The following is a 288,358-nucleotide window of genomic DNA, read 5'->3' on the forward strand; positions in this document are numbered from 1 at the left end:
GAACTTCCTATAGCTACAGCCAATCAGGAAGCAGGATTCTTGTCGTTACCGTGAAAATTGCCATTCCAGCAAGAGCTGCTATCAAAAAAAAAAAAAGTTTTATGAAGTGGGACCCTAGTCCTGCTCCTCCTCCTCCACTTACTCTCCGTCTCCCTCCTCCTCCTGGTCCTGCTGCTCCCCCTCCACCAGTCTCTCCTCCACCCCTCCTCCCTATGGTTCTCCTCCACCAATCTCACCTTTCTTCTTCTCCTCTCCTCTTGATCACCTTCACCCACTCCCTATCCGTGCCTTAAATATTTTCGCTATGCGATAACACCACTGTGTGGAATGTTAATGGCCTATGTTCAGATGTACCGGCATCGTTCAGGTCGGTTGCAATAGTATCGAGGGTACTTTATTCGAATTGCAAAACAGAGTGAGAGGTCTTTACGCCACGGTTCTCATGGTAGACCTCACATTTATCGCACTAAAGGTGACTTCAAACAGTTAACTTTATACTCGGGTTATTAATCATTATGATATACGCAAGCGACACTAATATTTCAAAACTTAAGTGACGTTCGTTGGCTCAATCAGCGAGAATGAGAGGGTGTGGGGGAGGGGAGATGGGGCAGACACTGAACAAACGAACAGGTATCAAAGTTTTCGAATGACATGGTTTTTATAATCTGCCAAAATGACTGGCTGTTAATACCAAACTCTCTCTCTCTCCCCCTCTTTCTCTTTTCGAGTGTATATCGTCATTTGTCTGCGCATATTCAACTGAGTGAAATTTTGACCCATCACTAGCCCCCATACACATCGATTCATATCTGTCTCATATACTACATGTACCTCACAGAGATTTTAATAACCCTTCTCTCTATCTCTCTTCTAAGAAAGGTCAAACGAGAAGATGTGGCCGAACATAAAACAACACGAAATAAGAGCAGATCGAATGAGGAAGAGGGAGAAAATGGAAGAGATGAACGATATGGAGGAAAAGAAGGGGATAGAATGACAGAGGGATACGTGAAGATGATGGACACGATGGTAAGGAGAGAAAGACCTGGTAGATGTAAGATGAGGTTGGAAAAATGATTCGGGGAAAGAAGAGTAATTGTTGATAAAAATAATTACGCGGAGGAGGAAGAGAACTATATATACAGAGGAGATTCTGATTCTGATTCTGATTCTGATTTTATTTCTGAATTTCTTTTTCATACATAAATGAAGTACAAAGTCAATTGAACAAACAAACAGTATAAATTGAATCTGACAATTAAAGCAAATAAATGATTAATTCAAATATTCAACTTTTTTCCCCTGATACAATTGAAGATGAAAATAAACTATTTTGTGCATACATTTATGCAAACATAAGTTACAGTATATCTCTTGCTCAAAGACAAATTAGGCAATTCTTGATGTACAGAAATTCAGGAGACCATCGTCATAAGCAAGCGCTTGACGAGGACAGTGGCCTCAGAAATGATTGTCTAAACAATACAACATTGTAAGAATATAACATAATAAGTCACCACTCACTGAGTGGCGATAAGGAGAAGGGAGGGAAGAATGAGGGGAAAAAGTGCAGGGGTGAATTGTGCATTGTGCAAGATGTGATGAAGATGAGATGAAGAGAAGGGTTAAGAGGAAAAGCAGATGGTAGAGATGACGATAAAAAGATAAGAGGGACACGAAGTAGAGAAGGGAATGATGGGAAGGAAAAGATGAGAGACGGGAGAGAAGAAGATGACGACAAAGTGGATGCCGTAAAGTACTTCGAGTACCCAGCGTAATACACTCTTATAACCAGAGCCGTATCCTGCACAGTCAATTTCTATCTTACATTGCTCGTTGGAAGAAGTTGTCTGTATGTTTTTAGCTCACGACATGCACCAAAATACGTAAACGAGAAACAAAGTGATATATGTTCACAGACGAATCCAGCCATTGATATCTCGATGGTTTACATGTCGTCTCGCCTGCCCTATGGATGAAGGCTGCGTAGGAGGTCATTTGTCATCCTGCGTCGGGTTTACTTCGGTTGAGATGAACAACACATGACGCGTTTCAGGCGTCTCCACAGATTCGATTCCAACCCAAGAGCTAAACTAATCTCAAAACGTACCCATCGGTAGCAAAAGCGGGTCTTCGTATTGAACCCTTGTGGAGAATGGAAACACAATACTACAGCCGAGACTCAGAGAGGCGTTCGTGTTGTACAAGTCCTAGGGAATCTCCCTTGCTCGCCAATTATTAATTACATTTCATTTGTTTTTTACCCAGTGGTGTAGAAAATTTCTATCCAAAAACAGTAGCTGAAGATAATCCAAATCTATGACAATAGTAACGATCACTTCCATGATACATTCAGAAGGAAATCACATTGTAAAAGCGATAAGGGTTTCCAGATTTACCACGAAATTCACTGAAGTTATACCTCAAGAAGAGCAAAGCAAACATCCGCGTCATACTCCATATACACTGATGAGACCCTCGTATGCCGTCCCCCTAGTTTGCAAATTAAAATGATTCGCTTTTTGATACGTTACTCAACTTCTCTCTCAAAATCTCTTTCCACCTCCCTGGTTATACACTCTCTATTCGCAGTGATTTGCTAAGCAACGTTACTATCCACGCAATGCTCGTGATGCTGCCTGCCAATATCTCGTCGCCTCTTGCCTCCAAACATGAATTCTCGCCCTGATAATCTGCTCGGAGGTGAATGTGAGGCAGACGATGTGAAGCAATGCGCTCCAATTTGAGATCAATTACTTAAACAAACTGGGATGACATTTTGGCGCCCATATCTCCTGCGCGATCAATCCACGCGGCCTCCTCACAATTATGCGCAGCTGGCGGACGAAGTAAAGATGATATGTGAAGGCAAAAGTACGCTGATTTGATTTGATTCGCCCTTCTTATTACATGTTGTTATTCATTTTGGTATGTATACAGGTGCCATCGCGCTGATTGGCCTCTCACAGATGGAATGAAAACATGAGATATTCTGCACAAAAGACGAACCCATCGTTCTAGCAAAGCTGCTTGGGAGATATTTCTCTCATATCAATATCAATATCAATTCTCTTAAAGTCATGCTCTTCTATGCGAGACGGTCATAGTCTCCTTTCCAGTCAGTACCGCATGTGAGGAGACAACACAAGCGTGTGTTGTTTTATTGGCTCTATGCTTATTCAACGCATTCAACGCATGTATATATATATATATATATATATATATATATATATATATATATAGCTTACTTGTTTATTTATCTAAAAACCAAAGTCTATATTATTATAATATTGTATCCATGTTTTTTTGATGTGATTCAAAATTCCTTAAAGTATCATGTACTCATGTAAGTGTTACGCATATTGCTTTGTATTAGTTTATATGGAAACAAAATAATTTAAATTGATACACTGTATATATATATATATATATATATATATATATATACACAGCTGAATTTCTTTCGGACCACTACGTGCCTATAGCTACATTTCGGAACATCACACGGACACTTTATCATTTGCAAAACATGCTTCACTTTCGATATATTGATGCAGATGCAGCAACTGATCTTTGTCCAGATGGTTTTGCGTCCATACACCAGCCTAGAGCGTTCGTACGTGAAGGTTGTATTGGGTTCCTTTACCGTGACGATGTAACGACCGAAGCTAAATCAACCGGCAAATAACAGAGGGCCGAAACGATGTCGTGTCCTTTTTTTATGTCTGATGGCACTAGTCTTTATTGGTCTCCAGGGAAATCTTCATTCTCAAAATTTCTCAATGATTTCTCAGCGATGCATAATGACAGACCGGCCGGACCTCTAAATATAACCTCTACCTTGTGATTAATAGTAATGTCAACATAGGCCCTACATCTTGATAAGCTTTACTTTCCAAATACAGATGACTCGTCAGATTGTCAATCGATTCTCCCAGAAAGTCAACTCCTCGGTAAAGCACGGAGGTCATTGCATTTGGTATTTTAGATGGTCATGATCATCAGTCCGTGATTCATTATGCTGTGGCAAAGTGGATAAGACTCTCGACTCCCGAGTTCGAATCCCGCCCAGTGCTTACGTCCTTGGACATGACGTTTTTACCCACTATGTCCCTCTCGACCCAGGTGTATAAACGGGTACCTGATAACGCTAGGGTAATAATAATAGCAGGGCCCTCTGGTAGAGCAGTGGCAACACTGAAGAGGCTACCCTGGGTAAATAAGACATTATTATTATTATCATTATTATTATTATTATTATTACTACTACTACTACTACTATTACTATTATCACTACTATATTTATCATTATCATTATTATAGATTTTAAGATTAACCGTGAATTAATGGTCAACATGGAGTCACTTGCAAACTGTACTTTATATCGACCAATACGACTAAACAAGGAAAAAGAGTATACCAAAATAAATACCAATGCAATGAATATAATAATATAATAAGGTCTTCTTTTTAGGGTAGCCTCTTCAGTGTTGCCACTGCTCTACCAGAGGGCCCTGCCATTATTATTACCCCAGCGTCGCCAGGTACCCATTTATACACCTGGGTCGAGAGGGACATGGTTGATGAGAACATCTTGTCCAAGGACGTAAGCACTAGACGGGAGTCGAACTCGGGTCCTCCGATTGGGAGTCGGGAGTTGAATCCACTATGCCACAGCGCCCCCGCTATTGAACAGCAATATGTTCGCCAAATCTGTTAAGCGGAGTGCCTTCATGACCTATTGTTGTCCACAAGAGATGTAAGTTGCTTACATTCCAGTTGGCATATTGGCACCTTCCAGGTGACGCTATATTATGACATACCATCATCAAGGCCCTTGCAATCATGTGCAAGATGCAGAGACAATCGAAACAGAGGTATAGAAATTCAATGATAAATTGCATATTGACTAGCAGTAACAATGGGTCTGGAAGAATGTCGTTAAATCGAATTAATTGCCCATTAGGCAAAACACTCTGCAATGTCTGCAAAGTAAAACAACCACAACAATGCTTTCTTGTTTGTTTGAATTTGATGAATGTGGCCATTTAAGAAACACTTAAAATGTTTGAGAGCAAGCTACCACGAGACCCACGGCTTTAAGACCCCTCTGGCTATGAGGATAGAGTGCCTTGCCTAAGGGCACATCCGGTACTGCCAGCCGACCCGAACTAGGGAAAATAACGATTGAGAGTCCTTGAGCGCATCCGGAGAGAGCCAAAGGGTTTCTGTTGCTGGGTGCCTTTGCCATTGCAAGTAACCCATCTGCTCTTCCGCTTTTATTCAGTCGAGAATATGAAACTCAAGACTATCTAGAGTACTCTCTCTCTCTCTTTCCTTCTATATTGCTGCATAGATGAGATATTTCTTTCAAGCTTAACTCATCTCTGAATGGTCAGAAATTCAATTTCTATTTTCAAAACCCCAACAGACAGCCATGCAAATCAGACTCTGTTGCTTCAAAGTTGCAGAAGGTATGTCCAAATTTACACTTCTATTACAGCAAGCATTCCGATGCACTATTTAGAACCAGGCTTCAGTTCCTTCACGTCTGCATGCATGTAGCCGTTACTGAAGAAGCCATCTCATCATCAAGAATTATCGACGAGTTTCCAATCCACTCTTCGTCTAAGATTCTCAAATCTGCTGTTTTCCTCCATACCAAATTTTCTAAAGAGATAAGAGCTACCACTGACTCACCTGTTGTCATTACAGACCTTTTTATTTCTCCATTTACGTCATAAACGTCTTTGATGCATATACTCTGAAAAGTAGAAATCTTTCTATTCGAGTCGACGGAAGTTCCGGAATCGGCAGAGCATTTCGTTGGCATTGGTCAGAATGAGAGATTGATACACGCCCCTTTATTGAGCCAATATATAATTCTAATCAAGTCTGATGAGATATATATTTCAAATCCATTAATTCGAACCACAGGATGAATTGCTAACGTAGTATTGTGCCAGCAGTAGATGAAAGTGGCCATAATTTTACTCCTGATTATAAGACATGCGAATCGGTGACTATAAAGAGATTGCATCTTCATCTATTGCCATTGAAACATCATAATGAGATAAAAGCTTTCTAATAAATCGCTGACTCCAAGACGTATGCATATGCCCTGTTTAATTGATGATATCGAGGATCGAAAGAGAAAATAAATTGATCAGAATTGGCTAAGTCATCTATAATAGACAAATGGGCTCACGAACGCTTGGTCGTTCTTGCTTTCACCAGCTGTTCGCAACGTCTTGTGGAAGAATAGTGTAGCTCTTCGGCTTTAAAAATCTCCTTAAAATCTAAAGGCATACAAAACACCAGCAGCCAATATTTTGTGGGGTTTTTTTATTTTTGTAATCTATAATTGAGGCATGAGGCATTAAAGATGTCTGAACAACGACATTACCTATTTATAATTGCAACACCACGGATAAAAGCATTTCATGAACACTTACACAAGTTATCTGAATGTATGCTGAATGTGTTTCAGCGTGTATTCAGTGTGAGCGCAAGCAAAAAAAAAGATGATAAAAAGAATTTAATTTTGATTTCGGCCGCTCAAAATCTCCAACGAGCGATCAAATTGCACAAGTTTGTCAAGCACCTCGCTGATTGTAATTCGAATTTGTCCATTCGTAACATTTCTGTTACTGCAGCCTTTCAAGTTTGTTAATGAGCACGCATATTTGACAAATTTGCAAACTAATAAAAAAAATGTGACGTTTGCATCAAACACAAACTATGGATGGGTTCGGAGAACACTGTTTCATGTTATTACTTTGTCATGGAGTTTTTATGCTCAGTTGACAAATAGGTAGAAAATTCTTCTTCTTTATCTTTTGTCAAATCTGATTTGATTTCATAAAGGGTTATGCCCCAGTTGGTCTTAATTCCGGTATGAGATTGTTGCAGCGTTATGTGATCTTCGTGTACAAACATGACAAAGGCCGTTCGACGATACTAGACAACCCATATAGGAGAAAAAGTGTACAGGAAAGAATAGAAAGGACAGTATAGGACAGTATAGACAGTAAAATTTTATGTACTCTTCTGTATGCATTCATGTTACATCAAAATGTCTATCGTGTCCAAGCAAAAACATCGTACCCAGTGGTTCTTAATTGACAGAAAAAAATGAACCAAAAAAAAAAGACTTCGTAAACTAAATTTTAATGCTTAAAACACGTGTACCAGCGATGACTTGATTGCAGAAAATTTTCAAATTCCACCACACATTAACAAAATTGTTTGCTTTAAAACTAAATTGCTTGTTGTTTTTGCTTATTTTTTAGTGACTTTTTCTCAACGAATTTGGTTGGCAAGAATTTAGAATATGTTCTTAACCCTATAAAGACAGTATGGCCCTTATTGTTGGCAATGTAAAGCAGTTCACATTTACAGTGAAAGAATATTTCACATATAAGCTACCAGAGAGAGGAACGTATCACGAACACGATATTGGGTTTGAGTGTTGCCCATGCTGACGTTGTTTCATTTAAATTCACGGAAATATACATTGTAAGATATCTTAAACTAAAACATCAGTGAAAGGCATCACTTTAAGCAATTTCCTTGCTCCGTCTTATTCAGTAATAGTTACGGGTGTTAATTCACTCTTTATGAATTCCACGAAATGTCCTAGAAAGGATTATTTTGAGCAATTTTCGGGATCACCTTTTTTTTTTAAAACTACATCAGAGGTGCGGCAGCGTTCACGATATATATACATGCTCTCTCTCTCTCTCTATATATATATATATATATATATATCCTATAAAAGTTCCATGGTTACATATTTCAATCACATAATGGAAATTTGACTGTTCTTCCCATTGACCAACTTGTCTCATTTTGATATAGGTTCATTCCTTTGTTTTGTAGACTTATTTTGACCAAAAAGACGCCTACAAAGAGTCACTGACGCTTATAGAATTGGTGGAATTGAATTTTCTATAGGGTGCAAGAAATTTCTTTTACTGTCACATTACAATATAGAGTTGAGTTTTTGTGTAACATTACAGTATCCTATGTGTATTGAAGAAAGTTTTTAATATCTCAAGTCAAAATTATAAATCATTCAAAACAATGATTAGGGGCAAAACAAAATATGTCTGGAATATTATTTTCCATGTCCCTCAAAGAATACCAATGACAAATAAAGAGATACTATTCATCAGCACCAGTTTTATGCGTTATGTCTCTTTTTTAATACGTGTATATCTGGTAACATCGAAAGATTAGTAATTTCACATATTATGCATCAACTAATTGAAGTTATACGAGAATGGGGGAGGGGGGTACTTGAAAGGAATGTAAACTATTTTAGCGAAACCCGGAAACAGAGAAGTGTAGATGACATTGAGGCAACATCATCCATCAACTTATCAAGTTGGATCAACTGATAACATGTAATGGTGTACAGCGAATTATACTCTGTTGCCAATCACAATCCATTACCTAAAAAAAAGGAAATACACATACACACACACACACACACACACACACACACACACACACATAAGCACGACAATTATTACCACCTGCAATATGCCCTGCAATCATCATTCTGATGAACTGGACACCCACGCTTGCGAGTGAGTAACATTAACATCAACGTGGATCATATGATAAAGAATAAAATATACAAAACGACGATTAGCCAATAATATTACAAACACTCACCTTTGACCAGAGGTCCGGAAAACTTGCTTCCTTGGGTGAGAGAGAACTTCAGGAGGATACGGATGATAACAATCAAGATAAAGTCAGTACGTTCGTCCAGTCCTCACGAATTCGTCATTCGGTGATGCGGGCATGCCCTGGATGTTGAATAGGAATAAATCCCCGGCGTGCAAGAACGGGTGATGGCGGGTAAGGTTAGCGAATCTCCGCTTCAAAATGTATCCCTCAGCCTTTTGTGAAGTAGTTTGGAAAGAGGGCGAAACATAATTCTGTTCTCAGGCGAAAGACACTCGAGCCCCCTGTTGTGTAAATCCCAGACGCTGGACAGAGCGGGTTGCATTTAGAGTGTGCAATTACCTCTTGCCGACAGCTAGCTCGTTGAATAGAAGAGCACCGAGAGGCCGAAGTCTGTTTGGTTTGCACGTTCGTCACTACGCCACGTGCTCATCACATCAACTGTCTACACAAACTGCTGAGATCCCCCTGGGCGATGTACGATTTACGATTTGGCGAGAGGATAGCTGCTTCTGCCGTTCCCAGATACCCTCCGGTCGACACACAACGTATGAGGACAACGGCATGTGCTGTGGGTTTGGGCAGCGCGAGGAAGCGAACGGCATTGGAATAGAAGTCACGCATTTCAAGTACGCGTGCACGCGTACTGCGTGGTGTAGTAAAGGATTGGCGAAGCGAGAGCGAAAGATACGGAACGAACAGAGGAGGGGGTAGGGAGGGAGGGAGGGGAAAATAAGTCTAGTCTGCAGAAATAAGCCTCCATTACTTATAGTTCTAATTTATCCCCCTTTTCACATGTTAATCCTGTGAAAACATGACGTAAAAAGGGGGATAAATTAGAATGGTCTCAGGGCAATTATTCCCTGGGCAATTACCCCGAACCCTTCCCCTGGCCCTAATCCTAATCCTAACCCTGGACCTAATCCTAACCCTAACGCAAATTCCTAATTCTTAACCTAACCCTAACCCTAATCTTTACTCTAACCTTACCACTAACCAGTGTTAAGCCGGGGGGGGGGGGGGTAATTGCCCGGATACGGTGAGGTACACCTAACAAAGCAATATATTGCAGACTTTAAACGAGTCTATAAAATGTGTAGAAATCTTTCCGTAAACCAGACTTTCTGAAATGGAGGAATCTTTTCATAAACCAGGCTTTCTAAACTCCCACTTCCACTCCGTGAACACAGACGTATCGGAAACCTTGATCCTAATTCAGAAACAGATACTGCATTCCCATAAGGTGTCTTTCCATTTATTCATTAATATCAAGTTTATAGGTATTCTTTGGTCCTATTTGGTACAGTATATAAACGAGACTGAAATAAAAGGATTTTCATATTATAAAAGTAATCTTGATTTTAAAAATTGCATTAATCACCTGGCAAAGAAAGAAGGTAGTTTGGAAAAACAACAACATTGTATATTCACCAATATATATATATATATATATAAGTGAAAAGTAAGACATGAAATCGTTTTAATGGAGACACTAATGACTGTAATCAAGTGTGTGTTACTGTTGTCCGTACTATTTATTGTTGTATTTTTCACCATATTTTCCTGGTAGACATAATTCAATGAATAGTATGTGGTGTATTTCATTTTCAGTTTGTTTTTCCTTTGTACTTTTAAACAGATATTGTTCACAATATGGTATTACCTCATGTATCTGTTGACAAATGCTGTGTATATGTACAATCGATGAATTTTTGAGTAAATGTCATTTGCAGATTGTTTATGGAGTGATCCAGTTCTTACGAGCGGTGCTTTTTAGTAGATCACTCTTTTCCATCCCTATATTCACTTCTTTGTTTTTCTAGCAAAGCGTAATGCATTTTTTCTCTCATCAGTATTCATGTGTACATATATAATTTTGTATTATACTTTATGACGTGTAGGCCTACTTATTACAAATTGTTAAACAGTATAATTTGTCAACTTTATATATTTCTTTATATTGGTATTACCTTTGCTGGAAGGAAATAAAGTATAATTGAAATTAAAAGAAAGTAAAGCAAGTGCTTATGAAAGTTAGTGTCTGTATGTGGATCAATCTCGTTTCATATCTTAGGTAGACAGCAGTAGAGACGGGTAACGTCGACAATCACTGATTGATATCAAGGTGTGGAACTAGCTGTAAACCAGTGACGTGTGTGTGCGTGTGTGTGTGTGTGTGTGTGTGTGTGTGTGTTTATGTATGAATGGGTATTTTCTAGCGTGTGTGTGTGTGTGTGTGTGTGTGTGCATGCGCGCGTGTGTATGTATGAATGGGCATTGTGTGTGTGTGTGTGTGTGTGTATTCTGCGTTTATGTGAGGGTATGTGTGGTGTGTGTGTGTGTGTGTGTGTGTGCGTGCCTGCGAATGTGTATGTGTGATTTTTTAAGTTCTTGAGATGTTTCTTCGAATTTCCGCCCATTCGTTTTACTTTTCATTGTCCAGATTTTGCTGTAAGCTAAAGCAGGGTGGGGCCTACTTCGAGGATTAAGGTCAGAGTAGGGAAGATATGGAGTAAGGGTTTGAAAGGGAGGGGCAGAGGGAGGGATAATGTAGACGAAGATGTTAGGGGAAAGGGGTTATTTTTTCAATGATATATTCCATTCAGTGTTTCGCTTTGATGTATTGTATGTTCATTATAAAGTCCCTTGAATTACTCAATTTATTTCTGTGTAACGACGAATATGAAATGTCGATTTGCTTTTTTTGTTTACATGCGAATTGAATCAAAAGGTTTATCTACTTTTGTGCAATTATATAATGTAAATTAGACAAAATAAAACAGAAATTCATTGGAACAAAGTGTGTGTGTGTGTGTGTGTGTGCGTGCGCGCGTGTGTGTATATATATATATATGTGTGTATGTGTGTATGTGTGCAACTATGGGTCCATGTGTATAAGTGAGCGTGCATGCATCCCTTTCTTCGTGTTTGTGTATGTGCGCACTATTTCATGCACAGTTGTAAATGTCTACGTGTGATTTTGTCCGTTAATTGTTCAAGTCAGGGTGGGAAAAAAAAGGGGGGACGAATGTTTGGGTCAGTCTACATGGTCGTCTTTAAAGGCATAATTTACCATTTGCAGATGAAACAAAAACCCAGCATTAGTGCTTTAAAATAGTTCTAAAATGTGATTTAGGGACAGAAACAACCACTGTAAAAATTTGAATCAGTAAAATCGATATTAAGTTTTGTTGAATATACAAAATGCAAGCAATAGATATAATAAAAATGTTTCCAGACTAAACCGTCTACAATTACGATTTATTGAGAAAAATGCAGATATCTCCATTTATTTTAGGCTTTATCGCGAAAATTTCACATTGTATGATGTTTTGTGATACAACTGACCTACACATACGCATCAATGTCATATCCTGATTTATTTTTTCAAATCACTGTTACCAAAGGTAAATAGAACCTTTAAGGTTAGTTGTTTTTTATATTTACACTCAGTCTGACTTACATACAGACACCTACATACATATTGTGCAGATATTGCCTTTCTGAGGTTTATTATGACACTTGACTTTCCCGCCGGGGTTACATCCCCCCCCCCCCAAAAAAAAAAGAGATTATATCAAAATATTTCCCGGGAGAAAAACACATGTATAACTAACACGTGGCTGTCAAGTCTTATATTACAACTTTAGACAAGGCAATATTTGTTCTGTTATTTCATTTCACATCATTTCATTCTAGTCTTATTGGCTGCCAGTCAAATTCAGGAATGATATTACCACTTCTACATTAATGTTATATTACTATTCTGCCCGCAATATGACAATTTCCATTCTCGCTGGAAGTTAACCCTGGGTCCCGTTTCATAAAACTTGTTATCAGTAACAACTGCCACATTTCTATGACAAATTTGCTCTCCGCCTATCACATGCAAGGATTCAGCAGCTTAGCTTGTTATTGATAACAAATTTTATGAAACGGGGCCCCGATTGCATTATAATCAATTACAGACCAGTACAGTAAAGACCGTTATGCATGCACGTGATATGATTATGGTGATACGATGTGATATAACTAATGCTGTAAAAATTGTAATATGCATAGCTTGAATAAAATTGTGGGTTCTTGTGTTTACCTGTTTACTTTTGACGTTTTAAGTTGTGAACTGTACATTACCCATGCAATTTCTCAGATAACAATAAGAAATAACTTTTTCAGTTATGTTCAATGATTGATTTCTTGTCTTCTTTCTAAAAGAAAGGGTAAAAAACCCTGGAAAACATTAAAATGGAATCATCATTTCATGTATTTCACTTTTTCAACGAAACGAGTCGACGGGACAAGAGACACTGGATTAACGTTTTGATTACGTAATCACGTGCACTCTCATTTTTGAAATATCAATTTAAATACATGTAAATAATTTCACCTTTATACATGTAATATGAAGAAAATTTATTGTAAAATGAGTAACTACTCACAACGTTTGTTTCAATAATATCGCATTTCATTAGGCCTACCCAGTTTTTGTTTTATTTGGGGGGGGGGGGATTGAATTTAGGGAATGCAGCGATTTGTCCATTTGAAGTAAAAAAATAAAAATAAAAAGATTTGTGAGATGAAATGTGATACCGACACATTTTCAACTGACCTTCACTCAAGTCTGTTAAGCCTCGTTTATTAATGAGAATAGCCCGAGAGATCCACGGGCGACTAGTTTGATAACATCAAAGTTCGTCCGACGAGCCCATTTTTTTTTCTCTGAAACAGCTGCTATACCATCATGTCCTGCTTAACTAGTAGTATCTTTCACTGTCGAAATCATTGTGACATTGCTCCCATCCAAAAGCTATTGCATACTGCCATAGTAATATAATCTTTTATAATATAAACTTAATATATAAAGTATAATTTTTATCAAAAATTACAATGATGGTATAGTTACATGGGGAAAGAAATGGTAGAAGTTATGGGATTTACGATATAAAAAAACAGCTTCACTGGCAATATTGGCCCCTTGTGGTAGTAGTAGTAGTAGTAGTAGTAGTAGTACTAGCAATAGTAGTAGTAGTAGTAGTAGTAGTAGTAGAAGTAATAGTAGTAGTAGTAAAAGTAGCAGTAGAAGTAGTAGTAGTAGTAGCAGTAGTAGTAGTAGTAGTAGAAGTAGTAGTAGCAGCAGAAGTAGTAGTTGTGAAGGTGTAGTAGTTTAGTAACATATTACTCTCCAAAGGTTACAGATTTTTAAAAAAAATGGTCTGTAATGATTTCCTCTGTAGTATTTCAAATTGGTATGAATTGGATTGACACAGGATTTGTCCTCTGTCTGTCTCTGTTTCTCTTACTCTTCTCTGTCTCCTCTGATAACAGCATCATACATGTAGTAATTTCACTCTATTTGGTGATTTTCCATGCTACAAACGAGCCACTGACACACTGTTCACTGCGTTTAGTCTCTGGATGCTGAGACTTCTTTGTTTTCAGCGAGTAAAGGATCCACTATGTCTCGGAGTCATGAACGCTTCCTGATTTATTTTTTAAAATCACTGTTCCCAAAGGTAAATAGAACCTTTAAGGTTAGTTGTTTTTTATATTTACACTCAGTCTGACTTACATACAGATACCTACATACATATTGTGCAGATATTGCCTTTCTGAGGTTTATTATGACACTTGACTTTCCCGCCGGGGTTATATTCCCCCCCCCCCCCCCCAAGAGATTATATCAAAATATTTCCCGGGAGAAAAACACATGTATAACTGACACGTGGCTGTCAAGTCTTATATTACAACTTTAGATACTCTCTAAAAGAATTGAGTGAAAATGTTCACTCTTGAAGGAGTGAATACAAAAAAGAGTGAATTTAGAGTGAAATTGGAGTTAATTTTGAGTGAAAATGTTCATTTTCACTCATTTTGGAGTGACGTCAGGGATCACTCGAAGATTTTGGAGTGATCCCTGAGGTCACTCTAAAACGAGTGAAAATGAACATTTTCACTCAAAATTAACTCCAATTTCACTCTAAATCCACTCTTTTTTGTATTCACTCTTTTAAGAGTGAATATTTTCACTCGATTTTTTTTAGAGAGTACATCAAAATGGATCACTTTACAAGATTTGAAGTTATCTTGAGAATTTTGTTAAGAGCTACAAAGAAACTTTACTTTTAATTTGCTGACCTCCTTTTGCATGTTTTGAGTCTGGTTTTATATTTGATGGCAGCTCATTGAACATTATTGGAAAGGAACTAATTTCTGTCAGTATATCAAAGCTGTATACAATATACAATATTTGTGCATGATACGACTGAAAGGTAAGTATACCTTGTTTTTGCATACGACTTCTAATTTGCGCGATAAGGATGCTGAAATAATACATTTTGATTCTACAAGGTGGAGGGAATTACAGTTCGAATTTACACCTGTTGAGTTGATTACGTGTTCGTCCTAATCAATTAGCCAGCTGTCTACATTTAACTAATCATACAATATCGATTTCGCAAAATTTTGACAATATATCAGAATTATTATCTTGATTGAAACAAAGGCAACCCCCGGTAACGATAGTAAACGGGTGAGTGAGTGAAGTGCCTTCATTTAATTCTTTAAACTCCCACGCTTACCCTCATCCACCATCCCTTCATTCATTTGTTCTTGAGGTTTAAAGGACAAGTTCACCTTCATAGACATGTGGGTTGAGTGAATGCAGCAATATTAGTAGAACGCATCAGAGAGAGTTTGAGGAAAATCGCACAATCCGTTAAAAAGTTATGAATTTTTGAAGTTTCTGCTCAGTCACGGCTAGATGAAAAGACTACTATAGCTTGTGATGTCACATTAGTACAACGATATAAAGAAAGAATAAAGAAAATTCAACATATTTCCATTTTTCTCGCATAACAAAAGAACACTCAACTTCTCTCTTTCAGAGGGCAGGGGGAATAATATTACCCTTAACATACGTCAGTAGCAAGTCAAAGAAATATGCACTTTATTCAAAAAGTAAAGTTTTGTGAAATTCTCTTTTTATTTTCCTTTCATAGTTGTACGCATATGACATCATACACTGTAGTAGTCTTCTCTTCCACCAGTGACTGCGCAGATACTTAAAATATTCGTTACTTTTGAACGGATTGTCCAATTTTCTTCAAACTTTCACTAATGTGTTCTACTAATAATTATTGCTGCATTCTCTCAATCCTTATGTATAGGAAGGTGGACTTGTCCTATATTGTTTATTCCTTTGGAGAATAAGTTTAGATAAAAGCGTGACAGCACGCATACCCCTATCTGGTACAAACATTGACAGCAATGGATAACAACTTACACAGGTTGGTAGATGCTTCTATAATGCAAGGCTGACACTTGCACGACTTTTGGCCACGATTTTGTTGTGGCAAGTCGTGCCATTTTGGAGCACGAACTGGGAGGCTCCCGCACTGTTCACGACTAGTTCACGCATAGTTCACGACGAGTTCACGACGAGTTCACGAATAGTTCACGAATGCATGCCCATTAGTGTCCACATTGACACGAACTAGCACGACGAGTTCACGCATAGTTTGCGCATAGTTTACGCATAGTTTACGCACTTCCCGCATTGGCACGACGAGTTTGAGCAATTCGAGTGTCGTGCCGACTTGGGCACGCCATATAAAAAGGGGGCCTCCCCAACCCCTGGTCATTTTGGATTGGCTGTGGAAGAGACAACATGATGAATAATTGAACATATTTGTTGTTTGCTGTTTTCATGTTAATAAATTGTAATGTTATTTCAAAACACTTGTTTTTCTTTTTAACCTTAAAATAAAGTTAAAGAAAGAGAAACGAAAAAAAAACCGAAAAAACGAAAAAATAAAGGACAACGAAAAAACAACAATAAAACCCCCTCCCCCACTCCCCCCCCCCCCCAAAAAAGGAAACAAAAAAGAAAAAAGAAACGAAAACAAACAAAAGAAAAAAGAAAAAGAAACGAAAAAGAGAAAAAAAAACTTTAAAAAGAAAGAAAAAAAGAAGAAACGACAAAAAGACACGAAAAAAGAAACGGAAAAGAAAATTAAAAGAAAAAAAAGAAAAGGAGAAATTAAAACGAATAATAAAAGAAAAGAAGTCCCCTTCCCCACTCACCCCAAAAATAAAAGAAAAAAGAAACAAAGAAATGGAAGTAAACAAAAAGAGAAACGAAAAGAAAGAGAAACGCAAAAGAAACGCAAGAAACGCAGGATTTCTTTTTTTTTTGGGGGGGGGGGGGGTGGGTGGGTGAGGGGACTTTCTTGCATTTTTTTGCCCTATATATACCCCCGCACCGACGCGAGCGCCGCTGTCGCGCAGTAGTCTTGAACTGCTCGTGAACTACTCGTGAACTCGTCGTGAACTGCTCGTGCCATGCACAAACTGTTCGTGAAGTGCGTAAACTAGTAGTGAACTGCTCTTGCCATCTATGCGTAAAGTACACGTGACCGTGTCAGTGGGAAGGCAAGACGCTGCAACGCGCACCAATTCGTGAACATGTCGTGAACTACTCGTGAACTCGACGTGAGCTGTTCGTGAACTATTCGTGGCAGTTAGTGACAGTCGTGGCATGACGCGCAATGCCACGTACTGGCACGCACCCTCCCGCATCATCCCGACGAGTTCACTACGAGTTCACGAACAATTTGCGCATAGTTCACGACCCGGTGGCGAAATTTTGTCGTGACCAAAATTTTGAACATTTCAAAATTCTCTTCCCGACATGGCACGCAGTCACGACGGGTTTAAGCACACTTCACGCCAGTTTACGACTAGTTTGCGCTCTGGCGCGGCTCGAGACGTGCCAATGCGTGCCACAGAATCAAACTAGTCGTAAACTGGCGTGAAGTGTGCGTAAACCCGTCGTGACTGCGTGCCATGTCGGGACGAGAATTTCGAAATGTTCAAAATTTTGGTCACGACTTGCCACGACAAAATCATGGCCAAAAGTCGTGCAAGTGTCAGCCTGGCTTAAAAGTCTGACACGATACGAGCAAGATATGATATTTGACGTTTTATTTTCCCACGTCTTTACGAAACACTGCCACTGACGACATACATACGCAAGAAAGAAGAAACGGTTACGTCATCCTTTTGCAACTCTCGCACTGAATTTTACACGAAGATTTTGTAACTCTCATTTTCTATTCAAATTAATGAATCCTTGCGTTGAGCCCAGTTGTTTTTGTTTAAACTATTGATTGACAAATTGCACTACATCTACGTGAATAAGCACCAATTAATCAGTGTTTTAGTAGTTTACATGATAAGAAAAAAAAATAATGGGCATAGGCCCACATACCCGGGCTCATCTTTTTGTCGCTGATTCAGCAACAACAATAATTCAGATTTCACCATTGCGAGATTATTTATGATACATTTTAAAGGTACTGGCTACCCCATTGGGGGCAGTGATTTAAAAATGTTCGAGATATCATAATCATTTGATGCATATGTGTATAGGTCAGTTGTATCACCCCTTACGAAAAAGTCCTGTGGTACTCCTGTGGTAATTACCACAGGACGGTACCACAGGACAGTACCACAGGAATTGTCCTGTGGTATTTTGGGACGTACCACAGGACAGTACCACAGGAATTTCTGTGGTATTTTGGGACGTACCACAGGGCAGTACCACAGGAAAGTACCACAGGACCGGTACCACAGAACAGTACCACGGGACAGTACCACAGGAATTCCTGTGGTATTTTGGGACGTACCACAGGGCAGTACCACAGGGCAACACCACAGGACTAGTACCACAGAACAGTACCACAGGAACTGTCCTGTGGTATTTTGGGACAGTACCACAGGACAGTGCCACAGGTTGATCATTACCACACAGCATTACCACAGGGCAGTACAAAACGTCCTACCATACAGGTGCCATATAAAAAAATGATAAGCCTAAAATATAAGGAGATATCACTATTTTCCACATTAAACACTAACTGCAGACGGTTTAGTATAGAAATATTCTTATTATAGATATTGTTCACATTTTGTATATTTAACAGTACTTAACATTGATTATACTGATTCAAATTTTTACATTGGTTGTTTCCATCCCTAACGCACCTTTTAGAACTATTTTGAAGCACTGAAGCTGGGTTTTTGTTTCATCTGAAAATGATAAAAAATGCCTTAATGGTTTGATTCAAAGCATACAGTACATTCTCTTTTACATTCATTAATATAAAGAGATCCGTGCACCTGTTAATTAGAGACTTTTTTGTATTTTATTATGTAACATTAACTGTTCTTGTTAGCATAATCATTATGTTGTGGCCGATATTCTCGTTTTGGAAACTGATGTGAAAATTCAACATTCTACAACTTTCTTTCATAATGTCCAACTCTGATGAAACTTCAACTTTCTGTTCGTGACATTTTCCTCTGTTTATCAAAACCTTAGTTGAACTTGAAGTACCATTGCACTTAACTTCCGACACAGCGAAGATATTTTCTGCCAGTTTCGGAGCCAAGTAATGGTGGGTGACAAATTCCACCTGCTGAGACGATAATTTATTAGATTGATTTCTGTCTCATTATCACCCAGTGAGTTCGCACTGTGATTGATTGCTGCTCGTTCCACACTTCGAATTAGCACTGCCTGCTGGCTCGAAAGAGACAAGAAGAGTTTGTCTGTTTGCTACACAGCTTGATTTGCGATTCTATCTCTATCCCCGACGCCGGTTTATTCACAGAATACTCGATCAGCAAACGGTGCATGGAGGCGTCTACTTGCTTATACTTCTGGGCCTGGTTTGAATTCACAATGGAGTCCAATATATGAGAACAGTATGCCAAGGTCGTGTAGGCACGTTACATAATTATTCTCCCTCTCTCATCACAACGGCATTCTTCAATTGTAAAACTCAAAGCAATGTCATTCTGATGGAATTCATTGCATGTAAGTTTGGACAGTAAATGGAGAATGCTAAAGAAGTCGTGCACAAACATATGGTTTTTTTTAATATCATAAAATTTATATATACATTTGTATTCGTCTCTAGTTGATATTCTCCTGCAATTCGCCTTTATTCGTGTATATCTATAGAGTCTTTTCTATGAGTAATCTCTCATGGTCTGATTACCCGCATGCTTCCAGAAAGTCATAATATACATATGAACCAAAATAAATGTTCAATTCTGAATTCTTTGGAATCAATAATGGACGGCAATGAACATGACATGAATTTATATGTGGTTAGGGTTAAAGTGAGGAATATTGATTTCCCGTTACAAAGCACCTCCATAAATGTTACAAAGATCAAGGAAACACACACACATACTGACAGACATACACACATACCCACACACACATACCCACACACACATACCCACACACACATACATACTCTCTCACACACACACACATCTTAGTGTTATCAAATTCAAATTCAAATTCAAATGATTTTACATCCATATAAAGAAATGCAAAGCAATATACATAACGCTTACATGAGTACATAATATATTAAGGAACTTTGACTTAAATAAGTTTCAGCAAAACATGGATACAATATAACAATATCAACTTTGTTTTTAGATGAATAAACAAGTAAGCAACACAATTCTATTTTGTAACTCTACATGGAAAAGAGGAATTCACAAGAGAAGCAGCATGTAAATTTTGTGAATCACTGTAGGAGATGAGATCCGTCAAGGACTCCATGTGTACCATATTACCCCCCCCCCCCCCTCAGGAAAAAGAATAAAATCTTCTTCAGCAGCAAACGGGCGCATTCATTAAGCGGGAGACAGAACAGAGTTCAAACACATCAACATTCTGGAAGAAAGAGAAAAAAAATGATAGAATTACCAGCTAATTCATGGCAGAGTCGAGTTTCGGAAATCGACGTTTCAGTTTTCGCGTTTCCAGGATATTTCGCGACAGAATTAGAGCGCCTCGGCTGGGCCAGAAATTTTCTCGTCGCATATGGTTTCCTTGCCTCGATCTCGCCGTGCTTACGGCACACCAGGCCCCCATCCCCTTACCTCTCTCCCAAGCGGCTGATTTAATTAGACGTAGGAAATGTTTTGAAGGGTTGCCGGGATAAGTGCCAGAGAGCAGAACTTTGGGCTCGGTTTAAGATTCGCGATTGAACTCTCGCGGATTAGGCAACAGAGAAAAGAGATAAGGTTAATAGATCCTGCGTGTATCTTGAATCGCTTTATGCCGTAGCGATTCTACAAGGTTGTTCTTACTTCTTTTCCTATTCTCATTTGTCTTCTCTTCGAATGATTCTCACGCCTTGACTTGTCTTGGTGAAAAGCATTCTCCTTTTACCGTTATTGCTGTATTATTAAAAAAGAACTCATCTTGTGCTCTCTGAAGAGGCGGACTTTTCAGCTTATTGTAAAATGTTGTGACAAAACAGCCCGTTTTGAAATCAAACTCTTTATAGTTTACCCCCGATATCCCTCTTTATTCACCAAGGTGTATTAATAGATTCCTGACAATGACAAGGTGATTATGATACATAAGTTTACAGACAAACATTTCATTTTCATTTTCATATCATTTCATTTATTAAGTTTCCACACAAATCATACAGTGTTGTGTTCACAATATCCATCATTGACAATGCAAAGTAACACATGAATTATAAGTTACACGTTCAGTATATACAAATAGCATTCACAATGCACAAAATCAATTGAAATCATTCTTAAGTGCATTGCATTCATGACGGATAAGTAAAATTGAGTGTGGTGGGATATAGAAGCAGATGCTTATGAGAGTGAGCGTCCCGAAAGAAAGTCAAACACAGGCTGTTGCACTCACACACACACACACACACACACACACACACACACACACACACACACACACACACACACTCTGAACGCAGCAACATGTTTCTTTTGAATTGGGTTTGGCTTGATATTGAAAAAAAAAAACACCACCAAATAAACAAACTCATGACCAAGAAAGAATACCGGTACATCCGCGCTTCTGCATAGCTGTAAAGAAACAACAGAGAGACGACGCTTTATTCGGTTAAGTTCGTTATTCCGAAGGTTCTTTATTGCGAAGATGAACATAAGGTTCGTTATTCCGAAGATTCGCTATTGCGAAGATGAAGTAAGTTTCGTTACTCCAAAGGTTCGAAAATTAAATAAGGTCCATTGTTGTGTATTCCGAAAATGAAAAAAGAAAAGTTTATCATCATTAATCCGAAAAAAATAATGTAACGCTATAAGAAGTCAGGACATGTAATGGACGTTAATAAGACTAAGATTAATGAATAATATTTATGATATAAGGTGAATCAAACACAATTCTGCCTTTATATCTTAAGAGACGTGCTGGACCTGAAGAATACGCAAAGCTCTTCGACGTGTGAGGACCCCCACTCATGTGTGAATTTCGGTCTCCTGATGGCGCTCTATCATTTATGCCACTGTGCTATAGTTAAAATAGAAGTTACGTCCCCCCCCCCCCCCCCCATACAGAATTCCTGGATCCGCCCCTGGTCATAAAGCAGTATTTTCCTGTATAGGTTTGGCCCTTCATGGAGTGCCCGTTAAAATCTGTCTGTCTGTCTGTCTGTCCGTCTGTCTGTCTGTCTGTCTGTCTGTCTGTCTCCATATATCTATCTACATATCTTTCTCTCGAAATATTTTATCTCTACCAATTTTTACCTGACATTACAGATAAACTATTACATTTTTTTACCGAGAAGTGTTCTAAATATTTGCTCTGCTTTTTAGTGGGTTCCTCATATTACACGTCAATTATACGTCCTTATACATTTGTGCAATTTTGTTTCAAACTGACCATTGTATTGAAACATTTCTTTGTTTTTAAATCAAATGGAATATAAAACTTGTATGAAATGTGGAATATGGAACATGAATAAAAAATAAACATATATTTTTCTATGTGTATATCAATTAGGATTGGTTGTGTGTGTGTGTGTGTGTGTGTGTGTGTGTGTGTGCGTGTGTGTGTGTGTGTGTGGGCGCGTGTGGAGGTGTGTGTGGAGGTGTGAGTGTGCGTGTGTCTGCGTGTGTGTGCATGGGGATGGAGGAAGAATTCTTTAATTCAAATCACGTTTTGGAGTGTTTGTATCGTTTCATATGCTGATATACCCATGATCAAAACACGGCGCCACTTTGGAAGACCTACTTAAGTAAGACCTAAAAACTTAAGCAATTTCGACAAATCTTTCTTTGTCCTGATTATTTGCTTTGATTCAACAGACACGCATTAGTAACTCTGGACGAGTGCCCAGGAGTGCGGACTCTTGACACGCAGTCTTGACCTCAAGATTGTTACCCAGCCCCCCCCCCCCCCACACACACACACACACAATGTCAAATTAAACCATACATGAATGAACGAGTACTTCAGCATGTTAGGAAAGCGTGATACAGTGGGTTCTTATAACTACGTTCGCACTTCATCTTTACATTGAGATCTCTTTTTCTAATCAAAGGACATGACTATTTTTAAAGAACCTGCTCGAACTTGTAATTAACCTGACATTTACTAAATCAAACTTCATGGGTATTCCAGCTGAACATAAATTTCGCCTTCGAATGTCACTGCTGTGATTTTATATATATAAAAAAACAACGTAAAGTATAAGCACCATTAAAAATTGACGATGAATATATAAACCGATAAGCACGCAGCAGAAAGTAGCTGCGTATAGGCCTGGAGCATGTCATGTTGTTGCTGTTGTTGTTTCAACTCTGAAAATAAACGTCAAGACCAGACTACATTACACGTCACATGCATTGTTCACTGGCCGAGGCACTGGGCGCCACCTGGACCATAGGAGTGTGAGTTTCTCACAGACAGAGCGACGTTTCCGCTCTTGTTCTATGTTTCCATTATTATTGATCGAAAATCAAAAATGAGCAGACATGCTTGTAAAAAATGAAAAGGTGTCATATAAGACAAAAAGACTGTCCAATAAACGGCAAACATGTAATATAGTAGCTCAGAATACTTTTGTGAAGTATTCATTTTATAGCTGATTTATTGTTTGACATCTGCCAGTTATAGACAGGCATATAAATTGTTTCGCGTTGTAACGGAATTCAGTACTCTCATCTGCTCGTACATTGGTAAGTAGACTCTGTTTTCAAATGCTGTATTATCATGTTCCGTGGACATTACTGTGTACTGAAAACCCATTGCAAACTTTTGTTTCGTTTGTTATAATTCCTCATACAATTTTGGATATAGGTTTAGGGATACTCACGGATTCCTGAAAATATTGTGAGAAGCAATTGCAGCAAGTTTTGCAACCTGCAAGATACCTGTCAGTATAGGGAATAGACATTGTCAAGAAAGGATAAATTCAATTTCTACATGTTCTGGATAAGAAGAGATGAGGTGGGCGTAAGAAATGTCTATTTATTACTTGACGTGATTCGAGTATAACTACAAAAACATGAAATAAGTACGTCACACGCTCTTTTCTTGATCCTATTCTACCTATCACTGCAGCATGTGTATCTGTTCTTTTTACAGCCTTTTAGTTAGCTTGTCCCACTTTTTGGTAACTAAACCTCTCGCCACGCGATAACTCATCCTCCTTCAGTATCCTTGTAGCCGTTGTAGGAGATATTTTCGTGATAATACGGTGAGACCACTAATGTTATGACGTTGTCGACATGGTATCTAGATAGGGTTTATACCAAGCTAAAGGGATGTGATTAAACATTAATGTCCATGATTGCGGGAGATACAATGTGTATAAACAAGTTATGATAAAGGGCAAGGAATAGAAATTGCCGTAACGCTTTCATCAAATAGGGTCAGATACTATGTGCCCGTTATTATTTCTTAGTTTTATTTGTTTGGTCAATTATTAAAGTTTAAAAATTATACCAGCGACATGTCGCTTATGGGGTGGGGCGCACGGGGGTGAAATTCCTGGTAAATCCTGGTTTATAGGGGGTTTGATATTCATAATAGGATTGTAAGAGTTTGAATGTGTTAAAAGGGTTCGATTTATCTTTTGCAAATAAGTGTGTGTGTGTGTGTGTGTGTGCTGTGTGTGTGTGTGTGTGTGTGTATGTGTGTGTGTGTGTGTGTTTGTGTGTGTGTTTGACGTGTTAATACAAGGGTTTTAGTTTTAACAATGCCAGGTCTATCACAGTTATGTACATTCTAAGCAGGGACCATGTATTCTAATAACAAAAATTATTTATGAAGCATTGTGGCATTTCTGAAAATAATATGAAATTAAAAAAAACGCGAAGAATGACATTCATAGACACGGCGTCTCATCAGTGGACGGGTGGCTGTGGGAAGAACAAGAAGAACATTAATTCACACACAATCATCTTTAAACAGTCAACGTAATATACATTTTGTGTTTTCAGACGAAAATAATTTATGTTTTAAATTTCGAATGATTACACAGCTTTACCAGAAGTTGATATTAAAACAAGATTTGACTGAATATTGTCAATCACGTTTTAAAGGGGTGGTACAGTGTCGGTTGAGATAACTTATCTCCGGTCTTAGGTTTCCAATGTTGTTGTGTTTTTTTAATAATGATTTTTTTTATATAACGGGCTGAATGCATAAAACAAACAATAAAAATTGCTCGTAAGCAATTGCTTCAAGCAAAAGCACAAGCTTGTTTAGCAAAAGGTCCAGCTCAAGGGTTGAAAGGACGTGTGTGTGCGGAAACATTTCCTGACATAGCAAAGGAGCTATGAAATGACACTCATAAATGCACACACAAACGCGCACACACATCTATACACACACGTACTGGCTGATTCCCATCACTGCTTACTTCAGTATAGAAGCCCGGATCTGCCAGGTCGCACGTGGAGAGAGGTCTCCTTGCTCTCCACCGAAGTCAGACATCCTACATGTTTTTCATCACATTTTGCGTGCTAACCACTGGACATTCCCGTTGTTGAAACGAAAAAGTTTCTTACACCACTTATTAGTAATTTCGTGTAGATTTATACCACTCCTGCACAAGTTTGGTCTTTCTCTTATGATTAGGATAATAATACTTAAAAGGGAACGTCCCAGTTAAGTAAAAGCTCAAGCTCATTTTACAGAGCTTGGAAAATCGTAAACAATTGCTTACAAGAACAAGCAAAAGCTCTGTTTTATGCATACGTTTATAAGCAAATGCTTGGTCTCTAAGCAATTGCTTGTGCTTGCTAGCAAAAGCTTTTGCTCGCAAGCAATTTTATTGCTTGTTTTATGCATACGGATTCAAGTAAAAGGGTAACACAAGCAATTGCTGGCTTTTATGCGTCCGGCCCATTGACAAACCTCTTGTGAAATTCAAAGGAGCATACAGTTCTAAGAGGAATTCAAAGTTTAATTGATGAAAATTGGGATTGAAATGGCCGAGATATCCAAAAACAAAGCGGTCGTTATAAAAGATGGGACCCACCTTTTATTAGGACCGTTTCGTTTTACTTTCTTTTGTGATATCTTAGCCATTTCAAGACCAATTTTCATCAAATAAATTTTGAATTCCTCTTACTTTTTAACAATTCCTAAAGTGGGTATTAAGTCTCTTGCAAAGAGTTAAAAGCTAAATTTTCAACCAACAAATACTACACGATCCTTTTAAAAGAAAAGAATCCTAGTTTCTAACCAAATTATCCAATTAAGCTTTACACAACCATGCCTTTTACAGTCAAACCTGCCTTAGCGGCCACCTGTCTATAGCGGCCAACTGCCGTATCGGCCAAGAGAAAACAATTTCTCTCTCGAGAAAAAAAAAGCCTTGTCAAAGACCCTGTCTATAGCGGCCACCTGTCTATGACGGCCATTTTTCCACCTCCCTTGGGTGGCCGCCTTACACAGTTTCGACTGTACTATAAAGTTTCCAGAGTTTACACTACTATACCGGAGTGTCTCCCTTGACAAATGCGAATTTCCCCTATGCTACCCAATGAGGTCAGTATACCTCCTGAAAACAGATCCAATGTCATGTCTAAGAACAAGAGCTACAGCGCCATCACAAGTCGGAAACTGTAAAGAGATGTCGATTGGGGACATCCTCGTTGGGATGGCTTGTACAGCGGTAGAAGGAAGTTATAACAAAGATCACCTTGATATACAGGACAATCTGGTTGATACGAAGCGTAAATGGGCTTCATGTTTTTGACACCAGCAGTTCAAAACTCTCTCATTTTGGAACAGCGTATTGACCGTTTTGTCGTAAGGAATATTAGTAAAGGTGTGATACACTACCCGAAAGGTTGTTATATATAGCTGAAATGGAATAATATTTCAAAATTATGAGTGATGAATGCTACAAACGCAGTGGCTATTGTAAAAGTCATTGCCAGGCTGTTACAAGTATATACTAAATGCGAATGCCAAAGAAACAACTCATTCTCTCTTTTTTTTTTCCATTTTAGAAGCAGATATTATGTGAGTATTTGTGCGCACTTCATAACAACTTTACTTAAAGATCCTGTTTACCTTTGGGAGCAGCCATTTAAATTTTTTTGAAGACATCACAGCATTGATGCATATGTGTATAGGTCTGTTGTATCACAACACGTCATCCTACCATAAAAAAAATGTTCGCAATAAAGCCTTAAATATAAGGAGATATAAGTATTTTTCTCATTAAACCATAACAGTACATGGTTTAGTCTGGAAACATTTTTATTATAACTATTGTACACATTTTGTGTATTCAACAATACTTAACATCTATTATTCGGATTAAATTTTTTACAGTGGTTGTTTCTATTCCTAACTCACATTTTAGAAGTATTTTAAAGCACTAATGCTGGGTTTTTGTTTCATCTGCAAATGGTAAATTATGCCTTTAAGACCATGGACCTACAAGACAAGACGCTTGAAAATCCCATGTCGTTCTTCTCTGTATAATGTTTATTATGCTCAACTTGAAAAAAAAAGAAGAAAAATAGTTCCTTTCTGTTTGTCTGTATCTTTAGGCCACTCTTTTTACTGAAGTCGACTGAAATGATAAGGGCCGGGGGGGGGGGGGGGGGGGGGCAATTATGCACTTTCCTTGAGGTACAGCACGTTATCAATTCCTGTTTATCTTTTGCATGGAAAACATGTCGCTCCAGCAATGGTTCAAGCCACAGCCTCGGTTAGTTTCGCTGCACGTCGTAATGAGACTTCACAACGTTCAATACGAGTACAAGTTTGTACTAGTTATCTGGAAGTTCGTTAATTTTGGCTAAATCGCTCGAACCTCGCGCACGTCCTGCCGAGATGAGGCGAGGTGCGCTCGATAATCGTGACAAAGAACCCATACCGGAAGTATGGGTAACGTCAGCCACGTTACTAAATAGCCACTTCCAGTAAGTGTCAATGGCGCTAGGAGCGGCGGGGGAGGGGTGGAGGGGGGTAAGGATGGGGGGTCTCAGTTCCTCGCACGTGCACAGTCAGCCTGACGTCGTATAACTTGGTATTTCCGGACTCATCGTATTTTCTGTTTTCTGTCTAGAACTCTCTCTGTCTACCTTTTCTCTTGTCTTTTGTTTTCTTTTGTTTTAGTCCATTGAAAAAACGTCGCATTATTTTAATTTTCAGCTCCTCTAGGTTTCTACACTTCCAACCTTACTCTGGAACCACCATTTTAGAGTCTCAATTTGTTTTCATATTTATCAACGGTCGGGATAGTTAGCTATGCTGAAATGACCAAAACAAAGGGCCTCTAACATTATTTTGGTGATGTCAGCTCTGGTAACTACATCAGCTGCATCAAACGTGGTGCATTATAAGAATGCTTTGAAGTCTGGGAAGAGAATGGTGAAGAGAAGTAAAGGATTGACCTTATAAAAGAGTGTGATTTCCATTTATTCTCAGACTAGGACAGATTTTTTTCTTGTAATTTTTAAAACTTTGTAGCATTTTATGTGTTTTTAGTTCAAAGTCGTTGTAACCGATAATCTCAGTTCAACATTTTTTCTCTGATGTTCTAGGAAAGCAAAAGAAAAAAAAGATGGAGAGTAACTTAAATAATACGCTTAAAATGTAAGCCACGGGTTCTACATTACATTCAGCAATTATAAAATAAAAGTATGTTATATTCCTTGCAAAGAATTTATCTCAAAATGAAGAAAGAAAACACAGCGGTGCACCATGTTAGAGTCGCACTTTGTTTTCATAAGTATCAAATGGCAATTAGGGAAACGAAAATGATAACCAACTTCTGAAAGTTTTTTTTCTTTTCAAAATTCAGTGTGATGCTGAATACAGCACGAGGTAACCTCAAGACATGCTTGCCCGATCTAACTTCACATCCGAAGTCTATGAGTCACTGTGTTCAAAGTTGAGCCACTGGTTGCGTCCAAATGACACATCTTCATCAATGCTGTTCATAGAGACTCCTTGCAGGCCCTTGACGAGACCTTTTCGCTACACCGGTGGTCAGTTGATGTCAAGCTGGTTGGTTGGTTCGTTGTTGGTTGGTTAACTTGCTTACTTTTTTTTTCAATTCAATTCAATTCAAAGTTTATTTCATTTTTCGACAAAACATATAAGTTACACTTCTTTTGACAACAGAGAATAAGGTAAACAGAACATTATGTATCGAAAAGAATGTGAAACAGTTGAGGAGGACCTTATAGTAATTATACATTGTAGTAAAAAAAAAAAACAGAAGTGATCGAAATAAGGTACATGTATAACTTTGCTTAAAGTGTGAAAAATGGAGAGACCCACTAAAAAGACAGAGCTTGTAGAAAGTGGGCCCCTCAGGAAAAATAACATCAATGGAAATATTAATTGAAGCATCATAAATACAAAAGGAGAGGAAAAAAAGAGGAAGAAGTCTGGTTTTCTCTCTCTCTCTGTCTCGGAGAAGGTGGTCGCGTGCGCGTGATGGATGACGAATAGCCCGGATGCCGTCGTCTCCTCGAGACAGCTCACAGTTTCACATGCGCCCGGCCCACATCGGGCTCTCGACGACTAGATCATATAGCGCAGTCTTCTCAGACAGTTGGCAAATCACGTATTAACCATACACAGTGCCTTCGAGATATACATAAACGTTCCGTCCTGGATGATTACAATTCGCCGCACTTGGAATGCGATCCCTATTCAAGGATATCATTTGTAATCACATGGCGTTACAGGTAAGTCGAAGTTACACAGAGAGAAAGGGAGCTGTTAAAGCAGAATTTGATTCTTGTTTGCAGCTATCAAAAGTATTATATTTCCTGCATGAAGTGCTCCTACAGTAGCTAACTATTAGACTTGACTTGTGTGGGGTATTCTGAGTCACAACGCGTCTTCATGTGCACTCTCCAGACCTAATGCAGATGATTGAGGATTTCTTGCTACTATTTTTTGATCGCGAGCCCTTCATCTCTTTGATAAGATTTCCGCTACGAAGATTAGAAGCTAAGAATGTTACTTCGGCTACCATTGCTGAGAGGTGTTACTCATGTTAGACTCGCTTCTATAAAGCAAATTCCGTTTTGAATATGAACTGGTTTCGTTCGAGACAAAAAGTGTAGAAAGTTGTTTCTTTTTTAACCTTGTTTTCGTTGAAATTGCCATGGCAGCGAATTAAATACTATTATGGCCTATGTCTAATGGGAAAGTACGAACTTATCATCGTGTCCAAAGAAATATACGAATTTATGTTTCGTTAACTTTAACGTGACGCAGAAGGGGCATGGAAACGCCCATATTAAAAAAAAAAAACCGCTGTGTGAAGGTGTTCTTCAGATAAGGTTCGTTAGATTGAAAATAAACAAAGTACGTTTTAACGAATCTTTGGAATTACTAACCTTATTTCTTTTTCGGGTTAACGAGCCTTCTGAATAACGAACATTTTTTCTTCTTTTTTATTTCCGGATTAACGAACTTTTCAACCAAAGGGATCCCGGAAGCTGTATTTATATGGACTAATGGCACACCTTTTTATCACAATTTTCAGCATTCATTGTTAGTATTTGATAAGGTAAAATTCTGCTTCTCTTTTATTTGAATCTTGTCTTGGTCACATACCATCGTTTATTTCGGTTGATCAAAAGCATCGAAAGCCTTTTCCAGTGTCCCACCTTTGTCATCATATCTAAATTTCTTTCTCGAGTTTTTATGAATTTATCCAGTTCTATCTAAGCTATCTTGAACTTATGATACACAATAAAATTAAGAGATGTCAAAAAGGAGAAATATAACGACTAGATGGGTTAATGATATATCGTTATGAGCATCACGAATTGTTAAGACATATATTTTTAGAATGATTACTTACAAAAGAGCCTTCACATTAAGCCCTGTTGCTCAAGTTGTTACTTTATGATCAAAAGTGAATTGAGGTCGAAATTTAAATCAAAGTTGAAAATTAAAAAGAAAGTAAAAACCCTGTTTGGCTCAAAGACATTTGACACCCCAACGTCCGTTCACCTTGATTTGCACGCACACAAAAATAGGTACAGGTAGAGATGCATAGATTGTGCATTATAATTCTCTCCTTTCATTCTTTGTACATTTCATTGAAAAAAAAATAATCCTCCCCTGTTTCTGTTCACCTGTTTTATTTCTTTGTCTTGGTCTCTCTTTTACCCTCTCTCCATAGTGTTGTTCATTCTCTCTTTACTTGTTCAAAACCCCCTTCTTTCGTTCTTTCTTAATTTATCTCTTCCTATACCCTCCATTTTCATCGACAGTTCTTCATGTATCTTAAAATCTCGTTTTTCCATCTTGCTTCCTTTAGTGCACTTTAACTGCTTGTGCCCATCTTTTATCACCTCCTCTTATTATACATATATGTATGTATGTATGTATGTACATATACATACATAATGAGGAGGATTATGGACATGTATGTACCATTCACATTTTCTTGGTGTTCAAATACAAGGTTTTTCACTCCAAGTAACTAGTAATTTCTCAGGGAACTGCATATGAATCAACCAGATATGCTGTGCTCTTAAAGAAAAAAACAAGACATTTGTGAAAACACCAAAGAAGAGGTGTGCAAAATGTCCTTATTTTCTGTCAAAAGGTGTCGCATTCCTGTTTCTGATTGGATGGTTGTCCTGTCATCGTTTGTAAACGATATATAAATATGAGAGCTACCACCTGTTCACATAGTCTGGGTGCCAAAGTCAGATTTTGGGCCTATGACTTTTTTTAACCGTCTGCCAGATGTTTTCAAGGGTTTTACCCTATCTCGAGGGTGCTGAATCCGAATCTGGATGGTGCAACTCTTGCATCCTTGAGTGGTTTGAGATATTCAAAATGGTAATGCTAATTTATTTTTTTTCTTTTGCTTTTAATAAGTATTTTCTTTTCGTCTTGGTGTGTATGCATCGACAGTTGGTGGTCATATTATTTACTTAAGGAGACGTTAATCTCAACGAAGGTGCATACCCGGTCAGCAAATATAGGCATTTCCGCTTGATTCTAGCATTACTCGCGTCAGCGGTCTTTTAGTACTAGTATTACTCTAGTTGCTTAATGCAATATCCGTTCACCTTGGGTAGTCGTCCTACTCGGTGTAATCGACTAATTGAGAGACTCTGCTGTTAGCTCCCACTAGGGCTATACCGGGAACTCCGAACAAAACATTCGTGACCCTCTCGCTACTTTGATGTGGCAGGAAACGTCAAAAATGTCGTAAATGTTCACTATTTAACAAATTACATACCTACAGGGCCGACATGGGAAGAAAAGGTTTCAAAAGTGTGTTTTCTGCTAGATTTTCCAGTAAAACTAAGATGTAATGTCCTCTTCAAGTCGATGAGCCGAACGAGAACTGCGTAAAGACGAAAACGAACACAGCACATTTCACTTGATCAATTTTGTGTTTTGGTAAAAGAGCTGGTCATACCTCAAAAAGAGAGAACTAAGATATCTAATCTTCACGTATTATTTGCTGTTCACAAAATTGTTTGCGAACTATACTCTATTCTCTTTTCATATTATTCACTGTAAATGGTTACTAGGCTCAATTGATGCTGACTCCACGTTGTGTCCATGTGGGGATGTTCTCAAAAAGAAAATCGACACCACTGTTTACTCAGTGAGTAGCAAGATTTATAGATTTACTTTATGATAGTTTATTTCATGTTGCAACATTACCTGTACCATCTCCCTAGTCAAGCTGTGCTTATGAAGATGATCCCATGCATTTCAAAATATCTTTTAATAACACTTTATTTGAATTGTTTCCGTTGTTAGTGTATTTTCAATATGGGATATAACATAGATATAATTATCTTTATTTTAAACGTCTTTCCTACGATTGAACTACATATACAGTATTGATGTGTATAATTCACGTGATTATGCCACACTTTGTTGATTTTAGAAGAAAATTTTACGAAAAACTCTGAGTTATTTTCACTTTTAAGTATTCGTTTGTTAAATGATATTTACCCCTCGACTCAAAATCCACCCATCACCTTCAGCCTTGATCAGGCGTGAAAGTTAACCTGGAACTTGACAGGTTTTTCGGATTCCAGCATTTGTACCTCTGACTATCTTGCATTTTCCACAATTTGTTTCAGTCATTCATTTTCGTTCATGTTCAACTACTAAGTAAGTCTCGGGAAAACTCGTATACGTAAAGTGCGTGTGCTTATCTGTGGGTTATCTGTGGGTTAATGCTGGCACATTGTAGACATTTGGTTTAGAGAGGCCGAAGAACTAAACTAAACAGTGGTGCTCACAACCCCTAACCGTCTATTCAGGCCAACTCATTGCACGGTGTATGGTGCACCTGTTTGAGGTACGCTGCCAACGGTGGCTAGAAGGCACAGGGGTTCTGCAAGCACAGGATTAGCGTATAAAAACTTCAATAACGTGTCAGAGGACGGGCAGCGTAATAGTTAGTTCAAGGTCACAAAGCGACTACAGTGTAGAATAAGATGACAGTTATGATATCAGTTTACCATGATAGAGAACACCTGAAGATGTTGAAACACCAGAAGCCCACCACTCCCCCCCCCCTCCCCCTCCCTCTCCCTACCCCTCTCAATAAAAAAGGGGGAAACCAGTACAAGCGAATATAGCACAGTACAGGCTGTCCTAAAACTTGGCAGGCGCACTTTTGCTGAAAATTTCCGTCATCTTATGTTCATAATAGCGTGAGAAGATGGATGCTTGTCCAGAATAAAGCTGTATTTTCTGCACTCGGACTTCCTTCGTTCGCCATAGATAGCAGTCTGTCAACTGCATCCTTGTTAGAAATACTATACTGGTGATAAGAAATATACTCACAAGGTGCTTCCCAAGTACTAGTATTTCCCAGATAATGTAAAGAGCATAATCTAGACTTTTCTTATAACATAAAGTGAAATGACCGTAAGGTTATACCACACTATTATTTAGATGCAAACACTATGTTTAGATCTGGGCTTTTAGATCTAGAATAACACTAATTGAATAAGGAGTAAAGTCAGGCTGTGGCCTGCAATATGTTTGTAGTTTTGTATTCCACTCATTTTATGCTTCGAATCGTTGTAACATATAGAAACATCCTAAATTGGCCCTTGGCCAGTCAGAATCGTGCCTTGGAAGGATGCCTCCTGCAGTGGATTCTACTCTGTAAAAAAAATCCTTTAAGAGTGAAAATATTCACTCTTAAAGGAGTGAATACAAAAAAGAGTGAATTTAGAGTGAAATTGGAGTGAATTTTGAGTGAAAATATTCATTTTCACTCGTTTTAGAGTGACGTCAAGGATCACTCCAAAATCACCGAGTGATCCCTGAGGTCACTCCAAAATGAGTGAAAATGAACATTTTCACTCAAAAATTCACTCCAATTTCACTCTAAATTCGCTCTTTTTTGTATTCACTCCTTTAAGAGTGAATATTTTCACTCGATTTTTTTTTTAAAGAGTAAAATTTGTTTAGTTTCTCACCATTTGTTTTATTAAAGAGAAACTTTACTCTCATGGATCTAGTAGTGCCTGTCTGGATAATAAAAGGACGAATGATTAAAGCAAACACAGAAACGTTTTGCCTTATTTCCCCCCCTCTCTCTCTTGAGATATTTTCCTTCTTTTCTCTTTTCTGGCAAAGACCATTCTTAGTCTCCCTGTCATTATCATAACTTTTCTATACAAGGGTTACGGTAACCATCCTGGATTAATTCTTGCAGTAAACTTTTCCACCTGCTGAAAGTGGCCAAAATGATTTGCAGTGCAGAGTAGATTAAGTCTGTGTGGACACATTTCTCTCCAAGAACTTAGTTCTGCCAGGATTCCCATTCAGCACTCATATACCTACTCAGACACTCAGATACCGTTGTACCTCTTGCAATGCCCCCCTGTTCGACTTTGACTATCAATCCTATAACATTCCCGAGACTTTCTCTAAAGAGGACATTGACGTCACTACTGACGTGACAAAGACTGACGTGAAATCAGGACTACTACCCTAGTGAAAAATGTATATGCCATGTTATGTGTGAATTTGTGTTGTTTTTATATTTCCATAACTACATTTTCAGCCTGCATTTTTTTTTTTCATGGAGGAGCTCTGATCAATCGAAATGTATTACTGAAGGTTATTAAAAGTTTGCAATGGAGTTGTGGAATTTAAAAGTTCACGTATTAAAGAAATTTAATATCGTCGACAATCGCGGATACAAATTGATGAGCTGATGACGTCATTGCCTGATAGGTCAGCTGATTTACACAGATATACTCATTAGATTAATTGATTTTCATTTTCCAAATAAACTGCATTCAAACAGTACAAAAAGAAAAATGTCGTTAGAAGTGAATAATTCTGGAGTTCACACAACTTTGGCAAGGTGGCTTACCTTAATGGACGAGTCAAAGTTTCCTTGGATTGGCCAACAAATGTTAGCCACCTTTTTTTTAAAGTATTCCATACATTGGCCGAGTTGTGATACGGACGCGTCATGGGCTCAACTAAGTTGCTTGATATATTACAGCACCTGTTACCAGTTTCCTCCTTGTGTGAAAATAGATCACATTTTCAGTAACTTTTCTATATACTATTCGATACTTTTCTTTTCTCTCTCCAAAATTTCAAGGAATAGGTCGGTTCTGTAATGTATTCAGATTTTATGCATGCTTTGTTGGCAAAAGTTGCCCTTAACAGCTACAACGTTTGCAGGAGGCTTGCCCGACAGAGCAACAGCTATAGGTGAATTCTCACCCACGAACCTTACTAACTGGGAGCAGGTGAGGGAAATACTGTACTTCGTAAGTAGGCTGTATGCAAAACAAAAATAAAAACCAAAATTGTTGTAACTTACAGTAGCGGTCTATTCCAAATGTTTCGCTTGTTTCATCTCACTCCTTCTATTTAGGAATTTTGAAGTCGAAGTGGATTTGAAATGAAGTTTCCCTTTGAGATATTTTATGATAGATTTAGAGACTGTTGATGATTAAATCTTAAAATACCATGGAGACATTACACCACATAGGTCAGCATTGCTTCAAAGCTGGAAAAACACGGCTTCGATTAAGAGAGATTTTTTGCAGGTGCTACTTGTCAGATACGAAAAAGACAATTATGAATCCCGCTGGCGAATTAGTCACAGGAACAAGCAGCTTGGCAGTGACAACCTGATGCCGTTTGTTGCCCCCATGATTACGTAACCATTTCTCTTTGTTTCCGGCAAGAAGAATTGCAGTGATGATTTCAGAAGAAGACATATAGAAACAGAGAAAATCGTGAATGGGAAGAGAATGGGCATCAGGTTTCAAAAGGACAGAGGGATGCAAATATACATGAAAAAACAATCATTACCCAGTTAGTGAAAATATCGTAAAATTTGGCACAGTAAGCTAAATTACTGATATACTGGTAATCAAATTTTATACATACCTTTAAATGACAACTAATACTTTTTCTGGACTGCAAGAGGGTTTTTCTGAGATTTTCCCGACATAGCAACAATTAATTCATGCAAAGTGCATTTTATTAATTCAAAGTAGTAAAATGAATTAAGTATGAACTAAAAAAGACACACACAAAAAACACACACACAACAAGATTAAGTATATAAATATGTAGTTCACCAACTAGAGTATAGGCATGGAATGAAAGTAGTACGAAACGTAGTACGGATGTACGGATAAAAGCATAAAACGAAATTTACAAGCCTTCTGTATCACATCTAGCTGCGTGAAAGGCGGGTCAAAGTAGCAAAAATTCATTTTATAGTCGAAGAAATAATGCAACTATGGATGCCTAATAGTAATCATGTGTTGATGAGCTGCTGTATAACTCGAATTTCGCGTAACCCGAATTATTTTCTGCGGGGGTGGGGTGGGTGGGGGGGCTCTTAATATTCGAGTTAGGCCAGACTGACTGTCATAACTGTATTATACTAGTACGTAGTAATGGTTAAGGAGAGACATATCAATTCTAGCATTGAACTATTTGAGTCTTATATACATTTACCATTCGTGGCAGAAGATCATGCTATGTGCAAAATATACGCAGTACACTTACATGCACTTTCGGTATAACAATTAGATATTGTTCTGCTAACGCCACTAATACCAACCATGAAACTGAAAACTATTTATGAAGCAGTGGTACTTATGAAAGCTTTTCAAGGATAATCATCAATCAAGAGTCTGCACAAATCAACTTACCCATATCGTTTGTGAATACGGCTGTATAGACTATTCCCCATTTGTTACATCTTACTTTTCATTGCACGTTAACATTGATTGGATATCAACACGATTATGTACACAAAGTTTGATATTGGGGCCGATGGTATTGGTAAGATAACGATAAACATGGTCTATACACTCATTAGCAGAAACGAGGGTATTTCCTTATTCAGAGTTAATTCGTGCCATCTATTGGCAGATTACCGCTTGCCCTGTGCAAGGTAGGTGTATCGGACGAACCCAAACAATCGCCTTGCTTTACACGATTGTCTGTCCTTGCGATCGACGTGCGGCCCCATTGTTTAGAAATAATGAAGCTTTACCAGATGATAATTATCTTAGTTCATAGACCCATTTATAAAATAGATAATGCACAGAGCGGAGGCGCCTCGTGCATGACTGCATGCTGTACCATTGTAATACTCTGGAGCGTGCGCTGCATCCCCACTAAAGCCACTCTCGCCTGTGCATTGTATTTAAAGGGGATGGCTAGTAACTGATCAGTGGAAATCAGTGGGAATGCTGGAGGATGATTGTTCCAATCCTTGTGGGATTCATGTAAGAGTACATTATATATATATTGTTGTGTGAAAATTATTTGCTTCAGAATGGACTCATATTCAAGTAATGTGCAATTTAATGTTTCCAGGTACATTGCATATGAGACCGTTCTGAAGCAAATAATTTTCACACAACAGTAGATATATAATGTATACTCTTAAATGAATCCCACAAGGATTGGAACAATCATCCCTCAGCATTCCCACTGTCCCTGATTCCCACTGATCGGTTACTAGCCATCCCCTTTAAGTAAACATAATGATTAGGTCTTGATTAAAAATTATCGCCATCATGTTTGATCATTGTTATATTAACTATGAAACTTCGAATGTCGAACGACAAATGGCGTTTGTTCACACAAATATAAATCTAAAGTAGATCTGCAAACATTGTTGCTCACACCCCGTCCCGGTTCTCTGTTATTCATGAGAACTCGTTTTATAAGGCGGTATATTGGATGGTATACGGACGTATGAATAACGATGCATGTTTTCCTCTAAATCACGTGACTTCCGGATTCCCTCCTCTGTCTCCCACTACATTTCTCAAAATTCATATCTCAATATAACGCAAACCACGCCCATGCATCTCATTTTTTTTGTTTTCAGTGATCTTTTTATTAATTCCATTTCCTTTGAGAATATAACAATTCAAAAAAAATTACACACATTCTACATAACATCTGTCATAAATCATGTAGATATTCCTACAGTTATGAGACATAATCCATAATCCATAAAACAAGAATAATCATTCAATTCATTTTAAGGCAGATATCAAACAGAAGAGAGGAAATAGAATGAATTATCCGATCATTCCTTTTTAACTACAAAACAAACAAGCAGAATTCATATATGCATTTGTGAGCAATTTAGCCAAACACTAAAAAAACAGGAAATGAAATTTCTATTATATCAAAAGAACGATGACAACAACAACAACATAAACCACCCTCATTCCCACCTTTCCACCATACCCAACCCTCAACTACTCATAACTTTAAACTTTAAACCCCCCCCCCCCAAAAAAAAAAAACGTCCTTCTCATCTCTAAACCACCTCCCCACCCTCTACACTACATCCACCTCCTTACCCGAGACAGACACACTCCCTCTCATCCACCTCTCATCTCATCCACCTTTCATCCACCCACCCTGCACACACATCCGCTTAAACACACACACACACACACACACACACACACACACACACACACACACATCCACTTAAACACACTTCCACACCCCCTGCACACACATTCACTCACCACAACACACAGTTATTTCTGCTCGCATTCAGAACATAATAATTATGCTAATTATGCTTAGGATATATGCTGCATACACACAATACATGCATGCACATACACATATCATACACACAATATACATATCCACATACCTGCATATATATTTTATATACACAATACTAATCTCTGAACTCAAAAATATCTAAAGAAAAGAAGTCAGTAATCAAACACACACAAAAGGGGAGAAGTACGGGTGCATAAATAAACTAATCCTTTACAAATTTTTTAAACATTCCCATTTCAGCAAATGCAAACCCGGTTTATTTCTTCTTATGGCAATATCATTCTCTTCCTTTCGACATTGCATTAATGCCTTTTTTAATTCTACCAATGTCGGTGTTATTAACTGTGACCTCGCTTTATATAACATATGTTTAACTATAAGAATAAGAGTGTTGTACAGTTTGATTCTGTGAGAAGTTCCTTCTAAACCAATATGTATATCCCGCCAAGCTAAATTACGTAACTCTTCTAACTGAAAGTACTCAATGAAATCATGCCATAAAGATTTAACTTTTTCACAGTTCCAAAATAAATGCGAGTAAGTTTCAGAGCTTTTTCCACAAAAGGAACATAAATTATCAGCCACAAAACCAAATTTTAGGAGCTGTTCCGTAGTATAAATCGCCCCGTGTAATAACTTATATTGAAATTCTCTTAAGTCTCCAATTAGAGTTGAACTTCTGGGCCTTATAAAAATATCTCTCATACTTTTATCAGCGAAAACAAATTTTTGGTGTCCATCTCTAATTTCTAAACAGTAAGACTGCTTTAAAAGAGACACGAAATGTGAATAAATCTTCCTGGATTGTATCTTTTTTAAATCTGTAATTTGGCCAAAAAACTTTAAAGGTATATTAAAATCACTGACATCTACTTCACACCAATTGCATAAAATTCCATCATATTTCCCACTTTTCAAAATGGACTCACAAAAACTCCATACATAAGCAATATTTTCACTTTGTAAACCTAAACTTTGAAAATAACTAATTGGTCTTATGGATTGTTTATCAAATAATTGTTCTAAGTGATAAACCTTCCGCTCATATAAATCTGCATTGAATATCATTTTCCCTCTCAATAAAAAATCTTTATTATTAAATATAATTGGATTAATTTTCCCTTCTTCAAAACTTCTGCAGTTATATAAATCTTCCCAGGCAGCTAACATTTCTAAATAAAACGATGGTGCCTTAAGTGAAAGTTTTTTAGTCTCATAATTGCAAAGAAATAAAATTCTACCTCCTACAGCTTTAAAACTGTGATCAAAGTATACTTTCCAACTCATATTTCGTTCTCCATACAAAAGTCTTTTTACCCACATCACTCTCTGAGTTTTCACAAACAATTCAAAATTCATCATTCTCAATCCACCATCCTTGTAATCCTGATACATAATGGCTCGTTTGACGCGATCCTTGCCCTTCCACACAAAATCAAAGCAACTTTTTTGAATTTCATCAAATAACCATTTTGGAACAACAGAGGATGACGCCACATAAATCAATTTAGATAAAGCATAAGTTTTAAGTAAGTGAATTTTACCCATGATGGTGAGATCTCTTTGCTTCCACCAACCTAAAAGTCTTTTAATTTTACTTAATATTTCTTTATAATTAACTTCCTCCATTCTCTTCCTTTCTAAAGCAAATGTAATCCCTAAAATCTTAATTTCTGTAACTATACTTCCAAACTGAAATTGTGCTACATTCTCTTCATCCTTACCAATAATCAAAACCTTCGTTTTATCCATATTAACCCTTAAACCACTGACTTCCGAAAAAATCTGAAATAAGTTTTGTAGTAACCTAACTGACTCTTTATCTCTTATAAAAATTGTCATATCATCGGCATACAGTATCTGCTTTACTTCAAAATCACCAAGATCAATCCCTCTCAAAGTAGTCTCATTTCTCAAAGCATGTGCCAAAATTTCAATAACTACTAAAAATAAATAAGGTGATAATGGGTCACCCTGACGCACACCCCGTTCTATTCTAAAACAAGGAAAAGTAGAAATTACGCGGTGCGTAAAATATGTCCCCGCCGGAAGTAGCATTTAGTAGCAAAATGTACAATATCGGTAAAAAATCAAGGTCAAAGGTCAAAGAAGTCAAAGGTCGAAATTCTGTGTAGAAGTTTTGAAGCCCTCACCTAGTGCCATCACAAAAAGCAAACGGAATCGAAATCGGGTTAGAAATGGCGAAGGAGTAGCATTTTGTAGCCAATGTACAATATAGGTCAAAAATCAAGGTCAAAGGTCAAAGAAGTCAAAGGTCGAAATTCTGTGTAGAAGTTTTGAAGCCCTCACCTAGTGCCATCACATAAAGCAAACGGAATCGAAATCGGGTTAGAAATGGCGAAGGAGTAGCATTTTGTAGCCAATGTACAACATAGGTCAAAAATCAAGGTCAAAGGTCAAAGAAGTCAAAGGTCAAAATTCTGTGTAGAAGTTTTGAAGCCCTCACCTAGTGCCATCACATAAAGCAAACGGAATCGAAATCGGGTTAGAAATGGCGAAGGAGTAGCATTTTGTAGCCAATGTACAATATAGGTCAAAAATCAAGGTCAAAGGTCAAAGAAGTCAAAGGTCAAAATTCTGTGTAGAAGTTTTGAAGCCCTCACCTAGTGCCATCACATAAAGCAAACGGAATCGAAATCGGGTTAGAAATGGCGAAGGAGTAGCATTTTGTAGCAAAATGTACAATATAGGTCAAAAATCAAGGTCAAAGGTCAAAGAAGTCAAAGGTCAAAATTCTGTGTAGAAGTTTTGAAGCCCTCACCTAGTGCCATCACATAAAGCAAACGGAATCGAAATCGGGTTAGAAATGGCGAAGGAGTAGCATTTTGAAGCAAAATGTACAATATAGGTCAAAGGTCAAGGTCAAAGGTCACAACTGAAATTCTGTGTAGAAGTTTCAAAGCTCCCATGTAGTGCTATCATATAAAGCAAACAGAATTAAAATTGGCTCATAAATGACAGAGAAGTAGCAAATTGAACATTTTGATCACACACGGACGCACAGACAGACAGACGGACGGACGGACAGACAGACACACGGACACACACACGTACGGAGCCCGTTTCATAGTCCCCTGCTCGAACTCGTTCGGCGGGGACAATAACCGGTTGAAAACCCCTCATTCATTACACAGCTGCTAATATCAGTATAACATGTCTTTATCCAAGAACAAAAAGAAGGGCCAAATCCAAAATTTTTCAAAACGGTTAATAAAAACGAATGAGATACCGAGTCAAAGGCCTTCTCAAAATCAACAGCTATTAAATAACAACCTATATTATATGACAGACAGTGAAAAATCACATCATCTATTAATCGAATTGCTTCCCCAATATTTCTGTTTTCCATGTATCCCACTTGATCCATGTGTATTATCTCACTCAAAACTTGTTTCATTCTCTTCGCCAAAACCTTTGAAAGAATTTTATAATCCACATTCAAAAGTGTAATCGGTCTATAATTCTTAATATAAAGAGGATCTTTACCGTCTTTTTCTATTAATGTAATGGTCCCTTGCTTCTGTGATACTGATAAATTACCCCTATCATACGCTTCATTCAATACTTCAACTAAATGCCTGCCTAAATATGGCCAAAAAATGATATAGAATTCCACCGAAAGCCCATCATTACCTGGAGCTTTATTATTTTTCATTTCTTTTAAAACTTCATAACATTCATCTATAGTAATCTTTCCTTCACAAAATTGTTGACTTTCCTCACTTAACTTTGGAATACTTAAAAAAAAACTTTCATTTAAAACCTCTTTTACTGCACCCCTCTTCTTTGAATATAATGTTTCATAAAAATTTCGAATTAACTTCAAAATTTCATTTCTATCTTTTATAACAGAATTATCTTCACTATATAATTCATATATCATAGTTTTCTTTTTATTTGATTTTAATAATTGTTCAAAATATTCTTTATTTCTTTCCCCGTTCTCATACCAGGCTGCTCGTGATCTAACTCTAAGTCCTTCCAATGATCTATCGTATAATTCACTCAACATTTTTTTCTTTTCAACATATTGTGTATTTATTTCTAAAGAAGCAGCAGCAGTTAATAAATCTTGCTCTAAAATTTTTAATTCCTTTTCTAACTTTTCAATATTCATTCGCCTTTCCTTTGCTTTTCCTTTCGAATATTTTCTTGCATATTCACTCATCTTCATTTTTAAAAAATCCCAAAAAACTAATTTATCATTAAATGCATCTTCCCACGTTTTCATAATACTTTCTATTTCCGTTATCATTCCTTCTACAAATTCTTTATCATTACACAAACTGTTAGTAAATTTCCAATACGATTTACCCCTACAGTTATAACTTTCCGGAACAAATTGTAATTCTAATCTAATACCGGAATGATCAGGAGTAACAGATGTCATAATTTCACAATTTCTTACTAATCGCACCATGTGGTCTGATATGAACCAATAGTCTAAACGAGTTTGTACTAAAGGGTTTAACTGTTTGAAAGTAAATTGCTTACTGTCCGGGTTTCTTTTCCTCCATATATCTAATAAACTATATTTCTTAAGAAAAAAATTCAAATTCTCTATAAATTTACTCTTTGAAGGTGTTTTAGGCCCTATATAATCCAAAGTTTCATTCAAAATTGCATTAAAATCTCCTCCTAGAATAAGAGAACATTCACAAGGACAGAAATCTGATATAAGTGCATCTATTTTTCCCAGAAATTCCGTTTGTTCCCATGTTTTATCTCTTGTTGGAAAGTAAACATTACCTAATAACAACTGAGAGTCAAAAATGTTTCCTTTTAAAAAAATATAACGACCCATATCATCAACTTTTATTTGATCAACTTTGATATTACCACCAGAAGCTATTAAAATTAGAACACCTCTGCTGTGACTTGAGCCGTGACTAAAAAACATTTCACCTCCCCAATCTCGTTTCCACAAATCTTCGATATCGGGTGAACTATACGTTTCTTGTAACAATACGACATCCCCTCCTTTACTTTTAGCCCATTCAAAAATTCTGTTTCTTTTTTTCCTGTTCCGTAAACCTCTAACATTTACAGAAAATCTCATACGAACACATCCAACGCATACACACACACACACACACACACACACACACACACACGCAAAGTCTCTTGCACCATCCACCCACAACAACCAATAGCATAAAAGCCAGCAGTGTATTATTATATTGACAGTGCTCGGCAACCACCGCTCGGTACTCTAATGCGCGAAAGTCTGTTGCATTCTGTGTCTGTGGTCCGAAAGGTGGCACACTGGATGTCGGTCATCAGGCTCCTCATGTCAGTGGCTGCTGTACGGCGGACAGAGAAATTTGCAAACTTCCTCTCTTAATGCATTCATCACATGATTTTTCTCACATGACTTCGACATTTCAGTGAGTTCTTACCACTTGTTCAGTATTACACTGTACTTTTACTCTTTTATTCGAATTGGATAAAACCAAATTATATTAGAACCCGAGAGTTTGATTGCCGTATTAACCTATACCTAACTTTCCTCATCCCTGGTATGGTACACGATGGATGAGTGTTAGACTAGTTTCGCTGCCTATCAGGGGCGGATCCAGGAATTCCATAAACGGGAGGCGCCTTTGCAAAATTGAAGGGGGCGCACGCAGCCCCCCCCCCCCCCCCACTCCATTTTGTTCTTTTCATTTCTTTTGTTTTAACCAAAAATAAAGAGGGGGCACGCGCCCGGTGCGCCCCCTCTGGATCTGCCACTGCCTATGACGTCTACAGTGATGTCATAATGTTGAAAAATATCAGTAATAATTGTGGTGTATTGCTAAGAAAGAAGACTGAATGTGAATTTGTTGGTTGTATATTCAAATATATAGCTTGTGTTAGTATCTGTTTTTATTTCAAAATCGAAACACCACTTACAGTTGCCACCTGTTTCAGATTGTTTGTGGATTCTAAAAGATTTTACTTCCTTTATTCACATTTTGCTATGAATCATTAGTAGGAAATGTTATCTATATGAAATCTCATTTTCCTGCTCATCGCATTATAAATTACTACGGGATTAGAATTTCAAATTTTCGTCTGAGACTATCTTGTTTATATTGAATTACTGCTTTTGCTGATTTTTATCTAAACCTACCCCAAAACTACAAAAGCGAAACACATAACATATCGATGTAGATTTTGATTCTTCCAGGTAGTATGCTAAAAGCGTGTAAATTAAATCTGTTCGACTGGACTTACTTGTGAAAATCACGGAGAAAACAGTTTCGTGACTCGTCCGAGTCACTTCTTCAGCTCTGTCTGGCTGGCGAGCATTCACCCGTGGAGGGTGAATGGGCGATGTTACTGCCTTTATTGTCTGTAATTCCTCGACGTACAGACAATAAAGGCAGTAACATCGCCCATTCACCCTCCACGGGTGAATGCTCGCCAGCCAGACAGAGCTGAAGAAGTGACTCGGACGAGTCACGAAACTGTTTTCTCCGTGATTTTCACAAGTAAGTCCAGTCGAACAGATTTAATTTACACGCTTTTGAAACACATAACACTTTTTACCCCAATCAGAGCCTTTTTGCATGCAAAAAGTGCAACTATGCAGACAGGAAACGCTGTAAATCATTCTGTCAACTTCACTAACATCACCTTTCACTCACGAAAAAAAAAGGTTATATCACCAGATGCCTCCTAGGGCAGTTGGGTGTCTTGTGGGCACACGCTGCCAAAAAGAAGGGTGAATCACAGTGAGATTATAATAACTTCATAACGTACCGGTTTCCGTGTAAGAGCACTATTTAAAGTAGACAGGGCTCTGCCAATATGCCAACTAGGTTCGAGTCTTGCCACGTGGACACAAAACTCTTGTCTGTTATTATACGACCCTGGCAAATTAGATGCGCACTTGATAATCGGTGGATAATAATCTTAATGTTATGCATTCTAGATGAACAAACTAGACTATGTAATTTGCAAACATCAATCAACTAGCTACATGGGACTGTTATTTATACTCTTGCCATATAAAAGAGACATCTGAAGTGGGATGCTTTTCACAGGTATTGGTCGAAGGGATATTATATATAGTGAGAATTCTATCAATTATAATTTCCAGGAGCTTGTGTCCCCTCTCTGTAAAACAATCAAACAAACAAACAAACCTACAGTTACAACAAACACACACGCAAATCCGACGATTTGCTTGGTAGCGAAATTGCATCCAAGCACGACTTGACATGTCTGAGTCAGAGGACTTACCTCCGAGAGAACTCGCGTCACATGTCCTTCTTGTGATTTCCTTTTTGTGTATATATATGTATATATATATATATATATATATATATATATATATATATATATATATACATGGAAAGATGAAATCAAATCACGTTCACACCTGTAAATGCATAAATGATCGCACTGTCTTATCAGCTCTCTGAATCCGTAATAAAATATGGGTTATGATAAAACGCATACTTTTCCTGGGATATAAGTTCATTTCGACGAACCAAAAACTTTTGGCACCAATACGACGTCCTTTCCTGAATAGAAAATGATGAGAACTTCCTACCTTCTTCTATACCTTTAGAAATCTAATTTTCTTAGCGATATTTCACCTTATGCTTCTCATATTGAGAGATGATATTCTGTCAACCAATTGTAATTCAAAATAAACGCATTTAAATCAAGAGCGTATAATTTTGTACGTGTGCTCAATTCGCTGCAGAAATTAAAGGTATTGTTTACCATTGGGAACAGTGATTTGGAAAATGTTCGAGTTATGACATTTATTTTGATGCATATGTTTACCTCTATCACGAAACATATTACCATATAAAAATATCGGAATAGAGCCTAAAATATAAGGATATCACTATTTTTCTCAATAAACAAAACTGTACACTGTTTATTCTAGAAACAATTTCATCACAACTATTGATCACAATTTCTGTATATTTAATATACTTAATACTTGAGATTGATTATACTGATTAACATTTCCTGCATTGCTTGTTTCTATCCCTGACTCACATTTCAGAACTATATTGAAGCACTAAAGCTGTTTTTTTTTTTCATCTGCAAATGGTATATAATGCCTTTAATGTCAATCTGCAAAATCGCAAATGTGAGGCTTAATGTTCGCCGAAGAAGAAGAAGAAGAAGAAAAAAAAAAAAACAACAACAACAACAACACACTTTTGGTTTATAGTCACACACACACACACACACACACGCGTTTGCCATCAGGCCGTTATATTTGCGAAGTTACAAAATAATTGGTTGTCATACACAGTTTCGAAGTAGTGTTTTATAAAGTATATTTATGGTTCGTCTTTCTTTCTTTTTTTGTTGACGATTGGATTTTAATGTTTTTTTTTTCCAATGGCCGTTGTAACTATTCCTTTAGAGGCTTGCTGTACTATTCAGTATATAGGCCTACACCCACACAATACACACTCTTCAACATCTGCTCTTATTGACATGTTGACTGATATACAAGCCATGCTGCCATTGTAGGTACCATTAAAACTTTATGTGTATGCCTTTATATAATATTATATCATATACACTCTCTGGCCGTAAGTTTTACAACGTGGACACATGCATTACACACTAAGCAATTATTTATGACATGAAAATACATGCTGTTTTTTAACGAAGTTGTTGTTCATGATTTAAGATGAAAATATAGTGATCAGGTACAATTAATTTTTGTAAATAGTGTCGAGTTTTCACCTCAGCTTGGTAAATGCGGAGTGCCACAGGGGTCGAACCTAGGGCAGTTATTTTTCATGGTCTATACAAGATAATGACCCCCCCCCCAAGTGTTGTGCGTCATTATTTACGCAGGCGATTATAGGCCTGCTAAAGAAAATGGTGACTTGGTCAAGATATCTCAGTGACTTTCCTGTAACAAAGAAATATGTAGCTATGTTAATAGGTTCCAGCAATGAATAAACGGTAAAAATCATTGATTTTTTTTTTGTAATAAGAGAATAAAACATGTCACTGAGTTTAGATATCTTGGTATACGTATTGACAGTTGTTTAAGCTGGGATAAACATGCTGAATATATTGGTGAATTTACAATGAAAAAAAAATACATTTTGCTGAAAGAATAAGACATTCCATTTCTCAAAAAACAAACAAACCAGGCATTGCTCTTTGACAAGACCCCACAAAGTAAATTAGACTATTGCGATGTCATTTGGAATGATACAAAGAAACAAATATTGCACGTGAGAGACAAAGTCTCAAAACTGTGCTAAGAGTACAAACAAGATATCCAGCTAACCTCATATGAAGCTTTGTCTCTTGACACACTGGAACAAAGGCGTGAGAAACACACGTTTCATTTGATTCATAGAATTACGGCACAATAACTCCTGGATATTTAACAAATGAATTTAATTTTAGATTCACTTCTAATGATTCAAGAAGCTCGTTATTAATTTTCTTCTTGCCCAAGATAAACACTCATTTTAAAAAGAAAAGCCTCAATAATTACTGAGCTATATTGTGGAAAAACTTTTCATCAGATCTCCGATACCAATGTACTTTTGATTGTTTTAAATAGAGACTGTAGGTGAATATTTTGAAAGAGACCATTATAGAGTAACTTCGAAGAATATGGTCAATGTTATGCGATCGCTAATCGGATATATAATATCAAAATGATATAAGTGACATTTTACCCGTTTTATATTCATGTGCTATGAGTTTGTGTTGTTGCTGTGGTTATTCATCCTATTTCTTTTTTCATTTTTCTTGTCATGATTTCGTATGTTCATCTATAAGTTACTTTGTAAAGCTATAACTATCATTGTATGCTTGTTTTGGTCTGTTTTTATCTGTGCACGGACATGCTGAAGAACAGCCCTGGCCTGGAGCTGAAGCCCTCCTCCTAGAATTTGGACTGTTAAAAAAAAACAGAAACAAGAAACAGCCTCAACGTTCCGCGACACCTGATAACAGTGTAGATGCCGTTGCGTCCACTAAACAACCCTTTTTTATTATGAACGGACGTGTTTGATACACTGTTCTGTAAGATAAGAAAGTTTACCGAACAACATCATTCCCCATAAGAATAGTTTCCAAGAATGAACTCTTAGGGTTTAGTTATTTTCTAAGCAGTTGCCTCCGAGGTAAGGGGATTTTCATAAGGTTACAATAATTACATGGTGCACGCAGTTTCTATAAAGCGATGGGTTAAATATTTCATCATCGTCATGTTCAACGGAAATCTGATTTTGGAAAGACAAACAGATGTTTGACCTAAATTGTGTTAATTTTTGGGGCAGTTAAAGTGGTTCAAGAAGGGAAAAATATTACCAACGAGAAAATCAAAGTAAAAATACAATTGGCTACACAAAATGTCTAAATTAGTGAGCGACAATAACGCTGTTCACTGTGCGGCAGATTTGCCTTTAAGACTGCCGACATCATCTCGCTACTGTACGGTGACTCATGAGTTCCTCATAATCAGTTTTAGGTAATATCTGAGGTGATGCCGCACAACCTGTATTTTGAATTTGCTTTTGTTTATGCGTTAATCAGGAACTTTTCTCTATCATACGCTGCTGGATACAGAAAAAAAAAAAACATAATAAAGATGGCCATTCTTGTTGCACGTCCTGATGCAATAGCTGCATTACAACCTGCTTCTCCTATAACGCGCCTTTCCTACAGTCTTGTCTCATACACACGAGGCAAGATATTTGATGCTATGGTGGCACCTAAAATACTTGGCTGGCCTTTATGTTTCCGGGGCACATCATCGATAATTTCCCTGGCTGAGGCAATATTACACTCGTCTTTGACTGGCATGACACGGCCAGCCAACGCAGCTCAGGCAGCGTGCACCCTTCTGCTTCCCTGCACAAAGCCGCAGTCAATATCCTATTAGATGCGCATGTTTTCTCAGAATCTAATTTCATTAATATCGCGTTGTTATCAATCAAAACGAGTTGCGGACTAAAAAGAGAAGATATAGGAAGGAAACAAACATGATTATACACACGCATTACAAGCCAGTTGACCTATTCAATGATGAGCACCTGCACTGTCATGTATTTAAATATAATAGACCACCTGACTCGGCTGCGGTGAACAGCTTGACAGTACACTCACTTGTCCCTGACAGGGAGAGTGGAACAGCGGCAAGGGGATGGGAGGAGCTGTACCACCCCCCCCCCCCCCACACACACACATACTTTTGGCCCTTAAAAAAAACGGGAAAAAAGAAACCCGAGAAAACCCATGACTTGCCCAGGGTCCCCCAACTAAAAAGAAAGAAAGAAAGTAATAATAATGAAATATAATAAATCACCTAAAAGCATTCCTCGGCACGTAGCTGTTTGCCATGGCAACCACATCCATCTGCATCAACCAGTCAACAAATAAGAGTGACGTGACTCTCCATAACGACATAAATGTGGAGACCCCCCCCCCCCCCCCCGGTAAAAATACCTATCACAAGCTTTAACATTTCGCCTTCTGAATGTCACTTCAAGGTGAAGAAAAAAAAGTGAAATGAGTGTTCATTTCATCTTTGCGAACATGTCACACTGTTAATATACAAAATGATGTATAGCATGTAAGTCTGAGTGCGTCGGCATGACCGCGTGTGTGCTTAAGGTAAATTGGATTTATTTTTTATCCATGTATTCATGAGGCGCAACCAAAGGCAGACTATACACTTTCCGTATGACCGCACCCACGCCCGCTATTCCTACTGACGCACGAAAAAACACATGTATCATCTGTTTAGAGAACGGCGGACAAATGTTTGCCAAAAATCTATTTTATTCAATCATCCGTCTGGTATGAAATTACCGACGCATGGATAGTCATGCATCAATAGTGACACATGGCATAATGTTTAAAGATAAAAGAGGATAGCAATACAATCCTGTACTTCCCTATCGATGGCAACTTCTTGTAGCAACAGCCAATCAGTGGTGTTGTCATTACCATGATAATAACCATTGCAGCGTGCAAGAATTGCTTGTATCGCTTTTCTCTCTCTTTTTTCCCAATAAAACCCAGATAAGCCATTTCATTTGTCGACGGCGTATTAGCACACTGCAAACTGTAGACACAATGTCGAATATAATATTACTGAAAATAATGATTTTTATTGTGAGTGCATGACGACTATACTATTACTATTACTTGACTATCTATTGAAATAGATACACAATGTGAACACCGAGTCCTATATTCTTGTTTTTTTTTATTTTCTATTTTTTAGACGTATTTAAATTGAGAACTTCTGGAATTCCCTGGTCACTATATGTCCACTGTCATGATGTAGGATTCCGCGCTGTGGGTGACCCTTGGAATATAAAAGTTTTCACAAGTTGCATTTCGTTACCCCAACGGTTAATCCGAAAATGAAATAAGGTTCGTTATTCCGGAGGCTCGTAAGTACGCACCTTCTTTTTATTTTCGGAACCTTATTTCATTTTTGTATTAACAAACCTTCGGCATAACAAACCTTCGGCATAACGAACCTTCGGCATAACGAACCTTCGTAATAACGCCACAAATGTTCGGATGATGACGTAGCATCTGGGTGTTGGGATTTGCGTGTTTCGGAATAAAGAACCATACAGTCATTGACAGTAGTTCGGATTGTTTTGTATATATTACTATATTGTTTTGTTTTTCCGCCCGGCAGCTCATGCAGGGAAGCACATGGGTGAAGCCTGGTTTTACCTGTTCTTGTAATTATTGTAATGTTGCCGCATGAATAATGATGATAATGATCCTAATGATTTCATTTTGGGATTAACGAACCTTGACAATTTTATCTAATAACGATATATCACCCGTTTACAACTCTTTGATACACTGTATCCTCGATATCGGGTGTACAAAAGTACATAGTCTTTCTATCACAACAGCATTTTGCTCTGTGATAAACGTTGTGTTGTAATAGACAGTAGTGCTGCTATTGTAAACACACAGTATAAAGAAAGTCATACTTTGGATGCAAATAAGGGTGTTGGGCGGCGTTGATCACCTTGCAAAATGTGTGTTTCCTTTGATGCTTACTTGACAAAAGCTCCGCATATAGCGTGTGTTTCTTTGCAGCATGCAGGGTGCTATCACAGACCGATCCGTACTACACCCACTCATCGTAAACTGCTTTCTATTCTGGGTATATTTGCCATTGCAGGTGTTTAATATCTGATGTCACGCTTTCGATTTAGTCATTGATCAAGCAGGAAACACGTGATTTGGCTGAGTTTGAAAATATAGCGACACCTTGCATTACTGTTACTTAGACGTCGCAAGAAAAATGGCGACTGTCACAAAGTATATTTCAAATTTTCCATTGTTTGACATTCACCCCAACAAAATGATCTAAACGAACAGTTCAAATTTGCTTAAATTTGTCACGAAATTACCCAGTAAAAGGACAGCAACTATAATAATCTAGATATGATAGACACAATGATCATCCTGAAAAATGATTCTATTCATGTAACAATTAATTACCGTGGTATTCCTAAACAAGTAAAACATTCCATTTATTTATGATATCGCATTATTTTTGGGATGGTGTAATGGTGGATATTGCTCTTGGATTTGAAACAGAAGGTCCTAAATCATCTTAGAGAAATCCCACAAAATCCCATTTGACCATGATGTATTAATGAGTAAGCATCTCTGCATTTCCGGAGGATATAAAGATAAGCTCTTATGTATGCAAGAGGGCAGTACTAATACTGAAGATGACCTCACTGTACATGCCATGACGTACTTATTAATATTGTTTACCTTACCTAATGCATTCAGTAAGTTCGTGGATGTGTTTCTTTCCCCTTCACTCCCTCTCTCTTTCCTTTTCTCCGTAGTATGTGGGAGCAACTGGAGTCTTGCTGCACCCTTAGCATCACATACGTCTGTAGGGTTCGAAGTCTCTACGAATAGCAGCAAAGGTCATTCTACGAAGGATGGGGGTCTACTATCCGCAGAGGCAGTTCCGCGTTTTGCTGCTTATTGGCTCTTGGGTCATCCTTGCATGCTTGATCTGGACGATTGCCGTGTATTCTTCGCACGATTCTAAACTCCAAACAATACGCCACAACAAAATGTCCTCCATACGTCGTGTCGAAGAGTCTTCTGCCAAGCCGAGCCCAGCAAAACATGTCAACACCACACTCCATGCGACGGTTTCTCTGGACAGGTCAACGTCCCATGTCCCATCCTCTCCATTCTATCAGTTCCCAGTAAATTGCAGTGCAATATTCGAAGACAATACGCGCGAAATACAACATGCGGAACTTTTGCTTCGGACGGAAAAACAAAAGAACAAGGATAGCAAAATTCCAATACCGAACGATGATGAGATAGCATCATTCAGTGAGAACTGTACGTACTACAAGGAGGCCAGAGACTACCCGACAAAAGTACTCAGTAAAGAGGAAGAGAACTTCCCGCTAGCCTTTATCATACTGACTCACAGGAACGCTGCTCAAACAGAACTTCTACTACGTTCGATTTACCAACCTCATAATGTTTATGCCATCCACCCTGACTCCAAGAGTCCACCCGTGTTTCTTCGCGCCATCAAAAATCTTGCGCGCTGTTTCGACAACGTGTTCGTCTGCTCAAAACTAGAGGCAGTGAAATACGCTGGGTTTACACGTCTCTTGGCCGATATCAACTGCATGAAAGATCTGGTGGAGCACAAAGTGAAATGGCGTTACGTCATCAATCAGTGTGGAGAAGCATTTCCACTGAAGACGAATTTGGAGATGGTGAGACAGCTAAAGGCATATCATGGCCGCAATGATGCTGAAGGCTACGTAGCGCCTCATAAGCTTGGTAGATTCCACGTGTTTAGTCCCAAGCGGCGACAATTTAAGACGGCTAATGAGATGCTACAGAGATACCCGCCACCAAACAACATCTCTCTATTTTCTGGAAATGCTTACAACACACTAAGTCGCAAGTTCGTGGAGTACGTCCTCAACGATGAACTACCCGTCAAGTTCTTGGAGTGGATCAACATGACCTACTCCCCAGACGAACATTTCTGGAGCAGTCTTCAGAGAGTCCCCAGTGCGCCCGGGAGCTACACGAATGTCACCCATAAAGACATTAACACCAGCTTCGTCAAGTGGGCTGGTGAGACGTTCTTCAAGCCATGCAAAGGCACCTTCGTCAGGGGCATCTGTGTTATGGGTACAGCTTACTTGCCTTATGTCGCACGACTGCCCCACCTCTTTGCCAATAAATTTCACTATTCATACGATCCTATAACAATGCAGTGTATGCAAGAGCTACTAACAAATAGGACTTATAATCCTAAACTCACGAAGGAGTATTATCCGGAATTCCCCGCAAAGCGAAAATGGTATTGATCAAAATGGATATCATTCTCGAAGAATGTCTCATCGAGAACCCCTTAAAAAGTATGCGTTTAGCCAGTACGGACGTATCGTTCTGATCGCTTCGATAAGATGAACGAGATAAACTTTCTTCACTTACGTCTCAGATGATATCGCATTTTATAATCCTTGTCACTATATCAACGTCTTCTATGTTGGTTAGAATTCAACATCAATGTACAGATTGAAGCAGAGGCAAGTTCCCACACATGAGGAAAAATGTCCGGTGTGTTTTCATCAGTCTTTGTCCCAACAACCTTCTGTCAGTAAGGAAGATCCCGAAGGTGAACAAAGATCATCGTCAGAGAAGATGGACATGGCTACTTGTGATGCAGATAAGAGAGTTGACGGGAATAAAGATGGAGATTTGAGGGGTTTAGGGTTTGAAGAGGCAAGATTGACGGGACTCACTCAACATCTATTGTTTATCTACTAGTATTCCACTTATTCCGTTTATGATAAATCTTATAAGGTGAACATTCAAGTCCAGGACACATGAGTTTCAGAGTATAATGCATACTTTACCGTGTTTACATTAGACATGAAGACGAAGGTAAAATGCATGTATCCATGATGGGAAATGAACTTTAACATAAAGTGTCTGGAAGTGTCTTTGAGTGTTAGTAACTCCTTGAGGATGTTTCAAGTATTTGTGATTACGTATTTCATTTCAATTCAACGTTAAGCTTCAACGACATATCATTTTGCTCATAAACTACAATTCGTATAACTGTTACATTCAAAGACATCTTCCTGTTGAAATATATTAATCAGGTTTTACTGCAACACTTCTTAAATATTTCTAGTTGCATTGTGAAAATCGCTTCCGTATTATAGTTACGTTACGATATTACACAGTTCTGGTTGGAACAGGATTCTATTCAGCAACTGTCTATCCTAATTTTTATTTAGAAATTTGGGGACTTCGGGATATAAAGCTTTTCAGTCCTAATATTCATTTTTGTATCCATCAAACTTTTGATGAAAAGTTGAGAATACTATATTTTCGTTATATTGTAGAAATCTTGGTCACAGCAACAACGTAACACTTTTTACATGAAAGTATAATATTCTCTTATAAGCGAGTTGGAATGAAAACTTAATAAGAATGTGTCCACAAGAAATTGCTGGGTTTTTTTATGAATGCCACCATTTCGTCTGTTGGTAAGCATGATGAAAAACTTTGTTTCATTCATTTTTGTGTGCTGAAAAGAGTGGAGAAAATTTATTCAAACCTTAATAAAAGAATCGACAAAACATTGTCGACTCCTATGGCGTAGGATTCTCTCCTAGTGAATTTTCAGCTGTACATTCTACACCATTCTTATCGTCACTTCATCTTCAGTATAGTCAATCGATAATCATTACGCAATAATCCGCGTAAGATTTGGTGCAGTAGTCTCCAATATACGTCTTGAGTTTTCATGTGCTGAAAGTGCAATTTTACAATTTGACATTGGATTTTTAACCATAAATCAAAACGGTGCCTTTCGTGTAATCAGTCATTTCGTTTGCCTTGCCGCATTAAATTAAGTGCCAAGTCAGATGTATACGTGAATATTGCGTAAAAGGCGACAGTTCAGAATCAAACTATTTCTTCATCAGATCTTGCCTGTGATGTCATGACTGTGCCTTAATATACTTTTGTATATAGATACTGTATATTATGATGATAAGCATCCAAATGATAAAATCATACCTTGATCTTCATTTGTCTTGCGTTTACAAGATTACCTTAGACTGCAGTTTGTTGCTAACTGTGGACGGAATGAAATTACTCATGAAGTGTTTGGTGAATTACATTATTCCTACAATGTTACGTGAACATGAACGTTACAAAGCAGACTTTTATCTTTGCCTTTGACCATCGCCTTCAATTCGGATCTTTCTCAAAATTCAGGCAGGTAATTACTATACCCTAGACGAAAAAAATACTGTACCTTTTATGCTTCTTTATTGTTTAATGAAGCTCTGATCAGTACTTCTTAGTTATTGGGTAAGTGTAAAAATGTGTAATGACTGACCGACCTAATGAAGTGCCTGCATGTCTGAGGAGAATGGGACTCGAAAAGGTAGGACAACTGCTAATTTGACGAGGCTACAATGAAGTGGGATCTAGCAAAATGCTTGCTATAATCACCACGACTTAAACCTGGGTGATAATGATTGAGTGCAGTCGCACTGATAGGTAGCCTCTCATTATATATATATATATATATATATATATATATATATATATATATATTTGGGGGGTGCTAGTGCTCATTTCATCGGAATCCACTGGATGTCCGAATGACAATGTTTAATACATACAGAAAAAAAAATGGCTCGCAGGCACACAAGAAAGATAAAATATTTTAGCATCTATAGACAGATTGACTAGTATGAATAGTAGGACTAGTATGAGTCGAATACTCATGTAGTATGATTCTTTGGTGGGACGTGAAGCATATTGATCTGTTGACGAGGGGAACTGTCCGGATGGTGGGTAGACAGGTGCCTCGGGACGGGATGGGATGGGGGCTGCAATCGGCTTTTCATCAGTGGCTCTTTAAAAAATGTATAAAAAAAAAAAAACAACAACAACAACAAAAAAAAAACACCAGAACCCAAGACTTTCGGAAGGTTCCTCCCAATGTTGTTTTTTGTTTTTTTCTATTTGAGCACTGCCTTGACCCCCGGGCCCGGGTCCCCGGTTGCGAAGTCTCCATTCCCCCCCCCCCCCCCCCCCCCCCACACACACACACACGAAACATCGCGGGTCTTGGTAATCCTTTGAGGTATAACAGGTCTTGGATGGTATAAAATAATAGCTAAATAGAACGCTAGATGGGGGTACTACTCTTTATGATACTCTTGAATGAAATCAATGCAATACAGTTGCATTAAAAACAACGAGGATGCCGGAAGCAAGTTTTAGATTCCACTGGGCCACCATTTTTTTTTTCACTTCCTAATTTTTAGGCAAAGTCCTGAGCGAATAATGCGCGTCATTACGTACGGAGATGTTTGTGTGTGCGTATGTGTGTGTACATAATTATGGTAGTCTACATTCTGGTTAAGAATCTCGTCACATGATTTCATACTGATCGCTGTGCCTTGCCATGAATTTGAATGTTTTCTTTGATAAAAGTATTGAATAATTTACTAGAAATGCACAATTTATCTGAATACCGTACTGACGGAACAGCTTGCAATAAACGTCTAATGACAAAAGGTGGAAGAGCTACATCGACTTTCCCGCATTTTGTCTTTCTACACGTGTATTGATATCATGTTCAAACTGATATAAACGTATTTTTATGTGTCTGTGTGTTTTTGTTTGCGCATGCGTGCAGTCCTGGCCCGGCCCCGGGTGACATGGGCTTTGCAACAGAGTGCACGTGATGAATGATCTAGCTGGGTGTGTGCAGAGGAATATTAGTGTGGATCGAAATTCCAGAGCCAGCGTCAGCTGGGTGTGTGCAGTGGTGGTATGCTATGGTGTGCTGGGCTAGAGCCAGCTTGAGCTCATTGTGTGAGCATGCACACGAGCTGTAAGGGCCGTATAGTGTATGAGAGTGCAGAGTTAGCATGAGCTGGGTTCCATTTCATAAAAGATGTTATGATAGCAACTCTTGCTGGAATGGCAACTTCCAATAGCAACAGCCAATCAGGAAGCTGGATTCTTGTTGTTACCATGACAATTGACATTTCAGCAAGAGTTGTTATCATATCAACTTTTTTTGAAATGGGTCCCTGGTTGTGAAGGCGCGGCACGGGCTACATACAAAGTAGTGCAGAGTGGCCAAAGTGAGCGCACTACACGGGCCCGGGTCCTACACGGGGATTGAGTGAATGCAGCAATTTAGGGTCTCCGAATCACTATGCAGGTAGTAGGTCCTCCATCGTCAGCAATGTTTGCGAAAAATCGGATAATAAGTTCAAAGTTATCGAAAATTAAAAGTTTTGGTGCAGGCTTCGATCGCTGGATGAGAAGATTACAACACTTTGTGACGTCACGCATGGGAAATGATAAAGGTCTAGAAAATGCAAAAGGAATTCCACACAATGTCAGAACTCATTCTCTCAACATGTTACTAACAAAATGTTGAGGCTAACATTATCCCCTGCTTTCTAAAAGAGGGCGTCAAGTGCTCTTCCATTATGCTAGAAAAGTGAAAATAGGTCACTATGTAGCATTTTCGTCATTAATGCATTATTTTCCTTTTATAGGTTTTAAATACGTGACGTCAAAAAACGTTGTAGGGCCTAGGCCTACTATAGTCTTCTTCTCCACCGAATGCTGCACTAAAAACTGTAGAGATTCGTCACTTTTGATCAGATTGTCCGATTTTCCTGAAAAAAAAAAAATCCGCATCAATTCAATTCAAACGAAATTTCATTTCCAAAAGCGCATTTTTGTTGTTGATACAAGTTCAAGGAAAACAAAACGTACAATGTATTACAACAGTTTTGTACATGTACAACTTCTTGTGTAGTTGTTTTGAAAAAAAGGCCAAATTATTATTTGAAAAGAGAAACCCACGTACTTGGGGACAGTTAGCCTGTAGTTGATGTGGGCCACTCAATTCAAATAACAATCATTATCGGGGTTTCATTCTTCGACCAATAGGATTATGACTTTGTGTCCCCTTGTTCTCACACAAAAGACCCATCTCATTCTGGGTATGGGGGAATCGAAGAAGATGAATTTTAAGATTTCAACCGTGGAAATATCATCAGTTTGGGAATTACATAGAAAAGTATACTAACAGACACACATGCCACACACACATACACCAGGGGCGGATCCAGGAATTCTGTAAAGGGGGGGGGGGGGCGCAACTAATATTTCTGGTGTCACTAATTCCGGGTTTTATTTCATTTCTTTTCTTTTTATTTCTTGTGTTTTTAATGAAAAATAAGGAGGGGTGGGCCGGTTGTGCCCCCCTCTGGATCCGCCACTGAACACAAATATTACTGCATTGCGTGTGCGGATGCACGCAAATTATAGTACTGTGAAAGTGAGCGAAGCTGCGAAGGCCCACCGCAGTGGAGACCACTCGCAGTCCATAACCAGTCCCCCCTTACATTGTAAAAGCCAATTTTGGATATTAAGCATGACAACATTTGGAGCAAATTGCCTCTCTTGATCGGCTCACCATAGGACATATTTGTTTATGTTTGCCATGTATGACGGAATGCTGAAACATAATGAATATCATTTAATAAATATCACAACGGCGGCATCACTTAAAAGGGGTGCGGCCGGATGATTGAAAGGACCGCAGACATGATGCAAAACCACCAAAGTGCCGCGGGAATCGAGAGAAGAAGCAGAGATAGAAATACTGCTTGAACAAACATGATCCTCGATCACACCGCTTGACAGATTAGCGCACGACGGAAAGCTCCAATCGTGTCGCGCCAGTATTAAAAGTGCGCCACTCGCGATCGTTGACTCTTGAACGATCCTTTGAATAGCCCAATGTACAGCAGTCTCCGCATAAACGGGTAGTGTCGGGCAGAGCATTTTTCTTACCCGATTAAGCGGTGTGCCGATAAATTGTACACAGCATATAATGCAGGGGCCGCGCAACGTTTTTCAGTTTTTTTTTTTTTGGGGGGGGGGGGGCGGTGTATAAAATATGTTGGATTTTCTTTATATTTTCTCTATATCGTTGTACACATGTGACATCACAAGCCGTAGTAGTCTTCTCATCCAGCAGTGACTGAGCAGAAACTTAAAGGACAAGTTCACCTTCATATAGACATGTGGATTGATTGAATGCAGCAGTATTAATAGAATACGTCAGCAAGAGTTTGAGGAATATCAGACAATCCATTTAAAAGTTATGAATTTTTGAAATTTCTGCTTAGTCATCATACACTGCGTAGTCTTCTCATCCAGCAGTGACTGTGCAGATACTTTAAAAATTCATAACTTTTGAACGGATTGTCCCATTTTCCCCAAACTCTCACTGATGTGTTCTAATATTGCTGCATTCACTCAATCCACATGTATATGAAGGTGGACTTGTCCTTTAAAAAAATTATAACTTTTGAACGGATTGTCTGATTTTCCTCAAACTCTCACTGATGTGTTCTACTAATACTGTACTGCTGCATTCACTCTTTAAATCCACATGTCTATAAAGGTTGACTTGTCCTTTAAGACTTTTTGTTTTGTATTTTTTGTTTTGTTTGTTGGGTTTTTTTTTTTTTTTTTTTTTGCTTGTCAGCTTATCATAGAAATCTGGCAGTGGTATGAGAAAATTCCTCTTAAAGCTTTAAAAAAAAAAACTTTTTCATCATTATAATTTTTTTTTTGCTTGTCAGCTGATGAAACCACAGAAGTGGCACCCTGCTTTGCCCCCATCCCCCCCCCCCCCCCCCTTTACGGAAATCCTGGATCTGCCCCTGCATTTATAAATGAAGAAAAAAATGATATACTTCATTTATCTTTGCATAATGATGAATTCATAGTTTTGAATATCCATATTCTTAAACTAGAAATGTCGCTATGGCGACTGGTATGCCTCCGCCATAATGCATGATTCTCCCAATAGGTGTATAGTACAATGTCTTCACAATGTGTGATGACAGTTTCAATAACTGGTAAAATATTGTAATAACAGGTTTGTCAGAAATGTCTTGAATGTTCACTTTCCTTGCTATAATTGTCTATTATAGAGCGCAGGTACATGTATTTGGGGAATTGAGGATTTTTACTTGACTTTTGACCGACCCTTTTATAAGTTCATGCATTGAGTAATTTTCAAGGTATGAAGAAAAAGTGTAATGACAGTATAAAATATTTTTTTTTTCAATTTAGCCTGGCCTTTGACCCTTAACCTTTCACCTTCCAGCAGGAAATTTCCCAGAGAATCTCCATTAGGTAATACATGTATATGTATATTAAGTTTTACAAATAATCCTGCAAGCATCGCAAATAGTACATGAGGGAAATAGTGAAATTTTGAGGAGTTGACCTTGACCTTTGACCCCTGACTATTGACCCATGACCCCTAAATTCCCAAGATAATCCCTGCCGGTCAGTACATGCGTATTATGTACCAAGTTCCATGAAGGTACATTGAACTATAAGAATTTGCGAAGAAAGTGAAATTGTAACATTTTCACCCAACCTTTGACCTTATGACATGAAACTCTCTCTGGAGAATCTTTATGCAGTAGTACATGTCTACACTAAGTTTCAAGAAAATACCTTTGGGCATTGCATAGATATGGGGGAAATAGCAACATTTACAGCATTTGACCTTGACCTATTGACCTTTGACGTCTTGCCAATTTCACTAAAAAACTACTCAACTAATTGCCCATCATACGTCATCCTTGGACCAAGTTTGGTGAAAGCTGCTTCATCCAGTTTTCAGTTATCACATAAACAGATAGATTTTGGGATTTGACCTTGATCTTTGACCTTTGACCTCTGTCTGATTTCACTCAAAAACTAATCAAGTAATTGTCCCATCATACATCATCCTCAGACAAAGTTTGGTGAAATTTGCTTGATCCAGTCTTGAGTTATCGCGTAAACGGATACAATTTCATGATTTGACCTTGACCTTTGACCTTTAGCCGATTTCTCCCAAAAATCTAATCAAGTAATTGCCCTACCATACTTTATACTTGGACCAAGTTTGGTAAAATTCCAGTCAATATTACTCAAGTAATCGCGTAAACGAATGCAGACGGACGTACGGACGGACTGACAACCCGAAAACATGCCTCCGGCACCACTTCGTGGCGGAGGCATAAAAATAAGTGCATTGCAAGTGGGTTCTTTTTTTCTTGATTGGTATCGAGTGTGATTACTTATCAATCATGGCATGTCTCCTGCTGAGACAGTTTATCTCATAGCAGACAGACACAACTACAGTTTACAAATACCGGTAAACCTTTTTACAAAAGTTTATGCAGATTGCAAGATAGTTACAGTTATAGTTATAGTACATTGAAGCACATGTAATACATACAGTTGTTCCATGCCTTATAGGCTTAGGGGTGTTGCAACTCCCCCAAATTAATCGCAGTTCCTGCAATTGGTTACAAATCTGCAAGTTATGATCGATTATGTTGCAAGAAAGATGCAATTGATTGCAAATCAATTGCAACTTGTAATTAATTGCAAGCTCCCTTCTAGCAATGGAAACTTGCGATTGAGTGCCAGTTGCAATTGATCTATCAATTGCAAAGCTTGAAACAGACATTTGCAGTCTATTGCAACTCAAATTTCTTGTGACACCCCATTAGTCTTGTCAAACACATTATTAAAGGGCTGTTTACCTTTGGGAGCAGTGATTTAAAAAATGTTCAAGATATCACATTTGATGCTTACATGATGTATGTGTAGGTTAATTGTATCACAAAACATCATACCATATGAAATTTTTGCAGCAAAGCCTAAAATGTAAGGATATCACTATTTTTCTCAATAAACTGTAGATGGTTTAATCTGGCAATATTTTTATTACATGTATAACCATTGTTTACATTTTGTATATTTTACAATATGTGTACTTAACATCGATTACACTGATTCAAATTTTTACATTGGTTGTTTCTTTAATTCACATTTTAGAACTGTACACTGTATTTTGAAGCACTATTGCTGGGTATTTGTTTCATCTGCAAATGGTAAATTTTGCCTTCAATATACAGTATAAGTGAAAAGGGTGTGCGAAAATAAGACGGAATTTCATCCTCTCACTCATGCACTTGTAACGTCCAGGAAGAAACATACTGATACGATTCATGGACATAACACAATAAGTACAAATTACTACTGTATGAGTCAAAAATTGTTTAATCTGCACAGACAAAAGTCCAAAGGATCTCTTGATTACCACATTCTGACAAATGTACATTTTGAGAGACGGCAAAATGTGGTTTCACTGTCAAACACCAGTTGTTTTTTACTTTCAACATCAAGTGTTACACATGCCACATGCAATGTATATACACTGATGTTATAATAATGTTATAGGTGACTGCAGTTCAATATCCATCTTTTAATACATACAGACCTGTATAGGAATACACTCGAGGGACTGGTCTGTGTGCTTGTATGCATGTGTTGTGTGTGTTGTGAGAGAGAGAGAGAGAGTGTGTGTGATTTGCTGTTGCTTTTTTTTTTGTGGGGGGTATTCTCATGATTGGCAACTGACGGTCATATGCTGCCATCAAATCAAATCATTATACTGTCCCAAGCACTGGTGTGCACCCAGCTACCAGGTACCTTACAGGGTTCAAAATTGGCGATTGTCCGCTGGCCATTGGCCACCCGAAATCACGTCGGACTAGCTAAAAATCATAAAATTCTGAAGTTACTAGTCCGTCTGGCTAGCCAAAATACACCGTATTGCTTCAGTGTCAAAATTGATTCTAAGTAGTCCGCCTGGCTAGTTAAAAAAAAAAGTGAAGTGCGACTCCTGCCTTAGAAATTGCACCCCTCAAAAAAGAATGAGAACCAAATGTTGTGGATTACACACATACAGAAATCACAGAACATATCACAATATGAGGAGAATCGGACGATCCCTTAAAAAGTTATGAATTTCAAAAGTTTTGGTACAACCACACCTTACGGACAGCAAAATGATATAGAAAATAAAAGGAAAATTCCCAAAGTAATATTTTATGAAAAGTACACATTCCTTCCTCTTGTAACTGACAAAGCTTGAGGGAAATATTATTCCCCCTGCTATCTGAAAGCAAGGTAAGCCAAGTGCATTTGCTTTCCATTATTGCTAGAAAATCAAAATGTTTGATACTTTTTAAATTTTCTTTGTATTGTCATCCATGTGTGACATCACAAATTGTTGAAATCTTCTCATCCCACGATTGCGGTACCTTCATTTCAAAAGTTCATGACTTTTGAACAAATCGTCTGATATTTCTCACACTTCACTGATGTACTCTACTACTATTTTTGTACAACTCAATTGTCACATATATATGGGTTTTATTCCCTTTAAAGGTCAATGGATACCTGAGGAGCTTGTTCCCTGAGTTGATACCTTCAACACAAATGAGAAACAGTTCCTATTAAATGCTCATTTTCTGAAAAGACTGTAGGCCTCTTCAAGCAGAGTTATGTAGGATTGATATTGAGTGTTTTGGAAATCGAACATTTCAGGTGCTTTTTATGCATAGTAGCAGCAAAATATGTACAGACCCGAGAAGAAAGAATAAACAAATAGGAAATCAGATTGAAATTTACAGAATTTTATGCCTAATAATGTGGCAAGTGCTTGCAACTGCACCACAAACAATATAAGGCCCCCTGTACAAACGAGAACGTTGTACATTTTCGTGACTATTTTTAGTTATTCTGCCTTTACAACAATGACAAGTTTATTTTCTCATATCTCTGCATCTTAAAATTCCTGATACATGCCTCATGAACACAATATTGCTCCATCTTTTCTTTATGCAGTGAACACTAAATTCTGTTTTGGTCATACAGACAGGAACAGAGATGGAAATTGACACCATGGTCCTAATCAAAGTAATCACATGGGATGCTTCTCAGTAAAACTTCACTTGACCATCGACGTGCAAAAAAACAAAACAAAACAAAAACAAAAACATGAGAGCATAAGTTAAACGTGCCTGACATTTCAAGTTAGTTGGCCAAATTATGGATCAACAAACTCTACAAGAAAACGGGTGATATCTATTTCAATGCTAGTGCTGGCAATGGTGTTATCTAACAATACAACTACCTCAAATCAAGCTCCACCAATGATCATATGAATAAGACAAGAGCTACTGATCATGATTATGAATCCCCAACACATGTGCAGTCTTCACCACACCTAAGTCATGCAAGAATAAATATGGAAAAATGTAGCCATGCCTGCTTTGTATAAGACAAGCAATACAGAAAAATCATAATCAAAATGCCGCAACTTTCCCAACATCTCCAACGTAAGATCTTCATTTTGCTTCTACGCTTAGATCTATGCAGCCATGTCAGGAGTGTTTGTGTATTTTCCATGGTTGACTACTGCATTAATATCTACAGAGAGGCTATGTACACACCATAGTATAATGTTATGCACTTGCTGATATAAATGTGGATCTAATGAGTACATGAACAGCAACACAGAACTTGAAATTACAGATTTGATAATTCCTAGGAGCTGATGTTAGGCGAAGAGGAGAAAGCAGGTAATCTAGCCGAGAAGAATAGTGGAGCTAAGTTCAGCAGAGGACAGTCAGGACTGAGCCCCAGCACCAGCTACCAGAACTATGTCATACAGTGTAGTTCTGAGATAAACCTGCTAACACCAACTGGCTTAAGGTTCTGAATTATCATTGGTGCTAGTGTTGACAAAGCACTAGCACCAGCACTAGCACCGAACTTGAAATCACCTAGTGTTGCCAACAACATCTTTCGCACACAGTAAAACACACACATCTTGTTGATATCACCGAATTTTTTCAGAGACCTAGCACTCTGCAAGGTAGCAATGGTTACAGCCGTGTAACAGACATTCCACTTTGCACCTCACAAAGAGCAGGGTGAACATAAGGGACACAGGTTCCTTGCACATACTGTCCAGCAAATGTTGTTGAATGATACCAACCGGTTGCTGTTCAGTGGCGGATCCAGAGGGGGGAGCAACCGGCGCACGCCCCCCTTTATTTTTCATTAAAAACAAAAGAAATAAAAAGAAAAAAAAAATGAAATGAAACCCAGGAGTGCACCAGAAATATTAGTTGCCCCCCCCCCCCCCTTTACAGAATTCCTGGATCTGCCCCTGCTGTTCCCCCAGGAAAATGGAGTAAGTCAACAAATGGTATCACTAGCACACACCGCACCATATACATGCATTATACAAATGCTGATATGGACGCATAAGGCCAATTGTCTACATATAGGAAATACGTACAAAGTTTGCATATCGTCGCTGGGGCGACAAGACCTTGTATCTGCAATTATGGTGAAAATTACTTTGTTGGATTAATGGTCAAATAATGGCTTAAGTGATGTCCTGTCCAAATCCCAACTGTCATACTCCAAAAGTGAAGCCACCACGGCATGTCAAAGGAATGGCTATCCCATTCACCACAGTGCTCTGGCTGCCATGTTTTTTTGGCTCTGCTGAACATCTTGTCACCCCAGCGACGATATATGCATTACATCTATGAAACAAAACAGAACAAAAAAGACAAGCAGGCAGCTTGGAAGAACTCATATCCAACTTTCTTTTTCATTCACACACATCTTGCCTGGTCTCTCATACCCTGCGTTCACATTAGTCCCCACGTCGCAGGGAAAGTCTCATGTCGCAGGACTTTCCCAACCAAAACCATAGTGTGTACACTCACTGGGACTTGTCCCCCTGTCCCTGCAAAGCAAGTCAGGTCCAGGGACAAAAATTGGAGGGGAAAGTGACCGTGGGCCATAATTGATAGCACCCAGCTGTATTCACCAAATATGTGCATGCGTGAAGTCTGTTGAACTTGATCCATTTGTGTAAATATGTTCAAAAATATGTCTACAAAAATATATTGAGACAAATATTGTATAATGTAAGATGATTATATACAGTCGAACCTGTAGATAGCGGCTACCCAAGGAAGATGAAAAAGTGGCTGTTTTAGACAGGCGGCCGCTATAGACAGGTTCTTTAACATGCTTTTTCTCTCAGGGGGATTTGTTTTTAGTGGCGTATACAGCAGGTGGCAGCTAACGGCAGGTGGCAGCTATCGACAGGTGGTTGCTAATACAGGTTTGACTGTACTGGGGAAGGGCAGTATGTGATAGTATAATTATGCATAATTGTCAGCTTTTTTGGGCAATTTTCTAACTAGCACACCAAGGTAATATCGCCCCCTAAAGTTTTGATAAATATTCATGAACAAGTAAGCCTACGTGTAACGATAATCCATTACGCTTTTCAGCTGTTTCCCCTCAGTTTTTTGCAATTGTAACTTTGTATTCTCATATTCATGAACATATCTGACATTTATGTCTGATTGTAATGTGTGAAATTGCGGAAACTTTTATATTCTGTTTCATAATGAGAATATCAATTTCAATGAACTAAATTGAAGGTCACAGCAATAGGTGGCTGGAAAATTACACCTCAATTCTGCCCCCAACACCCATCTGGAACAACAACAATCGCTACCACCACAACCAAGCAAATAAACAAAGGCAGTTTTTGCTTCTCCAGAGGTGTGTGACATGATTATGTAGAACTTATTACCCAACATGGTACATGTGGGGGTTCCATGACTTGGTAATGAATCCTGTGGGGGCCCAGGCCTCCCTCCCAACTCTATGTCACAGTTTTTCCTCAGTGTTTGTCCTCAAAGGGGTTACCCCCCAACGTCGGGAAGAGCGGATGTAGGAGCTCCTCCACCTTGGAGTACACCTGGGGATGATAGAACAGAAAGAGACGAGGCAAAAATCAGAAGGATGGTGCCATGGTAACAAGCATCAAATCATCAATAATGCAACTTGCAAGCAACAAAGATGCACTGAGGAAAAAAAATATTTGTATGGGTAGAGGTACATGTACAGTATCTCTGCATTTTCTATTCATTTTTTTTCTTTTTTTTTAAAAAGAGAGGACTGGTGGAGTCTGGTACCCAGTGGATTGGGGAACATAACAGAATTTGTAATCCTCCTTGTCTATCTCAAATCCATTGAGGCACACACATATCACATAAAGAAACAAGGAAAAGTAGAAATTACGCGATGCGTAATGTATGTCCCCGCCGGAAGTAGCATTTAGTAGCAAAATGTACAATATAGGTAAAAAGATCAAGGTCAAAATTCTGTGTAGAAGTTTTGAACCCCTCACCTAGTGCCATCACATAAAGCAAACGGAATCGAAATCGGGTTAGAAATGGAGAAGGAGTAGCATTTTGTAGCCAATGTACAGTATAGGTCAAAAATCAAGGTCAAAGGTCAAAGAAGTCAAAGGTCAAAATTCTGTGCAGAAGTTTTGAAGCCCTCACCTAGTGCCATCACATAAAGCAAACGCAATTGAAATCGGGTTAGAAATGGCGAAGGAGTAGCATTTTGTAGCAAAATGTACAATATAGGTCAAAAATCAAGGTCAAAGGTCAAAGAAGTCAAAGGTCAAAATTCTATGTAGAAGTTTTGAAGCCCTCACCTAGTGCCATCACATAAAGCAAACGGAATCAAAATCGGGTTAGAAATGGCGAAGGAGTAGCATTTAGTAGCCAATGTACAATATAGGTCAAAAATCAAGGTCAAAGGTCAAAGAAGTCAAAGGTCAAAATTCTGTGTAGAAGTTTTGAAGCCCTCACCTAGTGCCATCACATAGAGCAAACGGAATCGAAAACGGAATCGAAATCGGATTAGAAATGGTGAAGGAGTAGCATTTTGAAGCAAAATGTACAAATATAGGTCAAAGGTCAAGGTCAAAGGTCACAACTGAAATTCTGTGTAGAAGTTTCACAGCTCCCATCTAGTGCTATCATATAAAGCAAACAGAATCAAATTTGGCTCATAAATGACAGAGAAGTAGCAAATTGAACATTTTGATCACACACGGACGCACAGACAGACAGACGGACGGACGGACGGACGGACACACACACGTACGGAGCCCGTTTCATAGTCCCCTGCTCGAACTCGTTCGGCGGGGACAAAAAGAAAGAGAAAGAGTGTGTGTGTGTGGGGGGGGCATATGGTTCTTTCAACAACTGTCTATTCCTGTCATGAGGAATAATCTATGATAAATTTGGTTACAATCTGACTGAATTTTAGAGAAGAAAATTGACTACTTTAAAAGATTTATGGATGAAAGACATCATACAACAGAATATGGGATGATGGCAAAAATATATATATATATATGACCTCAATATCTTTTATTTTCTACTTTTTTTTTTGAGCTACAGAGTACTGAAGTGATGATGTCACAGTCTTTTGTTATAGCTCAGCACTAGTTCTACACAAAATAGCCTTGCCCAAGGCTTCAGATATGGTTAGCAACCATTATGTTTACAGATATTTGGGTTACATGACGTTGTCTGGAGCCAGTTTCCATGGCGATGAGTGTCTATGATGTCAGTATAATCATTTCATTCTTCAGGACTCTACTGGATTAGGAAAGGTAATACACAGGGAGATCTTATGCATACTAGTTTGCTAACTAATCTAAAGGTGACCAAATAGCAGTCAAGTTTTTCCAATGTCCAAAATGTGCCTGCCCATTCTATTTTCATAAGCCAGGGAGTCCAGCTTTCATCAGCAGTGTTGAATTCAATCAGGTGTAGAGTGGAGAGCATTGTGGGTATATCTTCAAGCTGAAGGATACCAGCAACCGGGCGTGGCTTAGCAACCATCACCATCATGCACCTGTTTTGCACCCGTTATTGGCTCTATCACGCACAGTCACGTCACAGGGCGGCCAACATTCCTATATTGTCAAAGTCAGGGGGATTCCCAAGATTAATCACAGAGATGCTATCGTGTTCAATGCAGCAGGTGAAAATGACTCTCAAATCAAGGAGACCGCAATATTCTCTTGTCGGGAAATGAAGAGGTAGTACAGTGTAGTATTGTGTTGATGTTTTCAGGGGGCCTACAGAATACCAAGTTGTGATGTCATAAGCCATTCATCACCATGGAAACTGGTTCTACACAACCTCACCTGACCCAAATATCTGTGAACACTAAATATCATCGCTGGGGTGAGAAAACCTGATTACCTCAAAATTTGGCGGGAATTCTTTCTTTTTTATATTAATTGTCATATAATCAGTTATGTGATGTCCTGTCAAAATCCTAGCTGTCTAACTCCAAAATTGAAGCCACCACACCATGTCGAAGGAAAGGCTTTCCCATTTGTTACGGTGCTTTGGCTGCCATGTTTTTTTGCTCTCCTGAACATTTGACATATTTCAGATACAAGGTTTTGTCACCCCAACAACAATATATTGTTACTAACTATGCTCGCACCTGGCTCCAACCCAAGCTATAACAAAAGACAGTGACATCATCATTTCGATACTCTATCGTAGAAACAGAAAAACTTGGCAGCTCTGACCCACAGTAACTAGCCAACTGACCACCATACGGATAGAATGTTGCCACGTAACACATTTATTACGTGTGTGGTGCTTTATGACTCCAAAGAGGAAAGACAGAATGAAGTTAATCACGTGGTAACAAGGAACAATTAAGTGAGATGATCAAGATAATATGTATTACTAAATACACCAAATATTTTGTGAGATTTTATTTTCGAATTTTTGTAAGTCGGGTGCTATTTGCGAATTTAAAACACATGAAAATATTAACTCTAATCCAAACATGAATGTGATGTGCAGGTATACATTCCTCCATTCAGAACTGTACTCCACAATCACGAATGTAACCACTCGCAAAATTGTCAGGAAGTCCCGATTTGTGAAAAAGTAGACACGCTAAATATATGGCGAATACAGGAATGCCTGATGTTTTGTGGACACTGTTCACATTACCTCACTGACTGATGTGCTAGCAAACTTGATGACAGCTCCATGTACCGTCTCACCGTTCACCGTCTTCTCGATTGGACTGACCCCTATGGTCACGTTGGCATTTTGCTTTGCCCCTGTGAGCGTATCAGAAACACACAGCAAAATTATAACACTCTTATAAAAGTGCAATTCACAGAGCAGTGTGTAGATTATAAGGCTGTTTTTAAAGGGATCGTATAGCTTTGTTTGAGAACTAACTTCAGGTTTCTAACATTTCTTGGTAAGATAATGAGAAACCTCTTATGAAATATAAGATATAATATATAAACATATGATTCGAAAGAGGAGTTCAAAGTCTATTTGATGAAAATCGGTTTTAATATTGCTGGGATATCCAAAACAAAGCGATTGTAATAAAAGGTAGGTCTGACATTTCACAAGGCTCACTTTGTTTTACTTTGTCTTTTGACATCTCTGCCTTTTCAAAGTCGATTTTCATTGACTAAACTTTGAATTCCCCTTAGATTGTATGCTCTTTAATATTTCACAAGTGGTTTGCAAGTATCTTGCGGTAACTTAAAAGCTGAATTCCCATCTCAACAAAAACTACACCATGCTTTTAATCCTTGCCTGACTTTAAAAAGCAAACAGACAAAGAAACAAACAAAGAAACAACAACACTGACCATAGTCCCGCATGCCACCATAGGTGGACAGCATATCTTGAGCGATTCCTGCCACAGCGGGACCAACGAGGACACAGGATGCCACTACGTTGTAGGCCTGCATCGTCTTCTTGACGCTAAGGAGTGGAGTATCCTCCAGGTGGATGGAATCGCGGTAGATGAGGGTGCCGTTGAAGGTGACCGAGTTAGAACTGGAATAGCTGGAATGCCCATCAAGTGAAAGTGAATCACCTTTTCTTATCACACATCTCTGAATAAAACAAATCTTCTTCGAACATCACAATTTTAAGTTTGCGTTCCAAAGAAAACAACGTACTCGATGACAGTGAATACACTATGCTAGGCTGATGTGCAAATATTACAAACAAATACATTTATATGGGTACATAATATGTGCAACATCATGATAGTTAGTCCCACTAAATCTAAAATCTGCCATGACTGTAGGTACCAGGTATATGGGTGGCATGGCACATCACATGCCCAGGATATTAAAGTGTAATCCCTAACTGATTGGTCAAGAGCATTGAAAATGACAAAACATATTTCCACTATGAAAAGCCTTATCCCTTCAGAGTCCAACTATTTCTCTAGGGGAAAAGTAAGTAAAAAACTAAATCCCATGGGTAATTTGCTAAATGTACCACTTATACGTCAGACGCGCATATTTTTGTGCATGAGCAGTATTGCATCCTGCTTAATTTAATGAAACAAATACAGTACAAATTTTCAACCAACACGGCGTCTTCGCTTCGCGAGAAGACAGGTTAGGTTCTCAAATACAAATAAATGGGTATCGTGCACTGCAGACCATGCATCCACTTGGCGTGTGTAATTTTGTGCATAGAAGAAATGAACTTGTATAACTGGGTGACCGGTCAACTGCGAACTGTAAACAGTGAGTAAATTCCACTTAATTTGTGAGGGATATAATACAAATATACCAAGCTACTGTTTGAGGTACCGGTTAAACTATGTGCTTTTGGGAATTTCAACAGTATTATTTTCTTTGGAGCAGCGCCCCTCAGAAAATAGCGCTATTGAAGTCAGCTCATGCACATAGTTTCAACAAGAGCCTCTCAGGTCTGGTATATTTGTATACTATTATACTCTCCTTCAGTCTTCGTCTGATGTCTATTAGACAAACCTACAACTACAGAGTAAGCGATATCAAAAACATTTTTACTACCTGATAGGAAGCTGTACCCCCTTTCCCCCTCCCCCATGATGCAATATTATGGAATTTACCGTTTATTGTCTCTCCAAAGAAAGTGATGAAAAGATACCTTGGGTGAAATCAAGGTATTCCTGTATTTCCACATATCTATCTATTTTCTAAAAGGAATTTATTACTGCTCTTATTTTTTACAAGTAACAGAGCCCCTTGACAATCATTGCAGACATGAGCAGTAGGAAATAGAGATCCTTGGAAAAGCAGCCAATAAAAAAAAAGGATACAAAAAAACAGATGAATAAAGAGAAATTTCATCCACATGTATTGAATAGATTGGTGTGTATGGTTTGTCTAGACTAGTGCAAGGGGATGTCTATTCATCGCTGATATAGCATTGCTTATACAACTGAAAACTGGAGCATAAATGAATGAATGAATAAACGATACATTAATAGATAAAGAGACATATTAACAAATAGACAGGTAAATAACAAATATGTAAAAACAATGAAATAAATAAATGAATAAATACTAAAATGAATGCATAAATATAAATATAAATATAAATGAATAAATACTAAAATGAATGCATAAATATAAATATAAATATAAATGAATAAATAAAAAATAAATAAACAAATACATAAATGAATAAATAATCAAATAAATAAATACATAAATGAGTAAATAACCAAATAAATAAATAAATAAACAAATAGATAAATGAATAAATGAACAATTAAATAAATAAATAAATAAATAAATAAATAAATAAACAAATGAACACACATATGGCAGGGCTCCACACTAACTTTTATTTTTGGTGGCCCAAAGGCAAACATCCAACCTCTTTTGGTAGCCCGATCAGGCTAACGAATTCTTCATTTCTGAAATTTTGGTGGCCCAACGTGCGTTTTTGGTGGCCCCGGGCCACTGGGCCACCGTTACTGTCGAGCCCTGCATATGGCATGTATCACTGTTCTTACCTTGTAAAGTCCCATCTCTCTCCCCTGGCAATCCTTCCAGCACTCAACCAGTCCATGAACACCAGGCTGCCATTCTCACTCACATCAAAACTCTTTAGTAATGACAGACAAACAGTGGGAGATACGGGCCAGAGAAATATATTATACAGTATTCATCGCATAATCGGGACAGGTTGGGAGTAGCAAAGACGGCCCCTTTAAGCGAGGTGCCCGATTTCGCGATGAGCATTCACCATACACTAACGGCATACGACATGTACATGTAGTGCACACACACACACACACACACACACACACACACATGCAGACTGACGTACTGTACATGTGCATGAATACACTACCACGCTACCCCTCGGCGCGACCCTCTAGCTCATTCACAACTGAGGAAGATTGTGACGTACGCACAGATCACAGTGTATTGAAAGTTGAAACACTCAGAGACGAGGAATTTGGACTTTGCCCTCAAAGTGTATGACTGAGATTAAACAACGTACACAGCCTGAGTTGTGTGAGCGAGGCATGTTTTTTAAATACGTGTATCAACAAAATCAAAGATCGCTTGAAGAAAAATTGGCCCGTTTATCAGAGGTCCCCGCCCGATTATCCAGTGAAAATAACGTGCATTGGAAATGTTTCTGGGTAGCGTATGTCATTTAAGCGAGGTTCCCGATTATCAGATGCCCGATTATGCGATGAATACTGTACTCTCATTTCAAAAGTTTTTAATCAGTTCTGACACAGTTCTTCTTCATTTTTTTTTCAAGGGCAAGTGTATCAGATGCTGTGTTTGACCAAGATCAAGTGGGTTTAATACAACTTTCTGTTTACACACATAAAACAAGGTGACTTCAACTTGCCTTGAGGATTGTAACCTGCCATTCTGGTGGATCAAAACTGTGGTATTCAAAGCGGGTCAAACAGTATTGCGTTCACATAAAACAAAATTGCAGTGCTGAGCATGGCTCACGTGTTAAATCCCCGAGCCAAGTCACTGTGTAAACATGGTATCAATTTGACACACGAGTTCCCTAAATTTGTTCTTACTGCTGAGACTTAAGAGAGAAAGAGAGAACAAAATGAGAAAACACCACAAAGAATGGAAAGGAATGTCAGTAAAACTGGGTGCAGATTAACTCTTTATGTGCCAACTTCGCATATTCTGCTCAAACGCACAAGCCCTCCCAAAACGATTGATAAATCGCCAAATGCCGCAGAGCAATGAAAGCGTTTCTCACGATTTCATTTCTGTTACACGTAGCTTGCATTTTATGTGGTGATTGATTATCAAGAGGTATTCCCTACTGAATTTGCGAGTAAGTTCTAAGTTTCTGTCACTGTTTTGTGTGCAAAAGTCATGCCTCTTACACAATAATGTAGCTACTGGTCATTTGAAAGAAAAGCAGTCATGCATTTGTTGTACAATTTCAATCAAAACAAAGGTTGGCATTTTCTCTACTACTTTGCTTATTAAATGTCCAGGGTAACAAAAATCTATACAAGTTACGTAGACATGAAAAACAGAACGTTTTCCCAAAGCATGACTACGTTGCTGTCTCAAAATAATGTGGCACACAGGAGGTTTACACCATAGCACATAAAGAGTTAAGAGATGGAGGAAGATCAACCAATCTGAAAGGAGGACACACTCTGGGCTTGCCTTAAAGCTTGGGGAATATTCAGACCGGAATTGAGGAAGCTTGGGTCACTCACCTGCGTCTGCCTGTATCTGGCCAATGCGTAGCAGGTCACTGGGTCCTGCAGCACTGCTAGGAGGCTACCAGCGCCCACATGGCCCTGGAGTTTCTGCTGGCTCGTCATGCCATTCTCACTGTGGTACACCTGGGTCAACAAAGAAACGGCTGGTTATCAATCATTAATCTGTTGAGGACAGACTAATTTTGCTATAACACACATATCCTGCCCGAGTATTCTTGGGACTCGTCTTCAACAGGTTACTCTCAAGGAACTAGTATGGTGCACTGCTGTTATAACGAACATGGTTATAGTATAATGTTCGATGCAACAGAGTAAAAACTGATGCCCTAGATTATCATCTACTGTCTTTATATACTTTACTAATGGGCTACTGAACAAACTTTCAATATAACAAAAGAAAACCACTAGTCCCGGCCGTGAGGACTTCGCTATACAGGGAGCACACTGTGGTCTCTGCTTGCTGTGTTTGTATATACAAATGATGCACAGGATAGAGTGCGTTAGTGTAGGCGTATAGTGCACTCGAGGGTATTTACAATTGTGAAACATGCACGAGGCGAAGCCGAGTGCATGTTGCACTACATTGTAAATACCCGAGAGTGAGCTACGCCTCCACTAACGCCACGAAATAATCCTGTGCATCATTTGTTTTATAAAATGGGTCGAAAATTCAAAAACTAACAGCATTTTTCAGCGTTTTTCACGTACCTTTGTGGGTCAAGACGTCCGAAGATGTTCGTCCCAAACATTTACGCACGTCGCACTCAGGAATCCCGCACATACAGTATGAGGGGGGGTTGGGTTTCCGGACACTTAAGTTCCCGCATGAAAACGTACTTAATTTACATAGAATATGCACCCTTTACCTTAAAGACTTGATATAGACTCCTCATATAGGTCTACTAGACAACATACTCTGAAAACGGCGTGAGAATTAACCTGCTAAATCGTTGGATTTGCCCTTCAACGTGACTCCATGTACGCGTCCGGTCCCACAACGCTTGGTCTACTGTACTGTACAAAGTGTACGTAAGTAGAGTAGGGTTGGGGGTACCATGTATCGTCACCCTAAGGATCTGTAGCTTGTTTATTCTAAAAATATAACACAAATCCGCCTAATTCTTACCTCAAATATGCCATAAATACTGCAGTTTTGAATGTCGTGACCGTCTCGTTGATTATGAATCTCCGTTTTAAAATAGCGCAATTTTAGTGCGTGCGTTCCGTTTTCTTCGCGCAGCTAAAAAGGGAACCTTGCGATCGGCACCCCCTCCCCTTCATAGGTATACACGTGAATTTCACTGCATAGGTAATACACGTGAATTTCACAGGCCATAGGTAATACACCTGAATTTCACAGCCATGCGTCGTTACTGAGCGGATGTGTAATTTTTAGCTTGGTTTGTTTGAGTTTGATTTTCGTTTCTTCGTTTTTATTGTCTTTATAGCTAATGACACCTAATCCCGCGCGTACCTTTTCGTTCTATACGCAAACAGCCATGATAATACGCACCACGCAGGGTGCCGATGGGAAGGTGCCCTGCCGATAGGTGGTGCCCCAACCATACTAGTATACGTACGCCAAACCTGTGCCACACATGTTATGCACAAGGGAAGAAAGGCCGGCCGGCCGGCAGCCCGAACTATCACTAGAAGTTGTTTACAGGATTGACAGCGCGTATGCATGCAATTCAAAGGAGCTGCCGCGCGCACAGACGATCGGCAATAGGATTTAACACGCAGTGCAATGGGACTGAGTAACCAAGGCACACGTCACTCATTTCAGCGCTTCCTATTGGCTACATTCTTGAACCCATTTTATAAAACACACTAGCAAAATATAATTTTCTCTTTGGTAAATATGCAAGGATATCATGCATTATCATTTGGGACATTCTTTTAAAGCACAATGGAAGAGGTGCCCAATAGAATATTAAAACTGACCACCACGTTCTGGAACTTTGAATTAATTCAGCCTCAATGTTTTTCTTTCTGTCACGCTTCTTTGTTGGTTTTGTTAGGGTTGTGGGGGCATCTCACGCATTACCCCCACAAATGAGAAGGAGGAGGAAAAGTTTCCAATGAGGGATATCAGAATTTAAAGACACTAATGTTTGTCATGTTGAGGAATAGGGAGCTTTAGATTTTGGCGCGCAGACGTTTGAGACGACGAGTGCGCTGGATGTTTTCCCCTCCCCTGCGTCGTGTTGAAAAATAGCTTTAGATTACGCTGGGACGCAACGTATAAAAAATAAAATGGCGCCCCCATATGATCGGTGCATCAAGTAGTCCTCTACGTTGCAAACTGTGCGGACATAAAAATAGCCCAGTACACGTAGTGAAAAACTCGGGCGACGCAAGCTAAAAATAGATCGACTTAACGCGCGCTTCTGCGCACGCTCAGAGCATGTTTTTTTCCTTTGAACGTCCGCGAGTATAAAATCTAAAGCTCCCTAATATTGACTGGGGTGTTACAACAACGCAAATATACCTTTGTGGATGCCTGGGTGGTCAGCAGAGCACAACAGCTGTCCTGCACATCCAAGTGTATCTCAACGTTATCGCCAGACACTATACCGCCCCCAAAGTTGATGCTGTACACCCACTGGCAATTTGAGGAGCTGGCATAGGCTGGCAGCATCAGTTTCAGCTGCATGAGAGTAAGGGAGAGATGGAGAGATGACATTAAAATTAGGCATCATTTGATAATGTTCCCAGTTTGAAAAATTTGAGCAATGTGGCTGATTTTGATCTGATTTTGATTAAATTTTCACTGTTGTGCTGGTAAAATTGAAAGTGCCATAATAATCAACTAGTTGACTGCTGTCACTCAACAGGAAATAGAACTGGTCTGGAATTACATTTTTCAGACTTTGGATTGAAAAAAAAACAACAACAAAAAAAACAGCCATGTTTTCTACTACAGTTATGCTTGCAAAGGGGATTTTCATAGCTTCTAGTTTGTAACACACCGTGTAGAGCTTGTGCAGTGCTGCAGATCATATTTCAAATTTTCTGCAATCTCGACATTTGTGTATCGTATTGTACTGCTATCTTGGAATTAGGGACATCTCATGATCAAGGGAGTTTTTAACAGGTTTGCTTGAGACCAACTTTATGAATCAAAAAAAAAAAAAAAATTCATGAGAGAAAAACCTACAGTAACCTACTAGACAAAATCAGACACAGTCTGACAAAGTCCATCCCTTACCAATTTGTATCTCCCTTCACCAAAACCTAACTGACTTTGACATGCCATCTTCAATAAAATATGACTTGGTGAATACTTTAGTCATCTGCTGTAAATAATATGGAGCAGTTTAGCATTATCCTACAAATGCAACACATATATACAAACCTTTGATACTCACTGGATATGTGAAGAACAAGTCGGAAGCGTATGTTTTGTAATGGCCGAACGCATCAGGCTTATTTGGCCCACCTCTTCTCTCAAAGCTGAGCCTGGCGTTGACCTGTGGCCCCAATTCGACAGAGACAGATTCATCCATCTGTTCTTTTCTCATCTCTTGAAAGACAGTTAGCTCTTCCATGGTTCCCATTTTTTCAGCATTCCACCACCTATCATAAATAGGGATAAAAATTATACAAAGATAAGGTCACAATGTACAATTACAAAAAGAGATGACTGTGGATAAAACCTGCAGGCTCTCCAATGGGGAATACAAGGGGAAAATGGAAAGAGCTGAAAAGATTGATTATTTAACCGATTCCACAATATGCAGAGGCAGTGATGTCACCTCAGAGTAATCAGTTGATGAGTAGACAGGAATTTTGTGATGATACATAATTTTCACTGCAAAGTGTCTCAACTTGTGCATAGAGGGTGTAGGCAAAAACAGAAGCAAAGAGCAAAGGGTTTATCATTACTTTTTTAAGTATCAAGGAGGTTTGAGAAATGGAGTTCCAACTGGCTGTAATTATTCAAACAGCTGTCAGTGTCAATTTTCTATGGATGCACAAAGAAATTCCACAGGTGGGCATTTGTATCTTGATGATCACATTTCATCAACTGCCATCTTTCTGAGCAATCTGAATATATTATTTTGAATGCTAATTTAATATAATGTTGGTGATAATATTTGTTAAAATTCAATTTCCCCTAATGATGCAAAAGCAAAAGCATAAATCAGAGCTGTAGGTTGTGAAAATATTTGAAACTGTACCCTCACTAGAAGGAAGATTTTACATTTTTTCCAATCACTTCCGACAAATTATGACACTTATGTACAGTACATGGCATAATCTTCAATTTCATTCATATGTCAGATTAGTGCAAAAACATGTTGAGTCGAATAAATTTTGATATTAATTTCATCAATCTCTGTGCACTTTTTGTTCGTGTATCCTCGTGTCTGTACCAGTACGCACTGCTTGGCAAGAGCGAATGGAGTGCGATGGTATGGGCGTGTGTCGAGGAAGGACGAGGATGATGTCCTGAGGAACAAGTGGCATGCCTACTGAGTTTAAATGAGCAAAGAAAGCGGGGACAACCAAACACGATGAGGAAGAGACAGTTGGAGGAGGAGTTTGCTTGCGGGAAGGTTGGCTTGAGAAAGGAGGATGCCCCAAATCAGGAGAGATGACGAGAAGGTGTGAGAGTTATTGCTGTGAGGTATAATTCCAACCATCCCCGTTACTGGGGACAAAAACTGTAGACTGCTACAAACAGCATGAAGGTGATGATGATGATACTACTAATTCACTACCGGTACTGAAAACCGTTTTCATTCAGCAATATTAATTTAATACGACAAAATACAGAATTCAGCAAATCTCATAACCTAGTCTCGACCTACGTACTTTTCACTGAGCCATCTGGGCCGGAATAAACAGCATAAATGTACAGTTCCAGAGATTCTTTAATCCACTTTATATAAACATAATATACTAAAGGTAGTATCTGCATCATGTAAGAATTAATGACTTGTCATTCAGTGTCATGTCACCATCAGCTTCTGATAAAACGCTCTCATAGATAGATGTGCATATTAAGTGTTCAGTTTGTTTTTGCAAGCTACATATTAACACGTGTAACAACAGTGTTGCTGCCTGGAAAGCAGCAGATGACAGACCTGTCCGAGTCCCACTGCCACGGGTTCCTTTTTTCCGACATGTTTGGTAATTTACAGATCTGCCGAGCAATGCGATCTGAACAAATTTAATTTGTAGAGGGAGACGGATTGAAGAAACTCACACCTGAACCTTCATCCCTCTGAATAATCTTTCTTTCATTTAACAATATTTCCACCTCTCTGCTCTGTTAAATAGTTTGATACAGGTCTAATTGTAATCATATACACATTTCTGTGAACAAAGGAATGAGATCCCTTGGCTTCCTAAAGTGTAACCTGAGCAAGTGCCCATCTGAAATTTAATCCAGGGTCATTCTTGATTTATTTTTCAATAGTATATGCAATTCCTCAAGAATGGAAATTCACCATAAAACAAAATATGGATTGTCAAAGTGTTGTATTACTTTCGAATCCTTGTGATCTTCTACTGAACAATTTTCTTAAATCCAAAAGAGTTTCAAATTTTTGTTACCCATACTTTGTAAAGAATCATAAAACCACACTTTCAGAGACAGACCATCAAGTAAAATGGGAAACTGATTTACTGTTGAACTTACAAGATTCTTTGTTATGGAAGTCTCGATTTTCTTTGATCTATAGATCATCGATAGAGAACAGAATTCGTAATTTTCAATTTAAGTTCGTACATAGAAAAATCGCTACTCAATATTATCTATGTAAAATAGGTATCAGTGATTCTGCACTTTGTAATTTTTGTGACTCTCATCCACAGACATTATTACATTTATTTCTGAAATGTACCCATGTGTCATCCTTCTGGTATGAAGTATTTCTTTGGCTCAAAGCTAAAAATGTCCGCAATGTTATGTTCACAGATGAAGAAATCTGTTTTGGAACTTTGCATGTTGGAAGGGGACATTTCGTGAATACAATTATCTATTATGCAAAATATTTTATATTTTCTTGTAAAATCAAAAATATCATTCCAACTCTAAATCCGTTTCTGTTTTCTATGAAGCATTTGGAAAATACAGAACGCATCACAGCTATGAAAAAGAATCGTCTAGATTTTCATGTGAGCAAATGGCAAGCTCTTATACCATAGTTTTCTATGTTATACATGTATGTTTTTTCCATAATGTACTATTCATTATTTTGCATGTATTTGGTATATGAAGCAGCATGTGAATTGGGAAAATTAAGTTGGAAAAAAAAAAAAAAAAAGTGCCCATCTGACATCAAGACAGCATGTCACAACATGCTTGTCCGACCAATCGTGGAGTACGCCAGCGGCCAGCTGCGTTTGGGATCCTCACACAAAGAGGAACAAAACTAAGGTCGAATCTGTCCAACGCAATGCCACCCGCTTTGTCACAAATAACTACCCACGAGAAAGCAGTGTCACCACCATGTTAGAGCAGCTGAATTGGGACTCTCTCAAAAACCGGAGAGCCATGGCCAAAACCATCATGATGTTCCGCATTGCCAACAACCTCATTGACATCCCTGACAATCAACTCATTCCCCTCAACACTCAAACTAGAGGACACAACAAGAGGTTTGTCATCCCTAGAACCCGCACTTCACTCCTAAGAGGGACATTCTTCCCAGACACCATTTGCCTGTGGAACCACCTACCTCATGTCAACTTAGGAAAAAGAAGAAGAAGAAGAAAGTGCTCTACACTACTTACTGCCAACTGGTGCATGGTGCTGATCACTGATACTGCCACATCTGACACGATGCTTCTAGTATACTAGTCGCGTGGTCCAACATTATCAAGCACGAATCGCGAATAAAATTAATACTAGTAGATCTATACAACTCAAGTTAATTAACACGTATGACAGTTAGACTAGATAATCTAGACCGGAAAGTCGACTGAGGTCAGTGAACAGTCTGACTCTGTCTCGTCTCACTTCACTGGTCTATCACACTCATGCACACTACTCACGACCAACCACGGTGTAAACTGGTCTCCGACTATAATGGCCGTAAGCTGCGACCAGCCTCAACGCTCCCACAGTAACTGTGTACAAGGAGCGCCCCGGGGTTAGTCTCCGATGATCCCACCAATGTCAGGCTCTATTTCCTCTTGAAGATCTAGATCATGAGTCTGTCTCGAGTTCAGAACCCCATTCCTCTTGCACTTGTTCCCTGGCCTTGTCGTATAGCAGCTTCATGGCTTGCTAACCCGGGGCACTCCTGTGTTCGCAGTTGGCAGCTAGCCAGCTCGTGCTGTTTGTAGTCCATGGCTGTGGTCGCAATCGTGCCGTCACTAACACCGGCCACGGTTTGCATCTACGCTCTATGGTTTGCATACAAAGCTTTACTTGCTTGACCGCTAGCCGTTACACATGGATGCCCACCGCTATGATCTATCAAGTTCTGATGGATCAAACGGTGGTCAGCTGTGGTTACAATCCTTGACAGAAAAAACATCAACAACAAAGAGATAACGTGATACAGGCCAGGAATCTATATGATTCATTTGATTTCAATTGAATTTATACCGTTATCATACAAATTAGAATTATGTGCCAACTAGGATCAGGATGTACGGAGGGGGCGTGGCACCAAAAGAACTGAGCTCTATGAATGCATCGGGCCGCCCGCCCACGTACGTACCATCGTTTCTGTAATGTACTCGTACTCAGTACTAGTATTCAGATTATGCTTTGTTTACATAAAAAGTTGTCATTATGAACAATTATATTCCACATACTGAGAATCTTGCTATAGGATTGGTCAAGAGCTGATCACGCGATAAAGCGTAGTTTTGCCCATCACATCACCTGAGAAGAGCTAGGTCACTTGATAGTACACAGTGCAACGCACTTTCCCTTCAGTGTCGCGCGATGCGCGCAGCAAATTCATTGTTTTGTCATCTATAAAGACAGCTGTTTGTTTTGCTGATCTCTGGCAGTCCATGCAGTCTTAACGCGAGATGAGTACGCGCGAAATAAAAGTGCGTTGCACTGTGGACTATCATTTAACTAGGTTACTTGATAGTACACAGTGCAACGCGCTTTCACTTCATGCCGAGCGGTGCGCGTAGCAAATTCATTGTTCAAGTTGTCATCTACGCGCACACGTAGCCTAAGCCGTAAGGATACCTAAAGACAGCTAAGACTGTTTCAGACGTGGAATAAAATGGGAATTTCTAGGACCCTTGATGTGGAATATAAAGCAAATAATCAACATTTAGTTTCAGGCAATGAGACAAACTATCACTTCCTCGGCGATCTGAATGTGTACGCTATCTTTCCTCAGCTGCGCTTCGGAAAGATAGCTACATCCAGATCGCCTCGGAAGTGATAGTTTGTCCCATCACCTTCACCAACGTTGATTATTTGCTTACCATATCATGGGCCGGCGGAGCCGGGGGGGGGGGGGGAGGGGGGAGGGGGGAGGGGGAGAGGGGGAGGGCCCCCTCCATTTTTTTTTGCACCATACAAAGGAATACATTCCCAGCAGACACATGTTTTCAGAACGTTTCCTAAACCTTTTTTTTTTTAGGTTCCGTACGTCTTCGTATAAAATGGACGTTTTTAAAACGTGCATACAACGTCAAAGTTGGGACATACAGAGACTCCAACTCTCCAGTTTTCGATGGGAGATCTCCCGCCGAAAGCCCATTTTTGCAAAATATCCCATCCTCCCGCTTGAGATTTAGTTTCTCCCGCCCTGGCTGATTTCTTAATTAATATCATTGTAGGCCCCCCTATTTGAAAAATAAGCCCTAGCTACTATACGAGAGAGCATCTAGAACCCTAGAGCTTCCAGGACCCCCTGGACCCCGGCCGCAAGGAACTTCGCGCTTTGCGCTCGTGATGTGCGCTTCGCGCACATCGGAGTCCCCCATTTGCTAGGAGTTTTAGACGGGAGAATCTCCCGATCAGAAGGTGCTTGGGGTTGGAGTCTCTGGACATAGCATTTACCGCAAAAGCACACGTTTTTTGGAAAACGTTTTAAAAACGTCAATGGACGTTACAAAACGTTCTTATTAGGCACCCTATGTCTGCTACGTCTCCATCCTTTATAAACGTCCACAAAACGTTTTTATTAGGTCTGCTCCGTCGACTCCGTCTTTAATGAACGTTTAAAAAAACGTCATTGGTCTGCTACGTGTTCGTCATTGGTTTCTTTATCATGTATTATCTTCTTTATGAATATTCAAATAAGAAAATATAAGATTTGAAAACTAGTGGAAATAGATAAAAGACATTAACATCTAAAAATTTATGCTGGGTTCAAACTTTCTGTGTTAAAAATAAACTTACCTACGTTATTGTTCAGTTATTCACAATTTCAAATTGTGTTATGAAGAGGCCGTATTTTCATATGTTAATAGGCCTAAGGTGTGTGTGATCTAATTTTAGCTACCATGTCTTCATGCATTACAACATTTTGCTGGTATATAAAAGAATGTGATACATATTCATCAATATTGGGAATTGGATGTATAGTAAAGGTCCTATAGGTGGTAGGACATTAGGAACAGGTTAGGATGGGATAGGATTAGGATTATGGTACATTAATCCCAGATTGTGCCTGTATAATCTCATAACTATAATTTTTTTTTAGATACCCAATAAAAAATAAACATTAGACGTTCTTAAAAGGTTTTCTGGACGTTCTAGACGGATATGAAAGGTTCTCTAAACATTCTGGAACGGGTCATAAGACTTTTTAGACGTTCTTAAAACTTTTTTTGAACGCTCGCCTAGACGGTTTTCAAAGGTTTTCTGGACGTCGAAAACCTTCCACAAAGACGTTCTGAAAACGTTTTGACAAACGTCCAAATAACGAACTTGGAACGTTTCAAGAACGTTCAGAAAACGTCAAAATGTTAGCTGGGTTATGTCAGCACTTTGGGCCCCCACTTTTTTTTTTTTTTTTTTTTTTTTTTTACCCGGAAGCGGGTAAGAGGCACTAGAAAGAAATAGACATATAGTTTTTGGGTTTTTTTTTTTGCTTTTGCTTGTCAGTTGAAGAAACCCGGAAGTGGCAAGGATGAAGATGAGATGAAGACCTTTTTGTTTTTCTTTTTTTTTGCTTGTTAGCTGAAGAAACCCGGAAGTGGAAGGAGAAAGATGAGCTGAGGACTTTTTTTTTTTGCTTGTTAGCTCATGAAACCCGGAAGTGTGCCCCCCACTTTTGAAAACGCTCCGCCGGCCCTGCATATTACCGGAGGCTTGCCTTACCTAGCAATTAACTTAGTGAATTCCTACCTATGGAAATGAAACCCAAACATACACAATGTGGATTGACTGAATGCAGCAATAATAGTAGAATGGGGCCTATAGGCCTATATCAAAGGATCGGACGATCCGTTCAAAATTTAAGTAATGCATTTTTGACATTTGGTGTATGAGACCGCTGGATCAGAAAACTGCTAGAGATCATGACGTCATGTAAATGCACTACGTAGGCCTACGATGTAAATAAAATATTTTTAAACGAAATTCCACAAAATAGGCCCTATAAAAGTAGGCCTAAACATTTCCTGAACTTGTTACTGGCATATTTGAAATGTCAATATCGTAATATCAATCTCCTGCTTTCTGTAGGAGGTATAAGACTATCATATTCTTTCAATATACTATAGAAAAGTAAAAACATGTTGAATTTTCTGTATTTTAAAGGGGATGGCTAGTAACAGATCAGTGGGAATCAGTGGGAATGCTGAGGGATGATTGTTCCAATCCTTGTGGGATTTATTTAAGAGTACATTATATATCTACTGTTGTGTGAAAATTATTTGCTTCAGAACGGTCTCATATTCAAGTAATGTGCAGATTAATGCCCAGTCACTGACCAGGGACGCTTACCTGGAAACATTTAACTGCACATTACTTGAATATGAGACCATTCTGAAGCAAATAATTTTCACACAAGAATAGATATATAGTGTACTCTTAAATGAATCCCACAAGGATTGGAACAATCATCCTCCAGCACTCCCACTGATTCCCACTGATCAGTTACTAGCCATCCCCTTTAATGAGAAGATGGATCTGGATGTGTACAGTGCAGGCAGATTCAATTGATGAGGCAGGTGCATAAACCAACAATATGATATCTAGGCACAACTCATAGGCCATTAGGCAGCAATAGGCCCTATATAGGCCATAAGGACATGTCAGGCTGAGAATTTCACAAAATTCTCTCCTTTTTTTTGGGGGGGGGGTAGGAAGTACACATTCCATCGATCTGATCCGCTTGTCACTGAAGGGTATCATTCCCCTGCCTTCTGAAAGAGGAGTAAACGTATACGTCTAATATTTCACGCATAGGCCTACGTTTAAAAACTTATAGACATAGGCCTAATTTACCAATAATTATAATTTCACATTATATATAATCGATATATAGTAAGCAAACATTTGGTTGTGCAGTGTGCAAATATAAATCAGGCAACTCTACTGACCAGGATCTACATATAGGCCTATAGCAGGCTTACGCCCTTTGGTAAATCCACTAGTTCTCTTCACATAGAACCAATGCCTTCAAATGGTTATCATTTACCCTGGATAATATTTTTCTTACTTCCCGTATATACTATATACTGATTTTTGCCTCCAATGTCTGCAATCAACGTGGCCCTCTCTATCAGATATTCCGGGCAATATTATATATAGGTAGTGACTGTAAAGGTTTTCTTTTTCCAGACAGTGCGGGGCAGTTGCCTGTTTCATGCAAATTGACTTTTCACTTGTCATAATTCAGTCCAATATTGCCCATACGGATTTGGTGATCTTTTTTTCATCCCGGTTATTTAATCTGTATTCAAATTGTTTGTTGTTGTTGTTGTTTTTTTTGCTACTTCTTCATTGAATTACCATGTAAGATGTGCATGCTTAATTTCAATCTTATGGAGTCCATAAAAGCATTCTTGATTCCAACATTTTTTTTTCTTGTAGAGCTGTTTTTGCCGCTTTATTCTATCTCATTGTTCATGGTGCCACACAGTGGCTGGACACCCGTTCAAAACGCATTATCGTATCTTTATACAAATGCATTCAAAGAATGTGAATTTCTTTCACAAAAACATCTTCAAAGCTTCTTCAAAAGCATTTTCAAAACATCACATAGCTGTATACAGTTATAGTCTTCTCATCCAGCAATGACTGTTATAGGCCTACATAAACCACAAAATCCATGATCTTTTTCTCAAACTTTCACTTATATGTGCTCTGTCAATATTACTGCATTCTCTCAACATTCACATAAACTATGTGAAGGTTAATTTGTCCTTTGTAAAGGCAGAAATTAGTCGAACAAGGCGACTGGGTCTTTCCATAATTTTATGGTTGCGTAGACATCCTGATTGCAGCTGACATAATACAGGTTGTTCGAATGAATATAAACACGTATTTCTGCAGGTTACTTTTTGGGATCTTGCACGATAACCCGCAGTTAATTCTGATTTTATACTTTCATTGGCTTCGAACAAAGTAACAATAAGGCTGCACATTATTTTAAATGCATCAAGAAGATCAAGTCCATTTCTCCGCCTTTATTGCGGATAAGTGATGTGACACTTTTGCAGTTGCTCATTGCTTTTGTTTATACTCACAGGATTAATCATCTTATCATTATGAGCGTATAGCATGATTTCAACAATACAATCAACAAAAAACATGAGCAATAAAATATCAAAAATAACGGTTACCTTCCTGAATAAGGACTAGAAGATATTCAACGGCTGCTTGAAAACGTCAGAAGAGCGTATACGCATTAGAACACCATGTCATGGCTGCAATAAACTGCAACAGAGCGACGCAAGAAGGTAATAATTATGAGAATATTATGAATCATGGACTGACAACGAAAAATACGCGGCAGGTGTCGAATTACCCTGGGCTAGTGCCACATATAAAGTTATTGAAGCTTTTGATAGGCCTATTGCAAATACATTCCAAACATTCATTCACCATTGGAAGTCATGGGTATGCGTATCCAGGATCTGCATGCCTGCATCTTCGACCCGATGGTGTGGAATGTTGCATGATATTATATGGCATACTCTGATTAATACTCAGTAATCGGCACAAAATATCACGTTTGATTTATGTGCACACCATGTTAGAGAGGAAAAAATATGAAAAGATGAATCAAAAATGTGCACTAGTACAGTGGCGGATCCAAAGGAGGCGCAACCGGCGCACGTCTCCCTTTATTTTTTGTTAAAAACAAAAGAAATAAAAAGAAAAGAAATGAAATGAAACCCGGAAGTGGCACCAGAAAAATTAGTTGCGCTCCCCCCCCCCCCCCCTTTACAGAATTTCTGGATCCGCCCCTGCTATATTCTCAGGCAAGGTAAGATAATGACTGAAACTTACAAAGTAAGAAAGTGAATGTATTGAAGGTGAACACGTCCACAAAAACGCATATCATTCATGATCATGCGTTCATGGAAAAAAAGGACAGTGAAAAGAGGGGATGTGCAGATTCTTTTATAACATTCCATGTGAGTATGTATGATACTTTTCTGGAGTTAATAACTTCAGTAAAGTAAATTTGTTTAAACAAATCGCAACTGCTGATCTGTAAATTAACAAACATGTCGGAAAAAAAGGAACCAGTGGGACTCGAACCTGCATGTCATCTATTGCTTTCCGGGCAGCAACACTACCACGTGGTTGCCGGCAGTGACACGATGAACATGGAACAAATACTTAGAGAGACAAATTGAAGAAACACATACCTGAACCGTCACCCTTCTGAATAACATCTTTCTTTAAAAAAAAAAAAAAAATGTTTTCACTCTTTAGTCTCCATGCATAATATCCATACAATATATTATGTGTTTTTATATACATGAAAATAATATTTTTGCGCATTGCAGACGGGAAATGCTATGCGCCGGGGGCCGGGGGGGGGGGGGGGGCGAGGGGGGGGGGGGTTATCATTGATCCCTGCCCCTATACCATGGCCTTGCATCCCCCAGCTGTGAAAACTGAACATGTAAATTGTTAAAGGGGGTATCTAACTAAGAGGCGAATGTATGCGAACGTAAAGCGATTATTTCGCCCAGGGTTCGAAAAAAAGTTGCAATCAAGTTGCCACAAACAGTTTTCCGTTTCGCAAAATTTGTCGTAAAGAAATTTTGAATATGTTCACAATTCTTTGCGACAAGAAAATTCTTTGCGAAAATGAAAACTGTCCGGGAATTTGATTGCAACTGTTGACAAATTTGATTGCAAGTGTTTACAAACCCTGACGAAACTTAAGATTCGATGAATTCGCTATACGTTCGTTATCATTCGTCGCTCACCCCATTAAAGGAAAAATCCAGTCCAAATATAAGTTAGCCTGATAAGAAAGAGTAAAATATTACGAGTTCAACAGTATAAATTTGATCTTAATCGGATGACAAGTAAGGAACTTATGACATTTTGAAGTTTCGCTAATTTTTCAGGAAACAGTTCTTGAATGTATAGTCAATATAAACATGCAAATGACAAAGTGAGCATCCATGTCATTCCCTCAGCTCACAACTTGCCATACAGTTTGTACATACAATTTTGAAATTTCCAGTTTTTCATTCAAATGTCCGAGGCTCAAATCCTCATATATCTAACTGATTACTATTCTGAAATCATTCAACCAGGAATAAGGTCGTGTTTCAGATTTCAATGACAGAAACATTGAATTTTCGTCTTCTTTTTTTTTTTACACGATCAATGGAAAATTATTAGGGTACGATAACATGGTTAGCTCACTACTTATTTGCATACTCATTATACCCATTGTACAAGAACTGTTTGGCATGTTTGGAAGAAATTATCAAAACTTCAAAACTTCATTACTTCCTTATTTTCATCCGATTTCAGTCAAATTTTTACCGCTGAACTCATGAAATGTTACTCTTTTTATCAGACTAACTTACATTTGCACTTGATTTCCTCTTTAATACAAACGGTATATATCTGTGTTGAAAAGCTAATGGTATTGATGTACATATAAAAATCCAGATATTAACACCATCGTGATGAGTAGGCAGCCCTACTGTAAACAGTATGTACGAATGTTCCTATGTTTCCTATATATACATAAACTTATTTGCTAGTGGGGAAAAGAAAAGTTGCGCTTCCGATTATGAGAAATACATGTCACATGCCCCAGTCACATAATACTCTGTAAGCGTTCGGCGTTGCGTTAAAAAAAAAAATAATAAAAGTTTTCCATTGTTTCCTGCGGACTCCTACGGATCCCTTCGTTCCCGGAGGTATATCACAATTTTCCCGAATAATCTGCGTCCATCAAGCTATACAGATAGTTCTGGGTCATCCCACGAAATCAACACCCGCGAGTCACAGCCCACGAGTTCACCATTGAAAGAAGATCCATGAGTCATACAGCCCACATAATTAATTCGATACTATAGGCAAATAAGACCCATGAGTCATACAGCCCATATTATGAATTCGATGTAGGCAAATAAGGCCCATGAGTCATGAGTTCGACACAACATAATAGGTAAAACAGTCCATGCGGATGGGCTCAACATGGCAACGCGCGAGGCTAACTGTGTCGGTCTTGTGGGCCTTGTTTGTTTAGTGTCAAACTCATGGGCTGTATGACACGTGGGCTGTATGACCCGTTACGTTCACTAACGGATAATTACGTTTAGTTACTGTTACTTGCGTAAGTTTTTGTTTTTGTCTGTGTGTGCGTTTTGTGTGCGTACTCGTTTTATGTTCTGTTTCCCGAGGACTATGTCAAATTGTCTTGTTGCATACTATAATTTTCACGACTCACGAGGGGACTGCATTCTACAAGCTTGGCTTTTTAGCAGTCCCTTCCATTTCCGATCTTTTCTTTCTCATGATTCAGTCACATTTTGCCAATGTATTTCTTCAACTAGTATGTTTATTGATTCATGTAAACAAAATGACGTGTATCTAAATTTCATTTGGAAATGTAATAGCTACATTGTACTTAATTTGTTTATATGAAATTGTCATATTATATGCTTTGGCCGGAAATGAAATAAAAATGAAAAATGAAATGAAGTCTTCATCCACGGCGACTCCCTGCCAAATTTTTAAAATTTCGAAATTTTGAGGGCTTGGCGCCATAATTTTGCGTTTCACTATAAAACGGATCAATTACGAATACTAATAACGTCTACTTACAACCCTGCCGATGCCTGCGTCCGTGCTGCCATGCGTCCACTTAGAATATTAAATCCGTATCTATCCGCGGCGAGGGACGTAACTCAACGTATAGGCGACTGTGTGACGGGGATGTGAGGTTGACTATGGGGAGGGAAGATCTCCCTCTAGAGCTCCCTTTATGAAGCTACGAGGCAAGCGCTTCTATACTCCTTGATAGCAAGTTCGAGGTGGGCGGGAAGTACAAAGACCCCCCTCCAAGGAGTAGGAAAAATTATTTTCTATTGTCTTTTTTTCATGTTATCTGTAAATAATAAGATGTAGGCCCATTGTGTTGAAAAATTATTGCTAATTCATTCGCAAGTAAACAGTGAACATTTCTTTTTCATTGTTATTATTCCGACACCATTTGCAGATGAAACATAAACTTATCTTTAGTGCTTCAAAATAGTTCTAAAATGTGAATTAGGGATAGAAACAACCAATGTAAAAATGTTAATCAGTATAATCAATGTTATAAATATAATGCTAAACATACAAAATGGGAACAATATCTATAAATAAATAAAAAAATGCTTCCAGAATAAACCGTCTATACAGGTATGGTTTATTGACAAAAATAGTGATATCTCCTAACATAATAGACTGTATTGCAAAATTCTTATATGGTAGGATGTTTTATGATTTGCCTTACCTGACCTTCACATATGAATAAAATGTGATAACTCGAATATTTTTTTTTAAATCACTGCTCCAAATAGTAAACAATACCTTTAAATGATCAGTTTAAGAAAAGGTAATGCAAATAGTATGTGCGACTATGTTTCCTGCTAAACCTATTCTTAGTAGGGAAAACAAAAGAAAAGTCGCGCTTCATGAGAAATATTAACATGGGGGAAGATCCTACTGTATACCGCATGGATACCAAGGCCAAAGCGCAAAGACCACCTCCGAGGAGCATGCAGTTTAACACATATTATCATTATTTTCTGTTTGTCTTTTTCATGACATCATTCTGTAAACATGCATTGTGTTGAAAGAATGTTGAGGATTCATTCGCAGGTATAAACGGTGTATACATAAAATTCCGACATTACAAAAGCATCATGATGAGAAATGTAAACAGTTGATGTGCGAATGCTTTTGTTTCCTGCTGAACTTATTTGTTAGAAGGGAAAAGAAAAGAGAAGTCTCGCTTCATGGGAGACGTCAAGGGGGACAATGGTGATGGGAGCGAAGATTCCGCTCTACATGCCATAATGAATGGCAAGGTTAAGGTGGGCGGGAAGTGCAAAGACTCCCCTCGACCCAAGGAGCAGATAAACACACATAATTATTTTCTATTGTCTTTTTCACACCATCTTGATATTTGAAAAGCGATTAATTCTTTTTCCTCCGTCAACCATGCATATGCAGTCGGTATCATACTTGGCAGTCTGGTATCATAGTCCAAGAGTATTAGTTTTAACCTGGACATTTTTGGTAACAAGCTGATTTTTTCAGGATAAGTCCAGAAAAATGTCTAGAATAACATACTAAAAGTCCTCATAAATCCTCCTTGAGCGTTTTCCGCAATCCAAGATGGCGTCCAAAATGGCCGCCATTTCCAGAAATTCTTGTAACTTTTCAACCAGAGAACCCAAATACAAAATTTGAATGTCTAAATATATGTTTTAAAGCATGAAGAACTCAATAAAATACATATCAAGAGATGTTGATGCACGCAAGTACCGAAATCCAAGATGGCGTCTAAAATGGCCGCCATTTTCTGAAATTCTTATAGCTTTTCAGTCAGGTAACCCAAATACGAAATTTAAATGTCTAAATATATGTTTTGAAGCATGAAGAACTCATTGAAACACATATCAATAGATTTTGATGAACGCAAGTACCATAATCCAAGATGGCGTCCAAAATGGCTGCCATTTTCTGAAATTCATAACTTTTCAGCCAGGTAGCCTAAATACAAAATTTAAATGTCTACATATATGTTCTGAAGGATGAAGAACTCAATAAAGTACGTATTAAGAGTTGTTGAAGCTCACAAGTATCGTAATCCAAGATGGCGTCCAAAATGGCCGCCATTTCCTGAATTTTTTTTTCATAATTTTGCAAGTAGATGTCAACTGTACACACTTGGAATGTCGAAATATACGTTTTGAGTCTCAAGGAACCAAATATAATACTTATTCAGAGATTTTGAAACACAAATAAAGCACTTGAGCACTTCCAGAAATCCAAAGTGGTGTCCAAAATGGCTGCCATTTCCTGTTTTTCTCATAACCCTGCAACTACGTAATTGCGATACGCACTTAAATGTATAAATATATATTTTAAGACATACGGAACCCAACGAAATACTTATTTAGAGATCATGAAGCACATAAGTACAAATAAAACCGCGTGAGTTCTTCCCGAAAACCAAATGTTGCCCAAAATGGCCGCCGTTTGTTCATCAAAATTTGCTGTTTTTAGCCTGTTTCAAGAGACAAAGAAATTCAACATAATGTTCGAGACTCAACAACTCAGAAGGTCCAGTGGAATCTTTCCCTTAAATGTGCACAAAACGGGTATAGGTTGGGTTGGATGCATCCCCCCCCCCCCCTCCTCCTTGGGGAAGGTGGTGGCCTGTACAATCATTATTTTCCAAATATTCAACCTGAAGTATTTGCACTTTGTCATTCAGTTGCAATCATAAAAATGCTAAACGTCCCTCGCTCGGCCCCTTTTTATAGACTTTGTACACTTTTGAGATTAACAAATTTCCGAATCTGTCATCAAAAAGTGTGCACTAGATCCTTCACTTACAAAATGCAAAAGTTAGTTCCCTCATATTGAAGGGTAATTTGCCCTAACTCTTCAACCGCTCACTTCCCCCAATATATATTAAATTCCCCTTTTGATTAACAATTCCCAAATATTCCATCAAATGTGTGCAAATGATATAATTATTTCATTTCTATTCAAGTGTAAAAGCTCTCTCTTTTCGATGGGGGATGGGGATAATGAGACTATTATTATCTACTCTTCGAGAATGGATAATTTTCTCCATATAACACCAAGGGTGCATTAGGCCGTTTAATGACGATCATCGAAATGCAAAACTCCCTCCAGTCGAAGGTGACCCCCCCCCCCCCCACATCATCTACTAGCTCATTGCCTTGAATATGCTAGTCTTCATTCTACTTATACTTTTTAATAGAAACAAAAATCTAGTATTTCATCAACAGAGCGCACCATAATAAAAAGGGGCTAGCACTAAATGTTCATCTCATGTGCTTAAGGTGACGAAAATAGACCATGTGGTAAACGGATATTGCCTTCTAGTAGGCTTTCTGTTTAGCAACAAATCTGTTGGTGAAATAATTTCTCTCGTAACAAGGACACACTCCTTGACGTTAACATGCAAATGCTTTTATTTGTATACTTTACACATAAGAACTATATCTTAAATAAAAAGTTTATTATAACATATATTGACATTTATTTACATAATTGTGAGATAAAATTGGGACATTTTGCACCCCATTTTCCATATAAGGAAGAGCTCGAGCGTTAAAATCAGCACATTCGTGCGTCTAAATCTCTTAATATGTATTTTATTGAGTTATTCATGTTTCGAAACGTGTAAAGACACTTCATTGTGTATTGGGTTCTCTAGTTGAAAGGTTATAAAAATTTCAGGAAATGGCCGCCATTTTGGTTGCCATATTGGATTACGGTACTTGTGTGCGTCAACATCTCTTAATGTGTATTTTATTGAGTTCTTCATCCTTCAAAACATATATCTAGACACTTAAATTTTGTATTTAGGTTACCTGGCTGAAAAGCTATAACAATTTCAGAAAATGGCAGCCATTTTGGACGCCATCTTGGATTTCGGTACTTGCGTGCATCAAAATCTCTTGATATGTGTTTCAATGAGTTCTTCATGCTTCAAAACATATATTTAGACATATAAATTTCGTATTTGGGTTACCTGACTGAAAAGCTATAAGAATTTCAGAAAATGGCGGCCATTTTAGACGCCATCTTGGATTTCGGTACTTGCGTGCATCAACATCTCTTGATATGTATTTTATTGAGTTCTTCATGCTTCAAAACATATATTTAGACATTTAAATTTTGTATTTGGGTTCTCTGGTTGAAAAGTTATAAGAATTTCTGGAAATGGCGGCCATTTTGGACGCCATCTTGGATTGCGGAAAACGCTCAAGGAGGATTCATGAGGACTTTTAGTATGTTATTCTAGACATTTTTCTGGACCTATCCTGAAAAAATCAGCTTGTTACCAAAAATGTCCAGGTTTAGGCCTTTTTTGACCTAATGCTCTTGGACTATCAGTGTTCAGTTAATAATACAGTTCGATTTTTTTCTGCATTTTCCACGGAAATCACAACATTAATGACAACATTAACTTGTATCTGACAACAACAACATAAATACAAAAAAGACATTCATATATGATTATCACGACAATCTTACGTGTTCGTACATTCAAATCAAAGAAATCGACGATACACTTATTTCTATGTAAAAAAGGGGAAAATGCAGTAATCTGCCTTATCTAAAGAAAGTTCTTAATAGTATCAATAGGCTTCACATTGTAGATTGTTACCTGCATGTGAAACCAACAGTTCCTCTTGCATAGGGTCTCAACATCCACTTCTGTGAAGCAAAACAACAAGAACAAGCAACAAAAAACATTAACAAACAAATAAACAAACAATAAAAAATAAGCACGATACACACAAAACATTTTCTTTCATTTTTATTGTAAAGTGAGCATGGTTTTCTCCATCAAGAAAGTATAGTCAGTAGTGGATTTCCTGAACCGACGTATAGATTTTCTTGTTTCAAGAAAAGAAGAAAAGTCTTTTATGTTTTGTATTTTTGAAGCGCTTTTGATTTCTAAAAGATATTCAAAGCACACATTCACCGTTGCCAGCACATAGAGCAGCTCTGCAGTAAGGAGATCTCTTTTCTGCTGTGAGAGTATACTAGACAGTTCTAATATTTACTAATGCGCTCTTTTACACCTGGATACCTGTCCACATGGCATTTAACTTCTGACCAGTATATTTACTCACGCTTAACTTCAACGGAGAGCAATAATCGTCTATGCTTCAGCCACTGGCAAATATACTAGGCTTCCTGTGTTTTTCGTTCGAAATTGTAGGCTACCAGTAGGCTACATTAGGTAAACTGTGCAGCTAATTCAATACTGATTTGATAAGAAGAAGAAAAAAAATAAATATGTTAAAATGATAAAGCATTTCGAAAAATTTAGAAATAATAAACATAGGAGTTATATGATGATTTTGTAATGCCAAAAGAGTAAAAATTAATGTAAAACATTAAATGAATTGACGTTAACATATTAAAGGGTTTATCTTCGACAGCAATTTTGGAGTAGTCTATAGTTGCAAATCTGAAATCACTTGTGTTTACATTTTTCATTTTTTGGTTTAATGGAAGTTGGGATAAAGTATATAAATACTTTAAGTATGATATAAAGGATTATATAAAAACGCCTTCAAAAATGCGAATAAGAAAATACTTCTTCATCTGTTCGTTAAAAGAAATCTACGTCGGGTCCTGGAATAAAGATTATACTACTTTTGTAGTTCTTCGATGTGTGTTGATTGACGTCGGTGCTCAGCCAGTGAAGTCTTTGAGATTTCAGTACAGGCAACTATCTTCCACGCCATTCGAGGTTGCTTCCTAGACCTATTTTTACCACATACCGGTCAGCAGCATGATGATCTCTGTGGCCAGCAGCCGCAGAGCAGCTCCTTCAGAATCGCGCCATCTATCGACGAGCGATCACAAAACCTTTTTAGATTATTAAAACTAGGCCGGCATGCTTTAGCTTCTCATTTTGAACATTCATTCAGTATAATTGCTACATTATACACTTCTTGATAGACTTTTGACAAAGACACAATGTTCGAAGAGGAATTCAAAATTTAATTGAAGTGGGCCCTAAATCGGTTTTGAAATACTCGGTAGTTGAGTGAGATATCTAAAAACAGAGTAAAACAAAGCGACTGAAGTGCTTACAAAAGGTGGGGCTCACCTTTTACTAGGATCGCCTTGTTTTGGATATCTCAGGCATTTGAAAACCAATTTTCATCAAATAATCTTTGAATTCCTCTTAGAATTATGTATGGTTTTTTTTTTCATAGTTTCATATGAGGATTCTCATTATCTCGAAAATCATCATAAAAAAACGTTGGAAACTTGATGCCCCATCTCAAAGGAAACTATACCCATCCCTTTAACTCGAACAGGCATGGGCTGGAAATAGGATAGAATAATATACCATAACAGATTAATGCTCGTTAATAAAGCGCTATTCATATTTTTTTTTTTTAGATAATCATAATGATCTTTCTACTCTTCCTCCAGTTTAATAGGCGCCATATTAAACAAAAATACAGCAGGTGTTTCCTCACTTCTACTGTAACTGATATAATGGAATAACATATCATGGGAAAGCAGATAATTTGAAATCAACGAAATCATCATGAATAGCTGACACATACAGCAAAACCAGCAAAACATAAAAAAGACAGGCATACTGAGTATACCACCAGTCTTGAGTAAACTCGTTGGTCACGTAATATCTGCTGCCCTCAACGTAGGGCCTTATCTATTAAAGTAGCTTTTTTCTTCTGATGATCAACGTTGTTGTTACGAATCAGACAGTCGAGTGGAATTAGAAATTGGAAAACGCCGGCAACATGGGGAAATCTTTTGCCAACTTTATGTGCAAAAAATTCTTTCATCCTTCGTCATACGCAAACATCAAAAGAGTGAGTTTGTTTGTTGTGTTAGACTCGTTGGAAGCAATCGCTATCTGTGCTGCCGCATCATCATGGTGTAGGAACGTAAACTTTACACTTTTAGTCCCACTCGTTGATGTGTGTGCGGGTTGACTCTTTCCTCTGAAGTTCATACACACTGTACTTCTGTAGCTTCTCTAGACTAGATAGGTCTAACAAATGATTAGACAAGTCTAGAGACCTACCTACCGAACACGTTACACTGTAGCTGTATATCATGTATATAGTGGACCTTTTTAGGCAATCATGAATGGCCGATATTAGCTTGGTTTATTACATGTTGTTGTAGAAAGTTTCTGGCGAAAGCCATGCCCATGTCGATTTTCAACTTGAAAACCGACATGTGGCCGGCTTCCAATATTATCCTCCTTGAACATGTTGAAATTCAAGGAGAATACTATTGGAAGCCGGCCACATGCTAAGAAAAATATGACTGAGTATTCAATGACACGTGTTGAATGAGTTACATTTTCTTTGTGAACATGTAGGATTGTAGGCCTACTACCTGTGAGTGTAGGCCTACTATCCGTACTAACTCCATCAATGTTACATGTAATTTAATGTAATTTAAGAAAAATAGGTCTTTTTTAAACTTTATTTTATTGGCGGGGTCTGAAGGTGTGCTAGATTTGGAAATGGATGCAACAAGAGCCTGTCTCCATTGCAAAATTTGTGAAATTCTCTTTGTATTTTCCTTATGAATATCATTCAAACAATGTGACATAATATTAGAACTAAATGTATTGTAGTAGTCTTCTCAAAGCTCATCTAGCAGTGACTGCACAGATACTTGTCCTTTAACAATCCATCTGGCATAATGTGTTAAATTTAAGCTTACCTTGTATAACTCACTTTTTTGAGGTGTATTGATCTTTGTTGCTTCTTCTTTGATAGGTTTGGCTTGCAGAACAGCGACATGACAGTGAAAAGAAAAAACAAGATGCTCTTAGAGCAGAGTATGAAAGGGAACAAGAAATATTTGATAACAGGTAAGATTATATTGAGGAAAACCCTGTGAAATCTTTTAACTGTCTTATCTTCATTATGCAATTGTATTATGATCTATCTGAGAAAATGAAGTTTTTGAGTGTGAGTATTTGCCGTCAAGAGTATGTGAAGTCAGAAACCCCAAGTTTTCAAGTGAATGAAGTACATTCCAAGCAACTAATTCATAACTTGAGAAATGTCTGTGATGTGAAAGTAGCTTGGCATAGGGTTGTAGGTCTCAGTGACACTGTATATTTAACATACTGAGATTTATTTGTAGTTGTTCATCACACTTCAGCAGAACAAAATATCAAGAGAAAGGGTAGGGTTATATTCATTGCCATTGAATGTGTCATGTCTGCCCATTTCCTGCTCTAGAGGATATGGAGACCAAAAGGCTTGGTCTGAATGTGTCTGGCCCGGCATGATAATGTGCGGCCTGACCTGCATTGCCCCACTGAATGGGGTCACAGGGAGTATGGGTGTTAGATATTCTAGCCGCCTGCCCACAAATCTGGGACACCTGCAGCCAGCAGAAAATTAAAATCAGGATCGAGTTGAGTCAAGGCATTATCATCTTATTTTCAAAAGTGAGAATGTACAACTTGTATTCACCCTGAGTTTGCTGTTTGTCCTAAATTCAAATGACATCCTTTGATTTTGGCATCACATCAGCCTTGCATTACATTCACTCAGCTCCCTGATGCGGAAGAACACAATCAAAATTGTGTATTGAGAGTGTGCCAACTCGAGTATTCGTCAGGTGTGCTAATTGTGCAAGTGGACGTGAATGAGAGTCTCACTCGATGAAGTAAAAATTTCTTGGAAAGAACAAGTTATTAGTATTTCTCTTGTTATTACTGTTATTGTTATGATTATCAAGGCAGTTGATGGGTGACGTCCGGGTGAAGCATGGGCTGACCTTCATGTATGAACCTCCGAAGGGCCTGAAGCAGGAGGAGAAAGATACCGAACAGGAGTACAAGTTTGAGTGGCAGCGGGGCGCCCCCAGGGAAGGCTTCGCCAAGGATATGGACGTGCAAGACCAGCCGTTCGGTATCGCCGTCAGGAATGTGCGGTGCATTCGCTGCCGAAAGTGGGGTCACGTCAACACAGACAGAGAGGTACATCTTATGCCCTACCCCCTCCAAAAAAAAGTATATACAGAGTGTATATGTACACGTTATATATCACTAAATTCATGTTGGGGAAACCTGTCTGTCTCTGAAAATGTTCTATCCCGACTTTATAAGCTTTTCAGATTTAACTTGTATTTCAATATTATATGGGTCCTGTCATTAATAACAGTAATGAAAGTGCAGTAGGTAAGCCTGCTGTCATCAACATTACTTCTTGTGTAGTCCAAAGTTTCAGAATCAAAATAGCTATAACTGTTGGGAGTTTTTCTGTTTGAATATGAATGTCAACCATTGTTCTAACTATTGTGCAGTTGCTAATAAGCCAGTTCATAAGTAGCTCATGTACACATTGGTACAAATGACCTTTCTTTTTTTCTCATTTGGTTAGGCACGTCACTCGTTTTCAAAGCGGCATAATGCATAAGCATGCCCGACGTAATGATTTATGGAATTCATGTTCAAACAAAGAATGAACTTGCGTTGAGATCAGGTGATCAGAATACTTCATCAGTTGACAGTTTAGCAGGTATCCATTTCATTGTTTTATATTGAATGTAATTCAAGCCTATTTCCTTTTATATTGCAAAATACCTTTCTTGCTGTCAGGTGGCAAGTACCATTTAGATGAGGATCACATGAATAATCATCGCATCACAGATGCTTATCTCAGTGAATTTACAAACCAAAATGCCTGTTGGTGCAAGTGACCTTTTTCTGCTCATGCGCAAAGTAGAATTACGAACTGGTCTCTTGAAGCAAGACCATAATGCTTCATAAAAGTTTTGTTTAAAAAGTAGAATGAACTAGTATCTGTGAATGTTCATCATTGTCCATTTATACTTTCATGAAGCATTTTAGAGCCTCATTGTCCATGGTGGAATTTTCAAATACCGTTCATATCCTCTATTACATACACTAGTGTCCAATGTTCGACCAATCCAAGGGTGATGAAGTGGCCGGCCCAAGCGCTGACCAGTCCGAGCTGATGGATGAGATGAGAAGAGATGGCTTGACACTGAAGCAAAATGTGCTGGGCCGGAAAGTGAATGAAGGAGCCAGCAATCAGGTGTGTATGATTATGACTACATCACATCCTGAGATCTCCTTTTCTACACAGGTCTGTCTGTCATTTTGTCATCAGTTGGATTTGAATTAGTGTTTTTTTTTTTCAGTTTTTTGCATTTGTGACCTCGCCTCGCAAAACCAACAAAAAGTCGCCGCATGTGGATTTTTTAGTAGTCAAGGGCAGATTCTGAAAGAGGAGATTTAAGCTCTAAAATGATGTATCACTCAATTCAAATGGCCTCTCTTAACCTATATAGATATTGAATAGAAGACACTCGCACTAGAAAAGTGTGTACTGAGAAAAGAGGCTCTGAAGTACAATTGTATAGGGTCATTTCATGCGCTTAATCTTCACCGGGACATGCTAGCCTGTGTAGTGAATGGGGGGAAAAAAGATGTAAAACACCATAGCAACAACAATGACAGGATTATCAGAATAAGCTGAAACTATGCTCCATTAAAATATTCTCGCCATGACTAGTACCAGCTGTCAAAGCAGTGGCACCATCCTTTCAAACTTGACAGTGAAGAGTGTGTAAACAATTTTTGAGAAATGAAAAGGGGCCTCTCAGACATACCTAATTACACTATTGTACACAAAAAAAATGTTCTAGAAAAAACAAACTGCTAAACACACAACATCCCATTCACTTTATGATCCCAAACTTTGAAATAATACAGAGGAGGAAATCAGAGCTGCCAAGTCTCCCTGATTTTGCAGGAATCTCCGTGAAGATATCAAAATCTGTTATGTCTGAAGAAGAGAATATTAAAATCTCCCTGATTTGAGAATGATTTTCATCCACTGAAATTCATTTAACACGCAGATATCTCCCTGATTGCTGTGTGGAATCTCCCTGATTTGGATGTGGGAATGTTGGCAGACCTGAGAATTGCTCTTTCAGAAAATATGAAAAAATCAAGATTGACTTGTGTGACCTGTTCACCCTATTTTGAGCACTCATGTAAAATCAGGGCATTTGACTTTTTGTTGGTTTGTGATGCACAATCACAAACGTATACTTAGATATACATATTCAGATAATTTTTCTCTTTGACCTTGTAGATTCGTACAAGACTGGGATCTTTTGTATATTCTATCTCATTCAAATTACAGTGTAGTTTGAAGGATTTCATGAAGGCTGCCAAGTCCATTTAGTGTGTCCCTATTATAAGCTGGTTTACTCAAGCATGGTATCTACACCTGTCAATAGCATACTGGTGTATGTCAGAGATGAAGTCAAACATATGCCCCCTCCATTGCTTGTTTGATGTGATTAAGATACACTAACTGCAAGGCTTTATCATTAAAAAATGATATCATCAAGAAGCTGTTTAAAAGGTTACATAATAGAAGGATGATAAGAAGCTTAATGTCTTATTGACACCACATGCTGTTTGGTAGGACACTTGTGACTCCATATGACTATTTTTTCGCGCTTTTTTTTTTAGCACTTGTTTCACACAGATGGTCATATTCTATTTCAGTGATTTTCATCTTCTTTGTGTAAGCTGTGAGACAAATCCAGTGTAATTCCTTTCCATTTCTCTTACTGTTGTACTGTTTCTCTTTGATATTGGCAGAAATTGGCTGCCAGTAGTGACGAGGAAGATGACATTGGTCCGGAGGAGGCCTTCTTAAAGTCTCTCTCCATGGAGGAGAAGGTCAAATTACTGAAGTGAGTACAAACAGCAGCTTGGCAACAAAGAATGTTTCATTGTGAACCTGAAGAACAATAATGTTTCATTTGCTAGCTGCCAATATGTGTTCAGCTCTCAGTTGATGGAGACATAATAATTGTAGGGAACTCATTGGCATATATTCCAGGAGAGAAGTCTGGCCCCTGGTTGGTGTGGCTTGGTATCCTGATACATCATTTCGTACCCAAGCTAATAATACTACCGCAACTGTCATGAACATGTTGTGAACTGCATGGCAACCTAAGTGGTGTCAGTTCATTAACTTTTTGTACAAATCTTTCCTTATGAATGTTTGTTATTGAGTGAATAGTATCCACTTCCTACAGGAACTAAAACTTACTTTCTCATATATGTGCATTTAACCCGTTGAGGACGAGTCCTGAGTATACTCGGGCAAGCGTCTATGGGAAATGCGTGTTGTAGCAAAATCAAACCGTCCTCAATGGGTTAATGGAATGCCAATCGTTTTCTATTTTGTTTTGTTTTGTTTCTTTTTGCATACACTTGTTTTCAGCAAGTCAGTTGGTCAATGAGCTACAGTTATCATATTACACAGATCTCAATGTACCTTTGAGCAAGCCTAATGTCTAGTCTGTGGATATCTTTGTCACTTTGAGAGGCTTAGAACAGGAGAATTTATATGCTGGTGATAGAAGAATTACTCTGATACTTCAGAACACATAATTTTCCAAGGGATCTTTGCTTGGCTTTAGCCTTGGAACACACCAAAGACACATAACTGTCAGAACATACTCTTTGGAACTTGAAGGGAATAAGCTGTACCAAAGAATACTAGTATGCATCATTTTCAAATAATGTTTTTGTTTCAGTTGAGCAAAACCAGCAATCCCATTATGAAGTAAAAAGTGACATAAGATAAGGGTGAAATAAGTTCAAACTTCTACCTTATGATGATTATCATTGCTGAGTTTTTCAGTGTTTCGTAGACATTAATGCAAAATTGAGAATTTATCTGATATGACTACCGTGTTTTGCTTTTGTATGAATCGCAACAGAAAACTTGAGAAGATGGAAAAGAAGCAGAAGAGGCTGAAGTCGGAGAAATCAAAAAAGAAGAAAGACAAGAAGAAGATGAAGAGCAAGAAGAAGTCACACCCCTCAGACAGAGACGATAGCAGTGAGGATGACAGGAAGGATAGAAGGAAGGAAAAAGACAAAAGAAAGAGGAAGGTCAGGTCTGATTCTTCATCCGACAGTTTAGCTACAGAAGAAAGAAGAGGGCAGTCTAGCTCCAGGCATCATCATGACGACAGGAAGATCAAGAGAGAACCAGACAGTGATGGGGAGGGCAGAAGGAAGACGCATGGTGAGAGCAGGAGGAGAGATGGCTACCAGAGACTGAAGAGCCAACCACAAAGTGAAAGTGATGACGAGAGACGAGGAAGCCGAGAGGAAGGAATCCGGAGGAGTGGTTTTGGAAAAGTGAAAGTTAAAAGGGAGAGAAGGAGTTCAGATTCCGACCATGGTGTAACAGATAGCAGAGGCAAGAAGGAAAGAGAGCACAAAGACCAGAGCGCACGGAGGTCAGAGAATGGTCACCACAGTAACAGAGACAGAAGGGAGAGGAGGGAGGAGAGATTATGGTATGATGAGAGAGATGAGATGCGTAGGAACCGCCGCGAGGAGCACAGAGACACTCGCTACAGAAGGCCTGATGGGGACGATGACGACCGCCGAAGTCATCACCGTGATCGTAGCCCACGGAGAGATGAGTACGACAGGAGAAGGGGTCACGCCGGCAGCGAGCGGTCCGACAAGAAGAAACGCTACCACCCATCCTCTGAAAGCTCCGAGGAGGACTCTTCTTCAAGTTCTGAACGTTCCACTCCAGAGAGGGAACGAAAGAGAAGAAGATAAGAGACACCTGTGCTCATGAGAATATTTTACATGTTGTCCAGCTACTGTGTAGTGGGATGTTACCAGTTACAGCATTGACAAATCACGTGTACCAGAAGTTTTTAAAGGAAACAGAAACTCTCACTTCAAGGTGCTGTTGTGGGGAAATGAAATAACTTTGCTTGAATCAGGGGAATACTTTTAGTCATTAAGTTGGAAGTTACAGCTTACAAAGTAAAGCTTTATTATCACAGGCTGATTATGAAGTTGGGGGCAAGTCACTGAGAACTTTACACCCATTTCATATGCAAAGTTTCATTGAATAATCATTTTCTTTGAATGTCTTTTTTGCATGATCCAAATTCACAATAAGTCAAGAAGAATACCATTGTTCATGTTGTATCTTGTTTCCAGGAAATGAAATTGCTTCAAGATGCATGACTTTCACTATTATACTTGGGTGACCCGCACCTCGTCATAGTTAATGTTTGCGCATATTTGAATCACATTTTGCCACTGAAATTCTTTGAAATCCAACTCACATACAGGAAAAATGCTGAAAATTCCAATGGAATCACAAGTTCACTGATCGATATCGAAGATTTGCAGCTATTGTCATCAAACGCGAACGATGCAAAAAAGTTGCACGCTAAGGAAGGGGCCCGCAACTCGTCACCCGCGCTCCCATAGACAAAGCACGTAAAAGACGTGTGCGGGTGACCGTGATGCTCCCATAGACATACACGTAAAAGATGCGTGGGGGGACAGTGGTGATACCTATAACACGTATTCCGATTTAATTTCAGATTTTCGCGAAAAACTGTTCGGTTTTCACCACAATTTGCTTGGTTGTGGTAGCCCTGCCAAGTTTCAAGCATACTGAACACAGTCCCGGGCATAAATTTTTGTTTAGTGCGCTTAAAACAATTTTAAGCAGGGTGACGGTATTCGGGCCCCTGACGAGGTGCGGGCACCTTGCTATATATACAAAGCATGGAGAGTTCTCTTTGACTTTAAATCACAAGTTTATTTGCTTCCGTCTAGTGACCCCCAGATTTCAGAATGTCCTGACTACCCCTTACTCCTTTCCCAATTTGTTCTTGTTTTTGCTGATTCACCAAGATTTTCTAAATTCTCAAGTAATTGAGAGTAATATGCCGTGAGTGTTTCCTTCCTTACGATCATCACAACCTGTAAGAAGACAGCACTTGTTCATTATCACTGGAATACTAAATGTCTGCTGCAAAAGTTCAGATTTTGGGTGGTACATGGTGCATCAAGCATTGTTAGTTTTGAATCATTCAGTAATCTTGCTGCTATGATCCAATCTAATCCTCCTCTTGCCCTTCTCATGTTCACATAAACACACCTTTGTTAAGAGTCTGGGGTGCTGTTGCCTAAAAAAGATGCAATGAAATATAAGTTAGAACTTTATCAGCCAATCAGAATAAAGTACTTGGAGTCTTATGTTTGATTTTCTGACTTAGGTTTGATTTCAAGTCTTATGCAACAAGGCCCAGTTCTTTGGTGGACCAATCTGATGTATTCCCTGCTAGTATATTTGTAATGTTTCCTACATGTGTAGAGGAGATAGAGTGATATCTACAAAAGCTGTCTGATAGTTGTGCCTGTTGTTCCAGTCCTGATGATCAATATGTGCTGTGTGTGGGTTATTTTGGGATCTGTTTGGAAAAGTCAGAGCTTGTTTTCTTGCTCTGCTGAGTATAGCTAGCCGTAGCTGCCTGCTTTACTTCTTGTTTTGAAGACTTGACCAAGTTGTCTCCTACACATGATTAGGTATGGATTTATATGTTTATCACCCACGGGGCAAATTAATACCTTCAAAGTTTGTGAAAGAAGAATGGAGCAGGAGAGTAACATGTAGTAGGGCTAAGGCATGGTGGTGACAGCAGGATATTTACTTTTACCTCTCCTGTTTTTGTTTCGTATATTCTCTCCATGTGACTGATTTTGTATATGAAATTAATGTGATAACTCGTGTTAAGATAGATGAAGTCATTGACAGGTGTATTGTGGCATGTTTTGAGAATTATCATAGATTTCAAAGTGACATACTGTAAATGTTTGTTAATAAAGTCTTAGTAGCATGTTTGAAATTTCTTGTACCTATCGAGTATTGTACATTTCTTGGCCCAGTCCTGACCATGTATACACCTGTATTGTATTAGTAGGTCTAAATTTGTCTCCTGGGGCCTGTGATAGAAATGATTGCAATTATCAAAAGCTGCAATAATTGCAGTTGCTGCATAAAAAGCAAAAATACAGTGGATTAGTTGTTTGTGGTCTTTGCTGTAGTAACTGTAATTATTGCAGAATTGATTGGTGGCAAACTTCTATTTGGTCATAAATCAGTTTGCCTATGAGATTGTCCTGTCAAATTATCTCTGACAAAAGACAGTTTTTGTAATTAATTAAACTTTGTGGATGTTTCTTTTCCTATAGCCTTTTATAAGAGCATTTCATTTACCTGTTCCCTCCCATGAAGTTCCATAGGCAGGAATTAACTTCATTATTGCTAAGTAGGGCAAGCCTCTGGCAAGCTTAGTGATTGTTAAGGGCAACTTTTGTAAAGAAAACATTCATAGACTCTAAATACATTACAGAACCTGTCTATTGAGAGAGCATAGACGTCACCCACTACACATAGATATTCATCACTCGTTTATTACTTCATGCACCCTCTTTCTGTCAAAATCATCACCATGACATTTTAAACATGCTTTCCTGCTCTGATCTCGTCATCACCACTGACAGCCAGTCTAGATAAAAACAGCACAGTGCTTTGAGAAATCTAGAAATTACATGCACAGAGGATGATACAGGCCTGTAACTCTTAAATCAAGAAAAATGCATTCATATGTGCAGTTGTAGCATTTTCTTGTATTTTGGAATCATTGCTGAAGGAATTTCATTTTCAAAATGCACATACTTGAGAAGAGAAAGCAAATAGTTTGACAGGTTTCGATGTGATTTGTAATCAAATTTGTCCAATCTTTTGCACATCATTTCAGAGTAAACATGGAGAGTAATGGTAGACAGTATGTATGTTCTACCATTAAGCAATGCTATGCATGTCCCTGAGTGTCCACTTCAGTAATGACCAATCCTGTGAAACAAAATTTGTCATGTTTTGAGGTTTGCTGCTCCCCATCATTGATGTTTGTATTCAAAGGTAGTTGAGTCTGAATACACACCTCTGCCAATAACTGAAATGAATCGGCCAATGAAACCGAAAAATATCAGTTATCATAAAATCAAGGGGCTCGAAAGTCTGGGTCAGAAGTAGAGGAGAAAATCTGAAATTGTACATTTATGTCAAGAACTGGAGAAACTCTTGACATTATTTATTCAAGTATGTTGCACTTGTGATGAACTTGGAACAATCAGTAATTAGACTAAGGAGAATACGTGGTGAAGATCAAAGGTCAAAGTTCACAGTAAGTTAAAAAATTGTCCTGCCCATTCAGGACATCAAGAAATGTAAAAATTGATTTCAATACAGATACACTTGTGAATTGATGACATATTTTTGTACATGGTTTGTATCAACAATGCCACTTGCCCCTGAAATACACCTGAAACTGTAGAATTTTGCAGCTTCCTTATTTCATCTCCAAATTAATATGATGAAACCATTTCCATTCTGTTTGTTTAAATGTAATCAATAAAAGAGTTATCTCTAACATGCAGTGTAACTTTGCAAATAATTTGCAGTTTTGCTTTTGACTGTTAAAACTACTGTAAAACACGATATATTCGTGGCATGAATTTTTCGCGAATTGGAGCCGACGGCCTTTTTTTTGCGGCATGAAATTTTCGCGAACTGCCACTGGCATTCAATGCATATAGTGTAGACAAGAACTTCCGCGTGCATTTTAATTTCGCGAATCTTGGCGCTCGCGAAATTGGCGAAATTAAAATGCATGCGAACATTCCTCATTTTACAGTACATGTATTAACATTCAGTACTAGATTTTTTTTTTTTTTTTTTTTTTTGGGGGGGGGGGGTTCCCTGAGATTATGAAAGATAAAGACAGAGGGACTATGTGAGATATGAGAAAGATAGGAGAAATCGGTGCGTAGCTTTGACATCATTATTCCTCTAACTGTTCTTCCTTTTCGGAAAAGTGCATATTATATATATATATATATATATATATATATATATATATATATATATATACTTACATGTATATTTGTGTGTGTATGTATGTATACTACCATTTACAGGATTTGTGGCTAACTTTTTTTTTCTTTTTTTTTCTCAGCTGGCCCATTTAGGCCACTAACATTTATGAATCTGATATTTTAGTTGCCTGAAAAAGAAATGTACTGGCTGGATAATTAATAATGGAAACCAGGAATCCACGTTAGGTGGCCTGATTACAAAAAATAGCCTTTTTGGAAATTTAGCAGCCTGGTGTCAATTTTTTTGTGGCCCCAGGCCACTGCTAATGTCGAATTCTGATATTATGTATATAATATATAATAGAAAGATAGATAGATAGATAGATAGATAGATAGATGGATAGATGGATAGATAGATAGATAGATGGATAGATAGATAGATAGATAGAAAGATAGAGAGAGAGAAAGAAGGAGGCAAACATTGGGGCATTTACATTTTTGAAAGGACAATTGACAAACATATTCGATGAACTTCAATCTGTCAGGCTAAAATAAACAAAAAAGTGTGAATTTTTAGTAAGATATACATGTAGCTGTGTTATCATATTTACCTTTCGTATTTGGTTGTTTTAATATAATATACAGTTTAAACATTGTACAGTGCATCCTGTCATAACATACAAAGTTATGATGAAACTCTTGTTACAATGTAGAAAAAAGACAGGTTCCAAAATTATTGTCTATATCTTAAATACTTTATTTTTTTTTTTTGCTATAACAAAATTTTGATACAATATAATGAAAGAAAACTGCCTGTCTCGAAGACTTTGTTACAGTATAACTGAATCGCCTGTAGGACCTATTTGTAATGTGATTCTATCTAGCTAGGTCAATTATTGGAAGCATTATTTTTCTTGTTATGTGGCGACTGGGGGAAAATTTACACAAAAAAAAATTATAACTGACTAGGATTAAAAACATACGATGAAAAGTACACAGATTTCAATGAAAGTAAATGAACAGTCAATACTAGAGATAAAAAGATTAATTAGATAGGGATTGACATATTGTGGGATAGATAGATAGATAGTTCTATAGATAGATAGAGAAATTAATAGGTTGATTGATACCAGAGGAATAATAGATAGCCAGACAAATTTTTTGAAAGAAAGATAGATAGCTGCGTGTACAACCATATTCCCAAACATTCTGAAGACACAGGCGATATATCCTGAAAATCCTCCCAAGTTTCTTCCCAAGTTTAGGAAAAAAAGTTGTGAAGAAGTTAGGTAGGAACTTAGGAAAATGATCAGAATACCATTTTTAGGGGGAAAAACCTGACTTAGGACGAAATATCAATCTACAGGAAAAATTTCAAAATACCACCCCTGCAATGGCTTCACTTGACTTCGATCGATCGAAGAAGGGAGGTGCCCGAGCTGATCGAAGACGTCTGCTCACATTTTGCGGCTGGCTTCTGTTGTTGACCTTTGACCATTTCTTCCGGAACTGGTCGTTGGTGTGCGATCGAAGAACAAGCTGCCGAGCCGTCCGCTAGGCCTACTTTTCTCCTCCTTTAAAGATTAGTTTGCTTATCAAACATGCCTTTAGTTAAAACAGCATCACAGAGGCTTCTTCTGCAAGCGAAGGTATGACTATTTTCACCTTATATCATCTTTTAACGAAATTACAGTTCGAATACTTAACTGAAATATGCCGGTCAGCGGCAATCAACTGGAACAGCGGCTTGTGCAGTCGAATCTAAAGGCAATGGCAATCGCGTGCAGTATTACTATTAGTGCAGTGCAAGGGCCAGCCAGTGCAGCGTGTGTGCTCTACTGCACGCTAGCTGCCTAGCTAGCCTGAGCTGACGGCCTGCTGGCTGGAGTTTGGAGGGTGTTTCACAAAGATTTTAAGTCGAACTTAGAATTGAAGATTGACTAAAAATTATGGTACGCTGTATGTGTCTTCAATGTTGCTCAACTTTCTAATAAAAATGAGGCCAAATCGTGTTATCGGTCCCCTCTCGTTCTGCGTGTGCGTCTCCACTATTCTATGTGCAAAGTCTATGGACTATGCCAATGCTAATGGAGCTATGGTCATAGACCAGGAGCTGGCTGCTGGTCAATTTACCCCATCAAGCCCAAAAGGTTTGACCCCTCAAAGTTACTGGGGCCACCCCCCTCATTACAAAACTGGGCGTCAGCCTGATACCTGAGGGCGGGGTTGTCCCCCAGGGACCCCCCCAAAATGGCCCCCGGCGGGTGTAATTTACCCCATGGAGCCCATGGACCAAACCTGGTCTAAAAGAATGGCCTAGGGGTGTACATAATAAAAATATAAAAACTGACAAAATATCTGGTCGGGAAAGGGGTTGCCAGACCGTCCCCCCCTGGGCCCCCCCTGGCGGGTGTAATTTACCCCATGCAGCCCATGCACCAAACTTGGTCCAATGAAAGTACTATGGGTGTACATAATGAAAATATAAAAACTGACACGATATCTGGTTGGGAAAGGGGTTGCCAGATCCCCTCACCCCCCCCCCCCCCCCCCCCCCCCCCACCACCGCCCATTACGCCCCTTCGTGGGTTTAATTTAGCCAACAGCACCCATGGATCAAATTTTACTGGGGGAAAGTAGGCCCCACTATAGGTGTGCAAAAAATAAAGATAAAAGCTGACAAAATGTCTGACTTACAAAGAGTAATCAAACATATCCCCTACCTTTGCTACCCCCCCCCCCCCCCCCCCCATTTTTTAGTGTGAAGGGCCTATACGGTTTGGAGAGGTATGAATGAGCGTGTCATAAAAAGTAATAAATGGAACTTCTTGAATTAAGATGAAGTTATGACAACAGAAGCATTGTGTGTGTACATATATCCACATGCCCCATCCCACTCCCTCCCCAAAAAGAATGGAGTTATCGATATCTACACTAGAAACATACTCAAACAGTGCAGACCTTTGCCAAGCAGCTCATTTCCACCCATCTACACATGCTAAAAACTGCCAAATTTCCCATATAAAAGCCTTTTGCTTTTAAATGCCATCAACTTCCAGCTGTGTGGTAGTGCATTATACCTTGAGCACATGCCTTTACCTTTAGTGCGCATGTATGCAAACCTCAAATTCATGCAGCTTGAACTCCCAATTCCATTGATCTCATCTGCCATAAGATAAAAATCATCAAAATTTCATAAAGATTCCCGGATCACTACCAAAATTTATATTTATCATCTGTTTTTAAAATGTAATTGTGTTATTATCATCTTTTCATACAAGTTTCATCCAAATGTGTTCTCAACCTTTCAAGTTGTTTTGCATACAAACAATAATGCAGACAATACTATATATAAGTAACATAAAACCTCAAGTGGCAGAAATAATTACAACTGTATCCAACATCCTACAGTTCAACTGTGTTACCATGCATGTGGAGCAAGCTCATGTACAACAGTACAAGAAACTGTATACCTGTGATAAAAAATTGTACATGCAGTGGGTGCATAGGCCATAGTGTGGTTAATTGCATGCATATATTTGTATGTTGTATACATTTGACTTGTTGCATGCAATTATACATTTCGAAGATTGGCAACACGTGTATCATCAGTCTGCAAACAATAAAAAGGCGGTGTTTTCCTGACCTTGGTAAGTGAACTGGGCTTTCCTATTGTAGGTACTATACTGGTAGGCCCCTATGACAGTAGTACATGTATTTCATCACTGGATGACAATTGGTGTCAGTAACAGAGCAAACAAAGAAAGGTCAAGAGTCTAGATCTTGGACTAGATCTAAGTCTCAAATATGCTATGATATGGCTAGATATCTAACATTAGACCTATATTTCCTATACATGCTATAGCTTGTAGAGTATACCTAGTACTATTTGGCGAAACCAAATGAACTGGAACAGGGGATGGATTATCAGCGAGATGTAGTGTATCATGAGTCATAACTGAGAAACCAATAAATAGAACATCAATGTTCTCAGCCTATATAGGTTTAAGTGTCAAAGGTGTGCATTGCTTTAAATTTGCATAGAACACTTAATCCCTGAATTTGTTCAAGTCACTGCACTTCCCATCATTCATAGCTAGAGTCAAAAAGGCAGCATTATACTACATTTCAATTTCTCTATCTAATAGACAACTTTGACTTTAGGATTAGAAATAGCCTTATTAATAGCTATATGTATCATAAGTGTTGAAGATGCAGATGTTCCAGTGAATGAATACTTGCAGAATTGGGTGTGAAGATTAGGCAAATAATCTGAAACTCTCTTTTAATATAGCAAAAGAAATAACAAACTGTCCCTGTGTTGTAGCCTCTCCCAGGAGAGGCTGCAGTGCCAGTGTGGTGCATGTAGTAGTCTTTGTGCAGACTCATTGACAACCAACAAAGGTTTGTACCTGTAAACTATGAGAGCTGCACAAGGTATAGAAAACAAACAACTGAAGTGAAAACAAGCTTATGTGTACTTTTGCCTCATACATCAGTGTAAACAAACTCAGAGTTGAGCATAAATACTGTAGCAATGCACAATTATAGCTTTGGCTGCAACAGAGGTGTAAGTGAATGACCTTTGGTACATAGATTCCTATATTTTTGCAGGTATTTAAAATATTATCTTACTCCCAATGGTTTTGATTTGCAATGTAAGCAATTTGAGGCTTCATTTGGTCACAGCTCTTCAATCTTAAGGCTCTCTGTCCATGTTTCTGGCATGGTAGACATGCTGCATGTACTGTAGCTTGTTAAGACATCGATATCACAATATTTGCAACTTTAATCAGGCTGTTTGTTATTTCTTTTGCTATATTTAAAGAGAGTTTCAGATTATTTGCCTAATCTTCATACCCAATTCTGCAAGTATTCATTCACTGGAACATCTGCATCTTCAACACTTATGATACATATAGCTATTAATAAGGCTATTTCTAATCCTAAAGTCAAAGTTGTCTATTAGATAGAGAAATTGAAATGTAGTATAATTCTGCCTTTTTGACTCTAGCTATGAATGATAGGAAGTGCAGTGACTTTAACAAATTCAGGGTTTAAGTGTTCTATGCAAATTTAAAGCAATGCACACCTTTGACACTTCAACCTATATAGGCTGAGAACATTGATGTTCTATTTATTGGTTTTTCAGTTATGACTCATAATACACTACATCTCACTGATAATCCATCCCCTGTTCCAGTTCATTTGGTTTCGCCAAATAGTACTAGGTACTCTACAAGCTATAGCATGTATAGGAAATATAGGTCTAACATTAGATATCTAGCCATATCATAGCATATTTGAGACTTAGATCTAGTCCAAGATCTAGACTCTTGACCTTTCTTTGTTTGCTCTGTTACTGACACCAATTGTCATCCAGTGATGAAATACATGTACTACTGTCATAGGGGCCTACCAGTATAGTACCTACAATAGGAAAGCCCAGTTCACTTACCAAGGTCAGGAAAACACCGCCTTTTTATTGTTTGCAGACTGATGATACACGTGTTGCCAATCTTCGAAATGTATAATTACATGCAACAAGTCAAATGTATACAACATACAAATATATGCATGCAATTAACCACACTATGGCCTATGCACCCACTGCATGTACAATTTTGTATCACAGGTATACAGTTTCTTGTACTGTTGTACATAAGCCTGTTCCACATGCATGGTAACACAGTTGAACTGTAGGATGTTGGATACAGTTGTGATTATTTCTGCCACTTGAGGTTTTATGTTACTTATATATAGTATTGTCTGCATTATTGTTTGTATGCAAAACAACTTGAAAGGTTGAGAACACATTTGGATGAAACTTGTATGAAAAGATTATAATAACACAATTACATTTTAAAAACAGATGATAAATATAAATTTTGGTAGTGATCCGGGAATCTTTATGAAATTTTGATGATTTTTATCTTACGGCAGATGAGATCAATGGAATTGGGAGTTCAAGCTGCATGAATTTGAGGTTTGCATACATGCGCACTAAAGGTAAAGGCATGTGCTCAGGCATGTGCTCAGCTGGAAGTTGATGGCATTTAAAAGCAAAAGGCTTTATATGGGAAATTTGGCAGTTTTTAGCATGTGTAGATGGGTGGAAATGAGCTGCTTGGCAAAGGTCTGCACTGTCTGAGTATGTTTCTAGTGTAGATATCGATAACTCCATTCTTTTGGGGGAGGGAGTGGGATGGGGCATGTGGATATATGTACACACACAATGCTTCTGTTGTCATAACTTCATCTTAATTCAAGAAGTTCCATTTATTACTTTTTATGACACGCTCATTCATACCTCTCCAAACCGTATAGGTCCTTCACACTAAAAAATGGGGGGGGGGGGTAGCAAAGGTGTAGGGGATATGTTTGATTACTCTTTGTGAGATATTTTGTCAGCTTTTATCTTTATTTTTTGCACACCTATAGTGGGGCCTACTTTCCCCCAGCCAAATTTGATCCATGGGTGCTGTTGGCTAAATTAAACCCACGAAGGGGCGTAATGGGCGGTGGTGGGGGGGGGGGGGGGGGGGGGGGGGTGAGGGGATCTGGCAACCCCTTTCCCAACCAGATATCGTGTCAGTTTTTATATTTTCATTATGTACACCCATAGTACTTTCATTGGACCAAGTTTGGTGCATGGGCTGCGTGGGGTAAATTACACCCGCCAGGGGGGGCCCAGGGGGGGACGGTCTGGCAACTCCTTTCCCGACCAGATATTTTGTCAGTTTTTATATTTTTATTATGTACACCCCTAGGCCATTCTTTTAGACCAGGTTTGGTCCATGGGCTCCATGGGGTAAATTACACCCGCCGGGGGCCATTTTGGGGGGGTCCCTGGGGGACGACCCCGCCCTCAGGTATCAGGCTGACGCCCAGTTTTGTAATGAGGGGGGTGGCCCCAGTAACTTTGAGGGGTCAAACCTTTTGGGCTTGATGGGGTAAATTGACCAGCAGCCAGCTCCTGGTCTATCAAGAAGTATGGAGTTTGAAAGAAGTCCCCGGCCCGGCTATGACGAAATGAATGGCGGTTGAATGGAGTGGGGACCTATTTCGCGATAATGCCAGCAGTGAAGATTTTGGAGACCTTTGTAGCCATTGATTATACAAGATGAAATAAATAACTATGGAATTTATATTCTGTAAATATGTCATGATGATAATTTGAACAAAGTGGGTGATGATGAGCCTAACCGTAACCGGTAACCCTAATGAAATTGAACAGGGAAAGCAGTGGCATACATTTGTATTGTACCTGTCCATAATTTTTAGTCAATCTTAAATTAAAGGGTGTGTACAGTTCTGGTCGAGGTGAAGATTTAGCTTTTACCGTTTTGTGAGATATACAGAAACCACTCTATGAGATGTCAAAGAGCATGCAGTTCTAAGGGGTACCCGGTATCAAAAGTTTATTCGATGAAAATGGGTTTTGAAATGGCTGAGATATCCCAAAACAAGGTGAAACAAAGAGATACTAATAAAGTTGGGGCATGTCGCCTTTTATTATTAGCACTTTTTTGGATATCTCAGCCATTTGAAAACCCATTTTCATCATATAAACGTTGAATCCTTCTTGAAATTACATGCTCTTTCATATTTCATTAGAGGCTTTTCATTATCTCACCTAGGAATGGTCAAAACATGAATCCCCACCTCAACCAGTACTGTACAGTCCCTTTAAGTTCGACTTCATGAAACACCCCCCTGGAACTTCTCTACGAATGATACTCACATTGATACTAACCGTAGTACGCAAGAATAGATAACATTTCACTCTATTCTCTACCCTCGAGTAAAAGCGTCGGCCAGTCAGGGTTAGCAGCAAGCCACAACTTACAAGGCACAATCATGATATTTTTCAGTGGTATTGAAAAAATCAACCAGTAAGCTGTAGTGTAGGCCAAGCTATTAATACAAATTGAACATTTAAACTAAAGATGAATAAAGTTAATAAATGGTAGAACCTCTGAATTTAATTTCTTTATCTTGTGTTATATTAACTTGCTTGAATGTTAGAACTCTACCAAAGAGATGAATGACTTGTCTTGAAGTTGAATTATTTCCCGGTTGAAGATATTGTGCAGGTAATTGAATTGAGTGAAAACAACAATTAACTATTCGGCACTGACTAGGGCCTAGATCTATTACCGGTACGTTAGATCTACAATAACATTACCGTTAATCTTGCTAGGATATTATACATGTACTTTCGCATTTCCATCAAGGATTGGAACATGTAAGCTTTTTACTATTTTGTGTGATTTGGATGCAATTTGGATTCAACTATAGTGCAGAATTTGAGATATCAACATGGTTATTAAGAAAGTACATTAGAGCTCCAAGTTCAGTATTGCCCATTCCATATGACCTTTTTAATCTGTTGAATTAGAATATTCTTTGCTTTTGTTATTGAGTCGTTTATCTGGTTTTGTGTCAATCTCTTCACATTATTTACAATCATTCTGAGTACATGGTGTAGGCATTACTATTAGTAGCTTGGTACAATGTATGTCATTGTCAAATGGTTCTACATGTAAGAAATAATGATGGCATAAAGCAAAGGATGAACCAGTTCATTGCTAGTATTTCTTTCAGTCAATCTGCTAACAAGTTATTAGTTCTAAAGATTTAATCTTTTCATGTATGCTTGCTCATGCCAAAGGCAAAAAATTGTTTTTACCTCTTCTTTTTGGTAGGAACCAAGACACATAAATTGTGTACTTGAGTCATAATTATGCCTAGTTTTTATAAGTAAAATGTGGGCATGTATTTTTGCTTCTCTCTAACAATGGCATGAAAAATATGCTGAATTATTGAATATAAATGTGAGAAATTATATTTTTTTCTAATCCCGGTTCTTATTCTTTTTTTGTTTGTAATGCAAACTTTACAATTGGTATCGTCCCTTGTACTCTGTAGTGTTAATTTTCTGATCCAGTCATTCTATGTGTTATAAATTATGTTAAAGTGTTCTCATATGTTATTCCCCCCCCCCCCACCCCCCCCCCCCCCTATTCAGAATATTCTACCAGCTTTTGGATGTGGAGTTAGAAATGCATCAGAAGTGACAGTAAGTATTTGTGTTTGTGTGTCTTCCTACTACTTCCTACAATTAGCTGTCCATCTTTTTGAAAACATTTTTCTACAACAGTTCTACTTCAATGGTACTTGACACAATCCGTAACTCTGAATGTAGTGCCAAGGGGACTAGTGAGTGTCCCATGTAGAGCAGGCAAGCCATGCTTATAATACAAAGTGCAAGTAAAAAAAGGAAAAAAAAAAGAAGAAAAAAAAGTCACACTTTAGTGGCTGAGTGATGTGAGCAGCCCTCTAAATGTTTTATTGATGTAGAAGCCAATAATGTTTTGATTTTATCTAGAAGGCTAATGTAGGTAGAGTAAGCTGACTGTACACAAATTCCCTTCGGATTTAAAACAAAGCAATTCCTTACATGATGCGAGTACATAAAGACCATTTATTCTCTTTCCAGTGTTGATTGCTGACATTGCATTGAAAAATGATGACTCCTTCACTTTGTTGTGGTATATACATGTATTGTTGAAGTGAGTTAAACTAAGCATACAAACTTGATCATCTTGAAACATTTCAATCTGCTTGGGCCCTTTATTGTGCTGCAGTCTTGCCATATCACGTATTAGTAATGTCCACATCATACACTGCATTTTTTTTTAGTATTTGTTGCACACACACATACACACTCAAAAATTCAAACAATAGTGCAATGTTTTTCGTAAATATGTCCTCCCCCCCAAAAAAAAAAAATAATAAAATAAAATAAAATCAATCTGATAAGACATACGTCTAGATATACAGTGTACTTAGTGTACTACTACTTCCCATAAATAATGTTTCCCGCAATCCCCCAAATCATTCATGGAGCTTTTTGTACTTGCATTGCCCTAGACCTGCCAGTCAAAAACTCTTCATGGCCATTGGAGAGTTATGAGTGTTAGCATTCAGCATTTAAGAACTTTTCTCAATTAGTCCTCAAAATGAAATACTGAATATTGCAATGGAAGTTTGTGATTTACTTTACATCTTAAACATGTCTGCAGTAAGATTGCATTTTAGTGGTGTTAAATTGTTCACTGGCACAATGGAAATATGAAACTGGGCTTACATTTGTAGTAATAGCAGAGTTGTGAGAGTGGCAATCCAAAATTTCAATTTCAAAATTGTGAGTGTTTATTGGAGTAATTGTTTGCTTTTTGTTTCTTATACAACAAGTACATCCTTTTCATCTTAAAATTTTAAAATTTGCAATTAGAGATTGAATACATTAAATACATGTGTAAAAATCATCAAATGCTGTAGGCCTACACTTTTTTTACACGGATACTCTGATGCATATGTACCAAAGGGTATATACAACTATGAATTGATGTGTATTGAGTAACATCAAACACATTATAGCAATATGCTATAAAGAGAATGCAATGAACCTATACTATTATATCTGTTTAAATCTGGTTCAGCAAGGTGGTTATTGTTTGATTGAATGTAAACTTCAAATAAAAGTCTAGCTATTTTGTCAGAGAGGCCAAAGTACCAGAGCAAGGGCAACATCATGATAAGATGTTTAAAACACAAAAGCATGTGACTAGTATTGCATGCAAATTATGCAAGGTAGCTGTCATTCAGCTGTATTAAACTATGTTACGTGTACATATTTTGTGAGGTATCACATATCATGTACAGGAATGTATAAGCCTGAGAAGAATCTATGGTATTAAAGGGACAGCAGGCTGTAATTTTGAGTGCACACATTCTTCTGGGCAGTCTACGTAGTTTTAATAGGATTATCCTATACTATAATACTCGAAGTTGTTGTTGTTGTCGCGGCCTTATGTATTTCCTGTTTTATTTCGGCGTTGCTGGTTTGTCTATCTCCTCCCGAGCCGTCGGCTCCGGGCAGCTGCGACCGGTGCCGTCGGCCGCAGGAGAGTATCCTTCATCGAATGGCGCGGGTTTCGTCCCCTCTCCGCCTCCGTGTCGACGTCGAGGACGAAAAAGAAAAATTAATTAGCAACATGCATAATGCATTTTTGTGCGTGACGAAAGAGCCGAGCGTTTCAATATTCACGGAAACCTGCGCTGGCCTCCTGCTTTCTCGATCTTCCATCTTTTAGCTTGCAGAGACACTGGGGGATACTAAAGATGATGGTGCAGCGAAATCTCTGACATCTTCCGGCGGACGCGCACGCACACACACAATGTACCTCGCAGAACTCTACGCACTCTACACTGTGTGTATAGTTCTGTGATGTACCTTTGCCTCCGCCTGTTACGTGTACTGAATGTATTGACGATGGTTACACGAATCTGTGTGTGCGTGATATGGACTACAAGGGCATTTACGTACAGTTCGCCATTATTGGCGTCCCCAAATGAAAACAACGAACGTTGTTATGTAATTGTATTTTGCACAACTGCAGAATACTATATGCAGCTCAGGTACGTCATTTAGTTTGCTCGCCGTTTGCTCTCAAGTCCGATGTCGTTTGTACGCAGACTGTTTAGGACGCGGCTAAATATATTTGCCCTTCCATATCAGATTACACGCGCAGCTGTGTCCATTCGTTTACTGCAGAGCTGCTGTAATCATACATATTCATAAGATGAGCGGACGTAGAGGAAAACCTCGCTTTGCCGACCGCCTATTTTTAAAATTGCAAGTGGAAATAGAATGTGTGGTTCTATGGTCTATCAAACCAAGTTTTGGTGACAAAAAAAAGAGGGAGCAAATGAAGACGAATGCAGTGATGTATATGTTCTTCTTTCTTCCATAACATGGGAAAAATATTAAAGAAAAAAAAATACGAGGTCGTGAGACCCTACTCCCACGGGTGCCTATTAAACCTGATGACTATGATCTCCCCCTCCCCAAATAATAACAATGATAATAATAATAATAATAATAATAATAATAATAACAATAATAATAATAAGGATAATGATAATAATAATATAATAATAACTATAATAGGAGCAATAATTGTAGGCCTAATATTGATTATGATAATGTACAGTCTGAAGCAGATGTAGTTCTATATGATATATCAAGCTAAGTTTTGGTGATTAAAAACAAAAAGGAGGGAGCAAAATTATGAAGACGAAAATATCTTATTTTTCTCTCATAAGGTGGGGAAAAGAAACATGAAAAAAAAAAAACACAAAACAAACCGAGGCCTTGAAACCAGCCGTGGATTCCCGCGGGTGCCCGCGTGGATGCAAGAGCCGGGGGTAATCAAAGTCATAGTGTTAATATCTTCCCGTTTTGACGGGAACAACCTGTGGGCAGAACTTTCGGGGAATCTCATTTGCGTTTTTGGTAATTTTTCCCTGAATGTTTTTGTTTTTTGCCCTGCGGAGGTGGAAATGTGTGTGTGCGTGAGGGCCGGGGGGGGGGGGGGGGGGGGGGGGGAGGGGTGAGGGGCAACAAGACAACTGTTGGACTTCAACGGGTGCAAATAACCCCTCGAAACTGAGTTCTATAATAAAAGCAAGTAGTGGCAGGAATGATCCCTACCAATGGACCGGATCGCCGGGCATATACTACAAAAATGTATTATAAAATTTCTGGGAAGGGTGGTCATTTAGAAGACAGCACAATTAATGAAAGAATGAGAAGACTTTTCTTTTTATTTCTTCAATAAAAATGTGCAAAATCGTATTATGAGAAGAAAAAAAATAAAACCCCTCAGACCCGTGGATTTCCACGGGTGCTGCTAGTAGATAAAGAATTCTGTAGACACATCCAAAAGTTGTACAATGTATTTACCTGTGACAGTTTCGACGACGGGCTGTCATCTTTCTCAAACGAAAGGAATAGGAATACTTAGAGTAGTAGATTTAGTGTTCACAGTAGCGACAGTAGCACAGCTTGCACATTTTTTTCTCTCTATCTGTGTACAGTGTGTGTTGATAGAGTCTATTTGATCAGTGGCACTGTATGCAGGAGAAAGTTGTTCAAACAAATTCAGTTAAATGTTTAATCTCTGGATCGGGATATCTCTTGAAGCCCAACTCTTAAAAATGTACTTGTATAGGCATGTACTAGGATATTAGAAATGTTTGTGTGATTTGATTTCCAGCATGAACAATCCACAATTTTATTATTTTTATTATTGTTTATTATTTTTTTTATTTTTTTTTTTTACAAACAACAGCCTCTGAAATTTGTCACACTGCGCGATGTGCATTTGATTACTTGTGAAATACAGGGGCCCGTTGCATAAAAGTTACCGTTGAATTTCAATGGTAACTACCGTCAAAATTAGGCATCACAGCCAATCAGCATCAAGGATTCTAAAATTTACCGCTAATTTGAAGACTTACCGCTAGAAAGGAGCGGTAAGTCCAGCGGTAAGGGTTTTATGCAACAGGGCCCAGATATGATACATGCTCTGAAATTCATGAACATAGCACATCTTATATTGAACTCACTCAACACAAGTTGTATCATGGTATGCAGCACTTGATGTGATGAGATGACTTTCACAAGGCATGCAGTTCCGTAATCACAGTCTTGCCGTGTGCATGTTTTGTGCTTTGCACAGTAATCTAGCACCAGCTAAATACCACGTGGACGATAAAGGTCAAATCCTGTCACACTGAAACACAGGGTACCAGCACATGGAGAACCCTATTCAATATGAATGGGTGCATTGCTGTTATATACACTTTTGTATACTGTAATACTCTATACATGTGTAGGGTACACTTCTAGACTAAGAGACCTTACACAATCATACAGACCTGTTTTGCCACGCTTATCACCTGCAAGGGGGCAACGTTCAACTACACAGAGCTGCCATTACTACCCTTTATACACTTACATACAATGTACCACATGTTGTGTCTTTCCCGTGTAAGATAAGACATACATTGTACAACATGCCAGACATTTAATAGTATTATGTTCTAATCAGTGGGCACCATGTAATGGGAATCATTCAACTAATGTCACAGGTTCAAGTCTACACATACAAGTAATCCTTTACAGCTGTACAACATTTGTAGGAATGATGTCAGCACCGTTTCATTTCATTTTTGTTGTTGTTAATGTTTGAGTACATAATTTTAATCACACATCATTGTCATGTCCTATGTATGATGGAGGTTGTAAAGGTACAGACATGTAGAGGGTAACAAATTATTGGTAGAAAGGAAAGAAGCAGAGTTGTGAAGGTACTGTATTTTATGGACAAAAATCTATTGTGAGTCGATGCCATTCATGCCTAGAATTTGGAAAATCCCACAAAAACCCAAACAAGGAAGCGTACAAATACAGTTGTACATGTAGGTGGGACTCTGAAAATGTGACACAGAGCTCTACAATTTGTATGTAAAGTGTTGCATTTTTCAAAATCACATTGTAGAGTGTATGCCTAGCAGCCTACTGGACATGTACCTGTGAATGAATATGGTATTTCTCTCTTCTCTAAATGGACCATTTTTTTCTTATTTCTTTCTTTCTTGAAAGATGTAATAAAATGTTGTCTACACTAATTAAACTCAAACTGAGGTGAGCCCTTACCATGTAAAGTACAGCAATGAATGAATCTTGAAATCACTGGTACTCCCCCTTCATGATTATATGATGTTTCTGTTTTAAATTGGCGATTTTTTTTTCTTCTGATTTTGTGCAGATTTAATGAATGTTTACCAATTCTATACAGTCTTTTTCCATTAGTAATTATAACAAATTCAGAGTTGCCAATTTAACGAGGGCAGGTCAATCATTTTTGCGGGAAATCCCCACAGGTCTCTGACAATGCGGATCAGGCGTCATGTACCATGCTTTGATGTCAAAACTATTTAGTGTTCCCTTTATCTGACATATTTCCCAATGTGATGCTGTATTGTGTAGTGGAGCTCTTCAAAGTGGCTTTTAATCGTGGTATTTCACCAGTGACTGCAGCAAAAAACAAAACCAACTGCAGCATTGTACCTTTGCCGATGGTACGGTATTGGTGGAGATGAGAATTGTGCTTTTAACTTTTTGCAAGATACCAAGAAAACACTTACAAAATAGTACAGTGCATACCATTTTAGGAGGAATTAAAAGTTTATTCGATGAAAATCGGGTCTGGAATGACTGAAACATCCAAAAACAAAGTAAAACAAAGCGATCATAATAAAGTGTGGGTCCCACACTTTACAGAATCGCTCTGTTTTAGATATTTCAAAACCAATTTTCATCAAATAAACGTTGAATTCCTCGTGGAATTACACACTCTTTCATATTTCACAAGAGGTTTCTCATCTCTCACAAAAATATGTTAGAAACCAGGGGCCGTATTCTGAGAGCTTATTAAGTGTCTGATTAGCACTTAATTACCAAATCGGTATTCTGAGAGCTTAATTAAGTAGAGGGTTTATTAACTACCATGACAACAAGCGTTTTGGCGGGAAAGTCTTACGCGCTTGCGCGTATCAATGCGCGTACACCTCTGAGAGGACTTAATCACAGAGTTAATTAGAAATCGGTATTCTGAGCGTGTAATTAAGTATGAAAGTTAATGGAAAACTTAATGATACCAAAGAGTGTCATTAGCTACTCCGATACCACGCATTACAGAGCTTTTTCTCGGCCACAGCGATGCTTACCGTCTTCGGTAACCGAGAAGCGGTTGAGTCTTGTTGTTATGGTATCCGTAGAATTCAGAGAAAAAAAGAAATAAAGGTGATCTTCGGGGAATTTTGTCATTTTATGTGAGCTCTTCGCGTGCGTAGGTGAAGGGTTGTAATCAAAGACCGAAGTGTGCGCACGGAGCTCTTGCCTTGTAATTACAGGGGGTGTGTGGAGGAGCGCGCATCGAGGGCATATTTGCGCGCGTGATCATCATTTTGGCTTCTAACAACGCTTCTGATTGGATGGAATAACAATTAGATGGGAGGAACCTAAGATAATTATAGGGGACTTAATCATACCTTAATTACGTCCTCAGAATACTGATTCTGCCCATGATTAAGGGTCTATTAACTTCGCGACTTAATTACAAAGTTAATCACATACTTAATTACGACCTCAGAATACCACCCCTGAAATTAGGTCTCAACCAAAACTATACGATCACTTCAAAGGTCCTGTTTACCTTTGGGAACGGTGATTTAAAAATATTTCAAGATATGACGTTTAATACATATGTGTACTGTAGGTCTGTTGTAGAACAAAACATCCTATCATATGAAATTTTCACGATATTTTAAAGCCTAAAATATGTAAAGGAGATGTCTGTATTTTTCTCAATTAACCGTAGGTGACGATTTAGTCTGGAAACATTTTTATTATAACTATTGTTCACATTTTGTGTATTTAACAATACTTAACATCAATTATATTATGGATTTAAATTTTTACAGTGGTTGTTTCTATCTCTGACTCACATTTTTTTGAACTGTTTTAAAGCACTAATGCTGGGTTTTTGTTTCATCTGCCTTTAATGCTGCAGTGACATTGCAGCATTTACACAGTTAGCTATTTGTAGTATTAATAATGAATGAGATTGTCTTGGCACCTGTTTGATGACATGCAGCAGACACTGTGTGGATAATTAATATAAACCAGCTACACAAGGTAGTGTTATACATGTATAAGACCACAAGTATTGAAGGCAACATGCTCAGTAGGCTTTTATAATTCTGAGGTACATGTACAGTGTACAGTGACGGTGGTATGACCTCACTGTTAGTCACACACGAATGGTTAATAATAGGGACATCCTCTCGAATATTTGTGGTCTGACTCTCTATTTTGTCAGTTGAGGTGGGTTCATCAAATTCAGTGACTGGTGTGTAATTTTTACAGTACATCGTACACTCTGTGACCTTGATGGCTAACCTCTTTTGTACAGCTTCGTGAATTTAGATGTACCATTGAGTCATTCAAGAAGCCAAAAAATTGTGGCATATTACTTGGTATTTTTGTACCCGCCATTTAACAAGATGACTAGACTTGACTTTTCTATGAACTCTGTTCCCTTGTTTCTTTGATGATACAGTACCGGTATATCCTACACTTACAGGATTGACTGATTCTGAATACTGTATGCGCCGAATATTTCGTGAGGTTTTTATTTTCGCGAATTTCGCGAGTTAATTGCTGTTCGCAAAATTAAAAAGACATGAAAATATTGACTCTGATCCTGATATGAATGTGATGTATGCGTACACATTTCTCCATTCAATACGGGACTCTACGATCGCGAATTTAACCACTCGCGAAATCGTCGGGAAGTCTCGATTCATGAAATATATTGCGTATACAGTAATGATTTACTTTTGCAGTCCTACAGAATTCTGAATATTGATTTACCTTTGCAGTCCTACCCTCAATTGTAACCTGATAATAGTGGTTAGAAGTCATTGCTCAAGAAGAAAGGTCCTATACTTTTTCTTAAAAAGTGTCATTTTCAGCCATTCTCTTTTTATTGATAGAGCTGTAAGAACAACATGTGGCAATGTGATTGTATTAGAAATAAATCCTTTTGTGTATATCTCTCTTATTAGAGATGACAATTATGGAGGTCAACAAATAAGATTACCATGCCCTTGACCAAAATCTAACTTCTATAGATCCATGTAGGTCAGCTTATGGCAGCTTGGAGCATTGCCTATAGAAAGCAGGTCTACAACTGTATGCATCCTTGTCAAAGACTTGAATGCACTGCAGTCAGATCACTCTAGTCACTTTGTACAGCATGTCAGGCTTGCAGTGAACAAAAATTATGGTCTTCTCCAATGGTTAATGTAAATGTTTATTGTAATATTGCACTTACATGTCCATGTTGTGGTATGAATCAAATTGGTTTGACTTGGCTAAATATACCTCATGCAAGTACTCATTCCTGAAAATTCTGTAACTCTATGAATCATCTTATCCTCACTTTCCATTTTTCTTTTTTTCCCCCTTTTTGCCTCTACACTGTAGAAGCATGAACTGTATACTATAATAGGAAGAAAAATACCCGTGCTGTGTTTCAGGACAATGGAGTCTGAATTCTCCAGAGCTCCGTTTTCTGAAATCCAGGGTAGAATGCGATAATCCCAATCATAGTACAGCTATTGATTACATAATAGTCCCAAAGCATTTTTCATTACATACTGTCTATGCACTGATGTATTGCAACCAAAGACAGATAGACAATTACATGTACATTGATTACTTTGGTTGCTCTTCAGTGCAGCCCAGCAAGAAAGTTAGTGCATTGAGGAACAACAAGTGGGAAACAAAAACAAATCTTAGCATATTACATGTACATTTGTAGTAGTACTATCAGTGCCGTGAGTGTATATTATATGTATTTTACATCTTTGCTGATTCTATTTGTGCTTGTGACTTGTACCGGTAGCTAAGGATACCGTATGATGCCAACTTTATGATTCTTGCTTGATCCGTCTTCTGCAGAACTTAAAAGATGTCATCGCCAACCAGATTCCAGAAAAACAGAGCGAGATAAAGACTTTCCGCAAAGATCATGGGTCAAAGGTCATTGGAGAAATTCAAATCGACATGGTGAGTACAATGTACTGTACGAGCTGAAATTTTTGCGTACAGATATTTTCGCAAATTGCTACTTGGAGGACGTTTTCGCGTGTTATCAATTTTGCGGTTGCAAGGGTCTACCTGAACTTAGTTATTCATGCGTTGCTGTTTTCGTGTGTTGTTATTTTCGCGGTTCAAAGGCGATTCGCGAAATTTGCAAAAATAAAACCACTGCGAAAATTTCAGCTCGTACAGTAACCTTTACTCTAAGCTTCAGGTGAAACTGATCAGTAACTAATTTGTGGTTCCAGTAGACAGGGGCTCTACTTTCAATTCTGAATGTACGCAACTAAACTCCATGACTCCCTGCAAAGCCATATTACGCTCTCTTGGAGTGGCGGTGAAATATGCTAAATTTAGTAGGTCAACATATTAATAGTTTCCTTTGCTGTTGATGTCTCCTGTATTTTCATTATGAGTCAACACACTCACGACATCAAACTTGAAAGTCTGACATGGACCCAGAATTTGAGAGGGCGCTGTTGTGTGGCACCATGATCACTGCCATCTTCATTACGAAGATTGATAATGTAAAGCTAGCTAATTGTTCTGTAGATCATGTCTTTGCGTGAAAGTTTCTGCATCTAGCTAGCACACAAGCTCTGTCTTTGAAGAATCTGTGTGTTAATAGTAGGCAAAACCGGCCCAGAACAATGTTTAATCAAACCAAGAGTTGAACTGAGATTTACATTATGTAGATCATTTTCAACATACCTGGTACTGACTGGATTGAATCAGTTTATTTGGATGTCTTGAACATGGCAAATGCATGAGCGTGGGTCTGTGCAACAGCGCCCTCTTGGACCCCTGGTCTGTGTACCTTTTATACACAGAGTGGTTGTAACTCCTTCCCTATGCCTAATATGTCTGTTTTGCCCCACAGTCACTATGTCAATATCAGTACAAACAGGGTTGGACATGTAATTGAGAGTCCCAATAGTATCTAGCTAGTCATTTAATAGTATCATTGTTGTATACTATTCTTGGGCAATGCAGGAGTATGTGAATGGAAGTGTATGACATGACAGAGATGCATTTTGGATTTATCCATATGCTGTATACTGAATTAATCAAGTGTCATTTTTTTTTCATCCTTTGTTTGTTTGTTCTCCTGCTGATGAACAAGATATAATAATGAAAATATAATCATATATTGTAAATTAAAATCACTCAACACTTTGCCACAATGTGACGACAGTTTTTGTCTCTTTAATATTTCCTTGTCTCTTGCCAGCTCTATGGAGGCATGCGAGGTATGAAAGGCCTGGTCACAGAGACCTCTGTGCTGGACCCGGACGAAGGCATCCGTTTCCGTGGCTACAGCATCCCCCAGTGCCAGGAGCTCCTCCCCAAGGCACCTGGTGGTAAGGAGCCACTTCCGGAGGGTCTCTTTTGGCTCCTGGTGACAGGCGAAATTCCCACAGAAGCACAGGTATATATCCATGAGTCTGTTTTCTCTTTCTTGTCATGTAATCCACAATGTGTCCACTCATTGACATTGATTCAATAAGACTGATAGTCAGCACGTAGTTGCTAACCTTCTAGTTCCAAATTAGCCTTTTGACAAGGCCTCGTAGCTGAAAATTGAGACTAACTCGCCACCTCGAGCACTGCGAGAAACGGGTGAACGTGAGACCGAGTGGCGCAGCAACGAGGCCTTTTGAAACCTGGGTTTTTTTCCCTACCGCCTCCCGACGAAGGCGAGTATGAATTATTCATATATTCATGGGTCAGATCACAGTTGGTATGTAATGAGGACGTGTCAACAATGGCAATGCAGGCAGCTACCGCAGGCAGGCAACGCAGGCTGGATATGAATGAGCGAGCCGCCGACATGCATACTTATGCGTATTCATCAGATGCGACGTTGTGGTGAGCGATGCGGTCGCTGATTGGCCGCTACCTTTTTGGTAGCAGAATCGGTGAGAAACAAAGCTCCAGATAAGAAATTCATGTCAGGTTTCAAAAGGCCTCGCGTTCACCCGTTCTCTCACAGTTCGTCTCTTTTTTAGCCACAAGGCCTTGCCAAAAGGCTAGTTCCAAATCAAATAAGAGACTTAGCTTTGTGTGTGCCACATTGACCTTAGACCACAACTCATGAGCACTTTTAGAAAACATTCAGTTTTTCGAAAGCCATGTAACGTTTTACATTAGCATTTAGGCTAGATATGCAGTACAGCAAATTCATCTGGAAAATTGCAACCTTTGCTTTGATGTAAGTCTTTTAGCAAAGCTATCATGGCTACAATTTGTATGACGTTTTCAATGTACATGTGCTGTGGCATGTTACAATTTATTGATCTGTTTGTGCACAGTTATGTGTTTGTGCAATATGTGTTTGAGCAATATATGAGATGTTGGCATGCAAATTTGGCACACAAAGAATATAAGAAAGACACTGTGTTAATAGCATTGTGGTGGCAATGTATGATAATAAAAAAAAAAAACCAAACATACAAACTTAAACATAGAAAAGTTGCAAGAATTATGCAGCCAATATTGAGAGATTAAGGAACAAACATCTCCATGCTCTTACATTGTTTACCAAATGGTTATTCCAGTTTAAGATCATCGTTCATAGGAAATACTGACTTTGATAATAAATATGTTCACCCACAGATTATCACTTTTTTGGAAACATTTAGTGTCTATTACTTCTGCCAAGGAAGAAGGTTATGTTTTCATTGACTTTGGTTTGCTTGTTTGTTTGTTTGTCTGTTTGCAAAATAACTCCAAAAGTTGGGGACGGATTTGAATGAAACTTGCCGGGAAAGTTGCTAGTGACGCAACTCACGTAAGGAACAGTTCATAGGAAATACTAACTTTGATAATGTTTGGTCACTCACAAATTGAAATATATGAAAGAAATTAAACAGATTGTTAGATGCTTCAAAATAGTGAAAGTTAAAGTTATTGTTGGGAGCAGTGATTTAAAAAAAAAAAATCGAGATTTGTGCAGTTGTGCAGTTTAATGCTTCCAGGTTAGCGTCCCTGGTCAGTGACGGAGCATTAATCTGCACATTACTTGAATATGAGACCGTTCTGAAGCAAATCATTTTCACACAACAATAGATATACAATGAACTCTTGAATGAATCCCATAAGGATCGGAACAATCATCTCCCAGCATTTCCACTGATTCCCACTGATCAGTTACTAGCCTTCCCCTTTAACATTGCTTATACTGATTCAATTTTTTACATACCGGTAGGTTGTTTCTATCCCTGACTCACATTTTGGAGCTATTTTCAAGCACTTAATAACTTAAGCTGAGTTTTTGTGTCATCTGCAAATGGTACAGTATGCCTTTAAGATCATGGACGTCCACTACATGTTGTGTCATAGGTCAAGGCCATCTCAACAGAGTGGAACCAGAGAGCTGCAGTACCCTCCCACGTCGTCCAGATGCTGAGCAACTTCCCCAGCTCCCTGCATCCAATGTCCCAGTTCAGCGCCGCCATCTCCGCCATGAACAGCGACAGCAAGTTTGCAGAGGCCTATGCCAAGGGGGCTCACAAGACGTCATATTGGGAGGTAATTATAAGCGCACTGTCCGGTCATTTTGTACCGAGTTCTTCATTGTGTGTGTGTGGATCTCATAGGCCCGAATTCACGAAGGTGGTCTAAATTTAAACCATGGTTTATGTATATTTCTTTTGCGTATTTGTGATTCACAGATTGCGTACGCTAACAGGCATCCAGTAAAAAAACGTGCGTTGATGCGCGCATGTATTGGTACGCCTATTTAACGCTTATTTTAGACCATGGTCTAAATTTGTACCATGGTTTAAGTTTAAACCACCTTCGTGAATTCGGGCCATAGAGTTAGGGAGTAACCTGCCTGAGCAAAGTCACAGTTTAGCGAGCGCATGTTGGCAGTGAATGTTGACTGTGAAAAGCATTGTACGAAGAAAACCCTGTCACGAGAAGATCACTTACAATGAAGCACCGCTTTCATTGACGATAATTTGATGGTCCTGAACGTCCTTTACTGTATTTACTGCTCTCTTTTTTAGTACCTTTACAACCAGGTACCAGTTATAACTAGAAAAAAATTGGCAGTCCTGGCTACTTTGCTATATCTGAGTTTCCCCTGTATGATCATTTCAAGGTATTACTGTAAGCCAAACAAAGCCTCCTGAGAGTGATACAGAAAACTTTCATCGATTGGGAATGATGATATTTATGTAGCACGAGGCTATGACTTCTATCAATCTATTTGCAATTTTGTGTGCAAGCTTTCATGCCCTTCTTGTGCACTTTCTCCACTCCTGTGGACTTTCTTAAGGAGCACAAAAGAGCCTTTAGACTTAACAACCCAGCCCATTCAGCTTTAGCTGATCACACCCTCAACACAGGGCACAACATTGGAATGGTGCCGCAATACTAGTCTTTGAAAAGAATTTTTGGGCAAGAAAGGTGAAAGAGTCCATTTGGATCAAAGGAATTAAATCCACACTGAACAGGGACTCCGGCTACACTTTGTCTCCGATCTCTGCTTCAATGATCGGAGGACAAACAGACAGCCAAGAGAAATGCTTTGATCACTTGGCTTGAGAAAGTCCACCGCAGTGAATCAAAGCCTGCTTACAAAATGCTGCAGGTTTGTAGAATCCATAACGTCGTCCTATATCTCCTGAGAGTCTTTTGTCTGTACATATGTCTTGTTTGAAATTTTCTACACACTTTTCTATTGCTGAGGTATAAACATGGGTCTTCATTGTATTTGATACATTTCTGATTTCTGTTTTAAAAAAAATCATTCCAGACATACATGTTTGTGATAAAATTATAATTGCAACCTCTTACTGTTGCTTGGAAACGCACAGTCCCTTTAAATCATGTAATGGTGATAGAAGTGTGAGAAATATCTGGTTAAAATCAAAAGAGGTGTGAAATATACCAGTGTTGCAATGGTTGAAGACCAACATGAGGCATGCTTAGTGTCTGTACAGGTCATTTCATTAATCGTAAAATTTTTTGACAAATTTTAGTTATGGTGTGCAGAAATAAAGACAAAATTTGATAGACAAGTACATTTGATTGGTCTCATAATAATCAATAATGAAGTAGACATGAATCATACAGAACTCTCAGACACCTTTCATATTTCTAAATGGGAATTTACTTGTGTCATTTAAAATGCACATTTACATGTTGCACAAAACATTTGTTAGAGTATATTGAATGAGTGTCCATGATCAGCAGGCGATGATTGTAGATTTCACACCACTATTTCATAAGAATTCCAAACACTGAAGAGACTGTAGATTTTCTATTTCACCATATAAAGGTAACCAAATGATGGTATGAGTACCAAATGCAGAAATCATACACAACGTGTTATGGATAAATGCACCTTTCGTCTCTCCATCTCAGCACACCTATGAGGATGCAATGAACCTCATCGCAAAGCTCCCCACCGTGGCTGCAATCATCTACCGCAACCTCTACCGCGACTCCTCCGTCTGTCCCATCGACATGAACCTCGACTGGTCGGGCAACTTTGCCCAGATGCTCGGCTACGACGACCCCATGTTCTCGGAGCTGATGAGACTGTACCTCACAATTCACAGGTGAATTCAAGTGGACAGAGTTCTGTTCAAATCTCATTGATACTGTGGATTAATTTTGTCAGCCCTGCTTGTAGGAGAATCAAAAAGATGCCCATAAGTATAGATTTAGCTGATTTCTTGTGAAGTTAGACTTTAAGAATTAAAATGATCTGTTTGTTTCCTTACATGATGCCTTTAACTGCTACAGTATCATTCAATAGCCTTAATGCTAGCTTGTGGCATTGGTCTATCATTTCCAGTGATTTTGATATTTATTTTACAAACCCTTTCTACTTGTTTCTGCTAATCAGTGACAGATCCAGGGGGGAGTTCACAGGGTGCACCCCCACCCTATATTATTTGTTAAAACAAAAGAAATGAAAAGAAAAGAAAATTGGGGGAGGGGTATGTGCCCCCCCCCCTATTTGTAAAGTTACCTCCTCTTTATGCAACTCCTGGATCTGCCCCTGCTAATTGATGTTGAATTGGTGCTAATCAATGTAAAAACTGCTTGTCTACACATATCTGCTAATTGATAGTAAAACCTGTACTTGTCTCATATTAAAAACTGGTAGCGATCACGAAGGAGGCAACGTCAGCGCACACACGGTCCACTTGGTAGGCAGTGCCCTCTCTGACCCGTACCTCTCGTTCGCAGCTGGCATGAACGGTCTCGCTGGACCTCTCCATGGACTCGCCAACCAGGTAAACACAAGGAGCCTGAAGACTTTAGACTCCTGGCTTAGAGTGCTAGCCATGTGACCACTCATTGCCCTCAGAGAAAAGATTTCCAGAAAGAAATTGATGAAGTGGTGAAAGTGAAAAAGTTACTTCCATCATCACTATTGACTATGAATTGTGTTTGTACTATACAGTCAGAGTACCATGCCAGAGATTCCTACTGTTACTTTTTTGTGGTGCTCAGTCCTATATTTGCTAAAAATTCTGCATCTTTATGGAAAATATGTTTGTTTGTTTTTTCAGTATGTATTACTGCATGTGTCTATTACAGGAAGGGTAAAAATATTGTTTTCAACCAAAATTCTCCTTGTCAACCCTCAGAGTATGGCATTGCTGCTTTTAAGGTTGGCATCCCTGCCATTGTATGCTGGCCTACTTTTACGACAATTCTGATGTATTTGATGGTTCGAACTACCTACACTGTTGTAAAGAATTATTGAGTGATGCAGTGGATGGCATTATGGTCTGCACATTTGACCAGAGTGATGAGGGTGAGGGTCTATGCTGTGATTCTTGTAGTGCTACAGTCGTTACACGAACAGTTCTCTTTCCTTGTGCGGCATGAATGTTTGCAACTATGCTGTGTGCTGCGGTTTCACAATAAGGTGATGATAGAATCATCTGTTGTCACCAGTTTTAAAGTGAGGTTGGTGCACACCGCAGTAAACCGCATAGTTGAAAACATTCCTGCCATACAAGAAAAGAGAACTGTTTGTATGACGAGTGAAGCGCAACAAGAATCCCAGCACAGACCAGGGAATTCAGTGCATCTTAGTCTTGTCGACTACAAACCATGTCACCTGAAAGTTGGCAAATATGACGTACTTGGCACAAAATGAATTTGTTAGTTTGTTGAAGATTAGCTGATTTTGCTACAGCACACATTTTCCATAGAAGCCTGCTCTAGTGTAGTCATTTTCAACAGGTGAATGACCTTGACATGACCCTTTGCACTCATTACGGTCCTTTCCTGCCTCGACTCTCCTCTACAGGAAGTGCTAGTCTGGCTCACCAAACTGCAGGAAACACTCGGCGGGGAAGTCTCAGACGAAGAGATGAAGAAGTTCATCTGGGACACTCTCAAGTCTGGACAGGTAAGATTGAACTGATTGCTTTATCAGTTGCCTTGGCAAACAAGTTTTTCAATATAGAAGAAGTAATCATTCTTGATATGTTACACTAGCTATTTCACACCCATTTCTGTTTTTCTTCTGACAAGAACATTGGCCTATAATGCTTATTACGTCCACCTGTAAAATGTGTGACCCTGCTAGACAGATCGAAGTAGAATGAAAATGTTACATCCATTGATTTTTCAGTAGATCTCTAGATATTCTTGTGGATCAACTCAGCTGATTTGTTTGTTTTTTTCCATTGATTTTTAAACCATTTTCAGTTTTTTTTTAGTGCCCTTTTTATGCCTCCGCCACGAAGTGGTGACGGAGGCATTATGTTTTCGGGTTGGTAAACTTGACTTGCAGAATTGCCCCTTAGGTTTGGTTAAGTATGTGGAATGTATACAAGAGTTTTGTAAAAGTGTTTTGTGTGTGTGTGTGTGTGTGTCTCCAAATGATTTTTTCAATTCTTGCCCATGAAGTGTACATGCAAAGCCTATATAGAAGCTGTAATAACAGTTGGCAATAACTTAGATATCCTTTAAATAATCAGGAATAGAATACTGTTAATGAGTGTACTAAAATTTAGGTTATTAAATCTAAAGAAAAAGAAGAAAGAGAACCCGCCTTAGAGATCACCTGTCTGTAGCAGCCACCTGCAGTGTGTGATCGCCAAAAAATTTCACCTTAGAGAAAAGCCATGTGCATAGAGGTCAAAGACCTTGTGCATAGAGGTCAACTGTCTAACATGACAAGCGGCCTCAATTTTGTATTCCACAGAAGATTTTCAAATGCATATAGCAACCACAGAGCCGAAGCGGAGCTTATAATTCAGCATGTATTCTGCTTTGCAACCATGGTGGTCATGCATGGTGAATAGTTTAGTGATCGGCATCGCTGCATTCACCCGCCATTCAGGCATTGTGATGTACTTGTGAAAAGCTTGCTTGCTCTATTCAAGCTGGTGAGCAGTGATACAATCAATAAAAGCATCGTTTTATGTACCCAACATTGCTATCAACCCATTCATAGAAGTACACATGAATACTTCATGTAAAAAATATAAAAATGTGGTACATACAAACTGTTGGAGAACCTGTCTGTAGTGGCTGCTTGTTCACAATGGCCAGTCTCTTTGGCTCCCTTAGGTGGTTGCTATAGACAAGTTTGACTATACTTAATACAGTGGACTCCCATTATTTATAAAGAAGTCCTCGGGACTGGCAGTTTTCTTTCGATATATCAAAATTTTGTTACAACCGAACAAATAAACAATGAAAATACATAGAGTGGATAACGTTGCGGCCCTTATTTTTACTTCGCTGTAACCGGAATTTTGTTATAACCATGTTTGTTATAATGGGAGTGCACTGTAAAGGCTGTAGTGTTAGCAGAGACTTGTAACCAAACCACCTTTTGCCTTCTCCACTCCCCAGGTGGTTCCTGGCTACGGCCATGCTGTGCTGAGGAAGACAGACCCACGGTATGAGTGCCAGCGGCAGTTTGCCCTCAAGCACCTGCCCGATGACCCAATGTTCAAGCTGGTCAGCCAGCTCTACAAGGTGGTACCTCAGATCCTGCTGGACCAGGGTAAGGCCAAGAACCCCTGGCCCAACGTCGATGCCCACAGCGGAGTTCTGCTGCAGGTAAGCATCGTACAGTTGGTGTCTCGCCTCATCAGCCCTTTAAGTTCTCATGCACTTGGTTGCTATTTGCTATGAGGTTTCACCAGCATTACTACTTATTTGTGCTTCACCCTGCCCTTCGACACATAGATGCAATGTAAGTTACACAAACCCATTTAGATCTAGCAATGCTACAACTACACATGACAGTTGTTCATATGGCAACAGCCTTTGTAGGGTCTAGGAGGATATTTTAGTCCGATTTATGGACACCTACCGGTAGTTTGGAACCTTTGTTCATGGAAAAAGCATGTCAGCAGATGTGCTAATCTGTAAATTAAAAGCAGAAAAAGTTGAATGTTAGACAGAAGTGCTGCATCATCTTTATATCTGCTATCACTGATTTTCAAACATCTTCAGTCATGATTAATATTCAGGATGCTGCATGCTGCAGAGTGCGATGTAAGCTGTTACTTTTTCAGTTTATTAATTTTATATGGTGGAGGACTGTTTTAAAGTCAGGGAGCTGTGATGAAAATGCTACTGTACTGTAAAAGAAGATATTTTCGCGGCATGAAATTTTCGCAAATTTGAGCCGACGACCTTTTTCACTGCATTAAATTTTCTGGAATTGCCTCTGGCATTCAGTGCATATAGTGTAGACGAGAATTTTCACATGCATTTTGATTTTGCGAATCTTTGTTCTCGCGAAAGTCACAAAAATAAGATTCATGCGAACATCTCTAGTTTTACGGTATCATAAGACCAACCTTGAAGGCAGAAGCTTTCATTCTAAGGTCATATTCAGACTGCCTGAACAACCCTGTTCCCTATTGCATAAAAAGACGCAATCAAACAGAAGTCAGAAAATCAAACATAAGTTAGGCATCAACCAATCAGAATTGAGTATTCAGAGACTTATGTATGATTTTCTGACTTGCATTTTATCTCAACTTGTATTGAACAGGGCCCAGGTCTCGTAATGTTGACACTCTCATAGATGTGTCGATGCTAATCATTCCTGTAGCTAAATGTCATTTAGTTGTGATTTTCAAGCCCTCTTCCTCCTATGTCTTTTCTTCCTTCCAGTACTACGGAATGAAAGAGATGAACTACTACACGGTGCTGTTTGGAGTGTCCAGGGCCCTTGGAACGTTGGCTTCTCTCATCTGGGACCGTGCGTTTGGTCTTCCTCTGGAGCGACCCAAGTCCATGAGCACCGAGGGTCTAAAGAAACTGGCAGGGGCCAAGTAAAACCCTCACCATCTATCCCTGAGTCAGAGCCCCACACCTCTCCCTCCCTCTCTGACTGTTCTCACTTGGAGAAAGCAGACATTGATTGGTTGGCTGTTCAAATATGTCTTGCTGAATAATAGATGTGTTGAAGTGGTCTGAAATGACGCAGCTTTATTTCATAGATAATATAATGTGCAAAGATTTGTGGAGTTTTGTAATTCTGTTCAGTGTTTCAGTATTCAGAACTGGTGTTTGATATTTGCAAATGATAATAACTTTGTTTGTTTTGTTATTTTGATTTTTTTTTTCCTCAATGAAATCTATCACATGTGGTGTGCATGAGAATCATTGGGTGATTCCTCGCATGTAATTTATGAAATTGACTTGAAAATAGTTTTTATGATATCTTGATTTGATAGTTGATGTAAAGAGCAGGGTCAAGGCGATGGGAGGGAACGCGGTACAGGGTGGACGTTTTACTTGACCAAAGTGGTTTCTCTGACATGGAGCCCAGCATATTTTTGGAGATTACATTTCTTAGCGTTTTTTTTTTTTTTTAAAGGATGTATTTACCCATTTAGCAGAGCTAGGCTACCTTCTCTGTTCACATGGTTTTGACTCTCCTTTCATTTTTCGGTTTTGTTTCATTAACATTTCTGAGTCAAACTAAAAAATCTAGCATTATTTTTTTTCAGAGGTGAAACTGGTTCTTTTAAGTTACTATCAAGCTGAATATTCAGCTGGTCCCGAAGTGATGAAATTCAAACAGTGCATTCTTTGTCTTGATCTGAAGCTGTACAAGACCCATGCTCTCTTTCAGAATGCTGGACTTTCATTCAAAACTAATATGACTCTACAAGAAGCTAGTAATGAAGACATACTTCGTTAGTGGACTACCACTTCTTGATAGTTAGCTGTGTAATTAAAAGAAATGTCTTGTGCATATGTTTTCTCAGGACAGTTCATATTTCCAAAGATGAAATGAGTGTCGTATTGTCGAGCTTACCTCCCAAGAATATGTACTTGTAATCCCAGTGTAAACGAAAGATCAGGACCAGATCTTGCAGTTTAGTGAAAGATGAGTAAAATTCACTGTCACTTCTTTCAAAGACCTTTCCTTGCCTTGTTTTTGTAGCTTCAAAAGAAGGAAAAACAGAAAAGAAGAGAGACACTGATGAGCCATGAATTGAGCTGGACTGCTAGCGAGTAACTTCATTAGAGTTGATTTCCACTGCTGAAAATTGTACCCATAGATCTATGCATATTGTGGAACCAAAATGTATGTATATTTATCAGTCATTACTCTGTGTGTGTGGGGACCTACTCAAGGCTGTTCTGCTTTTTTGGAACTGACAGCACCACCTATACATATTTGTGTATGGTCAGTGTAATTACCTTTCCCAATTTTGTGTGGAGATGTCAAGAGGTGAGTTTTGTATCCTGGCATGTTTGTCAGACAAAACGTCAGCAGCCTGTAAAACAAAATAAAAAAACAAAGAATGGGACCTGACAAAAAGTATTTGATGAAATTTGTCTATTATTCACTTTGTGGTGAGTATGCCAGTATTCTTGGAGAAAATAAAACAGTTTTAAAGGAATCAGAACCCCAAAGAAAATGTCCTTTCTATGCCAGTGTTGTCTGCCGTGTCCCTTTAATATGTGTAGGTGCATGCAGAACAGAAATTATGCAGCGTGTGTGTGGGTGTGTGCACTTACCCATGGTGGAAAACGAGGACACACATACAAACTTTACATTTAAACTGGGGACACGCAGAGACTGAGGACGTCCTCGGTATGCAGTCCATTCCTAATGGTCTGCTTTTGCATGCTTTTGCATGTAGGGGTTGGATGGTAATATACGAACGAGTCCTCGGTTGACAAGAGTCCTACTTACACACAGGTCCTCAGTTATGTGGTAAAATTCTTCTGGGTAAAACAGGTCCTCGGTTTCCACCGTAGACGCGTATGTGTGTGTGTGTGTGTGTGTGTGTGTGTGTGTGTGTGTGTGTGTGTTTGCATGAGAGAGGGAGAGAGAGAACATAAATGGATACATGTAGTAGATAATATCCTGTGAAAATGGTAGTAGACCATAGAAATCAAAATATTCCCTTCCTTGTTTCTGAAAGGTGCAGTTTGTTGAGTTCTTATCTCAAGATTTACATGCACAATCACTAAATAAAAAAAAGAAAAGAATTCTTCAAATTCTTCACACTTTTTTCAGTGGTACGGGTGGCATGCATAAGGACTCACAGGTAAGGCCCAGGTTACAGGGTGGCTGTAAAGGAGTAAAATGTGACATTTTCATGTCCATCAAAAAAAAAAAGAAAAAAGAAAAAAAAAGGCTAAACCAGTAATGAGATTTTTACCAAACTGGAAAGGAAGGATACAAAGGAGTTGGATTGTGCCAGGTTAAAGGGTGTGTACAGTTCTGGTCCAGGTGAGGATTTAGCTTTTTACGTTTTGCGAGATATTCAGAAACCACTCTATGAGATGTCAAAGAGCATGCGATTCTAAAGGGTATCAAAAGTTAATTTGATGAAAATCGGTTTTGAAATGGCTGAGATATCCAAAAACAAGGTGAAACAAAGAGATCCTAATAAAGTTGTGGCATGTCGCCTTTTATTATTATCACTTTTTTTGATATCTCAGCCATTTGAAAACCAATTTTCATCAAAGAAACGTTGAATCCTTCTTAAAATTACATGCTCTTTCATATTTCATAAGAGGTTTCTCATGATCTCACTTAAGAATGTTCAAAACATGAATCCCCACCTCAACCAGTACTGTACAGTCCCTTTAAGCATGATGATGAACTCAGAGAGGCACAAGGGCACAAACTTTTGTGAATGTCAAAAGCCCCCTATGCTCGATTAACATGGAATACAACAAAGTCTTATTGTTCCTACATGTAGCATGGTACATGTATTTAGACACTCCCCAAGAGGTAAGGAAAATACAGTAAACCTGAAGTAGGTTAACATACAGAGGTTTTAGAACATCTGGCCATTATGCCTTGTTAACATACAGGCTTAACACAAATTTAGTGGTATCTTCAGTCAACATGTATGTTTGTGGGATGTTGTGACTTTCGTTGATGTTCTGGGCCCTGTTTCATAAAAGATGTTAGGATGTCAACTCTTGCTGGAATGGCAACTTCCAATAGCAACAGCCAATTAGGAAGCTGGATTCTTGTCATTACCATGACAATTGCCATTCCAGCAAGAGTTGCTATCATATCAACTATTTATGAAATGGGGCCCTGAAGTCATGGATATTAGTTATCTTTGTGTGTTTCACCCGTCACTCTGTGACGGAGGCCTCTGGAATGAACAAAGTCATGTTCAGTGAAAACGTTTGTAAGTAAATAAATATATTGACATGCCTACGAGGAAGATCAGGCACATTGACACCATTTGCTAGACATACAGTCAAATCACTTCAACCATACCAGCTTTCCCAGTGTTGTTTGTTATAAACCACTTGCTATAAATCATTATCATTGAAAGTGATGTTGATTTGTGGAATTTTGGAATTTGGAATCTTCCTGCTCCCCACCCCCACCCCCCCCCCCACAAACACAACACTCCAGCTGACCGAGCATTTCAGAACAGTAACTGTTGACCACAGTGTGTGTTTAGACATATGAAATACCAGTACACATGCACACACACACACACACACACAAATTTTGTTGTAATCATACATTATCTCCCTCTTTATAGCAATGTATTACAAAAACAGCTGACTTCAAACTTTCTACATACCTTTGAAACCCCACCTCCCATTTCGAGTCATCCACGTTTTCACAATGCCTAGATCAAAACAAAGACAATAATCCACGCACAAAACTTTTATTTCTATTCTTTTTTTCACATGGTAAAATTCACTTTAATCATGATCATATACTGCCTCCTTCACAAAACTTGTATACATGAACAGATTCAAAATACATTTTTATACCCATGCATCAAGTACTTGTACCAAACACCAGTCCCAACCACAAATTACATACGGTATAGCTGATGTTACAAATATAATACTTGGGGAAATAATGATATTCCGGTACAGTGAGATACTTTCAGTTGTATTCAGAGTCCTTTACATTGCCATATTACTGGGGGTTGTTATATCACCATTTGCAAGGACTATTAAATGAAATCTAGTTGATAGTTGATATTCCTTGTGTCCACAACAAAATGCTGTGCGGATGGCTTGAAACAGGTCACACCTAACATCTTTCTACCATCTGTACAACAAGAAGTAAATATCAGCAAGACTGAAGGACATAATGTTTTGGAAACTAATTGTCACTGACGTACACAGGTATACAAACAAGGAATGGAGTTTTACACCATGTCTTACTCTCTTTCTGAACACAAGACAAAGTCATATAAACTGCTGTATTATTATGTTTAGTTTCACCATTTTGAGTCTCAAATCTGTGAATGAAATTGTACATCCATTCTGTTTGACAATCTGCAAGATTTCTGACTGAGGTACACTTTGTCTTGAATACAAACTGAAAGCAAACATCAGACACTGGACTCTGAAAGAAAGCATTCACTTTCAAATTTCATACAATCCACATTTGATATTCCAGTGGAAGCGGGTAAAAAAAAAAAAAGATACAAAGAAACGCACATTATGACAATTTCTAGAAAAGTGAGGAACAATCGACAATCTCTATTTACAGGACATTATTCTTCTCCATCCTCAAATAGCTTCATCTCATTTTGCTTCCAAAGTGGGTTGCCGATTTCCCTCCATCTGGCAGAATGTGGACAAAGTTTGGGGAACACGACATCACTTTTCTTCCTGTAGTACTCCCAAGATGTCACCTTCCCTGAATATGAAGTAATCCTATATGACAAAAGAGAAAATAAACATGCAAATAAAGTGCTGGAGTCGTACTGCAAATATGGATGAAAGTTTTTGAAAAATACACATGCAGTGCTGATCTTTTCTCCTTCAAAGACATGGGCCAAGAGTATCAAAACAGTAAATAGGCTAGACAAAGACTCTCTTGGCTTCTTTTCCAGAAGGTAAAGGAGTCTCAGTAACCTCTTGATTGATTTCAAAATTATGAACTTTTTTAGTGGTCTTCCCATTTCCCACAAATTGAACTTACAGTATGTGTTCTTCTAATATCCCTGCTTTTGCTGAATCTGCATATATATTTGGGGCATATATCACTTTAAGAAACATAAGTGACACCGCATTTCTTCACAGGTTTTTCAAACATGTAATTTCAGAAAAATTCAGAAAATTGCAGCTGTTCCATTGCAACAGAACTTGTGCAAATGTGAAAAAATGTAATTACTACATTAGCAGACAATGAGAGCAAGCAACAAGAACTTCTTCAGTATATCAGTTACAGAATCTATACAGGCAAAATAAGGCTTGTAGAATACAATCAGCCCCGAAAAGTGTGGTTACACAAAAGACAATATGCACCTACATAAAATGTAACCAGTATATTGTCTAAGAACAAGTCTGTGGAGCACTGGTGAAGCAGTACACACTATACCTCATGCACCACAGACAGTAAAATGCAACACTACAGAGGTTCTTACATACAATGTACTTCACTCACCTTCTCCTCAAATGAAACCTTAGTTCCCCCAAACTCTGGTAGGAGGACTTTGTCTCCGACTTCAACAGCAACTTTGTGTACAGCACCAGACTGAAATGGAGATAAAAAAATAAAACAAACAACAAATCCACAGTGACACATCACTGACTTTGTATTTGGACTATACAGGCCACCTTGAATAGGTAGAATCTATTTGGACTGAAGAAATAGCATAAGTGTATGACAGATTAAAATCAGTAGAATACAAAGAAGAGAAGACTTGAAAAGACTTTTGACTTAGGCAATTATTCGACTTATGCGAGGTCGACTTAAGCAAGGTTGACTGTGACAACATGTGACTAAATTGAAGACAATAAGCCAGTTCGGGGTTCCAGTTTGAGCATGAGCAGAAAAAGGTCATTTGTACTGAGAGACGGGTTGGTTTTTAAATACACTGAGATAAGAATCTGTCATGCTATGATTATTCATGTAATCCTTATAAATGGTACTTGACAGTACATCCACCGGACAGCAAGCCTGCCAGTTATTTGGCGATGTTAACAGGAAAAAAAACAACAAAAACGATAATGTATTCAAAACAGCACAATGGATGCTTCCCAAAGTGTTGACTGAAGAACAATTCTGGTCACTTCATCTACGCAGGTTCATTCTTTATTTGAATACGAGTGCCATAGATTGTTATGTTGGGCAAGCTGCTGCATTAGGTCGCTTTGAATTAAGTGAAGTGGTTAACCAACTGAGAAAAATGAAAGGTCATTTGTACCCATGTGCACATGAGCTATCTCCGAACTGGCTTATTTATCATTACAGAAGAGTTAACCCTCATGAGAAAATATATTTCACTGAAAGCGGAGAAATACCATTCACATATGAACAATAGTTCTTGAAAGAATTAAGGACACTTGAACATTTACGATGTTTTATCTGACATTGAGCAGGATATATCTAAATCATTTCTAAGTAACCCCTAAGTCATTACTGACAAAAAAACCAAACAAACAACAAACTCAATAAATCAAACTGTCAAACCTTCATAACAAAAAAAAACTGTAAAGTCCAAGAAACACTGTATTCTCTTCTTGAAATTCTTGCATGAATAATACGCAAAGCTGGTCAAGGTGCATCAATTTGGCACCAGCTGAAATGGCTTGCTGGTTTCTCTACCTCCCCCTTGTTGATTTCTGTAGATCTTATTTTTTTCTATTTACTTTAAAATAAGTTAATTTCACGATCAGAGAACATAATGAAAAATAACAGAAAAAACATCTGAAATAGCACCGTTCACATATTCTCTCATTCTATTGCACTGTTTCAAGCAATGAGCAATAAAATAACAAAGAGCAACATGGAACACCTTGGAAGATGAAACAACTGGCTCGGAATTCTGATTGAAGTAGAAATGAGTCAAATAATAGAAGGTCTACTCACTGAATCTCTTGCTCCCGCTCCCACTGCAACCACCATGGCCTGGTTGACCTTCTGCTGGGATTTCTCAGGAATCAAGACACCCCCTTTTGTCCTGGTCTCCGGGACAAATCTTTCCACCAGGATGCGGTCGAACAAGGGTCTGAATCTCCTGAATGCAGCCTACAGAGAAGAAATGGACGCTCAGGAATATAGTAAAACTTGCTCAAGTCAGCATCGTATATACAGTATATACATTGACAATCGATAGACATCTGAATCCATGGATTAAAAATGTCCAAATATCTTTTTCATTATGGCACTTTCTATGAACTTCTTTGTGTAAGATATCTATAATTCCACAAGCACTACCAACATTATTGGTGATGCTTTATGGAAGTGCAAAAAACAAACCAAAAAAAGCTGTCTTTTCCTAGTCATCCTTTGTTGGTGGTGTATCCATTGTGGAAAAATAATAGTTTTATTGTTACATTGCTTTCATCTTTCTCTAGCTGTATTAAGCTCTAAGGACTCAGTTAATTTATGACACCAACTATTTTTCTGTCAAATCTACCAACAATTATACCCATCTCAGAGTCACACTTGTCACAGTGACTCACTGTCAGACACGGAGCAGGTGGCATGGTGACATGGCTAGCCTATGGATATGTACTGCGCAGCAAAGCACTTAAGCAGCCACAGTATGAATTTGTACACCCACCATGGATATCATCTACCATTTTAGTACCAAGTTAGAAAAATCTGTCTGCTCGGAGAAGTTTTTGTAACATTTTTAAAATTCTTTTCTAATCACTTTGTTTGATGGTCTCGGTCCTAGTTCTGCTCTCCATCCGTAGGATATAAATTTAGTCTCTGCCAAGTCTGCGCCTGCGGAACATATCCCCACGATAAATAAATTACAGACTGATATTTCGGAAACTAGACTAACAATCTTTTATTCTTACATTAACCTAACCCTGGACCAGGGGCCTAGGGCACTGTAAACCCGGCGCAGGGCGCTGTAACCAGGTACGTGTTGGGGTCGCTGCTGTGGTTAGGGGCGCTGTAACCACGCACTACACTAAAGACAAGTGTTGCAGTCGCTGGTGGTGCGCGATTAGACTAACGTTAGATTAATGGAATGCAAAGTACAAATAACTTTAGTAAATACAATACAACTAACGTTGAATTTACAAGCTCTGCTTCAACCAAAGCTAAGCCTAACGTAACAGTTAGTAAATTAATTTTATAGTAAAAAAATTACCTCGTCTCTCTTCTCTTCCCTCTCAAACTCTAACCGTTACTCTCGCGCTCTCTGCCACATTCTTGTTTATTTTTGTCTAATTCCTGTACTGTGTACTGATTTCTTTTGCAAGAATATGTTTTTTCCTTGTTGATATATCTTGCAGAGAGACAAATAAATGAACTTGAACTTGAACTTAACATGCTTAAAGTCTTTAATAGTCCACACTTACAATACGGTAAAATCAGTAGAAGGGACTATTAGTGATCACGCATCGCGTGATCACACAGATCCGGCGCAGACCTCTAACAAAAGATAGCATAGTCTCATCGATATGAATTACCTATCACCTTCGTGTTTATCAAATACAATTTTTAAATCGGCTTACGCAGATTGTTTCAGTAATTTGTACTTTACCATTCTGGGTATGAAAAGGGTAGTGTTTCCAGCCGCTCTGTCCCGAAACTTCGATGCACGTGAGGCGAGAGCCGAGTACGGTGAGAATGATAAGATCGATCTACAATAAAACAGCACATGTAACGACGAGCGCGCACGCGTGCGCACGCGTACGTCAGCGTACCTTCGCCCCTCCCCCTTTTTCTTCTTCCGGCCGCCGGTAGTCTGGGTACATACATAGAGATATCACATCTCTATTACTAGTATGTCTGGGGACCATGCATGCACGCACAGTAGAAGCAGCATGAATATTTTTCCCGGCAAACAAGCTAGATATACAATACATATCATTTTTTGTACCCGGTTTACCCATGGAGCTACCATTTAAAGACGAGCGTTTGTGCTATACGTATCATTTACTCTGGTATTTTTTTTTCTCATTATGTGAGAATTGTTCTAATCATGGAATTACGTACGTGAATGATGATTATTGTTTACTGTTATTAGCAGTCATATACAGCATTATTTTCGTCAGCTGCAGTACTGCACATTTATGTATGTAGGCCTACTTCGAGGCAAGACTGATTATGCATATGAGCGCATCTAAGCATCGCACCAAATTAATAGTATGGGGGAAGTGTATTCAACATAAATTTCACAGCCAATTCAAGACATCTGATCCTTTATTAGACAGTGACATGATTCGATAGATATGCTTCTGCAGCCGTCATTTCGAGACGTGCAATCCTTTTCCACTATTACATCAGCCCTCTCTACACATTCACCTTTATAACCCACCCCATTACCCTCCCTCTCGACCCCCCCCCCCCCTTTTTCATCAAAGCCGAAAATTCCAGAAGGCTATTGAATCGATCATGAAAGTACGTACCTCGCGATCAAAGGGGTCCGGATGGTAGAGTGGTGCTGTTGTTGTTACTGTTGTTAATATCGCTGCCGTTCTTTGATCTGAAATGAAGCCATCGGTGTGGTCTACACAGGGAGCTAGGTTAAAGGGACTTCAAGGACAAGTCCACCTTCTATATACATAAGGATTGAGAGAATGCAGCAATGTTAGTAGAACACATCAGTGAAAGTTTGAGGAAAATTGGACAATCCGTTCAAAAGTTACGAATATTTTAAGTATCTGCGCAGTCACTGCTGGAAGAGAAGACTACTACAGTGTGTGATGTCACATTCGTACAACTACATAAGGAAAATAAAAAGAGAATTTCACAAAACTTTACTTTTTGAATAGAGTGCAAAGTTCTTCGACTTGCTACTGACGTATGTCAAGGGTAATATTATTCCTCCTGCCTTCTGATAGAGAGAAGTCGAGTGTTCTTTTGTTATGGGAGAAAAATGGAAATATGTTGAACTTTCTTTATTCTTTCTTTATATCGTTGTACTCATGTGACATCACAAGCTATAATAGTCTTTTCATCCAGCCGTGACTGAGTAGAAACTTCAAAAATTCATAACTTTTGAACGGATTGTCCGATTTTCCTCAAACTCTCACTGATGTGTTCTACTAATATTGCTGCATTCACTCAACCCACATGTCTATGAAGGTAAACTCGTCCTTTAAAGTACTGGTTGAGGTGAGGATTCAGGTTTATAACATTCTTTTTTTTTGTGAGAGATAATGAGATCTGAAACCTCTAATGAAATATGAATTAAAGGACATGTAATTTCGAGGATTCCACGTTGATTTGATGAAAATTTGCCTTGAAGTGGCTGAGATATCCAAAAAGTGATCCTTATTAGGTTGACAGGCCACGACTTTTATGAGGATCGCTTTGTTTTTCTTTGTTTTTAAATATATATATCATTTCCAAACCGATTTTCATTTATTCCCCTTAGAATCTTTCATAGAGTGGTTTCTAAATGTCTCGCAAAATGCATAAAGCTGAATCCTTACCTCAACCAGCACTGTATAGTTCCTTTAATTGGTTCCACCTATCTGATTCCTGGTCTAATCATGTAGATGTCTATTTTTCTTTTCTCTCAGGAGTAATGTGGAACTACCGGATTAGTTACAAATAAAATCATATCATAAGATATTCTATGAACAACTTCCGGTGGAGACCGGTCATTCACCTCCATGAGGTTTTCTTTTCTTTGATTTTTTTTCTATGCAAGTTTTTTTTTTTTTTTTTATAAATAGGTATACATACGGGTTTATAGGACATTTATAGGCCTACTCTCTACGTCTTGCATGGTTACAGTGCAAGATGTTGGAGATCCTTTACTACTTATGACTCCTCAAAAACAAGAACAACTTCATGAAGGGCAGTAAGTTAATCCAATCTTCTTGGTTTTCATGAAAATTCCCCCAGTTAAAGGGATAATATATAGTTTCAGTGAGATAGGACTTCAGGTTGACTTTTCTTTGTGAGATCCCGGGGCCTATGGTACCAACCTCAGTATGAAATAGGAAAGAGCATACATTCTATGAGGAATTCAAAGTTTAATCGATGAAAATTGGTTTTGACAGCGAGATACCCAAGCAAATTGATACTAATAAAAGGTGGGACCAACCTTTTATTAGAATTGCTTTGTTTTACTTTGTTTTTCGAAATCTCAGCCATTTCAAAACTGATTTTCCTCAAATTAGTATGAATTCCTATACAAATGGTATGCTCTTTAGCATTTCATTTAAAGTGGTTTCTAAAAATCTCACAAAAAGTTAAGAGCTGAATCCTTATCTCAACCAATACTATCCCATCTCTTTAAAGGGATGGGTCAATGGTTGCGAAGGGGCTTTATTTAGGTTTCCACTTTTTGAGTGTGAGATAATTAGAAGCAACTTATGAAACATGAAAGAGCAGCTAGGTCTGTCGGAATAGACTGATCAGAATTTGAAAGTGGTATAGATTCAGTTACACGAGGTGGTCTGGCCGTGAAACCTAGAGTGCAAAGTAGAGGCATTGATCCATAATTAATGGTGCAGGGGATGGGGACAGAACTTGGAGCCTATCAGTTATGTGCGAAGAGGCGGAGCAACCGAACGGGGAAGGGTGGGGGGGGGGGGGCTGTATCCCCTCCCACATGAGGGAGATTTTGTACTTTTAATATTGAAATTCAACGATATGATGCATACTTTTGGTACGTGGACTAGTGGAAATTTTGTTAATCCCTAAAATGTACTATATAACGTTAACCAATTCTCTTCTATTCTCTGCTCATTTCTACTCCTCCCCCATATCTCTCAGTTTTCTCTCTCTTTCTCGTCTCTTTTCTTCTCCCTCTGTCTGTCTGTCTGTCTCTTTTAGGCTGGAAAGTAGTACGGTCAAGTTTAGTTGATGAAAATTGGTTTTAGGCAAAGCTGTACTATTTCGATTACTAGTGTACACTGTATTTCGCTCGAGTACGAGTACTAGTAATCGATTCTGCTAAAAATTTAAAGTCCTCGCCATTATGCAACATCTGTGCGTAACGTTGCATATTCCTTACACGATACCTTGCCCCGCGCGCGCGAACACGTGGTGAACAATAGCATGTGAGTGGCCTCGCCACTAAAATGCATGCTTTGCTGAACGATACACGAGAACATTCAGCCAGCCCCAGCAGCGAGCGCAGCGCAACTCGTACGGTGCCTAAAAAGTTGCAAAGTCGACTGGCGAAGACCGTGGCCCTGATAGATAGAAGAACCCCCTGTTCTCGACCTATTCTACTTGAAAGCATCCATTAAACTTGTAAGTAAAGGTTTTGCATTTACTAGATTGCATATAGCAACGTTTTTTTGATCACGGCACTTCTAGTGCAAGCGCACAGCGTGGCTAACTTCCTATCCTGACCTTGTGGTGTGTGTGTGTGTGTTGCACTGAATACTTACTACACTAGTAAAGCGTGGAAGCTAGTGTTCTTAAGTTTCTAGTAGAGGGTCGCACGTGTGCACCATAGCACCAGCAAGAAGGGGCTAAAATAATCAGCCGTTGGGAGTAGGCCATACATGAATTTCTCAATAACTGACTTTTTTCAATTTGCTACAATCATATGTGCTTTTATTTTTAGCTCGAGTGGCTGCATAGTACAAGACAGCTAACTTAATTAAGAATTAAGTCAATCAATTCTAGATTTTGCAAGCACCCTCGTACGTCGTAGGCCGCAATCTCTCGGAAGAGAAGACTGAAGAGTGAGGATGTTTAACGTTAGAGGGACAATTTAACATCAACAAGGTAAACCTAATATTGATGTTGTCCAACAACCGAACTGATTTGGTTCAAATTCTCTTTACCTTTACCTTCACCGAAGATACTGGAAGATTGCTGTGTATCAGCAGTCGAGCTTCCAGGTCTATCATCATCTATCATCAGCCCACTTATTGGTGGGTGGTTTCTTGTCCAGTTCAGTTCAAAAGAAGGCAAGGCAGACAGGCTGTTGGTAATTACTCATGAGCAATTATAAATACCCGTGACAAATTTAGTATATTCTGTGATTTTGGTGCAATTTACTAGGTTTAGTGGCATTCGAGATGTCTCGATCGATGGATACAAAACAAAAGTATACATTCCAGTACTGGATGCATAGAGTAAAATATCCCGTTTGCGGCAGTTTAAGCATTGTTAAGAGTTTTTCCAACTTGTAAACAAATCAGGCAAATTATTTTCAACCATTTCATATATCATAGACAAGATTATTCATTAACGCAATTGTTTTCATGAAAGAAATTTACCATTGACCAACGCAGTTTTCACGATTTGCCAGGGCAAAACCCGGCACACCACAATTTTCGCCGATAAGGGCGATATGCGACGTAGTATTTCTGCTTGCGGCACGATGTACAATCCCTATGCAATACGCGCGTGCTCCGCGATCTTTAGCTGAACGCCTTCACATGTCTCGCGAACATTGCGTAAGCGCCAATTCCCATTGCGAAAGCACGTGAAAATAGCGTGCGCACATGCATTGGCAGCAAACAAGATCACAATTCTGGCGGTGTTGTTGATGTCTTTCTCGTGTTTTTCTCATTTTTTTTCGATGGTAACATCCACTTTCCGAAAAAAATGGCGGCCCACATCGGCTCGCGAAAATTCTATTTTACGTGAGGATATGTTTTCAAAATCCATAAACATCGAGAAAACGACAAAAAATCCAGTTTCTTGGACCATTGTTTCTTAACTGTTATGTTAAGAAGTACCGAAAATTTCATTTTGGATGCGATATGTTGTCATTTAGGTGAGAAAATTTCACTTTCGTCAGAGATCGTGCCCATTTTATCGGTTGGTTTTTGTTGATTGCTAGTGTGTTAGTATATGTGTAGTGTGCATGTAACAGTGCAATGCTGTGTTTAGCTGTATATTACTGTGTATGTTGTACCTGCCGCAAACGGCTGCACGGCCGCTTACTGACGCAGTTACTCTAGTACCAATTCAGTTTTGTATCGAGGTGGATATTCTCATTCTCAAGTTATGCTTGGTAAGTATGGACCAAACTAGGTGGTCTCATCAAAATTATATTTCCAAAGATGGAGGTCTATATCAAATTCAAATCACTTGTGTTAAATTGAACCACACCAGATTGTCGTGATTTGTTGATAACTTTGTGATAGAATCTTAAGTTTTGTGACATAATAATTTTCTTGAAGATTGGAGCTAACAGTTAGATCTAATTTATTTGTGTGACAAGACTGTCCCTACACCAGCCATCTTTTTTGTTTCTCTAGATTACAAGCATGTACAGAATATCCAGCGTTGTTCGTCCACTCGTTTCGAGGGCTCTCACTCCCACAACGAATCGAGTGCTGTGTCCACATCTTGCCAGGAGCTATGCGAAGGACATCAAATTTGGAGCGGAGGCTCGCGGCCTAATGCTCAAGGGTGTAGATCTCCTCACGGATGCTGTAGCAGTCACAATGGGACCAAAGGTATGTCATTCCAGATTTCACCAGCTCAAAATCACAAAATTAGAAAGCTTTACATGGCCTTTCCACCTGAAGTTTTCTCATATTGAGTATGTTCCTTTGAAAACCTTCTTGCCATGGTGATTTATGTGATTGGGGCATTTTGTCTGAGAATATCATAACGGGGGGGGGGGGGGGGGAGGGGGAGGGGGAGGGGGAGGGGGAGGGGGGAGGGGGAGGGGTGGTATGCTTCATTATAGCTGTTCTTAAAGTTACGAACGACTTAAAAATGACTGGAACATGTTCTAATGTGCCATACTTATCAAATTTTCAATAATTCAGCACAAGAACTGATCACCATTCATTCTTAAGTCATTCATAACTTTAAGAACAGCTTTATGAAACAACCCCTGGTTGAATTTATTATTTAATTGCTCAGGAGAAACTTTCTACTGAAGGTAAATGTATCTTTTGTGTTCTACTTCTGGTTCTTGGGGTGAGGATTTTATCAACTTGTGAGCTTCAAATGATATAAATGACAAGTCTGTGATTTTTCAATCGTGTATGCATGTTTTACTGGTATCAAATTTGCAGGGACGGAACGTAATCATCGAACAGAGTTGGGGTGGTCCCAAGATCACAAAGGACGGCGTCACAGTTGCCAAAGCGATAGAGCTGAAGGACAAGTGGCAGAATGTCGGTGCAAAGCTGGTCCAGGACGTCGCCAACAACACAAACGAAGAGGCGGGAGATGGCACGACGACCGCCACAGTCCTTGCCCGGGCCATCGCCAAGGAGGGCTTCGATAACATCAGCCGGGGGGCAAACCCGACAGAGATCAGGAGAGGCATCATGAATGCTGTTGAAGTCGTGGTGGAAGAACTTAAGAGACAGTCAAAGCCAGTAACAACACCAGAAGAAATTGCACAGGTATTCCAAAATGCTCTATCATCACAAGGCAAATTATTGTAGGCCATTCTTTGATTATTCAAACTGGTCCAATACTTAGTACTGTGTCTGCAATCTCTGCAATATCTCTACAGGTAGTATCTGTGGACACTTCCTCACAGCAGTTTACTGTCTGAGAGTTACATTTTTTTTCCAGATTACCTAAAAAAGTAACAAAATGATGGGAAACGGGAAAGTACAGTAAGGCAATTCATGCACTCTTTCAGTGCAGCATTTCATTCTGTTAGTCATGAAGAAAGTTTTGCAAATGACAGGAATATAAAAAGTGTGCTTCATGCATATGATGTGTGAACAAATGGGATAAATAAGTAGATATTAAAATAACACATGTACTAGTCATGATAATGGACTGGACTACTACTAATTTCCCTTCAGGACCCTGTATTGACATCAAATGATGAGTAACTGATCATTTGAAAGAGACTGATTGATCAAGAGTGGGTTGTTTTCTGTTCTAGGTTGCAACAATATCAGCCAATGGAGACCAAAGCATTGGAAATTTGATCTCAAAAGCGATGAAGACTGTAGGTCGCAACGGCGTCATCACCGTCAAGGATGGCAAGACGCTCAACGACGAGTTGGAGGTCATCGAGGGGTTAAAGTTTGACAGGGGTTACATCTCTCCATATTTCATCAACACTGCAAAAGGTATTTTCTATGTTTTTTTATTTTATAATGAATAACACTTGAAATAAACGATACAGTTGTCTAGAAATTATACCTTTTAAAAGCAAACCTTCAATAGATTTCATGTAAGTTTACTCTCAGTAAACCTCATTCTTGGCCTGTGCTCTTCAGACATACTGGATGAGTTATGATTTAGTATGGAATGCGTTTTGCAGGCTCAGCATTCCAAAAGTTCTCAGAGGTTAAATGCTTGTATTGACCTCAACAAAGTCTACTTTTGTTGTTTGTATTTAATGAAGTCTGTTTGCTGATCATCTTATGTAGCTATCTCTATTTATTTCTTGTCATCGTTCCATCTGTCATTTTCATCACATTTGCCTTGATTTTTATTATTGGTTGTTGCTTGGTCTCTGTCTATCTCTTTCAAACTCTGTCTGTTTGGTTGTCTGTCCCTATGTGTAGAGACTCTCTTTAATGACTTGATAATGAAATACAATGTTGTCTTCCATCATTCTCTCCATGTCCCTGTCTGTCTGTCTGTCTGTCTGTCTGTCTCTATTGCTACTATGTAGCGAGCTGTCTGCTCAGTTCTCTCAGTTCTTGCTGATGTAGTATGCCAACTTCTAATCATCAGATTTGAACTTGTTGAATGCCTTCACTCATGATCTCTTCTCTCTCTGTCCACCAGGCCAGAAGGTTGAGTTTCAGGACGCCCTCTTACTCCTGAGTGAGAAGAAAGTCTCCAGCATCCAGTCCATAGTCCCCGCCCTGGAGCTGGCTAATTCGCAGCGTCGCCCTCTGGTCATCGTGGCGGAAGACGTTGATGGGGAGGCCCTCAGCACTCTGGTGCTAAACAGGTGACTTATTTTGCCATCTTTTGTTCTTTGTTTGAGGGGAACTTTACGAAAGGCAATTTTACATATTAACCCTTTTTTTACCTGGATGCCATGCTGTAGAAATTCTTCATGTTTTCATTCAGTTGATTTGAAGGTAGTATGAGATAGCAAATTGACATATTTGCACTTCCTCTAAGCATAACTTGTACTCTTTACAAGGAGAAAGCAAAGCATTCTTTTGATAGTCTGTCATTGTACTTGAATAAGCAATGAATCAGTCCAGTAAGGTGACCGAGTCTGCCTGATGTCATCATGGACATGAATTGATTCTTGTGATATTTCTACCACCCAAAAAAAGCATTTGTCATTTGTAGTTTGAGTGATTACAAACCAGATCTGTAACTGTTCCTGATACTGTTCCCATTGAATCTTATTTTGTCAGAGTGTTAGTATTAACACGCTTTGCACGATTTGACGAGGCAGGGACATCATGTCTAGTATGACTGTTGTGTTGTAAGCCTAGCAGTTTGATGCTAGTTCCATGTGTTTTGACTAACTGTAGAACAGATGCATAATGTGTAAGGTATAAAGCATTGATCTAATGTAACTTTCCATTGTGAAACACATCACACAGATTTGCTAATTAAGTGTGAGAAGTACCAGTTGACAAGCATGTGTCTATTTTTGGTACTTTGATGGTAACATAGGTTGAAGGTTGGTCTACAGGTTGCTGCAGTCAAGGCCCCAGGATTTGGTGACAACCGAAAGAACCAGCTGCATGACATGGCCATTGCCACTGGAGGCATTGTAAGTTTGTGTTGCAGGAACCGAGTGCTGTTCGTGTATTGTAAAGTAGAGGGATGGAAGATGACATTCACTTGTGTAATGATTTGGAATCGGTCTTTCCCTCATTGGAAGATGTGTGAATATCTTAGAGCTGAAAGTGCAATGTGGCCTTCAGTTTCATTTGCTTTAAATAATGGCTTGGATAGTAATGTCCTTAAAGTTTGATAAATTGAAACTAGGTGTGTCTGGAATCCCTCTCAAATTGGGATGGTAATTTTTTTTTTTTTTTTTTTTTAAAGTGGAAGACATTTTATGTATTTCAATGACTGAAATCAAGGTTTATTTGTATGAATATCCACTGTGTCTCACTAGTATGTCCAAGCTACAATTCAATCTTTTCAAGCAATGTGGGATAGAGGTATTTCTGCCCTTTACTTATATACCATGAGATACTAAATTTGTTCTTGTTTGTTTATTACTCAAGGTGTTTGGAGAGGAGGGAATGGATGTCAAGATTGAAGATGTTCAGATTCAGGACCTTGGCCAAGTTGGGGAGATTTCCATCACAAAGGATGACACTCTCATCTTAAAGGTAAGCTCATCTTTCTAAACATGAGAATCACACCTTCCCAAACGATGCCTCCTTAAAAGTATGTGTGACGCATCATAAACTGGGATGTCTGTTTTGTCTGTCCATCCCAGATCTTATTTCTTCCTACCCTTCCCAGTTATGCAAATGATGACGCGACATTATGGTGCAATATCATGACTGAATTACTTTGTTGAAGATTGTGTAATTTAATATCAAGCAAGTTTGATTTTGAAGTTCCTCTCACCTGAGTATATTTATGCAAATTTTGTAAAACAAGAAAGCTGTGATTGAAAAAAACAGAAAACCTGTAAAGGTAAAAATTGAAAAAGGCAATTGCTAATACTATTATTGAGGGAGAGGTATGTTAGGTGATTTCAATGTGCCATACGGAGTCAAGAGTAATTTTCAGTATTGATAGCTATTGTTAGACTTAATATTAATGAAATATTGCCATCACAAAAGAAGTGTTACTGTACAGATGTAGCTCTCAAGGAAATGTCACAAGAACATCAAGTAGACTCTAACAGTCCTCGATATCGACAATATCAAATGTTGTACAACCCAAGTATAGAGGTAGATTGATGATGAAGTATTTGGTTGATTAATTAATAACATTTTGAAGAGAGCAAGTACCAGATTCAAAGTTAAAAGTACTGGCTATACGCTATCAATGATCAAAATGAATCCAACATTTTTACATGATTTTCTTTTTCACACCTCTCACATCTTTGGGAGGAAAAAGGTGCCCACTATTTCTTGAAAGTTTTGTACACTAACCACAACTTGATTTTTTTTTTTTTTGATTTCTGAGTCTGTGAAAGTGTCTTTTTTTTTTTGGGGGGGGGGGAATTTGTTCAGTTGGGATTGAATCCCTCTGATATTTTCCGACGCTGCTACTGGGAAATCTCACCATAAAAACAGGACCTAAATACCATGATAAGAAAATTTTTATATCAGGTTTTAAAGTGTATCAGTGTATTAAAAAGAAAAGGGAGCTGCAAAATCGCCTTGCTACAAGATGGTTATGTTGTATCAGACTTCTCTATGCCGATGTTCAACTGTTCTGTGTTAATTGTTTTCATGATGATCTTATTTGAACTGCAGGGTAAGGGCAAGCAAGAAGACATTGAGAGGAGGACCGATGAAATCAAGGAGCAGATTGAGCACACAAACTCTGAGTATGAGAGGGAGAAGCTGAATGAACGTCTTGCCAAGCTGTCTGATGGTGTCGCTCTCCTAAAGGTCAGGGGTCAATCCTTGCCGTAACGTTGCAGTCTTTGCATGATTAGTCCATCGAGATCAAGGTTTAGTTTCCAGGGCTCTTTAGGTTGTATCAAATTCCCAATCAGCTTCAATAATTTATATAGAGGCTATTTATGTACTGAAGTGAAAATTTTTATGTTAGTAAATTATCACACCTGGCTGGGTAAGATGAATTTTGAATAATTTGTAATTCTGCAGAATACAAAGATAAACTAGTCACACAGAGGTATATCAAGTGAAAACATTTTTGCTCTTTTATTGTCATGCTGGTTTCGTGTCGTGCACAATGGTAAAAAAATTCCACTTTAACAGTATATAAATCACGGGAGGAAACCCATTCTATTTGTTGATTCTTTTTTTTTTTTACTTGTTGAACAATTGATTGCATTATACTGTCTCGGGAAAGAAGACCTTTGGTTAAAGGGATCGTATAGTTTTGGTTGAGACCTAATTTTAGGTTTCTAACATTTTTTGGTGAGATAATGAGAAACCTCTTATGAAATATGAAAGAGCATGTAATTCTATGAGGAATTCAATGGTTATTTGATGAAAATTGGTTTTGAAATGGCTGAGATATCCAAAAAAGAGCAATTCTAAAAAAGTGTGGGACCCACACTCTATTACGATTGCTTTGTTTTACTTTGTTTTTGGATGTTGCAGTTATTCCAAACCCAATTTTCATCAAATAAATTTTGAATTCCTCTTAAAATGGTATGCTCTGTACTATATCATAAGTGTGTTTTCTTGGTATCTCGCAAAAATTTAAAAGCCCAATTCTCATCTCCACCAATACTGTACCATCCCTTTAATGTTGTAAGAGGAGATGCTAATTGCCTTGATTGTTTCCTTATACTTGTTGTCCCAGGTTGGAGGTTCCAGTGATGTGGAGGTGAATGAGAAGAAGGATCGCGTCAATGATGCCCTGAACGCCACACGGGCAGCGGTGGAGGAGGGCATCGTGCCAGGAGGTGGTACCGCTCTCATCAGGTGCCTCCCCGCCCTGGATGGAATCAAGGCTGACAATGATGATCAGAAGATTGGTGAGACTCTTGGATTTCTCTTCACCCACTACCACTTGGTTCAAGTCATGTGATTGGTAGATCAATGTCTGCTGTACAAATGGGAAATACATGTAATTTGCCTTTATGAATGAGATTGGAAAGATACTTGAAGTCTTACTTGCTCAGGATTTAGTATTCGTCAACTGCTTGAAACATGCCAGTGTGCAGATAATGCGTCATACACATATTCACAAGCGACAAGACCTCGTATCTACAAAATGTCGAATTCCAGGAGAGCATAAAAACATGGCAGCCAAAGCACTGCATCAAATGGGAGAGCCTTTCCTTTGACATGCTGTGGTGGCTTTATTTTGGGGGTAAGACAGCTAGGATTTGGACAGTGAAGTGACCTGCTATGAGCACAATCAAATAGAACACGATCGACACACTCGGAGTTAAGAGAGAGATTGACTTTATTGGAAGAGCTGCATTCAGCCAACGCTCGAGACAGACTGACCAAAACACTGGACTGCCTGGTCATAAATACATCGGTACATTGCTACTACCAGTATGGTGGTCCACCATGATGTGAGGACACCTGTCTCTTTAATCCCTCCGATATACGAGTGATGTGATATTAAGCCCTCTGGCCGACAGAGCTCAGACACCCTGTCTGGTCCGAGTCTAGCCTGATTACATAATATACTACATTCCTCCCCCCTTAGATTACAACCTCCATTAAAGTGATAACTTGCAACTGCATCAAAATAGAACGAGTTTCTAGGAGCTAGCAAAACTTGGAAAACGTCAGTCTTCAACAGTTATATCATTAACACTGCATTCACATAGCCAAATAACCTGAATAAAGTACTAAATGAAAAACACCCAAAAAAAAAACTCACAAAATATTATCATTATATAGGTATTACTTATCATTCGACCAGGTAAAGAATATGGGGTACATATCCTAGACATTACAAACATGAAACAAAACAAAAATAAACAAAAGAAACATTCAGAACATATTAACAGATAGTACATGAACAAAGTTTCCTAGGACAACATTCTACATGAGCAGCCATGCACGGACTATTCGCTTATAGGGTGTAAGCGGCCTTATTGTCGTTGTTGTGTATAAGAGCATGACAACACAGGAAATAAACAAGCATTTGACTACGCTTGTTACTAACATTTACATAATGTACAATGGAGTTAGCGTCCTTTGAGACACATGTTCACTTAAGCTATACTCTATCGTCAAATGATGGTGACCATTGCGACCCTCACAAACACAGAAAGTTTGGTCAGCATGCCCCTGGAATTAAAATACATGTATTATGCAAAATATGGTCACCCTTTTAAACTGACCTGGAATTAACAATGCCAAAATTAATATACGGAAGAAAGTCAAAACAAAACAAAATTGTCAGACATTTGCCCAAACAAACCAAATAAGGATAGCATCACCTAACAATTGTGTGAATGAACGAAACATACCAAATAATAATGATAATAATCATAGCATCTGAAGAGATGATGAGGGAGAGAATATAACTTCCAAACCATCACACTCACGACATGTATACACACAACGAAACTAAAACCCCAAACTGTGTACAAAAATGTAGTTGCCAATTAAGTACACCTTGACAATAAACTCGCCCAGAATTCCAGAACGAAGGGGTGGGGTTGAAGGCATTGTTCTAATGTTTCAATGTTCCTGACTATGGACGAATAAGTTAAAACAAACATGAACTTGACATGAAATGCCGATTTTCAAGTAGATTTTTCAACATACTCGCTGCATTTGGGATTATACTACCCCGAACTTTTACAGTATAAATAAAGGCATGCCTAGATATTACTCTTCGTTTCTGTGTAGGGATACAGACAACAAAAAACACATAAGGAAAGAAAAAAAACAACAACAACTCAACTGATATAACACAGTGTCATCTACCAAGTTTGTCGGCATTATGGAAATCCATATCGGTCAGGTGGATTCCGCTGCCTGATCGGGTAGGTTTTACGGTTCGGCGCTAACTGGTCTTGCCGTTGGAGCTCGCTGTCGTTCTGCGACATGACCGGGGGTGGTAGCTCCGCTGGTGGGTCGGTCGTCGCGGTCGCGTCTACACTTCCTTGGATATCTAGTCCTTCATCGCTGGTGATGTCGCGTGCGGTAATCGTCAGTCGAGATGTACCGCCACTCGAGGGCGATATCGTAGAATTGTAACGCTTGCGAATGTGGTCCGCGTGACGTTTAATTGCCCGACCGCTGTTGTCGGCGATAGCGACTTCGAATGAAACCGGCCCATTCTGCGAAACGATTTCTCCACTCCACCACTTGGGAGATTTCGAGGTGAAGTTTTTGGCATACACTTTGTCTCCCACAGCAAAGGTACGCGACTTCGAGCTGCTGTCATGCATTAGCTTTTGCTTTTCCTGACGATCATGCACGCGTGACGCGATATCGGGTCTCAACCGATCGAGTGCGGTCGTCAGACGACGACCCATTAGCATTTCAGCGGGCGAGATTCCTGTCGTCGAGTGTGGAGTTGTGCGATATTGCAGAAGAAATCTCGCGATATTTGTTTCCAACGAACTATCTCCCGTGCGCTTCATCGCGTCTTTGAATGTGCGAACGGCACGTTCTGCTAGGCCGTTAGACGCTGGGTGATATGGGGCCGACTTCGCGTGTGCGATTCCATTTTTCTTCAAGAAGACGCTGAACTCCGCGCTAGCGAAGGCGGGACCATTGTCGGAGACTACTTTATCTGGCAATCCGTGCGTTGCGAAAAGTAGCCGTAACTTCGCGATTGTCGACGCTGTCGTCGTCGAACCAACTGGGATCACTTCAAGCCATTTGGAGTACGCATCGACCACGATGAGGAAATATTTCCCCATGAACGGCCCAGCGTGGTCAATGTGCAGGCGTGACCATGGACGATTTGGCCACTGCCATGGATGAAGCGGTGTGGGTGCCGGCATTGGCTGATTTTCCTGGCAATTGCTACACGATTTCGATGTACTTTCGATGTCGTGATCCATTTTTGGCCACCACACAAACGCTCTCGCGAAACTTTTCATCCGAGACACGCCTGGATGTCCCGCGTGGAGCGTCTCCAACACTTGCTTCCTTCCCTGCCTAGGAACGATCACACGATTTCCCCAGAGCACACACTCATCTAGCATTGATAGCTCATCGCGGCGCACATGATACGGCTTCATGTTGACATCGACTTCCTCTCGCTGCTCAGGCCAATCGCGCTCTACGTAGGTTAACACGCGAGACAAGACCGGGTCACGGCGCGTCCACTTCCGAATGTCGGCTGTAGTGATGGGCGATGATTCAAGCGTGTCGAGGAGGAGCACTGTTTCCGCCGGCAACGGCACCGTGGGCGGCACATCGGCGAGTGGTAGACGACTGAGAGCATCGGCATTAGCGTGTAATCCTGTCGGTTTGAAACGGAGTGTATACTCATAGCTCGCGAGAGTGAGGGCCCAACGCTGAATGCGAGCTGATGCTTGAGCAGGGATAGGGCGGTCCTCGTTGAACAGGCCGAGGAGGGGCTTGTGATCGGTGACGAGCGTGAAGTGGCGCCCATGCAGGTAAGAATGGAAGCGTGTTACCCCAAACACACAAGCTAAACCTTCCTTCTCGATTTGCAAATATTTCTTCTCGGCTTCCGCAAGTGTTCGCGAGGCGAACGCAATCGGCTTTTCTGACCCGTCTTCCATGCGATGCGCGATCACCGCGCCGATGCCGTATTGCGAGGCATCACAGGACACGACCAGCTCTCGGCTTGGATCATAATGTACCAAAACTTGTGATGATAACAGCAGCTTCTTGGACGAGTCGAATGCCGTTTGCTGAGCTGAGCTCCATTTCCACGGTGTCCCTTTCTTGAGGAGGGCGTACACAGGTGCTAGCGTGGTCGACAAATTCGGGAGAAATTTGCCGTAGTATGTGAGCAGCCCCAGATAGGCTCGCAGTTCAGTGACGTTGCGGGGTGCAGGGGCATTCGTGATCGCTGTAACTTTACCCGAAGTCGGATGCAGGCCTTGCTCGTCGATGGTGTGACCCAAATACTCAACCGACGGCTGCATGAACTTGCACTTGCTTCGCTTCAAGCGCAGCCCAGACTCCTCCAGCCACCCGAGCACCATGTCAATTGTCGAAAGATGGTCGTGGTCATTAACCCCGGTGATGAGGATGTCATCGAGGTATACCGTGACGTGGGGAATATCGCGTAGCAAATTCTCCATTACCCGTTGAAATATGGCTGGGGCGGACGACACCCCAAACGGGAGCCTGTTGCCATTTGGTGTACTTCCTCCCTAGGAGCTTGCACCGTCTGGAGGTCCCGAACATTATTGGCAGCCATTTCGATGCTGGTGGCGATTTCCACCGCCTTCCCGAGATTTAAGCTCTTCTCCGCAAGAAGCCGACGTTGGATGCGGTCATCCCGCACGCCGCAAACCAGGCGATCACGTAGCATTACATCAAGCGACGTCCCGAAATTGCAAAACTCTGCTAGAGAACGAAGTGATGCCATGTAGCCCGCTATCGTTTCATTATCCATGCGAAACCGGCTGTTGAATTTACATCTTTGCACTATTTCGCTTGGAATCGGGCAATGATGTGCGTTCATCGCTGCCACGAGATCGTCATACTTCATGGCAGAGGGCTTGGTTGGGGCCACCAGGTTCCGTAGCAATTTGTATGACGAAGGCCCAATGACTGTGAGCAGTGTCGCCTGCTTTTTTCCCTCAGATGTAATGTCATTGGCTTTAAAATAGAGGTCCAGCCGTTCGACGTACTGCGACCATTCCTCTCTCCCCTCCAGAAACTCCTCAATTTTCCCGATGAGAGCCATCCTATACAGTACATGTATAGGTGCATTCGAAAAATATCCTCGTCGCCAGTGAAGTGACCTGCTATGAGCACAATCAAATAGAACACGATCGACACACTCGGAGTTAAGAGAGAGATTGACTTTATTGGAAGAGCTGCATTCAGCCAACGCTCGAGACAGACTGACCAAAACACTGGACTGCCTGGTCATAAATACATCGGTACATTGCTACTACCAGTATGGTGGTCCACCATGATGTGAGGACACCTGTCTCTTTAATCCCTCCGATATACGAGTGATGTGATATTAAGCCCTCTGGCCGACAGAGCTCAGACACCCTGTCTGGTCCGAGTCTAGCCTGATTACATAATATACTACAGACAGGACATCACTTAACTGATTATCTGACCATTAATAAAAAAAAGTTATTATCACCAAAATTTCAGATACGAGGTCTTGTCTCCCAAACGAAGATATATATATATATTTAAAAAAAAAAATGATATTCTTCATTTTAATTTCATTCAATATCAGGCTCATTTTCACATATGGTTGCAGGAATAGAGCAGAGGCTGTGATATATCATAAAACCTGAAAATTGCTCACATGCTTATAGTAAAACCAGAAATATTCACAGTATGAAACTTATGAGAAATGGAGCCAGCAGGGGCAAGAAAGTTTTGCAAATTGCCGACCATTCAAAAAGTGTACTACGTGTACTAGTTATACAGGGATTTGTTGATTTGTTGTTGTTGTTTTTTCACATTTTGGCTCCTTGTGAAATTTGTGAAAGTTTCTGCATGTGAACATTTCTGGTTTTACAGTACGTTTGTGTAACAATGCCATTTCTTGACCACATAAACAGGATTCTGAAAGAGGGTGGCTCTATAGAGTGTTTTTATGGTTATTACATACTGTATGTGTCTCTCTGATTTCATTCAATCTTCACAGGTATTGAGATTGTCAAGAGGGCACTCCGAATCCCGTGCCAGACGATTGCCAACAACGCCGGCGTCGAGGGCTCGCTGATCGTTGAGAAGGTGATCGGCGCTTCGGATGAGATTGGCTACAACGCCATGGAGGGAGAGTTCGTCAATATGGTCAAGTCAGGAATCATTGACCCCACAAAGGTACACATTAGCTGCGGTCACACTACATAAAACTACGCATAGTTTGCTTCCCTATAACTCCCAGAAGTTTGCACAGGGGGTCACACTGCAGACAAAACTATGCATCGTTTCATTGGTATGAAACTACTAGAAGTGTCAGTCTCTTAACAAGAAAAAATTCAAATGCTCAACAGCGTACAGAAGAATGCACAATGTGCATAAAGCACACGAACAGATCTATTATCATGTCACAAACTTCTTGAAGCTTTAGTTGCCTGTGGTCACAGGACACAAAGCTGTGCATGATTTCGCGAGAAAGTTGATAAACTCATTTGACCACAACTTGTTAATGAATTTACAAGAGAAAGTTCTCGAACATTACTAGCCTTAACAACTTGGTATTGACTTCACCTATTTCATCAACTTACACCACGACAATAAGTAAGTGGTTTATCACACCCTGTAAGTACTCTTGTAACTTTAACCCCTTCTGTACAGGAGCCTGGCATTCTATGTATCAAGACTATGGGCTTTTCAGAATTCAGTATGGAAAGGGTTGATATTTTTTCCATCAAGGAAGCCTCGCTTTTCTCCTTTTTTATCCCCCTTTTTGTTTTTTTTTTGTGTTTTTCGTTGTTTTGATCTCTCTCTTCTTTCCTTCTCCTTTGCATAGGTTGTAAGGACTGCCCTCGTTGATGCATCGGGTGTGGCATCGCTACTATCGACAGCGGAAACGGTTATCACAGAGATCCCTAAGGAGGAGAAGGAAATGCCTATGGGTGGTGGTATGGGTGGTATGGGAGGAATGGGGGGAATGGGGGGCATGATGTGAAAATAGCCCCGCCCTAGCTCACCCCCACTATGGGGCATGGCCAGGTCACCATAGATAGGGATTTTTTTTTCTCCTCGGTTTCTATCTCTTTTTTTGTTTCGAGACCATATATAAATATTTGAATGTAAGATACTTGAATTGAGAGCTGAGGAGGTGTTGGGTGTATCACTGCTGTATGACAAGCAGTCGTGAACTGTGATATTTGTGAAGCAGAGCACCTGAATCATTATGTGAATGGCTGCAGCCTGAGCTGCTATTCTGCTTTCAGCATTGGTGCATTCATGATACTGTTTTGTCGTGGCCCACATGAAATTGGAATTTGTTTACTGTCACAGCCCAAATGGCTGCATATTAGCACTGCAATGACAACTTGACTATATGTATGTGAATCAATTGTGAACAGGCTTTTTGACTGTGGAAGGATCCACATGTGGTTTTCTGTGAATCTGTACAGAAAACGACTCTAAGAAATGGCTATGATCTCTCAGGCAGTGGGTGTAAAGTATCATAGATTTTGTAACATACTTGATGGTTATCATGTGTCATTGTGCAAGCAATCCTGAAGAAATCGTAGCCCATTTGAGAATCTGTCCCCATCAACACTAGTGCTAGTTTAGGGAAGTCAATCTTACACAGGTAGAATGAAAGTAGCAGCATTGTGCCTGAATTGTACCATTTTCCTCTTAATCATGTAGGATTGTTTCCTTTTTTTTTTTCTCTCTCTCTCTCTCTCTCTCTCTCTCTCTATCTCTGTCCATTCCCTCTTCAATTCTGTTCCATGATTGTATGGAAAAACTTTGCTGACTAGTTGTGAAGATCACTATTTTAGGCGACTCTGCCCATTTGACCTGAAGCGCCTAAGCAAGTCATTTTCATGTTATGCATATAAATTAAATTTAAAGATGTTAAGTACTAATTACGCACTCTTTCTGCTCTGATCACTGCTTAAATGCCCTGAGAACAGTGGCAACTTGCCAGGTCTTCCATCATTGCTTTTTGTTCTCCAACTATGGACCCAAGACCTGGTAATCTGCAAAAGAATCTTCAACCTTATAAAGAAATTGCAGGAGAGTGTGCCGTGTTTTGTGAGTCTGGAGTATAGGTCATCATTTTGCAAGTTGTGGGTCCGATGGCTAGCAATCATGACAGTTCCCATGCCATTTCATGAATTGAAATGGCATAATTATTTGAGTTTTGAAGCATAATGTTCTCAGTAACCGGGATCATTACATCAATACCTTTCAGGGAGAAGTGCCAGGTATTCAAGAGAAAATATGAAAACCTGCACATTCCCTGTTTGTGATTTTAAGGGTGTGAGAATCGAGATCGCTTTAGATATGTGAGAAATTTCCTTTTACTGCTTTTTACTTCGTTTGTATGGCATTGTGACCTATGGTTTTATGTACCTCATTTTTTGTTACCTGAAATGTATTTGATGGGGTTATTACATCTGTGTGAATGTATCCAAAGCCAGTGAGTACTCACTCGTAATGTTGGGATGTTTTCTTTTCTAGTCAAGTGACGATAAACCTATGCTTTTGCTGATGTCAATTAATGATGAAGATTATGTGTATAAGATTTTATACTATGAGAACTGACAGGATTGTGATAGCATTGACAGTGTACTACAGGTATTGCTTGTGTATTCCAGTATTGCGGAGAGATTTCTTGTAATAAAAACATAGAATGACCAATTTCAACAACATGCATTGAAGAAAGGGCTGATTTTGTGTCAAGGTTCTCACTCCCACATATCACAAAAAGAGATTGACAACTGTTTTTGAGAATATATACAGGCATTTATTTTTCATCCAAACATTGTCAATTTACATAATATCTACTGTGAATGTTAAGCAGAAATGGATAAGCTGTGGAGAGAATAACGTGTTAGTTTTTCACGCGAACACCTTAAATATCTGTGACAAATCTACTTGAAAGATACATCTTTTTCTACAAAATACTGCGAAGATCGCTGGACTTGTTTTTTTAAAACCACTTCTCTATGAAATAACCTCAAAATGTGATTACAATTATCCACACCCATAGCCCGACCAGATGCCGTGTGAAGTGCGACACCCGTGTTCAGCGACAGGGCTGTGTGTAGTTTATAATACCAAACCAAAGTTCTGGTCACACCAGTGTAACATAATATGGGAAACACCTATTCCATTTATTTTTTTTTTTGGGGGGGGGGTGGGGATGAGATCCAAAATACTACATGTAGTTCAGAGTGTAATCATCAAGTTTACATATTGTCCTCACAAAACTATTGAGATACAATGTAGATGAATGTATTTGTTGTCTACATTGAGTGCTAGGAACAAAGTGGGTGAGGGAGGCGGGTCATTTCGATACATGCAGCAGAAGTAAATCTCAGGGAAGAGGATGTTTGCTACAGCCAGGGCTGGACATTAGCGATGGCCTGTGGCCACTCAAAATTGATGTCAGGGCACCAAATTTCATATGTTAAAAAATATCTTTTGGTGGCATGATCTGGCAGCTTATATTCAAAATGAAATTGTGTATTTCCTTCTAATTCAGGCGACTACATTTCTCTTTCGGGCCACCAAAGTTTCAAATTCAAAAATATCAGTGGCCCAAGTGGGCAACGAGAAAAACATGTCAATGTCGAGTATAGCTCTATTCAAGCACATTAATTTAACAGAGTACACATAGAAGCAGAGTCAACCCCCACGGAAGAAAGGGGTCGGGTTGAATGCTATGGGACTAGGAGAGGTATGTTGTACCATGTAAAGGCAATTGACTTCCAGGAAAAATGAATGCTTAATACAAATTAATGTACCTGTGTGACTGGTGCAATGGGGAAAACCTGGTCTTGTCCAACTTTAACTTGGGCACATACTTACCTTGACCTGAATTCTCAGAGAGTGAATGCTTCCACTTGTTTTTTTTGTTCTTTTCTTTCTAACAATGGAAAAGTTTATGCAGTAAAGGAAAATCATCATACTTATAATCTTCATTTACATGCAATCAATATCCTGCATCTTCATAATACACAAGAAGCATACATATGAATGAGTAAATCTGTACATTCAAGTAGCATGTTCAAAGTAACAGTTGTTTTTTTTTCACAAATCAACAAGAATCTGACACATCTAGTAGTAATCCAAACCTAACATTTTGCTGAAGATGCAGAAAGCTGCCTATTGAGAAACCATGGCAGCAAGGAAACACAAGTACAGTGAAGCAAAACTTTTGAGGAGATTATCTCGTCGAAAAACACTGCCAAAAGTATGTTCCAGCATCCTAACTACCCTCAGGATCAGTTGACATTAATTAGAGCAAACAGCTGCAGCTTCCAACCAAATGCCTCTGACGTTCAATAAAGACTATTTGCCTACTTAAAATGACATGGAATGTTGCCAAACTGCTGCTATGCATTATGTGAGACAATGAACTAGGTGTGGACACTGACAGCCAGCCCATATGAATATCAACTCTTGGATACCAAGCTGACCTACTGAAGTCTGTCTTGCCATCATTCTTTTTACCGGTACATTTGGTATGTCAATACGGCTGGAGAAGGACAAAAAGAACTCGAGGTTTTCCATCCTCCTCATACAGTCAACCTTGCCTAAGTCAAATATATTTGGACTGAGGAAGTAGCTTTGACTGAGAGAAAATTTGGCTTATAAGGGATTTAAATAAATAGAATATAAAGAGAAAAGGACTTCAAAAGATCTTTGACTTGGGCAACTATTTGACTTATGTGCGGTCAACTTAAGCAAGGTTGACTGTACTTCCTTCTCTCAACGGTGGAACAAGTACTGCTGCAAACATAAAATCACATCCTAGTAAGTCGCACGCATCTACAAATTTACTGCGATATTTCATATGAGAACAAATCACCTGGAATACCTTGATTAGCAGGAGACAAATTAAAATATCATTTAGGTATACAGTAAGGCAAACTCCAATCTCTTCCATAGAAACACGGAGGTACATCCGTGGATTGGGAAACGAAAGTAAGAAAAAGGGTATCCTGTGTATATCATATCACAATAAATGGAAAATTGTTGATATTGTACAGAAAGGTACGAGAGTGACGTAAGTTCAGTTGTGACGTCAAGAGATGATACTTAGTCTTCCGCAAGGGATCAACATGGTGACAAAACAAAGTTGCAAATTTTCTTGTCATACAATATCACTGTCCTTCTTCATATATGACACAGTGCAAAGTGTACACACAACATCTTCAGGCCTGATGTGGTTGTACCCATATAAAGTCCATTGATCACAGTATATGATATAAGCCATAAAGCAGACCTAATGTGATCGGCTACATAGATGGATCATGCAGTGGAATAGGCATTACAGCGTACTTCATGCAATTGGAAGCTATCTGTATAGAGTTAAATATTTCCCAAAGCCTTTTTAAAAGTACAGAAGTGTTTACACTGATCAAAGATGCACAACTTGGAAATCACATATGCACAGCGCTTCACACACACACAGAAAATTGATTAGCCTAGCATTAATTTCAAAATAATAATAACTAACCTAAACTAAACTTCTGGTGAATGAGTTGAAATCTGAACATAGTGATCAACCAGGAAAATGTTTTATCAACCAACCTAAATAATTTGGATAATATATCATAACATTTTCGATCCATTTTATTTTCACAATGGCAGAAACTGTGTTCCTGGCATTGCAGACTGGACATCAACTCGGGCCACACATACGACACAGCAAATGACACAATACTGTCAAAAATTCATTGTAAGCACAACACTAGTCTGTCTGGTACTGACCAGTTCACCATCAAAGCAAACACAATCACCCGAGAGTGACCCACTGTCCACTTAACACTGGGGTCAGCTGGTCATTGGACCTGACACAAAAGGGACATGCTTTGCCGAGTCCTCTTGTGAGCATAATAGTGGAGCTACAGAATTAACACTTCGGTATACTGTCTACAGAACATCCCACCCCTTCTCTCTTTCTCCCCCTCCCCCTCCCCAACTCTAAAACCAAACGACCAAAAATGAAAACCTAGTGAAGCACAACCAAGACTAAAGACAAAGTGAACTGTTTTTTATCAGTATGCCACTGTTCCTATCTTTCGGCAGTGGGAGGTGATTTTCTGCACCATCACACAAAGTATCTTGTATCTTAATGTCTGTGTAGTATTGCCTTTTCTGCAGATTGGCTTACACTACAGTGGGTCTACCACACAGGCTGTTTCACTCATCACAACCTCTCAATACCATGACATACGTTACAATCCTTGCTACAAAGTTGTACAAAACATTAACAACTTGTGAAGATGGAAAATCATGATATTCAGCAGCAAAGAGCTCAGGAGTTTGGATGTCAATTATTTACATATAGGAGAAACGAATGAAAGCAGATGTAAAATGAGGGTGATTTGGAAATCAATGTCATGTTACAAGTAAAGCAAATGCTTGACCTTGCTGCATCATGATAAGAAAAGATTTTAGAGATTCTCTTTTTATACACTGCCATCTAAAGCCGGCAAATCAAGAGTATTATGTTTACTACAGAACAACGCTTCTCACAAAATGTGCTCATTTGTCTATTTTCACCGAAGTCAGAAAACCGACACACTATCACATCATACAAGGTTGAGGACACAATCTGCCAACCCACTGTGTGTGAGTGCACAGATCATGTTTGACTCATCTTTTCATCGGAATCAAATGAGTCATGAAGTGTCGGGTTTGTGGCTTGGATTCTCACAAGAACATGAAGACAAGATCTAATAAATGATGGATACCACTTTCTTGAGATGAGCAGCTCAGACCTGGCCCCCCGAATCCTCAAATCCACTGTTGCCATTCTGCACAATGCACTGAATGTCTTTAGAGTATTTGCTCATGAGTTTATGAAGTGTGACGTACTGTCATGCAGTGCACAGTGCCATCACAGTACGTAATCCAACTCATAGCGTAGATACTGATTCTTCTCATCGTTGGGCACCCTAGGGAATCCAGCCACCAGTGAGTCCTGTGCCCCAATGTACAGTGTGTTGTAGATCCTCCAGTATGTATCACGAACCTTGCGGGCTGGATGGAATAGACCCTAGAGTTGTGGGGATACAATGTACAAAAACTCTTTCAAAAACATATACCCGACATGATCATGTGACATGCAAGATGTTATCATATCATCAATAAATGGAACCTGGAATGCTGACAACAATTTATTAAAAAGCTATCATCTAGAACACAATTTTTACAGAACACAAATAACATGAGGAATTAGCTGATATCCATAATTGTACAGATTCCAGTAATCTTGTATTTCATGATTTATTTTTGTGGAATTGTTCATTTATCTAACATCACTCTAAATCCCAAAATCAAGGCAGTCTTAGGAATGTTACTTTTTATCCATTCTATCTTATTTTGTCTTACTTTACAGCTGGGGCTAAGGAAGCAGAATGGTGGTGGTAGATACAGATTGAGCAAATCAATCAAGCCTGATTAAACTGCCATGTCTAAAGTGAGCTTAAGATTAACGGTGTCTTTTGGTTAACCCCCACGTGAAGAGATTACAGTTAACACATTGCCACATGTCAACAGAGGTATGGCCAAAGTCATACATTATCCAAAAACATTCTCAGATTTTTGTTAGGACATTCCAACAGTGCCCATACTGGAGGGGGAAGAGAGCGTGCAGAGTAGGAATGAATGAGCTCACCTGTAGAGTGTACTGCAACATTTTGATGGAGCCTACCCCGACCCTCAGGCCTTCGATGGCCTCCATCACAGCCTGGATGACATGGGGTGATGTCTCAAACACGTTGGGCCAGACAAAGTTCAGCAGGTGCATCAGGGCGTCTTCGCAGCCGAAGCCAAACACGCCCAGGGCCATGTGCTTGATGGCTGCACAAGCCGTCTGACGGTGAACCAGATCTCTGAATGACGGAAAGGAATATCATGGATGAGATCTTTTTATTTCTATTTTCATTTTTTTATGCATACAACATCGCATGTCACATATCACATCTCTTGTTTCATTGCAGCAGTATTCTATTTCAGACAAGTCAACCTTGTCAAAAGCATGAAAGTATTCTGAGAGCTGAAAAGGCCTTTTTTTTCGGTGGACGAACAGTTGTATTTTACATATTTTCTATAAAGTCTGCAGCATTTTTGGCAAAAAAATAGTACAAAATACTGCAAAAAAAGTATCAGCTGGCATCTCTGCTATTTCTCAAAGTAAAGACATTATCACCTTTTTGAATCTTATTTCAAAATCCTTCTTTTCCACGCCAAAAGGGGTATCACGCCACAGCAATTGGAATCTTGTTCAAATTTCATGCACAATGATAGGATTGGGTATTCTGATTGTGGAACAATAAATTTGTTTGAATATCACATTGTTGTTTCTGAAGTTCTTTTTACGGCATTCTTTTCTCAGGGTGGGGGTTGCCTTTCTAGTCTTGCATGACTCTACAAATGCTTGATATTGCCGTTAGTAATGTCTCTTGACTAGGACTTGACAGTAAAGATAAGGAGAAGGGAAACAGGTTCCGCCCCTTCACCTTCCTACGTACAGCTATTTGACTGCTGACATAAAGCTTGACACAAACCTGTCCATGAGGGCGTCCTCCAGGAGTGGTGTCACAGCATAGATGTAGTCTTTGCCCATCTCACCGATGTACTCGAAGAGGAAGGAGAGTGACTTGAGCACGCCGTTCTGAACGTTGAGCTCGGGCACACGGTACTCGTTCATGAGCGCCGGGAGGACGGTGAATGGTGAGCAGGTCTCGGCTACGATGGCAATGGCGACCGTGGTGCAGACACGGTTCTGACGCTCTTGCACCTTCAGGTTGTTGAGCAGCGTGGCCAGGACATCATGGGGCCTTTACACACAGACAAAAAAAGAAGCATCGAAAAATGGATCGTAAGACTACTTATAACCTTATGCTACTATTCTGATTATTAAATATCTCACTGCCAACAAGCAGGGAAACAATGTCTAATCGTTCAGAACACAGACAATGAATAAAAACACTGCATGGCCGTCAATTGTAAATCTACAATCATCTATCCATTGTAATGATAATCCATCATTGTTCACTTTGCCTGGAACAAATATTTGCTGGTTAGGCCTGCAAACTACACTGAACTACAACTAAATGGACAATTCTCAGAATGGACGTATCTACAGGACATTGAACTTCTTGGCAGGTGGGGGTATAGAAGCATGCTGGTATTCAATTATATAAGAATATTTAGAATTATCCTTTATTCAAGCACACTATACAGAGGGCTCTAGGTTACTGGATTAACACGACTTTCATATCAGAAAAGAGTACTGCGACAAAAGTTCATCAGAAATCTCTGCTGATCACTTTGATGATGGTGGCAAATGTGTTATTTTTATTATCTTCATAATTATACAAAGTCATAACACTGGAACATCCATAACAAATGTCAAACATCTTCCCTTCATGAAGAGCTGGTACACGGGTTGCCTATGAAAAGACAGCCAAGACACAAATTAGCAAATACTCGAGAGCACCTGTGAGTGAGCTTACCCAATGGCCTTGGCGATGTAGCCAAAGGTGTTGACAGTGGCACGACGGATGGACTTCTTGTGGGCCTTGAGGAGGTCCAGCAGCTCAAAACAGATCCTCATCCATTCACGGGCTGAGACGTACTCCGCCCCTCGGTCCGCTATCCTCCCGACGAGGTCAATGCAGTTCTCCTGCACCTTTTCATGCCTGCAAGGTGAATATGGGGTGGGGAAGAACAGGACTACACATCACAGAGAGGAGGTCTTAACATCAATTGAAGGCTAAGCATGTATGAATGTCTATACTCAGAGATGCCAGCTGGAACGACAAGAGAGGGCCTGAAATACATCGACATGAAGATACTAAGTACATGAAAAAGCCTGAACTTTGAAACTGCCAGGGCCTGAATTCAGGCTTTTGCCTGAAAACTGGCACCCCTGTAAACTCTATACAACTGTTCCACATCCATTTATTATTAGAGCACTCGAGAGCACTTTTTTTTGTTAACCTCATTCTACCTGTTATCTTCCCTGTTTGAAGTTTTCTTTTCTCCCCCGATTAGTAATTATCTCCTCCATGATATCCCACTGTTTCCCCCATCAGATAGCTGCAGTGTAAATGACTATTGCTATACCCACTCTACATTCACTCAATCCAATGGCATCACAAGAGTACTGAAGACATATCCTTGCATCACAGTCTGTGCCTACATGTAATTTTTGTTTTGTATTCAAATTAATGCATGCTAATCTCACTAGTTGTTCACATCTTGAGACATCCATGTATCTATAACTCATCACAAAATATCAAACATAAAATCATACTGTGTGATGAAATGAAACTTGTCAATTTAAATTGACTGATTTGTGATCATCACTTTAAATACTCAAGCACACTGAAATCATACTCTGCGATGAAGTGAATTTTGCTAGTTTACATTGATTTTCTTCTGACCATCACCTTTGATACTCAAATCCACTAATCTCTAGCACACTGAGGTAACCCAACACACAGAGAAGTGAGAAACGAGACAGTTGTCCCGAGAAAGGACTGTTACCTGTTCTTGAGGATGGGTGTGAGACGGGGGAGGAGGTCCTTGATGGGTGGGGTCATCTTGTGCATCCCAATGACGTTGACGATGGCCTTGAGGGCCCCTAGGATGCTGCCCAGGACTTCTGGGTACTCTTCTCCCAAGTACTCATACAGGACAACACCCAAGTGACCCATCAGTTTTTCCTATACAGTTACATGAAGAACAAGGTGTAGGAACATTAAGTTGAATGACATATTTTCTCTGAAGCTCACTTCTCTCTCCTTTTTTATACAGCTCATCTATTCTCTCTCTCTTTACACCTCTCATATGTCCCCTCTTCCCTTCTGCTATATATTTGAGTTCATTATGAGATTTAAAGAGGAATAATCACGACACTAGCTTCATGAACGTGGAAGACTGAAAGTGTTTGCACAAATGCAATTTAGAGAAACCTTTGCCATGAAGAGATATAGAAAATTCATGGACCTGTATATCTATTTATTGTAAAATACCAAGGCCTACTGATTTCATGAGTGATCACAAAAAGGATCATAAATCTTTGCATACCATGTGGAGGGAAAATTGCAGGCAAAAGAGAGATAATCCTTGCTTCTCAGACAGTCCCATTCCAATGAAGCACAGAGAGAGGACAACTGAGGTCACCCAATTTGCTACAGCATGGAGAACAGTACTGAATTTCTTCTAGCAAGTTTTACAGTGCTACTATCCTACTCCCTGAGGTGAGAATGCAATAAAGGTTACGTGGACAGAAATCACAGTGCAGAATAAGACTAGATGTTTGAACTTTTACCTCTTGACACGTTCTCATGACGATGGCGATGCGGGAGATGAGGTCGGCTGCCTGTTGACGAACCTTGGCCGCCTTGTTGTTGAGACGCCAGAGAATGGTACCACAGATCTGTGGCAGGTAGGCCTTGACTCTCTTGCCCAGGGCATTGACGATGGTTCCAAACCCATTGAGCATCACCGAGTCCTGTTTGACAAGATCAGTAAGAAATGGGAAGCACACACTGTAATAACAGTCTATATAAAAGACAGGATGCTGGATAGACACAAAGGCAGAGATCTATGCTGTGTTATCCTCATGCTGACTGCTGGAATCAGAGATGCCATTAAAATTAAAAGAGGGCCTAAAAATATGTCTATATGTAAATGAAGCTACTTTCTTTTCCATGAAACATGTAGTATTTTGCCCAAAAAAAAAAGCAAATAAAAACAAACAAAAAGAAAACAGTACAAAATACAGAGCAACGGCTGGCATCTCTGTATGACAGAACATTCAGTCCCAAAAGTCATTGTGGAGAGGGTAAAAATATAGGTCTTTGCTGCCGGCTGTCTCAGAAACCTAGGGTGCGTTCGAGTGCTCAAAAGCAAACCAAAGTGAAGGTACCGTGCTGTGCCACATTTGAAGTGTTTGAACATTCTGTTGAGAAAGTGTACCTCATAAGTTATTTTTAGAGGGGGTCATGCATTTTGTAGCACGGTTATTCACCTGGGGCACTTAAACTACTTACAGATGTCCCGCATAAAGAGAATAAACTCTTTGCAATATGATATATGTGCATGATGCACGCATTCTCACATGCGAACTTTTGTACGCTTTTGGTACCCTTTTGGAGCACATCTGGAAGTGGTCCACTTTTGGCTCAGTTCAGTACGGTACGGTACACTTCAGGAGTGTTACAGCGCTCCTCTGGCGCGGGTTCGGTACAGTTTAATTGGCTTTAGGAGAGCGCTCAAATGCACCCTTAGAAGACCCTCTCATCTCTCCCCTCACCTCAGTGGTCTGTTCCTGGAAGGCGTAGAGGATACCGTCAATGAGCTGTTCCTCCAGCCGGGAGTCGATGTCTGAGGCTCCAAGGTTATCCATGACCTTCTCGATGGTCTCCATCACCATCTTCCTGTACTGCTCTGCCTCATCCTTCAGGTCGTCGACCACCCGGCCGATGATCTCCGATGCCCCGACCTTGTTGGCGATCTCCACTGTGGTGTCCACCAACTACGACAATGAAATATCAATAATGAGATGCACTGCTATATCAAGGGAGTCAATACACAGAATTTCAATTATTCTTAATCCTCACTGTATTGTGTTCGCACATTAGCACGCTCATCGGAGTGCTTTCCTAGCTGATTGGCAGATGTCTGGAAAAAGACTGTCACCGAACAGAGATTATCTAATTCCCCAAATGCCTTATGTGTCATCATGGCCTTTCTATTGTACTGAGGCACATTGGTACACCTGAGTGAGTTTGTTTACTTACCAACTAGGTAAAGTTTGGATGGACAACTGCATGCTGATGAAAAAGCTTGACATGTAAAGCTAAATGCCTTGGCTCATAAAGGGAAAAACTGACAAAAAGAGTGCTATTACATCTCCATATTTGCCCTGCCCTTTTTCAACATTAATGATAAACAAAGGGTAACATCAATAAATGGTCATTGCACAGACGAATAAACAGCATTTCATTCATTACTTTTCAACAAGGAGAGCGCTGTGCCTAATCATTCTGCCATTCCCATCATATCCCCCTGAAAAAATTCAAATTTTAAGATGAAATAGGTGCAGAGTTTGTTCAGGCTTGTCGAATGCTATGGATACCATTGATACTAGCCTTCAGAAGCCATCCTCCCTCCATCCTTTTTTGCCTACTGACAACCCTCCAGATTTATCATGACATATGACATCACAGCATTGTGTATTTTGTGGTGTTTTCATTTTTCGCAAATTTCATGAGTCGATTGATACTTTTGGAATTAACAACTCACAAAAATATTGCCTCCCATAACTTGAGGGCGATGAATTTCTTTGCAAGGGTGCGAAATTACTAACCTTCCTGTAAAAAGTCATAGTACTTCCCTTCTCATCCCATCAAGGAAGCTCTCAATCGTGAATTCAACCACTTGTGAAAAGGTTTTGCAAGTTTAACCTTGCACACTATATTGTGCACACAGACATTGAAGAAGACTGCAGAAGTAAATCTGGCTGGCAGGCGGTGTACATGTTATTGCCCTCTACAGTATGTCCCCCCCCCCCCCAAAAAAAAAAAAAAAATACAATCGGATTTTCGCATTGATAAATACCAATATGATTAAACTGTCTAAATGCTACTTCAGGGTCATTAAATATGACATCTTAGCTATATTTTGCAGAAAACCCCATTCAATTTGGTTAAGTAGTCACAGAGAGATGTGGATCATTGTAAATTATGTCATGGGTCTGATTCTTCCAAGAGCAGCACATGGATGCTCTCAGATCTGCATACTGTGTGAACACAACGTACAGAACTGGGAGGGAAGGGATTCCTGGCATGCTCTACAAAACTACTTAGTTCTCTGTGACCACTGAAGTAAATTGGATGGGGATTTCTGTAAGATGTGGGTAATAAGTTATAGTTTCACACCCTGAAATTTTGTTTGGATCGATTCACTATTTTTAAAGTAATCATTGCGGAGGGTCCCGTTGCAATTTTGTTTTGTTTTGTTTTGTTGTTGGTTTTTTTGTTTTGTTTTGTTTTGTTTTGTTTTGTTTTGTTTTGTTGTTTTTTTTTTTTTTTGGGGGGGGACATACGTTACTTCTGATGAGGTACAAGGATCATTTGGCCTCGGTTGAAGGGTTCTCACCTGTCTGTAGTTACGTCTGTCAAGGGCCATCCGATGCTGCCAGAAGTGCTTGAAGAAAGACGGGAGGACCTCGTCTCGGATATAATCTTCCTCCACACCATCTGTGGCACAGCACTGCTTCACCACCTAGGAAGCACAGAGATGATGTGGTTATAGACATGGTCTTGTATAGAGGATAGTGAACACAATATTACTGTAGAAAGAGAAGCATTCACAGTGGGGAACTTTTGCAAATTGTAGCCGGTGCCTGGTTTGCGGCATGAAACTTCCTTGAATTACCGACCATGAAAAAAATTTGAGTGTACTACATGAAGTAGCACTCAATGCACTGTATAGACAAAAACTTTTATGAATCTTGGCTCTTCGCGAAATGTTGTGAAAGTTCCACGAGCATGAAAATGTTTGGTTTTATAGTATAAACTGTTGAGTGAGTGACATTCATTTCCGATTCCAGATTACATTTGTTTGATAAAAGCAAACCATTTCTTGTGATCTAGAAACTACTACTTGCTCTCCAGTGCACATGGCATAAGTTGTCATGATTGGTCCTGACAAAAAGCATCTTTTCTACATATTCCCCCGTGCAACCCTTCCTATACATATTATCAACATACAGCTTTCTTTAAAATTTCACATTTTACAAATATTTGCAGCTCAAGTGTCTTTAGCTGATATGAAAAGCTCATTGCATTCACAAAAGTGCAACATATCTTGACATAATCTGTGAGTGGAAATAAAAGAAGATGCTAGGCTTACCTTGAGCACAATCTTCTTCATTTCTTCATCTGGGGACTGGAACTCACGGATGAGAATCAACATCACTTCCCTGGTGTAGTAGTTGGCATACTCAGGGTCCATGAGGGGAATAAGATAGCCAATGGCCTTCAGGAAGGCTGCCAGACCCTGGGGAAGAGGTTGGCAAAGCAATGGGAAAAGGTTACTGAGGAATACTTCAAAACTTATTGTAAAGCAAATGAACAAACACTGCCAGATCCTGGGGGAGAGGTTGGCAAAATAATGAGAAAATGTTACTATAAAGGAATATTTTAAAACATACTGTGGGAGGAGAATTAAGGCTGCAGATCCTGGGGGAGAGGTTGGCAAAGTAATTGCAAACAATCTTTCCCTATATGGCTCACACCTGTAAATAAAATGGACTGTCCCAGACCCCTTCACAAATTCGTACCAAAGATACCAAAATAAATGAAGAAAAAAATTGATTAAAAATCATTAATGCAGTTTGGCATAAAACTGAATAGCTGCAGATATTGAGTATGAATACCTCTACAAACTGCATTTTGGTTTGAAGATGAAAGCTTTTCTGATGGAATTTGAGGGGACTATATTTCATTGGGTGTGTGTACGGAAAATACTGTAAAACAAGGAATTTTCGCGTGCACTTTAATTTCGCGAATTTCGTGAGCGCCAAGATTCGCGAAATTAAAATGCACGCGAAAGTCCATGTTTACATTATATGCATTGAACGCCAGTGGCACTTCGCGAAAATTTCATGCCACGAAAAAGGCTGTCGGCTCCAATTCGCGAAAAATTCATGCCGCGAATATATTATGTTTTACAGTAGGTGATTTTTTGAGTGACAAGAACTCGTAGTCTGGCTTTGAGGACCCTTGGACAGAATTTGAGCAGAAGAACCTGCCTTGCAAATTTGATGGATGACAGGGTATATCTCACTTATCCAGGTTAGTGAAGATGAAACACCTCATTTCTCCCAGCTATTTTACAGAATTTTTTGAAATTTGAATTTTAACACATGTCTCTATGGGGAATTATTTACCCGTGTGAGCCCTAAAAGGCCATACACACATGCTATTGAAAGATAGAGCTGAGGGTTGCCCATCCCTGGAGAGGAGATTGGCAACATAGCTGGAGGAATTTCAAACCCCCACATACCAGCATGAGTTAGGTCTATATTGTTTACATAAAAATGTAAGGCAAGGAGAGGCCCAAAAGCATGTTTCACTTTGAAAGGAACGAAGCAGTACACTTGCAGATTACAAGATGAACCAATGTCTTGTGAATGGCAATTGTAATCTTTTCCTGGAAGGAAGAGATTATTAGTTTCTTCATCGTAACATTACTATTAACTACAGTTCATCTCATGATAGTGAGGTCTCCTCTGTTATTGACATCCCTCCCCACTGGAAAATAAAGTTACATTAAATGCAATTATTTCACTTTTATTTGGGGACACTATAGAGATCACTTGCATTTCAGAAAAAAGGTACCCTTTCTGAGTATCTAAGAATCTAAACTGAGAGTAAAGATCCCTTTATAGTTGGACTACCACTCAAAGTCACCCTGTTCCCCTTCAGAAAATCAAACCACACATATTCAGTGAAATAGCCATTCCACAAGAATTAAAAATGGCAAGTTGGGAACCTCTGAAAATCAACATGTCAAAGCAGCCACCAAATTAATTGATATAAATGAAGTGCTTGTCCATTTTAGGTTAGTCAATACATGCGTGATTTGTTTGTGAACCACTTTCTCCCGTTTTGTTCCATCATCTGATTTTACACTGCTTTTCCCCCATTTTTCTTTTGAGTTGGGTCTGGGGTTCTGACTTTTTGAGCTCACCTTTCCTCTGTGCTGCCTGATACCCTTCCACAGTGGTTTGAGGACACTATCAAAGGACTCGATACCATAGGGTGTGGCTGCCTCAGCCAGGGCAGCAAGGGCCAAGGCAGTGATGGTTCGCACCTTTTGCTGCTCATCCACTAGACCTGGGTGACGAGAGGGGATTCACAAATACTTCTTTTCAAAACAATGGAGATCAAAACAAGGATTTCATCGGTATATGGGTGTGCCTAGTCTGTTCATGCAAAGAGCTATTCTTCCATACTCATCATACATTCCACTGATTGGAGTCTATCTATATTGATTGCTTAAGCTACATTCTGTGGAAGAAAATCATTACAAACAACTTAGAAATCAGTCCAATACACTGGAATGAATTAGAATTTGATTTCATTCAAGAGCAAAGATGGATTCACTCTCCTGAAATACTTACAGAAATTTTGCAAATGAAAAAGATATGATAGCTTCCATGATAATTGTAGCTGTTTTTTAAAAACAATTCACCTTAATAATCTGATGTAAAACACTTGGGCAAAGAAAATATTAAATTTCATGTGCCAAAATATTTAAATCCCTTTTAATGTTGGCACACCAAGATATAAAAGTTTATGCTGCTTTTTTTTTATAATAATAATGCAGATGTTGTACATTTGTTTCACCAGAAGCACAAAACCTGCTAATGTGACTGACAAAACTGTAGCCATCCCAGTGCAAACAAAGAAAAAGACAATCACTAGCAAAGAAACAAGAAATATAAACAGATAAAGACAAAACCCACTAAGGGTTTGACATAGCCTTCATTTGGGACGACCACTCACCATGTTCGATGATCTCCACCAGGTTGCGGAGGTGAGGGAGGATGGCGCATCCCATGAGGATGGCGATCTGCTGGACGATCTTGATGCCGGTGTGGCGAGCCTGCCACGACTTCTTGCTGCGGCAGACGGCCTTCAGGAAGGGCAGGAGGGACGGAATGCCCAGGGCCGAAGCCACCACGGCGAAGGCTCGTGCCGTGGTGTTACGCACGTACTCATCCAGGTTGTCGATGTCCGGCCTCATGGTGGAGATCATGGTGGCAAGGCCAGCGGCCTTGGCCAGATTAGAGATGATCTCTCGCCCTTCCACACGGGCGTAGTAATCCTCATCAATGAGGAGGGGTTCAATGACCACAAGGATCTACAGGAGGAAAAATTACCATCAAATCATCTTAGACTGGTGAGCGTGAGTACCAGTAAATATGAGTCTATGACATCCTAGAATTTGGCTTTGAGAACAAACCAGTATTCCTGGTATTATCCATTCTTTGCATCACTTTATGCATATGAATAATATAACAACTTCATCATTTGGTTGCTTTGTTAATTTGCTTCAAAATGTTAATGACAAAAAATGAAAATCCATAGGAAGCTTCATAATTGCCATAAATTTCCTTATATGGCACGTTTACCTTAACACAAAGCAGGAAAACAATAAAAAATAACCACATTACACACACCCCTGAAGAAATCCTCAAAAAAACATTCTAGACGAATGATTTAGATTGACAAGGAATAAATCAAGTGTAAAATAGTAATTTTAAAAAAGTGAAATTCTAGCACCTGACCTTGACCTTGATCATGTGCACCTAAAAGTTGATAGGCACAGCTTTGTTCACCCATACATACATATTATGCCACGTTTTATTTGGATACCTTAAACAGTCTTAAGTTACTTTGTCCACTAAATTGATTGCAGATGGATGGACAGCCAGAAACATAATGCATCCGGCACGAATTCATGGCAGAGGCATAAAGATAACAAGAATGAAAATAATTTCTTTCATACCTTGTGCACGTACGGTCGGACCAAGTCATCAAGCTTGTACAGGATGCGATCAATGACCTTCACCAACAGATGGCGCTCTTGATCTTCCAGGGTCGGTGACATCAGCAGGGGCAGGATCTGGTTGAAGAGTGGGCCAGCGCCAAAGTCGCGGGCCTTATCAGTGATCTGACGCAAGGCAGCCTTGCGCATGGGAGGCGTGCCGTTCTTGATCTTCAGAAGGAGCTTCATGATACGGCGTTCCTTGGCTTCCTCAGGACTCAGCGTACTCTCATCAACATCATTCTATTTACAGGGATTTAGAAGGAGAGTCTGAGTACAGTGTAATGTAACCTAAAGGTTACTACTGTTAATGCAGAACTACTGATGGTACATGAATTCTAAGATTTCATGCTAGTTTTGGCTAGGAGGAATTCTAATATCTGCAAAAATATCGTTACAATTTTGTATGCACACTTTAAACAGGTTGAATTGTGTACTTAATTAGAAGTACTCCTGTGTGTCGCATTGTATGCGTGTATGTGTCCTAGTATTCACTTGAACACATACCGCATGTATACACTAGAGGCTTTCTGAGCTGGTTGTATATTTGAGTAGATCGTGAAAATCTGTATATCATATAAATCTGTATATGAAATCTGTATAGATCTGTGAAATTACTAGCCCGTGCTACCAAGGACATGTTAAAGCATGCACTTGCACATGAACACTAAAACATGTCCATTTCATTTCACCATTTTCCTCTTGCAAAATTAGACAAATCCTGCAGTATCTTATAGGGGTGTTTGATCCCAAAAGAAATGTGAACATACTTATAATGGCAGTATGAATCTTAAACATCAACTCACCAAAAGCTTGCCAAAGTACTGGGTGTCATCTGGCTTGAGTACGGGCAGGTTTCCAGGGGGCTGGGCCAGGCCTGGGTCCACCATCCCTCCCTCCTGCTGCATACTGAACCCTCCACTGAGCCCACCCATGGGGGTAGGGGTGGCAGTCAGCTTCCTGGAAGGGGTGCGGATGGGTACATACCCAGCCGGTGGCTGGAGGACCTGCAGATTTTGGTCAGAACAAAGCGTATGGCTACATGAAAGGCAGAGGTGCAATGAAGACCTGCATTCACTCAACCATTCAAAACCCTGCCTTCAAATACATTGAACTGGACCCCATGGAAGACCAGCTATTGCAGCTGAATATGGGTTAGCCATCTTCTCAAATGGAAATAAAACGGTCAAACAGACAATTACAACTTCACAAGCAGGCTGGCAAATCTGCAAAATGTTATTTTGAATTCCTCAAAAAGAAATCCATGGGAGTCAGGTAATAAATCCTGTGGCTTCCACATGCAAGCAGTAACAAGCCAAATCACTCTTTATATTGTGGGAACACACGATCACATAGACCAGGCTGTAAAACTCTTTTTTGACAGATCATATACCCTGCATACTTTGAGTAGCATGTCATAAATCACCCCACTATCCTAAAGAGGTTCTGTAAATGCATTTACTTGCTTGTTCCAGATGAGGACACTGCTATAAAATCAACAAAAGCAGAGTCTTTGCTGCTGTGTATTCGCAGAAAAAAACCCCCACAAGAAACAAATATTCTTATCCTACATACTCAAGCAGTCTCACCACTCTCCATAAATATGGGTTCCTGCAAATTTGTCCCATTCTACTTGTCATTGCCACCTAAATTGTGTAAGATTCCACACATGAAACCACTAAAATAAGACCTATCTGTGTCTCCTCATCTAATAGTTCAATCAACTGGGGCTTGATGCAGATCTCAGGAATCCTGTGAATCACAGTGGAGCATTGCAGGTGGATTCCATATCTATTGTGGGTCTAGGGCAATTACCCCCTGGGCAATTACCCCAGACCCTTTCCCTGACCCTAACCCTAAATCCTGAACCCAATCCTAACCCTAACCCAAACACTAACCCTAAACCTAATCCTAAACATAAACCATACCCTAACCTTACCACTAACCAGTATTTAGCCGAGGGGGGGGGGGGGGGGGGGGGGGTAATTGCCCTTGGAGGGTAATAGCCCTGATACCATCTCTCTCACCTTGTATCCTTCAGGGAAGAGGGTGTCTAGCTCCTCGTCAGACAGGGGTCTGTTGCGCTCATCGATTTCCTTCTCCCATCGCCATGCCTGTAGCTGCTCAGGGGTCATGATGCGAAGGGCTATGAGGAAGAGGAGAGAATGGATATTGTATCTGCAGAAGATCGCATATGAATATGTATGCGTATGAATATGTCTGCATATGAATATTTATATAAAGATTACATGGGTCCACATTGCAAATAGTATGAGACCAATAACCTAAACCATTATCATTTTGTGGCCATTTGTAAATTGCAGCTAGCATTACACACTGAAATTAAGGTCTATAGCTTTTGAGCTAACATGGTTTTCAGTGAGATGTAAGTACTTCATGAAAATTTTTTAGAACAACATATTAATCAAGGACATTGAAGACTTCACAAGTTTAACTGTTCAGAATGAAATTTTGCAGGACTCGCTCATTTCAAAATGAAATGAATGTATCAGCCTTCTTTTTTGCGAATACATTTTGCAATTGGAACTTGACAATTTTGCAAGTGGTTAAATTCATGACCAAGAACCATGTGATGAAATAAAATATCATCCCTATTCACAAACAAAAATTTGTGCCTGCCTATTGTGGAGATGATAAATAAAGCATTTGGGCCATGAGAGGCAATGTTATTGCATCTATTCAACCTTGCAAATATCAGTTGACTCAAACAATTTGTGAAAATCAACATACTGCAAAATATATTCATGTATATAAAATTGGGTGCCTACCACCATCTAGGAGCATGTATAAAAAATGAACAGCTTGGACTGAGCTGTTGGACTGAGCTTGGACTGAGCCGATAGTTTACCTGATGGAGTTGGTGTGTTCATGATCGCTGCCTTGGAGCCCACTGGAGTAACCCCACTCTGCATCATAGGGGTGGCCCCGGCGGCCGGGGTCTGACTCCCAGCTGGTGTTTCATCCCACCTGGAGCGCCTCTTGCTGGCTGGTGTCGGGGTTTCAGATGGCGCCCCCTCACCGACACGATCAGTGCGGGGAGTCTCCGCCCAGCCACTGCCATGACCGGGTGTCTCTGAAAGTTATGATGATAGTTTGATAGGATATGATAAAAAACGATAATGGTTCATGACTTGGCCTTTATTGTTTCCTCCTGATGTTCTCAGAGAAATGCATTTGTAGGCATAAATTTACAAATCAAATTGGTTTTCAACTTATGCAGCCTCTATCACATTATTTCATTTTGCAAGTTTGTAATGGTGTTTGTCTTTTTTTTGGTCTATTGGTGCTATTTCTATGGATTTGACAAATTAGCATGAATTTACTTGTGCCATTCACATGAAAACATTTGTTCTTCTTACTGAAGTTATCCCATGAAGTTATCCCACTGTAAATACAGTACAACAATATGCAACATTACTCACATTTTCTGCATGATCACGTAACATGGAGGTTTCAATGATACGCTCTTATTAATTTGTTAATGTTTTAATCAGGAGGAAATCATGCTGAAAGTTCACGTTTAACGAATATCATTTTGATAGACTGAATGACAGAATTGATGCTCTTCACTTTTATACTTGCCATTTCATGTCATGCACACTGGAGTAAATCATGTGAATAAGACTCCTGTATGTTTTTTTTTTTTTTTTTTTTTTTTTTTTTTTTTTTGACACTTCTGGCTAATACAGTGTTTAAATTCATACCCACTGTACATACACCAGACACCATATCTTAGCCTTTGAAACATGCACATCTTCCGCTAAGATGAGTCATGAGAGACAGCATGGGCTGTCTTCCAACTATCTGCCACCATTACCTCACCACCATCTCACCTCTCTCGGTTCTTGGGGTCTCATCCCATCGATTCCTCCTGGCACTGGGCGTAGCCCGGCCGGGCGTGGCATGGCCCGGTGTGGCATGGCCCGGTGTAGCATGGCCAGGAGTCACGTGGCCTGGGGTGACGTGGCCTGGGGTTGCCTCCCAGATGCGGGTACTGGCCGAGGGTGTGGCACCGGGCGTGGCACCAGGGGTTTCCCCACCCTTGTGTCTACCAGGTGTCTCATCCCAGCGACTGATAGACGGAGTTTGTGACTATCAAAAAATAAAAAGGAGAAGTGATATTTAAATGTAAACTCATTATGGAAATGGCATAAATATTAGAAATGATTCATTATAAATAAAAATCACAATGCAAGACAAGAAAATGCACAGGAAATTTCAGATTTTCCATATATGTACACAATACCCAAAAGGGCTCTTCAGTTTTCAAAGAGGAAAATGTAGGGAATGCTATTTTGACTTAAAGATCTAAATGCCTGCAAATAACTTAAATATCACACATATTAGTGAAGGTGGTCTTATCTATAGGTATCTGACACATTATATGTGACATTCAAGTGATTCACCAAACATGTATCAAGATTGTTCGAAGAAATATCAGTAATTTACAGGTACATTGTACTTCCCAGGAATTACTGTATGGTTTCACTGATTTTTTACCTCTGCTTGGTCCCATGTACTGGCTTTCTTGCGGGGTGTAACACCTGGAGTGGTGCTTGGCGTCTCTGCCCCATCTCCCTTGGCCATATCCCAGCGACTACGCTTGGCTGAAAAAAGAAGAAGAGAGAAATAGATAATTGGTGCAAATGTTCACATATACAGCAAAATGGTTGGTGTCCTCCCATCTCTCCTCTTTCCCCAACAAAACAGGCATCTTTGTTTCAATAATATAATTTGACTTGGAAAGAAAAACCTGTTATCAAACTTTCTCTGCTTAACCGAAATAAGATTTCCATCATTAAAGCATATGAAAGAAAGGAGAATACACTACTGATTTAGAAAGCATGATATGAGATCTCATCATCTCAACTTATTTTAGTCTGCACAGTCAACATCCAAGATTCTGTCTTCTGAATTACTACACTTTGTGGATAATAGAGGTCACGAAGGCGAAATGACAAGATTTCAGACCTTGACTTCTTATGTTTTTGGACTCGAGAAGTTTGAGAAGACAAGCTCCCTTTCTTGCCTTTCGACCCCAAGATGTCGAGATGACTAGTTCTCTTATTTCACCTTCTCGCCTTCTTGGATTCAAGAGGTCCAGACAGGATTTCCAACATTTCAAGAAAACTAAATTCTCTGGTTTTTCCCAATGAAGTCTCAAAATTCCATGATAATTATTTTCAACTCATTTCCATTTTCACACGTTTTCCATGGCTTTTTAGTGTAAACAATGTTTCAAGTCAGAGGCCTTATTTAGGTCATGCACTTTTGACAGCGACTTGTACTGCAGTCAGAGGCTACACTAAATACCACCATAACCAGTCAATCAATGGCTGTAAGTTTTCAACATGCAACAAAATATAACAGAGTCTGACTGAAAACTTTTGATCTTTGGGCCAATAAAAATTTCCTGACTTTCCCTGATTTGAGGCATTTTATCAAATTCCCTGACTTTTCCCTGATTGGAAAAAAGTAAAATAATTTCCCCTGATTTCCCTGATTTGCCTGATGGGTTGGGGACCCTATCCAGATGACGAGATCTTGGAACTTGCATTCTCCATGGGAAAAAAAAAGTAAGATAGAGGAAGATCTTGCCTTCTCATATTCTCGAACTGAAAATGGTCAATAAGTCAAGGAGTTATGTTATCTTCTTAAGAGCAATCACAAGCTTACCTGGTTTGGGTTTTTCAGCATCCCTGTTGATGAACAGCTCTCCAGCTTTACTCTTCTCTTGAATCTGTTGTATGTACGCTGCCTACAGCAGTGGATAGATTATAAAAAGAAACATTTATTATACTACTACAACTTCCAGTAGTAGAAGTAACAGAAGTAGAAGAAGAACTAGAAATGTCGCTATGGCGACTGATGCCTCCGCCATAATGCATGATTCTCCCAATAGGCGTATAGTACAATGTCTTCACAATGTGTGATCCATGACAGTTTCACGTAACTGGCAAAATATTGAAATGACAGGTTTGTCAGAAATGTCTTGAACTGGGTTTGCTTTAATTTTCTAAGAGTGCAGGTACACATACAACATATTTGGGGAATTGAGAATTTTTACTTGAATTCTGACAGACCTTTTTATAAGTTTATGCATTGAGTAATTTCCAAGGTATGAAGAGTGTAATGACGGTACAAAATGGATTTTTTTTTTTTTTTTTTTTTTTGGGGGGGGGGGCATTGAAACCTGGCCTTTGACCCTTAACCTTTGACCTTTGACCTTCTGGATGGAAATTTCCAAGAGAATCTCCATTAGGTAATGTATGTAATAAGTTTTGAAACTAATAATGCAAGCATTGCATATACTAGAAATTATATGAGGGAAATAGTAAAATTTTGAGGAGATGACCTTGACCTTTGACCCTTGACTATTGACCCATGACCCCTAAATTCCCCAGATAATCCCTGCCAGTCAGTACATGCGTATGTACCAAGTTCCACGAAGATACATTGAACCATTTGCAAGAAAAGTGATATTGCAACATTTTCACCTAATCTTTGACCTTTTGACCTTTGACCTTATGACATAAAACTCTCTCTGGAGAATCTCTACACAGTAGTACATGTCCACACCAAGTTTCAAGAAAATACCTTTGGGCAATGCATAGATATGGGGGAAATTGCAACATTTGTAGCATTTGACCTTGACCTTTTGACCTTTGACCTCTTGCCAATGTCACTAAAATCATATCAACTAATTGTCCCATCATACATCATCCTTGGACCAAGTTTGGTGAAAGCTGCTTCATCCAGTTTTGAGTTATCACGTAAACAGATAAATTTTAGGATTTGACCTTGATCTTTGACCTTTGACCTCTGTCCGATTTCACTGAAAAACTAATCAAGTAATTGTCCCATCATACATCATCCTCCAACAAAGTTTGGTGAAATTTACTCCATCCAGTCTCGAGTTATCACGTAAACGGATACAATTTCATGATTTGACCTTGACCTTTGACCTTTGACCTTTAGCCGATTTCACCAAAAATCTAATCAAATAATTGCCCCATCATACTTCATACTTGGACCAAGTTTGGTAAAATTCCAGTAAATATTACTCAAGTTATCGCGTAAACGAAAGCGGACGGACGGACGTACGGACGTACGGACGTACGGACGTACGGACGTACAGACGTACGTACGGACGGACGGACAACCCGAAAACATAATGCCTCCGGCACCACTTCGTGGCGGAGGCATAAAAAGAAGTAGTAGCAGCACTACTAGTAGTAGTAGTAGTAGTAGTAGTAGTAGTAGTAGTAGTAGCAGTAGTAGTAGTAGTAGTAGTAGTAGCAGCTGTAGAAGTAGTAGCAGTAGTAGTCACAGTAGTTGTTATAGTAATAGTAGTAGTAGTAGTAGTTCTAGTAGTAGTAGTAGTAGTAGTAGCAGCAGCAGCAGTAGTAGTAGAAGCAGTAGCAGTAGTAGTAGTAGTCACAGTAGTTGTAATAGTAGGAGTAGAAATAGTAGTTTTCAGATGGGACTAACACTGTTTCATTCAATAAAAGGCATTCTAGACTTTTTAAAATGTCTTTTCTTCACAGCAAACATGATATCAACTGAGCAATTCCATGTCCCCAAGACTGAAGCACATTGCTACACCTGTGTAGGCTTGGTCAAGTGCGGATGAATTGCTGAATGTCGTCGATATAGGACAGAAAATTAAAATGCGTGATAACAATGCTCAATGTACATTTTCCCAAAGACCTTACAACATTATTATTATGTCTCCCCCAAACAAACAAACAAACCAACAACAACAACAACAACAACAACAACAACAACAACAACAACAACAACAACATCAACAACATCAACAAAAAGAAAGAAAGAAACAAGATACAGTACTCATTTGGCCCCCTGTGATGAAAATGTACCTGTTCTTTTCTCATCAACTGCTGCTTGCGAATGTCAGCGTAGCTTGCCAGGGACGGGTCTGGAGTCTTGCCGCCTGCGGTAATTAGATTGAAACGGTCACCATGGAAACGAAAGAGTGAGAGAGAGAGAGGAAGGAAAAGAGAGCAGGTGCAGGGTGAATAGGATGATAGAAGAGATAAAAACAAAAACAAGAAAGAAACAAGACAAAGGGGAAACCTCTGTTAACAATAGATAGAGATTGACCACAACATTGATTCCTTATAAGGTATGGAAAGATTGCAGAGCTAGGGAAATATTTTTATGTTCTTGCTTAGCATTGTGTGTCTTTTGCTTGCAGTGGGTCACATTGGGACCACTACCTTATCAATGTGGAAAGGTTTAGGACATAGATGGCTCATTTTTCACACTTTCCATGAAAGGGTTCCCTCCCACACATACAGAGGTAACCCCCTACAGAATTTCACTAGCTCTGCAATAGAGTGATATGGCATTAAGCCCAGCCACATGTGAAATGAGTGGCCCTTTGACAATTCCTGGTGATTTCACAACCATTTACCAATTGCATATATGAGACCGAAGAGAAATACAATGGTATCAGCAGAGGCAAACGAAAGTCATATGCTTCATTCATCTAAAGTGAAATGCATTTCTGAACACTTCGCTGATACCTAATTTGTTTTTCTGTATATTTCAAGAATGACTGATCAGTTAATTCTCATACTTGGTCCACAATGGGCACAGTAGCCAAGGGGCGGCAGCGTGGGAATGCAGGTAATTCTCGAAGTAACAACCCAGCACTCCTTGAAAAGCCAGACCCCCTATCAGCTCTGCTTAACCCAATATAGACAAAGTCTGTGACCAATGGCCACCAGGGCTTGTCAACTGCACACATGAATCATGTCTGCTGGCATATAACGCACACTACATGCTTCTCGAATCACACCCGACTCAGGTGCATTGTTTATGAAAATACCCTTCTTTCAGTACTTTGCGTCACTCATTTCAAATGTGGCTGTATGCATGTCATGAAACACTATTATACAAATGGACGCTATTAAAGGGTGTGTGTATGCTGTGGTAGACAAAGGGTTAAAGGGCATATGCTAATTGACCCCAGTCTGATCAGAACATTATTACTATGCTTCTAGTTCTTACCCTCTTTAAGTTCCCAAGCCACTGTATTTTCAAAGAAATTTTCTTCTAATTAAAGATAGGTCGTTTTGATAGGCCATGTCGATCCATGGTGTGGTTTTGAGTGCTCTGGAATGGCCTTGAAATTTTGAATGTTAATTGATTGCAAACAAAAGTTTCAGCCTAAATCTGACTAAAGCATTACACAGTACACTTTTAGATGAATAAAAGAAAAAAAAAATCCTTCTATTATCTAACCAATCTTCTTCATTTTGCAACAAAAAAAAAATATATCTTTTCTTCTTTTTTTTAAAGACATAAATTGCACACGGCTTTAAAACAATGCAGTCGGCTCAAAAATCACCCTGGCAACATGGTTCAAAATTTATTTAATATCACACAATAAGCCAGTATCGTCCACATTAAATTAAAGGCCAAAACAAACATTCTTTGGGCCAAATTACATCTGACATGCAAGTAAAATAACATCACCTCCAAAACAGCAATGCAGATTGCTTTGCTTTGTTTTAGTTTAGTTTATTTTTTTTTTTTTTTGGGGGGGGGTGGAACTGTACTCTAAACCCTTGTCTACCGTGAGATTCTTATAAATACAAACATGTCATATTCAAAAATATATTTGATCGAAAATAAAATACTGTAGCATACATAAAGACATTGAATTCTGTACCAGATTTACAATTGTACCAAGGCAAAAGCTTGCTCAACCTGGAAAATGACAAGCCTGCCAACCATACTCCCTTGACGGACAGTAATCCGAATACGTACTGTGACATCCAGCCTCCGCATTATGCAACTCCTTTTATCTTCCGACAGCAGCAAGGTGACAGCGCATGGCTAAACAAAATCAATCTTTGTAAGTCATTAATACACTTTGGTTTCTTACCTACAGCTTACTGGCTACATCTTACATTAACACAACAGGATCCACAGCTTACAGTATCTCAAATTAACACGATACTCGCACAAGTGCCCGAGCTTTATGCTGCCATTCAAGTAATAACTGATTAGTGACGTACACAAATCTCAATCTAATTTTGACTGTTGACAATTATTACTAGTATTATCCTCACAATTTGAGAATCGATCTAAACATAGTCTCATAATAATTCACAAAAGCCTTTTCATTACACCATCTAATGTCTGACGCCAAGAAACTATCATGGCATGTACGTACTTGTAGATAGCATGATTAATTTTTTTTTGTCTCAAAACAGTGCCCTTTACAAAAGAAAGTACACATAGTTGCAATTGCCAACGTTGTTTCAATTGCACGATCCTTGATCTCAGCAGAACAATTTCTGCTTGGCCATACGGACATCAATGCTCAACACTCCTGTTGGATTCATTCTGAAAAAATGGCCACTCAAAACTACCTTGCAGCAGTTACTCTGATGAAGAGATCTGCCACGCTTTGTTATTTTCTCTTCTATCTATTTTATATTTTTTTCAATGACAGACACTGTACCCTTGTGTTTTATCATCAGAGGCCACATATGTGATGTGCTGTTTGGGAAGAAGGTGAAAGAGCATCATTAGTACACAACACCACATGATTGTGTGAGCTGCACGACACATCCCAAACAGATATCTCTCATTCACCACCCGGCAAGTGTTGATGTTCATTCTTCAAGAGCACTTAAGGCCAATGTTGCAGGTAAAGTAGTAGTATATCTTTGAAAAAAAAAGAAACTTATCACTGGCAATTATCCTTTTCCAGTAACATCTTGCCAAGTTACAATATCTCACTCTTGGACTAGATGAGTTGCAACAACGAACATGAGTAACACAGGGCTAACAATGCATTTCACCTCCTATTTTACCATTATCTTCATTCACTTCGCTTTTCTTGATATTGAAACAAGAGATTGGCAAAGGGTAGCTCATAGAAAACTAATCCTGTTTAGTTTCAAAGTATTTAATGTCATACTTAATGCTTTCATGTAAGCTTTGCTTTGTTTATTGCATTCACTTTTCTTTCACCATCCATTGTTTGAAGAAGAGCAATCTCTAATGACATAAATCTATTTTGATACTGAGCAACCTGCATGAACACTTTTTTGAATCATTGTTGATAAAAAAAAAAAAGTAGTTGAGAACTTCCTCAATTCCTGCTTGCCATCACATCATTTTGAAGTACATGTACTCCTTAGTAAAGACTGAGCACTCCTTTACAAACACACACGCACAAACAAAAATAAATAAATAAATAAATACATAATATCCCTTTCACAGTCTTTCAAGCTTCTCAACATTCTCTATCAACATCCTCAGTTTAATACAACACTAGTGTATTTTTATTGCCTACAAGGACTAGGTACTTGAAATACCATCCATTTCAACTGACTAAATATAATGCTTGGTGTACAAGTGCAATCTGCATACAGATATAATAGGAGGTATGGGCATAGAGGTTGAGGTCAATCTACTAAATTTGTAATATGGATGACTTCCATGATAGACATTTTTGCCTCTAATTTGGAGAGGCTATACAACAGAAATACGTGTTTACTTTATAGGATTTTTCTTGGAAAACAGATGGACACTGAATATCTATATCAAATTAAATCTTTGTGGATGTCTTCATCCATTCCTCCATATCATGCTGTGCTGCTTGCACTTGTTGCCTTACAAGTACAATGCATCATGTTAGTCAAATATTTAAATACAGTCTTCAATGGGAGAAAATTATCTGAGCAGACTTGATAAGAACAGACACACATATCCATAACATGCATTAAAGACAAAATCGAAACATAAAGAGCAATGGGACTGAAAGAGGGCGCTATTTCTACCCACCATCAAGAAAGGGGTCGTTCCTCTCCGGCGACATCTTGCTGCGAATACGGCGCCCCCTGTACTCGTCTTCTCGATCAATGATGCGAGGGACCCGATGCTCGGCCATGGGATCATAGTCCTGCGAGAAGAACGTTATGATTTGACTGCATGATTCATTTCTATCACACATGCACACAAATGATGTGATAACTCATCCTGAGAACACATTCATTAGCTTATTTGCCACATTTTGTTGCCTAACCATGGTGCTTTGTATATTGTAAGCCATCATTGACTACCTGCCAAATATGGAGCTCATATTGCAAGAAAAGAAATGAAACAAAAGGAAGTAAAATTTGGTAGATGAGAATTTCTACCAGTCTCTCATACATGTATCTTAGCAGTTTAATCAAATTGATGCAAAAAAACCTTCACTGAATATTTGATGAACCATTTTATTTCCAACAGACATATCAAAATTATTCTCATGAAATAGACACAGCTGAGCAGTATGCAGTTAGCCATTTCTAATTACCTCAAAGGCCATTCTTTGGTCCTTGTACATGTATGTGAAACTATTAAAGACTCCTGCCTTTCTACACAGAAGATTGAACAAGTCAACAACAAAAATTCAAAATAAAAGTTAATGGCAGCGAATTTATTCTTTAGAGCCAGATCAGACAATGTCGAAGAACAGAAATATGTAAAATACTTATTTGTTATGTTTACTACAGTTTCTCAAGAACTAGTCTACCCCAGAATTAAAAACAAAGAAACAAAGAAACAAACACCTCCATGCACCAATTATCCAATACTTCATGAAATTTTCTTATACTAAAAGTGACCTGCACACTATCAGAGTCTGTAATACCAGGTGAATGGAGTAAACAACAACATAATAATGTACTTAATATATAAAAACAAAGTTTTTTTTTCTCTTTTTGTGTTTTTTTTTTACCTTGCCAGCATTTTGCTGTTCACTGAAGAGTGAGGAAGGAGCTGTGTAGGAATTTTTCTGCATCAAAGTCGTTGAGCTGTAATCATCTTCATCCTGAAGAAAACAAAAACAGAGAAAACAAAACATTTCAAGTATTACTTTCTGGACACGTGATAACTCTACACATTGTACATTATCAAGCTTACTTTAAATGTCACATGCTTTAAACAAAATCTAGCATGTCGCATTTATGGACTACTATGTATGCTTCCGAGCTCAATCTACAGTCACTCTGAAAATGATACCATTTCCAGCTATAAACTATGTTTTGATTAAAGCTCCAAACAAAATAGAACACACAAAAGCTACAACCATGTACTTTTGTAGAATATGTACATGTATGTATAATACAAATCTATGCACTATTTCTTTAATTCTTTTAAAGTTTTTAGGGCTGTTACACTTACGGGCAAAAAGGTTAAGTTCTACGTAGACTATGCACAGACATCATTTCAGTCCACTAACCTCATCTGCTTCGTTTGCAGGGATGGAATACACATAGCCGTCATATTTGCTATGGGCTTTGCCATCGTATATTTCGTTGTCGAAGTGGCCTGTCTCAGCGAAGCCAATCCTTTCGCCATTTTCCGTTCCATTGGTCTGGAGATCGTCCGCTGCTTGGTTTCGCAGAGAAGAGGTGCGTGACTGCAACTCATGAATTTGCCTTTCAAAATCTGCCAGAGAAATTCAAGTGACATATAACTGACATGAATATTCAACTCAATACAAACAACTACACGGTGTGTGACTGAAAGTTGAAATGAAAAACAAAATACACTAGAAATGGAATAAAAGTATCATAACATAGTCTCTCAAAACATAATCTGACTATGACAATGAGTTGATATACTCTAGTACGAGGTTTTTTTACCACTTGCAATGTTAGACAGATTTTTAGGAAACAGAGAGTATCCAAAATGAAAAAGAAAAAAACTTAGGAAGGAAAGAGAGAAGAGACAGGTTCTAAAAGAAAGGAGGAAAAAAATAAAGAAAGGAAAGATCAAGTGAGATTGAAAAAAGACAAGGAAAAGTAGAAATTACGCGGTGCGTAACATATGTCCCCGCCGGAAGTAGCATTTTGTAACAAAATGTGCAATATAGGTAAAAAATCAAGGTCAAAGGTCAAAGAAGTCAAAGGTCAAAATTCTGTGTAGAAGTTTTGAAGCCCTCACCTAGTGCCATCACATAAAGCAAATGGAATCGAAATTGGGTTAGAAATGGCGAAGGAGTAGCATTTTGTAGCCAATGTACAATATAGGTCAAAAATCAAGGTCAAAGGTCAAAGAAGACAAAGGTCAAAATTCTGTGTAGAAGTTTTGAAGCCCTCACCTAGTGCTATCACATAAAGCAAACGGAATCGAAATCGGGTTAGAAATGGCGAAGGAGTAGCATTCTGTAGCAAAATGCACAATATAGGTCAAAAATCAAGGTCAAAGGTCAAAGAAGTCAAAGGTCAAAATTCTGTGTAGAAGTTTTGAAGCCCTCAACTAGTGCCATCATATAAAGCAAACGGAATCGAAATCGGGTTAGAAATGGCGAAGGAGTAGCATTTTGTAGCAAAATGTACAATATAGGTCAAAAAATCAAGGTCAAAGGTCAAAGAAGTCAAAGGTCAAAATTCTGTGTAGAAGTTTTGAAGCCCTCACCTAGTGCCATCACATAAAGCAAACGGAATCGAAATCGGGTTAGAAATGGCGAAGGAGTAGCATTTTGTAGCAAAATGTACAATATAGGTCAAAAAATCAAGGTCAAAGGTCAAAGAAGTCAAAGGTCAAAATTCTGTGTAGAAGTTTTGAAGCCCTCACCTAGTGCCATCACATAAAGCAAACGGAATCGAAATCGGGTTAGAAATGGCGAAGGAGTAGCATTTTGTAGCAAAATGTACAATATAGGTCAAAGGTCAAGGTCAAAGGTCACGACTGAAATTCTGTGTAGAAGTTTCAAAGCTCCCATGTAGTGCTATCATATAAAGCAAACAGAATCAAAATTGGCTCATAAATGACAGAGAAGTAGCAAATTGAAGATTTTGATCACACACGGACGCACACACGGACACACGGACACACGGACACACGGACGGACGGACGGACAGACGGACGGACACACGGACACACACACGTACGGAGCCCGTTTCATAGTCCCCTGCTCGAACTCGTTCGGCGGGGACAAAAACTATGTAAAGGAAAGAAAAAGGTACTTATGAATACAAAAATGTGAGGAGAAATAGATATATATTGGAGAGGAAAAAAAGAATATACACTTGTAGATATGCAGATGAACGGAAAGACGGATGGAAGAAAACAAAGAACAGATAAGAAGAAAATATGCATCGAAAAGGAAATGATGAAAAGTTGGGAGGAAAGAAAGAAAAGATTACTAGGAAGGAAAGAGAAAGACATACAATTGTATAGGTGCAGTCCGACCTCTCCTATCCGAACATGTTGGGACCAGCGCTCATCCAGATAATGGATTTGGCTGGATATGGGAAACTCAATGTGCGTGTTTATACAGGAGCCTCTCGCATCGGCGCGCATGAGCCGGTATTTTACCTCCCGCATGAGCGCTTATTTCTCGTGTTTATACAGAAGTCAAAATACCGGCTCATGCGAGCCGATGCGAGCGGACCTCAGCTGAACCGGACCTCTCGAATTTTGGGGTCAAGCATAGGTCACGTTCGCAGTACAGTTTATTGCATGATGGGAAAAAATGAAAAAAATCAAGATGGCACCGGCAAAGTCATCAGGACCACCAAGCTTGAAGGTCATTCTTGTAACGTCCCTCTTGACAACCACCCGGCCAAATGATCAACTGAAATCCAGTTTTTCAGTAAGAAGGAGAAGACGTGGTTTGATCATGACAGATATTAAAATACACGCTTTCCAGTTACCTCTCGAATTTCGGTCGTCTGTATAAACACACAGCAAAATACGCGAGGCTCCTCTCGCATCGGCCCCCTCAAAAGGTGGCGGACAGAACCTCTTGCATGAGCCTGCATTTGGCTGCATATGCCGGCATACGCCGTGTTTATACAGAGCAAAATTCGAGAGGTCCTCTCGCATGAGCCGGCATGAGCCGGCATGAGCACGTATTTTGCTTCTCTGTATAAACACGCTCAATGTTTAATGTACACAGATGCCTACCCAATGGTATAGTACATGTATCAATTTTTGCGTGATCATGTCACATCCTCGTCACCTGATCTGCGTTGAAAGAATTTTCTGATAATTTGCTCAATGAACAATGGCCTGTACTGTGCCTTTATTTTCATGAAAAGATTTCTGTCCATTTTCTTGCGATGACTTGGGCATAGCGTATGTTAGTGAATGTCTGAATGCACGTTACTTAGAGTAACGTGCCAAAGTTTGGTACACGTAGCGGTTTTCGTGCTATAGTTCCAAAATAGATGCCAAGTCTTGAGTGTATCTTTCATAGGAACATTTTGTGTCAATATGATGACATTCTAAATGCATGCTGCAATGCATATTTAAGATATAAAAATTATAAAAGAAATTTTGCAATAAATTGGTTTTTATATTACCTCCTTTGGTGCCGTGTTTGGTACAGTGCGTCCTTGATTGGTATACACACATGATTTGTATGTGCTGTAATACAACTTCATTCAATTGCATGCATCAACATTATCACCCGTAAGAATCATGTAGCTGTACCAGTCATGGCAAGGCCCTGTCTGGAGGCAAGGCTGATAGTAATAATGTAAATATCTCTACAAGCTCACTAGTCATTTGTAATCTGGCTGCTGTTGACTGAACATCAAGACCAAAATCACTTGCACAAAAGATAACTATTCACCATTCAGTGCGCAACAACTGGTAAATAGCGGTCCAAAATGAGGGCCACTAATTTCCAGCTTGAAATCTAGTTTGGCAAGAGGTCATGAAGATCAAAAACTTTTTGTGAAGCTTTACTGGTCTTTGCTGCCCCGTTTACTGTGAATTCAAGAGGTAACACTAACAGGCTACATCTTTCAAACATGATAAACGGACAAGGCTATGAACTATTTATTAGATTCAGTGTGTCAAAGAATACTACATATGTAGGCTGTACCAATCATGGCGCTGTAGATCGTGTACCAATCACGGGCTCGTTGCTCTAGATGAAAATCAGATGTGAATGTATGTTTATGTTGGGAATATGTAATGCATGTAAGTTTGTGTAGGAATTTTGTTTGAGTCTGAAATCCCCCATTTCCTGCAATCATTAGATTGAAAAAAAAAAAAAAAAAAATCATGCCTGAGGTTGCATCCAGATAATAGAGAGATCCAGATAGAGGGAGGCCGGACAGGAAAGGTCGGACTGTAGATCTACTTCAAAAATGAAAGGAAAAATAGGAAGAAATAAAGATAAGGGAATGCACACACACTCACACAAACATCACATTAAACAACAAACATAAGATGCTCTGCTGGCCTGTAATCTCCTGCATGATCCTGACCAATCAAGCAATGCCAATTCAATTACATTCGATTGTGAATTCAGAACGACAGAATTGCGCTGCCGTGCACCGTGGTGAGAACGTGTGCGATTGATTTAAATATGAACATTCATCATTTTGAGAATGTAAAGAGAAGAAAAACTCAGGTTAAAGGTTTTCACATATTGCCTGAGCTTAAGATTGAAGTTAAAGCCAATAAACTGGAATTTAGGCATCATACTACATACAACAACACCAGCAAGTACCCCGGGCCGTGGCTGTACGCCCGACTATACTGTACGACCATATGTGGTCGGACCGGACAAGTTGTGGGACCGGACTTTTTACTTCCACAAACACAATAAAATCCCATAAAATAAGCATAAAATACAATGGCTTTTGAATAAATAAAATATTTTATACCAATTTTTGAGGTTGGCCCTAACTTCTCTAAAGCAGAATTCGGCGATTTGTTTCATGATTTGTCAACCAGAAGAAGCGCGCAATATTCTATCAGTATCACACGCGTGGTGTGAAACTTGTGCGCGTGTTTGAGTCAGAAACAACAAACTTCAGTGTTAATCCATTCCCATAATAGACAATACACGCAGGCTGGTTACATTTGCAAGGCCCAGGCCAGGGTTTCAGTTAAGTTCTCTAATTACGACAGAAATTGATTTTGTTCGCTTTACTTTGGAAGAACTGTTAAGTATCATTTTCAGAACCTCATCATTGTGTGTTGGAATATTTTTATTGAGAATGGCAATGTGAAAAATTCATCTAAATCTCAACTTTTTAAGTGTCCCGGCCGGGTATACAACCCCCATGATACATTTAATATGTCACTAACATGTTAGAATCATTTGCGTGGTACACAAACGTACAGTAAAGCCAAACCACTCGAGTCCATCGTGGCAACCCGTCATAAATACGACATAAAATATCAACCAACACTTCCATTTTCATTCCTCTACATCACCACATGTTCACTATCACTTGATGATCAAAAGCAAGCATATCATTACAACTTGAGCGGTGTATTACACGAATAATCTAGGCGTAATATTTGCCTTGTTATTACCTTCTCTCGTAACGGCCGCCATCTTGACGATCAATACGTATGTACGTACGTACGTACGTAAATGTACGCACGTCCGCGCACGCACTAAAGTATACTGTACTTGCTTATCATTGTACGGCCCTGCGCACACTGTTCATGCATTGCGTATGCCATGATGGTAAAGTGCGTTTCGCAAACGTAGAACAAGGTGTAAGACTGTAACTAGAGAGGTAATTTCGTCCCACCTCCCAGCTGGTTGAGCTCAACATGCTCATAGAACAGTATATGGCGCTAGACATAGGCCTAAAAATAGAAACAAAAATGCATTGGCGAAATCCAATACCAAAAAAAGTAACAATTATGAACAATGTTGATAGCATTTATAGTGATGAATGAATAATATTAACAAGTTATCTTTGAATTTCCTGAAAACCAACTATAATAATTATGCTATTTAGCAATTCATTATCATCTTTACCAGGCCATATACTCTTTAATAATGTGCAAATAGACAAAGTCACGAATACAAAATTTCTTGGCCTACGTATAGATGACAAATTGAAGTTGGAGAATGCATATATGCTATCTAAGTAAACTTCTTTCCAGAAATGTTGGCGTTATCAATAATATAAAATCTATATTTCCAAAGAATATATTGCGTATGCTATACTCAACCCTTGTACTACCCTATCTCAATTACGGCGTTCTTGCCTGGGAAAACTCAGCAAAATTGTACCTGGATAAATTATTATTACTCCAAAAACGGGCAGTGAGAATTATTTCTGGTGCAACATCACGTTCTCACACTAATGAACTCTTCTATGAAAATAAATTACTAAAAGTACAGGATATATATTTTATGAATCTAGGATCCATTATGTACAGCTCGAAGGATTCTGAATTTCCACAAGTCATTTCGTCACTTTTTGTTATGAATGAACAAGTGCACTACACTCGGCAGTCTTCTTCTTACCACCTGCCATCCATTAGAACCAATTTTAAACACAATACACTTGCTTTCGCTGGACCAAAATACTGGAATTCTTTAGACTATTCTCTTCAACAAACCATAAGCCTCAAAACATTCAAATACAAATTAAAACTAAGTCTTTTGAGTAAATATGTTACGATGTAACTAGTTTTTTATAATCCTATACGAAATATCTGGACACTTTTACCCAATAAGGTAATCTTATATCATTTTTATATGGTATATCATTCATGTGGAATTCCTATTCATTCTAATTCCATTGTTTATTTTTCTTTCTTTTTTCTTCCTCCTCTCTCCCCCTTTGGTTCTCACTTTATTTCCTCTATTTCTCTCGTTCTCTCCCTCTCTTTCTCTTTCATTTTTACTATCTTTAAGATGTATATATGTATAAGTTATGTAAATATGTTTCAGGAGTCTGTATATATGTTATATTCTCAATCACTCTGTACATAATTATGGATATTACTCGTTGAATGGTGACCTACAAATTTTACAAGCTATGCTTTTAGTTGGGTCACCCCATTTCCGTTTTGTATAGCAACTCTATATTCTGTTAATTCATGCTGTTATATTACTGTAATATTATGTGTCAACATGCAATCATCAATGCAATGCAATGTAAATGAAAATGCAAAAATGCAATGTAAAATGCAATGCAATGTAAATGGAAATGGAAATGGAAATGGAAATGGAAATGAAATGAAATGAATAAATTCAATTCAATTCAATTCAATATTATTGTCACCTGGCCTATGTGTCATACAGATATGCTGTAGGCATACAGTCATATCTGTTTGTAACATGACAGTAAATAAAAAGTGCAGATGATGGTCATATGGACCCCGAGAAGCACAACGAAATATTTAGGGGGCCGTTATGATAAAATACAAATCATGATAAGATCTACTAACACTGAGATCAATTGAAAAGAAGAAGAAAAAAATAATTAAAAAAAAACACTAAAAACCCACAGTGCAGTGCAGCTAGGCGTACGGATAAAAACATCCTTTTAAGCTGGAATTCCCTCTTAGGAAATACTGTATACCAAAAGTCCCTTTGCAAGATTTTTTTATCTTTTTTTTTTTTCATGTTCCACTAGACTTCATTCATGTGCATTGTTCAAATTGTTGTCCAATTCCTATATTAAACACTTCTTTCTTCTCTCCTCTTCCTTTCAATTTTCCCTGTCTTTTGTTCTTCGTACACTTGTATTAATTGTTACCGTCTTCTCTCTCTCGCTAGTCTCGCGTCTTACAGTGTATGCGTGTGAGTAATTGAATGTGTGTACGAATGTGTTGTTGTCATATTTTCCCGGTACACGTGGTTCAGTGAACAGTGTCCGGGCATTAGCATTGGTATTCTATTTTTTTTTTCCGACCTGTGTATCTCAAAATACTACATGTATATTGTTATAAATGACTTAAATAACTTATATTAAATACTTGAATAGTATATCATTTACTCATTATTTATCTAGCGATCCACGTCCGACAAGCTTTGCTTTTTAGTGGATCACTATTTTCCATAATCGAATTTATTTTCCGCTCGCCCACGAAGTATCTATACATTGTTCCTCCTAATTATTGTATATATGTTGTTCTGAAATTTATCTCGTATACTACATGAATCTTTTGCAAACGTTTGAACAATATTATTTCATGACATGTATACTTTGTACTATGTTTTTGATTTTCGTTGATTGGAAATAAACTATGATTGAACTGACTTGAATTGAACATCACTTCGCAATGAGTGATGAGCAACACGGCTGACGTGTGTAAAGGCCTTTACCCAGACGGTGAGTGCTTGTGTATTAAAGGAAAGCTGAATAAGTGTCTATAGGACACCTATAACAACAGTACCTAGGTGTTTCAAAAAACATTTTCCACTTTTGATTCTTAATAATTCAAAAAATGTATATCAGATAACACTGTCATTGATATAAGTGATAGCTGAATAGTGTACAATTTGGTTGAAGGTGGTTTAAATATGAAAGCATAAATCAATATCATGAAATCCATGATTAATTTTACAGTTAGGTTCCAGACTTTGCTCTATTTTCAACCCTCTGTACAAAATTTCACTTTGCACAGGGGTCAATGGGTGTGTATGGGAGTGTGTGGTTAACACCCTGACAATGGTCCTGAACAATGGCCAGGGTTTGAATGCTTCATTATTTATTCATGAGAAATTCCACTATCACAACTTGTCTTTATTCAGCCTCTGGCAGTATCTGTGTAAAGTCAAACGCCTGTGGATACTGTCGTTCAGTCACAAAATTACAATGAATACCTGAAGTCTGTTCTATCATAAACGTGGTGACAGGAAGCAAAGAAAATCAATTAGAGTATCCACACTTGTGTATGTGGAGCCTTAGATAAATCTACTGTGAAACAAATCGCCCCAATGATAAATGCTGCTGAACTCTTTACCAAAAATGATCTCTTTTTATCGAAAAAGCGAAAATTGTGTCAGACTATTTGATTAGTAGACAGTTGTATTGAAATGAGGAACTGAAGATCGTTTATTCTTATTTATATCCCAAATTTAGCGATATGTGAAGCAAAATTTGAAAATGAGTGCCAGCTGGAATGAAATATGGTGTTTGCAAGCACTTTACCGTGCATGAATTCAGACTAGCAGTGCCCAGGGCAATCCACATGAATTATTGATTAAGCATTCATGTGCCAGAGAGCGCGAGACTGACGCCTAGTCAACAGGTGATTCAGGCATATCCATTGTTCAGGGCCATTGTCAGCACACACTCACATACACATCAGTGGTTCCTGTGCGAAGTTCAATTTTTGTACAGAGGGTTAAAATTTGACCAAAATCTGAAACCTTACTTCAAAATCAATCTCAGATTTAATGAAACTGATTTATGCTTTCACGTCCAAATCACATCCAACCAAATTGTACACTATCCAGCTATTACTCATATCAATAACAGTTTTATTGAATGAATATTTTTTGAACTATTAATGATCAAAAGTGGGAAATGTTTTTTGAAACACCTAGTATATAGGCATTAATGCATTATGACTATGATTAAAAGAAAGAAAAGCATGCATAGTTTGGACAGACATTGCATTGACGACGCATGGCAGGTTGCCATAGAATGGAAATTATAACATAAATATAGTAGGGCCTATGATTTAGTGTAATTGATTCCTATCACTGGAAAAATGTTTATCATAGATAGGCCTACTATAGACGTACGTAGGGGTCCTATTCTTGTACAAAAAAGCATATAGAATGTATAGGCCTATATTTTATACGAACAGCGTTCTGTTTTGTTTTCTTGATTATTGCAACAGTTTGATATAAGTAGTACTTTTATTAGGTGATACGCTATCAGCGTATCACCTATTGTGATTGTCAAAATCTCTCTTTATTTTTTTTTATTCTTCTTTCTTTCTGGACAATTTTGTGTCGTCAATATCTCAAGAATGACATAACGAAATAACATGACATTTTCAGTCAACATGTCTCATGACAAAATCTAGCCACAATAAGGTTTTCATGACAGTAACATATCTATGACGTCATCTAGGCGCCATTTTGTGATTTTCGGACCTTGTCACATGATCGATCATAACTTCATAACTAGATGTCATTTCTGTATCATTTTCGGTGGACATGAAGTTCAGGTCACGCTCTATCTTACTTTTTAACGCTAGTTACACAGGTCATCATTACGCGCGCGTAAGCGCGCGTCAAAATTTTAAAAGGCTCAAAACGACTTCCCAATGGGAAATCTCGAAGTTTCAGACAATTTTAAGCGTTTCAAACATTTTCTCGCGTGCGCGTCCGTCCGCGCAATTCCGCGCGCAGAGCCCGTAAGCAACATGAAAATGCAATTTTTTTGACTGATTTGGATTCCTGATACTTTGAGTAACAATATCCATTGATTTCCGATCGATTTCGACCTATAACAAAGGAATGCACTGGCGTCAAAGTTGAAATTCCACGTGCGCGTCTTTCTGCAAATATAGTGAAAAAACATGTCTTTGTTTATTTCGCCATGGCTCTTTAAATCGTCCGTTGACCCTATATTTCTATTGCATATTACAAAAGTATATGAATTGTAAATAACATTCCTGGTATCAATATTGCCAGGAAAACGCGATGACGTCATCATATCGTCATTTTAGATGAAAAAAGTGGAATTGATTTTTTTGAGGTACTGTTTCTGACATTCATTTGCTCGTATCTCTGTTGTTTAAGCTCAATATTATCCCAAATTCAGATATGTTGCAGTTTGAACATTTGCCTTTCAAGTCCATGTGATGGTTTTGAAATATGATGACGTCATCACACTAGAAATTGTGATTAAAGGTAAAGACTCAAAATCAGACAAGTTTACGTGTTATGTCTATGGGAGGTGATTTTTTTTTTTAAACCATGCATTGACTTGACAACGTTTAAGCACCTTTACCTCATCTGATTTTGCTCCATTTCCTCTGAAACATAAATATGTTGTAGTTTAGACAATAAGCTTTAGTAATCATGCATTTTATGTTTTCAAATCTCCTCATCAGGTTGACAATTTTGCAATTTAAAACTGAAAATGAGAATGCAATCTGTACGGAACGATTCCCAATTTTTCTTTGCAACTGTATATTGATCGAATCCACGCTGCCACTTGTGAGAAATTGAATAGCGCCATCACAAGTCGACACTGTCACAATAGTATTTACATTTAAGTTTTGCACTCGATCTTCAGGACAGCAATGTGGCATAATCTGTTAGCGCGCTGGTTCTTCATAACGCCATACCGGAAGGCGAGAGGTTCGACCCCCGCAGGACTTTTATCCGTTCTTTCTTCTTTTTTTTTCTCTCTTTTTTTTTCGGCAGTTCAGCTTTACTCCGATGTCATTTATCGTATTATTTTATCAAGTGTACGTAACCCGTGAACACGGCTGCTCTATTTCCCTTGCTTTGTATTGGAGTTTGGAGATTGGGTTTGCTTCAATAATTTTGTCACACTTAATGTTGTAAATTTCCCCTTGTTACAGTGTCCCGCTTGCCACGATTCGTTTTCTCTTTCCTTTTCTCTTCATTTGTTCTTGTTATACTGTAGCAGGATATTTAGGAACGTGTTCGTTTACATAACTAACATGAATGGGAACTGAATTAATTAACTCTAGTCCAGGTGCATGGCGTCTCGCTTATCTCTTTGGAATTCCAGGTTATTGTTTGACCAAATAACGGAGTTAAAGACAGGCAGGGAAGGAAGTGACTTGATATTGCTTCATAATGAGGAATTTCGGGCAACACCTTTCCAAGTGTAGTGATTATGACGGGGTTCTCTGTCGTTTATTTTCGTCATGGCTGTTTCACTAGTTAGCCATAGGTGATATTATGTTGCTGGCATCTGGGAGAATAGAACAGATCAGTACCAAACTGGAATAGCCCTATAAGCAATGTGGTAAGCGTTCAATTTTTTGCATCATCTTTCTTCTTTAAAGTCAATCACTACTGATCGAAATACGCAATATAATATGACACGTTCCACTGGTAGTTTAGGCAAAGGGAGTTAATGCATGATGCAATGATAAATGTGCTACCATTGATTTTAGAGACGTCATTGTGGTGTGGTACTGGTGATGGTAAGGGAACCATAGATTGCTTTTAAAGTAATGAGACAATCATTGGACCTTTGCATCAAGACCGTATTCCCATCTAGAATATAATGCATGTTCGTGCGGCGTTTTTTTTTTTAATCCTGACGTGGACATTTTTTTTTCTTGTTTTTAATTTAAGAATGTTATATCTAAATTTGTTTCTTTCCCCTAACATTTGTTTTTTGTTGAATATAGAGTTAGACGTTCCGTGATCGAGTAGAAGAGCAGCGATTTAGTTACAGTTTCAATGCATCTTGTTTACCATCTTCTCTGACATTAAATTGATGGTTTTTATATTTGACATTGTCTGTCTATTTGCCAGTTTATGCTCATAAACCACTGCTATAACAACTAATACATTTGCTTCACCTGTCACACGCAATGACATGGATTGCAGTTGTGCATGCAGTTTTCCTTTTGCCACCTCTCGTTTTTCTCTCCCCTTTTCCCTCACTTTGGTTTTGTTATACTGCAGATGGGAATGATTACAATAGCATAACCCAACTTAAAGTAGGAATGAGAACTGAATAAATTAACTCTGGGCCAGGTGTATATAGCGTCTCGCTCATCTCTTTGAAATTTCAGGTTGCCATTGTTCGACCAACGGAGTTGAAGACAGGCTTTATGTTGCTATAGAGGTATCTCGCGCCACATGAATGGAATGCATACGCTGTTTAGTATTAGTAATACACTTTTTCATGCCCATCCCTGCCAATAAAAGTGTGTTTGACGGGGTTCTGTGTCATTCTGCCTACGAGAAAGCAAAGTTTTATTTTCGCCATGGCTGTTTCTCTATGCGTAGCCGTGGGTGATGGGTGTTGTTGGCATCTGGGCAGTAAAGAACCGAGTATCATGCTATAATACCCCCCCCCCCGTTAGGTTCTAAGCGTTCAATACGGTGATATATCTTTCTTCTTTATTATATCGATCACTGCTGATGGAATTACAGAATTATGTTATGACACGTTTCACTCAAAGCTTAAAAAACAAAGTTTATGCACGATACAAGTAATGGTGCATGAGTCCTATAGGCCATTGATTTTAGATGAGAAATTATGATATGCCTAAAGTAGTGGTGTCATTGATTAGGAATTAATGACACGATTAAGCACTCCTTCCACTTCTAACTGTCCCCTTTGAATGTGTGTCGATCACGTGAGATCGTCATAAATTATCATTCACGTATAAGCTTACGTTCAAAGTGTACTCTTAGTTGGAGGAGACCTATAGTTACATGGTTAAAGGTGATGTTTTGCCCTTTTCTCTTTAATTGAGGTATCACTTTCGTCCAGGATAAATCACATTCTCATGTAAACAGACTCACTTGCTCTATATCCCCTGTTTTGTATCGGAGGCTTCATTGGTTTTACTGCTGGTAAATCTCACAGGCTTGTATATAGTTGTAAGAGCTCTCTGAACTGATCATTGTGATAGCAAGATTAGAGGGAGTCATATTGGTTATGTAAATAATGGTCAAAGGTCATGTTTTAAAAGGCCACTGTTAAAGCCAGGATGGTTATAAACACTTAATTGTCATGTTTTATTTGTACGTGCCGAGGATCACTTGGACCCCGTTTACAGTGCGAGGCTCGGCCGCGTTCGGTGTAAACGCGCAAAAGGCCAAATGCGGGGCCAAAATTGGCCTCGCATTAGGCCACGCTCTGGAGGTGGTCTCGGCCGCGGCCGAGCCGCGGTCGCGCCCGGCCTTTTTCTCAGTGTAAGCGCAAACTGGGCTAAATGCGCGGCCAATTTTAGTCTGGCTTCCAAACCCTCGCCTGTACTATTTCGCTATTCAGGATATTAACTACTTCAACGTCGAAAACTAGTATAGTTTAAGGTGGTTTTGTCCTGCAAAGGATTTTCTCCTTCGACAAAGGCCTTTGCCCGAACGGCGACTTCGTCGCCACGGAATTCAGTTGGCAAAGGATCTGAAAACCAGACAATACCAAATTGCGTTTGTTTAAAAGGGTAGAGCGCCACTACGACAAAATATTGAAAGGTTCGAATCAAAAGCGCGGCCGAGCCCGGCAGTGTAAACGGACTAAATTGCGGGGCTCGGCCTCGCAATTGAGGTTGTCCTTGATTGCAGCTCGGCCGCGGCTCGGCCCAGCCCCGCACCGTAAACGGGGTCTAAGTTTATGCACTGTAAGTACTCAAAAAGTCCGTAAATCGACTTAGTCGCACACGCACAGAATTTCCACTTAGTTTGTGTGACAGAAAAACAAATGTGATCTGAATAATGTAGGCCCAAAAAAGTTCAACTAAGTATCTCATTAGAACTTCAAGGTTCTGTATTACATTCTTTTCTTTGTCGATCACGGATGGCCGACATCTGATGACCCCAAGCGTATCACCTAACTCGTCTTCAGTGTGACGAGTTTCATATCTCGTTATACATTCAACTTTCTTTTATTTTGTAGAACACAGGTAAAATACCAACATTTCTATAATATAGCCGAATGCATGTTTTGATTGATGAAATCAAGCTATTAAAGGCTGGATCAAGAGGCGTCTTCATCATTAACGTCAGAGGTATAGTTAAAGCCGGTCATTAACATTTTCAGTGCAAATTGAGGAAAATATGCACACATTTCACACACATCCAGGCTTGATCTGGACACAGACCTTTCAGTGGCGGATCCGGGGGGAGCGCACCGGGTGCGCGCCCCCTTTATTTTCATTTGTTTATGTTTTTTTGTTTTTTTTAAACAGAAGAAATACAAAGAAAAAATGGGGGGAGGGATGTGCGCCCCCTTTGGTTTTGCAAAGGCGCCCCTCTTTACAGAATTCCTGGATCCGCCCCTGATAAGCATTAGTATTATTTCATTTTCATTACAAAGTTTATTACCCTCCCGGGTACGAGAGTATAGGATAGGCCCTATTATGTTGAATGTGACGATGCACATGTATTTAAAGGGGAAATACAGTCCAAATATGATATAGTCTGATAAAAAAGAGGAAGATCTTACGAGTTCAACGGTAAAAAAACCCCCTGAAATTGGATGAAAAATAAGAAACTGATGACATTTTGAAGTTGTGCTAATTTCTGCGAAACAGTTCTTGTATATGAATATGCAAATGAGTGAAGTAACCATGTCATACCTCACAATTTCCGGGCCATTGCTCGTGTACCAAAAAAAAAAAAAAAAAAAAAAAAAAAAAAAGATACAAAAATTCAATGTTTCTGTCATTGAAGTCTGAAACATGATGTTATTCCTGGTTGAACTTCAGAATAGTGATCAATGCAGGACTTGAGCCTGATCGGGCATAGATACATGCGTTTGAATGAAAAACGGGAAGATTTCAAAAACATTCCAATGTAGGCCCCAACTATAAATGGCAAGATGTGAGGGGATGACGTACATGCTCACTTTGCCATTCACATATTCATATTGACCGTTCAAGAACTATATTTAAAGAGCTTGCTTCCAAAAGGCGCTAAATCCGTTGCTATCCCAAATGATGGATTTAGCGCCTTTTGGAAGCAAGCCCTTAATTCATTTCCTAAAAATTAGCCGAACTTCAAAATGTCATAACTTCCTCATTTTTCACCCTATTTCGATCAAAATTTTACCGTTGATATTTTACTAATGAGTTCAGTGTTATCAGACTAAGTTATATTTGGACTGTAATTACTTCCATTAACGAAAGCTTAAATTCCTAACTTGTGAACGGATTATCAGATTTTCTATAATTCACCGCCATGTTTTCTAATATTTTCGCACTCACTGATTCATAACATTTGGAATGTATGATTCTTTTTTGTTATTTGGAAGTTAATTTCCTTCAAGTCTAAACCTCAAACCTCATGCGAGCGGCATGACTTTGAGTTTTCACCTTAAAGGGAATTAACCTCTTTAATCATCTCTTTGAACTGAAATTGATATATCTCGTGCAAGCATTATATTTGGGAATGGATGTGAAATTGTCAAAAAAAGTACCAAATCTGATATATGGAATGGAAATGAGCGAGGAAATGGTTAATCAAAAGGGGATATTCCCCCAGTAGGCCTATACATGAGTTTGAGTTTTTGGAATTGAAGTGAGAAGCTTGTGCTTTTAGAATTATTCAGATTTTTTTTTGTCAATCTGAAAAGTGTAGGCCCTATACTAAGGCTGGGGAAAGGGGCAGAGAGGGAGAGGGTGTGGGGTCTATCCCCTCCCAAGCAAGAGAGATTTAAGCATTTACATTCAGAATTGAAATTCAAAAATGTGGTGCACACTTCCGGGTGAAAAATTTTGACAATGATTATAATCCTATACTTAATAGAAAAGGTTGAAAGGGAGTGCCTTCACATGCATGTGTACACGCAACTTTGTTTTCCTTTTTTGGGGGGCCCTAACAGAATCGGGGGATGGGGTGGGGTGGTGGTGAATAATGGCAATTTAGTCTAGAATGCTATAGGCCCTATATTTGGAAAATTTTCACCCAAAAAGGTAATATGATACGTTGGTTCTTTATTCAAGTTGCAAAAACAAAATAAAACATTTTATTAGGCTTAAAGGGATCGTATAGTTTTGGTTGAGACGTAATTTCACGTTTCTAATATTTTTTTGGTGAGATAATGAGAAAATCCTTATGAAAATATGAAAGAGCAAGTGATTCCACGAGGAATTCAACGTTTAGTATATTTGATGATTTAAAATTGGTTTTGAAATGGCTGAGATATCCAGAACAGAGCGATTCTAATAAAGTGTGGGACCCACCTTTGATTACTATCGCTTTGCTTTACTCTGTTTTTGGATGTTTCAGTCATTCCAAACCCGATTTTCATCAAATAAACTTTGAATTCCTCTTAAAATGGTATGCTATGTGTATTAGTGTTTTCTTGAGTTTATAGCTCGCAAAAAGTTAAAACCCCAATTCTCATCTCCACCAATAAACTGTATCATCCCTTGAATTGCTATTATTGCATAGCTAATTAAATAAAAGATAATACTTGTTTGTTTGTTTTTTGTTTCATCCGACTTTGCTGGGGGGGGGGGGGGTGGCGAATCTTTTGATCTACTAAAAAGTAAATTGTTTTCAAAAGTTCTTCACAGCGTCGAGTCGTGGGCATGTTGGCTTTCTCCCTCTCCAAGAAGTAGGGACATAACACGCCACCATCGGCGACTGCCGGTTATGTAATTACGAATCGAATCGAGCAGAGTACTGGACGCTGTGCATGTATCCCTGGCTCCTGACGAACTCCACCTTTCCTTTTAATTATTTAGGTAAGTATTTTCGTGTGATCGTGTTATTAACTCCACTGATCTGTAGCCTAGGCAGAGTATAGCTGTCCTTATGCGAAAAATAGAACTTTCAAACGGTTACTAGTCTTTAAAAATGTGTTGTCGTAGCCGCAGCTCAATCTCTCTGTTTAGCTAATTAGTGTTAGTATACCGGTTACAACAAGGGAGTCTACGTAAGCATCTCGGCACCGTGGCAGCGGGACGGGACCGGGGCGCCGGGCGGGTTTTACGGGGACGCGACGAGTAGAATGGAATGAATGCTGCGCTGGTTGGTGTTGCCGTTGCTGGCCTCCCGCCCGCCCGGAAGGCTAGCCATCGATAATCCGAGCACTCTCAAGACTAACTTTTCATTACTAATCCACGTCAAGTCGTCGAGGCTTCCTGTTACGTACCCCTACCCCTGCCTGTTCATGATATCAGTTCGGGAAACCCACTCACAAGGGGGGCCCCTCCTTATAAGTAACCCGTCCCCCTTATAAGTAACCCCGTCCCCCTTATAAGTAACCCCCGGGGCACCCCTTATAAGGAGTCTCCACGCTTTTTTGCAATGCTACGCCAAAATGAAAGGACTGCGGCAATTCGCTTGACTATGTCCATAAAGCTTCACAAGTTTCCTAGTTACTCACGAATTTTGAGCAAAATCGGTTCGAGGCATCATATCTAAAATCATGGATTTAAATGCGATGTCAAACGAAAGTCTCCGTACTCAGTCGCCACGTCTGCACTCAAGCATTGCCGCGCCGCCGCGCCTGGCGACACTCACGCCAGTAATCGCTCGCATTTCAGCATTCGCATGGGTCGTTTGACATCGCATTTAAATCCATGATTTTAGATATGATGCCTCAAACCGATTTTGCTCAAATTTCGTGAGTAACTAGGAAACTTGTGAAGCTTTATGGACATAATCAAGCGAATTGCCGCAGTCCTTTCATTTTCGCGTTGCATTGCAAAAAAGCGTGGAGACTCCTTATAAGGGGTGCCCCGGGGGTTACTTATAAGGGGGACGGGTTACTTATAAGGAGGGGCCCCCCTTGTGAGTGGGTTTCCCGAACTGATATACCCCACTACTTGCAATGTGTGTTTGTCTGGGACTGTGTGAGTGCGGGACTGTGTGAGTGCATAAACTCGGTCTCGGGCAAGCTAGGCCCTGACCAGACCCTTCGCACAGCGGCTGCGTGTAGTTACGGGCAAGCAAGAGTGCACGTATCCATGCGTACGCTAGTAATCAAAAAGATAGTAGAGATAACAAGATAGGAAGGCACGTGATAAAAATGGTAATCACTGTTTGGGCACCCGTCCCGCTTCATCATGAATATTCATCATCTTCATGTATCCGTAATACCGTGGAAATACATGATTTTTACATTTCCCGGCAAGAGTTTTTACATTTCCCAGCAAAACTGAACATTTTTCCATCTCCCGGCGAGATATTTTAACATTCCCCATTGATGCAATTTGTCGAGATTTTTATATTTCCCGGCAATACATTTTTACATTCTATGGCACGTATCCAGCCTTCTGCCATACTAGTACAGTATCTTACTGCCTGATGAATATTCATAATGAAGCGGGACGGGTGCCCAAATAGTGCTTACCGATAAAAATGGACACAAAATGGCTACCCTACATGACGATACAAAAGAGAGCTAAGAACAAACTCAGTACACCTAGCAACATCCTTCAATCTCATTTCCAAAGGTAGTGGTATCTTTATTACGAATTATTATCTTAAAAAGATATAAAAATTATAATCGTACTCGTAGCTTTTTTTCGGTTAAGGGGATTATTTGAAGGACGAGATTTGAATTTGAAAGTAATAAGGATTATTATCGTGGAGGTAAAAATTTGGCAACAACATGATCTCACAATCAAAGACGCTTGATAAACAACAACATCTTCATAGACAGCGCGTCTCAGGCAAAGATGCACATCACCTGAGACGCGCTGTCTTTGAACTTAACTGAGTGGTCTCAGGTGATGTGCGTAATACGCATGATGACCGCGCGCTGTCCATTTGTTTTTGTACAGGGTTAGCGCGCACTTTCCTGTCTTATCAGTTAAGCGTCTTTGGCTAGTAATAAAGATGGTGTATCATAGTCTGATGGAGCAGTGAGAATGATGTGGAAATATTGGGGGGGGGGGGAGATGGGGCCTTTCTGATAACTTTTTTATGGTGTGCAATTTCAAGTTTCTTTATCATTTTCAATTATTTTCATGCTTCCACGATCATGAATCTGTTTGTTCAGACAAAAAAAATAAATAAATAAATAAAAAAATAGAGAAAAATGTCATTTTGTAATATAGACTGAGGTGCTACACAAACACTTGCCCAATATGCCCATTGCCTGGGGAAACTGAAAATCAAAGCCAGGCAAGTGTTTTCAAACAATGAGAATAAAATACTAGTAGTACAACCTGTACTTGTCTGAATTGGGCAAGGATGTAAAATGCAGCACCACTTTTTGTCTTTCTCCCTCTATTAACCCACAAATCCATCCATGTTAAACCCATAAATGATAATGACTGTCTGTCATGCACTCATGCAAATCACTTTAATTTCGTTTCAGCAGCTTCTAATCACTTGCATGATGAAGCCCCTATGTACTCCAACGCCAACACTCGACTGAAATGCTTGTTACTCCAATATCAATATGTGCTGTTTTATTCAAGTGATTGTGTCATATAAACCCATCGAGGACTATTTGATTTTGCTACAACACACACTTCTCATAGACACCTGCCTCAGTATACTCGGGACTTGTCCTCAAGGGGTTAAGCCTTTGACTTACATCGTACTGTAAGTGATTTTAGCTATAATTTTCTAATATTTTTTAACTTTCCAGGGACTAATTATTCAACTCAAATTTGATTAGCAATTTCAGCTGATGAACAATATTTTGAATGGTATCCTGTACACTTCTATGGAATAAAACTGCTACACAAAAGTTAGTTTGTGTAGCAGTGGTGTAAAATGCATAGCAAATTGTGATGCGATACCTGGTGCAGGAAAATTATTCCCTGCTTTCTTTTTGGGCAAGTAAAATTCATGTTCAGGCCACTGTTTTGCAGCAATCTGAAAATCTGTTGGCCCATTTGGGTAAACTGTGCTATGTGTGTAGCACTTGGTAACATGGGGGGGGGGGGGGGGGCGGACTGCCCCCTCCCACACCCTCCACCGTTTGGTCGCTTCGCCCCCTTGCAGGGTCTGACTCCCAGCCACTTCACAAATTTGGCATCTCTACTGAGGTATTAAAGAGATCTAACCTTGGTTTGTATGCTTATCGCACAAGAAAAGAAAACAGTTATTCACTGGGTAAATAAATATGTCACAACAAATTCCATTGAAATAACCTTTGTCCTTGAAGCTTGACCGTCTGACATCTCTTGTTTGTTATCGCATCAATTCAGGCATACAAATGCAGAATGAAGTGCAAACACAAGTTTGTCAATATTGCCTCTTTAGAGATCTTTCAGAGTTGTATGATTTTTGTGTGTTTGTGCAAAGTTGTGTTCATGGTGCATCAAGTGTTAAAGTGATGAGACCACTCACTCTGTATTTTTAATACCATGAAGTTATTCACAGACAGTGGCTACCAAACACATTCTTGTCATAATAAGTACAGGGATTGCAAATGCCTGCAGTGTTATGCACAAGTACATTTTGCGTCTCCAGCGACGACAAACATATTATGAGAATGCCAGCTCCATCCATGTGATGATCACTTGTTTCTTGAACTGTCTTTTGTCAGACAGTATACAATATCACAAATGAAGCAAAGGCACAAAGTCCAAAGTCTACTTAACGCTTTGAAATCAACCTTTTGAAGACACTGATGTTTATCTCTCCATTAAATGAATAGTCTAACCACTAAACCCTAGATGCATCTTTCTCTGTGAAATAGAGTGTCAAGTTACTTTTGTTTTGAAAGTCAAAAATATGTGCTGCTGATTTGATAAAGATTCAGCATGCAAGATATGGACTGACTGTTTGATTTCTTGTGAAATAGCCAGGTTAATTATTGAAAACAAATACCACCCCCCCCCTTCAATCACATGCAAGCTGCATGACCATGAGTACATGGATAGTTTACTCAAAAGTTTATGTTATGGACCACTAACTTCTCTTTCACCACACTCTTTGCATCTTTCAGGCTACAACTTTGTAAGTGTTCATTGTATAGACTATAAATCTATTTTAGATGAATGACTATTATACCACAACACAACCTTTAGTGTCCTCTGTGTCATAACTATGTCTGCTTGTATCTACACTGTATGTACAGACTTGTTCAGAGCGATCATATAAAAGTGGTAGCTGAGCTTGTGACTTCCCATGACAGAAACTATTTCATTTCTAGAACTCTCTGCTTTTTACCTTATTTGCAGGATGATATAAACAAGGATCTCTTCTTACATTCCCATGCTGCAACAGGACGCCTTGCACTCTCACACTGACTGAGTGCTTACGGATCTTCGCAGAAGTGATGGAGTAGGGTGTATCTAATTCTGGCACCTGTTACCAGTTGATGCAGTGAATGACAGGAGACAACTTGTCACCGCTAAGAATTGAACATTTTCTTTCAAAGTCCACACTGAAAGGAAATTTCGGAGAATATGTCTGGATATGCACGGTTTGTAGACGAGGATGAAGATTTTGAAGACGTCACTCAAAGACCATCCTCTGAGGGAGACGGAGGAAACAAACAGAAGGAGGAGGAAGAGTTAGAAGAGGAGGTAGATCTTGGCACTGTGGAGGCGATTAATCTCGGAGAGGTAGGAACACCGGGTTCCCCTGGGCAAGAGGCTGGAGAGAATGGAAGTGGAGATAGAGGAAAGGAAGGAGAAGATGGAGAAGGAGGAGGAGGAAGAGGAGAAGGAGGAGATGATCTGGCAACTGAAACAGGTAGGATGTGTGTTCTATTGGTAATCTACAGTGTGGGAGATCTTCTCTTACAAATTCCAACACGTAAAACAAAAGTAATATTGGGAGACAAAGCATTTGCCTGTGCAGCTCCCAAACTCTGGAATGATCTACCAGAAGTCTGGAAATCCCCAACTGTAACAGTCTTTTAATCATAACTCAAAATACATCTTTTCATTCAACTGTTCATTATCATCAAGCACATCAGAAGCTTTTGCAGCGCAGAAGAATATATGTCTTGGATACGTTTTGCGCTTTATAGATTGAGTATTATCATTATTATCAACACAGTTTAAATAGCTGTACATACAATGCAGCTGTCATTGGAAGAGGTAGTCTTCTAAATTTGTGTGGACAGTGATTTTTGGCCCCTAGACTCATACAGAGTACATTGTGTATGTATGTTCCTACCTGACAAAGAGGTAAGAAATCATTCATTGAAGCAATAAATGAGCAAGTAAAGTTTGTTAGGACAAACAAACTTTAAAGGAAACCAAAGCCCAGAAATGATTGTGGCTTGAGTGGAGGCAGCAATACAGTGCTCTGTAGTTACAACAAACACAGTTACAATGAAATTTCATGATGATGAAGTAGAAGTTTAGTAATAGGTCCCAGAATTATCATCATCAAGGTCTAAAATTTTGTATGTGCAAAATTTGTGTACAACATGCACTGTTATAGCGAATTTTTTGTTATTACAAAGTCATTTCTGACATTGACAATTTAAGAAAACGAAAGAAATGTGCAATTCAACGATATGCAAATCGAGTATGAAATTACGTTGTAAACAGCAGAGCATACATTTGGAGAGTGTCTCTGCATGGATGATCGCTTCACATTATCGCTTTTTGTTCGCTCCCTGTGCCACACACCATTTCTGAGGAAAATTTGTGTTATTCATCCAAAATGAATTACTGGTAAGGTTTGTTATTCTGAAGGTTTGTTATTACAATTTCTCTCTCTCTCTCTTTTTTTTGTTGAATAAATGGCATTATTGCTAAGGTTTGTAATACCTGTTAAAGGTTTGTCATTCAAAAGATTTAGCCATGTTCGGTTACACAAAACTGTAAAACTTGAGCTCTAAATACAAACGAATACAACTTATGGGCCAACACGTTTCTATAAACCATAGGATTACCAGGTTTCTAAATATTTTGTGTAATTTCATTTTTGTATACATTACTTATTCATTTCATTCATTCATTCATTGATTGGTTCATGCACTTTTTATTCAATTAACCATATTAGCTCCTCCAAGGAGGTTATGATTTTGCCAGTGTGGGTTTGTTTGTCTGTATGGAAAATAACCAAAAAAGTTGTGAATGGATTGGATGAAACTTACAGGAAATGTTGACAATTATACACAAGGAACAGATGATTCAATGTTGGTAGTGATCCGGGCATTTTTATGAAGTTTTGAAGAGTTTTTGATCTTTTGGCAGATTGGGTCAATGAACTTGGGAGTTCAAGCTGCGCATTTTTGAGGTTTGCATACGCGCACTAAAGTGCATGCTCTGCTTGAGGCGCCGCGTATCACACAGCAGAAAGCTCATGAGGTAAACACAAGGTTTCTTTATCATTGGGAAATTGGGCGATATTCAGCATGCGTGTATGAGTGGAAATGAGCTGCTTGGCAGAGGTCTGTGCTCTTAAAGTGCTTAGTTTTGTTTGTCTTTTATTTTTTGGTGTATTTTATGTACTGGTTTCAAATTGATATAATTTACATGTAGCTTGTGCAGTGATTAAATGCTAAGGTAGTGAAAAATACCTTTGAACAGATTATTATGTGCATGGTACTTTGTATGACTGCTACAAAGACAAGTGGATTGTTGAATTTCTCAGTGACTTGTGGATTGTCCCTATCAACTCATTCCTGGATTTTGGATCAGAAAAGTTGAATTCAAAGTGTATGAGGAATATGAAGCTCATGCATATGAAGGGATTTATATTTCTCTTTCTATTTGAACAAAACCTATTCACTGGGCTCTAAAGGTGATTGAAGTACGTAAATTTTCTTTCATTTCAGAATTTCACAGAAGCATTGCAAATGATAAGAGGTAGCCTCTGTGCAAACGAAATAGTGGCACTTTTAGCAGATTTGAGATCATGCTTTAGAGAGAAAAAGCAAAATTTTGTCAAATTTGTTGTGTTCTATTTTGTTTTGTTTTGTTTTGTTTTTGTGTTTGTGTGTGTGTGTGTGTGGGGGGGGGGGGTGGGGTAATTTGCATTCCGATAATCATTTTGCAATTCCACCTGGAAGATTAAAGGGGTTCCAATGTAAGTGCATGGACGCTTATTTTGCTACCTACATTTCATTGTCTTCATTGCCCATGACCTTTGACCCTACACTTTCACCAATAAGCATCTCCACGATGGAGCATCGCCGCCTGCTACCGCTGGTTGATGAGCAATGCTATGCTACTCTACACAAGCCAAGCCTTATCAGCATGGGTGAGAAATATGATTCATATGTTTATCAAAGTTCATATTCATGTATACATGTATAAAAGTACATGATAGCAATTTAAATGATTGTTAAAAGTTGATATCATCGACATATTTTTTTAATCTTCTGACTATATGAAATGAATGACAAGAGAACAGGAAATAAAATTCACAAAATCCATGGAATCATGGGGGGGGGGGGGGGGTGAAATCTCCCCCCATGTCATTTTACACAATAATTTTGTAATGCGAGAAAGCTGTTCAACTTCAAGTCTCACATTACAAAATGAGACCAAATTTGCAATGTCCGCATGTTACAATACCGCACCCATTGTAACTGCATGCCACCCAAAAAAGGGCATAATTTTGTGATGTTGTGTACATTTCCAGTGGAAAATGGTGCTTTGTCATATTAATCACTGTAATTGATTATTCTTATGCCAGTTATGTTAGAAAAGTGGTCAGTGACAATTTCAAATAAACAAAAAAGTCAACAAAAATGTATAAGAAATTCGGAAGCAATAAAAGACATAAGAATGGTACTTTTGGGTATGTCCAGCCTCCATATCAGTTTTTATATTTTGCAGAGGATTTCACTCTCATCAGTCAGATCTGAGCAGTTTAAAACAAGCTTATTCTTTGTGTTTCTCTTTTCCAGATTTATTTTAGTATCTTTTGATTAATATGAAAAAAGTGATGGGGCTCAAGCTGATTCATATAATTTTTACAGGTGTAGAACCTTATAAAGACCCATTGGCATAGGGCCATGGAGTTGGAAGGAAGGCCTGACTTGAATATACATGTATTCACTTGTTACTCCATGAAAAGAATTGTGTACAGATTTAATAGTGGTCTCTATACATTGACACACACTGCCGAAGGATCCCAACTGGACTTGAAAATTGTTTACCCAAATAATCAAGTGTACAGTTTGATGCACATGTTTGCTGATGGGCAATTCTATTCTAGCAGACTTGCCCTTGTTGTAGTTTTAAAATGTACCACGATGGACTGCTAATGAAAATCGATTCAATCGGGCTACCCTTCTTTCCCCACGCTACTGGGTCTTTTAGTGAGTGCCATGCCATAATTTGACCAAAAAAAAACAACACTATACATGGAGTAAACAATTGCTATTATTGTTGTCAGGGTGATCGCATGTGGAGCTTTGCGGTGTCCTTGTACCTGGTGGAGATAGAGGAACAATCACTCCGCCTCACAGCTATATACGGCCTGTGTGTGTCGGGCTCGTCGTTGCTATTTGGAGCAGCCGTCGGCAGATGGGTGGACAAGACGCCGAGACTTAGGGGTGGGTTTTCTGTGATGCTGTATTCATACTATGTATAAAGCCAGTCACTGCATTCGCAGGATATATTGCATGTCATTCTTCACTGCTCACAGAATCAGTGACAGAGACTCAGATATACTTGATATGAGACATTGCACCCTGGGAACAATTGTATAAGTTTGTAATACATTGTAATATTAAACATTTCATGAACAAAACATTCAAGGAAAACAAGCATTTTGCTAGATGGTACATATCACCAGTGAAAACAGTCACAGTATTACATCGACCCCCGCATTTCAAGCTTGATACTGATTATAATTTCGTGGGTAATACTTGACAAACTTGCAGCGGCCAGAACATCACTGATCATCCAGAACAGCTCCGTCATCATCAACGCCTGCATCCTCTGCACCGTGCTCCTCCTCAAGGAAGACATCCTGCCCATTTGGAATGGCGCCCTCTACATCATCTGTCAGCTTGTCATCATCCTTCTGGGGACGATCGCCTCGCTGGCGTCGCTGGCGGAGAAGATCTGCATCCAGAAGGACTGGGTCGTGGTCGTCGCAGGAAATGATAAGGAGGTGCTAGTCAGTAAGTAGTGAAGTGTACCCCATATAGGAGAGTCAAATCTCAGATGAAGTGTTGACTTAACCTTCAAACCCTTACGTTTTAGCATTGGGCACCCTGTGTCTCCGTAGATATTTTGATTTACGGATTGTTTGATTTTTGGATTCTGACAAAAAGAATAAATGTGTTAAATTACATAGTATGCATCCAATACAGTACTCATTAATCTTAGATACTAGTAATCTATAATTGCAACATTCGGCATGAGTACTAGCAGTGCGTAAATGCAATGTTCAAAGAAAAGAAGTACGGGAAGACCAAAAAGCTCAAATAAGCTTGACAATGGGTCATCCCAGTATGTCATTTTAATGTGAAGAGAAGATAAAAATACAAATTTATACAATAAATGACAGGATTTTGTTTACATAACATAGTAAGTAGTAATATGGTGACATATATTTTAACCCTAATCAGGCTGGGCTTTTTTGGCTATGCTATATCTGGGGGGGGGGGGGGGGGGGGGGGGGGGGGGGGGGGGGGGCGGATTCCGCCCCCCCTTCAGATCTCGCCTATGGAACGCGCGATCGCGCCGAAAACCGGCACACGCGACTCCTGCAACGTATTCTATCAAAATGTATGGTTGCTTTCTCCGAAAAATTTTTCTTATATTTTATATTAATTAATTATTGTAATTTATGCATAAACTCAGTTTTGGGCCCTAAATCACTTATTAATGCTCCAATTAAGCTAATTTCTTTTTTAAAATGTTTCTCGTATCATTCTTCTGAGACATAGGATAAAAAAAAATCTGTATCGAAATTAATTTCTTATGTATTTTATTGTTTTTTGACTTTTTGTTTTTGTTTGTTTTTTGGCCAAAATTTGTCACAGACATTTTTCAAAGCATTATTATGCTAAAATAAATTAATTTCGGCCATTCTAAGTGAAGATATGAATTTTTATGTAAATTAATTGAAAAAACACAATTTGCATTGGATTTGTACACAAAATCACGTTTTGGAGCAATTTTGGGGTTGACAAATTTTTTTCGAACGGGCGTCGCGTCAAAACGGTACGCGCGGGCGCAACAATTTGGGTCTCAAAAGTTGCGAAAAAGAAAAAAGTCATGAAACATTGCGGCGCGAGCTTATCGCGTTGCGAAGATATTGCGCGAAACGTCGAGGGGGGGGGCAAGAAATTGAAATTTTCATTATATTGGTTGATTATGCTAATATATGCATAAAATCATATATTTTGCTCTAAATCAGAAAAATAAAGCTCGTAGAATCCTAATTTTTGGTGATAACATTCTTTGTAGCATTCCTAACAATGTACTTGAAAAATAAATCTGGTATCAAAATTAATTTCTTATGTATTGTATTCTTTAATGAATTTCTTATGTATTTCTTTGTTTTTTGCCCTTTTGTTCTTTCATTTTTTTTTACAAAATTTATGACAGAACATATTTCAAGCATAATTATGCTAAAATTAATTGATTTCAGTGTATGAAAGTGAAAATAATCATATCTTTTTGAATAAGGTGAGAAAACTCAGTTTGCATAGACTTTGTACGCAAAATCATGTTTTTATAATACCCATTTTCGGTCTGACAGGCATGTATTAAAGGTCGTACAGCGTCGTAATGGTATGCGCGATTATCGCGAAAATGGTGTCAAAAGATGTGAGAGACTTGAAAGTAAAAAGTCAGCGAATGGCGCAGTCAAAAAATTTCGCACTGCGGAATAGTCGTGAAAAATGTCAAGGGGGGGGGTTGATTCAACCCCCCCCCCCCGGCCCTTTTAGGGTTAAGCAATGCACATTCATATTTGCCTTGCAATATTATTTTGCTTAGTAATCTTACCTCTATCCAATTAGCTCTTGCACACATTTTTGCCAGATCATTCTAATTGCTAAAAGTACATAAATGTATATATTTCCTGCCAACAGATCTAAATGCCAACATGCGTCGCATTGATCTCCTGGTCAACATCGTGGCCCCCATTGCTGTTGGTGCAATCATGTCGGCCTCCATGTTGGTTGGAGGCATCTTCATTGCTGCCTGGAATGCTGGCTCCATGGCCATTGAGTACTGGAACCTCCACCGGGTCTACAGAAATGTCCCGGAGCTTGCCATGAAAGGTGGTGTGAAATATACAGGTGAGCAAAGATCTATTCAAATTCTGGTAAAAGTTTTATCAACCATTCGGAAACATACGCCATTAACATGGAGATATGATGCATACCATGTAAACAATGAATGGTCTTGGATCCCCCGGAAGTAGAACTTGTTGTATAGGCGACTTCTGTTATAACAAAGTCCTCGGGATCAGCAGTTTCGTTTCACTATATCAAAATTTGGTTATAACTGAAATAGATTAAAGATATATAGATAATAATTTTGGGACCTGAATTATTACCTGATTGCATTTTGAGAATTTCATTATAACCGTGTTCTGCATAGTTAGGGGTGGAGGATAAAAGTCCGTAGAGTACCCACATGGAGTGGAAATAGTGGCACAAATCAACACGTAATGAGTCATGCTGGGATGTCTGTCTTTGCCTAGTTCGGATTCTTGTCATTTTTTTTTCTCTCTCTTCCCGACAAGATGAGGAGAATGAGCAGAACCAGTACTCTGAGATGACTGAACCCGTGTCACCAGAGAGGGACGTTTCCATGGACCTGCCCTCCTCTCCAGCGCAGAGTAAGAGTGAGGAGGACGACCGGGAGAAAGAATTTACTGAAATCCCCGTCACACCCCTGCCGTCTGAAACACCCTCTCAGCCAGCAGAATCAAAGAGCAACAAAATTGCAGTAAAATTAAAGGTGTGCAGCTACACAGTCATTTCATGTGTGTTAAAAATCAATTACAGTGCACTCCCATTATAACGAACACAGTTATATCGAAATTCTGGTTACCACGAAGTCAAAATTCAGGCTGCAACATTATCCCCTCTCTGTATTGCTATTGTTTATTTGTTCGGTTACAACAATATTTTGATATAATGAAAGAAAACTGCCGGTCCCAAGGACTTCATTATAACAGAAGTCCACTGCAGAAGATTAGATTTGTAAGTCACCACTTCATAATCATTGTGTAGAAAAATCATCAAAGAAGCATAACAGTGAGCTTCCATGAATATTGGTTATTTGATTAAAAAGTTTTTAAAGTCAAGGTTTTACGAGTTCTCATAGAACTGATATTGGTTGCAATCATCTATGCAAGTTAGATACCAGATGGTGATGTCGCCTTGAGGTTGCGACTGACCCGCATGAAAACACTCTTATCTAAATTTCCATGTGTGAAGTAAAACCTCAATTTAATAGTTTGCATCCCTCACATCAAAGGGCCCCATTGAACATAAAAGTGTGTTACTGGCGCTACAGGTGATCAAAGAACTTATGGTAAGAGCAGAATTGATAAATACATGTTTCTATTGGGAATTGATGAAAAAGTACAAGCATGACAATAGCGTGTATTTCACATGTGTGATAATAATGTGACTGTATTACTCTGTGCCCTCCCATCTGTAGTATCATTTTAGCTTCAGGTAAAAGCATATCCTCATCTAACATGTAACAGAGTGTGTAGAATGTATTAAAGCTGGTACTTATTTCAATACATACATGCTGTTTCTTGTATCAAATTTTATTTCCCTCTCTTGTGGTGCTGGATCATGGTCCAGGACATGTTTGAAGGCTGGAAGGTGTACCACTCCTACGACGAGTTCTGGGCAGGACTGGGCCTTGCCTTCCTCTACATGACAGTGCTCGGCTTCGACTCCATCACCAATGGCTATGCCTACTCTCAGGGCGTTCCAGAGTGGGCCATTGGTCTGGTGCAGGCTTTTGGGTCCATCTCTGGCATTGTGGGCACCCTGCTCTTTCCGTTCATGAGAAACCGGGTGGGCCTGGAGCGGTCCGGGCTCTACTCCCTCACTATCCAGATCTCCTTTCTCATGCTGTGCTTGGGGTCCGTCTGGGCCCCAGGAAGTCCAATGTTATATGACTACAGCCAGGACAGTCCTACACCAGGTAAGTTACTGTATTTGATTTCAGATTTTATTATTATTATTATCATTGTTTTTAATTCCCAGTACTTAGCAGCATTCAAAGAATTGATGGAAAAGTGATCATTGTACATGCTATAGATTGTGTTCATGTAATGTCTAGGTAGGGTCAGCGCAGTGAGGGGAGGTGGGGGGGGGGGGCTTTTTTGCATTATACTCGTACATCGGAATACATAGGGTCTTACCACTTGGGGCCCCCAGAAAGATGCGGTTAAACCTTTTTTCTTTTTCTTATTTCGTCGGCTGACTAAACCGGAAGTGGCTGCAAAAATATAAACTGGGCCACTTCTATAAACACAGCACCGGCCCTGCTGAAAACTGCAGGTTTATGATTCTCAACCTAATTAAATTGATGTATGAAATATAAAAATCAGTTAAGATATCCAAGAAATCTTAACCCGTTGAGGACGGTTTGATTTTGCTACAACACGCATTTCCCATAGACACATGCCTGAGTATACTCTGGACTCGTCCTCAACAGGTTAACAACAAACAAATACCTTCGAAATTGCAAATCAATAGATTAAGTTATTAAAGCTGTAAACATACAATGTTGCCATCAGTATGCAGGAGTAGTTATCAATCAGCAGCGGAGGGTCACAGGTGTTATTTGTCCGACTGCTTCCCCTTTCTTTTTAGAACTTTTCATGCATGCCATTAATTCACAGATGATTTGAAAGAATTTTAGTAGGGGAATCTAATGATGTGTAAGTGTTGTTTGCAGGACTTGATGCATTCACACCAAATTTCATTGCCACCTGGTTTTTCCAGTCAGGTTGTTGGTCAAAGTAGACTCTCAAAATGAGTATTTGTAGACCTCACACTTTTAGGGGCCCATCCACCTGACTGTGACCCCACTTTACCCTTTGTTTGAAACCAACCATTCCAACAGGTCAAGACCAGAATTTCACCCTAACTACAGCATCACTGAATGTGTCTCCGAGGGGGTTTGTCACAAGCAGTGCCCTTCCCACCACACCCTCACCGGACTTCTCCAGGGTTCAGTGCAAGTACAACGGATCGGACGAGCAGCAAACATCGTACATCTCCATCTCATTGTTCTTTTCTGGTCTTGTGTTCTCCAGAATTGGTCAGTGCCCCTTGCTTTAGGTTAAAGGCATAATTTACCATTTGCAGATGAAACAAAAACCCAGCATTAGTGCTTTAAAATAGTTCTAAAATATGAGTTAGGGTTAGAAACAACTACTGTAAAATTTGAATCTGTATAATCAATGTCAAGTATTGTTGAATACACAAAATGTGAACAATAGTTATAATAAAAATGTTTCCAGACTGAACCGTCTGCAGTTATGGTTTATTGAGAAAAATACTGATATCTCCTTGTATTTTAGGCTTTATTGCGAAAATTGTACCTGGTAGGGTGTTTTGTGATACAACAGACCTACACATATGCATTAATTGTGCTGTCTTGAACATTTTTTAAATCACTGCTTCCAAAGGTAAACAAGGCCTCTAATGTGGTTTCATGTCATATCTTCGAGATGAAGGGAAAGATATACTTGAGGAAGTTAAAACGAGCAGCCTGCCTTGTTTCTCTCTCTCCATTTTCTTCTTGTTGACTGAAAGTCATCTTTAATGAACTGCAAAATTAGAGCAAAGATTACTCACTCGAAAGTCTGTACCAATGATATTTTCTGTGCTGTATGAACAAGAATTAAAGGGCGTGTACAGTTCTGGTTGAGGTGAGGATTTATCTTTTAACGTTATGCGAGATATGAGATGTCAAAGAGCATACAATTCTAAGGGGTATCTCAAGTTTATTTGATGAAAATCGGTTTTGAAATGGCTGAGATATCCAAAAGCAAGGTGAAACAAAGAGATCCTAATTAAAGGTGTTTCCTGTCGCCTTATATTATCACTTTTTGGGGATATCTCAGCCATTTGAAAACCAATTTTCATCAAAGAAACATTGAATCCTTCTTGAAATTACATGCTCTTTCATATTTCAGAAGAGGTTTCTCATTATCTCACTTAGGAATGTTCAAAACATGAATCCCCACCTCAACCAGTACTGTACAGTCCCTTTAAGCAGCACATTGAATAATGATGGGATGTACAGATGTATTCTGGAGCCATTTGGAAAGAGTCCTCTGTGTAGCCAAGCTTGTTCTGGAGAAATGATTTTAGGGAGAAACGAGTGGAAGGAATTAACTTGAATGCATGGTGTGTCATGTGCTCTTTTTGTACACTATCCAGGTCTGTGGTCCTATGACCTCGTCACCACACAGCTCATCCAAGAACAGGTGCGGGAGACAGAGAGGGGGGTGTTTAATGGTGTCCAGCGCGCCATGGAATGCAGCTTTGACATGCTGCATTTCATCCTGGTCATCGTGCTGCCCTGTCCGGAGACCTATGGCTACCTCATCATGGTGTCTGTCTGTTTTGTGGCCTGCGGCCTGCTCTGCTTCATGGTCTACTCCCGCATGAAGCGCGGCCATCTTCTCCACCTCGAGAAACTGGCGCCGTGCATGAAAAATGGCCATGCCTGAGCCCGCCACTAGATCGGACAATCTTGACGAAGGATGTGCTTGTTCTGCTGAAGTCAGAGTCTAGGGGGTTTTGACAATGGAAGCAAGCATTTCCAGTAAGCTTGAAGGGGGCAGGAAGGCAAAATGTTAAAGTTTGCAAGCTTAGCTCAGTCTTTACCATCAATGACTACTTTAGAACTTTGGAAGCACTCAGTGAAACAATTTCAAACAGGGTTGGACATGCTGTAATGAAATTGTTCTGTGTTATTTATAGAAGAGCCTTGTGAAAGTAGATTTCAGTTTTCAAGTTTCAGAATTATACTGCTGTTCGAGTAGATTTAATCAGTCTTGGTAAAGAACGGAGTGAAGCAGGTAGACGGTATTTCTGATTACACCAAGAGATTCGCCTGACCACTTTGTACCCTCGGACCATGATGGCACCTCCTTGATTGGTCCTGTGCCTGAACTTAAAGTGTGTGTTTCCAGTATCAGTCCAGTCATGATCATGTTTAAGGGGTCAGAGTTTGAATGTGAGGATGAAACATGTAACAGACCCTCTCTTACCTGGGAGCAGATTGTATTGCATTGATATTTGACCAACTGTGCTGCAATATTTAAAATTGTTTACTTTGATATAATATTCTTATAGATTTGTTGGAGGAATCTACATTTTGTATAACAGATATATCATGCACTGTTTTGAGTCAGTTGTAAAATTATGGATTCCTAAATGACTGAAATTGCACTACCATCTGACGGATGTAGCCCAAGAGAAAATAGTGATATCCTGCCGCAGCAGAATCCATAATTTGAACCAGAGCTTCTCAGTATATATGGTATACAAGTTCATCAAAACATTGAATCAGGCAGAGATCCATGGCATGGCATTGACTGTAGGCTCTGATGTTTTCCACCAAGTAGCAGTAGTACAAGTGGTATCGTCAAATGAAAAAAAAAAAACCCTCCATGGATTGACTTGATGTAGTTCACTTGATGTTTGAAAGAAAGAAAAGGATGGAGGCACATTACAATCTTGGGAGAAATACATAAGATTTGTTACAGAGGATATTTTTGATATTTTTATACTTTAAAAACAAAGGTGACTGATGTTGATGTGTGCAGTGCTCTAAATACCTCATATTCAGAGAGAAAGGAGACTTTGTAGGTAAAGTTATTATTTTTAAGGGTATATAATGTTATAAAAACTTACTTGCATGGCATATATATGTGCATTGTATTCATAACTTGTAACAAAAAGTTTCATTTCATTGTAATTATTCAGACATGCTCATTGATGGTGACGTTTCTATCTGCCACATGTCTTGTGGTAACCTGACCTGTTTGTTTGTTTGTATGCTTTTTGAACACATATGCATAATTCTATAAGTTATTCAGGTTATTTTTCCATCGTGTGTTTGTGTGTATTGTGGTTCTTAGAGTGATTTCAAATATGAAGATTATTTGAGTACTTGAAATGATTATCTTGATGTCATCTTTACTGTCTTCACAGCTTCCGTCCCACATGTCATACCTTGCAGCAGCAAGAATTTTAAATGTTAGGGTGCTTCATGTGTAGAATTCCCCTCCCCCTCACCTAACCATTTCGACGGATTGTAACTATTAACTGTCACTCTGTAGTCGCATGGGGCACCCCAATGATTTTACTGTGATGGTTGCTTCTGGCATTTGGTGTTCCAACTCACTCTCACTAATAATGCTTTTGGGTCATTAAACAAGAAACTGTCTTATTCATGAGATTCAGGTTGCATTCAGACTGAATTAAATATTTGATTAAGGCTAACATTTTGTGCTGCCGCACAATAGGGCATCAAAAAATCCTCTTCTTCCTCTCTTTCTATGCAATACTGGTGTATATTTTGTTTTCTTTTCAAAAGCAGTATTCCTTTGGCTTCATAAGATCAAACATTGTTTTAAGTGATTCTATATTCATAATGAAGATATGAAAGAAAACTTGACATTTTTTTGCAGCTGCACAACCTTACCCAATGCTGCTAATGAAATAGATATTCATTAATGAACGATATTTGTTTACCAGACAGTGCTACTGAGTGACTGATTTTTTTTTTTTGATTTTTTTTTTTAGGGAGAAAAGAAATGATGTAGCTTTGAATAATTAATTTTTGATACAGTGTTTCAGAATAGTCTAAAAGATTTAGATTTTTATGCCTCCGCCATGAAGTGGTGCCGGAGGCATTATGTTTTCGGGTTGTCCGTCCGTCCGTCCGTCCGTCCGTACGTCCGTACGTCTGTACGTCCGTACGTCCGTACGTCCGTCTGTCCGCTTTCGTTTACGCGATAACTTGGGTAATATTTACTGGAATTTTACCAAACTTGGTCCAAGTATGAAGTATGATGGGGCAATTATTTGATTAGATTTTGGGTGAAATCGGCTAAAGGTCAAAGGTCAAAGGTCAAGGTCAAATCTTGAAATTGTATCTGTTTACGCGATAACTCAAGACTGGATGGAGTGAATTTCACCAAACTTTGGTGGAGGATGATGTATGATGGGACAATTACTTTATTACTTTTTCAGTGAAATCGGACAGAGGTCAAAGGTCAAAGATCAAGGTCAAATCCTAAAATTTATCTGTTTACGTGATAATTCAAAACTGGATAAAACTGGATGAAGCAGCTTTCACCAAACTTGGTCCAAGGATGATGTATGATGGGACAGTTAGTTAATATGATTTTAGTGACATTGGAAAGAGGTCAAAGGTCAACAGGTCAAGGTCAAATGCTACAAATGTTGCAATTTCCCCCATATCTATGCAATACCCAAAGGTATTTTCTTGAAACTTGGTGTGGACATGTACTACTGCGTAAAGATTCTCCAGAGAGTTTCATGTCACAAGGTCAAAGGTCAAAAGGTCAAAGGTTGGGTGAAAATGTTGCAATATCACTTTTCTCGCAAATGGTTCAATGTATCTTCGTGGAACTTGGTACATACGCATGTACTGACTGGCAGGGATTATCTAGGGAATTTAGGGGTCATGGGTCAATAGTCAGGGATCAAAGGTCAAGGTCAACTCCTCAGAATTTTACTATTTCCCTCATATACTAGTATATGCAATGCTTGCATTATTAGTTTCCAAACTTATTACACGCATTACCTAATGGAGATTCTCTTTGAAATTTCCGGCCAGAAGGTCAAAGGTCAAAGGTTAAGGGTCAAAGGCCAGGTTTCAATGCCCCCCCCAAAAAAAAAAAAAAAAAAAAATCCATTTTGTACCGTCATTACACTCTTTCTTCATACCTTGGAAATTACTCAATGCATAAACTTATAAAAGGTCTGTCAGAATTCAAGTAAAAATTCTCAATTCCCCAAATATGTGTACCTGCACTCTTAGAAAGTTAAAGCAAACCCAGTTCAAGACATTTCTGACAAACCTGTGATTTCAATATTTTGCCAGTTATGTGAAACTGTCATGGATCACACATTGTGAAGACATTGTACTATACGCCTATTGGGAGAATCATGCATTATGGCGGAGGCATCAGTCGCCATAGCGACATTTCTAGTTTAATACGTTTTCCTTCTGTATGTTGCAACCGCTGTAAAAAGTCCATGAAAAATGAGTGCATTTGATGTTTTCTGTTGGTATTCCATCAAGGTGTCTTTCAGATTCTTTCCTTGCAATAATGATGTAGTATGTAATCAAGTGTCACAGAACTGTGCAATAATCAAGCAAGCCACCAAGAAAAGAGAATAGAAATACATTTTTGCATATATATATATTTTTCTTTTTCTTTTTCTTCCTCCCTCCATAAGAACAGGACGTGACAAAATAAAGAAAAACAAGTTTGAAATCAGCAGGAGACAAGGCACCCATGTAGAAAGAAGTCATGAGGAGAAAGGTTTAGGAAAGAAACATCAGGGTCCTGTTGCATTCAATAAAAACAGAAGATGCCATCAAACATACGTCAGAATATTAAACATAAGTCAGAAAACCAAACACAAGTCAGAATATCAAATGTAAGTCCCTGAATATGCAATTTTGATTTGCCGATACCTGACTTATGCTTGATTTTCTGAATGATTTTTGATTGCATTTTATTTATTTATATTTTTTCTAATGCAGCTGGATCCAGGAGAGTGTCTTCTGATGGCACAAATGCACATGATGGCAGTATGTTGTTGAAAGTTAATTGAAAAACTGTCCTGGTTGTGATATCTGTCCCACTCAGTTGAAAATGTATTACTAGCTGGACCACATTCAATGGGATTTTGATTTTTGATAGGTCGATATAAAAAGATTGTCATTATCATATCTGTGTGTATTCGCATTTAATAAAGGTTCATTTGTTCATTCCCATCTTTTTTTAAGCAAGTTCTCTGTAGGCATGGCAGGGAAAAAAGACCCTTTTTAAAAAAGAATATATCATATTTCAAATGGGATTCGCCTAGTCAGCTGTTCATTGATGTATCTTGACATAGGATACAGAGGAATAGACAAGTGACAAACATTTCTTGTTGAATCAGGGCACAATTTGGCTATGTGTAAGGGTCACTTTTGCCTTTCTCCATGTACTTGAAGAATTTATTTTAGCCATCTTTACAAACATTATGAGAAGTGTGGAGCAAGTGAAAACCTTCGAACTGAAACTTTGGTTTTGTAATGTAAATTCTGTTACCTGTATTCTTTGCAGTTATGACCGATGATTTAAAACCCCTGTGGCTATGTGTCAAGTACTGTATGGGCCAAACATTTGGCGAGGTTTTGCTTTCACGATTTTCCCCGAGACAGGTGCTGTTCGCAAATTTAAAGACACGCAAAAATATTAACTCTGATCCCTTGCACGTATACATTTCTCCATTCGGCACTGTACTCCACGATTGCGAATTGAAATCGTTGGAATTTAGACTCGCTGAATATATTAAAGGGATCGTATAGTTTTGGTTGAGACCTAATTTCAGGTTTCTAACATTATTTGGTTAGATAATGAGAAACCCCTTATGAAATATGAAAGAGCATGTAATCCCATGAGGAACTCAACGTTTATCTGATGAAAATCGGTCTTGAAATGGCTGATATATCCAAAACACAGCGATTCCAATAAAGTGTGGGACCCACCTTTTATTACGATCGCTTTGTTTTACTTTGTTTTTGGATGTTTCAGTCATTCCAAACCCGACTCTCATCAAACAAACTATGAACTCCTTTTAAAATGGTATGCTCTGTACTATTTCATAAGTGTTTTCTTGGTATCTCACAAAAAGTTAAAAGCCCAATTCTCATCTCCACCAATACTGTACTATCCCTTTAAGTTGTTGCAATATTCATCGCAGATAAAAAAGGAAGATCAGAGAGATATCATGTTAATCATGACATGTCTTTTCAATGCCCATCACTTCCACTACATTCTTCGTATACTAGCAGGCCCTTCCTCTTAAAATTTAAACTTACTACATTGTACACGTGTAGGGTACTGTAAAAGTGGATATTTTCGCGCGACTAATTTTTCGCGCTTGGCCCTGTGAGAAGAGTTTCGCGTGTTTTTAATTCCACAGAATCGAGATACCAAGTAAGGAACATACGGCAAACAAAAATATTTGCGTGCTTTTATTTTCGCGCTAGTTTCTGGTTTCGCGAAATGCGTGAAGATTTCAACACCGTGAAAATTTCCACTTTTACATTACCCTTTATATGTGTGTATCTTACAATGTACAGGTGATGGGAGAATCAGTGACATATGAAACTTCAAGGAACTGTTTAGTGAATGATAATTTGATATATAGTGTAAGTGGCTTTGATTTGATTTTACACTTACAGAAGTTGAATGATGATATAGGAGTAAGTTTGGTTGGTAGAGGAAAGTCAGCTTGACCACATGGCTAAAAGATTATGCAATTCAACTGGCATCTTCCTTCTTACATTTTTTGGCTTTTTAAATTTTTCACCAGAACAGTGTCATGTTTGGTTCCTTTTAATTTCAATAAGTAATCTTGCAGATGATAGAATGGTACAGTGTTGTCCTTTTCAGATAATCATATACATGCATATTTTTGTCTCCAAATTATGAGGCTTGTTGATGGAAAAAAAAAAGATGGACAAATGTGGAAATAAGAAGATGGAGGGAGCATGCACGGATGTGCAGAAACACGTTGGAGTTGACAAACCTGTCTCAGATGCACATGTTGGCATAACCGCCATTGTTAACTTTGTATATTAATGGTGACTTTTATTAGCATTAGATCCAAAGTTGTGATTCATTGTTGTCATTAATGTGAGCCCATCAGGGATCACAAAGATCTTCCAAGAAACTCACTGTCTGCTCTTTTCATTTCAGTCCATCACTTATTCAAAGTTTGGTTTCAGTCATATTGGATACTTTTGAACTCTAGACAATGCACAATGGTGTATATGGACACAGTTTCAGTGCCACGATATAGCACTATTTTGGAAATAATGGGAAAAGTCCAAAGTTGTGCATGCTAATTTTTAATATTGTGTGCAATGTCATGCTTTCATTCATGCTTGCTATTCAGTTAAAATGTTGGCAGTTATGGTGCTTTTATTTTAAAAGGTCTGTGATATTACATCTATTATCTTCAATCTGTATTACATAAAAAGTCTTTGGTGTGAGAGTGTTATGTTTGAAATCTGTGTGTATGTCTGATAAAAATTACTAACATCAATTAAAAGAGTCAAGCATGACAAATTTATCATCAGAAATTATAGCATTTAGTCAGTGTCATTTGTTTAAATGTTACTTGTGATGAATGGTGGTGTGCTAAAGTTTGCAGGCACAAATCCTTGTTGGTCATGAAGGAGTGTGCACCAAGACTACTGTATGCATCACTGGCACTGTTATATGAGTAGCCTCTCCTTGTTGGGTGAAGCTCCTGTAACAGTACAGGGCCTATCATGGGATAGTGATAGTGGCGCATGTAGTAGTCTTGGCGCAGACTCCTTTACAACCAACAAGGGTTTGTGCCTGCAAACTAAGTACATACACCTGTATGCCGTGCTATCTGCATGGATCCTGCTTTGTGCAGGGATTCTACTCTCCCCATGCACCCCACCATCTCCCATTCCAACCTTCTTATCTGCCCGTAATACTGTATGCATTTACACAACATTTATCCACACAAGCGAGTCCTGTACAACTACATCAGACACAACACTTCCTCACTACACACACTGCCCAAAATTTTCTCTTAACACTCGAAAGCACATTCTTATAATGCAAGGAGCACAATATACTGAATGGGTGTTACACATTACTTTGCAGTGTTATTTTTTTATTGTTTCATTTTATTTATTTGTATGTTCTTTGTCCTTTTTTTAACTTTTCTAAATCAGTACAAACATGGACATATGTGAGCTGATATGTCCCATGATTCAAAACATCTCTTTACAATGCATCTTTTACTTTACTTGGTAGGATGGTGACAAAAATAACCAATTTAGGCTTGATTTCGAAAAATTGCACTCTGCCATTTCCTTTTTTTTTCAATATGACCTTTACATGCAACTTTTGGGGAAGACATAATAACTTTTCATTGGTATTTCAGAATTCAAACTTACAGTAACCCATCACTTTTACATGGGCTTCTGGAAAAGACAAGACATATAAATATATTACCAACAATAGGAGAACAGAACTCTAGAAATTTATCAATACATGTATCAACAATCTACAGTTATGGTTTAATAAGAAAAAAATACTGATATCTCCTGTATATCACCCATATATTGGTGTCTGACTGGCAGTGGTCTGTAATTCTCGACATAGGATCCCTTGTTGATGACCCTCTCCTATTAACCCCCACTGTGCTTTGAGAGTTTCTTTTTCTTCTCATATGGCAGGACTTCAAGAAGTGTCCAACGCCATCCCTGTGCAAATCTCTGTGGCATCCAAATGCGTCCACTGCTTGTAGGCGTCTACTTCAATTGCACTTAAATTTCATAAACCTAGCACTGGAATATGTCGCCCAAGTGAACCATTTGCAGAAAAAAAAATGAAGTTAATTAGCCTGTTTACAAAATTATATGATACATTCCTGAAACTTATATCTTTAATTTCCAAGAAAGACTATTTGCATACCACTGACTCGTGGATCATGCCCTAGCTAGGTGTACTGAACCATGGTTTTCTTCATCTCCCTTTTACGTGTTCCTTACTTCATACTAGCGTAACTAGTACAAATCATCTAAAACAACCTATGGGTTAAAGCATATAAAACCACCAGAATGAATGACAGCAGCTATGAGATGTCATATTATAACATATACATGCTGCATCAAAACAGCCTAAAGATGTCTGGCATACTTTAAAAATGGATATTTTTGCGTGACTAATTTTTCACACTCAGCTGTGTAAGAAGTGTTTTGCTTGTTTTCAGTTCCGCGAAATCAAGACACCCACTAGAAGAACATAATATGGCAAGCAAAAATATTTGTGTCCTTTTATTTTTGCACTAGTTTCTGGTTGCGCAAAATGCGCAAAATTTCAACACCACTAAAATTTCCACTTTTACAGTACACTGAACACTAATGATTCTAAAAAATAATATGCATATCAATTATATCCAGAGTCACGTGTTAGTATACAAGGCATATATAGAATACAGGGCTGTTCCAGCAACCAGAAGAAATCCACCAAGGGCTAGGCGTGGCAGCCAGTGTGCATACGAACTTTGAAGCTGCTGGTGCACTCGCAGAACGGCTTGCCGCGTGTCTGCCAAACTCCCGTTATTGTCAATGACAAGGTCAGCTAGATCTCGCTTGGCCTCCAGGGGCATCTGGGAGTGGATGCGCTGAAGAGCGTCTTCTCTTGTGAGGTCATTGCGCTTCATCAGTCTTTGCAGCTGAACATCCTTGTCACTGTGTTAAAAACAAAGAGGTTGTAAGGAAATACAGGCTTCTAAAGAACTCAAAGTGGTTTTTAGAAAATATGTAAACAGGCTTCTAACGAACTGAAACTGCTCATATATTGGACATATTTAGTTGACAAATATGTCTATTAGATGGCAATATATGGTAGTGCAATATCATGAAAATAACACAAATGCCCTGTAACATTTCAATTCCATTTCATGACTACTGCTATCTGTTGGAAGTATTTTTGACAAGCACATACATGTATATTCAAAATATTGTGATGTAGTTTAAAGGCACTCAGTCGTGGCGAGTGGTTTGTGCGGCACGGAGACGAACGCAACACGCTGCCTCCCCCATTCTGTATCAAATGTAGTGACCCCGAATGAGAATAGCGCTGGCTCAATGGGTCAGCGAACAAAACGCGTAGGCTACAAGAGCGCTCTCTGTGCTAATCTCCTGACCCAAAATGGCTGTCCGAGCGAGCTTACGTGAGCTTCCGAATGGACGCACACACTCAGAGCGCATGTGCATGAAGAGAGGCCAAAAGAGCCACACGTCTTCTGGCCTCTCTCCTCCAATCACCGCAGCTCGCGGTGACAATATTTGTGTATGATGCGTACACACACATGCACACACACACACACACACGTGTCTTCTGGCCTCTCTCCTCCAATCACCGCAGCTCGCGGTGACAATGTTTGTGTATGATGAGTACACACACATGCACACACACACACATGTCTCAGTGGCAGCATTGTCCCACACGTTTATGGATATAGCACCGAGTCTGGCATTGCGCAATTGCATGCACAAACTTCGGTCGTTAGGAGTTTACGTACCATTAGGGATGGCGATCGGCTGCCTTTAAGACCCTTCAAAAATCGTTAAATCATGATGCTTGTTTTATCAGTTGATATTGAATCCCCACAAAAAATAAAGGCTAATAAATCAAGATTATGATCGTAATGCATCCAACCAAAGTCAAGATGGTGACTATGTTAGAAATGATTTGGAAGTTTCATGACTTAGTCTTTCATTGTAGAGCAGGATATTCTATCATTTTGTATCATCTTATCATAAATATGAAGCACTAATGTTCCATTCTCTCAATATTATTGGGTTCTTAGATGTAGAGAGCTTACCAAAACACCACCAGCACATATTTGATGTACTTCTTCAAGGCACTTCCTTCCAACAGTAATGGGATGTCAAGAATAACATAGCTGTATCCTGTAGATATGAAATTAATTGAATGTCCAGATGTTGCCTGTTTTTGATGCGAACATAAAGGCCTGAATTCACGAAGGTGGTACAATCTTGTCCATGGTTTAAACCATGAACAAAGATTGTACCACCTTTGTGAATTCAGGCCATTGAATTGTGCTTGCTTGTTTTTTCCTGTAAAAATGTAATTTTAGTATAGAAAGTGTAGTATCACTACATGACAATAAATAATCAAATAATGCTGGAATATATAATAAAAAGTGGCAAAGTTTTGAAACAAAATCAGTAACATGCCACATGGACACGGCTAAACACTGCTGGTTATCACAACATTAACAAGGCTAAAACTCCCATTTCTGTCTCACGGTAATTACCCCCTGATTGAATACTGGTAGGTGATACGGTCAGAGTAAGGATTATTGTTAGGGTTAGTTTTAGGGTTAGAGTTCGGGTTAGGGTTTGGATTGGGATTAGGGTTAGGGTCAAGGAAAGGGTCTGGGGTAATTGTGCAGAGCTATTTCATTATGTTTTTGTCCTCTTCAAGAGTCTGTGCAGAGGGCTATTTACCCTTATGGTGAAATACTGCAATATTTCATGCGGTATTTTGTAACGTGAAAACAAATGTACACAAACTCCTCACAAAATACCTTGTGAAATACCATGGTACGTATTTATGGTGCACTGTGCAGGGGCGGATCGGTGTAGCTTTTTATAAAGGGGGGGGGAGGGTGTGGGAGGGGGGTGTCCCCCCTCCCACAGTAGGGAGAATTTTTGAAAATCTGTGTGTGAAAATGGCGTTTTCTTGCATCTAAAACACCACTATTTTTGGTATAGAGGTCATTGCCAAAAATTACAAGTTTAAAAACAAAGATAAGATTTTAAAAAATGGTCCTGGATTTTTTTTTTTTTTTTTTGGGGGGGGGGGGGGGGTTTGCAACCCCCCCAACCCCCCCCCCTAGATTCGCTTCTGCTGCGGCATATTTCCCCCATAACCTTACACGCTTCCAGTCCTCTCCCCATAGGAGATGTATATCACAGTATTTTGTGAATGAGAACGGTAGGCCTACCACACGAGACACTGCGAAATCAATTACTGCCATACTTCACCAATGAAAGGTGACAATTAATTACGTGATACAGTTCGACCTCGATTATCCGGCCATGTCGGGACCGGCGATCATCCGGATAAGCGAATTGGCCGGATATGGGAGACACAATGTTAATGTATATAGCTGCCGTCCAAGTCACATGCACTGGCAAGGTTTATGACGTGACAATGCTGTGTGTTGTGTCTGCGCTCCTAATTTTGTTGTTAGCTTTCTCAATGACCGATCGCGATATGGCCTCGACAGCACCGTGATTTACTGACAAGTTTTCCATCCATGTTCTTATGGTGAATTTATAGATCATGACTGCTTACCGGTACTTTTACGATTATAATGTGGTGTGAATTTATGTTAGTTCCGTCGGGAATACTGTAGGTAAATCGTGTGAGTTTTGTAAAAATTGTAATTGAGTTTAAAGTCACTGTGTTTTTCTCAATTTTTGGATGAAAAAAAAAGTCCTTCACAGCGTGAACGCGTCCGGATAATAGAGATTTCCGGATAAAAGGAGGCTGGATAATCGAGGTCGAACTGTATTTAATACCACAGTACAATGTAATTCCAGTGTGAATGCCCCCATTGGCTTTAATTTGGCATATTGTCACTGGGGTGACAAGACCATGTATCTTCAAAATGTCAAATGCTCAGGAGAGCAAGAAAAAACAAACAAGGAAGCCTAAGCACTCTATCAAATGGGACAGCCTTTCCTTTGATATGGCATGGTGGCTTCTTTTTTTTGGGGTAAGACAGCTAGAATTTGGAGAGGACATCACTTAATTGATTATCTCAATGTTAATCCAAAAAAGTAAATTTCATCAAAATTTGAGATACAAGGTCTTGTCACTCGGGTGAAAATATGATATCTATAGTATGAAACGCTCACTTCAGTGCGTTGACCTCAGAGTTTACCTTTGCAAAAGCTTAGTAGAATCTGCCAAAGCATAGACCGCTGAATGTATGGATGCGTGCATCTGTTGAGCAGTCTGCGCTTGTCTGCATCAGCGAATATGATGGCACCAAGTTTTGGCCTGTCAATAGTCCCATCTTCTAGGAGAATACTTTCTCCAAAATGATTGACTATTTTTTTCCATGCTGGCTTTCCTGGTTCCACAACTTAAAATACAATAAGACAAAAAGAAACAAGATGTGTAAATGACTCAAATACTATTAGTCAAAATATGAAACACATTTGGCCCAAAACCACTATTTCGGCACAATTGGACAATCGCAAAACGCGAAAATTAAAGTTTTTAGAATAGGTTTCATTTTTATACCAATCCATGACACAAATATTCAAGTTTGTAGTTGAAAAATATGAACACACAATCTTGCTTTATTTTTGTGGTGTGATAATTTCTTTCATTGGGCGTAGATTTCATCATGTAACATACGTTACCAATGTCATTCTATTTCAAATGCTTTAAGATTGGTGACTACAGTCTATGATTGAGATAATTATGCGTCAGATGTGAAGTATACCATCGGCTGCCATGTTTGTAAATGCTGCCTGCAGATGGGAAGGATGGCAAATGACCTGTATGCTATACTGAACACAGCATGTCCTATTGTGTTAAATCTTATTTCATGTAATGTTCATTTGTTTTCTTGATAATTTGATGTCAGACTTTCTTCAGAAAATATTTTCAACATTTATCAGTCCCAAATTGCCAGCCAATTCTTGAGTATCATCGATGAAACATGTGAATCTACGTGCGCAAAAATATATTCGTCAGATTCCACGTAACGTATGTTTCACGTTAATGTAATGTAAGTTACAAAGATAATACTACTACATGTGCAACTGATTTTGGTACTTTTTCTTTTTGGTTTTGGTATATATTCTTACATTAATTTCTCGTCAACTCTAAGTGAACGTATATATATAACAAGACGTCGCAATATCATGGTGATACAATTCTCAAAAATTACAATTGAAATAGTTGTAAAACTGCAAGACTTTATAACATGTCCGCGTATAAACTCTGGAGTAGAACATTAATCCGTTACTGCTGATATTTTGAAGACAATTGGCTTCATACTTATGAATTTATGGCATTGAAATGATAAGAGTTGGGAACATGCTTTCACGTGCCTTCACGGACGAAAATATTGTCATGATGTACGTGTAATATAAAACGAGTGGTGGGTAACGTAGGTTTCACTTCAATGTTATCATAATGGAAGTTTTCGTATGCTTGACGTCTTGTAACGTGTTATCTTCATATTGATGTCTTGTATCTTGTTTTCTTCAGCTGTCACTTCATGCTGTTGAAAGATATATTTCGAATCCATAACTTTACAGACTCCATAACTTTGCTGTTGCAACAGTTATTCTATGCAGGAACAGTTTGAAAATAGCAGTTGCAATACAACAGTATTCACAAAATTTTTAACACTTGTATGAAACAAGAAACGGCAGAAACGAGATGGTTACTCTATTAACAGGCCCGTAGCCAGGATTTTTCAAGGGGGGTGCGGTCACTAAAAAAACGGACCTTCGGTACCAATACCAATGATCACACACACACACACACACAAAATTATATATATATATATATATATATATATATATATATATATATATATATATATTCTTTAGACGACCTAACTACAAAAGTTGTATAAGAATTTGCGCGCGAAGCGCGCCGCAAATTGTGAATTTTGACTGTTTTAATGATGTTTTAAAGTCTCGAGGAAATTTGTATTTTTGTCTGTTGCATGCAATGGCGTTACGGTATTTCATCTAGGAAATACTAAAAACTCATTTTGCCAGGAAGTTGCAAAGTTTAATTGTGTTCGAGACTCTGCGCGCGTAGCGCGCCGCAAAATTGAGAATAGTGATTTTCCTGGTGTTGTTTTAACTTTTATTTTTTTCTATTGTATACCCGCGTTAGCAGGCCTGAAGCTAGGATTTTTAAAGGAAGGGGGGATTGCGTTAATTAACAAAACGGTCCTTTGATACTGTCCCGGGAGGGGTAGCGACAATTAAAAGGTGGACACCATGGACTTTCAAAATGGCCCCTAAACGAGTAATGATCATATGATTTTTTCGGGCCTTAAAAACAAGTATTCCTTAAATGTTTCCTGCACCCTAAAGAAGTACTTCATCATGATTGAACAATATACCATTTTCCCAAATTTCGGCCTTTTTGATACCCTTTGATTATATACCCTCGTACATCACACTTTCCATCTAATCCGTGAGAAAAAACGACCCCTATTACGCGTTTTCTTTAGCGAGTATGGTCACGGTGTCCACCTTTCAGTTGGAGTTTTCCATCCCATTGGATGCTGTTTGGAAGATGAAACATTCACTTTACTATACAGTATATCAGCCGTTGGTATGCGAGTTTGTCAAAAACGAAAATAAATAAGAAAATTTTTAAAACAAAATGAATTGTAAATGTGAACCATTTATATTTTGCCTCCTTGTGGTAGGATATTTCCAGCATTTCCGAACTTTCAAATAATCATTTTAGATTTAATAATATTAAAGGTAGTAGATCCGATTCGCAAACATCTCCAATATCAGTCAAATGTCATATTAACCATCATGCTAAGAAGGTTTTCTTTGTGAAATTTGGAGGTCAGTGAAATTAAAAAAATAAACATCCATTAGCCATTGGAAGAAGTTGAGTGCAAATTTAGACCTCAGGCTTAGTGCTCAGATGGTTTCCTATTTGATTTGATCTGTCTTACTGTGCACACTAAGATACATACTGGAATGGTTATTTCTTATTTATTAAATTATAGTAGCATATTTGGTTACTAGCTGTCTCTAGGCATTTTCGAATTTGGGCTGCAAAGAGATCCACTACCTTTAAGTTAGAAGAGATATAAGTAAATAATGATAAAATAAACAAACAAAAAAGAATGAGTTTCTTTTGTAATACTATCTGACAAACTTTTTACTTTACCATTTTAATTCATAGCTCAGCACTTTCCATTCTCTCTCATACCCTCTTACCCATTATACATTTAAATGAAATACAAATAAAATGAGTTTGCGTGCCTGCATAATACTCTTTGGAAATTATAAGTGAAAATGTTCTTAGGTTTTGACTCACTTTAAAATGAGAACCAATAGAACTGTCACAACATGAGAAAATGTATAAGTAATAATCAACACTACATTTCCGAATTTGGCCTGCAAAGAAATCCGCTACCTGTAAGTTAGAAAAGAGATTAGTAAATAATGATAAAATAAACAACAAAAAAGAATGAGTTTCTACCGCCGTATCCAGAACAGAGCCTGAAACGGTGCAGGCTCAAGAAATCGTTTGTACTATAATACGTCTTGAAGTACTGTGTGATACTGTTGACTCAGACTTCTACAAAGCTGTAAGTGAGAATTGTAATCCAATCCGACTCATTACCTGAGATATTTATGAAAATATATCAATAAAGAATGTAAATTAAATAACGATGTGTCACAATGCAGTCTAACGCTCTCACAATGCTATCATACATAGGGTTTTTCACTGACTGTTTTTACTCCGGAGCTCTTGCAATATTCAGGCTTTTGTAATACTATCTGACAAACTTTTTACTTTACCATTTTACTTCATAGCTCAGCACTTTCCATTCTCTCTCATACCCTCTTACCCATTACATTTAAATGAAATACAACTAAAATGAGTTTGCGTGCCTGCATAATACTCTTTGGAAATTATAAGTGAGAATGTTCTTAGGTTTTGGCTCACTTTAGAATGAGAACCAATAGAACTGTCACACTGCTGACAACGGCAGACAGTGAAGGTCAACGGCTCAAATTTTCGTTGGTAGTCTCGTCACGTGATAGTTCTGTATGGATTGTATACGTTCCCTATGACAGCAATTGTGAATGGGTAGTCTTGCTTTACTGCAAATTTGCGTCAGGACTGCTCAACCAATGGACAAGATTCTTATTTATGTCACAAAAATGGGCAGAACCTCTACTTTCTGAAACCGTGTGCCCCAAGTTTGTGCGATCTTCCGTTCTCGAGATATCCCGTCTGGAAGAATTGCAAGACGGCAAAATATGCTCAAATTCGTCAAATTTGGACTGTTCGCCATAGACAATTCTACTCATAAGGTACTTTTCTGATCTAATTTGCGTCACTGCTACAAATGTTACAAGAAAGATATATACACATAAATAATCCCTAAAGTGTCCACTTTCAGAATCCGGGCGCCCCAAGTTTGCTTCTTAAACAGTTTAAAAGTTATGGCAGATTTTGTGGAAAAATGCGTCGATTTTTGACCCGTTTTACGTGTTGTAGCGTTCGCACGGAAGCGCGGCTTCGCAGATGACCGAAAGTTTTCAATATGTAACAGCTCGCACAAATTGATACATAACATTTGTGTTTGTGTGCATGGGGACGATCCGATGGTTCATACAACAAAAGGGTTTCGTACAATCATTTTTAACATTGTTAAACGTACTCTTCCACATTTACGTAGCATATAATGTGTCTTTATATTTATTTGGATTGTTATCTTGAGAATTGCTAAAAACCGTTATTATGAAAAAGTGGACCTTTCAGAATTTGGGGGGGTGCGTACGCACCCGACGCACCCCCCCCCCCCCCCCCCCCCCCCCCTGGCTACGGGCCTGATTAAAGTGCTTCATAATGAACAATAACGCCGTATTGCTTGTATTTGAAATTTCTGAACTCGGTAAACAAGAGATATGGACAGAAGGAACCAAGAAATGTTCTTTGTTAATTAAATAAATGACTACTTTACTAAGTTGACTATGGCAAATGAGGTCGATGAAGATATTAACGTCAAATTACATAGTTGCATTAGCACAATACTGGGTAGGATGAATGAAATTGTCATTAGTGAAATGATGTACTCGATTGTCCTTGTTATGTATGCATAAGACAGTATAATCCACAACGATAACAAGAATAACAAGTTAGTCTTGCATTAATAATTCTTGCCGTATCTGGAAATTGTCTCCTGCATGGAAAAATGTTTTTGAATCTTTCAAAAGAAAAGTGAAAGGACAAGTTGCTATACATGCACAACAAAGGTACTGATAATGATTACAGGCAGGCCCGTAAGTAGGATTTTCATGGGGTGGGGGATGGGGTCAGAGTTAGAAAAAGTTGACTACTTCCAGTTTTAATCACCTGACAGGGAGAAAAATAAAAGCTCCCGTGCCATTTTTTCTTTTGTTTCATTTCTTTTACCGGGTTTCATCGACTGACAAGCAAGAAAAAAAAAGAAAGAAAAGAAAATTGAAGAAATATAAAGAAAGGCTTCAGCTTAATTCTATGCTGCCAGTACAAGCCCAATTTCATGTTTTTTTTTTAATTTGTTTATTTCAAACTGGGGAGGAGGATTCTGCGATTCATTTTTTCTTTTTATTTCCTTTTGTTTATATTTTGACTGCTGGCAAAGGGGCGGGGGACCTCGAACCCCCTCCCCTATAGTTACCCTGGTAGGGTAAAAAAAAAAAAAAAAAAAAGATGCGTGACTTTGCTTCTTTTTTTTTTGTCAACTACGCGACGGGTACTTGCTTTTTTTTTCTTGAATCTTTGCTTAGAGATATGATTTTTCGCCAATCTGATTGCAGCTGATACGTTCCCTATATATGGGGTTTTAATCTCAGCACTGCTCTTCCCCATTGCAACTGCATTTAACTTCAACGAGAAGGAAGAACAACAAAAAATGTTGATGTCTTAAACATATATCTTACTGAAACATACATCACTATAATATTATTACCATTATTATTATCATGTAGGCCCGATCTATGATGGTGGGCAAGTCCAAGATAAGGTCCCCTCAGAAGGCAAAATTTCATCTTTGCTCAATATTGCAATATTTGGTATCATTTTGAAGCTTATGAGTTGAAGTTTTGATTTCCATGGAGGAAAAAATTATATTACGTAAATTTATGCAAATTTCAAGGGCTTCATTTGCATAAATGTAAAGCACAGCGTTACGTATGGGACATTTATAAAAATTCATATTTATCCAAAGGAAAGCAAATGATATTTGATTAATATGTGGACATAAGAAGTTCATCAAATAGTTTAACTTGGTATGAAAATTTAGGGATTATGCAAATGATTATGCAAATTAGCTCGTGTCCTATCATGAGATGTCCCATACGTAACAAAATGAGGTCATTTTTTTAGGTTTTTTCTGAAATTGCTAAGGTTATTTGAATGCCCTTTTGGAAAGTTCTAATTTATTGTTTAGAGAAATTAAATACCATAGAAAAAAGAAAAAACAGTAAAAGAAATTTTTTTTATAAGGCATTGAAATAATGTTACGTATGGGACAAATGGGTTACGTATGGGACATCCTCATATATATTGCATGTGAATGCATGTAGCTAGCTGGGAAGGTCTCTCTGTACACAAATAGTCAATCATCCTGAAGAAAGCATCCCAACTTTGTAGCTACTTTTTGAGTTATAGACACTTGAAACAATACATGAACTTGACTGAACAATTTTCAGAAAGGGGGAGGGGAAGATGGCAAAATACACAATGAAAATCAGCATTAAAGGGATGGTATAGTTTTTGTAGAAATGGGGATTCAGTTTTCAACATTTTATGAGATGACTGGAAACCAATAATATGAATTACTAAAGAGCATACAATTGTAAGACTATAGGAATTCAAAGTTAATTTGATGGAGATCCAAATTGAAACGGTTGTGATATCAAAAAAAAAAAAATAAAGTAAAATGATTTTTTTTAAAATTGCAAGTGATACACAAATTGTCCTTATTCAGTTTTCAATAGCAGCCACAACAAAATTAATGGGTACATACATACTGAGGTGTGAATCAAATCAATGACCTGACTGCTAGACAGACATCATACATCTACTCGATTACTGGAATTTCACGCAGCAGGTATTGCTTATCTATTGAAATTAATATTTCTTGTGTCAAGTTGTTTTTTATTGAAACTAAATGGCAAACTGCCCTTCTTCAATGGAAGTAAACACTTTAAACTATTCAATTTTTTAGTAGTAACTATCCTGATAAAAAATAGGGCATACATACTCAGGTTAGTCATGAAAAATATAGAATATGATTGAATATGATTATGATGGTAGATATTTGGGGGATATTGTTCCCTTGACAATCTGGATCAGTATTTGAGTAATTTCAACTGATTCCACCTCAATAATTATGCAAAAATTTGTTTATGGGTATTTTGCAGAATTATTTTGCAAAATACCCATAAACATGGTTCTCCACACACTAAACGAATGGGGGACAAAGGGCATGCATACTCAGATTGGTCATAAAAATATGAAAATATGATTGAATATGACTATGATGGTGAATATTTGGGGAATATTGTTTCCTTGACAATCTGGATCAGTATTTGAGTAGTTTCAACTGATTTTACTTCAATAATTATGCAAAATACCCATAAACATGGTTCTCCACACACTAAATGAATGGGGGACAAAGTGTCCCATACGTAACTGTCCCATACGTAACACGTCATGTCTGTCTTTAATTAGAACCTGTAATTAGAGCTTTTTGCCTAATGACATGAAACTTACCTGTGATAATCTTGAGTGTTGTGACTTTCATCACAGTGAGTTACAAGTTGTAGAATGAAATACTTTCAGAGAGTTTTGAGGTTGAAAAAAATGTTCAAAAAAACAAAATTTTTCTGGTCCCATACGTAACGGCACATATTTTCTCTTCTAGAATATAATTGTCAAGGTCATTTTTCTCAATTTTTTACATGATTATACTTCTCCTCGATATCCATCACCATGATAAAGTTCAATATGATCAAAGGCCATTAACACTATTTTTCAGGTCATAAAAGTCTCTGAATGTCCCATACGTCACGCGCGTGTTATCTTGGACTTGCCCTGGTATACTCAGTAATAGTTAAAATTACATTTCTTTAATGCACATGTATTTTTGTTACCTTTTCTTCATTCAAAGTGTGTTTTTCTTCACTTTGAGATCATCAACGATATAACGACACAAATTTGAGTTAATTTTCTCCGTTAAAAATAGTCAGGTAGTAGTAAGTCACCATATTGACTTATGATAACCGAAGATAAATATAATTGAAAAGACTTATTTCCCTATGGAATTCCTTCAACTATAGTTCTAGAACAATTAAATGTTATTTTTATCCACGCACATTCTCTAAAATATCCTTTTTCAATGACATGAATTGATGAAACTTACGTTACCAAAACTAGAAACTTACGTTACTATATTAATGCAGGGACCTGATCCAATAGTTTTGAAGTAGAGATCTGCGTAATCCCTAAGTTTATTAGCTATTCATTGAATTTTCTTAAAACAATGTTAAATTCATTGTTTATACCTGGAATATGACATCATTAAGCCAAGTTGAACATCAACGCCCACCAAACGATTTTTTTTAAAAGATACTATGATTATGTCCCCTTTTACTGCATCCTCCTAACAAACAAGAACATACAGCTGTAAATGAATTTGATATGTTTTGACGGAGAAACTCATCAACATCATAACTGCAACAATTACCAGGTAAATTGTCTCAAATTAAATGGGCTTTTCTGTGGATTGTCTGTTATCAACATGACAACATCTTGAAACTTACGTTACCAAAATTTGAAACATACGTTACGTAATAAATTTAGTGATTTATTTCAAAAGAATAAACCTGTACAGCAAAGCAATAACTTGATTTTTACGGTGGAATCTACTGACTTAATAAAGACACAATAAACAGAAGTAAAGCATGATTCTATGAAAAACAACAACACATTTCCAACAATCAAATACTTACTCAGTTTTTCAACACATCATGTAAAGGTATTTTGCGCGCTGCCAATGATCAAGATGCCATTGAAAGAAGTTGCTGAGCTATCCCATGACCTCAAATCGACGGCACAGATTCGATAAATGTATATTTAGGTGGTAATTAATGGTGTAATTAAGCTTTCTGTCATTTGGTGGTAACGTAAGTTACATCACGTATGTTACACTTGTGGATTAAATCGTAAGTTAGCAACATAATAATGAATCTTTTGCCACCCATGGGTATGACGACAATCTACTCCATTAGTCTCAACTCTAGAACAATCATTCAGAGCCATGCACCTTCATACTTTTTACAAAGATGGTAACGTATGTTACTTCTCTTAAATCTACCTTTTTAAAATCTGTATTTGCGAGATTAGCAGTCGCATGTCTTTTGAAGCTGAGTGATGAAATATCTTTTAACATAAACTTACACCCCTTTTGGTCAGAAAAACAATACAATTGTGTAGTACTCACTGTAATAGCATAACCAAGTTGGCAGTACAAAGATGGTAACATATGTTTCAGCGGATCTGGCGACACATTTCCATCAGTTATTTTGTTGATAAAGAATGGTTAGTTTAAAAAGTTGTGTTAGGTTTTCATAGAACCTTATTACAAAGCCACTTCTCTGAACCCGTGAGTAAGCTTCCTCTTTATGCTCATATTTTCCCATAAAGTTGAGAAAACATTAAAAATCATCGTTGGCGACATGCACTTTTAAGCCTGTTGGCCGAACTTAACCCTCCACCAATGGCTTAGTGGTATAATTTCGCCTTCGAAATGATTTCAGTTTTTGTTTATATGTCCCTTGGCATCACATAAAATCACAGGGGCATTTTGAAAGAGCTTTTTATCTCTCCTAGGTGAGTAGGAACATATTAAAGCGACACGATTTTTGACCAATTGCGCCGAAATAGTGGTTTTGGGCCATTTACACACACAAACACATACCAAGAAATATACCAAACAGAACTATTAATACTTCATATTGAAAGAGGACCTTTGGGAAGTCCTCATGCTACATTTACACTATGTTCCCACTGGCCACAGCAAACCATTTTGCAAGCCACTATGGACAAAACAGGATGGACATGAGACAATGCTTGGGAGTGGGATAGGGAAACGTGACAGGCCATGATTGCCGTGTACGCCATGTCAGGTTTATAAATTGTCAAAAAATTTGCCACAGCACTCACTGTGCTGCTGAGAAACCTAGTAGGCTGTACTAAAATGGGTTCAACATAGCAAAATGTAAAGACATGTCGTAGGCAGGTAACAAAACTACCAGCTTGTAGGAGGTGAAATGGAATGAACAAAACTAGAATATGGAGGGGATGAAAAGGAGAATAACCCTCTAATCATGGCACACTATTTTTGTTGGAAATTGTGTTGCTGCACGGCACGGCAACAGGAACATGGTGTAAATGTAGCATCACCACCCTTCACAAAAGTAGATTTGTCTGATCCTATTCTACATGAGCATCATGGAAAGTGGAATGACTCACAATAGACAATCTATATATTGTTCTTGTCTTAGGTTGTTTCCCTTCCTATCAATCGATCATTGAGAGCATATAGGTCTATAGACCGATTCTGTGACGTGCTATGTATATTTTTGGCATGGGCAGCGCCATTAACGAGGTGTTTCAGCCGACCCCCCCTCCTCTTCCCCACCCCCTTCCGCGCGCAGAATGAAAAACTGATGCATGGTCGTTTTAGCCAATAGGCGTCTCGTACCGAGTACGCGAACGCTTGCTTAGTGCGCGAACCTTTGTTACAAGTGCGTGATAAACATGTTGCCCGGGGGTGGGGGAGAGCAGGGGGGGTCGGCTGAGACACTCACTATGGCTGCGCCCAGTGCCACAAATTGTCTGCTGCCCTCAACGAACCCGAATCGGTCCATAGCAGCATACTCCATACCATCTGTCTATGTCTATCTACTGTAGTTGGTGAGACAACCTGGTACCAACCTTCTCGTGCAATTTTGTCCGCATCTAAGACAACGCATTCCAGTTCCCTGAAGATGCTAGAGACGGTACTCTTTCCTGATGCAATGCCACCTGTTAGCCCGACGAGAAACATTGTAGCTGTGAGTCTGATGTTGACAGTTGGCGTGGTTTCTTTCTGTAGTGTTTATAAATCATACAAAAAACAAATACTGGCCAGGTAATGAATGATGTCAACATCAACAAAGTCAGCTAGGTTTTCTTAGTGCAGGAAGCTCACAATGTGCTATTAGTGTTGCAGGCCAGGCAACTCTTTGCAATCCATGCAAAGACATGTTTGGGTTCGAACGTCACTGCTCTACACTTTGAGTTTGATCCCACGGTTTCACGATCCGGAACATCACTCAACGTTGATAGCGGTCTGTGAGGGAACGGTATCTAACGAACTGCACCGAACTATCACGAACTGCACGAGCAATATTAAAGTGTTCTATCTCTATACACTAGAGTTTTACCCAGATGTAGATGTCTATATAGTTATATACCGGTAGACCACATATATGTGAAAACTCACAAAAGCTTCAGCCTTCAGGTTCTATTTGCAAGAACTCACTTGTTTCAATCCGGCGACTGGTACGGCCCTTCACTAGACTCTATCCAACCGGCGGCCGGTATGTACCGTTTGGCCGGGGATTATGTACGGATATGGGATCTAGATGGATGAGCGCACAACACTGCCACTACTGCATAGTCTCAACAATCAGGGAGAGATTCTAACTCCCCACCACCGGCCCTCTCCCATCTCTCTCCCCCCGCAACACCAGAGTGCGGCATTTTTATGATTAGATCCTGAGAATCTGTCTATTTTTGGGAAATAAGTTTACATTATGATATTACCAAATGGTGTCTCGTTGTTAACACGAGATAAAAACAACAACAAAACATTCCCATAAAAAATTTGGAGACAAGACTAGTTAAGAGAGAGATGTACACAAACCCCACGTGTTGGGGTCGCTGTTGCGGTTTATAGGAGCACAGAACTCTAGCAGAGTTCTGTGGTTAGGATCGTAGGAGGCCTCCGCCGTAATTTTGATCGCCGTCGCGCGCCGCGCCGCACAGGATCTGTTTTTGTATGCAGTGAGTTCATTTTCTTCTGATCTGCAACATACTACGGGGGAGGAAGAGAGAATCGACAGAGATTTCATTGATTTATTGAGGTAATGATTCTTTTTGAAAATGCGTAGATTTGCTTAGGTTTACATAACGAACTGAGAGAGACCCGATGAAATAGACTCTACAGAACACTTTTGAGTTTTAGTAGTAATTTCGTGGAAATCAGTCACAATTTGCACATTCAAGCAAACAACTAGACTAGACTAGCTTCCATAGCTGCACAGGTCCCCCGTGTAGAAATCACCATTCGTACTGTCTGTCTACTGATCGGAGGTAACGTTAGTACTGTAGCCTGACCAAAACGTTTTTACACTTACATACAGCGACTGAAAACTGGGCTGTGCAGCTGTGCATGCTACCATTGTGAGTTACTGATGAGAATGGCAGACGTCCCTATTATTATAGACCCCCTAAATACAATAGTCAGTGTCGTATACTATTTAAGTAAAGTTTATTAAGCAGCCTAAGTATTATCATTGATTAGGCCTAGGCTATATCTGACACAACAACAGTTCTAACACACTTTTCAGACTCAGAGTCTACATAGAAAATTGCAGTGCACGAAGGTAAAGGCCAAAGCTTTGCAGAATCGTAGAAATAAAGCTAAGGTCAGTGGTCCACAACTTGAAATTTTAGCATGCTGTTGCAAGCGCAGACTCTGAGAATCTGTGAATATTGCAGAAACTGTAGAAGTCTATGGGGCGCATTAACTGCGACCAGCTGCAGCCCCATACGCATAGCGTAATGCGTATGGCATGGGGCTGGTCGCCGTAAGGGGCGCATGTGTGCAGAGCGCACAACACGTATGCAGCTACTAAATGACACTGTCTACAGTCTAGATTCTATTACTGTTATACTGGTATAACAGGAGGGTATTCTGAATGCACGCATTTCTGGAATGACATTCAATACGCGTAGGACTTCGTAAAAATCATAGACCAGCCTCACAGAGCAGAGCGTTGTATGGACCAATATCGCAAATTATAAAAAGTGGCACAAAAATGTAAAATATTCTAGTTTAAAAAAAGATGTCATTTTTTCACAAGCTAGGTTTTATCGTGTGAACTATGATGTTTATGTGTATTGTTATACATTTTACCGTAAAATACAAAATTTGAGCCTCATTAGCCAATTTTTGTCCCCGCCGACCGAGTTCGAGCAGGGGACTATGAAACGGGCTCCGTACGTGTGTGTGTCCGTGTGTCCGTCCGTGTGTCCGTCCGTCCGTCCGTCCGTCCGTCCGTCCGTGTGTCCGTGTGTGCATCCGTGTGTGATCAAAATCTTCAATTTGCTACTTCTCTGTCATTTATGAGCCAATTTTGATTCTGTTTGCTTTATATGATAGCACTACATGGGAGCTTTGAAACTTCTGCACAGAATTTCAGTCGTGACCTTTGACCTTGACCTTTGACCTATATTGCACATTTTGCTACAAAATGCTACTCCTTCGCCATTTCTAACCCGATTTCGATTCCGTTTGCTTTATGTGATGGCACTAGGTGAGGGCTTCAAAACTTCTACACAGAATTTTGACCTTTGACTTCTTTGACCTTTGACCTTGATTTTTGACCTGTATTGTACATTTTGCTACAAAATGGTACTCCTTCGCCATTTCTAACCCGATTTCGATTCCGTTTGCTTTATGTGATGGCACTAGGTGAGGGCTTCAAAACTTCTACACAGAATTTTGACCTTTGACTTCTTTGACCTTTGACCTTGATTTTTTGACCTATATTGTACATTTTGCTACAAAATGCTACTCCTTCGCCATTTCTAACCCGATTTCGATTCCGTTTGCTTTATGTGATGGCACTAGGTGAGGTCTTCAACACTTCTACACAGAATTTTGACCTTTGACTTCTTTGACCTTTGACCTTGATTTTTTGACCTGTATTGTACATTTTGCTACAAAATGCTACTCCTTCGCCATTTCTAACCCGATTTCGATTCCGTTTGCTTTATGTGATGGCACTAGGTGAGGGCTTCAAAACTTCTACACAGAATTTTGACCTTTGACTTCTTTGACCTTTGACCTTGATTTTTTACCTATATTGTACATTGGCTACAAAATGCTACTCCTTCGCCATTTCTAACCGGATTTCGATTCCGTTTGCTTTATGTGATGGCACTAGGTGAGGGCTTCAAAACTTCTACACAGAATGTTGACCTTTGACTTCTTTGACCTTTGACCTTGATCTTTTGACCTATATAGTACATTTTGATACTAAATGCTACTTCCGGCGGGGACATATTTTACGCACCGCGTAATTTCTACTTTTCCTTGTTTTCTTTGACTTCAGCTCGGTAAGACTGTGTGTGAGTGTGTACAGTGAATCATGCGTATGAATTGTGATTCTGGTGCAAGGACAAGATGCTAAAGACGTTCATTATTCTATTACAAAAATCGTGTCCGGAATTGAGTGTGATTTTACACCTACTTTTTTCCAAAGACAACTTTTCGGAGATGAATGTATTTGAAGTCTATTTTCTGAAAATCGTAGTGAATAATTTTCATAATTTTGCCAAATTCATAGTTTTCAGGACTTTGCAAATTACTAATTGGCCGAAATATCATCCTCTGAGTGTGGAATTCAGAACCACAAAAAACAAGCATCCGATGATAAATCAACTCGAATATAATGTAGAGCATGGTGTCTGGTCGGGCTGCACAAGAGCACGTATTGTAAAGCCCCTAGGCCTGTTCCTCACGATATGGACCCTGATCTATACTGATGTACGTATTGTACTGTCTAGCAGATTGGGGAGAGCAGCAGCAGTGTGTGGGGATTGGAAGCATCGTAGCAGCAGCACTTGGAGGATGAGGTTTGAGTGGACAATTTTTCAGATCGGGAAGAAATTTTGAACCTGTTCAAAACTTCTTCCCTTAGTGTATCTCCCCCATCAAAATTGACCCTATTTTGAATCGTTAGGCAAGCAGGGAGAGCGTAGTGACAGTGTAAACATCGTGGGATGTGCGTAACAAGGTCTTTCTGAGCGTAGTAACATTGCCACAAGAATGGGAAGTAAACTAGACACTGACATGGTCCCGCTTGCTGCGCCGCTCTTCCCTGACCAAAGCATTACCTTCCCACTTTAATGATGCTCTCGCTACAATAGAATCCAGGCATAATGCTACGACACTCTCAGTACACTTCATTCGAGCCATATGCTGTTTCCACTTAGCTACGCTCTTTCCGTTTTGGCTATGCTGGTCCTACCCTTTTGCAGACTCAATTACGCACAGCTTCCACTCTCGCTGCTCTAAAAGGGACGCAACCGTTCATGTTTTGCACATGTTTTCACATGTTTGAATACATTTTATTTTGAACTTGTTGCAAATTCCTGAGGATGCTACACAACATATTGCTAATTTGAGCATGTTGCAGCGACATGCTGAAACCCCTTGTGGACCGCTCTGGGGTCTAGGATAACTGCAACCAGCCCAAGCCATAATACACACTGAATTTCAGCTCAATCTAATAATCCCTTCATTGTTGTTGTTGTGGAGTTTTGCGTCATACTGTTTTTCGCTCACCTAAGCTATTGTGATCACTCTTCATCCGTTGTCTGATGTGCGTTCTGCGTAAACATGCACATTTTCATCTAAAACTTCTTGAGAACCCTCCTTTGGGGGGCCAGACCCTCCAAAATGAAGGTATTTGTAAAAAATCTTCTTCTCTAGAACCAGAAGTGATAGAGCCCAGGTAATAAGTGTGCGTTAGTACATTGATGACTGTAGTTTCAAGTTTGTTCATGGTAGAATCAAGGTGCCCCCCTTGGGACCCATGGAAGGGGGGGGGGGGTGGGTCCTAATGCTGCCTATATTGTACATTTTCATCTTCTTCTTGAGAACCCCATGACCAATTTTTACCAAACTTGGCAGGAAGCATCCCAAGGGGAAAGAATCTCAATATTTATATTCAAATGACCACCATGCCCCACCTGGGGGGGGGGGGGGGGGGGGGAGGGGGGAGGGGGGGGGGCAGGAGGGCCCAACCCACTTCAGTAAGCGGTCTTTAAAGATTTTCTCTTAAACCAGAAGTGAGTGAGATAAATACATTGTAAATACAAGGAGTCAGGGCAAGTCCAAGATAACACGCACGTTACGTATGGGACATTCAGAGACTTTTATGACCTGAAAAATAGTGTTAATGGCCTTTGATCATATTGAACTTCATCACGGTGATTGATATCTAGAATATAATCATCAAAGTATAATCATGTAAAAAATGGAGAAAAATGACCTTCACAATTATATTCTAGAAGAGAAAATAAGTGCCGTTACGTATGGGACCAGAAAATTTTTGTTTTTTTGAACATTTTTTTCAACCTCAAAACTCTCTGAAAGTATATCATTCTACAACTTGTAACTCACTGTGATGAAAGTCACAACACTCAAGATTATCACAGGTAAGTTTCATGTCATGAGGCAAAAAGCTCTAATTACAGGTTCTAATTAAAGACAGACATGACGTGTTACGTATGGGACAGTTACATATGGGACAGTTTGTCCCCCATTCATTTAGTGTGTGAAGAACCATGTTTATGGGTATTTTGCATATTTATTGAAGTAAAACCAGTTGAAACTACTCAAATACTGATCCAGATTGTCAAGGAAACAATATTCCCCAAATATTCTTCATCATAATCATATTCAATCATATTTTTATATTTTTATGACCAACCTCGGTATACATGCCCTTTGTCCCCCATTCGTTTAGTGTGTGGAGAACCATGTTTATGGGTATTTTGCAAAATAATTTTGCAAAATACCCATAAACAAATTTTTGCATAATTGTTGAGGTGGAATCAGTTGAAATTACTCAAATACTGATCCAGATTGACAAGAGAACAATATTCCCCAGATATTTGCCATCATAATCACATTCAATCATATTCTATATTTTTAATGACCAACCTGAGTATGTATGCCCTATTTTTATCAGGATAGTTACTATTGAAAAATTGAATAGTTTAAAGTGTTTACTTCCATTGATGAAGGGCAGTTTGCCATTTAGTTTCATTAAAAAACAACTTGACACAAGAAATATTAAGTTTAATAAATAAGCAATACCTGCTGCGTGGAACCCCAGTGATCGAGTAGACATATGATGTGTGTCTATCAGTCAGGTCATTGATTCGAGTCACACCTCAGTATGTATACCCATGAATTTTGTTGTGGCTACTACTGAAAACTGAATAAGGACAATTTGTGTATCACTTGCAATAAAAAAAAAATCATTTTACTTTTTTTTCTATTATATATATATCACAACCATTTCAAATTGGATCTCCATCACATAAACTTTGAATTCCTCTAGTCTTAGGATTTTATGCTCTAATAAGTAATTCATACAATTGGTTTCCAATCATCTCTTTTAATGTTGAAGACTGAATCCCCATTTCTACAAAAAACTATACCATCCCTTTAATGCTGATTTTTCATTGTGTATTTTGCAATTTTCCCCTCCCCCTTTCTGAAAATTGTTCAGTCAAGTTCATGTATTGTTTCAAGTGTCTATAACTCAAAAAGTAGCTACAATGTTGGGATGCTTTCTTCAGGATGATTGACCATTTGTATACTGAGAGACCTTCCCAGCTAGCTACATGCATTCACATGCAATATGTATGAGGATGTCCCATACGTAACGCATTTGTCCCATACGTAATATTATTTCAATGCCTAATAAAAAAAATTTCTTTTACGTTTTTTTCTTTTTTCTCTGGTATTTAATTTCTCTAAACAATAAATTAGAAGTTTCTAAAAGGGCATTAAAATAACCGTAGCAATTTCAGAAAAAACCTTAAAAAATGACCTCATTTTGTTACGTATGGGACATCTCATGAAAGGACACGAGCTAATTTGCATAATCATTTGCATAATCCCTAAATTTTCATGCCAAGTTAAACTATGTGATGAACTTCTTATGTCCACATATTAATCAAATATTATTTGCTTTCCTTTGAATTAATATGAATTTTTATAAATGTCCCATACGTAACGCTGTGTTTCACATTTATGCAAATGAAGCCCCTGAAATTTGCATAAATTTACATAATATCATTTTTTCCTCCACGGAAATCAAAACTTCAACTCATAAGCTTCGAAATGATACCAAACATGTCAATATTGAGCAAAGATGAAATTTAGCCTTCTGAGGGGACCTTATCTTGGACTTGCCCGTCAGTATGTTGATGACTGTTTTGTCAAGTTTGTTCATGGCAGACTCAGGATGCCCCTTTCCCCCATGGGACCAAGGGAAGTGGGGTGGGATGGGTCCAAATGGGATCTTAAATCGTACATCTCCATTCTTCTTCAAAACCCCTCCATGAATGTTCACCAAACTTGGCAGGTACATACTGTAGCATGCCAGGGGGTTAACACCTCACTTTGTTAAATCTTGGGGGCCCCCAGGGGTCCATTGCCCCCCCCCCCCCCCAACATGAAGGAAGATTTACAAATCTCCGGAACCAGAAGTGATGAAGCAAAGTTATGAGTTTGTACATCGATCACTTTGGTTGCAAGTTTTTCATTGCAGATCCAGGGCTGCAGTTCCAAATCCAAAAGGGGGGGGGGGGGGGGGGATTCATTAACTCTTAATGTGCCAGGCCCAAAACCCCTAACGTGCCAGAGGTTTTTACTTAACGGCAGAATGTTTCGAAACAGGACTGACAATGTAATTTAAAACTGTCATATCTTTGAAACTATCGACTGTTTTGAATTAAGTTCTACACAACAATTGTCAAGAAATGATTGTTCTTTCGTGCCCTGTAGTCAGTTTGCGGTAATATCTATCTGAACTTGAAATATTGCAGAAATTATTAATATCATCAAAAAATTAATAGAATTTTTTGTGTAGTATGAAAAGAAAGAGTCAGTCGTGGTTTTTCTTCAATAGAACGCTCCCTTGACTCTGTGTGAAAGTTTTAGAGCTACATCTCCCCTTTCAAATGATAGCAACTTTGTCTTCTAGAATTGTATGATTCCAAAGATACAAGCAGTTTATTTTGTCTTAGCAATTTCTCTTTCTGCCTCAGTAATTCATTCCCAAATCTGAGTCCTTTAGTCCCAGATCCTGTATTTGAAACTAATTAAGTAATTGTCCCGGGGCCTGGAAAGTGTCTTTTGTCCACTTGAGAAGGAAGCACCTACTAATCCTTCTTTTGTCTATGCGAACTGCGGGCGGACGTACTCTATTGTAATCGGCAGGCCTTTGTCAGCGAAGGATTTGTGCGCGCGCAATTCCTTGGTAACGGCGGAGATAATCCGAGTACTGATTGAGTACAATACATACTAGCGGTTGCTAGGGGCAGCTTGGAGGATGAACATAACTCCTGATCGAAAGCGAAGATGCTGCCGTGATCTGACTGATAAAAGTGTACACGCCTTCCGGATTTTATTGTTCTAACGCCGTACCCAATCAAGAATGTTGATCCGATCAACCTATCGCCAGCCACTGTCCTTCCGATCACAACATTACTAAAATATTATAACAAAGTTAATTCACGATAGTATACCACTTACATGTTTATTATATTGCCAATACAGGGAAATCAAACTGAAGTGGGTTTTGCTAGATCTGACTTGTTCAATCTCAGCACCACGAGGTCAGTCGCTCGGAGTAGCACACCACGTGCTTGCAAGCCCAGCGCTGGTGTTTGAAGCCACGTGCGTGCAACTGGAAAAGCTCACCATTCATTTCATGTTTCGGTAAAATAGCGCTACGTTGGGCGGAGCCCTCTCATTCTCGAAACGATCATACCACGTTAAAATAGTAAAGTTCAATAGCGCTGTAGGCCTACTTGTGAACTATGCAGCCAGAGTTGTGAAGTAATTGCATCTTGCAAACGAATAAATTCAGTCAGATTTGAAATTTTCAAAAGCCAGATCAGAACAGCGAAAATAACAAATTGTGACAAGACACTGAAACATGACACAGATAAACAGTGAAAAGAGAAGCAGCTTGCACATATCATGATGAAGGGGCAAACAATGCAATTACAATTAACAAAATGATTACGGTAAAGAATAACACTTTGAAAGAATCAAAAGCCCCCTGACAGTAGGCCTGATCTGCATAGCAAAATTGGTGACAAGAAGACAAAACTGTATGTGGTGATATATTGAGCCTACACGTGCGTAAACGACAAACATGAAATCAAGTTTTACATTACTGGTATGCTTTTTCAATATTTGCTGTCTTTGATTGTCTTTAGTCTCATTCGCTAATCACATTTGATTATCTGAATATGAAATTATTCAGCGGCACATTCCGTACTTTCACATGGCGTCGGAAATCTCTAGCTCCTGCCAATATAGGTTTCATACCGAGCGATTTGTTACCATCAGAATCATTTTGATTGTTCATGGAAATTATAACATCACTCTACTACTGAAGTTCCTTCATCCGTTTATAATAGCCGATGGATGTTAGTTCCGTAATTGAATTCAAACCTATCATTTACCTTCATTGCGCTGTGACACAGTTGTCATGAAGCAGCATCATCCGACATTTCTTTCTTTTCTTTTTTTTTTCTTTTTTTTTGTGTGATCTCCAACACTGATTTGCTCCAAGGACTGAACAGCGGGATCTGAGTTTGAAGTTTTCAAGATCTGCATGCTAACAAATAGTTTGAAGTTTTCAAGATCTGCATGCTAACAAATAGTTTGACGTTATTTTGCGTTGGTCATGCTCTCTCTATCTCTCTCTCATCTAAAGTTCTACGTAATAATATTTTGAACGATTTGCTTGAGTTTGAACATTTTCCTCTTCACCTGCGACTCGGGGAAAATAATATGTCTCTATGATAAATGGTAGGAATAAAACGATAAGGGCAATTCCGCGGTTAGTAACGTTACATTTGAACAAATTTAGATATTTGTTTTTACTACTAAATTACCATTTATTCATTTCAAGTCAAAATTATGACAAAAACATGTTCATCTTTCCCAGGTTTATGATACAGAAAAAAAATGGATACAATCCACGAAATATTAGAATTGCTATGGCAACTTAAAAGGCTGGTTAGTAACGTTACGAACAAAGGACATGACAAAAAAATCAATGTCTTGTAACAAAAAGTGTGCAAAAATTAAAGTTACTTCAAACAAAGTGTTGCATTAATTTCATTTATCGCATCATGACAAATGTTCACACAAATTTTTTTAGCAGTTCGACCAATAATTTCTTAGCTAGACCCCCAAAAGCATGGTTAGTAACGTTACGGTTAGTAACGTTACATTTGTCCGGAGTAATTCCGCAGGTCATTTCACCCTTTTGTAATTGACAAAATGTCACATGACTTCTGGAGTACTTAAATGTATTCATCTGTTACCCATAGCAAAACTTTGAGGAAAAAATGTCAAAGGAACCCACTGTAATTTGCATTTAAGTGAATTTCAGCGTCCCCAGTCCCACATGTACATTTTCAATGATGGTTTTAGATCTCGCAAAATCAATGAATATGAAAAATAAAATCTACTGAATTTGAAAGACCTTAATGATTGGTGAACATCCATGGCATTAGTTGAAACCTAAATTAAAGAGTATGATAAAGAGGCACATTTCTTTTATCCATGTCATGTCCACCTAACTGCGGAATTGCCCATAAGCAAAGCTCAACAAATAATATAAATACGTAAATATACTTTAATTCGGTGTCTCACTGAGCAATGAATGTTTGGAAACCTATCAAATTTTAGGTTTCGAGCTTTCTAAACAGTTGAAATCAAAATCAAACAAGAAAACCCGTTTGCGAATTTGATATAGGCTGTCTACGAATTACTGATCGAATTATGTTCTACTTTATCGAGCCTGTGCTGTAGGGATTGTGTCTGCATCATCGCTTGGCGATAAACGATAAACAATACTGCTTCGATTTTTTCATCATGAAATGATAAATAATTATTGATCCTTTTGCGTGGTTGAGTAAGCAATTTCTATGATACACCAATCCACTGTCGATGGTACTTTTTTGCTTGTTTTGTTTTTGTTTTGTTTTTTGGCCAAATGAAATAAAATATATATTCTTGACGTTCGCAACGATTCTGGTCGCTAATTCGAGAGTACGTAGTTAGAGACATTTGCTGTTCCCATAGCCAAGGTTATTTACACGCTATTTATAGCCGGAAAGCTACAAGAACCAAAACATCCTCCAAAATACGGCAGCACAATGACAAATTATACGGATACGGAGACATGCACAATGAGTGAAAAATGGTTTTCTTCAAATGTATAGGGAATGAAAGAAGCAACATAATAAGAGAGAAGGCACGCCGAAAAACGTACAGTATGAAGACCAATTGAAGAAAAACCCTAACAGAAAAAAAAAAATGCAACGGTGGACACAAGCACAAACACAAATACTAGTACATAAAAACAACATAGTTTGACTGCTTTTCACGTGCACAACGTCACATACAGAGAATCAGGTGCTATAATGTACTATCATATCCGTGGAATAAAACCAATACAGTCAGTTGGCGCCACAATCACGGAGAATACCAGGTAGGTTTATTTCCAGTCACTTTCGTAAGTTTGAGAAGAAAAAAAAAATCGGTTTTGGGTCAAAAGCAGTGTTGATTTGTATTTGTACTATTTGCATTTAGTCGCTCAAAACAACAGCTCTCTTCGCGATTTGCGAACGCTGCCTACAATTTTGAAACTGAACTAAGTAAAATAATGTTCATCTTTTACGCTCTATATTTTCAATTCGCTTCGAACTAGGAGAAGATGATCACGCCAAAAACAAACTAGGAACTACGTGTGGTACCAAGCGGCATAGTTTACAGGTCTACTTTCCGTTCATTCCACACGTGCATAGACAAGAACAAAAGCGTTTTCTTCTTTTGTACGCTAGCGTGGGGCGATTAGTGAAGTTCACCAAAACAAAAGGATGAAAGACTTGACCGACGAACGAAAGCTGACCCTCTTTGAGGGACAAAATCAAAGCAGCTTCCCACCGGACAGCATCCAAGCGGAACAATACAAGTGGAACCGCATAGACAATACACGCAGATTCAATAGCATACACACGCGTGGTTTACCAATGAGACTTTTCATCTATACACATCTCGCAGAGGGTGCGCTCGCTGCGGATTTTCCCGACGCAAAAAAAATACATCTAGCCGAAAAATCACATATTTACTCAAAATTTTCCAATGTAAGCATTCTCATATTTTTAGTGGAAACGATGGCTATACTAGTCAGCTACCAGTACATATCATTGTCAGTTTCTTGGTGTAACAAATAATGTTACCACAAGAACTTAAATGATCAATGTTTTTCACGCTCTTCTTTGTCGCCGATCGGCGACCATGGCACGTCAGGACTAAGGTCGCCGTTCGGCGACCATGGCACGTTAAGAGTTAAGGAGTATTCAATAGTATTCTCCAAAGCTCCCCCCCCCCCCCCCCCAAGTTTCCAATGTTCTCAGGTAAGAGTCTGCAAGAATGCATGGAAGTTGAACTTGCGATACTCAGGTGAGCATGAGACATTTTTTTTTTTTTGTCCCATTCATTTTGCAGAGCATATGGCTTGGTAAATTAATAGTCTGTGCTGGAATAGACCAGATACAATATACTTCAGAGCCTCTTTTCTCTGCACACACTTTTCAAGAGTGTGTGCCTTTCTTTCATTATATCAGAAAGTCAAATTAATTTTAGTTAAAAATCATTTTAAAACTTTCCATCAGAACATTCTCTTAACTAAAAATCAATGTCTGGTGACTTTCTGTTGGTTTTGTGGTGCAGGGTCACAAATGTTAAGAATTGCTAATCTATAGATTATTTTATGGTCATTTATCCATCAGCATCATATGGGACCATATATGTTTTTTTTTTTTAACTTTGACTTTATTCTGAAAAATCATATTTTGTGAGCTAAGCAGAAATTGCACTGTCTATGTAATTCATCAATTAACACTTTTTTATCAATCACAATTTTCAGTGTAAATTTGTACAGTCCTGTTTACAAAAAACATGCACAGTATCCTATGGGACAGTTTTACTGTTTGCATTATGCAGTGAATAGTGTGTGAAACAAAAATATGTCTGTTATACAGTAATAGCTCTGAGAACCTATTTGAATAAATATAGGGAGTACAAGACAAACCTGCTGCAAAAGTTGTTTTTTTTTGTTTTGTTTTTTTTTTGTTTTTAACCATATAGTCCAGCAATGCGTTATAATGCGAAAAGCACTCTGAGAGCATAGACCTCCACCAAGAAGTCTAATTTCCAACCATACACAATTGCTGGAAATCATCCAATTTCCCAATATAGAAGCTTTTTGTTCACGTCAGCAGCTTCCAGCTGTGCATCATCTCACGCGAGCAGAGCATGCGCTCTGCAAACCTCAAATACAAGCAGCTTGAATTCCCAAGTTTATTTATCCTATCTCTAAAAAGATTCAAGAATCCTTTAAAAAAATTGATAAAACTTCCCAATACAACTTCCTGGATCACTACCAAACTTTAATCATTTGTTCCTGATGCCATTACCAACTTTTCCTGCAAGTTTCATCCAAATTTGTCCACAACTTTTGCGGTTATTTTGCACACAGACAGACACAAACAAACAAACAAACAAACAAACAAACAAACAAACCATCAAAGAACAATCAAATGGCAATGAAAGCTTTCACTTGTTTCCGTGGTGGAGGTAATAAATAATTCTATGCTCTACACACTCCTCATCGGCAGGTATGGTGTTACTTTGAAATAAAGCATTAGGAGAAAGAATAGTATAGATAGAAAATAACAAATTAAGAAAGATTATATTTTGTGTTTCATTTACCAGCACAGTGCTCAACCATACAAGCATTAAATGTAAAGTAATGTTTTCAGCTGCATTATTTGAAGCAGCCCTGGGTGGATCCAGGAATTCCGAAAAAGGGGGGAACGGCAAAAATATTTCTGGTGCCACTTGTGGGTTTCATCGCTTGACAAGCAAAAAAAACAAAACAAAAACAAAAACTAAAGAAAAAAAAACTTCCTCAGCACACAATTTTTTTGTTAAAGGGTAGGGGGCACCCACACCCCTTTCATTTTTGTCTTTTAGTTCTTTTGTTTAAAAAATGGGGTTCTCTGGAACAAGTAACTTGCATTAATTGCCCTGTCACTGCTACCTGTATGTTATCCATAGTTTCATTTAGTGTTATCCATTGTGATTATTTTATTAATTGTGATTTGAGTACCGGTAGTCATCACTCTTTTTTTTTTTGGGGGGGGGGGGGGGTTGAGAGGAGTGTGGGTTATGCCCTATTGCCATCATGGTATGTTTCTGTGTCAGGGTATCAGCGCAAGTACTTGAACATTTCTGGATTTATGTCATTTGAGACCCCATAATTCATTAGTGACTGGTAATCAAATTTTACCAGTATGGTTTGATTGAAATGAATGTGGAAAATGGAAGAAGTCCTTAAGGGGGCACTACACCGAAAATTGAAAATTTTTCCAATTTTCTGTTTTTACTTTTAAGTGACAGTTTAGGTTCTTACCTTCAATATTCAGTAGGTTCTACACTAAAAAAATGCAGTAAAAGTGGTTAAAATTCCTTTTTTCTGATACCCTTTTGAAGGTACATTTTTTGCAGTGGAAGAACACATATTCAAAACTCTATAGGTGGGACTGCAGTGTGATAAACACTGAATATAATCATTGTACTGTGTTTTTGTGAGTTAAAATCATAATTTTGACAAAATATGCTTGTAAAAGTGCATTAAGTGAATCTACATATATTTTGAGGGATATTTATGTCTATATACTGCTAGAAATGGCATCTGCCTGTACTTTGAGGTCAATTTTGTGTTGAAATATGGCGAATGCAACTTTTTTATGTATTTTATTGTTTGAAAGTGACATGTTCATTTTCAAATGCTGTTTTCTCAGAATCTTTGTTTACAAATGTTGCTATAACTTGAAAATGCTTCAATATTTTCTTCCCAAATTTGGTACACTTATGCAGAAGGAGATGCTTAATAATGTAATTGAGCACTTTGTGGCTTTAGTTTTTAAGTTATTGACAGCTGAATTCTGATTTGTTAATACCGGTTGCCATGACAACTGGAAAACACATTTTTCAAAAATAGTCAATTAAAATCTTTGGTTTTTTGAGTTGCATCTATCGACCAAATATGAACTAAAAATGCCAAAGTTTACAGTAGTAGTAGGCATTTTTGTGGTAACCAATCACCTGTAGGCATCTGGTTCCCACGGTAACCATGCATAATATTATATATTATAATGTATGTATTGCTGACATCTCTAGCAACATGTACATATATAGTTTTATGGGGTTTTGATAAATTCTTCATGACATAAATGCAAAATATGTGATGTCATTTTCAATTTTGTTGGTGTAGTGCCCCCTTAATGTCAAAGACTAAATAATTTCTGCATCATACTTGCATGTACACTTTACCTCATTCCAAATATTCATACTAAAAAAAATGAAAAAGTATTATTTTTCCTTTCTTCCAGGAAGACACTGAATCTTAATGACTGTAATTAATGCACATCATGAATTCACTCACTGAATCAATTAAGTGAAATCAACAAAACCATGAACCTATATATAGTAGAAGCTTTTAATAATCAAAACTATAAATGAGGGCAGGCCTTTACAGCACATGAGTACAAAGCTAGCTTGGAGACAAGTCATTGAATACAGATTAAAGGGTGTGTACAGTTCTGGTTTGAGGTGAGGATTTAGCTTTGAACGTTTTGCGAGATACATGTATTTGAAGCCGACTCTATAAGATGTCAAAGAGCATGCAATTCTAAGGGGTATCAAAAGTTTATTGATTAAAATTGGTTTAGAAATGGCTGAGATATCCAAAAACAAGGTGAAACAAAAGAGATCCTAATAAAAGGCGTGGCCTGTCGCTTTTTATTATTATCACTTTTTTGATATCTCAGCCATTTGAAAACCATTTTTCATCAAATAAACATTGAATCCTTCGTAAGATTACATGCTCTTTCATATTTCATTAAAGAGGTTTCTCATTATCTCACTTAGGATTAATCAATTTCGAATCCCCACCTCAACTAGTACTGATGTACAGTCCCATTAATGTGAAAATCAGTAGAACTAGCTCAGATGACAGGAAATGAGGACGAGGAAAGTTGTAGAATAAAAAATGTACTGGTGAACTAATATTGTAATAGCTCATACATAGCTTTGGTGAATGGTTTTAGGAGGGATGATTAAAATGTTTAATTGTAATCAAAATTATGAAGTCAGCTTGTCTTGGTACTCATTGAGTATTTGGATGATAGAATTTGATACTAATACCAGCAGTGAGCATTCTTGATATGAATTAAGTAGGTATCACAATATGGGAAATGTTCAGTGCTCCACTCTGTTAGTATCAAAGTTCACTTGAAGTGACATAAATCAGCGCCCGCTGTTGGTAAGGTGGTGTCTAGCATCAATTGTTATTTATGACGCAGTGACTCATATTTGTTCCAAACATTGACCAAAGTACATGTACGTAAACCAGGTACCGGTACTTGTTGATAATTGATATCTTATGGCTGTCATTGCACCGTAGATTGTGACTGATATTGTCCTTGGTAAGTTAACTGTCAAGTGCATCTAATATTTTGTGCTCTATTTGTTGCAACAGAGCATTGTACATACTGAGGTCTGTGAATGGTACATGTTTTGGAATGGGTGTGATACATGCATGTGTTGGTGCTGTACTTTGCCCAGGAAGGTATATTGCATGGCATTCTCCCACTGTACAATGGCTGTGCACTGTAGACCTACAATGTACCGAAACATGAACTCTCGTACGCAAAGCATTCCTATTTCTCGGAAGAGATCTCAGTCATTGCCAAGTTTATTCTGCTATACATAGATTACCTCAGTTCTATTCTCATATCATACTCATGAAACAAGGAAGTGGCTTGTGTTTGTATTCCAAGGATGTACTTGCTTGTAACATATTATCTGCTCTCCATTATCTAGCTTTATGAAAGGATTCAAGTTACCGGTACCACTCAGCTTCTTTATTTTCATTGCTTTTTGGGGCATCTATATATTTTGTAGTTGATGTGTGTGTGTGTCTGGTATACACCACATACAAAACCATGATTTTTGCACTATGCACCACTTTGATCAGGATATTATTTATAACATGAAAATAATGTAACAAGTGATAACAGTTAAGTAATAAAAATCAGTCATGACATAAAAAGCAATGGTGATATAATGAACATACAGCCAGGGCTGCCTCATCAGATTTCCTAAGCTGTGAATTCTTCCTGAGGGCCCTGCCACTGTATAGCTGCGAAGCTTTGCCCTTGTTTAATGTTGTACTTATACACACATCAAGTGATTTTGTGTAGGTGAAATATCCTGTCCAAAAATCAGCACAATAAGGAGTGAGGAATTACAGAACTTTGGGATGTTTCTTTGTTGCTAATATTGTTGAGTAGAGTAATGCAACAATTGGTTATAAATGCAGTTTCGTGCTAGAGATTTTGCCCTGAAGGAGTCGCATGCTCTGCATCATATTTTTCCAGTTTTGAACAGGTTTTGGCAGTGTTGATACAGAGACTCCAACCTAAAGTACCTTCTGATCTGGAGATTCTCCCGCCTGAAACCCCCAGCAAACGGGAGACTCAAAGTTGATGTGTGCGAAGTGCGAAATTCCCAGGGTTTTAGATGCTCTCTGGTGCTATGTAAGGCTTATTTTTTCAACATACGATAGAAATATGTAAGAAATCCTTTCCAACGGGAGACAAAGAGCCAGGGCGGGAGAAATTAAATCTCAAACGGGAGAACGGGAGATTTTGCAAAAATGGGTTTTCGGCGGGAGATCTCCCGTCGAAAACGGGATAGTTGGAGTCTCTGTTGATAATGCAGCACCAACTGTCTACCATCACATCATGTCACAGGGCAAGAACTACTATACAGAGCATTAAAAAAAGTAATCCAACTTTGAAGGGCTACTATTTCATCAATTGCCAGCTATGGAGAGCACAGTGTTGGCTGTGAGGAAAAGAGAGCTTGTCTTCTTCCTGTTGGTACCTAAATATGTTGTCAAATGACATGCATGATTGTGAGCACATGAACTTTAAAGACAACAATGACAAATTGCACTTTTTCCAAGTTTGAGTGTCACATGAAGGAATGATGAATGTTTCACTGAATGGAAGAGATCTGTCAATGAAAGTAGAAGAATGGGCCAGCCTGTACGAAAGCAGGTTTACATTGACGATTTGTGATTTGATAGGATTTCTTCTAACATTTTATGGTCCATAACCTATAATATGCCCACCTGTCTGATAACTTGGTCACTCCCACAAAGGCCAACCCACATAGTCCATTTTTCTCTGTTCGTATTCAACACATAGCTCGCAGCGACAAACCATGTCTTGAATAGAGAAAATGGAAAATAGGTTACAGTGTAATTAGCCTTTGTGGGAGTGACCAATTCCAGTTGTCAACAATATGGCCATGTTGAAGGTTATGGACCATAAGATGGTAGAAGAAACCCTAAACACAAACCTGCATGATTGCAGGCTGGCCTCTTGATTTAATTAACCACTTTCCTTGACAGATCCATTCAGTGAAACATTCATTCCTTAACGATAACACTCAAACTTGGAAAAAGTGCAATTTGTCATTGTTGAGGTTTGAATTTACTTCAGTTTGTCTCTCTCCAAAAAATGAAATTTGTAAGATCGCAACTTCTGATCTGTAATTTAGCAAACATGTCGGAAAAAGGAATTACGGGACTTGAACCTGTCATGTACTGCTTTCCGGGCAGCGACACTACCACCAGGCTGTCCCTGGTTGCCGGCAGTGACATGATGAACATAGAACAAATACCCAAGCTCTAAAATTTGACATTGTTATGTTAAGTAGTCCAAGGCGGGCAAGGCATTATTGTCTTTAATGCATGACTTCTGTCAACATAATTATGTATCAATGGAAAGAGAGAGAGTTCCCCTTTCCTCACAACTATCATTGCGCTCCCCATAGGTGACAATTATATTATAAAATAGTAGCACTCCAAAGTTAGATTGCCCTTTTTTCTTTTTTCATATGCACTGTACACTGTAAGTCAATCTCCAAACATACCTGTATTTCCATCTGATGTCTAATGTTGCAGTACTGATCAGTCATTTTGGGGGTTGTATAAATGCCTCATAATGGTATGTGATCTTAAGCTGCTGTACAGTGTCATGTTGGTTCATGATGAGTTTCTGTTTAATCATTTTGTTTGCCTGCTTGTTCTTTCTTGAAATGCAGAAATCCTACATCAAAGAGGCTACAATGGCACTGACTGTTGAACTTGAGCAGACGTGCCCTGGAAATACCCTATTTGACCAAAAAAGATCAGGTCAAAAAGACATACATGTCACAAGTGACATGCAGCTTACAGACTGCAATGTATCGAGGAATGCTTGCTTCAGTGATGATGAGTTTGAAGAGTTCTTCAAGGGACTTAGGAATGAAGAGGAAACAACACAACGACAACGAGACAATTTGGAGAAAATTACCCTGGACATGCTGGACCAGAAGTCTCTGCGAAAAGGAGATGATGTCGTGGAGATGCTGCATATCATGGAAGGGGAGGAAAAAGAGCTACAAGTGGAAAAAGAACAGCAAGAGGTGAACATTTATATAATGTACAAATTTGACTTAACACCTGTTGCACCACAGCCTTCAAGTGTTATTGGACCAGTTTAAGGTGGCACTGCCATGCTTGTGCAAAAACGGAGTTATTTGAGCCCACTTCACTTCCAATCAGTTTCTTATACTGCCACAAAAGCCATAGCCCCTATCATATCCTTGTTAACAGAAATTTCATCTTAACCCATCATATTTATACATGCTAGGGAACATTGCAGTACAATTTGACATTGCAGTCTATGAATTTGGTGTGGTAACCATGAAACTGTAGAACTCTACATACTGATGAGTGTTGACCAGAGTACACTTTCCAGTATGAAGTCTAATGAGTTGCTTGCTAATCCTTTGCATCCCTCATGTGTGCCAATGGTGCAAAGGATGTCGAATTTGGAGTGAAATTTTAATGTCTTGTGTATATCCAGACTTTTAGACTTGAATTCAAACTGTGAGAAACATCTACAAATTACAAATGCAATCTAAATATTAGCTAGAAAAGCACTCTAAGAGCGTAGACCTCCGCCAAGCAGCTACTTTCCACCGATGATCTTGCTCTTCCCAAAGAGATTTTTCTCCTCTCCACCACTTTACCCATAGGTACGGTATACATGCTGAAAAAAATCGCCTGATTTCCCAATATAGAAGCCTTTGTTACGTCATAAACCCTCATCTGCGCGGCACGCCTCGCCCTAGCAGAAACTAAAGCACGCACTTTAGTGCGCGTTTGAAAACCTCAAAAATGCGCAGCTTGAACTCCCAAGTTCATTGACCCTACCTGTCAAAATATCAAAAATCCTTCATAAACTCGCAAAAAATTATTGGATCACTACCAAAATTTAATCATTTGTTACTTGGTCATTTTCATCCTTTACTGCAAGTTTCATCTAAATCCGTTCACAACTTTTTGAGTTATTTTGTGCCCGAACAAACAAACAAACGGTAACGAAAACTTAACCTCCTCCCTTGGCGGAGGTAATATTCTAACAATCTCATATTTGACTGGCTAGCCTTCATCCACTACTGTTGACTTTCTGGAGCCGAATGATACTTGTCATGCCTTTGTTGTCCGTATGGTAATGCTTTTGGATTGCTGGAGCATTTTACAATACGACATGTATCAAGAATTTATATCCAAAGCAGGGTTAGACTGCCTGATCCCAATTGCTTTGCTAGTGGATGAAAAGTTATTCAAATATGAGGTCGGTTGTAGTCTAATTTTATTGTGATATATCTTTCCCCAACAGATGATTTTTACTCGTATGTGTGTGTGTCAGATTTATAAGATGAATGCAAACAAATTAAGGAAACTGACCAGAAGTATTTTAAATGAATGAAAATGAGCAAAGAAAATGGGATTCCTTTGGAATTCCAATCTGAGGCCTTTGCTGGATTCCTAGACCAGTAGAGCACCAGTGTAGTAGTCCGGATGTCTCTCACATGAATGGAGACGGAATCCCATTTTCTTTGCTCATTTTCATTCAAATTCATTAAATGTATTATTATTATCATTATTATTATTATTATTATTATTATTATTATTATTATTAGTACAGTTATCATTGATAATATGATTATTATAATGATTATTATTATTATCATTATTTTATTGTTATTATTATCATTATTTTTATTATTATTCTTATTATTTTTATCATTATTACCGGTATTCATTCAACCAGGTAAACAATATAGGATAACTATCGTAACATTACAAACATGAAACAAAAACCAGAATGAACATTACAAAGGGATACACTGTACTGTACATGTTACACAAAATGAAAATGAAATAGATGGAGACAACATGAGAGTCAGTTCACACAAAAGTAAAGACATTTTCTATTGCCTGTGGGCAACCAGCCTATTTCTGTGCAATGAAAAATTTGGTCAATGTGCTAGTTTGCCGTTTGAAAAATCATATTGATTTATTGAGAGATGTATGCAGTTTTAAGTGTAGCAATGGTCCCTGCCAAACCAAACTGTAACACTGTGTGACTGTTTGCTTGTAGATGCTGCTGTATGTTTTACTGTACTTCTTTTTTTTCTTGCCTTTTTACCAGTCATTCATCAACTACAGCTAGCAATATATGCAATGTAGAATAAGATGTCCCACCTTGGTTATACTATCAAATTTTATTTCCTCTCCCCCTTTCAAAAATAGGTGAAAAATGTCCTGGGGCAGATGCAGTCTCTTTATACTGACGATCATGAGGAGGAGGAGGAGGAGGAGGAGGAAGAGAAGGAGGTGCAGGAGGAGAAGGAGAAAGAAGAGGAGGAAGAGGAAGAAAATGAGGAGAGAAAGGAGGAAGAGGAGGAGAAAAAGGAGGAAAAGGAAGAAGAGGTGAAGGAGAAAGAGGAGGAAAAGGGGGAAGAGGAGGAGGAGGAGAAGGAGGAAGTGGAGGTGAAAAAAGATGTCCAGGAGAGGAACAAGGAAGAAGAGGAAGTGGAGGAGAAGGAGAAGGAGAAAGAGGAGGAAGAGCGGGAAGAGGAGGAGGAGAAGAAGTTGAAGGAAAAGGAGGAGAAAAAGGTGGAGGAGGAGAAGGAGCAGAAGGAGGTGATAGAAAAGGCAGAATTGGAGGACATGGAGACCAGGGGCAAAGGAAGCCCTCGGAAGTCCATGGATGGTAACGCCAACGGAGCAGCAGGTGGAAGTGGGCATCAGTCGGTGAGTGTGACTCCTTCATTCTGGTTCTAGGCATATTTGGTGCTTGATGCAGATTCATTTGAAATGTTGATGTAATATTGTCCCCATGGTGGCCTTGGGACAGTGCTGTTGAGAGCAAAAACACTTAATGTTTGTCATCATTTCTCTGTCCAGTAGAACTGGTAAATTGCATTTTGTTTTTAAATACCATTATCGGTTACAAATAATGCATTGTAATTGTTCATGAGATGCCGTGAAGAGGTACATGTAGTTACATTCAAGTTGATGACTATACTAGTACCAAGGGGCACCACAGGGAAGTTGCATCAAGGTTGAATTTGCCTTGTGGAGCTCAGGTGAGCATCAAACCCCCTGAACTCTTGACTGTTTGTTTTTCAAAGGTACAAATTCATGACACTGGTTATATTGTATCAGTGCTTTAGACCACTGATATACGAAATGTTTAGAGGGATCGTATAGTTTTGGTTGAGACCTAACTACAGGTTTCTAGCATTTTGGGGCAACAAAATGAGAAACCTCCTATGAAATATGAAAGATTATGTAATTCAGCATTTATTTGATGAAAATTGGTTTTGAAATGGCTGAGATATCCAATACAGAGTAATCCTGATAAAAGGTGGAACCCAACTTTTATTACGATCACTTTATTTTACTTTGTTTTGGATGTCTCAGCCACTCCAGAACTGATTTCCTTCAAATAAACTTAGAATTTGTCTTTGAATGGTATGCTATGTAAAATTTCACAAGTGGTTTCATGGTATCTTCTAAAAAGTTGCAAGCCCAATCCTCGCCTCCACCAATAGGCCTACTGTACCATCCATAGTGTTATCCAACTCATTGTTTTTTGTTATCACACGTTTTAGTTCTTCCTTCTTTACTGTGTAGAGAACTGGGGCAGCAGCTTCCTGTACTGGTGGTGGTCAGTCTACCGCTCATCATACGGGAACCAGAAATGGGGTTGATTCTGGCAGGGGTGGTGGAGCTGGCGGTGAGGGCCCACCCAACAGGCGTCCAGTGAGGCTCCTCAGCCAGTGTGAAGCTGTAAGTTTCTCTTTGCCTTCTCCCTTACCTTGTTTGCTTACTTATACAAACACATACACTTTAGAGTGAAACATCTCTCCATCGTCAATTTGACATTTGAAAGGGTAGAACAATATAATGAAATAATGATTCGGCTGAGGAGGATGACAGCTTTAGCAAACTTCTTTTGTGATGTCGTGCTAAGAAGCACATATGCACACACCCTGGCATTACTACAGACAGTGATGCGCAGAAAGACAATGAAGGCAACATTACCCAGCAACACCTACGTCATTTACTCTTCATGACAGCTCAACTTCGGCAATCTTAGTATCGATGCTACTGTGATTGGCAGTATCATCAACAGCGCCCCCGCACCCACTGGGTCTATGCGCCTTTAAAAATACAGTGATGACATTGCACATACATCTAGCTACCTAGTTTGTATCAAGGGGTGCGTTCAAGCACTCTCCTAAAGCGAACTGTACCGTACTGTACCCGCGCCAGAGGAGCGCTAGAACGCTTCGTAAAGTGTACCGTACTGTACTGTACTGAGCCAAAAGTAGACCACTTCCCGATGTGCTCCAAAAGTGTACCAAAGCGTACCAAAAGTTCGCTGTAAAGCATGCGCGTATCATGCGCATACGTCACAATGGAAAGACATCATTCTCTTTGTTTGGGACAGGTGTAAGTCGTTCAAGCGCCAGGTCGATGACATTCTTGCTACAAACAAGCGTGACCTCTTCTAAAAACAACTCGTGGGGTATGCTTTCTCAACAGAGTGCTCGAACGCTCCAAAACTGGCACAGTTCGGTATGGTACGCTTTGGTTCAGTTCACTTTGGTTCGCTTTAGAGCACTCGAACGCACCCAAGGACGTTCAAAATGTTCAAATTATACTTAGTAATCAATAACTCAATATAAGTACTTAACCCTATCTCCCTTAATCAAGCCACGATTGCTAAGTTTGTGCAACCCTGCACTAATATGATGCAAGTACAGGGCTGCCAACTCTCACACGTGCATTGAGCGTGGATGAGACTCACGCATTTTGGTCCTTTCTCACTCTAAAACTTTATTTCATTTGCATGCATTTCTATGGATCTCACTCATTTTGACTCCTAAATTATAGCATTGGCCTATGGGAGGCTCACTCTCAACTAGTTTCCTGTGTTGGCAGCCCTGCAAGTAGTAGAAGTGCTGTATTGTGTATGATTTCATTTGGAGTAACAGTGGGAAGATGTGTGAACACAACATTAGGCAATCATTGCCTCATCTAATTTGCCTATATCACTATGTGAAGGACTCCAATGTTATTGTTTCTTAAAACATACAGAGTCTCATAGCTGATGTTCAATTGTCTGATTTCAACGTGGGTAGGGCTGGGATGGAGCTGACTTTATGTCAGTTTCATATAATTTATCCATAGACTGTGCTGTTGCCTCAACACTGTCACATAGTTGTGTTGAGAAGATATGAGAAAATGCATCTTGAAAGAGAGCTGCACTGTAAATGTTCTTTGCAAAAGATTTAAGTGCTCTTTGGTGAGCATTTTACATTTAAACGTATTATTAAATGTTTGTTGTCCAAGTACAATTGCTCTTTACTGTTTTGCGGAGAGAATGAAATGTGAAGATTGCAGGCCTTTGCCAAAAATATATACTGAGAATGGGCCTTTGTTCCATGTCTTTATGAGAGAACTGTAAGAAGAACTTTGCCCATTGAGTCCACAAAATACATGTACAACTTTATCTGGACCACAAAAATCCAGACTGAAATACTTTCCTTGACAATCTGACTCATTTTGACTTGCATTGATTGGGAAGAATTATTGTACCATGGGACATGTTCAAAGACATATTAGCAGTGCATACTGAAGTTTGCACTTACTTGTTTGCGTTTACTGCTTTGATGCATGTATTGTGTCAATTCTGTTTAGATGGTAAAAACTTCTTTTGCACCTGTATTGGTTTGGTTTATAGTGTTCTACGTTTATTTATAACATCTGCTTCATGTTCAACAATATTAGAATTATCGGAGTAGAATTTGACAAAAAAGATATAACCATAAAACATGTATTAAGCCTAATGTACTTTGCATATATAGAACGTGAGATGTAAACATCCATGAAATATTTGCAATAAAACTTTGTGTGTTTCTGTTTGATTGGTTGCTCTAATTAGGATGATACCCAGACAAGAGATGAGCAGTTTTGCAATTTCTATGGTCAGGATGAAACTACTTCTCTGTCATTGGAGGAATCATGCGACACATAGGCAGCTTCGCAAGCTGTTGGCCCTGACACCTTTCTATGTGAAGTTGAAAAAGCCAAAAGTGGACAAAAACATAGAGAAGTGTCTTGTGCTGTAACTTGTGGGGTAGGCTGAAGTGATGCTTTTTATTCTAACAAAGACTTTATTTAAATTTATTTTCTAATGACAAAACAGAAGTTATCTACTGAAGTTCTAGGAGTACAAATTCCTGAGAGAGTCCAATAAGTGAATAGTTTCTAAATGTTGTGAGATGAAAACTTTTACCAGCGTCTCAAATCGATAAATGAATCTAACAAATAATAAAAAAAAATTGAATTCTTCATACCATGTGTTTCCTGACATCTGTTGATTTTGAGCAGCCTAACCACTGCCATTTGGCAGTGGGGTGCATTGTGCTGACAAACTATTTTTATGTCCGACAGATATTGTTTTGATCCATTTGAACTTTTTATTCATACCAAATGCTTAAAAGTATGTTTTGTTGGTATTCGTGAACATTGAATCCATATCACAGTTTTTCAAGTGCTAAAATAAAATTTTTCCTCTCTCCCTTTCTGTTCTCTCATTATCTTACCTTTGTTATGTGTAAACACAAACTTAGCCATTTGTACAAGTCTGTCTTTTTATTTCAATGTACTTGCTTACAACAAGTTTGTTTTCCCCAAGTACTGTTACCATTCAACTGTTGTTGGTTGTAAGAGGGACCTTTCCACACAAGCTCTGTTTTCAGGTCTGCTCATCTTCATTTCCCCAATATGTACAAAATGACAAAAGTGTGAATACTCTTTGTTGTAATGTTTGCATGAAGACTTAAAAAAAAAAAAAAAAATCATCCAAGTCATAGTCTCAATGTCATAGACTCTCCTGAATTCATTGCAGTGTGATCAGTGACACTTATTCTTTCCCATGTGGGTATGAGCATAATTATGGAATGCCTTTCTCTTCCCCTTGCAGTGACTGTGTGCATACATGTGCTTGTTACTGGGGGTTACTTAATTGCCATGGGTCAATATGGTTACTTTTTACAGCTAGAGCTATGCTTAGACTGGATAGTAGTTTGTCTGTAGGCCCTTTCCAATAAATATGGGCCACCATACTTTTTATGTGCGTGTTCTCTTTTCTTTTCAGGAGTTGAATGTGACAAAGAAAGGAGAGTACAGACAAGAATATGAGTACGATGAAAAAGAACAAATTGGAGCTGGTACCTATGGAATGGTTTGGGTCATTCAAGACAAGAAAACAAAGTGCTATTTGGCAATGAAAAAGGTAAGAAGAAATGTTTCGAAAGAAAGCAGGAATGTATTGCCTCGTAGCTACATGTGTGCATGTGTGCCATGGCTATAAAATCGTGCATACCAGTTGCGCTCTGCATAGACAAGCCGAGGTTCCATTGACATCATGAAGCCATGGCTCAACTTGCCGAGGGACAAAGACTGCCTATGGGGGCTAGCTCTATTTGCATGGGCGAGTGCATAGGGCTAAGCGTTACAGCCCACGTCCCATCTTCGCATGCGATTTTATTCAAGTCAGCAACACGGGCTGGCGAGTATGCAGTTTGTGTACTGTGCGCTAGAACTATGCGCTTAAAGGTTCTGTTTACCTCTGGGGACAGTGATTTAAAAAATTTTTTAGATATGACATTTAATGCATATGTATTGGTCTGTTGTATCGCAAAACATCCTATCATATAAAATTTTCATGATAAACCCTAAAATATAAGGAGATATCTGTATTTTTCTCTATGAACCGCAACTGTAGACGGTTTAGTCTGGAAACATTTTTATTATAACTATTGTTCACATTTTGTGTATTTAACAATACCTAACATCCATTTTACCTATTAAATTTTTTACATTGGTTGTGTCTATTTCTAAGTCACTTTTTCGAACTATTTTAAAGCACTAATGCCAGGTTTTTATTTCATGTGCATATGGTAAATTATGCTTTTAATACAAACATGGTTTTTTGCCCCTACTTCAAGCAATGCGTTTTGTTTACGTCGTGGAACCTCGGTCTTCTATTGACAACTGTACAACAGTAGTCTGCAGATCGTACATACCATTATAATTTCAGTGTACAGAAATGTAGCATGTATGATACGTACATTGAAATATAGTTCAAGTATAATTTGATCAATGGTGTGATTTCACCAAATAAAAAGGAGTAAAAGAAGCTACCATCAAAGTTTCTTATTCATCCAGTTTTGCTGCTCAGATATCCTGAATAAGGGTAGAAAATGGTTAAAGGGTACTGGTATTCTGGTCTGATTGGTAGTTGTAGCAATATTGTCACTGTCCACAAAATCCCACTTGTGTGTTTGTGTTTTAATGGCTGAATGCTTGTCTTATGATGGCTGTAAGAAAGTATACTAGGCTGTGCTCATGAACTTCATGGGAGACTGTGTAAAGTTATATGGCATACTAAGCCTCTCAAATTGAGAAATGTCTTAATTGATATCACCATTTTACCACATGCTCCAAATCTCAACCTTTAGCATTTTGTGGTTCCAAAACATCCTGTATAGGATAATGAAGAGATGTAGACCATGTAGACCATTAAAGGACAAGTTCACCTTCATAAACATAAGGATTGAGAAAATGCAACAATATTAGTAGAACACATCAGTGAAAGTTTGAGGAAAATTGGACAATCGATGCAAAAGTTATGAATTTTTTAAATTTTTGTGTTGGAACCGCTGGATGAGGAGACTACGACAGCTTGTGAGTCATATGCGTACAACAGTATAAAGAAAATGTAAAAGAAAATTCAACATATTTTCACTTTTTTCGAATAATAAAAGAGCACTTGACTTGCCTCTTTCTAAAGGCAGGGGGAATAATATTACCCATAACATGTGTCGGTAAGGAGTCAGGGGAATGTGTACTTTTTTCAAAAGATGGAATTTTGTGAAATTCTCTTTATATTTTCCTTATATTGTTGTACGCATGTGACATCTAAGTTATTCATACACAGCAGTAGTCTTCTCATCCAGCGGGTACTGCACAAAAACTTCAAAAATTCATAACTTTTGAACGGATTGTCTGATTTTCCTCAAACTTTCAATGATGTGTTCTACTAATATTGCTACATTCTCTCAATCCTTATGTTTATGAAGGTGAACTTGTCCTTTAAAGATATAATAGATCATTTACTTTACAGTCACTAACAGTGACTGTAAAGTAAATGCAGTAAAACAAGACGATGCTAGTAAAAGGTTGGTCCCACCTTTTATTAGCATCCCTTTGTTTTGAATATCTCAGCCATTTCAAAACCAATTTACATCAAATAAACTTTGATTCTCTCTTGGAACTAGTGTACATCATGCTCTTTCAACGTTTTATAAGAGGTTTCTCACTATCTCATAAAAAGGTTGAAAATCAGAAGCCCTATCTCAACCAAGACTGTATTGTCCCTTTAAATTTCAGATCAATTGACATTTTTGAAAGGGTACGCCCTCCTGAATTGTCCTGTTCGTGATTGGGTGTTAACACTTTTGTATTGACATGTTTTTCCTCTTACATGTAATTTACAACACCTGCAATGTATCAATTATGTGACCGATTGTGTTGTTGCTAGTCAATTCATGCCGTCAAACCCCCGTTTGAGGCGAGACCCCATCACCAAACGAAGCTGATGGGGTGCTATACCCCCTAACGATTCCTCGTTTGAGAATGGGAGTAGATGTATTTGTCCACTGCAAAATAACTTTCTACTCAGACGTGGCAAACCTGGAGGCCGAGCCAGGGCTTAATGACTGCAACAGCTGTCGTATTACGTAAGAGCATGATAAGGATATCTGCCTGTGGCAGACCATTCAAAGTGCACTCAATTTTCTCTACTCTTTCTAAAGTTTTAGATTTTATATTCTATTGAGAAATTCTATAGTCATCCGTTTTGAATTTTGAACGAAAAAATTTGACCCATAGATAACGAAAATACAGGAATACGAAGGAGAGCATTGTAGAAGTTTGTCGAGACACACACGCACCATGGAGCTACATAGCCCATGCCAAAACCAACACAATCTCCTCCTCTCGTGGGTCCCCCCCCCGTGGCGGTGACTGTTGCTTAGATTAGGCCAGTGTCAAGAAACAGGTGTTTTATATCGTTTGTTTTATATCTTTGATTTGCCTCATGGCAATTAACTGAACACTTCTGGTGTGTTTACCATCCTCTCAATTCTTACATGCACTCAAGATCCTTGCCCGATATTTCAAAGATGGTGAGGTGAAAGCCAGCGTCATCTTGCAGAGCAGAAGTACACCTTCCAGTGTTTACTACATTCCAGTTCTGCACCTCGTTACCCTGGGCAGAGAATATGTCCACATCTTCCAGCAGCTCATAGAGGGGCAGACACTTTTTGAAATCCGCCAGTCGATTCTTACCATCGACATTCATCCTGACCAAATGTGGAGACTGATTTCATGCATTGCCAAGGCAATGAAATTCCTCCACGACTGCGGAATCACTCACAATGATGTTCATGGTACACACATTTATTTGATCAATACCATGGGGGAAGGGAAGGGGCTGGGCATTCATCATGATTGTTTGAAATAGGACTATACAAGACTTGAAAAAACTTGTATCATATCAACATTCATGACAAAAGTTCAGAAGGAATACATGTGTTTCTGAAGCAGTCTCATATATATGAAGTGAAAATCAATTTAATCAGTGCTTCAATTTTGTGTAAGCACACAGCAATGCAATGTTACTGGAGAGCCACGTAGTACCCTACTCCTGTCAGAAGATGTAGTGTGTGAGTTAATGTTAAAATGATTGCATTAGGCCTTGTATGAAAGAGATTGCCATTATTGTGAAAAGTTTACTGTTTTTATCCTTGTTCTTTGTTTTCTCTTGCAGATGGAAACGTTATCGCGACCACCCATTTTCATGCATACTTGATTGATCTTGGGGAGGCCCAAATTCACCCAGGTTGGTTTTGATGTCAGTGGGTGTGTGTTTGTTTTTGTGGGTCAGTGTGATCACAAGTTGGTCTGTGAGGATCTTAGCAATTCACATCTGCATGAAACCTTGCTTAACCCAAAAGGGGTGGGGGGGGGGGTGGGCTTGAAGTTTTGTGTAATGATTCTGCAATTTTAGAAGGCCTCATCATGAAGCTTCTTCACTTTTTTTTTTCAAGTCTTCTACAACTGTTGAGACCAAATTTGCAATGTTCGCATTACAAAGTCATGCCAATTTTATTTTGAAAGTGCATGTCATCCTAAAACGGGCACAATTTTGTGTACCTGTACATTCCTATGGAATGTACTGGTACATTCTTATAAAACAGTGCTCTGTCATGAAACTCATAAAAACTTGGCTGTTTCTACTATTAATCACTTTGATTAATTTTATGCCAACTGTGGTAGAAGAGTAGTCAGTTACAATTTCCAATGAAGAAACAAAGAAGAAAACATAAGTCCAAAAAACAACAACAAAGAAATACATGTACATAACAAATTAAAAGAACAAAATACAATAGAATTGAAGTGACTTTTAGAAGTATTTATGATGTACAATTGTTGAATATATGTAAAAATCAATATACAAACCAAAGATAAGACTTTCAAGGCTTTTCCTTAGTGTTTCACAGGCTGAAATAAGATCTTAGGCTTATTTAGCATAATCCAGCTATTAGAATTAGAAATGGATAATTTCAGAACATTTTAAGACTTAATCTTGTAGATTATGATGTGGGTCTTGTGTGTGCCATATTTTGTCACGATTGCGCCACTGATTGCTGAGATCTTTAGCCCACCTGGACAGCATCTGACAGGGCAGTCTTGTACAACATGCGGCATGGTCTGGTCGGGACACAGGCTCGGCTGTCAAAACAATGGTTTATTACAGTCGTTGACCAAGAGAGAGAGTTGATTGCTGATTCAGAAGTGATTTGATACCTTGGTTACACAATAATAGCCTTTTGATTTTGATGTAGGGTCATTTCATGGCTTTTGAAATGCATACCTCCTCCACCATGTGTTTTTGCCCTACAATGCATTTTTGGTACGCAGTATGCATTTAATTTTGGTATCTCTTGATCAGGTATGCAATATGTTATTGATAGCTTAAAAAATATTCTAAGCACATTGCAAGAATTAAGAAACTGGCAAATGTACCTGCAAACTTATTCAAATGTCTGGCTGAAGACTTTATCTGTGTATTACAGCTCATTCACTGTGGTCAGATGTGTAAAGATAAGGTCAAGATCTGTAAAAGTGGATATTTTTCGCGCGACTAATTTTTCGCGCTTCGATTTCAACACTGCGAAAATTTCCACTTTTACAGAATATCCCTAGGGAGTGTATATTTATGACCTGAGAGTTTTGATTCTGGAAGACATCTGTCACTGACAGTATTTGATTACCAAACATCAAGCAGCATGCTAACGTTTAAGTTGTGGACCACCCGGTGAAACAAGAGCTGTTGTTGAAACTTGTAACTATCATCAATGTCCATTCCCTGTTTAAAGTCTTGTGATTACCATCATCATAGTTTGTAGTACTTGTAGAATTTGTGACAGTTTATATATTATACAGTCTCCATCGAGTGTATTATAAGAAATCAGGTACAAAACCACATATCCTTGTAAAACAGACATCTCTTGATTCATGTTGGGATGATTTGATGCTGTTCAAATGGTCTTTCATCAGTATTGCTATTTCTAAATGTTGTAGGAGGTGAAATGTCTCTAAAAAAGCCAGAAATTATAGATCTTTATGACCTCAAATGCCAATGTCAATAACAAGACTTGTATATTGCATCTCTATGTCTTTCAGCAGCCAAGAAAAATTCATGCTTTGAAGAGTGTGCTGAACGGGATGTGAAGTGTTTCATGGCGATGATGCACAGGGTCATGGCAAACCATGCGCCCCTAAGACAGGTATGTATTCCATGACAAATATGATGCAAACTTTGGCATATTTTATGCCATGTTGTACAGGAGTGTAAACTTCCCTCCATCTGGTTTGCATGCATGTGTCAATGTCTCTGTGTCTCTTGGCTTGTTAAAAATGAAGATGAATTCCTGTCAAAACAATTTACATCCGTGCAAATATTTTTTTCCCCGATTTTTCAGTTTGGATGATATGTCTTAAGGTCTTTGAAAAGGTGTAGAGGGTAAAAATCAGCAAAATTGGATCCATTTTTGTCAGGAAATATGATTTATTTTGTCATATCTTTCTTGGCTAGTATTATTTTGTTTGAACTGAACTTTTTTTTTTAAAACTAGAGAGAGAGATATTTGTCCAGTTCATAGGAAAAGAGGCAATGTTATATCCATCAAAAATGTGTTTTAGCAGAGCCCTGGAGAAAATATCTTCAAGAATACCAGACAAATCCTTGTTAAAATAAATGAGGAATGTGATTAGATACTTTTGATCTCCTTTTAATTCCTCTCATTTCTACAGAATGTATTTATCAAAATGTCAAGTTATGCATGGGAGGCATAGCTTATATTTAGAGGATTGAGTTTTAGTGACTTCAATTGAAGGATGCACTTTCAAATTTAAGACCAAGCCTTTATGGTGGCAGCATTATTTTTTTTTGGGTCCTAGTTCTCAGATTCAGAGCTTATTTACAAGGTCAGCCTATGCAATACAACTCAACCGGTTGTTTATCTAGTGGCTTTTTGTATCTTTGTGCAAAATGCTTCAGCCATTATGATAGTCTGTACCCGGGTGTATGAATCTTTACCTGCGGGGTAAGGAGTGGAATCTTTTGAATCTGTTGGGAGAAAAGGACAACTTTTACTCCACCCTATTAGATTTTATTTTCTTATTTCTAGATGTTCTATGATGCAATACTCATTGGCGCTATTTCTATATTTTTTTTCAGCATATATATATACAATATTTGATTAAAGTAAAATGTGATTACAACCTTTTTACCTATTGAAATGTTATTTTTTATGTCTGTCAGGTCATGTCTCAAAATGACAAGGAGCTCTTGGATGAACTCCGTAAGATTTTTGATCCCGAGAAATGGAGGACCCCTACTGGTAATCTACCTTCCATCAAGGAGCTTGATGATCGTTTGGAGAGCATTCTAAAAGGTGATGTAATGCAACATTCTCTTCTCGTTGTGTTTCCCCCACTGAAGATGAAGGTGGAACTAGTCCCTAACAACTTATGTGTAACACAAACGCAGCCAGTGTCAATTGTAGTTTATAAAATGGGTTCAAGAATGTAGCCAATAGGAAGCGCTGAAATGAGACACACCTCCTTCCTTTACTTCAGTACAATTGCACTGCATGTAATCCTATGGTAGATTGCCGATCGTCTGTGCGCGCGGCGGCTCCTTTGATGAATTGCATGCATACGCGCTGTCAATCCTGTAAACAACTTCTAGTTCGGGCTGCCGGCCGGCCGGCCTGTCTTCCCTGGCCTTGTGCATAACGTGTGGCGTACGTACGTATACTCTACTATACGCACACTTTGTACAGTACAGTAGACCAAGCGTTATGGGACCGGACGCGTACATGGAGTCACTTTGAAGAGCAAATCCAACGATTTGGCAGGTTAATTCTCACGCCGTTTTCAGAGTATGTTGTCTAGTAGGCCTATATGAGGAGTCTATATCAAGGGTGGTATTCTGAAATCCTTCCTAGGAAGAAATTTCTTCCTAAGTCAGGATTTTTTCCTAAGTGGTATTCTGAAAATCCTCCTAAGTTTCTTCCTAAGTAGACTTAGGAAGAAACTTAGGAAGGGGGCGGGAATATGCAAATTTCTGACTTAGGAAGAAGTTGGTATTCTAGAATGCACTTAGGAAAGAATTTTAGGAAAATATTTAGGAAAGCTCCACCCCTGTCCTAAGTACGTTGTTAAGAATAGCAAACTGCAAGCATCGTGATAGGCGCGCTTGTGAGTCATTGCGCGCACATGTACTTTGATGCGCGAAATGAGCGTGAGAAAGGGGACATGCCGCGCCCTCGTGTATTTGACCCTATACGTCATAGTAATATGCGATTGTCATTGGCAGACATCGGTTAGTTCCTTATGATACGGCATTTCGTATTGGCTTAGGAAAGGACGTGGGCGGGAATAAGGATGGCCTAATTTGCATTAAGAAGTGCCTAGGAAGAAATTTCAGAATACCGATTTTGTCTTTCCTAGGCACTTCCTAAGTTTCTGACTTAGGAAGAAACTTAGGAAGAAACTTAGGAAGATTTTCAGAATACCACCCCAAGTCTTTAAGGTAAAGGGTGCATATTCTATGTAAAATAAGTAATTTTCATGAGGGAACTTAAGTGTCCGGAAACCCAACCCCCCACATGTATACTGTATGTGCGGGACTTCCGCGAGTGCGACGTGCGTAAATGTTTGGGACGAACATCTTCGGACGTCTTGACCCACAAAGGTACGTGAAAAACGCTGAAAAATGATGTTAGTTTTCGAATTTTCGACCCATTTTATAAAACAAATGATGCACAGGATTATTTCGTGGCATTAGTGGAGGCGTAGCTCACTCTCGGGTATTTACAATGTAGTGCAACATGCACTCGGCTTCGCCTCGTGCATGTTTCACAATTGTAAATACCCTCGAGTGCACCACGCCTACACTAACACACTCTATCCTGTGCATCATTTGTATAATAGTGCACTCTCGTTATAGCGAAATCCTCGGGACCGGCAGTTTTTGTTGAGCCCACCGGAGGTGAGGGGAGACTAAGGGATCGCGTGCGGCGTCCGTCCGTCCGTCCGTCCTCCGTCCGTCCGTCCGTCGTCTGTCCGTAACGCTATAAAAACTTGAATAAGTCTGCATGTACTCTGGGCTTCAATTTGAATCAAACTTGGAGGGAAGAGTGGTCATACAAAGTTTTACCTTTTACCAAGTATGAAGGTCACCTCAAGGTTAAAGGTCACAGGCAGGGGTCAATTAACTTTTAGGGCCTAGGGCACGTTTCGATTATGGGCCATAACTTTTGATCCAGAAGTGTATTTGTGACCAAACTTAGATGGTAGATGTACCTTGGGGAGTTGATGGTCACCACAAGGTCAAAGGTCACAGGCAAGGGTCAATGAACTTTTAGGGCCCAATGTTAAGTTTTTAGGGCGCATTTCGATTATGGGCCATGACTTTTGATCTGTAAGTGTATTTGTGACAAAACTTGGATGGTGGATGTACCTTGGGGAGTTGATGGTCACCACAAGGTCAAAGGTCACAGGCAGGGGTCAATGAACCTTTAGGGCCCGATGTTAAGTTTTTAGGGCGCGTTTCGATTATGGGCCATAACTTTTGATCCGTAAGTGTATTTGTGACAAAACTTGGATGGTGGATGTACCTTGGGGAGTTGATGGTCACCACAAGGTCAAAAGTCACAGGCAGGGGTCAATGAACTTTTAGGGCCCAATGTTAAGTTTTTAGGGCGCGTTTCGATTATGGACCATAACTTTTGATCCGTAAGTCCATTTGTGACCAAACTGGGA

General features: G+C 38.8%; 9 protein-coding genes and 2 long non-coding RNA genes across 14 annotated transcripts in view; 7 read left to right on the plus strand and 4 right to left on the minus strand.

Moving 5' to 3' along the window:
• LOC139740643 (uncharacterized) overlaps positions 1–8,900 on the minus strand; it is a 151,723-nt gene extending 142,823 nt beyond the window's left edge. The window contains exon 1 of the long non-coding RNA XR_011711577.1: positions 8,686–8,900. This is a non-coding gene — a long non-coding RNA (uncharacterized lncRNA). The remainder of the gene's footprint in view (positions 1–8,685) is intronic.
• Positions 8,901–29,607: 20,707 nt separating this feature from the next.
• LOC139740652 (beta-1,3-galactosyl-O-glycosyl-glycoprotein beta-1,6-N-acetylglucosaminyltransferase 4-like) lies at positions 29,608–56,634 on the plus strand. 3 transcript variants are annotated; one of them, XM_071651236.1, is made up of 2 exons: positions 29,608–29,742; positions 52,963–56,634. In XM_071651236.1, the coding sequence occupies exon 2, from the start codon at positions 53,062–53,064 to the stop codon at positions 54,472–54,474; it is 1,413 nt and encodes a 470-aa protein (XP_071507337.1). In that variant the 5' UTR covers positions 29,608–29,742; positions 52,963–53,061; the 3' UTR covers positions 54,475–56,634. The 3 variants fall into 3 exon arrangements, with proteins under 3 accessions (XP_071507337.1, XP_071507341.1, XP_071507332.1); XM_071651240.1 differs by lacking the exon at positions 29,608–29,742 and adding an exon at positions 31,788–31,864; XM_071651231.1 differs by lacking the exon at positions 29,608–29,742 and adding an exon at positions 44,376–44,511.
• Positions 56,635–66,302: 9,668 nt separating this feature from the next.
• Positions 66,303–79,220, minus strand: LOC139740676 (uncharacterized). The gene is made up of 7 exons (XM_071651251.1): positions 78,898–79,220; positions 78,018–78,176; positions 75,521–75,649; positions 73,811–73,902; positions 71,651–71,850; positions 70,987–71,099; positions 66,303–67,898 (listed from the first exon to the last, which is right to left on the minus strand). The coding sequence occupies exons 1-7, from the start codon at positions 79,084–79,086 to the stop codon at positions 67,821–67,823; spliced, it is 960 nt and encodes a 319-aa protein (XP_071507352.1). The 5' UTR covers positions 79,087–79,220; the 3' UTR covers positions 66,303–67,820.
• A 19,171-nt stretch (positions 79,221–98,391) lies between these two features.
• Positions 98,392–105,324, plus strand: LOC139740244 (uncharacterized). The gene is made up of 6 exons (XM_071650829.1): positions 98,392–98,524; positions 99,449–99,543; positions 100,425–100,665; positions 101,600–101,746; positions 103,330–103,424; positions 104,463–105,324. Exons 1-6 carry the CDS (start codon positions 98,453–98,455, stop codon positions 105,322–105,324), a joined length of 1,512 nt encoding a protein of 503 aa, XP_071506930.1. The 5' UTR covers positions 98,392–98,452.
• A 5,632-nt stretch (positions 105,325–110,956) lies between these two features.
• On the plus strand, positions 110,957–139,887 carry LOC139740687 (citrate synthase, mitochondrial-like). Its single transcript, XM_071651259.1, has 10 exons — positions 110,957–111,101; positions 118,484–118,534; positions 127,898–128,005; positions 129,270–129,467; positions 131,381–131,569; positions 133,415–133,611; positions 134,166–134,295; positions 135,324–135,425; positions 136,883–137,092; positions 138,161–139,887. Exons 1-10 carry the CDS (start codon positions 111,054–111,056, stop codon positions 138,323–138,325), a joined length of 1,398 nt encoding a protein of 465 aa, XP_071507360.1. The 5' UTR covers positions 110,957–111,053; the 3' UTR covers positions 138,326–139,887.
• A 5,562-nt stretch (positions 139,888–145,449) lies between these two features.
• On the plus strand, positions 145,450–165,656 carry LOC139740255 (60 kDa heat shock protein, mitochondrial-like). The gene is given in 13 exon segments (XM_071650840.1): positions 145,450–145,454; positions 145,487–145,519; positions 152,707–152,809; positions 153,380–153,715; positions 154,213–154,402; positions 155,070–155,238; positions 155,925–156,024; positions 156,488–156,595; positions 157,700–157,837; positions 158,724–158,873; positions 160,824–160,851; positions 164,667–164,845; positions 165,498–165,656. Coding segments are annotated over 13 exon segments (1,698 nt in total).
• A 5,448-nt stretch (positions 165,657–171,104) lies between these two features.
• Positions 171,105–201,665, minus strand: LOC139740942 (splicing factor 3B subunit 1-like). Of its 2 annotated transcripts, XM_071651531.1 has the most exons (23): positions 201,644–201,665; positions 196,596–196,804; positions 196,092–196,184; positions 195,155–195,272; positions 191,206–191,279; positions 189,002–189,083; positions 187,826–187,932; positions 187,159–187,417; positions 186,174–186,398; positions 185,332–185,450; positions 184,111–184,311; positions 183,266–183,547; positions 182,260–182,617; positions 181,442–181,587; positions 179,600–179,746; positions 178,844–178,969; positions 176,997–177,218; positions 176,010–176,192; positions 175,223–175,401; positions 174,187–174,372; positions 173,236–173,508; positions 172,344–172,560; positions 171,105–171,722 (listed from the first exon to the last, which is right to left on the minus strand). In XM_071651531.1, the coding sequence occupies exons 1-23, from the start codon at positions 201,663–201,665 to the stop codon at positions 171,564–171,566; spliced, it is 3,987 nt and encodes a 1,328-aa protein (XP_071507632.1). In that variant the 3' UTR covers positions 171,105–171,563. The 2 variants fall into 2 exon arrangements, with proteins under 2 accessions (XP_071507632.1, XP_071507639.1); XM_071651538.1 differs by lacking the exons at positions 195,155–195,272; positions 196,092–196,184; positions 196,596–196,804; positions 201,644–201,665 and adding an exon at positions 193,124–195,139 and having other exon boundaries at positions 171,106–171,722.
• A 16,280-nt stretch (positions 201,666–217,945) lies between these two features.
• On the plus strand, positions 217,946–229,274 carry LOC139740266 (ferroportin-like). Its single transcript, XM_071650852.1, has 9 exons — positions 217,946–218,375; positions 220,756–220,844; positions 221,988–222,147; positions 222,478–222,720; positions 224,644–224,853; positions 225,303–225,508; positions 226,381–226,717; positions 227,657–227,854; positions 228,982–229,274. The coding sequence occupies exons 1-9, from the start codon at positions 218,087–218,089 to the stop codon at positions 229,272–229,274; spliced, it is 2,025 nt and encodes a 674-aa protein (XP_071506953.1). The 5' UTR covers positions 217,946–218,086.
• Positions 229,275–237,689: 8,415 nt separating this feature from the next.
• On the minus strand, positions 237,690–252,288 carry LOC139740697 (dephospho-CoA kinase domain-containing protein-like). Its single transcript, XM_071651268.1, has 4 exons — positions 252,177–252,288; positions 241,336–241,539; positions 239,242–239,329; positions 237,690–238,102 (listed from the first exon to the last, which is right to left on the minus strand). The coding sequence occupies exons 1-4, from the start codon at positions 252,286–252,288 to the stop codon at positions 237,814–237,816; spliced, it is 693 nt and encodes a 230-aa protein (XP_071507369.1). The 3' UTR covers positions 237,690–237,813.
• A 25,605-nt stretch (positions 252,289–277,893) lies between these two features.
• LOC139740707 (uncharacterized) lies at positions 277,894–282,863 on the plus strand. Its single transcript, XR_011711586.1, has 4 exons — positions 277,894–278,030; positions 279,054–279,191; positions 282,123–282,411; positions 282,792–282,863. It is a non-coding gene; the product is annotated as an uncharacterized lncRNA (long non-coding RNA).
• A 1,903-nt stretch (positions 282,864–284,766) lies between these two features.
• Positions 284,767–288,358, plus strand: part of LOC139740276 (uncharacterized) — an 8,448-nt gene continuing 4,856 nt past the window's right edge. The window contains exons 1-2 of the mRNA XM_071650859.1: positions 284,767–284,814; positions 285,852–285,984. Coding sequence (XP_071506960.1) covers positions 284,767–284,814; positions 285,852–285,984 — 181 coding nt within the window. The remainder of the gene's footprint in view (positions 284,815–285,851; positions 285,985–288,358) is intronic.

The sequence above is a fragment of the Diadema antillarum genome, unplaced genomic scaffold (genome assembly GCF_040938485.1).
Source record: "Diadema antillarum isolate AM-2024a unplaced genomic scaffold, OU_Dant_1.0 scf00000030, whole genome shotgun sequence".
Taxonomy (NCBI): Eukaryota; Metazoa; Echinodermata; class Echinoidea; order Diadematoida; family Diadematidae; genus Diadema; species Diadema antillarum.

Excerpts from the sequence above, each read along its gene's own strand:
- LOC139740652 (XM_071651236.1), top strand. The coding sequence starts at position 53,062 with ATGGGGGTCTACTATCCGCAGAGGCAGTTCCGCGTTTTGCTGCTTATT.
- LOC139740676 (XM_071651251.1), bottom strand. The coding sequence starts at position 79,086 with ATGGGAACCATGGAAGAGCTAACTGTCTTTCAAGAGATGAGAAAAGAA. Across the intron at positions 73,903-75,520 it reads CCAGATACAGGCAGACGCAG|AGTTTTGATGTGAGTGAGAA; the intron begins GTGAGTGACCCA and ends TCATTACTAAAG. Across the intron at positions 71,100-71,650 it reads TGGTGGCATGCGGGACTATG|GGGCAAAGCAAAATGCCAAC; the intron begins GTCAGTGTTGTT and ends ATACGCTCACAG.
- LOC139740244 (XM_071650829.1), top strand. The coding sequence starts at position 98,453 with ATGGGGAAATCTTTTGCCAACTTTATGTGCAAAAAATTCTTTCATCCT. Across the intron at positions 98,525-99,448 it reads CATACGCAAACATCAAAAGA|GTTTGGCTTGCAGAACAGCG; the intron begins GTGAGTTTGTTT and ends CTTCTTTGATAG. Across the intron at positions 100,666-101,599 it reads ACGTCAACACAGACAGAGAG|TGTCCAATGTTCGACCAATC; the intron begins GTACATCTTATG and ends TACATACACTAG.
- LOC139740687 (XM_071651259.1), top strand. The coding sequence starts at position 111,054 with ATGCCTTTAGTTAAAACAGCATCACAGAGGCTTCTTCTGCAAGCGAAG. Across the intron at positions 111,102-118,483 it reads GGCTTCTTCTGCAAGCGAAG|AATATTCTACCAGCTTTTGG; the intron begins GTATGACTATTT and ends CCCCCTATTCAG. Across the intron at positions 133,612-134,165 it reads CTGTACCTCACAATTCACAG|CGATCACGAAGGAGGCAACG; the intron begins GTGAATTCAAGT and ends AAAAACTGGTAG.
- LOC139740942 (XM_071651531.1), bottom strand. The coding sequence starts at position 201,665 with ATGGCGGCCGTTACGAGAGAAG. Across the intron at positions 187,418-187,825 it reads GTACATGGGACCAAGCAGAG|TCACAAACTCCGTCTATCAG; the intron begins GTAAAAAATCAG and ends ATTTTTTGATAG. Across the intron at positions 181,588-182,259 it reads GGTGGAGATCATCGAACATG|GTCTAGTGGATGAGCAGCAA; the intron begins GTGAGTGGTCGT and ends CTCGTCACCCAG.
- LOC139740266 (XM_071650852.1), top strand. The coding sequence starts at position 218,087 with ATGTCTGGATATGCACGGTTTGTAGACGAGGATGAAGATTTTGAAGAC. Across the intron at positions 220,845-221,987 it reads GCCAAGCCTTATCAGCATGG|GGTGATCGCATGTGGAGCTT; the intron begins GTGAGAAATATG and ends TATTGTTGTCAG. Across the intron at positions 227,855-228,981 it reads TCTTGTGTTCTCCAGAATTG|GTCTGTGGTCCTATGACCTC; the intron begins GTCAGTGCCCCT and ends TACACTATCCAG.
- LOC139740697 (XM_071651268.1), bottom strand. The coding sequence starts at position 252,288 with ATGTTTCTCGTCGGGCTAACAGGTGGCATTGCATCAGGAAAGAGTACC. Across the intron at positions 241,540-252,176 it reads GGACAAAATTGCACGAGAAG|TTGTGGAACCAGGAAAGCCA; the intron begins GTTGGTACCAGG and ends TTGTATTTTAAG. Across the intron at positions 238,103-239,241 it reads TATGTGCTGGTGGTGTTTTG|TGACAAGGATGTTCAGCTGC; the intron begins GTAAGCTCTCTA and ends TTTTTAACACAG.